We start from the raw sequence: 285,181 nt of genomic DNA, 5'->3' as shown, positions 1-285,181 counted from the left end.
GAAATGTGATTATGAATTAATTGCATGAGCATTCACTGAAAACATGGTCTGAAAACATTTTGGATTGACAGCAGAGCTACAGGAGCAAAGCACAAAGTTACTTGTTAAGGGCACGAAAACAGAAAAGGATTAGCAGCTTTGGTGTCTGTAACCTTTGTTGATCTGCTTTCACTTCCCCATGTTGGTTCCCTTGTGATCTCCCTTTGTCTCTCTCTTTCCCAGCCCTACCCAGGGAATGGCACATTGCCTGTCCCAGCTCCGTCCAAGAGCTGGCCGGGTGTTACCCCTCAAGCTGCAGTCTCCAGATGAGGAAGCACAATTTGAGCAAGTGTGAGAATAGCTTTAGAGGAAAGGGAATATTATCTATATGCTGGAGACTTGATGCTTTGGGTTGGAAGCATCTGTGGTAAATCCAAGAAGTAAATCCAGAGCATCTGACTGCTGGATGCATGTGTCAATTGCATTCATCTTGATCTCCTCTGCTTCAGTGAGAAGCTGTCTATACAGAGCTGCAGGGGCCCAGTGATGATGATTTTCATTAGGGAAGAGACCTGTCATCATCTGATGGTTATTGAGTGGCAAAAAGGGAGAGGTTGCAGCATTTATTTTTACCTCAGCTGCAGTATAAGAACTCCTCTCACCTGAGATGTACTCTTGACAGACAGCAAATGCTGTAGTTAGTGCTGATGGGAAACCTACCTGACTCACATCAGGATCACTGATACTGAGAGCCCTATAAATATCACTCTGGACTAGTCAGGGAAATCTATGAGCAAAAGCAGAGCACAGACATAGAAAAGTACCACAATATTGAATTACATTCACTTTACATTTAAAATTTTCAGACCAGTGGTCAAGAGTTTTAATCAGGAGGATCAGAAGTGTCCTTTATTTTTTGAGCTAAAGGAATTGGAAGTCAATAGTAATTTTCATGTAAAGGACATCCTTGTCTCGTCTGAGAAGGCTAGCATGCAAATTTTTGTACTGATCCATTCATGCAAGTCAGTTGAGACGATGGCTTTAAACCATTGTACAGTTGAGATAAACAGCCTATTTCTCAGTGTCTTGCTAAAGTTTTCTGTATTTGCTTGCTGGCAGGTTAGACACTTTGGTTTCCAAACACAACAGTCTTAGCAAGACACCCTGATTCCTGCATTTTGTAAGAAAAGGCAGCTCAGAGGAGACCACAAATGACCAGTGCCCTGCAAGTCACCTCTTAGACTATGATTTAAGTGCAGAACCAGGCTTTTTCTTTAAATAAGAGCTTACTTCATACTGTCTCTTCACTAGTGTTCCACCTTAAGAGACTAAATATTTAACCCTGCTCTGGAACTGTGATGGAATAAGCTAGGAAAAACATTTCCACACAAATCAGGGGCTACCAATGAGGTTATAAGCTATTCCACCTGGTAAGTTTGTAAATAGTCAGTTGCTCACACAAATATAGTTTTATGAATAACTTGAGGCCAGAAAGGCGCTCATATGTAGATGTGCTTTTTGTGTGGCTCTTTCTAGTCAGACTTTGATTTAAACTGCATGTACGGTCCTGGAAATAATCACGAAGTCCATTAAGTATACTGTCTTTAACCAAGAAGAGGGAAATAAAATAAATGTACAGCTTCAGAAAAGAGGCAGATATGAAAATCCAAGCTCAAACATTAACAGACCAGCTGTTCACAAAGGTGTGTTTCAGTGAGGAAGTTCAAAGAAGGCACAGTAGAAAATTTGTGTGAGAAATGTGCCTGTTAGATTTCATTCCCAGCTGGTTGCCCGGGTGCAGCAATCTCTGGATGGCTAAGGGGTTCGAAAGCGACTGTTTTCATGTGGTGATTGCTAGCTGTGTCTGCATGCTCAGAGGCATTTTCCAACACCTGCAGTGCTAAGCTGTTCAAAGGTTACTTTTCCAGTGCAATGTCCACAGCTTGTGCATAAAGGCCACCCTTCTAAACAAGCCTCTGGCTGGAGTCTGTAATGGGGAGAGATTCTGGATATTTCAGTAACTCACCCCCTCTTTGACTTCCCTGTGGATTATAGTCCTCGACACCCAGTGATGTGCCCTGCTCCTAGTCTGCAGGGCTTAGATTGACTCAAGACTCTAGTAGCTTTTTTGTGTTCTGAGACTTTCTTCTCCACAGCCTGCAGTATCCCGATTTTATCAACAAGCTGTCACAGCACTGATGTCCCTGTTCTGAAGTAACCATCCCACTTGGTGCATGGCAGCAGAGATTCCTACCATCAGGAAAGGGACAACTTTGTGCCAGCTCCCTCTCTACTGTTTTTTGAGGATGCAGAGCAAAGCTCCCTTTCAGCTTCTTCCTGTCACCTTCCAGAACACCAGGGTTTCAGTTCCAAAGGAGACCTGAGCAGTTGTGCTCTTTCACTCCCATTTACTTAATTCTTACCTGTTTCTTGGACTGGCTGGGGTTAGGAATAACACTGAACCTAAATGTCTTAAAAGAGCTCTCTCTTACATATGTGCATACTACTTCCCCCTGGATTAGAGGACAGACTTCTGCACTGCTTGTCCTGATAACACCATTCTGAAGCTGTAGTACCATTCCCAACACTGTCACTACACTGATCCCCACAGGCAGCCCCAGCTGCCCACAGAGCAGTATTGCTTACAGCAGCAGAGCTGCACTGGCAAGGGAGGTAGAACAGCTTTCAACTATCTCCAGGCCTCTTTCTGCTCTCGTCCCAGATGGCAGTCTCTGTAGCCCAGCAAGAAGACAATATATCTAGCTGAGACTCATCTGAATACCTCCCTTTCTACGTGTGGAAACAATCTATTCAGAAAGGAGTTAAAGTGTCTCTATCATTTTCAACCAGAGCAACATGTGAATAGCTTGGAGCTCAAAGGCTGCAGGTGCAAGTCCTTGCTGTGTGGCAAGCTGCCCCTGTACTTCAGCTCCAAGGCCACAGTGGGGTTAAGCAGCCTTGCCCTTTCTCACTGGGGAGCTGTCAGGGTAAATGCATTAAATGGTAAGACCCTGACTACTCAGAGGCCCTGCATGGTATAAACAATTCAGACAAACCAGTTCATGTTACCTTTCTTCAGTAGCATGGCATGGTTTTTGTTTTCTCTGCAGTAACTAGCATGCCTTCCCTGTTCAGCTCAAGTGGCTACATTCTCATGCCATCATTTCCAGTCACTTCAGAATCACTCCTCCCCACTCCCACACCTGGACAGGGGCATCTCCCGGTCACTAATTCTCAGTTCTGTTTGGTTTTGTTTGTTGGCTGGTTTTGGGTTTTAATTTTTAATTTCTCAGCAGGAGACAACAACGTCTTTCTCACTGTTTTACAACACAAATTCGGTAAGTATACTTACTGCACAGGATGAAGGTCAGCTGACTACTCACCATCGTGTTATCCATAGGAGCTGGGGGGGGGGGGGGGGGGCGGGGGATTGCTTCTGATGGACTGTCCTAAGGCTGCCGATATTACACTGTAGCAGTAATGACAGGTCAGTTGCTTTAAGCACCCAGATTACTGCATTTGTGCTTGTTTTCCTGTTAATTTAGAAATTAAAAAATCCTGAGAGAGGTGAGTTTGCTAAGCCTGTAACACAGCTGAATTTTCTTCCTGCCCCTTTGCAAAAGGGAATCACAGAATCGTAGGGGTTGGAAGGGACCTCCAGAGATTGAGTCTAACCCCCCTGCCAAAGCAGGTTCCCTAGGACATATCACATAGCTAGGCGTCCAGATAGGTCTTGAATATCTCCAGAGAAGGAGACTCCACAACCCCCCTGGGCAGCTTGTCCCAGGGCTCTGTCACCCTCACTGTGTAAAAGTTTTTCAGCATGTTGGTGCGGAACTTCCTGTGCTCCAACTTGCAGCTATTGCCCCTTGTCCTGTCTACACAGACAATTGAAAAGAGGCTGGCCATTTCCCCTTGTGTCCCACACTTGAGATACTTATAAACATTAATCAGATCCCCTCTTAGCCTTTTCTCAAGGCTGAACAGCCCCAGTTCTTTCAGCCTTTCCTCATAGGGGAGATGCACAGGCTCACAGAATCATAGGGGTTGGAAGGGACCTCAAGAAATTTCATTTCTGTTTTCTCCTGGTGAGAGAGGGGGTGATAGAGGGAGCAAGATGTTAGCCATCACAGCAGTTATGTGTCCTGACACTCAATTAAGATGCATGTCACTGCTAATTCTTTGCTAAAAGCCTCAGGGTTGCGCTCTGTTCTCACAAAAAGCTGTGGGCATGCAACAATCTGGGCTTTTTAATCCTACCTTTTTGCTTGCTATGCTATGAAATGTAGTCTCTGTTCTGACGCACAGAACCTTTCTGGTTTTGCATCTTCCTAGCCAGTGTTCAGCAGCATTTTACTGCAGAGTTACAGGCATTGAGGACCATCAGTCCAGCCACAACCAACTCTAGAACGAGGAAGGGCAATTTCTCTGGTTAGTATGTTACTGAAAGGTGGATGTAGATGTGAGTCTTGATCATGGTTGTTCTTGATTAAACAGAGCATCTGTTGGCTGTGGAAGCCCAAAGAGACCTGGCTGGCCTGTGGCCTTTGAGGAGGCATGTAAAGCATTTGAGCCCTGTCTTGTACCCAGAGTCTGCTGCCCCCAGCTGTTTGGGGTGGATGTTGAGTGCTGTGGCTCTCAGCGGGGGCAACATCAACTTGAGACACTGGGTCAGCCTAGCAGAGGAGATAACATGTGAGGCACCTACTGTCATCACTGCCTCTGTGATTGACTTTCTCCTTGCTGGAGTTGCTTTGTCATTTGGAGCTGGGTGTAAATTTTACAATGGCTAGGAAAAAAACTGGTGTTTTTGGTTTGGGGTGCTCTGGGTTTCCCAGTGCCTGACACTGCATGCCTTGCATCTGTAAGCCAAGGCACTGACTGATCCTTCAGGCAAGACTGTGCAAGGCAGCTGTGTCCAGCATCATGGCAAGGACATAGAACAGCCTGTTGCAAAAGCACATCTTTTCTTGGGGCTTCCCACTTCCCCTTCTGCTGCTTTTCCTTCTGAATCCAGCTTTCTTCTGTCATGTGTTTGTGCTTATCTCTTGTATATGCTTTTTCTCAGCCCTTTCTAGACCATTTTTGAGGAAAAACACATGGTCCTTCCATTCAGTCAGAGCCATTCCGAATCAGAGCTTGGGTGCTCCATGTGTTACCAACCACATGCTGTTGTTGAAGTCTTGCAACTGCTCGTTTAGCCTCTCTCCTTGATTGCTTTGTGTGAAACACTCTTTTGTAAATGTTCTATAAACGTTTTATTTCTAGACTTCTGCACATACATCTGGAAGCACAACAGTCCAGGCAGATTGTTCTTCTGGGGTAAGAGTTTGTTTCATTACTGTTGTGGTTTAGCCAAACCCAGGACAATTATTTAACCTGTTTGATTACGTGGAACATTTTCCCTCTGAAATAAAACCTCTGCCTCCCCTCTCTGTCTCGGTGTGCAGTGCAGCTGGGCTGGATACCACTGTTTTGATCTGGGACTGCAGTTTTGTTCCTCGCATTGGCTTTTCTTGCTGTGTATAGTACCACTCGCTCCATTGCTAAGCACAGAGTTGAAGGATCACACTGCATGTGTTTGACCTGACTGTCTGTCTTTGTGAGTTAGTATGAGCCCTGGGTGGTTGGAGTAGCTGCAGGGATACCCAGCTTCGTGGCCTTGGTCCTTGCAGTCATCTTGGCCGTGGTCTGTGTTCTCCAGTGGAAGAGCTACAGCTGTAATCAGGTGACTACCTTCCATGTCTATTTCTAAGCATAGACCTTCACATTAAAAACCTGATTCAACACCCTCTGAAGTTCTCCAGAAGTTCAAGATCAGATCCCTAGGCACCCAGACTGTCTCTGCTCTGCCCTGAAAAGCTGGACCTCAGCTTAAAAGTTGCAGGTTCATAAGGATAAGAGAGACATTCATATGAAAATACTGAAGGGGCACCTCCAAGTGATCTTCTAACTACTGAGGAATTAAAAAAAAGAATCTATCACCACTGTTCTTCAGGGGATTTTTCTGTCATTTTCCATAGAAAGTCATTCATTTAGGGAACTTCTCACTCCAAAATGGCATTATTTAGTACTCAAAATGCTTCAAGATGTTTCATAGTATGTATAGCTTGGTCACCTTCACCACACCTATGGGGTGGGTGAATCTTTGCACCTTGCCTACCTTCTCACTGCTGGAGAAGAGTCAGGGAGTTTTGTGGCTCCATGCTTCCTTTCTCTGGGGTGGAAAACCACCCACATCACCACAGAGTCAGTCAGAGTACCCATAGAGGAAGAAAGCTCTGAAGTCCAGCTATTGCAGCCCAACATTGACAGTTCAAAATAAAACGGCGCTTTCCTTCCCTTGCCACTTTACCTTAGTTTCCTTACTTCAGAAAGTAAGGTATAACTGTTCTGAGGGAAATGGCTTCCCTGTAGTTATTGTTGGTTAAAATAATCCTGGTTTATCTTTTTTCTGAGTGTAAATGTGAAAGCAAGTTTTCCCAAGTTAAAAAAAACAGACAAATTTTGGATATTCTACTAAGGGCAGAATCCAGGCTTGAGGTTTCCCTGTGCAAAGTCATTCTTATGGGCAGGCATCAAATGGAACCTGTGATTGTTCCAAATGAAAGAACGATTTGGCATCCAGCTTAGAATACACTGGATATCATTCTCTGTGTGGTTATCTATTGCTTATGTCCTGAGTTCTAGAGCTGTGAGTTCTAGAGCTCCAGTGAATTTTCACTGCCCTGTGCTTCTTATGCAGTTGTTTATGAACTGCAGCTAGATGTTGTTTGTCACTCTGTTGTTCCTTGTTTCAGATGAATCGACATCCCAGTGGGCCAGAAGAACATGGAATATGAATCATCCCCACCCAGACCTCCAGACGTAAGTCATCTCTTAACTGATTCTCAACATATCACACGTGCTGCTGAGTTACTACACGTGGGACCGGCTTTAAGGGTAGCCCTAGACTAATAGAGAAGCTCTTGGTAAGCTCGCTCCCTGTGCTTGCCTGGGAGTCTTACATGATGGCTGTTTCTGGTGGCACGTCTGCCCGTTTGATGCAATCACAGATGAGAGGCCAGCAATCGTACGCCACTGTTTTAGAGTCCACAGGCATTAGAGCTGCGTCCTACATGGGGCAAAAATGCAGGGAGAAAGAAAGATGAACCTGAGATGTGAGCAAATGTGATGTTTGCTTCAAAATACTGATAAACATTCCCCAAGAGAGGTGGGAATTCTTGCATGCTCTATTCCCTGCACTACACACAAGATCTCAGAGTCCCTTGTGACACCCACACCAGGAATTATATTTTGCTTCTAGGATTTTTATATGACCATGATGCAGGCAACAACAAATATCTATTTAAATGAAGAACCAGACAAACACTGCAAACCAGACCTCCAAGCACAACAAAAGCCCATGAGGATGAAGATGAGAAGAGAGCCATCCGTGGTGGAATCCATTTATGAAAACCATCCGCCCTATTCCTGAAAGAAGAGCCCCAAATAGTGTCTGGAACAAGGAATAACAGACCCTGTCCTTTTCCTGGACATCAGGGATCACACAGTTGCAGTTTATGAACAGGAGAGTCTTCCCTCTGTGCACACATGAAATTCCATGGAGGACAGGACAAAGAATTTGTTTGCAATGATGGCCCTGAGACAGAGAAGCAAAATGCGATTCCCCTGGAGAAGGAACCTCTGGGAGAGATGTATTTTCTGTCCTCCTAAATGTAAATTAACTTTAATAAAGAACCTTACAGTGACACTGATGGTAGAAAAGAACAGCCAGAGAGTTAGTTGTTTTCTCTGTCCCTCAGGTGCCTGAACTCCCTGTGATAGCCTGCAAGGACAGGGATGCACTCTTTAGTTGACTGGAAGAGTCCAGACCAGATGACAAGATATGCCCAAGAAAACTGGAAGAAGAATGCAGCTCCAGCTGCAGAACGTAGCCCTTGTGATGGCACCTTCCCTTATTTCTCAGAAGTTCTTTACTCACACTGTCCTCTTGCTCCCCCTGTTCACTCTTCTCTACCTTGGTGTGTCAGCTGTGAGGTAGGGTGGGAATGTGATTCAGGCAGGACACACCATCCAGAGGAAAGCTCTCCTCAGCAGCTCCCTCTTGATTTGTATGGAGTGGCCACAATGACAGGTGCGGTGGTGCTGGGAAGTGCCTTGGGGAGAGCAGAAGGACTGGAGGAGATGGTGGGAGGAGGACAGAGAGGAGCCATAGGGGAGCTGCTCTTTGCCTATGGAAAGTCTGGGCCACAGAGTGCCTGAAAATGAGAGAGATCCTCAGGAGCAGGCACAGGCCCCAGAGATGGGATGAAGGCAGCCAGAGCTTCAGCCTCTGAACTGTGGGCCACAGGAGTGTTCTCCTCCAGGAAGGCTACACTTTGGCTGTGGGCAGCAGGACCAGCAGCCCCTGGAGCAGCAGATAGGGCTGCTGGCAGCCCCCAGAACACAGGAGCCCTTCCCCTCCCACAACATGAGCCTTCCCAACTTGCATGGTGCTGTGCCTGGCATGAGGCTCCTTGCAGGCAGCAGCAGTGGTGTAGTGGCTGAAGCAGGCAGAACCATGGCCCCAGGAGGGACAGGGCACTGCCCACAGGCGCTGCAGATGTATTCTGCAGTGGAGCAGCAGATATGGGCACTGCTCCAATCCAAATAAAATAATGGCTCAAATCCCCATAAGTAGAGTTGTCTTTATTGTGTGATTAATGTATGCACGTGCAGCACTATCCATCTGCAAATCATGATGCTTTTGGTAGGAGACATGCTGTGGCAGAAGCAAGTTGTGGGCAGCTGTGGGAGCTGTGTTTGTGAGAGAATCAGCTGACTGATGCAGCCCCTGTGCTCAGTGAGCCTGTAGGCAGTGCAGCAGGCTGCTGTGTCACCCAGGGGCTCCTTGCAATGTGGGGGAGCAGTTGTTGGAGGCTTTGAAGGTGTCTACTATGCGCACGTACCTGTGCTTGGGCTGCCTTCCTGAAGGCTTTGGAAAGGTGTCCCAGTGCTCCTGCTAGTGGCTTCAGTAACAAAGATGTAAAGAAGTAGCCAGGTTCAGGACACCGTGGAGAGGTTTGGTGCTTTTCAGCGAGGGATAGCACAGAGCTGGTAGGCAGGAGGTACGTTGCCTGTCCCACTCAGCGTTGGGGCTATGTTGAGTTCCTGGGTGTCGATGACAGACTTCAAGGTAAAGTTCTGCAAGATTATGGCTATGAGTAAGAATATCTCCATGCGTGCCAGGCCCTCTCCAGGGCATATTCGCTTCCCTGAAAAAGAAAACGGTAAATAGTGCTCAACAGGTGTGGCCAAGAAGACCAGAGTTTGGACTAAGCAGATGTGTTGTGCAGCTTTTTTACCAGGTACAGCACAGCAGTGAGATGACTCACAGGATGACTAAGAACATTTGCAAGAGAAGAGTTTCTTGCAGAAAGACTCTTGGCAGTTTGATTGGGTGTGTAAAGGAAGAACATGAGTATGGAGATGTGGAGAAGGTATCACAGGAGGTGAGATGAGGGAGAGCAGAGCGACAAAGAGCCCATGTGAGAAAAGGAAGGGTTGGGGCTATGGGTGAGTGGGTTGCATGTACCCTGAGGATACTTCTTAAGAGGTGCTGTAGAAAAGTAGAGCTACCACAAAAGATAGGTTGGTTAAAGGTGATTTTAGTGGTTGTACAGGAAGGTGACAGGTAGTTTAGAAGGTGTCTGTGGGTTTGATTCACATCTTTACATCAGCAACTCCTATTAAGAGGTTTGAAAAGGCAGCAGGCCTACACAAGGAGGGAGATGCAGCTGGGGAAGAGAAGAGCAGGGAGAAGTTATCCAGAGTGCAGTGAACCCCAAGAAAGCACTTGAGGACCGTGCTGGGAAGAGGGAGTGTATGTTATAGGGAAAGGCAGTGTGGTCCCCAGAGGAGGAGGTTGACAAAGACAGGAAAAGAAAGCAAGCCTGTGCTTTACCTGCTGAGAAGGGCATGAAGAACTCGCTCTTCTTAAAGGTGCCGTTCTCGTTCAAGAAATGTCCAGGATTGAACTCATTTGGGTTTGGAAACTCTTTGCTGTCATGGAGGACAGAACTGAGGCTCGGAAAGATTGTGGTGCCCTGAGGTAACACAATGAGAAGAGCAGAACTTGAGGGGAAGGCAAGTTAGATCACTTAATTCAGCTTCCTGCCAAGTTAAGACTGAGCTTCCCAGCACAGCGCTCCCAGTGCCTTTGGTTTCCCTTTGGGGACCCTTCAGCTGAGGAGGCAGCTTTAGGGAGACTCTGCTAGATGTCACACCAGGTGCAGTTGTTGGCTGCTCTTCCTGACTACTCCCTCTCGTTTTCATACCATTTATCCTCACCTTGCTCTGGTCATCTGGGAACATCTCACCTAATTCTTCCTCTTTCTTAGTGTTTTGCAATCATGAACTTGTAGCTGCACTATGTTCCTTTTTTCTGCAAGCCCCAACAAGGAAAAGCATACAAGGTTGTGGAAATGGAGCCCTCGTCCCCTTTCCTAACAAATTTCTCACCCAGAAGAGAGGATGTAACATGAGCATCGCTGCAGTGGGCCAGGCCAGGTCATGGGTTGCTCTAGCCCATCAGCCTGCCTCTGGCAGTGGCTGCTTCAAGGAGTGTGTAAGAACAGGGCAAATGGGTTTTGCTTGTTCCCTTGGATGCAAACATAGCCTCCAGCACTTTGTGGCTTAGGGCCTTTCTGTGCCTGATGACAACCAACTGACTTTGCTTCCAAGCATGTGCACAGGCTCTCATGGATCATGGTGAGCAGTTCCACAACTTTCCTGCCTTTTGAGAGAGCAGTCACTGCTCTGATGTGGTTGGGTGACAAGCAGGTCGGGCCACAGCATTTCTAGCTTCGGGCTTGTACCTGACAAGCCAAGAGCAAACGAGCTGCCACCTAGTTGTTCAACTTGGGAGGAGCTTGCTCACTAACCTTGGGAATGACATACTCCCTGAAACACGTGTCTTTGGTCACAGTGTGAGGGAGTCCCAGGGGGGCAAGGGAGATGAAGCGCTGGATTTCATGGACCACGGCGTCTGTGTAGGGCATCTGGGTCCGGTCAGCCACACAAGGCTTTCGTGATCGTCCTACTACCCGGTCAATCTCTTCTTGAACTTTCTCTGCCATGAGACAAACAAGATAAAATGGGTAAATAAAACCAGTCCTGTCTAAGCAAGTATTCCTAAGCTGCCCACAAATCACAGATGACAGAACTGATGTTGCTTTTGGTGTTGACTAGAACACATCTCCACTGTGGCTGACACAAAGAGTGTCCTCCTGTAGGAGTACTGGGAGATAAAGCTGTGGACACAGTTGGGACCCTGGCTGTGAGGGAAGTGCAGCTAATGATGATGCCAGTGAAGCTGAGGGATCTCTAATGGCCATCCTAAGGTATGACAATGCAAGGACATTTGGATAAAACATGAAAGAGAGAGGAGAAAAGTTGGAAGAAGAAATTCATGTTAGATACACACCCAGCCCAGAGGAATATCTAGAGAGGAAGGGGTCACAGACTGGTACCTTGTATCTTCGGATATTTGATAAGAAGCAGAAGCCCATATCTTACGGTGGTGCTAGTTGACTCAGTTCCAGCAATGAACAAGTCAAAGGCGCTGGTTATCAGGTTCTTCATGTGGAAACTGGAATTGGGATGCTCTTTCTCCTAGGGAAAAGGCTGGGATGTTTCTGTAGCCGAGCTAAGGGCCCCTTTATTGTGTGATCCCAGGCCTTCCTTTTCAACTACAGCTGTTCAATTCTCTGCTAAGGTGCAGCAGCCATCTGGGACACTTCAATGCTGTCTTTGTGCAGTAATATCAAAACAGGAGTAACCTTTCAAGCTGTGCACTGAATGGTACGTAGCTGCCTGCTTGCCCTTGCTGTGCCAACTGCTTTCCAGTGGAAGAAACACAAGACCAGACTGCAAATGTGTCTGTGTGAGCTGATGAAGGTCTTGCTGTCCAAAGCAGTTGCAGGTGGCGCCTGGTGAGTGTGCAGATCCAGAGCTATAAGCTCTAGGACAGGCAAGATCTCAGGTATTGTTGGTGTCTTCCCACTGCACAGCCCAGCTGCCTGTGATGGGGTCATCCCAATGTCTGTGTTACTTAGGAGAGGGAAGGGGCTCAATGTAAGTGTCTTTAGAAATGAGGTGGGGCTGTTTGCTGTCTCTTACCTCCTGCATTTTGCTGAGGAAACAGTCAATGAAATCCTGAGGGTTACTGGGATCTAGGGAGGCTTGGTGTATCTTCACCTCCTCTGACACGAAGGCTTTTAAAGCATCAAATTCTGTGAAAATGTTGTTGTGTGGGCCAGGCAAGTAATCCAGGATCTTTGAGAACATCTGGTAGAGCTGGAAGGAAGTAAACAGGAGGGTACCTTGCACGCCCATTTGTTGGTATTAGCAAAATGCCTAGGAAGGCCACAAGCCTCTCAACTGAGCCAAGCAGAAGGGCTATGAGGCTGGGCAGTCTGACAGGGTGGTAGGGTCTTCTCAGTAGTAGTATGACCTTTAGAGGTGAAAAAGGGTGTTTAGGACTAGGAAGAAGCTGCACTTAGCTGGCAAAGCCAACTCCATTGGTGAGGATGCTTCTTGCTGTTCAATTAATTCCCCCCTGTGCAGCAGAGCATTGATGGGGGTCCTAGATAGATTTCTGAAATGGGACTTGATTGCAGGATACCTCCTGCTCCCCCAGGGGGTGCTGCCAGTGGCTACTGAATGTACCTGTCCCCACAGGGAGTTCATCATCTCAAAGATGTTGTTCATGTTGCTCATCAGGGCCAGGAACTTCTTGTCTTTATAGTCATATCGTTTCCCAAAGACGATGCAGCATATGACGTTGGAGACAGCACAGCTCAGCATGAAGGTTGGGTCAAAAGGTGTTCCTGTGATTTCAGAAAAGTTACAGAACTGTAGATTCACAGAATTGTAGGGGTTGGAAGGGACATCCAGAGATCATCGAGTCCAGCCTCCCAACACATATAAGAAAACCCAGCCACCCAACCAAAACACTCCCCCCAAAACTATGGATACTTATGGCTACTATGGGTAAACTGAGCTCTTGTTGTTAGTGGAAGTATCAGGAAAACCAGTCTCTGAGTGACACAGAAGGGTCCTCCACAAAGAACAGTACATAGTCAAGGAACTATTGCTCTCTAAGGAGGGGTAGCCGGTTCATGGACCAGAGAGAGTTCTTTTTTTTGCCAACATAAGCTCTATCAAAAAGGAACCCTACCCTTTGTTTTGTTTATCTCTTCCAGCAAGTATTCAGTTTCATCCTGGATCCTCTCTTCAATGCTCCTCTTCCCCATTCCAAAGTTGCGCAGAGTGCTCAGAGAAAACCGCCGAACTTGTAACCACTCCTCATTGTTGCTAAAAATAATCCCTGCAGAGGAAGAGGGAAGACTTGGCTTGGGTGTGCTGGGCATGAGATGAACAGAGGCTCATAGTGAGTCTGTCCCTGGGAGAGCATTGATATGGTAGTCATAGAGTACTGTGATTTAGAAGCATTCTCTGGAGGTCCTGTAGTCCAAAGGCCTGGTTTTGGCCTTCTCTACCACATACACAACCTGCTTGTGAACAATTCATCACCCGTATCTGCACGTAATTGCCCTTGCTGCAGCCGGTGGCTGTTGCTGCCTGCTCTTTCCCTGACCATTACTCAGATCAATCTGGCTCCATTTCTCTGCTACCCTCTTTGGGTGATGGAAGCCTACTCTGCCTTCTCTCACCCAAGTGGTACCGACTCAGTGCCCAGTCTTCCCTTGTTCATGGTGCAGTCCAGTTCTAATCTGCCAAATGCACCCTCAGCCCTTCCCTTTTCCTCAGAAGGAGCTCAGTCAGCAAACATACCTAATCCTTTGTTAGCCCTGTCTCCTATTGGCATGTGTCCTCTGGCAGCAAACTCATCCGCACGGTCCACCAAGGCTTCTTTCACCACATCATGTCCGTGCAGCACCACCACTGGGTCAGAGCCCAGGTGCACTGTGAACACTGGTCCATAGTCTTCACTGAGCTGTGAAAATGCAAGAGAGGACATGGCCATAGAGCAGGTGGGGAGGAGTTGAAAAGTGACCCTGCTGCTGCACCCCACCGCAGGCAGTGCAGCCTCAGCGACCAGCACGCAGCTTGTCCCCATGCACAGGTCCCACACATTTCTCCCCAACAGAAGAAAACAAGAGAACAAAGTTACCTTACCTGCTGGAGGGTTTGGGCCAAGTTCCTCGGTTTCACCTGTAGCACGTTACCTATGATAGGAAGGGGAGCCGGCCCTGGAGGCATCTTCCCCTTTCCAGACCTCCCTCTCCATGCTGTGAAGGAGAGCAGGCAAGCAATGCAAACCAGGAGGACAACAGTGGCTGCTCCCAGGAGCTCCATTTGTTTCCAGCAGCTTGGGAGGGAGTGACTTTGGCTGCCAGAGCCTGGTTTTATATACAGGGCTATGGTAGCTATGTTAGCTCAACAACAGATTTTGGATCATGTGGCCGAGTTACTCAATGTTACCAGCCAATCATTTGTTAGCCTGCCCTGTGTTATGAAACCAGGACTTCTCTCAGTGTTAATTGGTCATTGAAGACACACCTTATCACAAACAACTAATTATGCCAACAGAGGTTAAGAAATTTGTGATGTGCCGGATAAATCTTGTTTTGTTTTTCCTAAAGTTCGCTGTTAAAGAGATCACACTGGGGACGCAGTCTTCTACTAAGGCGCTGCTGCGAAGTCACTGTTACATGAGGATATTCCAAGTACTTCAGTGACATACGGATTTTTTATTCTTCAGTATTGATTGTACAAGCTTTCAGTGGGGTGACCCGTCCTTGCTTCGACCTGGTGTGGAGCTCACACTGTATATGATGTGCTAAAGAACATGCTGATATGTTCTCCTCAGCACACAGCAATTGCCTGTCTCTCTACCTAGGGCTGTCTGTCAGACAGAGGAAGGTATAAAACATTTGATGTAGCAAGAGCATGAACTGGGTGCTTGGTTGGAGTGTGCTGGGTTTGCTGTGCAGCAGTGTGTTAATGTGAGTTTCCCCTTTGCTTAGAGGTGCTTCTCACTCTTTTAATAGATGTAATTATTTGCTACTTCTTTTTAATCTCATTTCACTTCTTGATGATTCAAACTTGATACTTTGGTTAAAAAAAGTGAATTGCCAATGAGTTTGGGATAGTTGTTGATCTGCTGGTCCAAACACCTTTATCAGCTCAGATGTTGCCAGGGTAGGTCATGGAGGTTCATGTAGCTCTAGGCACTTCCAGCTGGTCAAAGTGGAGTTCATGGGAGTATTCCAAAGATTCCCACCAACCTGTCAGACACATTGGGCGTTTACAAGGAACAAAAACCGGTAAGACTAGTCGCTCATACCTTTCCCTCTGGGACACTCTAGGCATTTCATGTCACATTAGTGTTCACGAGCTTTCTGGCTACACAATTCTCTTTGCAGATGCCAAGAGTAGGCACGGCTGGTCTGTCCTCCCTGTCCATGTGAAAATCCAGGAAGGCCAGGCTGAAATCCACTCCTCTCCATATTCCCCAGGAACTCTGGGTTTATGTTTATTGGAGGCACACACTGGAAAAACTAAAATAAAAGGCTACCAGTATTGTAGCTTTACCTCATTGTTTTGGGTTTTTATTCTAAAATAAAACATAAGCTTGAAGAAAATGTCATCATTGTGTAGAATCTCCTGCAGGTTTGCTGCCTGTGCCTTCTCTTTTTGGACCTCTCTTGAGAAGGTGGCACTGTGAAGTGATGCTCCTGCCTAAAGTGCATCCAGCAGCCTTCATCCCCGGGATGCTTGGTGCCTACATGTTCAGCTGCTGTGGTGGAGAGTTTTGACAAGGTCACTCCTCCATGCACTGCAGTTCTGTACCATGTATGGTGCACAGTACAGGCCAGACACAGAGCAGTCTTACCGGAGGCAGTCCCACGTGGCGTTGTGTTCTGTTTCGTGGCACTTCTTGGTGGTGGTGGTGGTTAATGCCTCCTTTTCTTCCCACAGGTCTCCAGAGAGCTTTCTACAGCCAGGGGGGCCCCTACACTGCTGCCAGGTTTGTCCCATTCTCAAAATTATTAGGAGGAGAGGATTTTCCTGATGGACATCCCAGGAAGACTTTTAGCTTCCTGGGGTCATGCCTGTTTCCTCTCAACCAGGCTGCTTCCTAATGCCTGCAGGTTCTTCCAAACAGAGCATCTAATTTCCATCAATTTGCGGCTCATTTCACTTGTCTCCCCTTTCCACATCAGGAAACACAGCTTCCAATTGTGTAAGTGTGTAGAAGTCAGGAAAGGGTGCTTACCTGAAACTGCTCTCAGCACAGGGATTGCTTTGTGGATCTACAGCACTCCCAGTGTTGCTTCACAGAGTTAATTCTACAAGTACCTGTAGACATCATTCCAGAGACTAAGGTGAAAGAGTAGAGAAAATGCTTCCTTTGGACGCAGCTACTGCCCGTGCCTGTTCACATGGACTGACTGGAGGGGCAAGCGAGTTGCCTGCTGCACACTGCTGTGCAGACATCCAGGAGACATCCAGGAGCTGGAGGGTCTACTGAGAGCAGAACTGTGGGTGGTCACCAATGGAAGTGCATTATTAAGGGTCAAAACTATTCATCTAACCCACACGCCTTGCTGGGATGTGTGTGATGATCTGGTCCCAAAGAAACAGACTACAGAAGAACATGATGGCACAGGCTCTGTCAGTGCTCCTGCTGGGAAGAAGTAGGGTATAAAGGCCCCTTGGGACCCACAGATCCTGTATGAAAGTTGGAGTGTTGGGGAAACGAACAATTTCCCTCCGGTTGAGGTAGGGGAGGTCCAGGAGCGGCTCAAAGGGATTAATGCACACAAATCCATGGGCCCTGATGGGCTTCATCCACGTGTGCTGAGGGAGCTGGTGGAGGTGATTGCTGAGCCGCTCTCTATCATCTTCAACAGGTCTTGGAGGACAGGAGAAGTGCCTGAAGACTGGAGGATAGCCAATGTCACTCCAGTCTTTAAAAAGGGCAAGAAAGAGGAACCTAGTAACTATAGGCCATTCAGCCTCACCTCTGTCCCAGGAAAGGTAATGGAACAGCTTGTTCTGGATGCCATCTCCAAGCAATTGGAAGAGAAGAAGGTCATGAGGAGTAGTCAGCATGGATTCACCAAGGGGAAATCGTGCTTGACCAATCTCATAGCCTTTTATGATCTCATCACCAGCTGGGTAGATGGAGGGAGAGCAGTCGATGTCATCTACCTTGACTTCATCAGGGCCTTTGATACTGTCTCCCATGACACCCTGATAGCAAAGCTGAGAGAGCATGGGATAGATGAGTGGATGGTGAGGTGGGTTGAGAACTGGCTGTCGGACCGAGCCCAGAGGGTTGTGATTCGAGGAGCAGAATCTGACTGGAGACCTGTAACTAGCGGTGTTCCCCTTGGCTCGGTGTTGGGTCCAGTTCTGTTTAATAACTTCATTGACGATCTTGATGAGGGAATAGCATCCACCCTCAGCAAGTACACCAATGATACAAAGCTGGGAGGAGTGGCTGACACGCAGGAACACTGCGCTGCCATCCAGAGAGACCTGGACAGGCTGGAGAGCTGGGCAGGGAGAAACCAGATGAAGTTCAACAAAAGCAAGTGTAAAGTCTTGCACCTGGGAAGGAACAACCATTTGTATTAGTACAGGCTGGGGGATGACCTGCTGGAGAAGAGCTCTGTGGAGAAGGACCTGGGGGTCCTGGTAGATGACAGGTTGGCCATGAGCCAGCAGTGTGTCCTGGTGGCTAAGACAGACAATGGGATCCTGGGGTGCATCAGGAGGAGTGTGGCCAGCAGGTCAAAGGAGGTGATCCTCCCCCTCTACTCTGCCCTGGTCAGGCCCCACCTGGAGTATTGTGTCCAGTTCTGGGCTCCTTGGTTTAAAAAGGAAAGGGATCTCCTGGAGAGAGTCCAGAGAAGGGCCACGAAGATGATTAGGGGCCTGGAACATCTCCCCTATGAGGATAGGCTGAGTAAGTTGGGACTCTTCAGCCTTGAGAAGACTAAGGGGGAACCTAATTAAAGTTTATAATTATCTTAAGCAGGGGATGCAGGGGGAATCAGCCAGCCCCTTTTCAGTGGTCTGTGGGGATAGGACAAGGGGCAATGGCTGCAGGTTGGAGCACAGGAAGTTCCACACCAACATGCGGAAGAACTTTTACACAGTGAGGGTGACAGAGCCCTGGGACAGGCTGCACAGGGAGGTGGTGGAGTCTCCATTTCTGGAGGTATTCAAGACCCGTCTGGACACCTATCTGAGTGATATGTCCTAGGGAGCTGCTTTGGCAGGGGGGTTGGACCCAATGATCTCTGGAGGTCCCTTCCAACCCCTACAATTCTCTGATTCTCTGATTCTATGATATAAGAAGGCAAGCACCAACTATGTGTTCATCACTTCTGCAACAGTGCAAAGATGTTCACATCCTCACTGCATAAATGCAGAAACACCTGGATGAAAAGATGGACACTAAGACTCCTACTCGGTGTGGGTGCTGTAGCCTGATGTATGTCTAGGGAGAAAACTGCATCAGATGTTGCAGTTACAGGCAGGCAGAAGCAGCCTCTGGGATCAAAGGCCGCCCTATACCCGTGTTTCAGGCCCATCTGAGGGGGCCCACCTGTCACTTTTTGGGAGTTGGGGTTCCACAGAGCGTTTGGTCCTGCCACCTAGCAGCCGAGGCTGCAACAGTCCTGCAGCTATCTATCCCCACACAACCACACTGCAAACAGGCCTGTAGTCCACAGTTGGGAGTGTTGAAGGGCAGTCACCTCCTTTTGGGTGTGCAAAGCCTGCTGAGCTCCATGGTTTTCCACAGACTTCATGCAAAGGATTATTACTAAACTTACATGTCCCCACCCTGTGTCTAGCATTTGAAGTAGTGGTGCCTTTAAAAGAGCAAAAGAGCATTGCAACTCAGCATCTTAACTCATGCAGCATTAGGCTCCATGGGGAAAAGCAAGTGGATCTCCTGGATGGGTCGGTGTTGGGAAGAACTCAGGGTGAGAGAAGAGAGCCTGAAGACCCTCTTGGGACTCTACAGTAAATTGCACAGATGAGCTCTTCTCAGCTTAGTGATAAGAATGCAGACACATCTCTTGACATAAGCTCAGCTCCTGCTTTGTGGTTTTCTTCAATGCTTGCAAGCAGGCTGTGATGGGTTCACAAACAGGTGAGGGCAATAGAAGGTGTTAAACTGCTGGGCTGGGTTCACCTGGACACTTCAGGAGTTTCTGATCCCAGCTGGCTCCACAAGTTAAAAGGGCTAGGCTGAGAGTTCCTGCTTTGTGCTGCTTAGCAAGGGAGCAGGATGAGTGTTGTAGAGCAGTCTGGGGTGGTGTTTGGAGCAACGCTCCTCTGGGCATTTCTTGGTTCCCTTGTTTTGTTTGTGGGAGCCCAGGGTAATGTTTTTTCTGATCCCACCCTGCTGGCTTGTGGAGAAGAAAGCCTGCAGCTCATGTTACCTCCTGACTGGGAAGGGAATGCTTCCTTTGTGCTGACCACTTGGGGTAAGTGAGGGTGGTGTCAAGAGGCTTTTTCATAGCTGTAACCTTGCATAGTGTGGAGGTATGCCTGGAATGAGGAGAAAGGGGCAGGCTTTGGTGTAAAGTGTTGTCTAATAGCTTTCGTGCATCTTGTATAACCAGGGAGCTCTTTATAATGACCCAGCAGTCAAGGGTTTCAGTGGAGTGCAGTGCGTAGATCAAGATGTTCTTGGCTGCTGGGTTCCCTCATGCACCCCTGTGGGTTCAGCCCCTGATACTGGCTAGGGCCTTGCTTTCTACAGGAGGATTGTGGTGGATCTCATCTTTACCGTGGGATTTCCAAGCCTCTGTTGCTGCCTCTTTCTCCAGATACTGAGGGGAAGCCACACATCCTGCGGAATGATACTGACTGTGGGGTCCGGATAGTTGGGACTCCAGATGGCTCTGGGAAAGTGTTGGTCTCCTATACTGGCTGTTATGTCTTTGAATGGGTGAAAATAGAATGGGAAAAATAGATTTTGGCATCCAGCTTAGAATATGCTGGATATCATTCTCTGTGTGGTTATCTATTGCCTATGTCCTGAGTTCTAGAGCTGTGAGTTCCAGAGCTCCAGTGAATTTTCACTGCCCTGTGCTTCTTATGCAGTTGTTTATGAACTGCAGCTAGATGTTGTTTGTCACTCTGTTGTTCCTTGTTTCAGATGAATCGACATCCCAGTGGGCCAGAAGAACATGAATATGAATCATCCCCACCCAGACCTCCAGACGTAAGTCATCTCTTAACTGATTCTCAACATATCACACGTGCTGCTGAGTTACTACACGTGGGACCGGCTTTAAGGGTAGCCCTAGACTAATAGAGAAGCTCTTGGTAAGCTCGCTCCCTGTGCTTGCCTGGGAGTCTTACATGATGGCTGTTTCTGGTGGCACGTCTGCCCGTTTGATGCAATCACAGATGAGAGGCCAGCAATCGTACGCCACTGTTTTAGAGTCCACAGGCATTAGAGCTGCGTCCTACATGGGCAAAAATGGAGGGAGAAAGAAAGATGAACCTGAGATGTGAGCAAATGTGATGTTTGCTTCAAAATACTGCCAAACATTCCCAGAGAGGTGGGAATTCTTGCATGCTCTATTCCCTGCAATACACACAGGATCTCAGAGTCCCTTGTGACACCCACACCAGAAATTATATTTTGCTTCTAGGCCTTTTATATGACCATGATGCAGGCAACATCAAATATCTATGTAAATAAAGAACCAGACAAACACTGCAAACCAGACCTCCAAGCACAACAAAAGCCCATGAGGATGAAGACCAGAAGAGAGCCATCCGTGGTGGAATCCATTTATGAAAACCATCCGCCCTATTCCTGAAAGAAGAGCCCTAAATAGTGTCTGGAACAAGAAATAACAGACCCTGTCCTTTTCCTGGACATCAGGGAACACACAGTTGCAGTTTATGAACAGGAGAGTCTTCTCTCTGTGCACACATGAAATTCCATGGAGGACAGGCCAAAGGGACTCTGTCTGGGTGGAGAAAGAATTTGTTTGCAATGATGCCCCTGAGACATAGAAGCAAAATGCGATTCCCCTGGAGAAGGAACCTCGGGGAGAGATGTATTTTCTGTCCTCCTAAATGTAAATTAACTTTAATAAAGAACCTTACAGTGATACTGATGGTAGAAAAGAACAGCCAGAGAGTTAGTTGTTTTCTCTGTCCCTCAGGTGCCTGAACTCCCTGTGATAGCCTGCAAGGACAGGGATGCACTCTTTAGTTGACTGGAAGAGTCCAGACCAGATGACAAGATATGCCCAAGAAAACTGGAAGCAGAATGCAGCTCCAGCTGCAGAACGTAGCCCTTGTGATGGCACCTTCCCTTATTTCTCAGAAGTTCTTTACTCACACTGTCCTCTTGCTCCCCCTGTTCACTCTTCTCTACCTTGGTGTGTCAGCTGTGAGGTAGGGTGGGAATGTGATTCAGGCAGGACACACCATCCAGAGGAAAGCTCTCCTCAGCAGCTCCATCTTGATTTGTATGGAGTGGCCACAATGACGGGTGGGGTGGTGCTGGGAAGTGCCTTGGGGAGAGCAGAAGGACTGGAGGAGATGGTGGGAGGAGGACAGAGAGGAGCCATAGGGGAGCTGCTCTTTGCCTATGGAAAGTCTGGGCCACAGAGTGCCTGAAAATGAGAGAGATCCTCAGGAGCAGGCACAGGCCCCAGAGATGGGATGAAGGCAGCCAGAGCTTCAGCCTCTGAACTGTGGGCCACAGGAGTGTTCTCCTCCAGGAAGGCTGCTGCAGCTACGCTTTGGCTGTGAGCAGCAGGACCAGCAGCCCCTGGAGCAGCAGATAGGGCTGCTGGCAGCCCCCAGAACACAGGAGCCCTTCCCCTCCCACAACATGAGCTTTCCCAACTTGCATGGTGCTGTGCCTGGCATGAGGCTCCTTGCAGGCAGCAGCAGTGGTGTAGTGGCTGAAGCAGGCAGAACCATGGCCCCAGGAGGGACAGGGCACTGCCCACAGGCGCTGCAGACGTATTCTGCAGTGGAGCAGCAGATATGGGCACTGCTCCAATCCAAATAAAATAATGGCTCAAATCCCCATAAGTAGAGTTGTCTTTATTGTGTGATTAATGTATGCACATGCAGCACTATCCATCTGCAAATCATGATGCTTTTGGTGGGAGACATGCTGTGGCAGAAGCAAGTTGTGGGCAGCTGTGGGAGCTGTGTTTGTGAGAGAATCAGCTGACTGATGCAGCCCTGTGCTCAGTGAGCCTGTAGGCAGTGCAGCAGGCTGCCGTGTCACCCAGGGCCTCCCTGCAATGTGGGGGAGCAGTTGTGGGAGGCTTTGAAGGTGTCTACTATGCGCACGTACCTGTGCTTGGGCTGCCTTCCTGAAGGCTTTGGAAAGGTGTCCCAGTGCTCCTGCTAGTGGCTTCAGTAACAAAGATGTAAAGAAGTAGCCAGGTTCAGGACACCGTGGAGAGGTTTTGTGCTTTTCAGCGAGGGATAGCACAGAGCTGGTAGGCAGGAGGTACATTGCCTGTCCCACTCAGCGTTGGGGCTATGTTGAGTTCCTGGGTGTCGATGACAGACTTCAAGGTAAAGTTCTGCAAGATTATGGCTATGAGTAAGAATATCTCCATGCGTGCCAGGCCCTCTCCAGGGCATATTCGCTTCCCTGAAAAAGAAAACGGTAAATAGTGCTCAACAGGTGTGGCCAAGAAGACCAGAGTTTGGACTAAGCAGATGTGTTGTGCAGCTTTCTTTACCAGGTACAGCACAGCAGTGAGATGACTCACAGGATGACTAAGAGCATTTGCAAGAGAAGAGTTTCTTGCAGAAAGCCTCTTGGCAGTTTGATTGGATGTGTAAAGGAAGAACATGAGTATGGAGATGTGGAGAAGGTATCACAGGAGGTGAGATGAGGGAGAGCAGAGCGACAAAGAGCCCATGTGAGAAAAGGAAGGGTTGGGGCTATGGGTGAGTGGGTTGCATGTACCCTGAGAGGTACTTCTTAAGAGGTGCTGTAGAAAAGTAGAGCTACCACAAAAGATAGGTTGGTTAAAGGTGATTTTAGTGGTTGTACAGGAAGGTGACAGGTAGTTTAGAAGGTGTCTGTTGGCCTGATTCACCTCTTTACATCAGCAACTCCTATTAAGAGGTTTGAAAAGGCAGCAGGCCTGCACAAGGAGGGAGATGCAGCTGGGGAAGAGAAGAGCAGGGAGAAGTTATCCAGAGTGCAGTGAACCCCAAGAAAGCACTTGAGGACCGTGCTGGGAAGAGGGAGTGTATGTTATAGGGAAAGGCAGTGTGGTCCCCAGAGGAGGAGGTTGACAAAGACAGGAAAAGAAAGCAAGCCTGTGCTTTACCTGCTGAGAAGGGCATGAAGAACTCGCTCTTCTTAAAGGTGCCGTTCTCGTTCAAGAAATGTCCAGGATTGAACTCATTTGGGTTTGGAAACTCTTTGCTGTCATGGAGGACAGAATTGAGGCTCGGAAAGATTGTGGTGCCCTGAGATAACACAATGAGAAGAGCAGAACTTGAGGGGAAGGCAAGTTAGATCACTTAATTCAGCTTCCTGCCAAGTTAAGACTGAGCTTCCCAGCACAGCGCTCCCAGTGCCTTTGGTTTCCCTTTGGGGACCCTTCAGCTGAGGAGGCAGCTTTAGGGAGACTCTGCTAGATGTCACAGCAGGCGTGGTTGTTGGCTGCTCTTCCTGACCACTCCCTCTCATTTTCATACCATTTATCCTCACCTTGCTCTGGTCATCTGGGAACATCTCACCTAATTCTTCCTCTTTCTTAGTGTTTTGCAATCATGAACTTGTAGCTGCACTATGCTTAGGGCCTTTCTGTGCCTGATGACAACCAACTGACTTTGCTTCCAAGCATGTGCTCAGGCTCTCATGGATCATGGTGAGCAGTTCCACAACTTTCCTGCCTTTTGAGTGAGCAGTCACTGCTCTGATGTGGTTGGGTGACAAGCAGGTCAGGCCACAGCATTTCTAGCTTCGGGCTTGTACCTGACATGCCAAGAGCAAACGAGCTGCCACCTAGTTGTTCAACTTGGGAGGAGCTTGCTCACTAACCTTGGGAATGACGTACTCCCTGAAACACGTGTCTTTGGTCACAGTGTGAGGGAGTCCCAGGGGGACAAGGGAGATGAAGCGCTGGATTTCATGGACCACGGCGTCTGTGTAGGGCATCTGGGTCCGGTCAGCCACACAAGGCTTTCGTGATCGTCCTACTACCCGGTCAATCTCTTCTTGAACTTTCTCTGCCGTGAGACAAACAAGATAAAATGGGTAAATAAAACCAGTCCTGTCTAAGCAAGTCTTCCTAAGCTGCCCACAAATCACAGATGACAGAACTGATGTTGCTTTTGGTGTTGACTGGACACATCTCCACTGTGGCTGACACAAAGAGTGTCCTCCTGTAGGAGTACTGGGAGATAAAGCTGTGGACACAGTTGGGGCCCTGGCTGTGAGGGAAGTGCAGCTAATGATGATGCCAGTGAAGCTGAGGGATCTCTAATGGCCACCCTAAGGTATGACAATGCAAGGAGATTTGGATAAAACATGAAAGAGAGAGGAGAAAAGTTGGAAGAAGAAAGTCATGTTAGATACACACCCAGCCCAGAGGAATATCTAGAGAGGAAGAGGTCACAGACTGGTACCTTGTATCTTCGGATATTTGATAAGAAGCAGAAGCCCATATCTTACGGTGGTGCTAGTTGTCTCAGTTCCAGCAATGAACAAGTCAAAGGCGCTGGTTATCAGGTTCTTCATGTGGAAACTGGAATTGGGATGCTCTTTCTCCTAGGGAAAAGGCTGGGATGTTTATGTAGCTGAGCTAAGGGCCCCTTTATTGTGTGATCTCAGGCCTTCCTTTTCAACTAGAGCAGTTGCATTTTTCTGCTAAGGAGCAGCAGCCATCTGGGACACTGCAATGCTGTCTTTGTGCAGTAATATCAAAACAGGAGTAACCTTTCAAGCTGTGCACTGAATGGTACGTAGCTGCCTGCTTGCCCTTGCTGTGCCAACAGCTTTCCTGTGGAAGAAACACAAGACCAGACTGCAAATGTTTCTGTGTGAGCTGATGAAGGTCTTGCTGTCCAAAGCAGTTGCAGGTGGCGCCTGGTGAGTGTGCAGATCCAGAGCTATAAGCTCTAGGACAGGCAAGATCTCAGGTATTGTTGGTGTCTTCCCACTGCACAGCCCAGCTGCCTGTGATGGGGTCATCCCAATGTCTGTGTTACTTAGGAGAGGGAAGGGGCTCAATGTAGGTGTGTTTAGAAATGAGGTGGGGCTGTTTGCTGACTCTTACCTCCTGCATTTTGCTGAGGAAACAGTCAATGAAATCCTGAGGGTTACTGGGATCTAGGGAGGCTTGGTGTATCTTCACCTCCTCTGACACGAAGGCTTTTAAAGCATCAAATTCTGTGAAAATGTTGTTGTGTGGGCCAGGCAAGTAATCCAGGATCTTTGAGAACATCTGGTAGAGCTGGAAGGAAGTAAACAGGAGGGTACTTTGCATGCCCATTTGTTGGTATTAGCAAAATGCCTAGGAAGGCCACAAGCCTCTCAACTGAGCCAAGCAGAAGGGCTATGAGGCTGGGCAGTCTGACAGGGTGGTAGGGTCTTCTCAGTAGTAGTATGACTTTTAGAGGTGGAAAAGGGTGTTTAGGACTAGGAGGAAGCTGCACTTAGCTGGCAAAGCCAACTCCATTGGTGAGGATGCTTCTTGCTGTTCAATTAATTCCCCCCTGTGCAGCAGAGCATTGATGGGGGTCCTAGATAGATTTCTGAAATGGGACTTGATTGCAAGGGATACCTCCTGCTCCCCCGGGGATGCTGCCAGTGGCTACTGAATGTACCTGTCCCCACAGGGAGTTCATCATCTCAAAGATGTTGTTCATGTTGCTCATCAGGGCCAGGAACTTCTTGTCTTTATAGTCATATCGTTTCCCAAAGACGATGCAGCATATGACGTTGGAGACAGCACAGCTCAGCATGAAGGTTGGGTCAAAAGGTGTTCCTGTGATTTCAGAAAAGTTACAGAACTGTAGATTCACAGAATTGTAGGGGTTGGAAGGGACATCCAGAGATCAGGCCCCTAACAAAGCATAAGAAAACTCACCCACCCAACCAAAACACTCCCCCCAAAACTATGGATACTTATGGCTACTATGGGTAAACTGAGCTCTGGTTGTTAGTGGAAGTATCAGGAAAACCAGTCTCTGAGTGACACAGAAGGGTCCTCCACAAAGAACAGTACATAGTCAAGGAACTATTGCTCTGTAAGGAGGGGTAGCCGGTCCATGGACCAGAGAGAGTTCTTTTTTTTGCCAACATAAGCTCTACTAAAAAGGAACCCTACCTTTTGTTTTGTTTATCTCTTCCAGCAAGTATTCAGTTTCATCCTGGATCCTCTCTTCAATGCTCCTCTTCCCCATTCCAAAGTTGCGCAGAGTGCTCAGAGAAAACCGCCGAACTTGTAACCACTCCTCATTGTTGCTAAAAATAATCCCTGCAGAGGAAGAGGGAAGAGGGAAGACTTGGCTTGGGTGTGCTGGGCATGAGATGAACAGAGGCTCATAGTGACTCTGTCCCTGGGAGAGCACTGATATGGTAGTCATAGAGTACTGTGATTTAGAAGCATTCTCTGGAGGTCCTGTAGTCCAAAGGCCTGGTTTTGGCCTTCTCTACCACATACACAACCTGCTTGTGAACAATTCATCACTTGTATCTGCACGTAATTGCCCTTGCTGCAGCCGGTGGCTGTTGCTGCCTGCTCTTTCCCTGACCATTACTCAGATCAATCTGGCTCCATTTCTCTGCTACCCTCTTTGGGTGATGGAAGCCTACTCTGCCTTCCCTTACCCAAGTGGTACCGACTCAGTGCCCAGTCTTCCCTTGTTCATGGTGCAGTCCAGTTCTAATCTGCCAAATGCACCCTCAGCCCTTCCCTTTTCCTCAGAAGGAGCTCAGTCAGCAAACATACCTAATCCTTTGTTAGCCCTGTCTCCTATTGGCATGTGTCCTCTGGCAGCAAACTCATCCGCACGGTCCACCAAGGCTTCTTTCACCACATCATGTCCGTGCAGCACCACCACTGGGTCAGAGCCCAGGTGCACTGTGAACACTGGTCCATAGTCTTCACTGAGCTGTGAAAATGCAAGAGAGGACATGGCCATAGAGCAGGTGGGGAGGAGTTGAAAAGTGACCCTGCTGCTGCACCCCACCGCAGGCAGTGCAGCCTCAGCGACCAGCACGCAGCTTGTCCCCATGCACAGGTCCCACACATTTCTCCCCAACAGAAGAAAACAAGAGAACAAAGTTACCTTACCTGCTGGAGGGTTTGGGCCAAGTTCCTCGGTTTCACCTGTAGCACGTTACCTATGATAGGAAGGGGAGCCGGCCCTGGAGGCATCTTCCCCTTTCCAGACCTCCCTCTCCATGCTGTGAAGGAGAGCAGGCAAGCAATGCAAACCAGGAGGACAACAGTGGCTGCTCCCAGGAGCTCCATTTGTTTCCAGCAGCTTGGGAGGGAGTGACTTTGGCTGCCAGAGCCTGGTTTTATATACAGGGCTATGGTAGCTATGTTAGCTCAACAACAGATTTTGGATCATGTGGCCGAGTTACTCAATGTTACCAGCCAATCATTTGTTAGCCTGCCCTGTGTTATGAAACCAGGACTTCTCTGTGTTAATTGGTCATTGAAGACACACCTTATCTCAAACAACTAAAGATGCCAACAGAGGTTAAGAAATTTATGATATGCTCATAAATCTTGGTTTTGTTCTAAAGTTCACTGTTGGGACACAGTTCACACTTGGGACGCCCTCTTCTGCTGAGGTGCTGCCAGAAGTTCACTGTCACAGGGAGATATTCCAAGTGCTTCAGTGACATCACAATAGAGAAAAATGCTGGAAAGATATGACCTAAGAAAAAGGGGCTAAACCATGGGACTCTGATCCCTTCAAGGTCTCTTAGCGGACAGAAGGTGTGAGAGAAGAGAGAAATCAAGAACCTGAGAGTATCTCTGGTTCCCAAGCTGTGACTGAGATGTACTTGTTTGAGGCTGGGTATAAGTTAGTACAGTCTGGCAACTAGTCCTTGCAATGACCAAAGGAACCCACACAACCTGCTGCTGGAATATGACATGCACACGTTCCTGTTCTGTTCATGTCTGAGCCTGATATGAGGAACTGCTACCCTGTAAGGAGCAGAGGTGCTCTGGCAATCTGTAGGGCATGTCTGCTGTGTTGTGAGGATGTCAAAAAGAACTGGAACCTTCCTGCCTGAGATACCTCAAGGGGCCGTGTATTTGCAAGGTCCCAACAGCAGTGGTAATGGCAGGTAGAATGGCTGTGGCATTACCTGGGCTCAGCTTGCTCTGTCTGGCCATATCCCTCTGTCTCTCCTAATCTGTGGCACTTGTACAGGCACACAAATGTCATCCAACTGAGCAGAGTGTTGTAGAATAGGGTATGTGGGACTTGGTGGAAATTAGCAAGGGCCCTGGGTGCTTGGTTGGAGTGTGCTGGGTTTGCTGTGCAGCAGTGTGTTAATGTGAGTTTCCACTTTGCTTAGAGGTGCTAGCAAAGGTCTCTCTTGCAGAAGGTTCTGTATCTTCCTTAGGAATTCTTAAGTACTTCTCACTCTTTTAATAGATGTAATTATTTGCTACTTCTTTTTAATCTCATTTCACTTCTTGATGATTCATACTTGATACTTTTGTGAAAAAAAATGAATTGCCAATGAGTTTGGGATAGTTGTTGATCTGCTGGTCCAAACTCCTTTATCAGCTCAGATGTTGCCAGGGTAGGTCATGGAAGTTCATGTAGCTCTAGGCACTTCCAGCTGGTCAAAGTGGAGTTCATGGGAGTTTGCGCTGCTACATGAGGTCTCTCTGCTGCCAGCATTCATGACTCTGCTACCTTCCCTGTCAAGTGCCCTCATTGCTGGGGACGATGGCTCACTTCCCATTTGCAACATACTTTGGGCAAATGCCCTGGAACTGGGAATACTTTCAAGAATTCTCACTTTTATCAGCATAAAGTAATTGTATTCCAAATATTCCCACCACCCTGTCAGACACAGTGAGCATTGATGAAGAAGGAAAACACGTAAAAATCTTCACTCATTCCTTTCCCTATGGAAAACCACAGGCATTTTCTAGTCACATTAGTGTTCAAGAGCTTTCTGACTACACAGTTCTCTTTGCAGATGCCAAGAGTAGGCACGGCTGGTCTGTCCTCCCTGTCCATGTGAAAATCCAGGAAGGCCAGGCTGAAATCCACTCCTCTCCATATTCCCCAGGAACTCTGGGTTTATGTTTATTGGAGGCACACACTGGAAAAACTAAAATAAAAGGCTACCAGTGTTGTAGCTTTACCTCATTGTTTTGGGTTTTTATTCTAAAATAAAACATAAGCTTGAAGAAAATCTGTCATCATTGTGTAGAATCTCCTGCAGGTTGGCTGCCTGTGCCTTCTCTTTTTGGACCTCTCTTGAGAAGGTGGCACTGTGAAATGACACTCCTGCCTAATGTGCATCCAGATGCTTGGTGCCGACATCCCTGCTGCCTGCAGATGCTGTTCAGCTGCTGTGGTGGAGAGTTTTGACAAGGTCACTCCTCCATGCACTGCAGTTCTGTACCATGTATGGTGCACAGTACAGGCCAGACACAGAGCAGTCTTACCGGAGGCAGTCCCACGTGGCATTGTGTTCTGTTTCCTGGCACTTCTTGGTAGTGGTGGTGGTGTTTAATACCTCCTTTTCTTCCCACAGGTCTCCAGAGAGCTTTCTACAGCCAGGGGGACCCCTACACTGCTGCCAGGTTTGTCCCAGTCTCAAAATTATTAGGAGGAGAGGATTTTCCTGATGGACATGTCAGGAAGACTTCTAGCTTCCTGGGGTCATGATCAGCTTCAAGCTAGTAGCCTACAGAGACATTTCACAGAAACACAGAATGTTACGGGTTGGAAGGGACCTTGAAAGATCATCTAATCCAACCAGAGCAAGGTCACCTAGCTTAGGTCACACAGGAACACACTCAGGCGATTCTGAATGTCTCCAGAGGAGACACCACAACCTCTCTGAGCAGTCTGTTCCAGGGCTCTGTCACACTCATAATGAAAAAGTTTTTCCTTATGTTCACGTGGACCCCCTGCGCTACATCTAGCACCCATTGCCCCTTGTCCTATTGTTGAACATCACTGAGAGGAGCCTGACTCAGTCCCCCTGATGCTCCCCCTATTTAATTGCTTCATTCACCTCCATCCTCTGCATGTCCTGTCTGTGGTGGTCTTGGGTGGTCGCTAAATTGATGCTCACAGCTGAGTCATTGCAGTGTGTGAGAACTACTGACTGCACGAGGAAGAGATGTGTGAGGGAGAGACTTGCCTGTTTCCTCTCAGCCAGGCTGCTTCCTACTGCCTGCAGGTTCTTCCAAAGAGAGCATCTAACTTCCATCAATTTGCGGCTCGTTTCACTTGTCTCCCATTTCCACATCAGGAAACACAGCTTCCAAGTGTGTAAGTGTGTAGAAATCAGGAAAGGGTGCTTACCTGAAACTGCTCTCAGCACGGGAGTTGCTTTGTGGATCTACAGCACTCCCAGTGTTGTTTCACAGAGTTAATACTACAAGTACCTGTAGACATCTTTCCTGTCAGCATAAACAAAGTATTGGGGGTTAAAGTGTAATGAGAACTATCTCACTATAGTTCCAAAGTACTTTGTTAGTTTGTTATTGCTTCCCCAGTTATCAGTAGGTAACTCAGTGAAACAAAGCATTCAGTAGTCACACACTGGCTGCGAGATTGGGATAAGTTATCTGGGCACAGCACTCAGCTTCTACAGAGATGAAGCCTCCCAAACTGACAAAGTCCAAATGTCTTCCCTCTACCGTGGCTGCCTGGTGCCCAGACAAGCGTTGGGACAAGAGCGTTTAGTTCGTGAGCACTGCTCAAACAGCAGCCACCCAGGCAGCCTGTTGAAATCAATTCGATTCAGTCTCAGCTGTGCAGAGCAGCTGAAATGGTCTTGTACTTTGTGGAACAGCCCTCCTGGTTAGTCCATGAAATAAGCAGTGTGCCGGATAGGCACAGTGATGTCCTTCACCCAGCTGGCCAGCTGGAGTTATGGATTCCTGAGAGCTGTAGAGGGAAGTTCTGGATTCCAGAGGCTGTGGACTAAGGTGAAAGACTGGAGAAAATGCTTCCTTTGGACGCAGCTACTGCCCGTGCCTGTTCACATGGACTGACTGGAGGGGCAAGCGAGTTGCCTGCTGCACACTGCTGTGCAGACATCCAGGAGCTGGAGGGTCTACTGAGAGCAGAACTGTGGGTGGTCACCAATGGAAGTGCATTATTAAGGGTCAAAACTATTCATCTAACCCACACGCCTTGCTGGGATGTGTGTGATGATCTGGTCCCAAAGAAACAGACTACAGAAGAACATGATGGCACAGGCTCTGTCAGTGCTCCTGCTGGGAAGAAGTAGGGTATATAAGAAGGCAAGCACCAACTACGTGTTCATCACTTCTGCAACAGTGCAAAGATGTTCACATCCTCACTGCATAAATGCAGAAACATCTGGATGAAAAGATGGACACTAAGACTCCTACTCAGTGTGGGTGCTGTAGCCTGATGTATGTCTAGGGAGAAAACTGCATCAGATGTTGCAGTTACAGGTAGGCAGAAGCAGCCTCTGGGATCAAAGGCCGCCCTATACCTGTGTTTCAGGCCCATCTGAGGGGGCCCACCTGTCACTTTTTGGGAGTTGGGGTTCCACAGAGCGTTTGGTCCTGCCACCTAGCAGCCGAGGCTGCAACAGTCCTGCAGCTATCTATCCCCACACAACCACACTGCAAACAGGCCTGTAGTCCACAGTTGGGAGTGTTGAAGGGCAGTCACCTCCTTTTGGGTGTGCAAAGCCTGCTGAGCTCCATGGTTTTCCACAGACTTCATGCAAAGGATTATTACTAAACTTACATGTCCCCACCCTGTGTCTAGCATTTGAAGTAGGGGTGCCTTTAAAAGAGCAAAAGAGCATTGCAACGCAGCATCTTAACTCATGCAGCATTAGGCTCCATGGGGAAAAGCAAGTGGATCTCCTGGATGGGTCGGTGTTGGGAAGAGCTCAGGGTGAGAGAAGAGAGCCTGAAGACCCTCTTGGGACTCTACAGTAAATTGCACAGATGAGCTCTTCTCAGCTTAGTGATAAGAATGCAGACTCATCTCTTGACATAAGCTCAGCTCCTGCTTTTGGTTTTCTTCAATGCTTGCAAGCAGGCTGTGATGGGTTCACAAACAGGTGAGGGCAATAGAAAGGTGTTAAACTGCTGGGCTGGGTTCACCTGGACACTTCAGGAGTTTCTGATCCCAGCTGGCTCCACAAGTTAAAAGGGCTAGACTGAGAGCTCCTGCTTTATGCTGCTTAGCAAGGGAGCAGGATGAGTGTTGTAGAGCAGTCTGGGGTGGTGTTTGGAGCAATGCTCCTCTGGGCATTTCTTGGTTGCCTTGTTTTGTTTGTGGGAGCCCAGGGTAATGTTTTTTCTGATCCCACCCTGCTGGCTTGTGGAGAAGAAAGCCTGCAGCTCACGTTACCTCCTGACTGGGAAGGGAATGCTTCCTTTGTGCTGACCACTTGGGGTAAGTGAGGGTGGTGTCAAGAGGCTTTTTCATAGATGGATCTTTGCACAGTGTGGAGGTATGTCTGGAATGAGGAGAAAGGGGCAGGCTTTGGTGTAAAGTGTTGTCTAATAGCTTTCGTGCATCTTGTATAACCAGGGAGCTCTTTATAATGACCCAGCAGTCAAGGGTTTCAGCGGAGTGCTGTGCCTAGATCTAGATGTTCTTGGCTGCTGGGTTCCCTCATGCACCCCTGTGAGTTCAGCCCCTGATACTGGCTAGGGCCTTGCTTTCTACAGGAAGGTAGGATTGTGGTGGATCTCATCTTTACCGTGGGATTTCCAAGCCTCTGTTGCTGCCTCTTTCTCCAGATACTGAGGGGAAGGCACACGTCCTGCGGAATGATACTGACTGTGGGGTCTGGATAGCTGGGACTCCAGATGGCTCTGGGAAAGTATTGGTCTCCTATACTGGCTGTTATGTCTTCGAATGGGTGAGTGACCTTCGGGGTCAGCTGGCACCATGGCTACTGCTGCTCTGGCTGCCCTGACTGGTGTGGCTCTCCCCCAGGATGGCAATTACCTCATGCTGGTTGGGCTTGAAGGAACAGATGCTGCTGGACAAAAGATTCTTCATGAACAGAAGCTGCTCAAGTGCCCTGTGGACCTTCCAGGTAAGACTGACAGCTCCTTGGGAAAATCTGATTGTATCTTGTGGCTACAAGTGCCATTCCTTTTGGATGGCTGCTCCTTGTCAGTGCGGGGGCTGGGGGTTATTGCTGTGCAGAAGACTCCCTTGAAAAGGGTTTAGACACAGAAGCCACAGGGCACTTGTGCCTCCTTTGCAGAGCCAGCAGGTGACTGTTCTTTGTGTCTCCTGGCCATATTCTGACTGCGTGGGCCCCTCAAAGTCCAGAGACTGGGACACAGACTAGGTACAATGACTTTCCAAACTAGCAGAATTGGTCCAGCACACTCCATCGTGCTCGATCCTGTGCAGTCCAGTCTCCTGTACATGGGCTCAGGAGAAGTCTCTGTTCTGGGGGGAAAGCAAGTCCCTTCTAAGCAGGCTTCCAGTGCCAGCTCCAGGCCATGTGTTTGACCCTGCCCTGAGTCTAACTGCCTTTGATCTGCATGCAGAGTCACCAGGACCCCTCCCAGCAGTGTTCTGTCTCCCTGCTCTTGTGCTTTAGCTGCAACTTTCTGCTGTTTCTTCCAGCCCTGGATGCTCCAAGCAGCAGTGTCTGTTCTGCTGTCCTCAGCCAAGACCGGCTGCCGTGTGCCTCCTTGCCTACCAGTCAGGGAGACTGTGAAGTGCGAGGCTGCTGCTATGACCCTGGGGACAGAGTGAAGCCTTGTTACTTTGGTAGCACAGGTAAGCAAGAGCAGCAGTCCTCCCCTCCTCCTAGAGGAGCTGCAAACTGGGATTCCTCGCTTCCCAGCAGAGCAGTACTGGTGTCTACCAGTTCTGCAGGTGTCTCTGGGCTAGGCTTTTGGATGCCCAGACCACTCTGTCCCGTTGAAGCGTCCAGTCCTCTAGCACGCATTGCAACAGTCCTGGGTTAATGGCTGGAGTCAGTGTTGCTGTCACAGCTCACTGTACTGGTCTTGCTGTGCTTACCACTTGCCTTGGGGGTTACAGGCAGGAGAACTTTGTTGTGGTGTTAGAGCCTCCTTTCCACCCCTTTTCTCACTGAACTCAGGACTGATGATATCTTTTCCTCCAGTGACAGCTCACTGCACACCAGATGGCCAGTTTTCCATAGCCATCTCTCGGGATGTGACCCTGCCACCCGTTGTCCTGGACTCTGTGCAGCTGGCCAGTGGACATAGTACTGGTTGTGTCCCTGTCATGAAAAACAATGCCTTTGTTGTGTACCAGTTCCCACTCTCCGCCTGTGGCACCACTTTTCAGGTAAGAGCTGCAGCTGGAATAGCAGGACCTTGCAGACCTGGAACAACCCGATGTGGCTCTGATTACTTAATGGGTACCTTACACACTTCCAGAAGATAGAGGCTCCAGCTCGACTTTTACTGCAACCACAGCATGTAGTCTGTCATTGCAGGTGACTGGAGACCAGGCTATATATGAGAATGAGTTGGTGGCATCAAGGAATGTGAAGACTGGGAGCCTTGGTTCTGTCACTAGGGATAGCCCTTTCAGGTAATACTGGGCCTGGTACTGTTGGGTGTGACTGTTCAATGTCACTAGAGACACTGCAGTTTGTCACGGGTCCTGAGTTCACAACAGGGCACTGGAGTAGGCCAGGGACTGATGGGTCTCCTGTCAGTGGTATCAAAGCTGGTGCTGATCAGTGACATTCTGCAGACTCCAATCTGAGCTCTGAAGAGAATTTCAAGTATTTGTCAAAAGGAAGTGTTGGAGGAAGGATTGTGGATATGGTTAATTAAAGCAGATATTACTGTGCCATCTTAGAGGCAGAGTGTAACAGACAGGCACTTGCTGTTGGACATATTTGGCATTTTCCTGTCCCTCAGGTTGCATGTCCGCTGTAGTTACTCCATCACTGGGAGCTTCATCCCCTTGAGTGTTCAGGTCTTCACGTTGCCGCCACTGCCTGCTGTGTCCCAGCCAGGATCTCTGTCCTTGGAGCTGCGTGTCGCCTCAAGTATGAATGGTTTGCAGGATTTGCTTGATGCTGTTGGTGCAGGGTTCCTGGTATCTGAGTAATAAAGGAGTCTTGAGGTGAACCTTGGCACCCCCTCCTTCCATACTGTGGTGGGAACTTACTGATGTGGCTATAAGGGTGTCCTTATCCTCTTTCTGATTGTTCCTGCTCCAGAATGGCTCTTTGCTTTCTTCTGTCCCAGATGGAAGCTATACTTCCTACTATACTGATAGTGACTATCCTGTGGTGAAGACTCTGAGAGACCCTGTTTATGCTGAAGTTAGGATCCTTCAAAGAACAGACCCAGACTTGGTTTTGGTCCTGCACCACTGCTGGGCCACACCGAGTATCAATCCCCAGCAAGAGCTGCAGTGGCCTGTCTTGGTGGATGGGTAAGTGACTCGTAAATATCTTTTGTCAGGGGAATGACTTGTACATTTTTCACTGCTGGTCTCTCCTCCTCAGGTGCCCTTACACAGGAGACAACTATCAGACTCAGCTGGTGCCTTTAAGTCTGGTCTCGGGACTGCTGTTCCCCTCTCATTATCAGCGTTTCTCCCTCTACACATTCACCTTTGTGGACTCCACTTCCCAAGAGATGCTCTCAGGGCTGGTAAGTAACGTGTGCAGTAAGAACCACCTCATACCAATGAGATGTTGCAGGGAGCAAAGGCTAGGAAAAACTCTCTCCTGAAACAGGAGGAGGGGAGGGGTTGATCAAAGAAACTCTTTATTCACCGAGACTAACATGGTAGAGGTTAGACTCATTGCTGGAGGGGTGAGACAAAAATGAGACTACTGAAAGGGTAGGTTTACTTAAGCAAGTACTAGGTTGCTGCCTAAGCTGTTCTGTTGACCTAGCTTAGGGCGTGTGTATTCTAACTATACTAATTGGTATTTTCCAAATTTTTTTGAAATAGTTTTTATGTACTTTGGAGGTATCCGGGCTCTGAATCTTACGAACTTGTAATACATGAAGTCATACAAAGTTTGCCATACCTTGTGCTGTTTGCTTAGTGCTGCTGGGATCAATTAATACTTGAAACTGGTCCCAGCTGTGCCTAGGCAGTGGTCACACTGTGGTGGTGCTTGGACATCTGTCTAGCAGGTGTCAGGAAGAAGTACTGTAATGTCAGATCTGGGAGTCTGAGGGTGTATGGTGAAAATACCAATGCTGCTTTGCAGCAGGCAGCAGAGGGCTCCAAGACTACAGCCTGTGTGTGAAGCAAGTTTTCTGCCTTCTGTGGCCAGGCTAGGCTGGAGTTAACTCTCCTCATAGCTGCCCATATAGTGCTGTATTTCTGGATTTGTGACTAAAACTGTGACGATGAGCTGATGTTCTAGCTGTTTGCTGAGTAGTGCTTGCACAGCATCAAGGCTTTTTCTCCTTGCTCTGCTGTTTCTGGCCCAAGTAAGCAGGCATGGGGTAGGCTAGAAACTGGGAGGCAGCACAGCTGGGACAAATGACCAAACATGGCCAAAGCAATATTCCATGTGTGATGTCATGCTCAGCAGTAAGCACTGGAGGATTTCTTTCTTCCAGTATAGCTGATGCTCAGACTGGCTGGGCATCAGTCTGCTTGTTGGCATCAAGGTGGGTGATTGCATTGCTTGTGCTTGGTTTTGTCCATCCACTTACCAAACTGTCTTTATTTCTCTAGCAATGGGGTGGTTCTTGGTTTTACTCTTCCTATCGTCTTCCACCCTCCTGGGACAGATAAAGGGAAATGAAGAGGTGGCTGTGTGGGTGCTTAGCTGCTGGCCGGGAGATCACCTGTCTACAGATATTGCCCAAGTGACTCCAGGCTGTGTCCCTTTCCTTCTAGGTGTACCTGCACTGCAGTGCCTCAGTGTGCCACCAGTCTGTACAGGAGTCCTGCACCACTACTTGTCCCGCTAGAGCCAGTAAGTGTCCCAGCCTTCCTGCTTTCCCATCCAAAGGGCAACAAGGATCTAGCCTCTAAGCTAGGGGGTAGGAAGACATGTAAGCTATGGACTAGTTCCCTTGAGTCACTGCCCTTGTGCCAAAAAGGCAGAGGTCATCATGAGCTCTTAATTATGTATGGGCACACATGGTAGCCTTGGCCTTCAGAACTTCTTGTGTTGAAAAGCTGACCTGGACAAAGTTCACTGACTTTCAGGGCTATACATTATCTCACTCAAACACTTCATGCTTTTCTGTAGGGGGTAAAAGGAGTGCTGACCATCTTCAGGATGGTACCTCCCGCGTCTCCAGCAGAGGCCCTGTGATTTTCCTCCAAGATAAGCAAAGATGGGACACTGCTATGGATGGCACTGGTAAGTGTCAGTTTGGCATAGCCAAGCTGGGGAAGAGGGCTGGTCTAAGTCTTACCTACAGAAAGACTGAGTCCCGAAGACATGCCTGTACCTCACTGAGGGAGTGTTAACTGGGGTGCCTCTCTCCTGACAGGAGCAGCTGAGCACACTGCAGCCTTCTGGGCTCTGGGATTTGCTGCTGTTGCAACAGGGGCAGCTCTGTGTGTGGTGCTTGTGGCTGCTGTGCTGTGGCAAAGGAAGGTGCCTGTAACACATGAAATCAATGTATTGTAATAAAGTGGCTGTCAAACCTACTTGGTCTGTGGGAGTCCTTCTCCCTGGTGCAGAGCACAAGGGGTTGAACAGGAGTGTGTCTTGGACCTTGGCTGTGAGCCTTTGTTTGCAAGACAAAAAATAACCTGATGGCTGTGAGTTTTCCAAATGCTGCTACTTTCTGGGTATTATTGTGCTCTGGGATTAGTGCTGTCTGCTGCTAACAAGGGCTCCCTCTTGACATAGCCTGGGAAGCTGCAGCCTGAGACAGGACTGATGCTGGTTGATGCCTGCACTTCTGTCAGTGGCTAAGGTGGCCTTCAAAAGTACTTATCTTGGCTCCTCTCAAATGCTGAGAAATGCAGTAAAACTAATTAAAAGTAAACCCTGCAGCTGCTTCTCCTTTGTGGGTGCAGAGCTGGTATTTGTGCAGAGGGCTGGCTGTGCTCATGTGGCTGGACTCTGAGGTGGGGATGGCAAAGCACAACGCAGATGGGCCTTCCTAATGATGTATGCAAACCAACTTCTCTTGCTCTGAAAGAAACAGAAAGGGCAGGTGGTTGGTTTTTTTTTTTTCTGGGGGATAACAGGGAAACTTCATTCCAACTGAAAAAAAAAACCCAAAAATCAAAATGCCTAAATTGTTTGAACTTTGGGGAAAAACCTCAAACTTGATTTAAAAATTAATTTTAAACCTTCGTGTGAAATCAGAGATTTAAGGTTCTTCAAAGTTCTTGGATTAAAGCTAATTTGACACCACAGTTAGCAAACCAGTGCCACTGTTGCTTCTTTTTAGATGAGAAATAAAAGCTTGTTTTGATCATCAGAAACAGTTGTGTGGTGTGGCCAGTCCCAGCAGTAGAGCCAGATCATTCTCAGCTTCCTGAGGTCCTGAGCAAAACCAATCTAGCAAATGTCTCCTGAATGGTGGAAGGGCAAAAGGCACTCTGTCACCCCTTCCTGTCCAGGCTGGGGGAACTTGAGTGTTTGCACTCACTGAAAACCTTATAGCTGAATAAAATGGAAGTAGCCTTAGCCATGCTGCCTAGGGGCTTTCAAAGGGAAAGGACAGCTCTTTTATATACATAGAAGTAGAGAACTGAACAATATTTTGCTTGAGGTAGCACATACTGTTCTATTTAACTGGCTTCTACCACTGCTGTGTGATTGGAAGGTGTTAACAGGTCCTAGTAACTGCTTTTTAATTCTTTACATATTCTAAAAAAAAAAATCAGGAACTGTCCTAAATCCTGCTACTTTCAGGATAACCAGCACTCTTTAGACTTGCCTGTTTTCAAAATCTGATCAGAGCAAGAGAAGATAAGACTCCTCCAAGTCATGTGGTGGGAGAGTGGAGAGGATCACAGGCTCAAGAAACTCTCATCTGAAGAAGTCAAAACAGCTTACCCCTAAAGGAGTTACTCCAGCAACTAAATGGTCTTGGTGCAGGTGGAGCTCTGCCTGGGAAAGCAGAGTGTAAACTCTTAATGTGCCTTGTGATGAGTCTTTAATGTTAATTAACTGGGCAATTAGTGTAGTAATATAGACCACACCTCTTCAGCACATCAGGCACAGTGCTCTGGCACTGCTCTTTACTGTGTGTGCTAGCCAAGATCTAAACACCTTGCTGGCTGCTGCTGGAGTCTTCCCATGCCTCAGTGAGACAGATTCAAATATTTGCTTAGCTTAGATGCCTGTGTGAAGGCTAAAGGGGTTGAATCCCTGCCCATCTGCTCCCTGCTACCCTCTGTGGGGTCACTAAAATTCCCTGGAGTTTCAGGGAGCTCTGGGCATGTCATGTATGGGATCAGGTAGGTTCCCCTAAAGGGACCATGCCTCCTGGTGCAGAGCTATATAATGCAGTGATGGACCTGCTGCTTAGCATGGGATGCAAGCAGTGGTAAGTGGAGGGGGATGAGCAGAGAAGTGAACTTAATTCCTTTATCCACACTGGAAAGTCTTACGTGCTTAAAGTTTGCTACTTGGCCTCTAGCAGGAGGGGCAGAGCATGAGCAGCAGTTGTCCATTCAAAGCACTAGTATGGTGTGAAAGACAAGTGACATGGAGGCTTCTTCTGGTACATTGTCTCCCTCTTCCTAGACTGTTCTCATTTTCCACTGGGGTGTTATTGGTTTTTATTGCTATGTTGTTCTGTAATTTTCTCCTGCAAAAATGTGGTTTTTTCTTCCCTCTACCTTCACATGTGCATTTCTGGCTCTTTTCTTTTCCTGAGGCCTTTGCTTTCCTTAGCTGAGTCTCAGTAAACTCTTCTTGTTCCTGTCTCTAAGTGTATGTGACTTCTTGTGTTGGAATCTTCTCTAGCTCTGCTTCAGCCCAGTCATACAGCCTAACTACAAGTGCTGGTTTGATGTTGTCATTGGGTTTGGCTCCTGCAAGTGGAGGAAAGCCCAGGAGGGTGCAGTGGGCTGTGAATGAAGGAGAGGCTGAGGAAAAGCAGCACTGTGGCCAGCCAGCCAGCATGTGCTAGTTGAGGCTGTTGTGCAGTACTGCTGATAAACCCAAATTTTAAAAAGAAACTCTGATGCTGAGCATAGAATATACTGAATTGTATCCTTATACCTATAAGGATCAAGTCCAACTTCTTGTTCCACACAGAGACAGACAAGCTCGGTGCTGTGACCACTTCCCTGGGGAGCCTGTTTCAGTGCCTGACCACCCTCTTGGTACTGAATCTCTTCCTAATACCCAACCTCAACCTCCTCTGTCAGAGCTTCATACCGTTCCTTTGGGTTCTATCAACTGGTCACCAAGGAGGACATCAGCGGCTGCCCCTTTGCTCCCCCTCATCAGGAAGCCATAGACATAATGAGGTCTCCCCCCCTCAGTCTCCTTTTTCTCCAGGCTGGACAAACCAAGGGACTCCTCATAAGACTTACCCTCCAACATCATCACACCTTATTTTTGGTGCCTTCAGCTTTAACTCCAGAGGCAGTGTGTCCTGCCCTTCTGTGTCTGCCAGCTCTACAGCTTTGGAAGCAAAGCCATAAACAGCACCTAATACAGGGCTGCTGAAAGCAAACACCCATGCTCAGCTGTATTTGAACTTTCCAAAGGCTTTCCTTGCCCTCTGGATTGTGGAGAACAGCACCAACCTCACAATAACGAACTTGCTGCTTTGCCAGAGCTGAAGAAGGTCTTTCAAAGCTTGGAGGTAACAATACTTTTCTTGACCAGCTATACTCATCTAAAATCTGAAATATGTGGCAGTTGTTATACTACAGCCCAGGTGTTCCTTGATAAAATGTCTGAAAACAATTATCGCAATAATAATGGCTTTTATTAGATTTCCCGTGCTTGTATTACAATGCTTCCTGGAGTGGAGAACTATACCGTATGTTACACATAAATATATTTATTTCTGAAAATACATGAATATATTTCATATAATGTTGTAATTAGAGTGCTAGATCATTTTAGTAAGAAACCCAAAACTATAATGTAAGCATAGGCAGTGATGGGGAATACCAGTTTGCAATGTTCTGTCTTAAAACGCTTTTAGGTCTAGTTCTGCACAGATTCACATTCCTTAAGTCTCTGTAAAGCTGGAGGGATAATGGAGGGTGTAAGTTAATGCAATACTTTAGCCCTCTGTATTCACGGAGACATACAGACTATTCATAGAATAATCAAGTTATAAATCTTTCTAGCTTTGGAGGAAGCTAGCGAGATACACAGTGAATAACCAAGTCCTACAGCAGCAGCTGTGACTGAAACATTACACACATCAACTTTAGGGTGCTAACTTTGAGTCAGCACAGACTTTTTCTTTTATTATTATTCGTATATTTTTGCTGCTGTTGTCTCTTTTGGGGTGTGGTTTATTTTGCTTTGTTGTGTTTTTGAGACGGTAAGTAACAACAGTACTTGAAGTAGAGGGCTGCTTCACTCACCCTTGCACAATAGCTGCCCTGGGAGAGCATGGCTGAGGTGCTTTGAAACTCAGAAGAGATCCTGCTTTGGTTTTGGGAGAGTCCAAGAGCTCCAGTTGATCTGGGTGAGCAAAGGGGAAGGATCTGTAACTGAGAGCAAAAGCCTGCTGAAGCTGACCTGTTCCTGACAGCTTCTCACATCTCAATTCCCAGGCAAGTTTGAACTGCAGAGGCATTTTTAAGCAGTAATTGCTTGACTTGTAATTATGCTGTAATCTAGGGTGTAGAATAACCTTTTAGCAAGAGACAAAGTTGGCTTAGTTAAATCTTTACTTAATGTGCATTAATTACTGTGCTAGTACCAATAAGAGCTGGTGGGTTGGGACAACTGCGACTGTGGGACCTTCAGAAACACAAGCTGCCTGTCACCTGAGCAAACATGTGCCAGTAAGATGGCCACCAAACATGTGGCTCAAAAGAACAATCTTAGGGGAAAAAGAAGCAGCTTATAAAGGATGTATGCATCTACCCTGCAGCTCTGCTCTCCTCTGTGCCTTTTTCCAGCAGCGAGCACAGGCTGAGCCATACAGCAGCGTGGCTACCCTACCTGCACAGCAACTTGACTTGTCACTTAAAAGTAGGAGTTCAAGCCTGGTTTCCCCCCAGAAAAATGGCTGATAACACAGCCTGCCAGAGAGCTGTGCTGCCTGGCAAAGCTGAGGAGTTGCCTTGGATGTACCCTGCAGTCTCTTGAAAGGCCACTCGCTCTGGTCTCTGCCATGAAAGATCACTGTTAACTTGAGTGGCACTGAAGTCAAGGGGTCTCCACAGAAGGAGTGAGCCCAAAGGATTAGAAGGTAGTGGTGGATTCAGGAATGACCTTGTGGGAAGTCTTGGCTTTGTAGATTGGTTTTCTTGTTAGATTCCAGTAAAATGGCACAGCTGGCCAGAACCCACTCTGGAGAGAGGAGCTGTGTTGGGGGCAAGCAGAGCCCTTTTCCCAGAGGGATGAAGCTGTCCTTCCAACAGCTGCTTCTGTACTGGGCAAGGATTCCCTGGCACTCTTCCAGATGCTGCTGTGTTCCATAAAGCTTAGGTTTATTTCAGCTGGAGGAGGTTCCCAGAAAGCAATCATAACTTAAAAGCATCAATGTTTCAGTTAATTCTGTTTCTAACCCAGTAAAATTTGGAAATTCTTAAGTCTCTGGTTATGTTGCCAAGATGTTGACCACAATTTTCCTCTGTAGCTTGGTTTTTTTAAGTGTTCTTCAGATTCAGGAGCGAAGCTGTACATAGCTGAGCATGCATCTGTCCACAAACCCTTCTCAACCTCCCTCTTCTCTCTTTCCCTTCCAACACTCAAATCAGAGTTGCTCTGACAACTGCAGGATGCACAAAGTAACCCTGGAGTTCCTGGGTTTTGTCCATCCAGGGGTGTTTCTGCTTTGCCTTTCTGAAAAAAAACCAAAAATAGGCAGTGAACGTGAGAGATTAGGGAAGGGCTCTCTGCATTTAACCTGTAGGCTGAGTTGGGAAGGTGGAAGATGAGACTGAGCCTGGTTCTCTTTTAGTCTTGATTATGGACAGATTGTCCCTTTCACAAGATATGTGGTTGGCTTGTTATTTGGGAGTCTTTTGACTGCAAATGGATTTGCCACTGCACTTTTTACAGAAGAGCCTACATGATGCAGTGTATATTACTATAGATGCCTAAAATGTGTTGCTGATTTGGGTTGTGGGTGTTTTGTTGGGGTTTTTTTGTTTAGTTTTTAAGTGGGGAGGTGGGGTATGTGTGCTAGGAATATAAAAACATATGGGGCAGGTCTCATCTGGCATAAATCCATGTAACTCAAACTTCAAAAATCTAATTTGTTCCTGTCTCTGCAGATCGGACCATATCTGGATGAAGAAGCAGGCTTGCCTCACTTCTGTGCTGAGAGGAGGTAAAAAAACCCCAAGGAAACCCAACCAACCCACAAAGCAAAATATGCTGCTTTACTTATTTTTACCTTGTTCCTTTTGACTCTGGTTATCAGAAAGGCCATATGTTTTCATTCTTTGTATTTTGCCCCAGAACAATCATGGAGTTCCTCTCAGTTTTCCTCAGCTCCGAAGACATAATATCTGGCCTTAAGAAATGGAAAAATACAATTGAAATTGATGGCAGTCAGAATGTGTGGCTGTGTTTCCAGCAGATGTACCCAACACCCATGCTGCACCTAAAGCAGCATGTCCCTCTCCAGTCTGAAATTCCAAAACAGATGTTATCCAAATATTTGCGGCGATATCGGAAGAGAGCTATAAAATGCAGGCTTGTCGAGGAGTCACAACATGACAGATGGACCCAAACGTTTTGCGGAAAGCAGCCAGTAATTTCTGCTTAGCTGGAAGTGAGGGGAGAGAGACTGGTGGGTGCACATCACAGGGAAGTTAGGAATTCTGGCCTGAAGCAGTAAGAAACAAGATGTTGTAAAGAGCAACACAAAGCTACCTGCTGTGGACTGTCTCCAGCTTAATGTTTTGTTTGTTATTTATTATATCCAGTTGAAGTAAGTATAATGCATCCTATTTGGTTGTAATGGCTTAACTTGGCCTCAGGGACTCATGACAGAGAAACCTTTTGGAATGCTTTTTTAAAATAGCTGCTGTTTAAGAGAGAAAAGCTGTCTTTTTGGGGTTTAAGATGTTTTGTTAATGCAGTATTTCCAAGCTGTTTATGGAAAATTAATGTTGTCTTGGACTCGGAAAATAATTTTAACTCAAAGCCCTAACTGATGTGGATGTGGTACAGACTGTTTCACCAGCCACTACTTTGTTTTGGTTTTAATCTAATATTGTACGATTTTTTGTTTAGTCTTTTACAGTGGAGTGGTCAAACTTGTGCCTTGATGTTATTCTTTAATTCTTTTGTTGCTTTTCAACCCTGTCTGCAGACATCTCCTTTGGTAGTTAATGTCCCATGTGAAGAGCAGTGTTCAGAGCTGGGTGTAAGGCTCTAAGTGACTTCTTCAGCCTTTGCTATAAGATACTGGAAATGATTTTATGTAGTGTTGGAATGGCACTGTCCTTCCTAACTTCACCCTACTCACAACTTAGTTATACATCAGCAAGATTCTGGTGGCTGTCAAACTGAAACTAGCCTCCTTACCACAGAAGATATCATAATTTGAGGTTAGCTTGTTCCCACGCAGTTGTGTTAGAGCTGCACCTCTCATAGATACACAGGTGGGTGTGTCTGCATTGGAATGCCAGGTTAGGATTGCTCAAAGCTTCCCAAATTAGTTCATGTCCTAGAAGGGGGTTGGGGGATAGCATCAGGAAAGCTCCTGAGTACAATTGCTGTCACTGAGATGGCTGTATCTGTGTTTCTGCTAGGGCTGGAACAATTGCTGAACCAGCCTGCTGCCCAGCAGCAGACATTAAGTAGCAGGAGATGGTGGTATCTTGTCCATTTGTCCTGAAGGGGAGTGGGAGAAAATAAGGGAAACCTATATGAAGAAGCTACAAACTACTATTTGACTATGGAATTTGGAGGATTGTTTGTAACACCGTTCTAGCCAGAGACAGCTTCATGCATGTTTTATGCTGTCAGATGGAGTGGCAATGGTAATATATTGGTCATGGTAGGCTCCTGTGGAGCTTGCAGCCCAGCCTTCATAGGTCAGGCTGGACTCTTGCTCTTCAAAGTAGCATCACACTGTAATTGGTTAGCAATGAACATATGATGCTCTACTATCGTTTGAGACCAGTTTTCTGTCATTAAAACCAGTCACAGTGGAAAGGCAATAGTACTTGTCTTGGGGGTCACTTGAGCTGGAAGTAGGTTCCTTGCTCTTTGCAGAGGGATTGTTTTGCAATCTTTTGGGAAAAAAATCCTCTCTTCTGATGTAGATCAGATCCAAGTTCATGTGCTGCTTAAGTTTGTAACATCATAATCAAGTCATTCATCAGCCCACTCTGGCCCTTTGTACAAAATAGATGTTGCTTTGTGGGAGTAAAATACTAGCAGGAAAAAAGAAAATGAAATTAAATCCCAAGCCTGTTTAGAACAATGTATGACAAACCACCAAGTCTTGTGCCAGTATGTTTACCTTGGCAGGCTCCTCTCTCCTGCTGGAACCAAGTTCTTGCTCTACTATGAGAATTTGTAAATGTTAAAAGAAAAAAAAAAAGAAAGAAAAGAAAAACAAAACAACCACCCTAGAGCAGATCATTCATCATAACAGAGTGGGAGCATGAAAGGGGATTTGCTTTGACCTAGTAACAAAAACAAAGAGATGTTCTGTAATTGCCCAAATGACTCAAGTGAGACTGGGTGTCAAAAGCAACAACTCTGTTTCCTTCAGAACTGTATGTTAATATAGGGCACCAGGCTCCAACCTGTTCAGTTCTAAACCTTGGGAGATGTCTCTGAGCCCAAGGAAGCCCAGGTAAGCAAAAGCCATCCAGTTCCATATGCCTGCATGTACAAACAAGACCAGGAGCCAGGACAAACATGTTTCATAAATTGTAACAAAGACAGTGGCTTTAAGTGCTGAGAGTATCAGGGCTTCAAGATTTGCTTTGCCAAGAGCTGCAGACAAGCAAGACTTTCTTGCTTTGCCCTTCTGGTACTGCTGTAGGCAGGACCTGGCTTTCTGTCCTGCAGCATTTGCAGGGCAAAAGCCGAACTTTTTATTTCAAGGGAGCCTGAGGGTAACTGTGTATCCAAAATACCCTAGGAGTAGGGTGCACAGCTTTTCCAGGCAGCTGGGAAAAGCCCAGCACCAGTGCATTGCTATTGCACGGTGTGGGGTAAATAGAGCAAGAGCAAATATAGATTGGGCTGGGAAATGGGTGCTAGGAAGCAGAAGAGGAAGTATAGGGAGATATGGGGCATGAGTAAAGACAAGGGTTTCATGCAGAGAAGAAAATTAGTGAAAGAGAAGGCCATTCATCAGTTACAGAAAGTAGTCTGGAAAAGTCAGCATATGAGATCTCTGGGGCTGCCCAGTTACAGCCAGGTAGAAAAAAACCAAGACAATCTGTTTGGCATCTTATTGTACAGCATTTCTGTGGCAGTGGTTGTCCGGTGTCCATATATGAAAGTGTCAGAAACTATTTCTGTTAGGAGCTATTGGGCTGGACCTTCCTTGGAAGTAAATCGACTTTGCCAGCTGGCCCACAGCTCTTGCTCACTGGCAGGGTCCTCAGTGCTGCAGAGAAAGGGCTGAGCCAGAGGTGGCAGAGAGGGGACGCTGCTGAAGCCCAAATAAACTCCTGGTTCTATACAGGTTTAGGAGGAAGGTTCACAAGAGCTTGTATTTTTTCCCCAGCTGGTCACCATCTATTTTAGATGGAAGTGTTTGATCTCTTTCTGCTTTGTGTTTCTTTCAGTTTCCCAAACAATAGGAGGAAGCTCGCCTGTTTTGTGTGCTTGGGCCCCAATCAAGTTTTTCCCAGCTGGAAAAATTGCTCCATGAACTACAGAGGGGTTGGGGTTTTTTTCTCATTTGTAATTACAAGATTCACAGTTCTCTTACGCATTTTTAAGGTAGGTACAAGCTGTCTAAAGTGAACAATGGGACATTCCTGAGTGCTTAAATAACTGCTGTTTCCCCACCATCACCCCCTCTAAAACTTGAGGAGGGCTTAAGCACATTTGAGCTGTTCCACACAAGGTTACTGAGACCTCAGCTGAAAAAACACAGGGAGGTGCCCAGCTCCATGTAATGCTCCTGCTTTGGTGACTAATGTACCCAGGCTCTTCCTGTTACCCAATTATATACACAAATATACAACAAATTCCCCAGACCAGCTGGGTGGACTTGGCAAGTGCACAGGGAATATGTGTGGGGGGGTCAGCACTGCCACCACCTCAGACCAACATGGGCTGCAGGGTACAGTTCAGAGGCCGGAATGTAAGTAGTCAAACTTGCCTGAGGTGCCAGCTCAGGTCTCTCAATAGAAATAAACCCCTGTGCTTGACCCAGATGTTTATCCACAGCAATGAGCAGGGCCCACCCACAAACACACACGTAGCAAACTGTATCTCCCCTTCCTCTGATAGGAAACCTTCCAGCTGATTCCAACTGTCCCACCCCACCACGCATCAGATGCAATATGGGCTACCGTTCCACTGGATGAAAGACGTGAAGGTAGATAGAGGAGAGCATTAATCTCGACTATAATCCTTAGGAGGGAGCAGAAAGACAGGTAATTAGGCTGAGAATGGTTCTGATTGACTGTGAACATCCTTTTGCCCTGGTGGGGGCAAGCACTTTTTGGGGACCCTAATATTTCCATTCTTCTTACACAGGTAACATTATCTAGTTGGGATCTTGGAGCAGTTGGGCACTAAGGAAGAGGTAAATCTCTCACCACCTCTTCCCAACGCTAAGTGAAACTCTCCCACAGCTCTGCCTTACCTGTACAACTGAGGGCAGGACCGCTTCAGAGCAGCAGAGGACAGCCCCAGCTTGCTCTGGTTTCTCAGCCGTGTCTTCCTCATAAGATCTCTCATTCTTCCCCAAGCATGGCTCTCTCCCTAGGGAGCAAAAATAAACCACAACTTGAAGGACCAGAGGTGAGTTGCTGGCAGACTTCGTGTGGTCACCGTGATAATTTGGGGAGATGGGAATGGGGGAGAGCTGCTTTATTTTGAACAGGAAGGAATCAGGTCCCACAAAAGAATTTTTAACACCCTGCTGTGATGGATGGTGGCTGGCCCGTACCTGTGTAGGATACAACCAGACAGGATGGATCAACTGTCAGTAATACAACCTTTTTGTATTTTGTTTGGAAACATTTCCTTGTCTAGGACCCCGCTGCTCTTTCTGGCTTAGTGTTTTAGAGAGTGGGGGCACTTCCCTGGTGAGTGCCGAGTAGCTGCCTAAAGGCACGTTTCATCTTATTGTTATACTGTACTAATGAAAAAGCAGGTTTCCTACCTACTAACATAGAGGGGGGGCTACAACAAAAACAACCCCAAAAACCAGCTTGACTCCCTTCTCCTTTCTGTTAGGCCAGGTGCATTGTTATCAGTCCTTTTCAAGGTGGTGAATTCTGTGGACCATGAATTAGAAGAGCTTAAGCCTTTGTTTCCCTGTCACGTCTACAAGCCACAGCTACTGGGCGCTTACATTTGAAATGCTAATAGAGATTATCAGGAGGTCAGGGGGTCTGGTGAGGCCCTCCCTGGTGTTTGCTCTCTCGGGGCTGAGCCCATCGGGCCTCGTGAACTGAAGTGAGGCATCAAAAAAAAAAAATCATTATTTTTTTAAAATTCTCTTTTAAATTTCCTAAAATAATGGTTGGGCAACCTTGGGAACAGAACAAAAATCATCATGCCCGGGAACTAGCGTACTGGGGAGAAACGGTTCCTGTTGCAGTGAAGTTCCCAGAAGGATCGTCAGGGCCCTGGTCTGTCCTGTCCCTGAGGTGCCACCTGCCACCCTGTCCACCCTGCCACCAGCTGGGCCCTTGCTCCCCGAGTAGAAGCCACCTTGGGCACGCAACCTGGCGACTGCTCAGCCGCTTGCACCAGCCCGGGCAGAGCCTCCTGCAGCAATTCTGCTTGGTGTTCCAAGTCTTCAGCTCAAAGCTTCAGGTGAGGCCATGGGCCTAGCTGAGAACTGCAACACCGGTTTCTGTGCTATTGAGTTAATTGCCCGTAAGTGAGACTGTTTACTCACGGAACTATCAAACCTTTGTGTTTACTATTAGGATTAATGTGTGCTGTGGAAGGGGGTTTTTTGGAAGCCTTGGCAGCTAGTCCGTTGTTGTGCTGGTGGTGTCCCAGAGAAACAAGCACTGCTAATACCACAGAAAGCCTGAGCATTTGCCTGTTGCTGAAGGCTAGCTGCTGTCTGCAGTGGGAGTGGGGGAACAGCAGACCACATGCAGTAAGTCATTATCTGCACGTGTCTGTTACTTTCATAGTAAACTTCAGGGGTCAGTGAACATCTCTTTTGTTCATGTGTAATGCTGTGCACTACAGGGGCTTGGTCCATGATATTGCAGGTACAAGTTAAATATATTTTGCAAAGGCAGTACATACCGAGATGTTCTTGCTGACATCCGGACCCTAAAACCAAAAGGTAAATAAATTAATAAAGAAGAAGCTAGTGAGTCCTCCTTATAGTGCTAGGAACAGGCTGGGCTCTGTTCTCAGCTCTGCCCTGGAATCCACCCACAGCCTTGGTCAACTCCTTTATCTCTTAACAATTTAGTTCCTCACGTGTGTGACAATCCCTTCTTTCCTCCTCCACCTCTTGCCTCACTTCTGTATTTAGACTGCCAGTTCATGTCCCCTAGCAGCCTCTGGACTCGTGTAGCAGGATTCCTATACAGTACCTCACTGTAGAAGGAAACGAGGTATTTCATGCTCAGGGTACAAAATGCAATACTAACTGAGAATACTAAGGTACAGTGTGACCAGAGAGCACAAGGATTCAGTTTAATGTGTGGGTCTTGATTCCAGCCCCATGGAGCTACCAGGGCTTCCCAGGTGCTTAAACTAATTCTCATGCTCCAGAATTTAGCTGGACACAAATCAGAGTCCTGAGCACCTTTCAGGATTCTGCCTTGATTTGGTTTCTGAACTTCAATGAAATGTTTGCAACCTATCTGCAAATTTAGGGTGGAAATTTCATGAGAAGGTCTTTCCCATGAGAGACCTACTCTTTCCTCTTTCCTGTCAGGCTGGGAATACTCTGATTAGAGCCTATGCCCTGGCATTTCAGCACTTGTGATCCCCACCGGAACCTGAAAGTGCTGAGGCAACCATAAACAATGGGAAAGAAAGGGAGAGGAAAAGCATTCATCCTGGCTCCCTTGGACTTCAGCAACACAGTTTCCCTGAAACCCACTTTGGGGACTGGAGGTAATTATACTGATACGCTGCCAGCCAGGGAATAAGTGTTGCCAGCTAAGGATTGACCGGCTAATGTTTTTGTGTGTGGCAATGAATGTGTGCTTGGCTTAATCTCTCCAGCTGCAATAGTGAAGATACTTATGACAGACTTCATGTGTCCTCTGGCGTTAGCAAAGCACTGCAAAGGTTTAAAGCCTGTGCTGCTGTCTACAGTACTCCCCTCTCCTTCATCAGTGCTGCTTGTGCCTCTCTTGGCATAAAGACAGACATTATCTTCACCTAAGGCTGGGAGCAGAGAGGCACAGAGCACCCTGGTCCTCACTGCCCCAGCCTCAGTAGCAGATGGGGCTGGCTTGTTCTGCTGGCACCCCACTCTGATCTGCCTGAGCAGAACTTCTTCCTGCTTCTCCCACAGGAGTTTGGCTCCAAGCTTATCACCTACCTTTCTTATTGCAGGGTCTTTTGACAGAAAAGCCTGTCCTTCAGTCATGCTACCAGCTTCTCTGAACTCATTCTCCTTGTTGTTCCTATTGTTGGATGACTTCCTGAGCCCCACCATCAGCTGGCTGTTTCCTGAATCCGGGTATCTCTCACTTCCTGCAATGATATCCAAGGACTTGCTCACATTTCTTGTCATGGTCCTGCTGGGACAGCCTCTGGGCAGTGCCGCCAGCAAGCTGCAACCCCAGATGGAATAAGAACCCTACGGACTTAATGATGGGATGAGACCCCATGTGTCTTCATGCCACACTGCAGTGGAAAGAAGGTAAATGCTCCAATAAAGTGTCTGACCATGGCAGGATCCAATGGCTTCCTCATGGTCTTATTTTCATTCCAGGCCTGCTTTGAAATTGCCAGGGAAGAGCATTTCTGAGCATCAACACTAGAGATCCCAAAGGCCATTTATAATCTGACTCAGTCCTGCTAGGAGGTGCATTCATGTTCTGCATCTCACCAGGTATTGGAAACAGAATGAAATCCAAAGTTTGGAATAAACTAATCAGCCTTACTAATTTGGCTGGTTCATGTCTAACACTAGATCCAGAATTTTCAGCTGGCTTTATCATCAGCAGACTTAGCCCAGTGCTTCTCAGCCTTTTGGAAAAGCTGGTCTCTGGATCCAAGCTTTGCAGCTGGGGCTTATTTCCACTTGGTCTATAGAATAAGTCATTACCCAAGAATGTGTTCTGTGCCTGCTTGAAAGGGTAGGAGACTAAAAACAGACATAAGGCTTTCCATCATAGATCAAATCCCACCTTGGCTGGGCTGATTTTAAAGCCATGTGGAGTGGCTCCACTAATGGACCCGTTCAGGCATGCGAAGTTCCCAAACAAGAGACACATTTTAGAAAGCATTTGTCCGAATCTTTGTAGCCACAGCTGTAGTGCAGAAGGTCCTGCAGCAAGTGTCAAAATTCTAACTGTAGACAAAGTGTTTTAAAACATCTCTGAACTGTAAAGCTAAGGCTTAGTTCCACTAACACCTTGCTCTGTTCCCATCTGCCTTTCCTAGGGAAAACGGTGTTGCTGGTTAGCTTATTCCACCAACTGGTGGCAAAAGGGCAGGTTACAAGTTTTTGAACTCACCATTGCAGCTGTTCAGCTTTTCAGTGTTTGCTCCTATTTCTGGGATGATGGAAAGATCAGAAGCATTTCCAGTCTGGACCAAGAGACTGTGAGGTCTGCTCCGACCACCAAAAGATGCCTTCACTTCTTGGTATGAATTGAGGAAAATGCTGGCAGCTCCACAGGAACAATGCTGCAGTAGGTACTCCTACACCAGACAAGAAAAAAGTATGTTGAGTCCCAGGTTGCAACGGTCCAAGGTAACTGGGCAGTGCAATGGTACAGGCAAATTGCAGTCATTCCAGCTCAGGGATGCCCAACCTTGTCCTGAGACCCACAAGAACCCAGACAAATTATTTATTTCTCTAAAAGGTTGAGGAGTCTGCAGTTGGTAATGTAGATTTTTTTCATGGGTTCATTGGTGTTTAACTTCAATTGCCCAATACTCAGCATCTTATGGGTTTCTTTCCCAGAAGGAATTGAATACAGGTTTCCAAACACAGAGCTGCTCAGCCCAGGCATTGTGTAAATAAACAGATCCGTTATAATAGTGACTCGCATTTTAACATAATGTTATTTGTTTTGGAAAACACACAGACAAGATACAATAATATCTTGTATTTTTATTGATGGGATGCCATAGTTTTCTTGCAGTGTATCTGACTGGTAAGATGTCTGTGGTACTTCAGGTGGTGTACTTCTGTAGTTGGTGTGGTGGAAAGAAGGGTCTTCCATGTTGGACAACTGTGTTGCACAAGAGTTAGGTAGAGCAGAAAGCAAGGAGAGCTTTATCCAGCTGAAGTGGAAAGGGAACCACACTGTTTATTGTTGTTGGAACCAGGACAGGCCAATACCAGTTTAACACCTCTGGAGACCCTCAACCCGTTGATAGTTTTAATGTAACATCTCATCTGGGTCTGTTGCCACAGCCTGGGACTTTGAGCTACCTATACCTTGAGGATGTGCTTTGAAATTTTGATTAAAGGTGCTGCTCCTGGCACAGGGCACTAAAGATTTCCTTGTACAACAAAGGATGTGGGGTAACTATGTTCCTTTTGTGTCCCAGGATCAAAATGTCATAGTCTTTGTGGTGATGGCTGATGTCCATCCCCTCTCAAGAACAGCATTGGAAACACTGGCTGTCTACCATCCTTACAATCAGTTCTTAATACCACACTAACCCATCTCTGCTCTCAGGATTGTGTCTTTCCTAGTCATGTCTGAGGCACGGAAACCTTTCCATGCTCATAGTCTGCATGGAGAGTGAACGTGGTTTGGAAAATAGGTGCCCTTGGGGCACCCTCCAAAATGTGATGTGGGTGGCAACCTCCATGTTTTGTAGCAGTGGGGATAGCAATGGTTTTTTTTCTACACAGAGGGGCTGTGAATCTGAAGTGGAAAAAGAAATTTAGAAATCCTGAACGTTACATCTGGGGGTCCCATTCCCACTGAACAGTATGGGACAAATGTGGCTGAGAAGGCGCTGCTGGGAGATCTTGGAAAATACCAAAAGATCAAAGTTTCAAGTACTTAAATGAAAGCACGGTGCCTTTCATTTCAGTGGGAGCTGGGGAAGAGGGAGCACATACACCAGATGAGGGTTTGACCCTGAATTTACAGCTTGGAAGAGTTACTTTGAGCAATGACTCACAGTTGTAAAGCTTCAGGAAATGTGTTAACAATTCCCAGGCTCTGTGTAGGAGGCTGCATTCCTCTGAGTGTGAGAGATGGGTACATGGAAATGACGGACTATGCTGTTCTGCAACCTGACTCACAACTTGACTTTGGCTCTGAAGGGGAGTCAGTCACCTACTGCAGATCCAGTCCCAGCAGGTGGGAGAGCAACACCAGGGAAGGAATGATGCTGTCGGAAGAATAAAAGACTCGCCACAGCATGGCTGGAAAGAAATAGCTGAGTGTGACAAAGCCCTTCTGTTCCATTGGGGGAGTGATAAAACAAATAGGAAGGGAGGGGAGGTCTGATGGCCAGAGAAAAAGAACCGAGAAGCAGAAGTGGTAGAGCTGAACAAAATGCACAGGGGCTAAAATAGTTTGCAAATTGGAGTCAAACTTCTCAGCTGGCTTTGGCTGATTTAAAAAAGACAGACAAATGGGAACACTGACAGATTTCATGTCAGAGATTCTTCATTTGGAAGCTCAGAAGCACAGGAAGAGATCATGGAGTTGGGTAGGGGTACCACTGCTTCTCCTTTCCATTGTGTCTGTTTTATGGGAAATTCTGGGATTTTGATGGTTTGAAACAAGAAGGAAAGGAAAGTTTATATTTCGGAAGACACTTGCTAAGAAGGTGCATGGAAATGTTTTGTTTTGATAGCATTGATGAGGAAGTCATGTTCTTGTGAAGTTTTTAGCTGTAGAGAAGCAAAAGCTACCAACTTGGAGTTGACCGTTGCATGAGAGACACTTTTTAGCACAGCAGAAGCACGCACGCGGTAGCAGTGACATCTGGGGAACAAAATTGTACGAGAACGGAAACGGGAGTCCACTCTAAGGGAAAATGAGCTTACCATGGTGCGTGAGGGCTCACTGAAGACCAGAGCACCCAGCATAGGTGGGAGTGAAGCCAGGTTAACTGTCATCTTTTCTCAGACTTGAAACTTTCCATCTGGGCCTTAGAATGTATAATTTAATGGAAGATGCTTATGGTGTCTGCTTACCTCTCTTATCTGGCTCATCTTCTGCTCTTTCTGCAAGCTGCAAACTTGCTTTTGGAGACGCAGATTGTGCTCCTGCAGCTGCCCAATCTTCTCAATCAGTTGGCAAATGTGTTCCAGATATCCCAGACCAGATCCCAGAGCTTTGCTGTTACCTTGGTTCACCTGCAACGACAACATAGCTTGGACCATGGAATAATAGCAGAACAATCCTTATGAGGAGCTGGGAGCCCAGAATGCTCCTTACAGTAGTGTGGGCTGCAGTAAAGGCACTCGGGCCTCATCTTGCAAGGGGCTTTGGTTATAGCCAGACCTGTGCTACAGCATTGCTCACTCACAGCATTTTTCTGGATTATCCAGGGGGACTTTTCGGTCTGACCACAGGCTGATACAGAGAAAAACCTCATGATGATCTATTTCTAGTTCCACCTCCCAGGCTACTTTTGTATTTTACTGGCCATAGCACCCCTAGAAATGCAGTCCTACTGTATGGTATAAATGGTTGGTGTAAGTATGGCTCATCTGGCCTGTAGCCCTCAGTGTAAGTAAAGCTTATGTGTACTGAGGCTGAACTTAGCTCCCACCCAAAGGCATGTACGTATCCACTGCAGGTGGTAGTGAATTGCTGCTTTGTGACCAGCTTGAGGGTACATTTTGACTGCCTTTGGCAATCTGCAACCATCATGACACTGCTGAACTCAGTCCCTCATCACTGGTGGGTCAGTGTCTGAATGAAGCTGTCAAAGTGAAGGAACATCTTTCACTGATCTCTGGTAGATCCCAGCTTATGTCCTTGCTACTGCTTTCCCAGTTGCTAAGAGATGCCTGAAGAAAGTCCACAGGATGAAGCTTGCTGTGTGGCTGTGGCAGGATACTCTGAACCATGGATCTCTTCCCACCCAGGGCTTGCAGAGTGTCACAGCTGCTCAGCTAAGGACAGTACTGGAGGGAGACAGTAATACTGTGCCAGAGGAAAAGCAACAGTGCTTCCCAGCCTCCATTGCTGTTTCTGGCTCCAGGACTTCCCCAAGCACAGCAAGTGTCCTCTCCTGTGCCTTGAGCAGGCTCTGCCGAACGTGCAGCTAACAAATGCACGCAGAGGGTCACTTCCACCTTGGCGCTGCCTGCTGGTGTACATGTGATATCAGTAAGTAAAATAAGCCTCGATCTTTACAAAAGCAGTGCTCTAAGTTTATCTTACTTCAAAAAATAACTTTCCTTTACAAAAGCAGGAAGCTTACTCTGTCTCCTTTCCCACAACAATCTACATTTTTGGGGAAATGCCAGCCTTGGGACTCTTCCTGTCTTTTCATTATGTCAGAAAGCTCATGGTGTGTTAAAAAATAATCAACATTAGGATTTACTTCTTTTTAAACAAATGATGATACAATGTTATTTATAAACAGGTATTATTATGTCCAGATGCTTTTGTGTCTGAGGTTGGGACAGAGGTCACATGAAATCATATGAAGAACTGTGATGACTCCAAGCCAACTAGTCATTCACATTCATGATTCTTATTTTCCTCTTGAGCAGAGCATGCAGAAGTGGTGGCAAGACAAAGGTTACTCAGCCATAAAACTGAGTCCTTAGCGTGTGTGTGCAGTGGGAAGGGGTGCAGCCCCAGGACCCACGGGGAGAACAAATCCTGTGTGTGGTGCCTGCTAGGAAAAGCTTGAATCGAATGCACTATGGCCAGCATATCTGAAAGCAGCTGGGGATTTTGGAGTGCCCAGCTTCAGAAGCATGATTTTCAGAAAATACATGAGCAATAGCTTCTGAAATTCTGGGCTTTTTAAGCTGTCCTATGATGGGTAGTCAAAAATTTCACATTTTTCTTGAAAATGTACGCTTTTTGCCACTATGTAACATCTATTTTCACAGTAATTCCCCTTTCTGCCCATTTGCTATTGCAAGTGACCAATGGCATGTCTATATTGCTCTATGGAGACACTGAGAAAAATCTAATCCCTTTTATAATGTAGAAACACAGGGAAAGACTACAAGGGACAGAAGTGCTCTTGGAAAAGAGGATGAAGTAAAACATTTGGCTGTAACCTCAGGATTGGGGAGAGAGCATGAAGCATTTGACTGAACCTCTTTCGGGCAGGGACCCTCTTTTTGTTTCCTATTTGTCCACTTCTTAATACTGTAAGATCCTGCTTTGAGTTTGTGGCTGCTAGGCAAAAAGGCAGAGAAGGGAAAGCAGCCCAGATTTCCAGTGCTCTGTGCCTAGGGCTGAAGGCACTTGAAAGCAAAGGTATGTTTCGGGCAGGCATGGAGAAAATCTGGCTTTTAGTGGAAGTTAAGAGAGAACTTCCAACTCCTGAGAATACAGATCCCCAGAGGGGTGGAGGAAGGAAAAAAAAAAAGAAAAAGAGGTAAAAAGTATAGAGCAGTTCCTCCAGACTTTGTGGCACAGGGATTTACCCCTGAAGGTTGGACCCAGTGTGCTGGAAGCTCGTTTCACAGCCATCCTTCAGAGGCTGCTCAGGGCAGGCAGTCTGGGCTACTTAATAGGAAAGTCATTTGCATTTTATTTGAGTGATCCCAGAAGCACAAATGAGCAAAAGGCAAATCAGGCAGAGGCAGCAGTGCCTGTCCATCCCTGCAGGGCCAGGCATCTCTGTGACCAGCATATAAGAGTAAAAGATTTTTAGGGGCACGCTTCACCTTGCTTGCCTTATCACAAGGCCTGTTAATACCAGCATTGCTCAGATATGGCATATGCTCAATATAGAAAACTTGTGTAATTTAGCTGGTTTGCTGCCAAAATGATTGGTCAGAGAGGGCCTCCTCAGGGACCCTTCCAGGACTTTCTTTTCCATAGATTGGAAATACCTAAACACCCCTTGATATCTTCCGGTCATGCCAAGTGCAGTGTAGAACCTGCTCTGTCACATTCTGGTCTAAATATTTTCCTCTCAACACCTGTGAAAGAGTTTTTGCTATCTGTGGAGGGTTAGCAACCATAGGAAAACTGCAAATGTTTTCCAGGATGAGTCTCCTTCTGTCTCTGCCCTCCCAGTTGAAACTTCCTAAAAATTCACCTAATGGGACTGAAATTTTTCCCATTCCCCACATGGGTATTGCAACAAATGCCACGTGCCTTGTTTTGAGTTGATGAAACCTATGAAGAAGGAAAAAGTCTCACCTACTTTATTGGTGAAGATACAGAGGATTAGACAGACACAATTTATGGATGGTTAAAGTTGCATAGGAAAGTAACACTGTAATGTATAAATAGGTGCCAGATTTGTTTCAGGTACATCAGACTGAAACAGACTCTCCACTGGCAGAAAGGGTATTTGAGGCTCTCTGCTATGCTACGTTACTCCCACTACCGTTTTGCCTTAGCCAAGTTAAGGTGCACTACTGTACAGGTTTAGCCCTGGCTGGAGGCCAGATGTCCACCAAATTCAGTCTATTACTCCCCTTAGTTGGACAGGGAAGAAATTATATATTAAGAGGCTCAGGAGTCAAAATAAGGACAGGGAGAGATCACTCTGTCAATGACGTGGGCAAAACAGACTCAACACAAAGTGTAGAGGAGAAGAACTACTCCATTACACTACACCACAACTACAAAGAACAGTGAAGAAACCAGATTGGAGAGCGTGACCAGATCTTACAACACTTTCCCCCCACCATTCCCTTCTTAGCAGACTTTAGTCAGGATTATGCTCCCTTCTTCCCCCCTGCTCTCAGTACAGGGGGGCAGGGACTGGGAAAAAATGGGGTTCTCGGTTACTTCTTCATGAGCTGTTTTCCTTTTCCAGATCTTAAAACACCTCTAACCTCCCCTCCCGCTCCCTTCTTAGCAGACTTCACTCTAGCCATGATTTCACTCCCTTCTTCCCCCCGATCGCAGCACAGGGGGGCAGGGACTGGGAGATGGGGGCTTCAGTCAGTCTGTTGCAAGTTGGTTTCCCTCTTGGCTGGGGGGGGGGGGGGGCATTCATTCCACACCCTGCCCCTGCCGCACCGTGGGGTCTCACCCACAGAGACAGTCCTCCAAAAACTTCTCCAACTTGAATCCTTTCCCCAGGGCTTTATCTATTCACCAGCTGCCCTGGTGTGGGTCACTGCTATGGCGGGCAGTCATAAATCACAATGTCTCTCAGTCCCAAGTCCTCTGTAGGGTCACCAGCAAACCTGTTCCAGTGCAAATCTCGGTCTCACTCATCTCTGTGTCTGTTTCTCTCCAGGGGCTGCAAGTGCTGGCAGGGGTTTGTTCCAACGTAGGGTCACAGCATCTTCTCTGTGTCTCTGTTTCTCCTCATGGCTGCAAGTGCTGGCAGTGGCTTGCTCCAACGTAGAGTCACAGCATCTCCTCTATGGCTCCATCTGCTCCATCCAGTGTGGAGCCCCTCCACGGGCTGCAGGTGGGGTCTCGGTCTTTTCCATGGGTTTCTCCAGGGGCATCTTTCTCTCCAGCCGCCTCCTCCCCCGCCCTTTCCCAGCCTTGTTGTCTGCACAGCTCGTTACATCTTCTCACTCCCTTCTCCGGTGGCAAAATGCAGCTGCTTCCGGGTTGTTTTCTCCTATATGTGTATCAGAGGCATTTGACTGGCACTTGGGCCGCGACTTTGGCTTTGAATTGCTTGTTGTTTATAGTTCAGGCTGGCAGAAAACTCTAACTGCTGCTTAAAGAAACCGTCTCAGCAGCACAGCCTCACAAAACTGCAACAACTACACTTCTTCCAAGCCCAGGACTGGTGCATCCCTTTGAGCAAGAAATCAGGAAAGAGAGGCAGAAGACCTGCGTGGATGAGCAGGGAGCTAATGAGTAAACTCACAGGGAAGCAGAAGGTCTATGAATTGTGGAAAAAGGGTCTGAGCACCTGGGAAGAATATAGGAATGTGGTCAGGGCCTGTAGGGACGTGACCAGGAAGGCTAAAGCCCACTTGGAATTGAAACTGGCAAGGGACATAAAGGATAATAAAAAGGGTTTTTTTAGATATGTGAATAGTAAGAGGATGACCAGGGATAATGTAGGTCCCTTGCTGAATGAGGAGGGTATCCTGGTACTGGGGGATGCTGAGAAGGTGGAGGTACTGAATGCTGCCTTTGCTTTGGTCTTCACTTCAAAGGCCCCCCGGGGCTCACAGACACTGGAAGAAAGTAAGAGAGTTTGGGAAATTAAGAGCTTCCCTCTGGTTGAGGTGGCGGTGGTCCAGGAGCATCTCAAAGGGATTAACACACACAAATCCATGGGCCCAGATGGGATGCATCCACGTGTGCGGCGGGAGCTGGCATAAGTGATTGCTGAGCCGCTCTCTATCATCTTCAACAGGTCTTGGAGAACAGAAGTGCCTGAAGACTGGAGGATAGCCAATGTCACTCAGATCTTTAAAAAGGGCAAGAAGGAGGATCCGAGCAACTGTAGGCCAGTCAGCCTCACCTCCTTCCCAGGAAAGGTAATGGAACAGCTTGTTCTGGATGCCATCTCCAACCAATTGGAAGAGAAGAAGGTCATGAGGAGTAGTCAGCATGGATTCACCAAGGGGAGATCGTGCTCGACCAATCTCATAGCCTTTTATGGTCTCATCACCAGCTGGGTAGATGGAGGGAGAGCAGTGGGTGTCATCTACCTTGACTTCAGCAAGGCCTTTGATACTGTCTCCCATGACATCCTGATAGCAAAGCTGAGAGAGCACGGGATAGATGAGTGGACAGTGAGGTGGGTTGAGAACTGGCTGTCGGATCGAGCTCAGAGGGTGGTGATCAGTGGAGCAGAATCTGACTGGAGACCTGTGACTAGTGGTGTTCCCCAGGGCTCGGTGTTGAGTCCAGTCCTGTTTAATATCTTCACTGACAACGTTGATGAGGTAATAGCATCCACCCTCAGCAAGTACCCGATGATACAAAGCTGGGAGGGGTGGCTGACACGTAGGACCACTGTTCTGCCATCCAGAGAGACCTGGACAGGCTGGAGAGCACTAGGGAAGGAATAACTACTTGTATCAGTACAGGCTGGGGGATGACCTGCTGGAGAAGAACTCTGTGGAGAAGGACCTGGGGGTCCTGGTAGATGACAGGTTGGCCATGAGCCAGCAGTGTGTCCTGGTGGCTAAGAGAGCCAATGGGATCCTGGGGTGCATCAGGAGGACTGTGGCCAGCAGGTCAAAGGAGGTGATCCTCCCCCTCTACTCGGCCCTGGTCAGGCCCCACCTGGAGTATTGTGTCCAGTTCTGGGCTCCCTGGTATAAAAAAGACAGGGATCTCCTGGAGAGAGTCCAGAGAAGGGCTACAAAGATGATTAAGGGCCTGGAGAATCTCCACTATGAGGAAAGGCTGAGTGAGCTGGGTCTGTTCAGCCTAGAGAAGAGAAGACTAAGGGGGGGGCCTTATTAATGTTTACAAATATCTTAAGTATGGGATGCAGGGGGAAATGGCCAGCCCCTTTTCAGTGGTCTGCGGAGACAGGACAAGGGGCAATGGCTGCAAGTTGGAGCACAGGAAGTTCCACACCAACATGCGAAAGAACTTTTTCACAGTGAGGGTGACAGAGCCCTGGGACAGGCTGCCCAGGGAGGTGGTGGAGTCTCCTTCTCTGGAGATATTCAAGACCTGTCTGGATGCCTATCTGTGCAATATGAGCTAGGGAGCTGCTTTGGCAGGGGGGTTGGACCCAATGATCTCTCGAGGTCCCTTCCAACCCCTATGATTCTATGATGATTCTATGATACCCTGACTTTACAGCTGTGTGACTAAAAAGAGATCTCTGTCCTTGTGAACATCCACCTGACTACGTTTTGGGGACAGGTTTTCAGTATACGTATCCCTCCTCAGCTGGTGATAAACCATCACAGCTTTGTTGGCCCATAGATTTTTTAGGAAGCTTAAATTACAGGATCAGCATCCGCACTGGGAACTCTGTCCTATCTAGAGCCCTCCCGTCATTATTTTCTAAAATCACTTTCTTTCTCTGAAGTCATCAGAGTTGCAAGCCTGTCCCTCTGTATAACGCTGTGCTCACTGCAGCATCTGAGCACTGCAAAGGTTTGAAGTTCAGTGGGAGCTGCAAGACAGATGGTTTTTTTCATGCCTCTTGTCCAATTGAGATATAATTTAAAAATCTGCATTTTTGATCATCTAATCAGCACTTTGTCCTGCCTCATTTCACCTCTGATCTGTTACTTGGATGTGTGTGATGGGCTTTTCTTCAACTGGGATCAATGGAAAACTGTCCTGGGCCAGACCTGGCAGGGGGAGCCGAAGCTGATAGGCAGCACATAGCTTGCAGGTGAAGCTGCTCTTCATTTAGGCAAGAGCTGGCTGATGTTTCTTTCAGTAACTTGGGCTTCTGCGCTTCATGCAATGCTCTTCACTTTCTCTTGCGGATAGCGTTGCGTTATACCATGCTTCATCCTCCCATAGATCCCTTACTGCCTGCTCCTGCTGCACTGGCATCGTCAGTATGGTCACTGCACTGGCAGCCAAGGAATGTAATTACTAACCTCCCATCATGGATTTGAAGCAACTGACTAGTGACGCCACAGGCTGAGTGGGAAGCATTTGTCACTGGAAGCTGACAGCACCAAAACCTTTGTGAATAACAGGAAAGAGAGGGATCGTGCGGTATATTTCTGACAGCTCCACCCTGCTGTCCAGGAGGGGCTGTGCTTGCTGATAGCTTCTGGTTTCCTCCAAGCGGCACGCACAGGCTATGGGGCTGACCAGCACAGGTTGCCCTATCCTTTCCCTGAACTGTACTGCTCTCTGTGGAGAACTGTTTTGACTGTTTCAGCCCAGGCTGATGAGCGCTCTGTGAATAATGTTTTTTTTTCCTTTGATGACGACAATGGTTCCACCCTCTCTCTTGTTCTAGGGGTATGGGCTGACTTTAAATGTAAACTTGATGAAGTGTGAGGAAGTGTTTGCAAAGCAAACGCATCAAAAGCTATATAACTTCAAACTGCCCCCAAACACTTAATTTGGCTTAAAAGGAAATGCTTTTATTTAGGCTTCAAAGTTCTTTCACTTGTTGTTTGACAGCTTCCACTTTCATCTTTCTAAATGTAGGCAAATTTCAAAATAACGACAGTTCAAAACAGAAGATCAGAAAGCTTTGTTTAAGGAATGCCAGACTGAAATGGTTTGATGTATATTTTCAGCTAAAGCCATTCACCAAATGAATCCAAATGGTCAAAACATTTGGTAATTTCCAGTATTTTTCAGCATTTTCCTTCCTGTTCTCTTGGAAGTTGCCTCAGCAGTGAGGGAGGCCAGGAGAACATCAAGGAACATCCTCAGCCAGAGACCGAATCCTTGCTTGGCTGTGGCAGTGCTGGCAAGCACAGTGCCATTGGCATTGTCACAGCCAGCTGGGTTGGGGAATCTCCACAGCTCTCCTGTTACTTGAAAATTATATTCCCATAACCAGCAACAGAATTGAGGAAGTCACTGTCACCTACAGTTAAATAATGCTCTCACCTAGTGTTAGAGATGTAAGAGAGCTAACACTGGCTGGTAGCAATATGAATGTATTGTAGCAGGAATTGATTTGATGGAATAATTTGGTTTGCCAAGAAGAGTGGGAATACCTTGTACTGGCCTGCTGCCTTTCAGACAACACTGATTTAATTACATGGGGTATCTGAGTCCCTGAGATGATATCAGACAAGATATTGGCGTCTAAGTACCATGTTGTATCTTGGACAGATTACAGGCAAATGTGAAAACCACAGAGTAAGCCTGGAGCAGAGTCTCAGCTGGGGTCAACAAAGATGCATCTGTCAGCTGTATGTGCAGATTGAAAGGGTCTCACTCTGTCCTACATATGTTGTAGGACAATGAGGACAGGTCAGCCTTGTGCAGATTTGGTGAGAGCAGAAGGCTCTGCAGCTGCAGGACACTGTCCCTGTGCTTTGAGGTGCACAGAGCAGCTGCAGGGCTGTGCAGCAGCCGTGGACATTCCCTGCCATCCCAGGAAGTCTGAAGAGCCCAGTCTTGAGTTATAGCAGCCTGGAGGTGCTCTCTGAAGAGGGACAAACTTCCCTAGCATCTAGGTCACAGCTGTATTTGTACAGCGCGAAAAACAAACAAAGCAAAGTGCTCTGGGGCACAGAGCTTTAGCACTCAGCCAGTGAGGATATTAAAAAGGAGGTGAGATAAGCCACCAAGAGCTTCATTTCCTCTTCAGCTTCTTTCTAATTTATTCTCTTGTTTATTTAAATGCTCTGCTTTGGGAAACTGAGGCTCTGCTTCACAGAGGATTTGAAGGAATTTCATGGGTAGCTGGAGCTGTTAGACAAGACCAAACTGGCTGCAAGCCCTTTGCTACAGAGAATTTAGATAACTTTTTATAAAGTCGTCTTGTGGTCAAACTTTCCTGCTCTGGTCCTTTTTTGAACTCTCTACAAAAGGCCAGGTCACTGACTGTTTGGGAGCCGTGCAAAATAGGCATCTGTCTTCTGCTGTGTGTGAGACAGCTCTAGGGAGGAAGAGGTTGCTCAGCTGGATCGTGTGTTGCTTGTACTGCCTTGATATGCAATGTCAACAGAGATGGGCCATCTCTGACCTTCCTTGCTGCTTAGAAAGGTTTGGCAGGCTGGAGAGGAAGGCCATTGCCTGATGGTTCAGGGCCCAGGCAGAGAGGTCATGGTGAAATTATATGCATAGCACACAGCACTTGTCATTTGGCTTCCTCCCTCCCACCCATCTCCTGTTCCAATTCATCACTATTACCACAATGAACACCCTGAAAAGAAATCCCCATTACAAACTACTGGATTTTTTTGGGTGCATCTGTGCAACCCTCTTCATCTAGCTTGCCCTCTCCTTTCCTTTTCCTCATGGGGCTCTTTGGTCTGTCTCTCTGTCATGAATCAGTTCCCCAGTTAGATCTTTTTGTTGTTGGTTCATGGAAGCCACTGCAGCGGGCAGGCAAAGCAGCCATCTGTCTGTTTTGGCATCACAGGGCTTCAGGCAAAGCACTGGGGTGAATCTTTGTCAGCAGCTACCATGGGAGAAGGTACATGGAAGGGCTTTTTATCCTCCTTTCAGTTGCACAGCGTACACAGCAAGGGTGAAAGAGTAGGACAGGCTGCTGAAAATATGATGTCTTTGTAGTTCAGTCAGCCTCGGAACACAGGAATTTCCATCACACCTGTGCTGGAGGGATATTCAGCCCAGCAAAGATTTTAACTGTGAATTAGTTCCCTGCTTGCTCATTATTTGAGAAAGTTGGCTCAAGAGGACAGGAGAGGCCTGGACAGGAATGGACTACCCCTTAGACAAGCTCTTTCCAAACTTTGGCACCCCAACAGCAGTCCAGCTGTTCCCAGGAACAGGAATAACCTGACCTTGAAAAAGAAACCATGTTCTGATCCCTGTCCTGTGTACCAGAGGATGATGACTAACTTCACAATCTTCATTTTAAAACCAGAATCAAGTCCATCCTCTAATTCGAGGGTTTCTGGAATATCAGATCTCTGCAAGCCATTAGTCACCCTTACCCCAACCCAATCTAGGTGAATCACTTCAGAATGTCACTGCTGTGAAAAGAGCTCTTAAAATCAATTGGAAAGGTTTGCCGCTTGCAACAGTTTCGGGGGAGATTTTCTAACTCACACAGATGTGTCCAAGTGCGTGGCAGATGATAGGCCTTGAACCCTGACCAGGCCTAGCTATAAGATTCGGTTTACGTGTTTCTTACCTCACTCAGTCTACAGCATTCATCCATGTATTCATCCAGACTGTCACTCGTAGGGTACTTCTTCAGCTGATGTCCGTGGAGCTGAAGGTCTTGCACGCTGCCAAAGTTCTCCGGGAAATTGTCAGCTATTGTCTTTGACTCTTCTATGGGATCTGGGGTGGGAAGAGTGCTTTCCCTGGGTAGGTCCGTCTCTGGACTAGGTTCCTTTTCCAGAGATTCCCTTTTGCTTTGGTCAAAATGTTCATCAGGGCTTTCTTCCTGACAGACACTCAAGTCTTCAAGGGAAGCTGTAGGACCCTGCACAGCATCTGCCTCCTGTCTGTAGTACTCAGCTTGTTTTTCGCTCTCTGGATCTTGGTGGCTGACGTTTCTGGCATGCTCTTTACATGTTCTCATTATCAGATGGTCAATTTCTGGAGAAGAAGAGGTGCTGAGCACACCTGAGTCACAAAATGAGTCTCTGCTATTAAGCACAAAGCTCTTCTCTGAACCCGTTGGTGTTGATGGAGAATTAGCCCCACTTGGCAATTCGACCCCCGAGTCCTCAGATTCAAATTTGGAGAATCTGTGAAGTCGGCACTTGGTCTCAAAGGCACTGAGGTCGGGCAATGTGGCTACATAGTCTGTGCTTGCCGGGGCACCTGCATAGTCTGGATCTGCCGGTGCAGCTGCTGCATTCGGATTTCCCTGGCAGTCCGGTGAGAGGCTGGCACCAGGGACATGGGGCTCTTCTGTGTCAGCTGGAGCCTCTGGGATTAAGCCTGGGTTTTGGATTCCTTCATTACTCAGTATCTTCATATGGGTTAGCACGACTTTGTCCTCAGCAGGTGGGCTCTTCTTACCTGCTAAAAAGAAAACAAATAGAAGGTCACAAGAGGCTACAAAATTTAGTGTATACTGCATCCCCAGAGGGATGTGAAATGTAAAACTGTAAGGTGCTAGAGGGGGGCAGCCATAATTTGTTTTTCTTGAGCTATATGGTGCTGTTTTGTAGGCTTTGCTACAATAGAAGTGTTGTGTTTCATAGACCTGGAGTCCTTCAGGAGTCATCATAAATGCACACAGGGCTCTGATTTAGTAGATAAGTAGAAAACAACACATGTAGCCAGATGATTTTTAGTGATTACCTGCACACAGATGCAGAGAAGTACATGTTATTTCAGCACGACAAACATCAAGGCAAAAACATTTCCTCTGATTAAATGTATTCTACACCAGCAGAAAAAAAGTGATATCTGTCTTTCTGGAGACTTAAGTGTATTTGGAGTTCTGATAAGCAATTTGCAAATTGTTTGGTACCCTCTGCAGTATTCTCTGCACATATATGGGTGATGAAATGCCAGTACTGATAGGAAAAGCAAATGAGGCACTGTAGATCTTTTTCACTCCTGCTATGGTTTTAGCTATGAAGTCATTTCTTTAAATGAGCTCTTACCTTGTGTGTGAAGAGAAAGGATATGGGGGCAGTATTGTTCATGAGATTTTTGAACATGAGTTGTTTTCACATAGCAATTATTTCACATGGTAATGTAGTAGAAAAGACTCTGGATGAAAGACTGATCCACAGAAGTTGAAGATCTGCCCCCAGGTTTTCTTACTGTTTTTCTGAATCTAGTATTTCACAGTGCAGATTTCTGGTTCACACTGGGATGAGAGCCAATGTGAAAGCTCTGCATCCATCCTTTAACAAAAAGGAAATCCAAATCTCAGCTCCAAATCCATCTGTTTATGGATTTGGGACCAGGAATTGCTGCAGTACAAACCTTTGGTTTCTCTGCTATCTTTTCCTTTATCAGTGCCTGACCCAGAGCACCTGAGAGGGCTACTACACATACACTTTTCAAGAGAACTTACTTCCTATCTAATTTCCTTTCATTCCACTCTCTTTCATACTTCCTTTTTGACTGATGTCAAACCAGCAGCTTCTGCACAAACTCACTGCTGGTAATGTAACTATCCCTAAGTCACCAAGGAAGCCTGGGGCTCCTGGGCAGCAGTAGAGCAGGGAGAGCTCAGCTGTGCAGCCCTTCTTCACAGTAACTCAGAAAACTTCCTGTTTCAGAAATAACCTGTTTTCCAGCCTTCCCTCCTTCAGCTTGCTTTCCACAATGTCCACAGACATGGGGAACTTTTACTCATTAAGGCCAAGCCAGCTATTACATTAATTGTTTTCTATTTTCTTTAAATTCCTTCTGTTTGATCTTGATAATGTCTTGGGGTCGCACTGAAACATGCCCTTTGCTGTCCTTAGGCAGCCATAGATTTATATTTGACACCGGATTTTCAAAAGGTGTGTCTGATATATAATCCCATCCAATGGGTTTTTAGGGACACTTGGGCGCACAATGCTTGTAGTCCCTTTGCAGAAGGTTCTGGTTATCATACACAGAATTGCAACTGCCTCCTTTGGCAGGATTCCCAGACGTCTCTCTGCTGTCAAGAGCCACATTTGGGACAGTTAGTGCCAGACCGCCAGCAATGCGACACCAGTACATTGCTGTGGTGGGGAACAAGAGAAAGGCATTGCCCACAGAAACATCACAGGACAGCTCATCAGGAACTGTGCTGAGCTGGGTGACAGCCCAGCGTGGTAGATGAGTGTGAGTGTGGTAGACCCTGGACCGAGGACAGGGTTTGAAGCTTTGCAGCTTTACACACAACAAAATGCCTCCTGGAAGAGGAAGCTTAGTGCCAGGTCTTTCGGAGTGAAGAGGATCTACCTGTTCAACACCTCTCAACAGCGGGAGGCAAGGCGTTGTATCTGCATGAAAAACAGGTGGCTAACAGGCTCTTCTGATGGCACAAGACCACTGAGAGTCAGGAGAGCAGTTGCATTGCTGCACTTTCTTTTTAAGAACAGATCATACAGCTGTCACTCTTACCAGTAATTGCTATATGCAATAGTCTATTCCTGCAGATTCTGATTACTTTCCCTTATTAATCATGCCATGCTTTCCTTTGGTTGGAGATTCACTGTCTTTCAAATTGCGACTTTTTTTCTTGCTTAACCGGTTTCACCCTGGCCTACACAAATATGTCTTTGTCTGAAATCAGGAAGCGGTGTATTAAAATGAGGTCTTGCTGCAGGAGATGTCAGATGCTTTAATTCGTATCTTTTATGACTACAAAAGCTACAATGTGTACCAGAAAGTTTGGTTGGAGTAGAAAAAAAGGAAGTAAGAAGAAGAAATCTCTGACCCCCTGCATGAGGGTCCCCGTGATGCCAGCCACTCAGTGCTGATTAAGTTATGTGCTGTGGACAACATGGTCCTTTGCTCTCCCCATCCTGTGGCCACTAGCAACCTCAAATGGTTTCACAACATATTCTTGTTTATCTGTTCTAGGCTGCAAATCATTGATCTGGGTACTGGCAGCTCCTAGTAACCGCAGTGTTTGAGCATTTCTGACTTATCCTCCCAGCCCCTTGTGATGATGCAAAATGTTATCGTCCCCCTACCACAAGTTCAGAATGGATGCAAAGGATGGCAGGATTTTGCAATACACTTAGGTACCTCATCCTCACTCATTCAATGATCCTCTCCCATGGCCACCTGTGCTACAGTAGAGAGATCTTCCATGATTAAGGCAGTTACCTGAAACTCAAGTTTTTCTTGCTGCACCTCACTAAGGGCAGAGTTTCTTCTTCATCTCTGTTAACTGGGTTATGGAATCTAAACCATGGGGTTTCCAAGAAGCAGGTTGGTTTTACTACGGATCATGAAAGAAGCATAAAAAAAAATGCTGAGCTCTTTCAAGAACATTGCCAACAAACACCAGAATTGTGCAAATGAAGCTCATCTGTGCAATTACAAAAAAAAAAAAAAAAAAAAACCAAACCAAAAAAAAACAACCAACCAACAAAACACCACCAACCCAAAACAGACCCTCAGCTGCTGTAAAGTAGCTCATTACCCCTTACCAGCCCCTACCAGAGCTGTCAGCTACTCCTGGATGAGGACTTGACTAAGTGCTTTGCACAGCAATACCAGGGGGCCAGAGTAAAGCAGAGAAGATGGGCTTCTGCCTGGTTCTAAAGACAGTGTGCTGCAGGGATATGGTTACAGTGCTAGAGCAGACTGGAGGGAGGTGTAAAGAACTTCAGAGAGCTGAACAGTGACATTAAGGTTGGTAAAATGTATTTACTTGTGCTGGAGGCCAGCCAAACTTGACACTACTGCTCCTGGGAAACCATCCAAGACTTTTTTTGTTATTGTTGGTTTTTGTTTCACTTCCCCTGGATTGGTTTTCCACACCTCGTCTGGGGTGACAGTAAGGTACCAAAGGCTGGGATGCTGGCATGGCAGTAGGGAAAGGAATGGAGTTGTCCGTGTGTGCTTCTTGAAGTGTCTTTGGTAATGCTTGCCCAGGCCAAATGTTGTCTCAGGTTAACTTGTGCTGCTTGCCTAGTAGTCCTCTCAAGGAGTTCCATGGACTCTGTAATTGCACCAGAGAGCAACAGGGTTCCCTAGGTTGTGATAGAAGCCTGTGACTGACAGCAACTGTTTCTGTGTAACCTTGGGCAGGTCATTGTACTTCTTGTGCCTGTGCAGCTGCAGAGTAAGACTGCTTCCCATCTCATGGGGAGGTGGTAACAGGGAACAAGCTAGTGTCTGAAGGTAATTAGTAGGGAGTGAAAGGAAGGTAAGTCTCTATGATTTTGTATTGCTTTGTTTCCAGATTGCTTTCTAGGATGCTTCTCTGTTGGCAGTTAGAAATGAAACTTCAGTCCTTCAGAGGTGAATCCCCTCCCATCAGCTCCTGTCCCAAGGCTTTCCTTGCCTTAGAGTTTTAAGTCCAGATGTATTTTTCCTGTTGCATAATTACTAGCAGATGCCAGGGCACAGCCTAGTGCATTAATATAGAGCTCTCTGACCTGAGGATGGAGGGCAGGTATCAAAACACATTAGCCCTGAGCCCAGGAGTGAGATACATACACACGCAAAGTCTGTTCCGCCCTGCAAATGTTTTTCCACACCCCATAGAGGATCCATGCAGCCCATCTAGGAACTCCTCTCTAGCTGTGCCATGCAGAACAGTTTTATGTCAGGGCTCTGGCCTCCAAGTAACAAAGAGATGATCATCAGCTTTTGAAGACGCATTAGTCAGCAGTGACTAGTGAGATGGAGTCAGACACATGACCTAGAAACGAAAGGCTGCTTTTCCTCTTCAGGCCTTGCATTCTTTCATTTTCCTTCCTTCCTTTGCATGAAATCTCCCTTTAGTGCTCTCTAGCACGGCTGGCAGTACAGCACAGGTGCTATTTCCCTTTCACTGCGAAGGGGGGATTTTTTTTTTCCTTTTCTCACCAGTGATGAGGTCTCCATTTCCCAGCATTTAAGAGAAAAGGGGTCACTTCCTTTCTGAAACAATAGGCATTTTTTGCTGCTGACTGTTCCCCCATATGTACTATGGGGTGGGGCTGTGTGCTGCCTTTGGAGCACTTGCCCACCAGCTGGCCCCCACGAAGGGTGAGTAGGGGCCCTCCTACTCTCCTAGCTGGATAATGGCTGTCCCGTGCATGGCCCTGTGGGCGCAGGGAGTTGTTACATGGACAGGACCCCAGCACTTGGGAAAATTGTATTACTCTATGCTGCCAAAAAAACCCAAAGCAAAACAAAACTGACCCCACCAAAAAAACCCCACCTCATACAAACAGGGCAGCCATGAGCCTAAGAATTTCTAAAGGGAGCTTATGGAAAGGTCTTGTCTTCAGTGTACCAGTTACAACCTCTGTCTACAATGGCAGAAACTTGTGAGGGCTTGAAAGTCACTGTCATAGAAATGTTTTGTTTGTTTGTGGTTTGTTTTTTTGAGTTTTGTTGTTTTAGGGTTTTTTTAACTGGAATTGTGACTGGAACATTCACATTTGCATAGTAACATGCTCTCATGTGGTCACTAGTGATAAATCCAGTTCTCCAAATTTCAATTTATCTACCTAGGGAACTGAAATGCATGTGGATTTCATAAGAGTATATACTACTCGGTTTGCTCAATGTTGAATGCAAAGGAATGATTACAAAGTTGAGATCTTGGACACTCCTTGAACAAAAAGCACAAAGTTCTTGGATCATTTGGCTCCAAGGTGCTCTGCAGTTTCACTGATAGTTAAGCGTGTGAAGTTGCTCCAGATGATAGTTCAGTAATATGTGACCAGAAATTTTACAGATCTGCCATAGTGTGTCTGGTAATGATAAATCCATATAAAATGGATGCTGAGAGAAAGATAATAGGGTTCAAGGACTCCAACTGCAGAGGCATTCATTGATTTAATATGTATGTTTTAGAAGAGGAGATAATTATAGCTCTTTTCAGGCAGCTTAGGAGGAACAAGAAGAGATTGATTGTTTACTGATGGATAGACTTGGGTGAACTAAAGAGGAAATGGATTTCCAAGTAGAGAGGCCACTTGACATTTTTACAGCTTGCTTGTATTCATCCCAAGTGACCTGTGAAGTTTTTGAAACCTAGTGACAGGTCTGATAGATTAATGACCTCTGGCAGTGTGTCCCGGTACTCAGCAGGTCCCACAGACCACCTGGCTTACCCCAGTTACTTGTGTAGGCTGGCAGTCACCAGCTTTTAGTCCAACACCTGACCTTGCACATAGTACCAGCTAAAGCACCTCTCCCACTTGTTACTGTATTTACCCTGCAACTTTTATCTCTTTGGATACACACAGCCCAGTGGGAATACCAGGCCAAAAATAATTTTGGTGCACAAAGATCTGTACCCAAGTCCACCCTACTCTGCAGCATGGTTGGGGGACAAGGCTCAGCTCCCACAGTCACCTATGATGCTTATTTGTGAGACTTTGTCAGGGAGAGGACAGCTCTCACTAAAGACCTGAAAACCCTTCTCCTTGGAAATTCCCCTGTACTCCTTCAAAAGAAACCCTAAATAAAGGAAACTGCTTTCATGAGCAGCCCTGCATAACAGCAAAAGATCATTTGGCACACAGCTCACTAATATGTCTGAGCAGAAAATGAAAGCAACAGAAACAAATATACCACACCTAGGTAAAAACTGCCTAATTTAGGAGAACTCTCCTTGCACATCTGATTTGCAGGCTGCCTCATATTGCGAAGGAGTGTTCAGCCAGAAACAAACCAGGAGACGGGAGGCCCTTTGCAAGGATGGAACTTGCCCCCCAGGGATGACAGGTATGTAGTAATTCAGGTTTTATTGCCTATAATAAGCTTGGATAAACAACTGTTCAGTATCCCCATAGACCAAAGCCATTAAGACCCCAGTACTGCACGTGAAACCAAAGGAACTCATGAATCGTATATGAAAGGTCACTGTAAGCAAATTCTTCATGCACAATCATTGCTGTCCCTAGGCAAAACCCCAGAGACCTGCTTCTGCTCAAATGAAGTAGCAGTGGGCAGGTGTAGCCATGCTCTTTGGTATGTCTGAAGTCTTCTGTGATTGCAACAAGTGGTGACAATTTCTAGGTTTGTTGGTATTGCCAGGGCCACACAAGGACTTTGGTGAGATGAGGAGGGGGTGATGCAGAGCTCTCAAAACACTCTCTACCTCTTGTGGTGATGGTGGAGTGCTTTTGCAGGAGCACGCTAGAGCCCTTTGTGTTGTTGGGTGAAAATGCAGTCTTCAGATCAAACCCAGGCAAAGCAGCATGCTTCATTGGCCCTTGCTAGCACAGCAGTTACCTGCTAGGGCACCTCTGAGAGGCTCCAGAGCTCGTGCTGAGCTCTGAGCAGCTGCCCCAGAGCAGGAGAGCCGGGAAGCGCAATCCCAGCAGTGAGTGAGCAGACCCCCACCAACGTAGCAGCTCTGGTGACTGCACAGGAGCTGCCTACACTGTAGCAGTCCAAGGAGGCAGGAGCTGAGCATACCGATGGGGATTCAGGACCCCAGGAGGCATAACGCTCCAACGCAGTGTTCTGCACCATCTCTACCATGCTGTTGTTGCATGGCATGCTACACTTAGACTCTGGCAAACCCTGCCTATAGCCACCTCCATGCCACGCAAACCAACCCAGTGGAGTGATGTTAACGGAGACAGAAACTGCAGATCTCTCAGCTGGCGCAAGCCAAGCTGAAAGGTAAACAGGGATGCTAAGGGGATTCTGCTACTCGGGACTTGTGATCTCAAAGCCTGCAGCACTGGCTGAGGAATAAAACATATCAGACCTGCTGTGCCTGAAAACGGCAGCCCGAGACCATATCGGTTGTTTTGACAACAGACTGACAAAATTACAAACGATCTGCTGTAGGTCCTTAGCCGCCTTCCCTTCCCTGCCCCGGGTCGCCTCATCTGCGTGAAGCAGGAGGAACCAACTAAAACGTCTCAAACTCGCGATAGTCCCTGTTGGATGGGGATGTACCAGCCGAGAAAGCGGTCCGGCATCCGTTGCCAGTGCAGTGAAGACCTGAGGGCAGACCCGACCCGCCTCACGTTATTGCGGGCCCGGGCAGTGCCGGCGGCACAGCGTGCGCATCGCCGCTCCGTGCGCTCCGGCTTCGCCCTTCCCGCTCCCATCCCAAGCGCTTCGCCTGCCTTTCCGCACGGACCGCTCCGAATCGCAGCGCTCCTGCCTCTCCTCCTGTTCTCTCCCAAGCCGTTCACCTTACAAATGCAAAACAAGCCCGTTTTAAGAGGAGAAGAAATCGGTTCCTAAAGCGCGATCCTTCCCCCCGGGGTAGGATCCTTCCCCGGGGTAGGAGCTGAGCGGCCGGAGGCTGAAGCGGGGGGTTTATTGCAGCCTTACCTGCGTGGGGGCAGAGGCAGCCGGAGAGCAGGGAGCGCAGCATGGGGCTGGGGCGGCAGCGGTGCGGTGCGGGCAGCCCGTCCAGCGGGGCCCCGGGAGCTGGGCGGGCTCGCCCTAAGTACCGTCTACGCGGCCGCTGAGGGGAAGGAAGGGGGTGGCGGAGGAGCGGGTTTGGGGAGGTGTACTGGCAGCTGTCGGATGGCCCCGGGCGGGCCGGGGCAGCCCACGGGGGGCGGCGGACTCACCTCTCCTCCAGGGCGCTCCCAGGGTGAAGCTCCGGTGCCAGCTGAACATCCCGGCAGCAGCCGCCCTCAGGGGCGGGCGGGGGACGGGGGTGCCATCGCCACCGTCCCTCCCCGGGCTGCTGCGCGTCCCCCAGCGGGCGAGCGGGGCCGGGCTAGGGCATGGCGGGGGCTGCGGGGGCCGAGGGCGGCAGGCAGCGCTGCCGGCGCGGAGGCTGCGGAGCGGCGAGCGGGCGCCCGGCCAGCAGTGACTTATAAAGGGAGCAGCCCAGAGGAATGCATCTCCTTTGGCTGATAAGCCGAGATGCCTGGAGGGGTTTGAACTACCTTTGCAACCCCCGGAGGAGGGGGGGGGGAAGGAAAAAGGGACGGGAGAGAAGAAAAAGAAAAATATTTCAGCGCTTGCATAATGTCAATAAACAACCCCCCTCTCGAGTGGCAGGAAAGGAAAGGCTGGAATGTATTGGGGGGAGGAGAGAGCACAGAGTGGGGTTGGGGGGGGTCTTTTAATTTTTTTTTCTTTCTCTATTTAAATTGTGTGTTACGTGTTCCTAATGCAAAACTCTGCCTTGGTTGTAGCTGGGGCTGCAGGCTGTGGCTAAGGGGGTAGTGGCAGTACTGTTCCTAATGCATGTTCCCATGGGCAGGTTTATGGGGTCACCCCACTGGAGTGAACTCCCAACATGCAGAGCAGGCATGGAGAGCTCTAGCATAATCTTGACATTGCTGCACTCGACAGAGCTCTGCCTTGGGAAACGTGTGGGAAATTACTCCCTAGCTAGATTTAAGCAGTACAAGCTCCCTACAAACAACAGCCCCAAAATCTACATGGAGTCTCTGCACCAGTCCCTGCATCACTGTCCCATCCAGACTTCTGCTGACTTGAACGCTGTCAGGAGAAAATGTGCTGTTCCACCGGTTAAACCGGCCTTAATTCTGTGGACTTCAGCTGTCCACAGGATCAGTGGCCCCAAGGAGACCACAGAGAGACAGTGGGTGCTACAGCCCTGATACAAATGCCATGACAATGGCAGGCGGGACGGGGAGATCTAGTCTAGTTCTCCCCTCATTCTGTTCCCCCAGGAGCTGGTCCTTCTTCATGCCTGCAACAAACACCGCAGTCCAGATATCAATTGAAATGAATTTGCCTTTTGCTCTAGCAAAAGTCATTAGAGTTTGCTGATTGGCACCAGCCACAGTTTAAACACAGGCTATTTAATTGCTCCCTTTTCTCCACCACATTACTCTTGTATTTATTTATTATTTTATTGCTCTTAAACTCATGTCATCCAACAGAAGGCATCCTTTCTCCCCAGGCTGCGAGATTTGTTACACTGCTCTCTCCTTGCCTCCCACTGCAGTGGGGTAGAGTGTTTGTGGGCTGCACCCAATTTCCTCGCAGCACTACATGTACTTACTGCACACCCAGCACTGGCTCCTGTTTTTCTGAGAAAGCCACAGGGTTGTGTCCAGGGATGGTGAGAAGAAAAGCTATAAATTCCCTTGGGGAAGTAGATCCTTATTTCTTGCACTAAGACAGAGGACAGGGATGGGAGGAGCACACTGCTGTGGTTACTGGTGTGTGCGTTTGGTGCCTACTGTTCTGCTGTGCTCTAGCCATGCTACCCGCCCCGGCTCACCATCTCAGCTCCCAGCTACACTGGGCTGACTTAAATCGTTAGAGTAGCAGAAGGGTAACTTAAAAGTGCCTTAGCATTAATTCAGTAGAGCTAGTAGCAGCCAGAGGAGTTCTGGGGACAAAGTATTACCCTCTCACCTTCAGCTCAGCTGCCCATATACCATGGCATGCACCTTTCTTCCTGCCATCAAGCTCCATTGTTTTGTTTGCAGCTGAACAACATGCTCCTGTATTACCCAAAGGCTTATTTAAAAAAAAAATAGTTGGGAGAAGGCAAAGTACTGATGTCTGTATATAGCTGTTACTGAAAGTGCTCTGAAGTAGTAAGCAAAATGTTTGATGCTGTGAGAAAACCAGATTCCTAAGGAGAGTCTCAAGCTAGCCGTTTCTCAGCTCAGTTTAGCCCCTTGTGTTCAGCAAACGCTCGGGGCCAACAGAAATGTTACCAAAATATAATAAACAAAAGAACCCAGTGACAGTAATCTTTTTTGAACAAGACTAAAACATCCCTTGGAATGCACACAAGCCAAGTGCTCCAGCCCTGGGCTAGGGCAAAACCTGGAAGAAAAATGGCTGGCAACGAGCACAAGATTCTAACGCTCTAGGTGCTCTCACAAGAGGGTGTGTTTGTGTGTATGAAACTGATAATTAATATTGGAAGTTACATGTGTTGACACAATATGTGACAGTGTTCAGAGTCTAGAGGGCCCCACAAAGCTGTTGTACATGATTATTTTTGTCTACACTTGAAAAGTTCTAGTAGCATATCTTAAGTTTTATGTATTTTTTTAACTCAGGTTTATTTCCTATATAAGTATAAAAATGTTTTACACCTGAATAGCTCGGCAATGGATCAGAAAAAAAAGCTATGGCATGGTTTGGACTTTTAGTTGTGTGTAAATGCATCTACCTGAAGGGAGATTTTACTATTTTGTGGTTGTATTTTTAATAGTAGTGAAACCTTCTAGAGGGTGGACGAACACCACCTCTTGCCAAAACCAGCCCGCAAACAAAAAATGAAAGTGGTTTCTGGTTTGGGTGTCCTAACCAGAAAAGGCAGAAAAGGGAAACTGATTACCGAGGTGCTTTTGTCTAAACCTTGTGAACACCCTCAACATGGGAGAGGTCACGTCCCCTCTGTACAGAAATATATTGAGCCCGGTTGCTGTTGTAGTGCAGTGAGAAAGGAAGGTTCTGTCCTACAGCTTTGTCTCTTGTCTGGGAGCAAGGGTGTTGCCAGGTCTCACCAGTTAATTGGGAATTTTGATACAGGCTGTCTCCTTTTCCTTAAAGTCCAGCCTGTTAGTGAGGGGAGTGTGGGGCCAAGCTGTGCATTCCTGTGCTGGGGGCAGAGCACAAGGAGAGGAGAAACCAGACAGGCAGGGAAACAGACCTGCCTGGTCTGTGGGAACAGCCTGGTCTGAGGACTTGGGGCCATGTTAGGAGGTGCCCCATGAGGATGCTGTGGTTTTCTGGCACATGCTACTTATGCCGTTTCCCTACAGCTGGCAGTCCTCATACTGGGGCTCCTTCCCATTCACCCGTGTACTGACAGTGTGGGATGGGTTCTCGAAACTGCAACTGGGCAGGAAATTCCCCCTTGACCTGCAGAGGATGTAACAGGAAGAGGAAAAACCTCTTAGTCAGCATCAGTTTAATTTCTGATGGATGCATCAGTTTCCTTAGCCATAAGAAAACTCTCCACCCAAAGAAGTCTCCAAGTGTGGAAAGCTGTTGTGTCTCTGGATCCCCTGGGCATACAGCTGCATCCTATCTTTCCTGTCACCTTTGTGAGACTTGGGGCTGATGGGAAGCAACTTCCGAGCAGGGGCTTCCCAACCACAGAGAAGCCAGGCAGGGGCTCACAGGGAGCTGCTCAGTCTCTGTGCCAGGGAGGGTGGGTGAGGGTCTGTTTATAGTGCAGCTCCCCAGTTAGGCACCTGGAAAGCAAGAGACATACATTTAGTGGTGGCCCCTAAAACTACGTGGGCCACTGTGCTGTTCCTCCATGTACCTGTAACTGCTGTGCACTACAGGGGTTGAAATCACCCCCAAATTGTTCATCAAAGTAATGGCTAATTGTGCCTGTTGAGATACTCTGCAGTTGCAAAGGAGGATGCCTGTCAAATGTGAGCGTAGCTCCAACAAACTCCCCAAGACCCAAATTACGCAGGAGCAGGACAGAGCCCTGAGCGTGTGCAGCCCTGCATGGGTGAGCTCTCCTCCCTGGGACAGGTGTTTCTCTGCTGTTTGGCTTTAGGCAAGTCCCATGTGCAAATAACTCCTGCTGCTGCAGCTTGTCTGGCAGAGCAGGATTTTTGTAAGTAGTTTCAGGACCCGTTTTCTTTAAGTTGTGCAGCCCCCAAATCACAGGATTTCTCATGCATGGAAAAGGCCCTTCCACCCAGCGTGAAGTATTTGTACTGGCAAAAAACACATTCCAGTATCATTGTCATTGTGGTTTTCACACTGAAACACACAATGAAATAACTGTCAACCTTTCATCATAGGTATATATTAGACCTCATTTTCCATCCAGTTCCCTGAACCCCTTAGCTAAAGGCCAGATCTGGACAGGTTGCTCGACTACCTCCCGGTTTGGTTTGTACACCTGCACTGCGGCGTGAAAGGACCCTGTGCAAAGCAATCACCTTCTTGACTCAAATACATTTTCTTTCATTCTGGTACTAGCAAAGTTTGGGGACCTAGCTGGGAGAGGGACAGTGGATCTGTGTGGCAGCCTGGAAAAAAGGGGGAATATAATGTGATGCTACGGTAGGGCAGGGGGCGTCCCCATCAGCAGCCATCAGGACTGGCTCTAAGTGGTCACCCACTGGCCTTAGGTCTTAGCTTCCTTTGCCAGATCAGCCATGCCAGTGGTGTTTTATCGGTCTCATTTAAGCAAAGACTGGCTGCACCTCCTTATGTGAGGGTGTGCAGTGCTGCCCCAGGGAGGACTGTGGTGCCATGGGGTGCTGCCTTACAGAGCCCCACGCTGGGCTGTGCTTGTGCATGGCCTGGGGGAGCCCCCGCTGCCTCAGCCAGCAACCCCATGCAAAGGATGGGTCAAGGCAAAAAAAAAAGAAAAGGGGGGGGGGTGTTCAAAGAAGAAATGTATGATATTTGCATTCCTGTAAAAGGAAGTTTCCAGAAGACTCCAGTTTTCTGTGAAATGGCTCTTCCGCTAACTTGGCAGTGGCCTGCATGTGTACAGCTTGTGCAGGTGAAGGCTTGGGGATGCAAAAGAGGAAGTTGGTTTACTGCAGTGCCTTTAGGATACAGAAAATAACTTGCTGGGGTAGCAAGCAGCTCTCAAGTCTGTTAGCAGTAATGTGTTAGTTCCTGCAAATCTTATCTCGTTCCAGACACTTTTCTTAGTCTAGATACACTGCAGCTTTTGCTCTTTCCTCAGGGAATCTGATAAATGCACTAAATACCCAAAATGAGTGAAGCCTGTCTGTACAAGCAAAGTACCTCTGCATCTTCTCTACCTCTCACAAAGATGTTGCTCCCCCAAGCCCACCCAGGTCAGAACCTACTGCCCCAGTTCATCTTGCTGGTGTGTCTACCAGCCATTCCAGAGAAGGCTCAAACGGCAGGTGTGTTTTGGGTTCTGGAGAAAGTAAGAGTGGGCCCCACCCCTCCCTTCTGGAAAAGGAGCCATGGTCAGCCAGGTGAAAGCAGCTGCCCAGCACTGTGCTACGGGGAGCCAGGACCAGTGTCTTGTGAGGCACATCACTTACTTGTGTGCACAATGGAGACACCTTTGTGCTCACTGAGTTGGGCTGAAGGGACTTTTGACTTCAAAAGCTGTTGCAACACATGCTCAAACTCAGGTCAATGCTCTCTAACTCTATGGAACCAGCACAGGCCCCCTCACTTTCCAATGGATTACCTGCCTTGAGGGTCCTCACCTTTCCCAGACAAGGGACAAGCTGTGCATACCTCATCAGTGCCTTCCAAAGGCAGGCTGAGCTGCCCTGCACTTTGCTGGCAGCTTTCTGGGTTCAACCCAAACCCTCTGTTTTCCTCCTGTGATGCTGAAGGCTGGTGGGTGGCATGAAAGCACAGAGCAGTCCTCATCAGCTCTTCCTCCCCTCAGCACACCTACATCCTCTCTGCCAATGTTTTCGGGATAGGTGTTGCAGAGTGTGTTGGAGCTCAGCCAGGAGACAAGCGTCCCAAGCTTGGGGTGGGCAGCAGAGTGGTGGTGGGTGTCTTGGGGCCACACAGCACTGGGGCAGCGGGGCCTGAGTGGAGGAGTAGAGTGGAGTGATGGTGAGGAGCTGGTGATGGGCAGGAAAAGCAGCAGAGGTGTTTGAGGAGCAGCAGTAACCCCTCAGGAAGGAAGGAAGGAGGGAGGGAAGAAAGAAAGGAAGGAAGGGTGGGGACTGAGCTGGGTTGAGGAGAGAGGCACCTTGTTTTTCTGCTGGGACCTTGGTGTCTTGGGGGTGCCAGAGGACTGCTTCAGTGGTCCTGACAAAGGGCAGGGGCACTCTGCTCTTGGGGTCTGCTGAGGGCCATCACCTTCCTCCAGGGGTCGGGGACAGAGCCCACTTTTGCTGTACTGCCTTTATTTCTATGATTCTTTAATTTATCCTTGTGATGAAGGGTGGTATCTCCTCCAGCTCAGCAGCCTTCAACCCAGTCTCACTGCAGGACAGTCCTGATAGGTGCTGTGGGGTTACTGTGAGGAACACTGGGGCATCATCCTGTGCCAGTTCACATACCAGCACCCCCACTTCATGCCAAGCTCAAGCCAGACCTCAACTTGGCCTGTTTCTCACGGCTCTGCAGGTATTATCCACACTCACTCAATCTGCTGTTGGGAGGCAGCCAGGCTGGGCAGGATCTACCAGACATGCACCAACACCATGTCCTGGGACAGAGCTGGGGAGTGAGAGCATACAAGAGCATCTCTCAGCCTATTTATTTCTTTGCTTTTTATCCCCAGAGAATCCTGGTGGCAGTGAAAATGCTGCTTAAGCCTTGCAATTAACAGGGCTGAGGGTTTGGCCATCTCTGCCACATGTGCCTTGCTGCAAATACTGCAGCGTTGTAAATGCTGCAGTTGCTTTAGTTTGGAAATGCTGCTCTCAGTTTACAGCAGTTTGTTTCAGCAGAGTGGAAGTGTTAGATGTGACTTGCTAAATACATCACTGGAGTTTAAAGCAGTATAAATAGCAATTTATGAGATCCTGGGCAATTTGCATTGCTTTCCCCTGAATCTATGTGCACACATCAGTAGAACTAAATATTTCTCTTGTGTAGCAATTTAATTAGAACTGAATTAAGTAAAAATGTCCTGAAGGTTCGAATATGGTAGCGGCACTGCATTATAAATGCCATTTTGATTAAATAATGGGTTCTTTGCTTGAACAGGATAACTACCCACCCGAAACAGAGAGGTAGAACCTAAGTTAATAATAAAACTCCCACCAACTTCAATAGAGCTATATTTCACCTTAATTGTACTCATAATTACACTTTCAAAGTTTGATTACAGACTTGACTGCTTCCCACTTGGAGGGGGTACACATTGTTGTACACCTACAAAAATCTCAGAACTGAGGACTGGTGACATGCAGTTCCTGATCCTGGACTCAGGAATGAGATGATTTTCCCCATCCAGTGAAATGATGGAACTCTCTTGTCCCCAGCTGTGACAGAAGCACTGAAAGTTGCCACTCAGGCTCTCACTAAAGATATGAGAAGATTAGCCTCGAGCAGTGATTGCAGGTTCCTGTGGGTCTGGCTGCCCTGGTATTTGGGAGAAGTAACTGAGGAAAACAGACTGACTGTCAGTAGGTTTAAATATGCTGCACGAAACCAAACCTCCACTGGAAAAGCATACAGGGGCTTCCTAAGCTGAAAAACGTTGAAAACAACTGTCCTTGATGAGCAGATAGTGTTCAGTAGCCAAGGACCTGTCTCGATGACCCCAGGACATGCTGTACAAATAGCATCTGTTTCTGCAAACCTGCTATTTAAAAAAATCTCTGGCTGAAGCCAAATCAATGCTCTTTAATTTGTGTACAACTCTGATATCCAGTTCTTGGGTGTGTATTTCCTCTGGACATCCCGGAGGATATCTCTGGCTCCACTGTTTGTGAACTGAAGTTGGTAACGTGACTGTGGACCTTATGCCATGATCTGCGTGCATGACTGTGTGCAGCAGCAAATGGGTGCTTCTGCTTGGCCCCACATCTGGCACCTCCTTCACCGGAAAGGGCACAGGAGCTCAGACTTGACACTAGCATTCCCGTGCTCTGTGTCCTCAGCAGAGTGCTCTGTGTTTTCAACCTCCCTACCTGAAAAAAAGGTGTTAAAGCCATGCTCCTTTGTAAAGCTGCCTGGGGATTAAAGCTGTGAGTTGTGTTAACCCGGGTGTTTCTGTGAGCAGTAAGTGACCATGGCTGTCCAGTTTAACAAAAGCAAGTTCATCATAAGGAGGCTTTTTTTCCCCCCTCCAAACTTAAGCCCAAAGCAGGACTCTCTATGTCAAGATGGGAAATGCTGGTGGTATGTTCATATTCTCTCTGTTCAGGTCTGATCTGAACCCACCAAGGAAAATGAAATACTACCAAGGAATTTCAGGGGTTTGGACCAGGACCTTTGTGACTTTTATCTTAGAAGCACTACTTGTGCTTTTATTTATAAAACTCTGCTTCTCTTTGTATGCTTATTTAGTGTGGGATGAATGGAGACAGTCTGCTGTTTTACTGCAGACTTCCCCACACTTACTAATTTAAGACTGCCGTTCAGACTGAAATTTCCAGGTTGGCTCATGATGAATCTGTGGTCTATATGCAGCGCATGAGAGATATTTCCGTCTCCTGAAATAACCAGAGGCTTGTGATGCACCAGTTCATGACTCTGCGGTGCTCCGCAGCTCACAGGATGGAGGACAGATGGATGTCACCAAGCTGTGGTACACTGAGACAGTCACGGCGCAAGGATCCTTCACTGGCAACCAGTATGACTGAACTGATGAGTTAAGACACGCAGGTTCCCATGCCAGGTAAAAACAATTGGCATATGCATTTTTATTGGGTTTGTGTAAGGAGAGCTTGCTTTGGTGCCTTCCGCAGAGTTCCTGGCAGTGTTTATAATAACAAAAAAACCCACCCCAAAGCAAAACAAAAAAACAACCAAAAAAAGAAAAAGAGTGAGAGCGAATGCTGACCTCCAGATGACCCAGTATTAGTCCGACAGCACAATTTGCTTCCTCCTGAGTTAGTTTTAATGTGAAGGAACAAGCAGAGATACAATAAAACACTGTCCCAAGTTTGCAAACTGAATCAGTCAAGTTCCAGTCTGTCAAAGTCAGCAGCAGGTGGGGGCCAGACTTACCCTTGCCCCAATAACCCGTATTCGTGCAGGCTAAGAAGGCAGCAGGAAACAAGGGAAGGGCTGCAAAGGGCTGCAGAGCAGATTTCAGGTAAGCTTGGCTGCCCCAGAGGCACTGAGCTAAAGTCTGCTTTTTCAGTGAAGGCTCCACATGTAACTGTTTCAAGGCTATGTAAAGTCATGTTTCCAAAGCACACCCTTACAGAGAGCCCTCTGGGAAGAGCTGGCTGCTCATTTTAGTGCCCAAAAGTGCAGGCTAAGCTGTTCTGAAGGTCTAGCTCTGTTTGTGGCTGCCGAGCTGTTTTACAAGCCAAACCCCTTTTTCATATAAACACCAAACTGCCTGATGTCAAGTCAGGTTTGCAAGATAAGATAAGGGTGCTGCAATGAGGAATAAATGGATGGGAGTTTATGGAAACTGAGTTATGGTATATAGATAGCATCGAGGAAGGGGGGTTTATGTGGTGCTGTCCATAGCAAAGGTGGAGAGAACGTGGGAGAAGAAGATGAGTGGGAGGCCAAGGGTGCCCCAGCCCTGTCATTGCAGCGGCCAGGAACCCCATGCCACAGGTCTGAGCAAGAGCGTCTGGAAGCTGGTGGGGCGCAGCGCGGGCTCAGTGCTTCAGAGGCAAGCTCAGAGGGCGATGAGAGGAATGGCGAGAATGTGATAAAGCTGGGGGAGGATTCGGTGAGGGAAGGAACAGGCAGGGGGAAGGAAAGGGTGTGGGCAGTCCAGGAGTGCGCCTTTCCACTGCTTCCGTTTCCCCACACTGGAGGCAAGTTTGGGTCCCTCAGCTGAAACACCAGGGAACTGCTGTACTGAGGGCAGATACCCTGACTAGTGTCCCTTTGGCCCTGCCTGAGGGCAGGCACACGGGACAGTGTGCTGCCAGCAGCCACTGATCCTGGCCACCAATAGCAAGCCTTTGTTGTCACTGTCCTTGTGTTTGTAGATGATTTGGCCCAAGCAAAGACAAAAGCCCATGGAAATCCATGTGTCACTGTGGACATTTCCATGAGAACAGTACAGGTCCACAAGATTATACCTTTGAGATTTATTTTTTTTCTAACAGAGAGCTTTTTGAACGGGTGGGTCAGCATAGTTCCACAGCACCGAAAAAGGCTCAGGGGATCACAAGTGGTCATGCTGCCAGCCCCCAGGAAGGTGCTGATCTGTGCTGTGTGGCTGCAGTGTGGCTGGGTGCTGGAGGCAGAGCAGCCAAGGCAGTGCACCGCTGCTCCCCATCAGATCTGGTGTAACATTTCTGTCTCCAGCATTAGCCCAAGTGTCTGCACATTCTTATCAGCCAGCCTTGCAGGTAGCGTTACATGTTTGTCCACTTGAAATAGGCATATTCCTTAACACTGAACCTCCCTGGCCTCTCACTGCGTTTGCTAGTCTCTCTTTGTGGCCAACAGATTGATATATTTATATTTAGAATTTCTGACTATATAAATTCATGGCTGCAATGTCTCACAGCTGTTAGAATTCAGAAAAAGAAAGGCAATTAGAGAAAACCCATCCGTCTGTAACTCACTTGATATCCCCACACAGAGAGCTGATGATCTGGCAGTTTTGAGGTGTGAGCACAACCCTGTGAACCCTTGAGCCTTCTCAGAGATTTAACATACACTTGTGTTGGGTAGCTCACAAACACTTTAGGAAAGCTGTAGGAGAAACAGAGGTGATCTTTAAAGCCATGGGTGGAGTAAGACAGTGAGATATAAGGCAGACAAAACTTGACATGCTAGACAGCTCTAGTTTGCACCCAACTGTGACATTTTTAGGGGATTCTTTAGCATAAATCCTAAACTTTTTGGATGATTGATCATTTTTGACTCAGTTCCTTGCAAACATCATACATTTATAGCTGAAAGCACTCAAAGGATGGTGTTCTGCAGATTTCCTGGCCTCTCAGAGCAGACCAGACTCCACTGCTGGCACAGAAAATACTATGTGGAAAGAATTGTGGTGAGGAAAAATTTTGCAATGTCAGCAGTACCCAAAGGGAGGACGAGGTGGAGCTCTAGATGAGTAATGTGAAGTTTGGTACCAGCAGGTCTAAATATCTCAGATAAAAGCTGTGATTTCATCCTGGTATTTTGGGAAGTGTGCTGTGGCCACCTTGCTTCCCCCTCACAAAAAAGGAGTAGTCTCCCCTCCCTTGCTATCTGGGTGCTGGCTGGTTCCATCCCGCCAGCCAGGCAGCAGATAGGCCTCCTGATCTTCCAGTGCTGCTTCCCAGGTGGCTCTCCCTATATTGCATCGGCACAAATTGGGCAACTTCTGCCTGTTCAAAAACTTCTTCCTCTTCCCCAAACCAAACGCTGCTTTCCCACCATCCATCACACACGCTCTCTGCTACAAAAAGCACTAATGTGGGTTTAAGTCAATGTCAGGTGGGTCCCCAAATATCACACCTGTCTAAGGGGCAGGCACCTGAACTCTGTACTGCAGCAGTAGAGAGGTCTGTGCAGCTGGATCTCAGTGGGATATTTTGATCTCGCAGTCAGATGGTGTGCCAGTGAAAAAGGTACAATTTGTGTGCTGTCATTTTGAGTTGGAGGAAAATATGGCAAGGAGCTTGCATTAATTAGTATTAAACCACACTTGGCAGACACTGACTCCACTGCAGAGCATCTGTTGCTAGAGGGCATGAAAATATACCTGTTGAGTTGGATAGGTGAGGTGCAGAGGTAGTACCAGGAAGTAGGATTTACACTGAGGTGGTGCAGAAGCCGGTATGATGATCTTGGGTAAAAAATCACTTAAAAGCAAGTGGTGATGTCCATGTGTTGCATCTCCTTTTTCAGCCCTTTCACTGGGGCACCAAAGTCAGCCGATATTAAAGAGAAAATGGTCGGCCTATTCTAGGTGGGAAAATGCAACTGTGAGTGTGTGTGACTGCCTGAGAGCTCTGGGAAGAAGTGTCCCAGCACGCAGAAGTGGCAATGTGTTTCTACTGGTGTTTCTCCGCAGGGCGAATACAGAGTTCAGGTACTCGAGGCACAGGGAAGGGAGGGGAGTCAGGCATTGCAGGAAACCTGCATAAACTGTCACCCTCTTTAGGGACGCATGGTAACTAGAGCAATCATACAGAGACCCTCAGGCTGGCACAAGGTCTCACTAAGCACCAACCTCCCCGCAATTCTTTGCATCAGTTTTGAGACAGTCATTCCAGTGTAACAGCCAGTCCCGTACTAGGATGGGTATTTCTTTCCCCATTTATCCAGCAGGTGAAAACTGGTTTCCTATAAAAAAATGAGTGTACTAAGGACAGCTGGGAACAGTGATAGTCTCATGGGCTCTCAGGTTGGTATTCATCTGCCAGGAATCTCTGCCTCAGTCAGTCTTGAGGGCACATTCGATGTTCATGTTCTCACAGGCTTCAGGGGAAATAAAGTGTCACTTCAGCTTCTTTCCCCACAAATCTTTGTTTTTACCACCACCCCCCTAACAAAACCCTCCAGCACTGAACACAATAGATCGTTAAACCTAAATTGATGCCTTCAGTATTACTGGAATACAAGTAAAGAAAATTTCAACACAGCATAAAAAAATGTCACCTTCTCTGTAGCATTGTGTGGGAACTGACATGACTTCTTATTTTGTTTGCTCATGGAAGGCAACTGTCATTTTCATTGCTAAAATATTTGTCCATTGGATGGAAATAATTACAAATGGAACAAAACAAAACATTTTGATTAAATACAGGGCTGGTCTTGTTTTTTTCCAGTGAATGTTGATGTTTTCAATTCTCTTTACTCCTCTCTTGGGGATAATATAATGAGCAGTTATAGATCACCTTCTGTCTCAGAAGATCCCGGATTTCATAGGGATTGCTTCCTCTGCTACTGAAATATTACTACCCATGGGACAAGCACCACTGAAAAATTTATCCCCATGGGGTACCGTAGTGAAGGTGAGCCATCTTCTGCAGAGCAGGGGAGTTTCAGGAGACAGACTTGAGTTCATAATGCATGCCAAACCCAGGGGTTAACACTGAAGTGTCAGATCTGGCTACCCCATGGCTGAGGAATGAAAACCAGCAGCTGTCTGAATTCCAGGGATGGTGCTGGGAATAGCTTCGATGAAACAAAGTACCACCAACTTTGATCTTGGAACTCTTGCACAGGATTAAAGGGGAACTGATTTTGGGCCTGAGGCATAGGCATTTGGGGAAACAGTGGGGAAATTTGCGAAGTTTTCATGAGAGTTTACTGAGCATACGATGATAAAATGAAGATAACTCTTTTATTATTGCGATCCATTTCTTTTAACTGTGAGTGCTTGGAAGCCCTTGCAGAATCACAGAAGGACATCAGCAGACTTGTGGTGCTCCCTACATGGTGCTGCTTTGTTTGGGTTGAAGAGGTGACATTTTGCCCTACATGAACCTTGTAAATAAGAACAGAGCAAGAAAAGATTTGTTTGTGCAGATCCAAACACCTTTCTTGTTCCTCCCGCTTTCTCCCAAGTTTGGCGTGATCGGTTCACATACCTGCCACTTCCCTGGGATATGAACAGCTGCCAGAACCCCTCTGGCTGCTGTCAGTCTGGCTCAAGACACCTTTGCAGGAGTGGCTCCAAGAGAAAAGAGTGCTGTCCATACACATACAGCATTCGATCTTCACTGTTGTCACAGGGAGGAATCATATTTCCCCCCACCCCTGCCCTCTGGGTAAGAAAAGGCAAACATATCATAAAGGTATCGTAATAAGTCTGCTAGAGATGTCTTTGCAGCCTCTTTCTCCTCCCCAAACTGGAATGTGCCTAAGCTCCTTCTGGTCTGCTTATTTCTTTTTTCTGGCAGCCCTTGGGGAAGGCACCTAATACCTTTTTGTAAACATTATTTATGGACTCAGAATGCCAGGAACGTGTCTTTACACATAGTCTGTACAATATGTCCTGAGCCCCCCAGTCTGGCACCTAATTTTGTCAGTCCACAATGCTCAGATTTCTTTGGCTTTTTGCTGCATGCCAGATTTATTGATCCTGGGTTGTGAGCAGAGTACTGTAATGACCAACAAGCTTCACTCATATGACTTGCATGGCAGTGTCCTAATTGTTTATGGTTCCTGGTGATCCCTGCTTAGGTCCTAAGGCCACTGTTTAGTGCTTCAGGGAAAAAGAAAGGTCAGTGCTAGCCACGCAGTACCTGTGTTACACTGCACAGCACCTTGGGATGCTACAGGTTTGCCCTAGAGAGTGTGAACTTGCTCGGTGTATAGTGGACCATCTCCTCCGCAAGGTCTGTATTAATTAGATGCATATAGAGGTCCAAGTGGGACTTCTGCTTATGTACCCAGTACTAAGGCTGAAAGGCAGGTTTGTACCAGAGAGGCAGCTGTAGATAAGAAAAAACCTCCTAAACCCCTTCTTTTGCATGAAAACTACTTGCTTTGTTAGTATTTCTGCCTTTTCAGAATCCAGACCACAGCATAAAATCTCCTGAGAGAAGCTTGATGTGTTTTGTCTCTTCACTTACCTAAAAGAAAGAGGGAAAAGCTGCACTTTCACATTTTTATAGCGCTTCCCATTCCCTGTGAAACTGGAATACTTTATAGATGAGGTACATCTTGGTCTCAGTGTAACAGCGTTAAAGGAAATGCCTCAATCTCAGTCAAGAGTTTGTGACAAAATGGAAAACAGTATATCCAGCTGAAACCATAGGGCTGGAACTGGTCTGAGAGAGAACTTCACCTGGGTGCAAATATTAACATCTATATTATTTTGTGAATACTATGCGACCCTTAATGACTGTAGTTGCATGAAAACTCCAGGTTTACATTTCAATCCAAGCTCAGTATCTCCACCAGCACAGGACCTCTAGCTTATCCTGTGTCATTTCCACATGTAGTCTGTACTTGTAATGTGTCCTGCGAGTTGGGATTAAAAAAGAAGAGCATCACTAGCCTACCACTTATCACAGCTTGTCTTCTGTCATCCCTTATGTTGAATTATTCATTCTTGGGCTGTGCAGTCTGACTGGACCACAGCAGCAGCTTCCATGAACAGCAGAATCTAGAGGCACAGAAAATCTCATGGGTGAAATCTTGGGAATTTTGAAAGAAACTTGGTGAGGAGAGGATACGTGCTGACATGGCAAAACACTCAGTGGATTCACTGAGCCTGGGATTCCCTCCAGTTACCCTGGGAGGTTTTTCTGGCCATCTCAGCACCTCTCCAAGGCCTCACCTGCAGCTGTTCCTAAACCTCTGCATCCTTTGGTTTGTCTTCAAGGAAGGCTCTGCCTTCTAGTCCAGTGCTTTCTGAATGCTGGCAGAAAGGATGAGACTTGCTGACAAGATGCTAAAGCATGCAGAGGGAACTGTACTGTAAACAATCTCTTGAAATTAATTTTAAAAGGAAAAAAGGATGGAGGGAGTAAAAACAAAACACTCAAGAGATGCTGACTTGCCATCTACAGTCATCCTCCCTCACTGGTGATTTATCGTCTCCCCCTTGGAGCCCAGCTATACACATTCCTCATCCTCTTTATTGCTGGTGAGAAATTTGATTTTTTGGCATGCCTTTTGCAGGATTCAAGATACCTTTGTGCTGTGGTGAGTGTGAGGGAAGGGAGTTTCACTTCTCAGCAGATAGGCTACAAGCATGCATTATGAGCTGGGCTCTCCACCCCACCCAGGCGGCAGGGAGCCATTTGTGGCTGCCTGATCCCACAGCTCTGGCACATGTTGGACGTACCAGGCTGGAGACTGAATATTGCTGCCTGCTGCTTGAGATCTATATGGTCTTGAAGGGTGGAAGTCCCTTCTGAGTCATCAAAAAAACTAAGAAAGGATCAGAAGGAATGGGATTTCAAATGAAATAGTAACTTCCCTTTACTGTCTGCATGCTGTGAACTAAATGAATTTTGGGTCCTAAATAACATGCAAAGTATATTCCACTGAGGACAGTCTAGCTGTCTTCAGTGTTCAGGGTGTTAACTAAGCCCTGGGAAAAGGTTCTTAATGGCACTGACAGGCCCCTTTCCACCACGGCTGTGGTTCAAGAGGCCTTCAAGAAAGCAATGTGAATGAGAATCTGTTCCTCCTTTCTGCTGGGGTTAAACCAAGGTCTTGTTAATGATGCAGCATTTCCTGATATTTGTAATGACAATTAAATGAGTAAAGAACGTTGACCTGGTGGTAAAGCTGGTAGCTAGCCCAGATCTGAAGAAGTTACAAAAAGACAAGACTGATCACCTCATGCAAGCCAGCTGTCATGCAACAGGGCTGAATCACAGTGATCAAAAGACACAAAAGAAGGAGCTGATTTACTAGCATGGACAGAGTTTCATGAACATTGTGGTGCTTGGGGCACTCTCACTTGTCATCAGTGCTGGAGTTTGCCTGTATATACGTCTCCCTGCTCTCTGCTCTCTGCCTGTAGTAAGATCTCAACATGCATGTTTGGTACATCGAGCTAACTGGTGTTCGTGTTTCCCCTTTGCCTGCCAGCAAAATTTTCACAAGAATTTTCCTGTAGTGTGACTTAGAGGTCATTGTCTCATGTGACACTCAAAAATGTAATCATTCGTGGTTGGAGTTGACTCTGACCATGAGTTAGAAGCAGGGAGTTGGCAATGACTCTCAGCCCACACCTCTGTGGCTTGCTGCGCAGCATGTGCAAAACCGCACCCTATGATCAGCTATTGCAGATCCCGTACAAACAGTCTGTGAACCCCCACTGTCCAGTGGGTCGTAGGCTGCAGTCAGTCGTGCTGTGACCCCCAGACTTCACTGGCAGATTGGCAAGAGCGTTGGGCAGGTAGCAAGCTCCAGCACAGCAGGATTTCTGTGCTCTACCTCTCTGCCTCACCCGTAACATTTTAATTTCTTGCAGCTGCAAGCAAAGATGTGGTTTAGGGACCAGGAGCTTTGTCCAACAGGGTTGGATGCCTTCCAGGGCACACCCACACTGCCCACCTGGTGTGCCTGGAAATGGAGCCATAAGCTCTGATCCTGGTAGAGATTCATGTTGAGTGAGGCCAGACTGTAGTTTTGGAGCAGAAGGTTATCGGGATGAGTGCCATTACTCATCGTGCATGGAAGCTGGTGCCTGTGTGAACACACAGCCACAAATCATTGCAAAGAGCCAAACAGTTATGGGCAGAGAAACCAGGAGGGGATTTTGTTACGGTTACCCAAATGTAAGTCAGGAAGCACATTGCTGACAGAATTTAGGCTTGAAAGATTTGTACAAATCAGGTGATGGGCTGGATAAAACTGTCATTTCTTAGCAGATATCTTGCTCTCAGTTGCAAGCAGAAGTGCTGCAACATCCAGACCTACTCATAGTTAAAAAACACAAGCAGTCTTTTAAGCTATGCCTGAATAAAAGCTGTGTCTTCAAATGCCAGGCTAAAAGCTCACTCTGTCAGACTAATGTGGTGATTTTTTTTCTCACTTTTGCAGCAGCTTCTTAAGGATGGATCCTGGCCCCAAGAGAACTGCTTACCTGCTGAAGCGTAACACCATGCTATCAGTCCTTTCCCCTGACAACCCTAATCCTGCTCTGTCTTGTCTGGGCTGCTCCCTGCAGCAGGAGCTATAAACCTGCATGCTGAAAAGCCTTGGGCTGTTGATGTATAGAAAGGTGGGTGGTGTTATTTAGATGCTTTTGTAAACAAATAAATGCAGCTGATGAAAGCTGGATGGCCGCAGAGGTTTCTGCCTTCCTCGGCACACCCCACCCGTTCCTTGGCAGTTACTGGATTTCAGGTTACTCGAAAGGCTGGGATGGAACCGGGTGCCTCAGGAGCTGCTTCCCACGTGTTTCAGTGCCTGCTGACAGAGACATAGGAACGTGGAGGAAGGCTACCTCACTGTAGCATGATAGTCTCATTACTCGGTGGGATGTTTCAGCCCAGCTGACAGTGAATGCCATTCCTAGCACCCTGCTGTTCCTGACTGTCAGCTCGGGGAGCTCGATTGCTTACTAACGCAGAGGGGCTGGCACACGCACACAGCCATGCCTCTACTTCACTGATCCACACAGCTTACCTTACATATTTCAGGCTCACGAACCACACAATTAAACTTGAAGACAAGAGTTTCCTGGAGCCTGTGCAGCCATCTAGCGTTACTGTGTATATAGCATGCTGGTTACAAGCAGATTGCTTCAGTACGTTTCCTACCCATCTCCCAGATGGATATTTAAGTTATAGGAGATTTAGTTAGACTTGACAATCCACTGACCTTGCTGATCTCTGGAATTTTTGAGGACCTGAAGACAGAATCCTGCCCCTGCATTTCTTCTAGTCCTAGCAAGTATGAGTTGCTACTATCAGGAAGAAGAACCAGGGTGTCCATGGCTGCTATTGCTGTGTTTTAGCAGACATTGATTCTTAAGGGAATAAAAAACACAACACAAAACAAGAAAAGGGGAAAAAAAATTGAAGATCAGTGAGCAAACTCCAGGACTGCCACTGCTACCTGGTGCTTTGGAGACTTTCTCATCTGCTTAGGAATAGAAGAGTCTTGTACATACATTGTGAACAAGTAAGACAAGGGAAAAATAGCCTCAATCTGTAGGTCTCATTTTTCTCATCTAGAGAAAACCATCTTATTTCAAAGTTACAGCTTCCCCTTTGGTTGTTCAGCAGACAGGACAATTAGTACAAGGAACTACTTTTGCAGTTTGTAAGAAATTACTTAGGCAACTTGTGTAGGCAAGGAGCACGATGAAACGACCTGCATTCTTCTGTGGCATACCGCAGTGACAAGTAAATCTCAAAGGTGACAGCTCAGGGTTACAGCGCCTTAGCAGCAGCCACTTAGCCAACCTGAGAACAGAACCATCGGCATTTTTCTAACCCTTATCTGCTCTCTTGGGCTGTCATTTCTCCCAGCTCCCTCTGTGCCGCTAAGGTTCATCTTTCTCTGCACCTTCCTGTATAATGTCCAAGCATGTTAGAAGAGACTTGCATCTTCTGAAACACAAGGCGATGGACCAGTGACTGTGCATTGCAGTAACAACTCATGGACTACTGAGCTAAAAGGAATTGCTTCTGGATAGAAGTTAGATGCTACAGCCTCTTTGCTCGGGCTAAGCAGCGAGCAGAGATTTATGCCATGGAGACACATGTTTTTCTTCACTTTCTGGAGGTGCTACCAGCTCTGCTCATCCTTGGCTGATGGAAATAGCCTTCTTCCCAGCCCCCAAGAAGCTACCCCATGAACAACTGACATAAGCACTGCCTTATTCCCCTCACTACTTCAGACCATTAATATCAAATACTGAAGTCTCAGTCTTGAAAGCAGTGGAGAAGAGCAGTGACAAGTAGCAATTGGCCACTCCAGAGCAGCACCTGGCTCTGGAAGGGGGTGTTAGTCGGCATCGCTTTACTCACGTGGGCTAAGCCAGGGTAAGTGCACTTGTCTGCAAGACTGGACATGAATTTTTTGCACACTCCCCTTCTAAGTGTCTGTCTGTCTGTGGGGTGTTAAAAACAGCCCATGGTATGTGTCCAACAGGCTCCAGCCACAACTGACTGATCTGATAGCATTTACCTGGAGTAGTTTTTTTAAAAAAACCCACATTTGATGAAGTCTTTCACTGCATCGAGCTTTGTGGGTATTAGATTTCTGGATGTCACCAGAGAGATGGCTAATTCATTTCTGACATTTATTTCTGATTATCAACAACCAGGGAGAATACTCCAGCCCTAATTTACAACTAGTTGAATACAGAAACACTGTGGACACCAAGGCAAATGCCCCCTGGAAGCTAACAGAGCTGTTCTCCTGGTGCTGGGCATAGCAGGGGGTCCTGGGCCAAGAACATATGCAGCCATGGTGGCAGCGATGGGAGCACGGATGAGGAGTGGTACACAACAGCAGTGTGTCCTGCTGCAAAAATGAATGGCAATAGTGATGCTGAACTGTGCACAGGGAGCCACAACTCCAGTACCCACCAGCGAACCCCCTCCCACAAAATTGCCTGTTTTAAGTGATAATCTGGGGTAAGGTGGTGTATGTCTCACTGTCTTACAATTCTAAAGATGGTTTTAATGACATTACAAAATAACATATACAGGCACAGGAATATTCTGTTACATATTTTAGTGAGAGGCATATTTTCTTTGGGTAAGAGATACCAATTGTGCTTCTTATAATTTCTGGGATGATCTTGTGCTGCTTTTTAAAAGAAGCAGAGACATTAACATTTATATCCCAGCCAGTATCTTTGCAATTTCATTTCTGGAGTGCTCCTAGGCTCTATTTGCACCTTCACCCCTGCTTGCTGCCTGCTGCTGGTGTTGGGAGCCACTTAGGCCACCATCACATTCCAGCTTGGATGCACTTCAGTTGTCATCTAGGTGATTATTCCACCCTAATGATACAGTTTGGAAAACACTTCAGGTCTCACAGAATGAAAGGTGCCTTGGAAAATAAGGATTTTATTTGTTTATCACGTCCTGAGGTAACAGCTGCACGGGAAACAGAAGCTTGAGAAAGGCTGCGATTGCCGCCGTGCCCAATACCCTTGTTAGAGGGTTAGGAACGTTCCTGCCCGCTAGCATTCCCTCCCGGCGGCGCAGAACCGCCGCAGTTAGCCGCCGAGCTGTGCCTGGAAAAAACAGAATCACTCTCCGGTAAGCCAGACGACAACACCCAGAGTCAGCCTCCAAGGCTCTGGGGACCAGAGGAGTGCCTCCCGCCCCTCTCACTGCCAACTTGCTCGTTCCCTCCCCCCCCCCGGCCTCCCTCCGCAGGTCCCCATTCTAGAGCCGCGACCCATCTGACAGCCCGGTGCGGGGAGTGACCGCCGCAGCACTTGCACGGCTGCGAGGCGAGGAGAAGCTCCCAGGCTATTCCCGACAGGCTGCGCTACTGAGGCGCGGCGGCGGCGGCGCTTCTGCTCCGAGCTACCGGGGCGCCGCGCGGCTCCGGCCGCCCTCTGCCGGCACAGGCGCGCGGCGCGCTCGGGGCCCTGCGCTGATGGCGGTCCCCGGCGCGCGCCACGGCCCTGCCCTGCCGGCCGCGACCCACCGGCGCGCGCTCCTGCGGGCAGCGGGGCGCAGGAGGGAGGGAGCCCGGCCAGTCTCGCGACGCTGCGCCCGGCCGTCGCTGCCAGACACCGGCGGCTCTTCCAGCGAGGGCTGCACGCCAGAGAAGCGCGGTGACTGAAGCGTCACCGTCAGGCGGAGGCCCCGGAGCCCCAAGACTCGCCGCAGGGAGCGGAGCCCCCACGCTGAAGAGGGAAGCCCAGGAGCGCTCCCGCACTGCGGCCCGACGCGGGCAGCTACCCCGGGGACCGGAGGCGGAACAGGGAGCGGAGGTGAGGGGAAGGGAACGGAGCCTGGACGTGCCAAGATGAGCTCCCGGCGGGCCGGGGAGGGGGCGGGGCGAGTGGCCTCGCGAGACCGCCGCGGTTTCTCGCGCGACTTGTCCAGCGCGCGGTTTTTTGTCTCGCGAGGCGGGCGGCGCGTGGCGAGCGCGGGAGTTCGGTAGAAGCTTTCTGGGCGGTGCGGAAGCTGCGCGTGCAGCCTCGTTTCGCGCCCAACGGCCTCGGCGCGCGGCCATGCCGGCCCAGAATACGGCGAGCAGCGGCGGTGAGAGCTCGCGGCGGGCGGTGGCGGGCGGTAGCGGCGGCAGCAGCGGGCGGGACCCCGCGGGTAACTGTGCCCTCGTTGCAGAGCCGCTGGGAGCGGAGATGGGGGAGCAGGCAGAGGCGGCGGTGATCACACCGGCCATGCTGAAGGAGGAGGAGCAGCTGGAGGCGGCGGGGCTGGAGAAGGAACGGCAGATGCTGGAGAAGGTGAGGGGAGGCCCGGGGGCGGCAGTCCCCGCACAGCGGGTGGGTTGGGCTGGCCCGGAGCGCCGTGCCCGCGCCGTTATTCGGCTCGGCGGCTTGTGGGCCGGGACCGGGCGGCGCGCCGCGCCCTGGATTTCAAAACAAACAAGCGTCAGAGGCGGGCGAGCGGCGGGCTCCGGTTCGCGGCGCCTGTGGCCATCCGCGGGAGCCCCTGGGAGGGTTTTGAAGGCTAACGGGGAACTCTTGTAGTCCGCAGGAAGCTCGATGAGTTTTATAGGTGTTTTAAGTGTGCACCGAGGTTACATCCTCGTTTGCTGTTGTTGTTCCGAGCCTGGAAATCTAAGGTATCGTGTCTGGAGAGTAAGTTGACTTCAGCAAGGGCAGTAAGTTCGCGTTCTTCCGAATTTCTGTGTAAAATATGAAACGCAAGACTTCTATTGTTTGCGTTTTCTGTAACAGTACATAGTGCTGCTGTTCCTCTTTTGCTCCTTTTCCTGAGAAAGCGCGAACAACGCGGCAGGCAGCCACCACACAAACGGCTCGCTGGGAGCTCTGCAGGACCCTCCCATAGGTACCAGTTACCCTCTCCAGAAAGAAGCCCGGTCGTGCGTTGGTTTTGGTAGCAGGTGTAGGTCAGGCAGCTGCTCACTGGCAGCTCGCTTTCTTTGCGATGGTGTTTGAAGGTCGCAGCAGAACTGTGTCAGGATAGTAGCCTAGCTTAAAAAAAAACAGCCAGAAAGGATTTGGTTTATGCCAGTTTCTTTCCTGGTGTGTCCTCTTGCTCTTCCCTGCATGTGCGGGCTCCTCTAGGCTGAGGGGAGCAGGAGCTGCTTGACCTGGCTCTGTTCCCAGGAAAAAACCTACCTGTAAGCGTCCTGAGAGTTGATGTGGGTTTGTGTAGTTGTGTTTGCTTATGTTGCAGGAAATGCAGGCTGCCTCAAGAAAGTGATAACCTCCCTAACCTAAATCACTTAATCCTTACTGCGTTTCGAGTCTTCTCTTGCTATGAACGTTTTCAAATGTTGATGGCAAGCATGGGTTGATGATAGCTGGTCTGTTTTGGAGAGGCAGTGTGAAAACACAATGCTTCTAGACCCGTGCTGATGCAAATAAACAAGATATCAGAACGCTATTTAAGGTGTTGTATTTCAGGCATAAGGGAATACAAGCTTAAAAGAACTCCTAGGTGTTTAGAGAATTGTGTTCTAAAGAGCCCATACAGTTACTCAAAATACTTGAGAAATGAGAAATCGACGTCCCCCTATCCCTTCCGAGTGCTCTCAATTTCCTCTCTTCTGTTAATTATGTAGTTTAGCATTCAGCCCACAGGAGACTGGTGTCTTAAACTCTGAAGCATTATTCTAAGAGCATGAAAAACACAACCAACCACTTCAGTAACAACACTATAGTTCAATAGGACTGGGGTGTTCCGGTTTTTTGGGTGTTTGTTGGCTTGTTTTGGTGTGTTTTTTTTTCTTTTTCTCCATTCCTTGAGAACCCACAGAGCTTACCTTTTGCAAGGTTAATGCTCCATAGTCCCATGTGCTTCTGTCATCCTTTCTCTGCAATTTAGGGCCAGTCAGACCAAGGGAAATTACTGGTATTGTTAAGCCTTGGCTTGTGGGCATCTTGGGGGGCAGTTGATGTTCTTGAAGCTTCTGGGGTTTTATGCTTGTCGCTTCGGCCAACCCCCTGCCACTTGATTGTACAACAGTTTAACAAAGGTGTCCCTTGTTCTTCCTGTGGGCTGATGGTTGGTACTACTGTGTACATAAACAAGAATGTAGAGTGATGAAAGAGTAGCAGGTTTTGAAAGCTTGAAAAATGATGTAAAGGGCACAGTGGAGAAATCACAAGAGTTCAGTGCTGTGGTCTTTGAGTTTTCTTTTCAAATCTTGAAACCATCTTGCAGTTGATCAAGGGTCCTTTGGATTGACCAGTTGCTGTGGAAGGATGCTGTATTCACGACAGTGAAAAGTGAGCAGTAGCAGTTTGCTAAATCAAGTAGTTTAATTTCTATTCTCTCTTTGGCATTGCTGCCAAGGGTTGATCTTTCCGAGCTCAGGTATTTTTCACCTGAAAGAAGAAAACGAAACTGGGGAGAGCAGAAGTAAATACAAGCTGTATGGAGAATCACAAGAAGACAATCTCTTCCCCGGAAGATCTTGAGAAGATAGATCTGCATCTCATAAAAGAAAATGGTAATACCTACTTGAGAAGAATGACACGAAGTACTGCTTGTGGAAAATAAATGTGATTTCTGGGGGAGACGATCTTGCTCCCCAGCTTCTGTGTCTCGCAGTTTGTCCGGTGATTCAGCTTTTTTCTCTCCCTGTTAGGCTCTTTATTTGAAGAAGATTACCTTGCTTTCCTGTCTTAGCCTGCCCTTTCCTCAGTGTTCTGAAGGTGATGCATAGATAGGCAGCTTGTAAAGCCCTCCATCTCGCCTTTCCGCCTTTCCGGGGGTTTCTCTTGGAGATGCTAATTTGTGCCTTTGCACTTGTTTGATATCTCAGTCTAAAAGCCAGTGTTAGATGAATGCAGAAGGGTGAATGGTTCTTTACGGTTTTGGGAAGTCTTGATCTGAGTTTTAAAAGAGTCATTTGCAGACTTCTAAATGCATAGCCTTGAGTAAATTCAACAGGAGTTACTTCTAAAAGCAGATGTGGGTTTTGTTAGCAAAGCAAGTAGAAGTTACTGTTCTCGCATTGGGAGCTGACTTGGCCTCCCTAAATTAGGCATGATGGTTTTGCAGCTCTCTGAATATCTTGTTCATAAAGAAAAACCATACTCTTGTGCAATTGGCACATGCAGAAGTCTCAACTAGTACTTGGGGCTTTTTCCTCACGAATTTTGCAGGCTGCAAATAAACGAAAGTTTCGTTTTACTCTAAATCCGTGGAGTTGAGACACGTTCTAGCTCTTGAATGTCTTGTGCTGCTGCACTGGAGACGTGTTTGGCAGAGCTCTGTTTCGGTATGTGAGTGAATGTAACCCTCGGTTACTTACATCTTGCAGCACTTGATAGGTACAGGTGAGTCCATACACTCAGGAATTCTAGATGTGTGTCCGTGTCGCACACACGGAGCCTCTCCCTTCTGATGGTTGTTACCCTGTGGAAGAACCTATTAAAAGCATTAACAGTGGCACATCTATAAATACTTGATATCTCTGTTTTGGCTAGGCTCGTGCTTCTTGGGACAGGGAGTCAAGTGACATGCGCTACAAGAGGCTTCAACATTTGCTTGAAAAAAGCAACATCTATTCCAAATTCTTGCTAACCAAAATGGAACAGCAGCAACTGGAGGTAGGTGTATTGTCTGCAGTGGGGATTCTGAAGTTGGGTTACCATTAAGTTTGGGGTTATTTTTTTCCATTCAGCTACTTGAACCAAAGTAAAAATGCTGTTAAGATGGCAAGAATGCCATGAAAATCCACAGGAACTACTGCCCAGGAATAAAGTTGTGCTTTACATAATATTTAGAATTTGTTCTACAAATTAATAGATAAATCAGGCTGGAAAGGGCATGAATTACAATTTAAAATCAGTATGTGAAGGTGGCACTGATACCTTTACGGATCTGTTGGCCTGAGTGCTAGTAAGAAAAAAACAAATCTTTGAAATGATACACGAAGTTTAAAGGAGCCAGAGAGGATATAAGATGCAAGGAATTGACAAATAGGAAGCTGCTGGGCAGGCTATTTGTTTTAATTACTGAGGGCTAAGGATGGGCTGTGAATTCAGGATGCTAATTTAGGCCTCCCTCAAACAAACATAAATTACAATGATCTGAGGCCATGCTGCTCCTAAACAAGAGCTTTCATGAAATTATTTCATGTGGGTTTTGTTTTTAATCCATGGGCTTCTGAGTTCATATCTAGCTTTAACTTGACTTTATAAACTGTACCTTTATGGACAAGCCTCTAAGTGTTTAAGCTTGAGAGGGAGAATCTTGGGAGAAGACTTAGGGTAATGATGTTCTTGGAAAAGTGACACTGACAGACTGCTGGAACTTCCTCTCTAGGATACTTTTCTAGTTTAACTGTCAGCTCAAACCCATTGTAACTGATTGATAGAATGTTTCAGCACTGTCTTGCTACATCTGATAAATAGCATTATCCCTTGTTTTAAGCAAGTAGAAATAGCAGATGGAATTAAAATCTTAAGTTCTTCAAGATGTAAAAACATTTCTTTCTTTGAGTAGCATTGTGGGCTTACATTTCTTTCTGTTTCACATTGAACGTGGGTGTTCGTATGTGAAAGTGAAAGGGGAGCTGCATACATGGAAAACTTCCTGCAATACCTGAGGTCTTAAGGAGTTTGCAATTGGAATATTTTTGCTGGAATCCTTTTAATTTCCTGTATTGAGGTGACGAAACTATTCACAGACAAGCAATTCAAGGCGGTTGTACTTCCTTGCCCAAGTTTTGCTTTATCATTTTAAACTCTGTCAAAACAGAGGCTTTTGGTGAGATTGCAGGGACAAAATCTGTTCAGTACACAGAATGCTGCATTTACCAAAATAATGTATGCCTGTTATCACTTCTATAATGAATATTTCTCTTGTGGGTGTTACTGAAGGATAACTGGGGGATTCTTTGTTTGTTTTGTTTTGGCTTTTTTAGGAACAGAGAAGGAAAGAGAAGTTAGAAAAAAAGAGAGAGATGATGATGTTAAAATCTGCCAAGGTAAGATTAACTAGCTATTTTATGCAACATTGTGAATAAAAGTGACAAATTGCAATGTCACTTTTGATCAATGTAGATAAACTGAAGTTAGGTTAGCCAGTTTTGACTTGCAGGATCTGTCTAGTATACCATATTTTTTTTTAACTATAAGACTCTAAAAGAGCTTAAAAATTGCCTACTATGACAGTCATCTTAAGGAGATGCTTCTGACTGATATATACTAAAGAAGATTGTTTTAATTTATCTTGAGGAGGCTTTTTAACAATAGTTTTTTCAGCCCAAGGTGCTGAGTAATAAAAAATATAAGGAGGGAAGGTTTTTTTCCCCTTGTGTTTTTAAGAACTGCTTTCTAGTTAAAGTGTTTCAAGAAGCTTTCAAAGGCATGTTTTTATCTGTGTCGTGACAGGGATGCAGCAGATGAACCTTTTCCTATGTTTTTTTTTTTAGGGTCAAAATCCAGTTGATGGCAAAGAGGAGAAATCAGGTAGTGTATCAAGCTTTGCCTTTTGCCTGGTGTTTTTAGTCTCTTTAATGCTGGATGTGCTCTGTGAACTCAAATGTTATCTTACAGGTGCAAAAAAGAAGAGAGGGAGAGAAGATGTGACATACAACATCTCGGAGATCATGTCCAAAGAGGTAGGCCTTAATGAGAAATAGGCTTGTCTGTATTTTTGTCACACAAATTTTAACTGGTAAGGCAATCTGTGTGACGCTGTGTGTTAGAGCAATGTGTTTGTATGCTGCTATCACAGATTATCAACCAACAGTAGGCTGTCTATAGTGTATGTCTGTCTTCCAACAAAGACCTATGTAACGAGCAGTGTTGGCAGATCTGTAGAATTCAGATAGGCTTTTTTTTTTTAATAAGTCTTTAAGGAGGCAAGCTATGAAGAGATTACATCACCAGTTGACTTTGCAGTTAGCCTTTGTCATTGGAATCTGCTCTCTTTTGTAAGCCCTTGTTTGAAGTTACTTGTACCGTTAATGATGTAGTATGGAAAGCTTTTTAAAGTATTTAAAGATTATTGAATTAAAAGATCTCGTGAAATGCAAGTTGTTGTAGCCTTTAAGGTTAAAAAGCATATAAGCATAGTTGTTGTTTTCCTTTGTTTCCAGGAAATACTCTCAGTGGCAAAAAAAAGCAAAGTGGAAAGTCAGGTATGTTGACACATGATATTGCAGGTTTTGGTGTGTTAAGGCCAAAGGGAGAGAGGGCTTCTTTATATTTTATAGCAAATCTTGGAAGTTTACCTGTAAATAAATGCACCTGCTGGATACTGAAGCCCTGAATTGGAAGTTTTAAAACAGTAGTGCAAGTGAATGGACTTAAATAATTATTTTCAGAAATACAATGTACAAAAGATTCATTTATTTAAAAAATAAATTTGAATGTATTCATACATTATAGAAGGCCTGTAGTTTTGAAAATAAAGGAAATAGGAATCTACGAAGACATGCCAGCTGCTGTGAGGAAGGCTTTAAGTCTGCTTGCTTTTATGGGTACAAAATTATAAGCTCAGTCGCTTCAGTAACTATTACTGCACTTCAGTTCTAAAGGAGTAAAGATTGCATGTAAGGCATTGAAATTTGCATGTTGCCATCTACCTACATAGTAATATTAATTCTAAAGTCTACTCCTGAGTTGACAGTTTCTCAGAATAGATCTGTCAGGGCTGGCTTACTTCTCTGCACATAAAGACTGGTGTAATTTGGGCAAAAGTATGTTCTAGCTGTGCTTTGATGTGCATTCTGCTTGTCACATCTTCCTTGAACTTCCTTCTATAGGATGAAAGCTCTTCTAACAACTTGTGTCCAGAAGACCTGCAGAAAAATGGAGACTCAAATAGTGTCATTAAGGATAGATTGTGTCAAGCTGTGCGACACAGTGCCAAGCAATTTCTTGATCCAGTACGGAAATTCAATGGACAACCAGTGCCTTTTCAGCAGCCAAAGATTTTTACTGGAGGTGTAATGAGGTGGTACCAAGTGGAAGGCATGGAGTGGCTAAGGGTACGGAGCAATTATGAATCTGTTGCTGATTGTAAACAGAAATTGAGGGGAAGAGACATTAGAAGTCTGTGATGGTAGTAAGTAGAGGGAAGGTGAAGCTTGTCAAACAGCAGATAGAATGTTTCAGAGTGGGGAGGATATTTGTGTTTTTAAATGTTTCTTTAGACTTCTTGGTTGGTGTTCTCCATCTGTTCTTGTTTAACTCTGTGTCTTTTCAGTCTGTCCTTACAGATAAAGTAGGACTATGCGTACTACTAAGGGACAGACTTGTTTTTCTTTCTCAAGGGCTTTTAATACCCGTACACCTCTAGTGTTTAAAGGCCTTGCAGGCCTGACATGGATAAGTTTCCCGTTCTTTGTATCTTGGAAAAAAACTAGTAACATTAACACAGTGTTTTTAAAATGATTAATCTTTAACCTTTGAAATAAAAAGCTAAAGAAACTAGCTGTAAAATTTGCCCACATACAAATTTAATTTTCTACCTGGTTTTGTTTGCGAGCCAAATTAGAACAACTTTGCTTTTTAAATAGCAGAGCCAGACAGAACTAAGTTTTTGTTACTGATCTCGTATTTCCTTTAGATTTCTCTTTTTCTTCCCCCCAAGCGTACGTGTAGCCTGTTTTAACAGGCTTAGGCTGCGCTCACAAGTGGGTGCCACCAAACTTGCTCATTCTGATCTGCCATTGGGAAGTGCGTAGAGAAGACAGGCATGTTCTGGGAGTGGATAAATCTGCTTCCTTGGGCTCTCAGTTTTAATAACTTTCTTTATGAATAAGTATATAGTGTAGCCAAAACACACTTCTGTGTCTGTCTCTCTGCTCTTTGTGAGAGGTTGCTCTGCCACTTGTCAGAATAGGCAGTGTCTGCCCAAAGAACTTTGGAGCAGCCAGCTGTGTTGCACTTCTCTCCTGTGGTGAAGTAGCTGTGCCTGTAGAAGCCAAACAGAAAAAACAAACATAAGCACAATAACTTATTTTGTGAGGGGGAGGGTGGTGGTGTGTAAGGGAATTCTGTGGAGCTGGCGTGAGTAAAAATTTAGGATGTGTGAGCTGTACTTGCAGTTTAGAGTGCTTTGTGCTGTAATGCTAATTTACATCCTTTCCTCTGATACAGTTCCTGGTTTTGCCTCCTACTCAGGTGCGTAATTGACTAGGAGTGCATACCCCCATTTATGAAGCACTGGGGTTTATAAGTTGCTTGTATTTTCATGATGGAGAAATCTTACTTGTCATAATATAAAGTTGTGCCTAGTAGAGAGCTACAGGTTTTACATTCCTCAAGATGTCTGTTGTTCATAGTGTGTGTTGGCTATTCTGTGTTTATGCTTCTTCTGTGTGCAGATGCTTTGGGAAAATGGTATCAACGGCATTTTAGCTGATGAAATGGGGTTGGGGAAGACAATCCAGTGTATTGCAACAATAGCACTGATGGTGGAACGAGGAGTCCCTGGTCCATTTTTAGTGTGTGGTCCTTTGTCTACTCTTCCAAATTGGATGTCCGAATTTAAGAGATTTACTCCAGAGGTAAAAAAAAATGAATGTTTTTATTTTTCTTCCTTAATCTTAAAAAGTAATTATTTGATTCTTATTCTAATTCTTTACCTTGAAATTGTCTCTATATAAACATCAGTTTAATTGTAATTGTTTATGTGGTTACTGTACACCGTGCCATAACTTGCTATGTATTTGCAGCCTTCTTGTAACAGAGCTGATTGTCTCTGCTATCTTTCTGTTTAGGTTTAAATGAGCTTAGCTTGCCTGACTTCTAAAACTTCTTTTTTCCAGATTCCACTAATGCTCTATCATGGAGCTCAGCAGGAACGTCGTAAACTGGTTCGTAAAATTCATGGGCGACAAGGATCACTGCAAATCCATCCTGTGGTCATTACTTCCTTTGAAATAGCCATGCGAGACAGAAATGCTCTGCAGGTATGAAAGTCCTGGGACAGGCACTGTGCCCCATCACTAACAGCAGTGCTTTTCCATGTGGTAAAAGAAACCAAGCCCACACGTGCTGCCTATGCAGGTGTCATACTGTAGCATTCATATTGGCATTCGTTTCTGCTTCCCTGATAATAGAGGCTCCAGAACTTTACGCTTAGAAAGTTCTTCAGGCACAGTGCTCTCCAGAAAGTGAAGTAAAGCAGGTAGAGCATACCTTCTCTTGTCATGTGTCTGTAGGTGATGGCAAGGGAGACTTGGAGTAAAATCTGTACTTAAGTGTGTAAATATCGTGGATGGTTGTTTCAGATGGGTGAGCTTCTTAGCTGATTACAGTTAAACTAAGTTTTATAAACGCAGTCACCATGAAGCAGATACATGGCATTAACTGTTTGGACTCAGCTCTTCTAGTCTGCCAGAGTGAGAAACAGTAAATAGAATCTTTGTAGTGGGCCGTATCAGTTGTAGTAGTGCTGCTTATCTCGCCTGGCACGTGTTTTGACGGAGTAAAGCTAAGGTTTACCGAAATATCTGTTCTTTTTGTAGCACTGCTTCTGGAAATACCTGATAGTTGATGAAGGTCACAGGATTAAAAATATGAATTGCCGCCTTATCAGAGAATTGAAACAGTTTAATGCAGACAATAAACTCCTGTTGACTGGTACTCCCCTGCAAAACAACTTGGCAGAGCTTTGGTCGTTGCTTAACTTCCTTTTGCCAGATGTGTTTGATGATTTGAAAAGGTAGGTTGCAATTTGATGGTGAAAGCTACCCCCCTTTGTTCTTTTCGGGCATTGTTGTGACTTTTAATAATTAAACTTGTATCAGCGTTTTATGAGCTGTTTTATGGTGTGGTTGTAATTAGGTATGATTATTTGGTGGTAAAGGCTTTGAAATGTGTCTTGCCATCACACTTTGTTGTTTCAGAAAGTAAGGTAGTAGTTGTCAGCTCTGGATAGTGGAATCTTAACTCTGAGATAAGATGTGAGCATTTACTGGGAGAGATGTTTTTCTAATCTTAAGTACCCGGTTCTGCTTGAGTTTTTCTGAGGTGCTGGAGAAAGCTGTGTAAGGCTGCAGATGTGGGACTAACCCATGGGTGATGGATCCTTGGCTGAAGTAGGGGTCATATGAAAGAACGTTGCCAAAACAGTATTCAGACTAATTTTGAAAAATATGTAAACTAGATGCAGTGTAACAGATCATACTGAATATTCTAATACAAGTACTTTTACCAGTTGACTAAAATCTCAAGTGCCTGAATTAAATGTATTAACAATGGATATCAGTGATTTGGGGTTTTTTAAATTGCAGTATAAGAGAAGAATAGTATACTTAATTGCTATTATTCTAAAATTATTTAAGCAAGCCATTTCTTTTGTTTTTCTTTGTTTTTTTTTTTATAGCTTTGAATCCTGGTTTGATATTACCAGCATTACAGAAACTGCTGAGGATATTATTGCTAAAGAAAGGGAGCAAAACATCTTGCATATGCTGCATCAGGTTTTAGCTTATCCTTTGTTGTTTTTAATGGTTTATTTCTAGCATTGATAATTACTAAGAAGTGTGTCATTTTTGTTTATGGAGCTGAATTCTGGGTCTGAGGCTTTTATTGTGCTACTTCTGGACCTTCTTAGACTCGTGAGGTTTTTTCAGTGTTTACAGCATTTTAGAAATGATGAAAAGAACAATGCATCTCTTTCATAATGACTCATCTTTATACATGGAACTGAATATTTAGTTAAATGCAGTTACTTGCTTCTGTTTGCCAGAAGATTTAATCAGTATGTATATTTTGTTGAAAGATAATTGAAGGAATTTAGGTAATTTTTGGGTGTTAAACAAAAAACCCTGTGGCAAACTAATTGTATAATGTGCTAGTCTTCAAACTAACACTCAAAACTCTTTTAAGGGTGTATGTGGAAATAAATGCTTACAGAACTATCATTTTCCTATCACGATTTATATCTCTCACCATCAGCTTACATCTAGATGCAATTGTCAGTGACGATTTATTTTGGCTAAAGGTTCCAGGCTTTTTTGGAATAACTTGATATAAAAAAGACAACGATCAAAATGACCTGTTCAATAATGAAAGTACTTTCAGTTAATTAAAATAATTTGAAATCCTGTATAGCTACTATTGCACCCTTATTAGATGCTTGAGAATTTCTCAAACGTCAATGGCTGTGTTGTTTGAACCCATGGATTCGTAGCATGTCTCTGAAAGTTTTAGAGTAGCGTCCATACTAAAAATATGAAATACGGAACTCCGTAAATTAAGTCCTTCACTTTAATTGTCAGAATAGCATTGTATCAGAAGACCTGTTTGTTTGTGTGTATGGGTGTGTATGTGGTTTTTAATTTATTTTTAAAATAGCCATGTTGAGAGCTTTGACTGATTGTAACACATCGGCTCAACATTTCAGATTCTGACACCTTTCCTGTTGAGACGACTGAAATCTGACGTTGCTCTTGAGGTTCCTCCTAAACGAGAAGTTGTGGTATATGCACCACTAGCAAAGAAGCAAGAAACTTTCTATACTGCCATTGTAAATCGCACCATTAGGAAACTTCTTGGAAATAACAAGGTATCTACTAATACGGGCACTAGAAATGTAATTGCTATTGATGGTTTATAGGCAAAATCACATTGGTATTGCATTATAGAATCACTGAAAGGTTTAGGTTGGAAGTGACCTACCTTAAAGATCTTCTAGTTCCAAGCCCTCTGCTATGGTGGTATTGCTTCACTGTCGTTGTAACTCAACCCACTTTCTGTTGAAATGATTAGTCTAATCCTTTTATCTTATTCAATGGCAGTTACTGTGACTGGCCTCAGTGGGCACAGAGCTAATACACTATGATTGTAAATATGGTCCTGATTACTTTGAGGGGCAGGGAGAAGACAATTTTCAGAGTTGGCAGTTTGTGATGTAAAAATCAGTAAGATCCAAGTGCAGAAGCATTCAAAATGTGCATCTGTAGACCTCTAAAACTTGGGCTGCATTTTTTTACTTAGCAAACTTAATAGATGCTGATTATTATGCATGTCACTGAGACCTCTTTTTAGTATTGAGAATTCTTCAGTCAGCATAGTATCAGATTTGAAGGCTTATCTGCTGTTGATGGGAACTTTATCATTTCCCACAGGAAGAAGTCGTTGAGTTTAGTCCTACAGGCCGGCCAAAACGCCGTAGTCGAAAAATGGTGGATTACTGTGAAGAACATAATGGTTCAGCTGATGACTTGGAAAAATTGATCACCAAAATGCAAGATGAAGTAGAGAAAGAGAGGTGCTGGTCCTAAAAACTTCTTTTTTTACCCTTCGCAGGCTCTAGCAGTAAAATTGTGTCTTGAGTGTTTGTATTTGTTAGTCACAGTCTTGGATAGGTCCTGTGACAATAATCCATAAAGAGCTACAATCTCCTAGTGTGAAATGTAATTACTTTGGGCTGTTCAAACATTTTAGTAGTGGTTCCACCAAAACTTCAAGGTATAAGATAGTACTGAGTGCCAGACAGAGAATTGCTTCATCTTAGTTATTTGGTAGTTGAAATGTCATTGTAATAGCTTAGGTCCTGGCTACAGCTAGCAAAGAGGACAAAGAGCTGAAGAGCTTGGCTTGTTGCTAGGTTTTGCAGTCTTTGGAAGGTTCAGGTAAACCTTCTCCAGTGTCCAATTACATTCACAGATAAATCTGAGATTGGCTCAAAGACAGGACAAGGGATAATGCTAGCTACAGTTAACTCATAGGTTTTTGTGGAATTACTCAGGAGTGCTTCAAGCAAAGTTTGTGCTCCATACTAGAGAAAAAGGAGGCGTAGTTTCCTAGTTAAGTTTTGTAGGCTTAACCTGAGACCTGAAATCCAAATTGCCTGCATGGGTTTTGGTGTTTGACAACAGGTATCGGTCACTTTCTTGTGTTTTAAGGCCAGAGCTGAGGTTCAGGACTCGGGGAGGAAGCTGAGGAACCATATTCATTCCTGGGTTTGGCAAGGTCTATTGCTGGCTCTAAACTAATTTAAAGTGCCTTGGGCATTAAGGAAAATCAGGTTAATCTTCAGGGTTCTACAGGAAGGGTATTCATTTTACTAGACTTTTTTTTTTATTGTAGTCCAGTGTGTTTTGCAAGAACAGATACTTAAATGTATGTCTGTATTAGTTTTATGGGATGTATGGATCTCTTAGGTTGGAGATGGTACTTGGACATGGAAGAGCTAAATAGCTGTATGTGTTGTGGATCCTGCCCATGTGTATGTGTGGCCAAAATGGGATAGGCAGAGATCTGAATTTAGAATAGTGCATCTAAGCACAAGAGATCTGACCATTTTTTCTAGAGTGGGTTTGCTTCTGTTGCCCTCCAGGTGATGTGCACAAATTGGTTTTCTATGCTTCTAATTACTGCTTACTACCCTTGTGTATTTTAAAGCAATAATGACAAAACCTTGTGCCTTCGGTTTCAAGTGTGGTGCTAAGGTGTTTCACCTGGTAATAGCTTTGCTAACAGTGAGGAATTTTGAGGACACAGCGTGTGAATCCATTGCTTGATTTTTTTAGTTTTACTATTTTTTCTTTTCAGTGTCTGTAGCATAAGGTGACGCTTTCTGTACTAATAAGGTGAAATATCTTTTCAAGGCCAGTGGTAGAAGTAAGCATTCCCATGGATTCAGAGGTGAATCTTAAACTGCAGAATGTTATGATGCTACTGAGGAAATGTTGTAATCACCCCTATCTTATTGAATATCCATTGGACCCTGCTACACAACAATTCAAGGTACGCATTTTAAAAGGATTATGAGAGAAATTATTCTAGGCATTAAAAAGCAATAGACTGTGAGCTGACAGCAAAGAGCATTTTCAGTGTATTTGGCTTACACCTCCCAGCTGAATTCCAGCAGTGTACTGAATCATTATTTGAAGCTTCCTGCTGCAGAGACCAGTTCAGCCTCTGTGCCCGTTTAGCCTTTGCGTAGGGATGCTGTAGAATTCTGCGTTGTGGCAGCGTTTAGCTGCTGGGGGTGAAGTTATGGAATTCAAACAGGAGCTGGGTTCTGTTGACTCAAGGTGTTTTAGGATCTGCCTCAAGCTGTCTTCACACAGGTTAATTTTCAAAACAAAAAGCACTGAATTTGGTGAACAGTTTGTGACACAAATCATACGTGCCACAGGAGATGCGGTAGTTACTTTTAAGTGTGAAGTGTTAAAGGGCTCTGTAGCAAGGACAGCGTGGTCGTGTGCTGAGAAAATATAGCATCCTTTTTTCCTCCTCAAAACAGAAAAATATCCAAAGGTTGGCTGTTAGCTTTATCTATGTAAAACAGTTGGAAGTATAGGAAACCCCTTGAATTCAAATTTCTTCATAATCTAGAAGTTTCTTGCACATTGTAAATGTAGGTTTGTGGGCATGTGTAGTCATGTTTCCTGTTCAGTGAGTGATAACAGATTCAGCTGCACTTGGGAGCAAGTTATTGGAAGTTTATCAATGTAAACTCAGTGCATAAAAAGCAGAAAGCCTGTTGTGGGTGACGAGGAGGGGAAATTAGTTAATGTGTAGAAAATGTAGACTGACAGTTGGCACCACTTGCAGGAGCTACTAGTTACCTGCTCAGAAAACTGCAACTGGGTTGGGGATTATCAGGTGGCTTCTGTATGGTTTGTGCCTAGGAAGTTTCTTTGTACCTGCTCTTAGCTTGTAGCAAGAACTAGAGGTAACAAAATCTCTTGAGTAAAAATAGGGTCTAAGGTAGCAGTGTGAAAACTTTTTCTGTGAACTTTTTGTCACTTGGCAGATACCTAGTAACTTGTTCATTCATTGCTTGCTTTGTGTCCAGTAGGTGGAAGCCTTGTGCATTAATTCCAGTCTGGGATAAAAGCAACCATCTTTTCCATGTGGAAAAAATTAAATCATCAGGCTTTCTCTTTCCTGAAATTGGATGAAAATTAATTAATTTTAAGAAAGGAAAAAAAAGATTGTATAAAGAGGTTGGGTTTGATTTAGTTTCATCATGGTTTCACTGACTGTAGTTTGCAAGCAACGCTATTTTTAGCAATTATAATGCTTTTAGGTAAATGATGGTACAAACCTGTTTCTGTGAGAAGCTTTCAGACAACTTTTGTTGGTGTCTGAGTTGGGTAAATCTTTGATAAACTTCCCTCCTAATATATGATCCTCTCTCCCCAGATTGATGAAGATCTAGTAAAGAATTCAGGCAAGTTTCTACTCTTAGACCGAATGCTTCCAGAACTGAAAAAAAGAGGACACAAGGTAAAGCCAGTTACTTTGGAGGGCGAGGGCATAGCTGTTACCTTATAATCAAGGGGAAAAAATGGTATTAAGTAATATTCCTGCTTTTTTTAGGTCTTGCTTTTCTCACAGATGACTCTAATGCTTGACATTTTGATGGATTATTGTTATCTCAGAGACTTCAAATTTAGTCGATTGGATGGCTCTATGTCGTACGCAGAGAGAGAAGAAAATGTAAGTAGATATACATGCCCTTTGAGCCTGTTAGCAAATTCTGCTTGTTCCAGTGATGCTGGAATACAGTTTCACACAGCACTTAGCCTTTAATAGGCAAGACATGTTGAAAACTGACATCCTTGCTGCTGCTTTGGTATTTGCAGCTCAGAAATACTAAAGCAGTGAAATGTGTTACAAACCAGCATCTTGAGGCCTGCCTAGAGTGGTGGGTGCTCATGTACGCTGTTGCCTAAACATGAAGTATGTAATATATCTAGATTGTGGCACTTGCTGATCCCAGTTTTATTCCTGCACTGATTGTTTCCTAGCATTCAGGATCTATGGGAGCATACTGCCAGGGTAATGCCAAATAAAGTAGACTTACAGCCTGAAATGATATGTGGATTTGTTCCACTGCATTCCTTTGTTCTTGCAATGGTTTCAAATGAGCACAGCATGCCTTACTCCTGAGGCATATATTTATCATGAAGAGCAGCCATGCAGGGTGGTTCTGGAAAACCACCTCTCAGGGTTCATGGGGATGTAAGAGAGGAATGCATTTGTGGAAGTAGTACACAGGATGTATCTAGGGGATGTGCTGCAGTTGCCATATGGTCTCCAAACTATGTGCTAGTGTTTATGAAGATAAAGAAAAAATGGCAGGTGACAGATTAAAATTGTGCTTCACTTGGTCCATTCTGTGGACAACTCATCAACTGGAATCATCAGATGAGAAAACAGTTGCTTCAGTTGTTGATCTGGTCCTGTCCCAAATGCATGCAATGTTTCTTACAGCATAGCAGCCAAACTAAGGCTTTATCTTACCTGTGTTCATCTTTTTAAACACATGCATGTCAAAATAGCTATGTTGTGTTTGATACATCTGCTGTTTTTTAAATACACGAATTCTCTTCCAGATGCATCAGTTTAATACTGACCCTGAAGTCTTCCTGTTCTTAGTGAGTACAAGAGCTGGAGGCTTGGGCATTAACTTAACTGCGGCAGACACAGTTATCATATATGATAGTGACTGGGTATGTTGACAGACTGTTAACCTGTGTGTCATAAAATGCTTTTTCTATTGCTGCTTTTGATAATAATTTACTAACACATTATGGTATAGACTATTTCCATAACTCTGGCAAGGTGTTACATGAATATAATAATAAGTATTTTATGAAAAATGTTGTAAATTAAATATGCGGACTCTTCTTTGAGAAGTCCTAGCTTAGTCCAAAACTAGCCTGTTTGCTCTCCTGAGTTACATCAAAAGCAGGAGGGATTTCTATGTTACTATTGAAGATATGTTTCCTTCTTTTAATTTATTATCTAAGTTTGAATGTAGCTTGAACTTCTACAGGTTTCCTGTTTCCAACAGCTGCCATGTTAGTACTAGAACTTCCTCCTCTGACTTGCTACATGTGTTTTAGCTAGCTAAGATTCTGCTGCTTCTGTGAGTCTGAAAAGAGCTATGAAAGCAAATGACTGAGGACCTCTACATCTTCATTTTAAATTTAGTAGACAGCTCCGCTGTTTGCGTGACTGTTCGTCTTCAGGAGAGCTAAAGTGGCTTCAGAAATAGCTGAAGACTTTTAAAATACCTTTTCTTATCCTCAAAAAATACCCAAACGCCTCACAGACCTACAACTAACACCCTCAGCTAAGTCTGTGATAAAAAACATGTCCATCTGATGAAAACAGCAGCTCATAGTGCAGGAGCAGTTCAGGCTAGTTAGTTTCTTCTGGCTGTGCAGCTATAGGAGCAGAGCTTCTCATTAATGAGTTTGAGTGAAGACACTCCTATTCTCCATGGATGCCCTGATTTTTGCTTCAGCTCTGACTCTGATCTCACTATTGAAAAAGCTGCTTGTGGTATGTTTTATTTTGTTTTTTTAAAAGGAAAAAAAGGTTATTTGTGTAGCTAACTTGTTTCCTCATCTATTTAGAACCCCCAGTCAGACTTGCAGGCCCAAGACAGATGTCACAGAATTGGCCAGACAAAGCCAGTGGTGGTTTATCGTCTTGTGACAGCAAATACTATTGACCAGAAAATTGTGGAGAGGGCTGCTGCCAAGAGGAAGCTGGAGAAACTGATTATCCACAAAAGTTAGTATCTTTCCCCTATAACTTGCTTTAAGTGTGTTGCTGCTTTAAATCTCAAGAGAACTCTTTACTGCTCTGCTTTGTGATGAGTTAGTATTTTTTTTCCTAGACTCAAAAAGCTTCATCCTCCCAACAAGTAGCTATATAGTATTACTTTTCAAAATGCATTCTTAGAATTGTAGAATATCCCAAGTTGGAAGGGACTCATAAGAATCATTGAGTCCAACTCCTGGCTCCACACACGGCCAGATACGTCACATCGAGTGCATGGGACTGAGTGCATTGTCCAGATGCTTCTTGAACTCAGTCAAGCTCTGTGCTGTGACCACTTCCCTGGGGAGCCTGTTTCAGTACCTGGCCATGCTCTCAGTAAAGAGACTCTTCCTAACATCCAACCTAGACTTCCCCTGTTGCAGCTTTATACTGTTCCCTCGAGTTCTATCACTGGTCACCAAAAAGAGATCAGCATGTGCCGCTTCGCTCCCCATCAGGAAACCATAGACCTGCAATGAAGTCTCAGTTCAGTCTCCTTTGCTCCAGGCTGAACAAACATGGGGACTTCAGTCTCAACTCCTAAGACTTCCCCTCCAGACCCATCACAATTCTTGTTGCCCTGCTTTGGGCACTCTCCGATAGTTTTGTGTCCCATTATAGATCACTTCTGCAACAGGAAGCACTTCCAGTATTTCTGGAATCAGTGCTCTGACTACTCCTTTGCTAGTAGGTAAGGAGAAAAAAAAGGTGTTGGGACAGTAAGCCTGCCTGGAAGAAATCTAGGTATAATCAGGCAGTAAGAGTATAGTTCTGGGCTGGTTGGCAGCGCATCAGCATCAGCAAGATTGATAGCTGGCTTGACCCAAATACTTTTGGACTATTATCATTGCAAATGCTGGGGCTAGATGATACGTCTGAGTTGATTATCTTTTTAAGATACATGAACCAGAATATAAATTGAAAAGCAGATAAAAATCTTAGTTTGCACTTTATTACAATTCTTCATTTGGAGTGATATGCCTACCTAATGACAGTGTTCCATGATGTGAAGCTTAGCAGGAGACTTCTAGTTGCATCCACAAACTTGCTTGAGTAGGGGAGTGTTCCTATTAAAACTGGGAGCATGAGTAGATTATAAAAAGTTGTTTTCTGGGGGATTCCTACTAATCTTGCTTGAGATTACGGTGGTTTTAGAGCTGTAGAAGTGGCAGAAGGTACCAGCATCCTGTTTTGCATCTGTCCTGAATTCTAAGAACGGTATGTTATATCCACTATAGAGTAGTGCTGTTTGAACAGTTAACCAGTGCTGACTAGAGCAATAATCTTTGGGTTTATGACCAAAACAATGGTGATTATTCTTGTGTTTCTGATTATACAGCTGGTCATAATCGAAAGTTTTTAGGAAGTGATTGTGTTGAATTATCTCTTTTGAGGGTAGATTTTTCTTGTTTGGGTCCTGTAGGAATCCTGCTTTGTTTCCATAGCTTAATCTGTTTGTAATATTTGGACAGTAACTCCCTATAGCATTTTCCAGGCACTGAGCTCAATTGAAAAATTAAGATTCTTCTAACTTGGTATGGGCTTCTGACAATAATAAGCCTTATATTAAACTTAAAAGGAGATGATGAATTTGTATTAACACCTCTAACTTTTGCATAGTGCAGTGCTTGTCAAGCCTAAGCGGTGGTTTGCCTCTGGTTTTGGGTGAGGTTAGCTACTCTTTGCTAGATGTTTTCTTTATCCTGGTCTTAGCCTATTTATTTGTAATGTTTGCCACTGCTCTGATTTACAGGACTGCTGTCTGACTCTGTAGGCATGTTAATAACCAATTAAGTGTGTACATGTAAAGGTGATATAATGGGTTCTGTAATTTTGAATACCTAAAAAAGTGTTGGGACTTCAGAGTGAAGGGATATCACAAAGCCTGCTTAAATCAGGCCTTTTAGTGGTTCTTCACCACGTAGGGTGTGTACAGTACACATACTGGAGTTTAACAACTGGATTTTGTTGCAAAACAGAATGCTTTTTTGGCCTTAGCACCTGGCTACTCTTTCTGTCCTGTGCATCTGTCTGAAGAAAGCTGTATAAGAAACTGTATGAGAACCAGCATGATTTTAGTTAAATCAGTAGATGTCACACTAAGCAGAAGTGATTGACACAACTTCTATTTAAAGTGTTAGCTGCTTTATAGGGTCTTTTGTAGTTTTCTCTGTCACTGCTATTGCAAGCCAAGACCTGTGCAGCACTGGTTCAATGCCATATAATTCGTGGCACTTTGAAAACTAGAAGGGAGGGACTGTATCACTAATAACGTGTGACAGGACCTGGATCCTGTGTGTCACAGCCAGAGATGTTAATGGGGGGAAGGGGAATCTTTGTAGCTCAAACCTCTCGATCTTGTGTATGATTTCCCCTTCACAGAGAAACAGCCAGTTCTTGGAGGGGAGTCCATTGAACTGGGGGATGTTCTCCCTGCAAACCACGTCTTTCATGTCTATCTTGTGGTTAATACTGGTTACTTTGTTTCAACCAGCTTACAATACAAAGGGGGAAAAAATACTTCAGCCTCCAGCATCTAACTTTATTTACAGTGTTTTTACTGTAAGTAGAACCAATGACTTTCCTTCTCTGTGCGTGCTTGTGTGGCTGCTGAATTGGTGTTTCAATCAGTTCTGCATGCAGCAGCTAGAAGGTGAAAGGCCTGCATGTAAACTCGTGTGTACCTCTGACTTTTTTTTCCCACCAGTTTAGCTATTAGCGTAAGGTGTGTTACCTGAGGGCTAAAACAATTAAACATAGCATTAGTTTTGATGTGCAAGAGTAATTTAGTATATGCATCCAATACTGATTTAACATTTTACAGTTTTATTTTTTTGTCTCTGTGTCCTTTCTTAAAACTTCTCCTTTCTACAGATCAGTTTAAAGGTGGCAAATCTGGTCTAGCACAGTCAAAGAGCTGCCTGGATCCTCAGGAATTAATAGAATTACTGAAATCCAGAGACTATGAGAGGTATGCTGGTTTCATATTTTCCTTGGACCATGAGCCTGTAACTGGCTCGCGAGCAGCTGTCATTAGCTCTCCTGTGGTCTCTGGACCTTCACAGCAGAAAGTCCTAAAGATTCTGCTGTGTGCCAAAACTAATTCTAACTGTAACATGCTTTTTATCTGTATTGAGACATTATTTCTTCCTCAACAGGGAGGTTAAAGGATCTAGAGAAAAAGTAATCAGTGATAAAGACTTAGAGTTACTCTTGGATAGAAGTGATCTTATTGGTAAGTCAGAATTTTTTTGATTATTTTTCTGTGTGTTGAACAGTAAATTCATATTCTGTAAGAGTCTTTATAGGTAGAAAGCTTCTGTAGCTTCACTCACCTACAGCTGTGCTATACATCTGAAGAACTCCCTTTGACCTCTGTGCTGACATTTCCAGTAGGATTAGCTGAAGAAATAATAAGAGAATTTAAAGAAAACCATTACAGAATTTTTCTGAGAAAGGAAAAAATTCTTACCCAGCTTATTTAAACAGTAGATGCAGTATGCTTTGTTTCTTTCAGCATCTTTAGGAGAGAGAAGCTTTGAAGCAGAGGCAGGAAAAAATAGTCATTACAGAATTTAGAAGTAAAAATAATAGCTATCCTTACATAGGTGTGCTGTATATTTTGAGTAAAATGATGTTTGCCTTAAGAGTACTTTTTTTTACTGCATTGTCTAAAATTGTTTTATAAAACTGCTTATTTCAGTTAACTGACTGCTAATACAGAAAACTATTCATGATGCATTGATAATACAGTTTATCTTTACAAGTTCAGGCTGTGAAACAATCTGATTTCACCTTTCAAGTTGGGGAAAGTGTAATTTATTTTGTTATTAGTTTGCATCATGTTTGAAATGGTTGCATAGTCTTTTTTTTTTTCTTGGCTACACAAATTAAGATTAGTATATTAAAATACTGAAAAAACGTTTATCCAAAGATACCAGTGTAGATATTAGTCTAGCATTACGTAAGGAATATTTACTACTGTTAACTGCACTGAATGCTTTAGAAATTGAAATACCACCTCTCACCCCTGTAAGCCATAATTATCAAATTTGATAGAGACAATACTTTTTCATTAGCTTTATATTCACTGGAAGGACAGCATCGTGATTGCAAGTGCTAATGTTGTAAGTCTTGGAACTTTAGAAAAGAGTATTGCTTAGCAGAGCCACAACTTTCTGTGTTTATCCTAAGTATGAAATAGCCACTGAATAGGTTTACTGCATTCTGTTTTCTTAGGAAAATGAGACTAGTTCAGGCAGATCTTAAAACTACTTACCTCCATTCTGATTTAGCCAGAGCTGTTGGACTTCTTTAATAAAGTACAGAACTGGAAAATACTTTCAGGTACAAACTTCTAATAGCAAACTGATGGAGAAAATTATTTGATCAGCTTGTTTTCCAAATCCAAACAAAAATGCATACAACTTTGTATGCATCAGTAAGGTTGCAGGCATGTCACCTGTCATTGTTTATCTTTGTTTTGTTTTAACCCTAGATCAAATGAAGACCTCTGAAAAAAAGAAAAAGGAAAAAATGGGTGTCTTCAAGGTCCTAGAAGAGTCATCAGATTCCGGTGCAGAACATGTGTTTGAATGTGCAAATGTCCTGTAAGACTACAGGCCACAAACATGACTGACATCAGATCTTCGAGATGTATCTTACACGTACTTTATGTTGACTTTCCTTAAGGCCTTGTTCAGATCCATCGTGTTCTTCCAGTGAATTTTAACATGTTCTACGGTATAACACAGGTGATAGTTTCATGTTGTAGCTTTTGTAGGGCCCTCATAAAGAATTAAAAACAAAGGCATTTTTCACATTTGCAGGTAACTCCTGTGATCAGTGGTAAAAACTGGCAAATTTGTGTTTTAAAAGAAAAATCTTCCTGTGGAAGTCCTAAAACTCTTTTATAAGTTCTCAGTTGTGGTTTTATTTGGAAAGGAGAGAACATGTGCCTTTGTTGCAGCCAATTGTGTAGCTTCTGATTTTAAGTTCTGCAAATGGTTTTGATTAAATAAATATCTAGTTTGTCCTAAAAGGCTGGAGTTTTTAAGCATAGCTTCTTAAGTAAGTAAAGCTTGTGTTGTGTCCATTAATTCACTCTTTTCCTTCTCATTTAGCACATTAGCCCATCTCATGTTTAAAAAGCAAAAAAGCCACACCAAAACAAATAAAAATACACCCACACCACCCCCCCTTCCAACTGGATAGCTTGAATGAGCCCAAACCCCCTACCCACCCTGCATTTTGCTGGTGCAGATGTTAATGCTAGGGCCCTGTTCAGGGCATGTGGCGGTCAGGAGAGGGAGGGTTAGAGGCTAGAGTGAAGCAGAAGAGGAGGGTGAAGGCTCCAAGAGCCAGCTGTAAGTAGTGGTTTTCAACTTGGGCATCAGGTAGCTTTTCAATTGACTTCCAGGTGCCACTAGAAGCTGTAGTGTGGTATTAGAGCTGGAGCTGTCACAAGCTGCCAGTGCTGGTTTATGCCAAGGCAGAAGTAACTTGAAATGAAATAAAATCCTACCGAATCTACCAGGCTGTGGAAAGTAGTTTCCGGTCACTTGATGATCTTTCTTTCTCTCCATAGAGACTAATGTTATCCTGATTTAGAGAAAGTTACTTTGTTACTGAGTGATGCTTATCCACACCTCTAAAGGGAACAAAAAACCCTATGAAGATAAGGACTAGGCTGGCTTTGACCTTTGCCTGTTAAAAGCTCTTTCTTGATTCTAGTTGCTGAAGACAAAAGTTTCTGTTTTCTGCTCAGTTACTTATTAGCTTGAATAATGCAAAGTCCAACATGTGCTGTCTCCACCTTACTTACATTTGCTGAGCTACTGTGCTAGTCTCTTATGCATTGTTTTGTGCTAGCAAAGGCCTACTGCAAGATTTAAATTAGGTGTGTAGATGCAGTAATTGTAGAAGTTTTAATAACTGACATAACTGCATAACTTCCTGTTGTGGTTTTTAACTGCAGCCACAGCTAAGCCCCACCCAGGTGCTTGCTTGCTCTGTGAGGGAGAGAATCTGAGGAGTAAAACAGAAAAAATTTGTGGGTTAGGATAAAGAGAGTTTATTAGGTAAAGCAAAACCAAGGATTCCCTGCTTGCCAGGAGCAGGCACATGTTCATTCAGCTCAAGGAAAGCAGGGCCCCCTCTCCTGTAGCAGTTATGGAAGACAAATGCCATCACTCTGAGCATTGCTCCCTTCTTCCCTCAACCTTATATGCTGAGCTTGACATCACATGGTATGGAATGTCCCTGGGTCAGCTGTCCCAGCTGTGTCCCCTCCCAGCTCACTGTGCAGCCAGCCTACAGTCTAGTGGGGTGGGATGAGAAGCAGAAAAGGGCTTGGATCTGTGTGAGCACAGCAGTAACAAAATCCTCCCTGCCTTATCAACACTTTCCAGCAGAAATCCAAAACTGGTTGCTATAAGGAAATTAACTATCCCAGCTACAACCTTCCTCCACAGCTCCCTGAATGCCACTGCAAGGCAACATGGTGGAAAATAGAGATGAACAAGAATTTCTGTCCCATAGCCAGCACAGCTAGGGTTTAGTAATGATTCCTGCGTTCCTAAAACTGCATAAACTGGCATTAATGGTAATACTGGTGAAATACCATCACTGCTTAGTGCTGTGTGAAGCTGGTTGGTAGTTTGAGCTGGGGTTGCTTTTCTAGCCCTCAAGAAAGCAAGTGTAATTCTTGCTGACACAGAGGAAACCAGGTCTTGCATATCTTGTTTGTTTGTTTTCTTTTTTCTTCTCTCTCTCCCAAAATAGTGTGAATGTTGCTCAAAACCAGTACAGCGTTGTCTTGGCATGACCTTGCAATTCTTGTTTGTGTACTCAAGAGTAATGCTCATACTTGGTACCCACCTAAGCTATGAGGGGCCTGTTCCAGCATCTGTGTACTTAAAGCACTGTTTGGGGTGTGCTGTAAGGGGTGCTGGTGTTTTGGAAGCAGCCTGCCTTTCTGTAGGTGAGGAGATCCCCAAGTTAGTGTGGTAATGACAGGGCTTGTGGGGCATGGGGTGGGTGACTGGTGCTAATGGTTTAAAATTTTTCTGGGAGAAATAATGCTCCCTTGATTGCCCATTGGAGGAGGGGAAAAAATAATTCAGCAGCTAGAAGACAAATTGTTGGAGCAGGGCTTTGTCCTGGTGGCTTGGAAGCAGCGCTTCTGTGCCAGGCTGCACCCTGGGATATGTGGCTATTGTTCCTCCTGCTGCGGGTGTCTGTGGATGTTGGAGCTGTTGAGGCCAAATGCCTGGACAGAGAGATGAGGTCTCACCTTGTGTTGCTACTGTCATGACTATTTGCAGGTTTCTTTTTTCATGTGTTTTTCCAGTCTGGTGAGCAGCTCATACTCATAGCCAGGGAGGGCTAGGGGAGAGGCTGCTGGGTTTTTTCCAGGTGATGACAAGAAAATGTGTGGTAAACTTATCTCACACATTACACTGTTTAATGGCATTTTGCCAGCATGCGAATGCACTCTGTGGTACCAGCGTTGGGGTGGCTTTACTTACCTACATAGCAAAGAGGATTGACAACACCTTAGCAACAACCTGAGTTCCAGGATTGCCATTAGCAAATGAAGCTTAAATGTGCAAGCTGGAGCAAGGGACCTCCATGCTCTGTGCTGTTTTCCTGGGGGCAGGGTGGCTCTCATGGTGTGAGACAATGAGAGGTCTGTCTTGATGCTGTTGGGTTTTTTAACCCTTTTCTATCTGCTTTGTCTTCTGGGGGCCAGCTCTGTTGAGTCACCACCAGCAGCGGGCTCCTTGTACCTGTGTAAGCAGTTTTTAAAACAACAGTGATTGGCGTTCTCGGCTCAGAAGGGAGATGAGCTCCTTCCGTCCCCTGCCAGCCCGCTTCTCCAGCCTGCCGTGGCTCGCAGCTCATGCTGTGCTTGCAGCTTTCCACACTGGGGCTGAGCTCATTGCCCTGGGCGCTGGGGAGGCGGGGAGGGGGCTCCCGCAAGCCAACAGGGGAAGGCGGAGCCTGGCCCCTCGCTGGCAGCTGCGGGAAGAGAAACGGTGGATGCTGCAGGGGCAAGAGAGGCCACAACCAGCACCCCAAGTAATCTGTGTTAAAAATGAGAGACCGCTTTGTGCTGCCCAGCGAAGTGAGGCAGCCCCATGCTGCTGGGATGCAAACTGCCTGGCAGTTCAGATCGGAACCTTTTGCACTTCTCTTGCATTATTGCTGACCACACCGAGCCCCTGGCGCTGGAAGTTGGAGGCGTGGCCTGGCTTAACCTACGTTGTTGTTGTTGTTGACAAAGTCCAGATGCCAACCGTTAAACTTGAGGGGAATTTGGAAAGTCCAACTACAGTGAATACTACAGTTGCCAAATATTTGGTCCTGCATCATCAAAACTGAATACACCCTTGGTTTGTTTTTTTTTTTTCCAGTGAGCTACAGGAGAGAGTGATCAAAGTCCTCTGGAGTAATGGATGGGAACTGCCCCAGCTAGTCTGTTCCCATAGTAATAAATTGGATCAACACTGCTATCTGCATTGGAAACCTACACCTCCAGAGCTGCCCCCATCTTTTGTAGTTCCCGACTCATGCGTCAAGCCCTGCACAATCAGTGTTTTTCCCGGCAGTGCTGCCAGCCTTTGCTGCAGGAGCTCTGCCGCGGCGATAAAGCTGGTGGCCCTAGACAAAGCAGGGCTTGTCATCTGTTTGCAGCACGGAGCTGGGGTGGGGAGGGCAGGGGAAATGCCAGGCATGGTTCAGGCTCTTCCACCCTCATCCCCTCCTCCCTGCCCCCCCCCCCCCGCCCATGCAAGAGCAAGTTTGTGAGGTCATCTGGCCTGAGACCCATTTTGCTGACGGATGTTTGTACAGTATGAAAACATTTTAGTGCCGTTGCACACGCTGGAGGGCTCGGCCCACGCCCCAGCGCTGGGGTGCAGCACACCAGATGGCTGTGGCCACCAGTGCTTTCTGCCTGCAAGGCAGACACGCAGCCAGGCTGCAGCCAGGAGTCCCCAGCCAGCTGAGAAAGGGGCAGCAAGGAGCGTGCCGTGCTGGGAGCAGCCGCAGTCCTGTGCCACCACAGGGCCCGAGATACAGCCAGAGCAATTTGTTCCTACAGGTTTACTCCTGCACCCCTGGGGCTCTGTGGTTTCCACCACTGCACTGCACTGGATTTTGGACCAGTCTGCCGGAACCTGCCAGCGCTGCAGCATGGGGGAATACCCTGCAGAGGGGAGACAAGCCCCATTAGCAGCAGTGAGGGTGACACTCCACCACCACCTTGAAAGGAAAAGCTGCTTGTGTTAGGATCTGGAGTGTGTGTGCCGGTGGCAGGGAGAAGCCAGGCTTTTCCAAGTGGTGAGCCAGATGAGGAGTTTGCTGGTTGAGCTATGCCATCCTTGCTTGCTTGCCACTGCCCATAGAAGGAGCCTGAGGAGACGAGCTAAGTTTAGCTGGGTCGGTGGATTAGTGCCCAACCTGCCAAAAAGCTGTACAGTTGATCTAGACAGGAGGAGGTTTATAATCTTAGTGATGGGTCAGCTTTACCCATCATCCAAGATGAGGATTGGGTTTTGGGTTGTTTTTCATGTTTTGGTGGTTTGGGTTTGTTTTGCTTTGTTTTTTCCAGGCAGTTGTGCTGTGATTCACTGCAAAGGAGAGCAAGCACACAGCACAGCAGTAAAGCATTGCTGGAGACAGACAAGACTTTCCACGACACACACAAGCCCCTGCCCACAGCTCTTGCAGATGGAGCAGCCCTGTGCCTGATAGAGGGGGGTCTGAATGCAGCTACAAACCCTCCTGTTTTCAACTTCTGGCAATTTGTTTTAAAGCAAAGGTGACACTACATCTTGGAAACAATGTATTTTTACACCATACCAGCAAGCAGCTCATTCAGTACTGTGAGCAGAGAACTACCTTCACCACAGACTATCTCTTTGCTATACACGGGTGGATGTGCTGCTGTTTGGGCACCATCAGCCCCTCACCCACTGCACATGGAGCATAGCGGCATGGCACACAACCCCCCCCATCCCATCATCCCTGAAGGCAACCTCTTGCAGCCACGTGTCAGGAGGCATGGGAGCACAGGGATGCCACTAGCACAGTGTCCCTTCTTGGGTTGGACAAGGGAGTGTGTGGTGGTGAGAGCCACCCTGGCCTGCCTGCACCCACCGTGAGACTGCCGTGTGGGTGGGGGGGGCGCCGACATGAGCCAGACAGAGCAGGGACAGGCACCATGGCCAAGCAAACCTTCCCTTCTCTGCTCCTGGTTTCCAGCAAGCATCAACTGGATGTTTTTTTCATAGAGTACACGTTGTGGCTGTGGGTGACGGGGGTGACGCGGTAACAGGAAGCACTGTCGCGCTTGGTCCCATCATCAGGAAGGAGTGCTGGAGGCAGAGGCGGTGGCTCTTGACCCGCAATAGTCTCTGGCTGGGCTGTGCCCACCTGGCCTTGCTGGGTGCCAGCAGGTAGCTGCTAACAGCAGCTGGACTGCGTGCATGACCCATCTGCCTCAATTTTGTCATTCCCGCTCACTGTTCTCCAGGATAAACACAGCCATGCACTGGGCACCTCTCCTGCTGCCCCAGGAACCCCAGTCCAGTGCAGAGAGATACCAGGAGAAAGCAGACACAGCTGCCTTGTGGATTCACCCCATTTATTGAACGCAAACAGAAGGCAAATAACTGGGACGCAGAGGAGTTGTAATCTGACTTTGGCCTCTGATTTTCCTGTGTGATTGACAGCACCAAGGAGGAAAGAAAAATTCTGTGTATTAAAAAAACAAACCCAAACAGTGAAAGATGAGACAAAAAGAATGTTGAACAATTAGTGACATCATGTGACCAGATGGAGGATTAATAATGGCAAGGAAATTCAAAGCCATGCCTAACATTCCTTATTGCAAACACGATTCGGCAGAGGGGCAGGGATGATGCTTTCCAATGAAAAGCAGCAGAGAAACCATCCACACTGGCTTTGTGAGCAGCGCAGTTTACTTCGGGAAGACGGTGACCACCTCGTAGCCCTCTGGGGGAATGACCCGCTCCCGGGCGTGCTTCTCGCAGTAGATTTGGTCTTCCACGAAGAAGTGTCCTTTCTGCTTGAGGTTGGTGCCGCAGTCGCTGCACACGTAGCACTCGGGGTGACGCTGCTTGTCCCGGATCTTCACAAACACGCCCCTGGGGAAGGAAACAGCACCCCTCAGTGCCAGGCACCCACCATTACCTCCCTCCTCCCCCCGCCACCACGCACATGGCCTAGACCCACACCAGCACTGAAGGTGGACAATTTTCTCCTGCTCCCAAAAAGTCAATGTATATGCCCTACCTCTGGACAGGCAGAAGTTAACAGCCCTTCTAGAGCCCAACACTTGCTGGCATAGGAGCCCTCTTCTGGAAAGTGTTTACTGGCACTGGCCTGCTGAAGTTCCACAGGGACAGGCCTATCACCTGTGGCAGCAGGACTCTGTGATGGCATCTTCAGCTGCTGGCTGGAGACAGCCTCCAAATGCCCAGGATCAAATCATAGGCCTCAGCCTGACTATCTTGGGGAGCAAAACCCAGGTCTAAAACAACTGAACAAATCCAGAAACGATTGGTACCACTGACCCGGGGGGGGTGAACGCTGGACAGCCAGCTGCTACTCTTCTGCTAGTGATGGACACACCAGGCAGGTATGGGAGAAGGACAGAGACCAGATTCTGTCTCTGATCTCAAGGTGCTGCTGCTTGGGAGCTGCAATGAACAGTCCAGCCAAACGTGGGCCAGCTCTTGCTGGAACACTTCACAGCTTAACCCATCAGATGATGAGGAAAACTACATAGCAACTCAGTAACTACCACAAGCAGCAATACAACAACTTGCCAGGAGTATCTTTTTGTTCCAGCAGCCATCTATATTTTCCATAATTCGTTAGATTTAGTGCTATTCATAGACTTGTACTTTCTCACCAGATCTACCCAGGTGTTAGAATAATTGTAGGATTTGATTCTGATTCAGATTTTACAGGCTATGGATTGCCTCTAATGACTCTGCTGGTCCTTGGCTCTCCAGGCATGCCAGGACCATGCAATCACAGAAACAATCTGGTAGCTTATTTGAGGGCGGCACAGGAGAAATCTGAATTCTGCCATGATTATGTAGGTGGGCTACTAGCATTTGACTACTGGAGTCAACTGTTAAAATGAAGGGGTTTTAGGGAAGAATTTGTGATTGAGAAACTGAATCAAAGGCATGGTTGGGTCCCTCATGCTGTCACACCCATCGTACTGCAGCTCTGTATCAAACCCATGTCCCCGCTGTGCTGGGCATCAGACACACCCACATAAAGACACCAAGAATTATGTATGCATAGGTACAGTGGAGATGAGTGGTGTTACAGCAGAGCGGGGAGCAGAATGCAGCTCTCCCAGTCCACATTGCCTCTGACCACCAGGGCCAGTCACCACTCAATGATGGGGCATGCCAAGACATGAAAATCATTAAATACACAGACCCTGAATGGAAAGGTCATTTGTTTTCTGGGTTCCCTAAACAGATTTCAGGTAGGAAGAAAAACACTGTGGCAACAACTGTCTCAAGATTGTCTCACTTGTTTTAGTTTCCACTGATATGGCTCTGTAGAGGGAAACCCAACGCCTGCCTCACTGCAGGGAACTGGAAAGTTAGCATTATCAAAGCTGGTGAGAATAAACATGCCTTGAGCTGGCTCCTGGATGCACTGGATGTGGGTAGGTGGAGTGTTTCAGGTGCAGCGGCTCAGCCCCTCATACAGGCATGGGATGCTCGGCCACGAGCCCCCCAGGGACAGGCTTACTTACACAATGCCAGATCCACACTTCTCACACATGGGCAGCTTCTGGGCATTCCCAATCGATGCGGCCACCTTTGTGGTGGGGGCTTTGACACTCCTAAATCCAGATGGTTTGGAAGGGTCTCCTGGGGGTAGAAGGAGAGTGCTTCAGAGCATGTGAGATGCGTGGCTCTAGGCTCTGCCTCCCAAGCAGAGCTTCTGCTGGGGAGGGGTGATGTCCTTTGACCTCAGTCTTGCAACAGGGATTCATGCATGGAAAGGGAGCAGGGATACGGGGGGGGGGGGTGTGGGGAGCAGGGAGAGAAGGGACACAGCTGAACCTGGCCCTGGAAACACAAGGGCCTGAGGCTGTGGACAGTCAGACAAGATGATGCTGTCTCTTCTCATCTTAAAAGCCTCTCAGACTTCAGCTGATGTGTCTCACATGCACAGATGCACAAAGCAAAGCAAAGCCTCAGCCCCAGCCCTGGCAGCACCAGTGTCTGCCTGTCATGTTCTGATCACACACACACACTCAAGCTGACTGCCAGACTGGGGCTCAGAAAGTGCAGGTGGGTGTCCTGGCAGGTGAGGGAGGACTGTCAAAGTCCTCTTCCAGTTGGTTGGCTGATGCCCTGTGGGCTGGCTACTCCCAAGACTCCTGGAAGTGCTGGTTAAACTCCTTGTTGTGGTAAGGCTCTCCAGCTGCTGCATAGCATGCTCCAGGGACGATATTGCCCTAGTGTAACCTCTCTGGGACAGGGATGTCCTGCAGGTCCTTCACAGGAGACATCTGCTGACTTGGATGCCTAAAACAGCAGTGGATCCTAGATGCAGGGTACAAGGCAAGCCTTTAAATATCTGCAGTGAAAAAGGAGTCACTTACAAAATGACATCACTGGTATGACTAGTCTTGTCTATATGACTTTTGCAAGAGGTTTGATACCAGGCAACAAGGGAAGGAGGGCTGCAGAGACTCCCACAATGTTTCACCAGAAACAGAGGAGGTCAGTGGCCTGGCCCATGCCACTTCAGACTGGGAGGGATGCTGATCAAGCCCTTCTGACTAGTGTTAAACCAAGAGCACACTGCTCTGGTTTTTCTGAGTAAGAGAAGGACAAATGCTCCAAAGGCAGACGCTGGTCACCAGCAAGGTCAGGAACACATCACAGTCGGAGGGGAATAGCTGGAGAACTGTCCGCTGCATCTCCCTGTCACCCAGCCAAGTACAGAGCATGGCCACATATCATCCATGGGGTGGGTGACACTGACACTGCTTTGCCTCTGGGACAGCCTTCAGCTCAGAGGTCTGCATCCAGCGCCAAACAGCACTTTGCTCACATAAACAATATTGACAGCACACCCACCAGAAGCATAACCTGTTCTGCCCTGCAAAACACCCCCCACCTAAGAGTGCAGCATCAGGTCTAAACAGAGACCAGCCCTGGTGCTTCCACACACCACTGCCCACACACAGCCCCCATGTCTGGGGCCAGGCTCTCAGCTGGTGTGAGCCAGCACAGCTGATACAGTCAGAGATGAGACATGTCCCAGCTGAGGAGGTAGTTCCCTGTTGCTACTCACAAGCTGTAGCCTGAAGACAGGCTGGGAGAAGCAGCCAACCAACGTGCTATTTATCAGCAGGGACATGATTTGACTCAGCAGCAGTGGTGGTTGAGCCTGGCTGAGCGTCACAGCAGGCAGGGGAACTGTCTCCTCGGGGACAGACATTCCTTTGGGGCTGCGTAACCTCCCCGCCCTGCTCCACAGGGGTGGTTATCAGCTAATGGTGGGGAAATGCCAAAGCCTATCCTGGCCTGTGATCAGGCAGGCAAACCTCGTGCCAGAGAATCCCAATAATGCTGCAAATCTTCAAAGAAAGATAAAATAGAGAGGCTTTTGCTTCTTATCTTCTTCAGCACTACTAAGCACAGGGAAGGACCTTGGATACGTGAGAAGTTCCGGCTACTCCAGTCCCTTCCATGCAGGAGCTGAACCCTGAAGGGCAAGTTGCAAACACTCAGTATTTAAAAGATGTTTTCAGGTAGGTATTTTAACAGCATAATACAGACTCCAAGATCCCGGTTTCTTTCTTCATACTGGTTCCTTACTTTCTTCTTACTTCTTCATTTTGTTCTTTCCTTACAGATCCTTTAGACCTACCAGCAGTTGGCTGAGCTATTTCCCTTTGTGGCAAGTATCTCAGCACCAAGTTTTTACTGTCTGAAATTGACTGTACCATGCCAAGCTAGTAACACAAAAGACAAAGTCTCAGCAGGCCTAAGGGAAAAAAAGAAGTCTTTATTGGAATTCTTTTCCTATTTGTTTACTTTATTTTACTCAAGAGGAAAAGAGAGAGTGATTTGGACCCCACCTAAGTTAATTGGCTTTTTTATCTTAAAGTCTATAGCCCTGAACTGCACAAGTCCAGATGTCAGATTAAGAATGCTGAGCAGAGCAAAATTTCAGAGATTAAAAGCTATGAACTGCTTGCTGTAACCCAGCTTCCATACTTCTACATTCAGCTGCAGAAGTGATCCTTTTGCTTGTGTAGAGGGATGGAGATCAGAAACTTTAGGACTCGCTGAAGAGCCCTATTTTGTGGTACCATTCAAAAGTTTGACCATTTAAGATAATGTTTATAAGAACATTACCTTAAAGGGGCAAAACTTTATAAGAGGGTTTTTTTTCAACTATTTAGATGCCTTCTTGATAACTAGATGTTGTAGGGTTTTATTTCTTGAGCAACGATATAGGCCCATAGACACTGAAACTAATCAAAGAGAGGAAATTTGGAAGTAGAGACAGTGAAAGGGTCTGTTTCTGTGGAAACCACCTACACCTGCTACCTTGAAAAATCACCAGTTAAGGAAGGGGGGAAAAAAAAGTTTGATGTTACTCTTAAACACTGTATACAGCCCAAGGAATGGGCTCAGACTAGGTGTGCAGCGAGTGCTTACCTTTCTCTTCTGACTCCAAAATCTCCTGCAACACGAGGAAGGAAGCAGACTGTCTCGGTGGCTCGTTTGACTCGTGATTCTCCTGGAGCATCTTGTAAACCTCAGATTCTCTGTCTATGACAATGCCTCCTGGGGGCTGGTTATGCTGATCTAAACTGGGGGAGGAAGAGAACACACTTCTTAAATGGCTGAAAACTAAAGCCAGTCCCTCTAGGAAAGTTTTCACAATGCATCAGATGAGTGAAGAATGACCGTGCAAAACAAACGTACAAGAGGATGGTGCTGGGTGTGCTCACACAGGACAGCTGCAGCGTGGGTGGGTTCGGCACGCTGGGCTATCCACATATGCCCCTGTCAAAGGGCTCTTGCCAACTGCCCCTGGCCAATCCTCAAGTGTTCTTCTAGTGTTGCATTTACTATATTGTCCAGAACCCAAAACTTTCTGCCCAGGAAATCACTGCTCTGCTAACAGGAAAATAAAGAACTCATGTGCTGGGACGGGGTCCCACAAGGCAGCTGTCCCATCTGTGCATGTTCCTTGCACAGATGTCATGTTCCTTCCATAAACTACCTTAAATGCCTACTGTATACCACTGTGAATCTCAAATTAAGTGAAGTTTGTTCCATTAAAAAGTCTTTGTAAGTACACTATGCCACCTTCACAAAGTGATAGCTGTAGGATATAACAAAAAGGTCCTCTGATTGGCAATAATTTGATGCAGTTTTTCGAGTGAGTGTTATTACTTTACAGGTGGAGACTTTGAGCCACAGCTCATTTACAGCATTTAACTAAGGCTAATAACGGGTCAAGGGCAGAGGAGAATTCCATCTGCAAAGACTAAGCCCTCCTTTCAGCTGCCTCCTGAGGTGCTGCTGGTGCCACTCCTTTAATGAGCAACTTCCACCCTCAGCCTAGAGCCTGAGGTGCTTCAGGGGCAGCTTTTCACAGCGCAGGCTGGCTAGCAGGGTAATCATTGTGCCTCCTGAAGGTCTTAAGGGGACAAATAAAAAGAGGCCAGAGGAAGTACATAGGATCTCCACATCCAGCAGGTACAGGATAAACTAGAGACTTAAAAACTACAGAAGGATATTCAGAACATCCCTTGGGAAAAGCTTTCCGTAGACAAACATTGAAATACCAGAGGAAGTTGTCGTGAACAGCTGAGAAAACTCCATAATAAAGAATTTAAAGACTGTGGACAATTATCCACAGGCAATTATCTAAATCGAGTGTTCAAGGCCAGGCTGGATGGGACTTTGGGCAACCTGGTATAGCGGAGGTTGTTCCTGTCCATGGCAGGGCGTTGGAACTAGGTGGTCTTTGAGGTCCCTCCCAACCCAACCCAGTCTGTGATTCTATGATCAATGGTTTAAATTCACAAAAGCTGGGCTAGGGCATGGACTAAAGGACATGGGACATTCCTGCCTGACTTGTATTCTGTGACTGTCATAAAACATCTCTAGAAAAATGAGACAACTGACAAGTCTCCTCTGACAGCTCAGTTACATAATGCAGCCTTATAAATGTAAATGGACTATTAGGTTTCACCATTCCTGCACCCTGTGATTGCCTAAAAAGTACATAAACATCCTGACGTTCAGACTAAATTGCAGAGGGAAATTTTTCTTGAGGAGGCAACTATATACTTTCCATGCCAATGTGCAATTGAGACATCTGGGAGCTACTCCACATAATAAACTCTTCAAGCATCAGAGGTAAAATCATCACACATGTTACAAAATGCTGTTTCCATAAAAGAATTTCATAAAATGTTTCCATCTTTAGCAATTTTCAGTGGAGCGGGAAGCACATTAAACTTGCAAGCAGTTGAACCCTCGAAGCCTCAATCTCATTTACTGAAGCCTCTCACTGAAAATAAAATAATGTGCCTTCTACTACACAGAATATGTCCTAGGTTATCCCAAGGGAATCCATGCTCTGATTTACATTCACTTTATGCAAAGTCATATAGTCCCACCACTCTATCCACCCATCAGGCAAGAAGCCTGACGTTGCACTTTGCATACTAAGACTGTTTCACTAACATGCATTCAAAAAGCAAAGGCTAAATCATCTCAAAGAGCATTAGAATCAAAGCCATCACATTTCAACCATGCATTGTGACAGGATGTGAAACATACAGGTCAACTCTCCCAGGCAGGCACCTTACAGATATACCTGCCTATACAAGATTTCCAAAAGACTATAAAAAAAACCCCACACCAAATCCTAGAATTTGTACTGGCCGAGTGAAACACCTCAACGTGTCAGGGCAGAACACTGTGTTGCTTAAGGAAAAAAATCCCAAACCCACCAAAAAGCACGTGCATCTTCGGTGTGGGCAAGGCCACTGGTGTTGTGCATGCAGGATAATGAGTGTCCGTATGCTGGCAGGTTTATGGCAGTACTGTTATCTGCAGCAGTCACCTGCAACTGGGTGTCCTTTTCCACGTGCAGGAGTTCCCCAACACTGAAACTTTGAAGGGGACAACTCCAACGACCTTTACTCGATTTCATTGCTTCTATCATGGTCAGATTGCAACACTGAATAATGCTGATTACTGAGCTTTGAAAATTGGCAAGATGGTAATAAAAACTGTAAAGACAGAGCCTTGCACAGTGCCTCCAGAAAAGCCCAGCTTAATTCTTCAGTAATGTCATTTTACTATTTTAGGCTTGCACATTTTGTAACGTGTACAAGGATCTCAAAGCTGGGCTACAGGAAGGCCCAGTACCTGGAGCACTCACTGCCTGGGGCCTCTTTGTGAGTGCTGTCAGTTGTCTGGACCAGCACAGCTTGACTGCTCCCAGCATGCACAGTATCAGCTAAGAGCCAGAGCAGTGACTTACAGCAAGTAACTGGACTGAGTAACAAGGCAGGAGTAAATCCACAGCCTCCCATTATCGCTTGGCTCTGTGGGTCCATGGGTGAGGATGCCAACTTTTCTGTTTTGAAGCACAGGATGCTCAGCCCAGGAGGGGTCTGTAAGCAGCTGAGGAGCTGAGATTTGGCTATGCCCCTTCTCTCTGTCTCACAGAGGTGTGACTGACAACCTCCCTGGACCATGTCACACAGCTGCAAGCTGCTTGGTCACATAGTGAAGTCTGCTGAAGGTTCACATCTTCTGAAACAATTCAGCCTTGGTTGGAGCTGCCCTGCAAGATGGCTAAATGTGCTTTCTGCCTCCTCTGTCTTAACAATGAAGTCCTCCCTGTAAAACCCTGTGGGCTGCCATTTAGAGGCACAGGCCAGGTGTTTCCCAACTGCCACAAAGCAAACACCAAACAGCACCCAGGGCTTGTGATGCTGAGGCTCTCGGCAGGTCCTGCAGACTTCAGAGCATGTTGAGCATTCTCTGCTCCTATAGAAGCAGATAAGATGCTCCTAAGAGCAGCAACTTGTGCAGATAATTGGACAGGTTGGGAACACAGAGGGGGTCCTCCACGTGCCTGGTGCCTGCCCAGGCTGCTCCAAAGTCATGAGTGTTGCCAGATTGGAGACCCATGGGGACCTGCTTCAGTCTGAAATGAAACGCATCTGGTACACGCTGCTCACGGCTCAGCCCACAGCCAGCAAAACAAAAGCACAGACACGTGCAACAGCACCTTCCAGTCACAAAAAACAGTGCAGGAGAAACACCAGTTTTCAGGACAATGCACGCTCCAGCCCCAGAAAATCCATCTGCTTCAGGTAGCTCCTCCAGAAAAGCCACCAGCTGTTACGACTGTGATGTGTGTGTGCACAGGGGGTAACGGACACACTGATGGGCTAAAATTATGTTCTGGTGCTTCACATGGTGTTGGACACAGACATGATGCAGAGAAAGCTCCTGTGAAGAGTCATGCACTGGAGTCAGAAAGGTGAAATGTAAATGCTGCTTCCTTGTGACTGACCAGTGCCATGAGCCACAGACAGGGACAAAGGCACTTGTGGACACTGAGATGCAGACGAACGGATGCACCGAGCTGGCCACAGAGGCAGCAGGCAGGTTACCTGGGGAAATTGGGGCTAATGGAAGAGATCTGCCCCTGCAGGGAATCCATGATGTTGCTCTGCGAATAGAGCTGCAGGGGCGAATTGAACTGCACGTGCAGCACTTTGAGTCCCGGCACCTCCACTTCCACGGGGCTCTTGGGGCAGACCTGGGCTGTGTGCTTCAGCTGCTCGGGCCCCACTCGGACTTGGCTGGGGACAGAGGAGGTGCTGTGCCTCCGCTGTGGAGACTCAGAGGTCTGTGCCTGCAGAGGGTTATAGACGGAGGCCAAAGGAGCCTGCATTGGGCTCATTGGTGATGGGCAGCTACCAGCCCACATGTTCACATGGGCAGTTTGAGGTGTGGTCGTTTGGGGGTTCATTTGGGTTTTACATTGTGGAAATGAGGAAGAAATGCAGAGGAGGAAGAAAGGAAAGAAGGAAAAAGTTAATGAAGGGCTAACCCAAAAATTCCAAGTAATAGCATAATACTGTCTGTTCCTTGTGCTGGAGGGACACATCACAACTTGACTTTAAAGACTTCTGGCTAGGGCTGTGGCTCTGGTCTTGCACTCCAGGTGTGTCCATAAAAAAACCTAAAATGCAGTCACTCTAGTGATGAGCAAAAGTAGGGGGTGTAAAACAATGAAGACCTGGCAGCAAGGATTTCACTATGAAATAACTACCTGAGCACACACCTATGGTCCCAGTGCCCAGCCAAGAGATGCCACCTTCACTGCCACCCTTTCCAAAGCTAGCCAGGGCGCCCTACCGAAGGACAATCTCACCTCTGATCCCAAAACAGATGTGCTCAGCAGTGGGGCTTCTCCCTGCTCTCCCCACCTCCTTTGCAACACCAAAGCCAGCAGTGATACTTGCTGGTGTTTCTGTCTGCACGACAACCTTGCATGTGCATCACACATCCTCTAAGGATGGATCACAGACCAGGTCTCACCATGAACTGCCAGGTCAGGGTCAGGCTGCCAGGTACAGATAGGCTGGGTGTCTGCTAGGTGCAGGATGGGGATGGAGATAAAATCCAGGTAAACCCAGAGTAAGATTGACCATGTATGAATAACTCAGCAAAACAGATGGGTAGGAATTTAAAGGTAGCCGGAAGGCTGTGTGAAGGGAGAACCTATACATCCTGTGCTTGTGTACTCTGGAAACCACAGTGGGTTTTTAATGGCAGGGTGAGGCCCCTGGCTCTCACTGAAAGCCAGCAGCAATTAATTTGTTTTTGATTACTTTGTATTAGCATTGAAAGTCTCACTGCCCCCTCCCCCATTCCCCCCTGCCCCCTCAGCATTCCTTTGCAACTTGCTGTGTTTCAGCAACAGAAGATGAAAGAGATGCCATATACCCCACATGCTGACACTGGACCTTCCTTATAGAAGGCGCACAGTGAGCCACAGAACTAGAAGAAATCCACCTCTTTGCTTATCCCTGTAAGAAAAGGAATCACCCACAAGCTTTCAGCCAAATATACCTGGCTTCCAGGGAGTACTTTCACCTGGAGGGCCTCTAGACTAGACCAGAGGTGGTATGTGACTGCCAAATGGTCCCATCCAGGTAACACAAAGCCAGTTTTCCTTTGTTTTTGTTCTGCCTTTGCTCAGCCTCTGAATGAAGGTGCTAAGGTCTACCAGAAGCAAATAAGGAACAAACACGTCACTTTGTCTGCCACTTGCAGCACCATAACTCTGCCTAGAAGGGGCCATTCTGCCAGAGAAAGAAGCCAGTTCCATTCAGGGGCAAGTTTTCAGGCTTGTGTTAAACCACAGTCTCAGGTCTTTGTGCCCCACAAAAACAGAGGCTGAACTTTTGTATCCCCATTCGCAAGTCAGGCATTTAGTCCAGTGTCACCTAAAGCATTAATCTTGCAGCTTTTGTCGTCAAGTCTTCCCAGCAGTTTGGTACTGCTATACAGACTTAGGACAGTTAAGCAGCTTGACCAACACGGTCACAAAGATTTCAGAAAGCTCCTGATTTATTGCTTCTGATGACAAATGAGGAACTTCAGACTTCTGGGATAAAGTAATGTCTTCGGTGAAGTTCAGATGCAACCACAAAAGTCAATAGTCCCTTTTAAGGTTGAGGCCCTTTCCAATCCCATATAAAAATGATTGCTCACACAGGCACAAATGTTTTAGCTACTTTCTAAAACTCCTGAGAAAAACAAGGTTCAATACAAATACCCAAACAGAGCCTGTCTACGAATCCCAGGCCAGCCAGGAACGGGGACTTGAGTGCTTCCTGCACTAGCTGGTCCCACTCCTGCCCAGCATCGCCCACGAAGCCAGCACAAAATGCTAACTTTACAAAGTGCTCATAACAAGCTGTCAGGCACCTGTTCAGACCAGCAGGCTGGTATGTCATGCTGAACGCACGTGGAAACTGCGTCGGTCTCTGCTAAACAAAGAAACACAACAGCATTAATTTCATTTCTGCAACTCATGCAACGTTTCCCGCTCCTTGGAGCCCTGCCCCTGGGAACCGCAGCCATGCTCGCGCCTCTGCTCCTTCCCTTGTCCTGAAAGAGAGCTTTTCTGGGTTAACAAACTGGTACCCTCGCAGCGACCTCATGTCTCCTGCAGCCTTCCCCTGGGCGCCTGGGCAGGGAGAGGAGGCGAGGAAAATACTTACGGCTTGGCAGGCTCCGAGCCCACAGGTGATGTCTTTGACTCCACTGCATTGTTGAAGGTCTGGATGTTCTCTGAGGAGTAGAGGCCTGCTGGGCTGTTGTACTGAGCAGTGATCACTCTGGGGGCAGAAGCCGTGGCAGCAGTGAAGGGCACCGCGCTCCGGTTATGTGCACTTCCTATGTGCTTTATTTCCTGCATGCAAAGGAGCAGAGGCAAAAGTCAGAGGTGCTCAGGCATGCAGGTGGGATGTGATGGGGCAGCCCGGAGGAAGCAGCTGCTGCAATAGCAGCTTTTGCATGTGGTGTCAGCTGAGGAACATGTGATCACGCCTACTAAAGCAGGTCAAGGTCCTCCACATGTCATGACAGGACCCATCCCCATCTTGGATGGTTCCAGGCTGACCCTCAGGATGTTTCAGAGTTGACATCCAGGGAACACTGATCAAGCTATTAGCTCAAGCTGCGGCATGCCTGGGAGCTCCTGCAAGCCTACAGTAAAGCCACAGGACCTACCCGCAAGACTACAGATCTTAAACATCCCTTGCAATTCCTGAAAGCAAGGCTGATTTCTATGGAGAAGTGAAGATGAGGGGCAGAGAGGGGAGCAACCTTCAATGTCCAAAAGTTTGGCTTTCTTAGATAAGGGCAACCCAAAAAGAACAGCTTTGTTATTACTACAAACGCTCAGGAGCACATCTGGTCCTTCAGCTAGAACTGAGGTACATGGCTGCCTTTGACAAAAAACGTTTGGACTGTCTGGTCAGTAAAGGTGGGAAGATGACTTTTGTCAATACAAAAAACTATCCACAGTGACAACTAAATGCCAGAGACCTCTTTGGTGCCAGGTATGAGACATCACCTGGATATTCTGGGTCTGCTGCGAAGTGGAGGCTTCCTGAGGTATTAGTGGATACTTAGCAACCCTGGTTACAATTTAATAAGAAAGGGGCCAAACCCAAGTTAACATATGAGCTAAGACTCTTTCAAATCACACTGCTAACAAAAGTGGGAACATTTACAAGTCAGTTCAGCAGGCTGACAATTAGCTGCCTTAGGGCAGAGATGACAAGATCCAGGGCTTATTACTCCCCAGAGATGCTTGACCAAAGCAAGGAGTAAGCACAGCAGGGCCTCACTGGAGCAGGCCTAGGAAAGGACTAACATTCACAGAGGTGGCTGAGATATCCAGAGCTAAAAGACAGCACCAAAATGCATGTTTTGAAATGTTTCAGGCAGCTGTAGAGGTTGGGAACAGCCTCACCAGAGGGCGAGCACCCAATGGCACAGGATGAAACAGGGCCCTTTAAAACATGCTGATCCCATGGCTCCCAGCCTTAACTAGCACAACCAGGTCCCTCTCCCGCTCTATACAGGCGCTGACTTCTACAGCAATGAAGTGAGCCTTTGCTGCCCTTTGAACACCTCACAGCATTTGATAAAGCTGTAACAGGATAAACACTCGCTACCGACAAAGGATGACTAAATTCCCCTACAATTTTTTTCTTTAAATCACTTTTATATCCCCAGATTTCCTTAAGCAGCTGGCTAGCATTCCCAGACTAACAGATGGGAGTCATCTCACTTCATGGCACTCAAACACTATTTATGGCATCAGCACAGCACAGGATCCCTCACAGAAGAGCAGCCTGGATCCAAACGCACTCAAGGGTTGCAAGTCATTTGAAATCAGTGGGGTAGCTCAAGATGTTCAGGTGTGGGGTGGTGGGACTGCTCTCCCACAGCTTTCTGGCCAGTGCGTATGGATGTCAGCCATGAAGCTTTCCCACACACCAAAGGAAGAAAGACCCTGGAGTAATCAGCTAATCTCTCTTTGTTGCAATCTCATTGAAAGCACATAATAGTGCTCATAAAAACAGTCTTTCCCATGGCAGAAACTGTGGATTTTAGCAAAAAAATAATTACTTCAGCCTGTATATCACACCATGGGGAAAAGTATCAGTGCTTTTATATCAGCATTAAATACACATGTCAGCTCACCATTCAGAGGCCACAAGTAGGAGAGGGTTTCAGATGTGCACATAAATAGCTTAATGATAGGCAGAGGCAAAGTTTTAGGCTAAAGGGGTTACACTTTTAGGTCAAACAGGCTCAGAATTGAAACCATGTCACAAACAGTATTGCAGATACATTTAAGTATTCACCAAGAATTAGAGAAAGGGAAGTAATTCAGGGTATTTTTTTAAAATTCTGGTTTCCTAAGGAAGCAAGGCGCCTCGGTTACGTACTCTACATGAACGTGGGCACATTCCCATTCCCAGCCTTTGAATCTGTCAGCCAAGCCCAAATGGGTTGGTAGCCTCAAGGATGTTTAAGTTCCTACAAGTGTTCAGAAAATAGACAGACAGATGAAAGAGAGAGACTGAAATCACTTTAGTGCCTTCACTCCAAAAAGAACTGCAATGTGCCCTGAAGCACAGAATCCACATAGGAGATTTTGGCCTACTTTTGGACACAGGGTAGGTTTTCTGCTCTGTAATAACATCTAAGACTATAAATGAAGATTTCAAAAATGTTAGGACATCTGTAGTAGCTTTCATGTGGATAAAGCCCTCTGATTATAAAAGAGTTTATAACAGGTTAAATAGAGATATCAGTGCAGAAGGTAGTATCCGAAGATTAGATTAGAAAAAACCCCATCTGGAGAAAAGTGAAGGAGGTGTATAACCTGAATGATTACAGGAACAGTAACATTAATTTGGATAATCCAAATTCTTCGGCACTTCTTGTCACATTGCACTGCTCTTTCTGCTTGAGCTGTGGAAAGAATTTGCAAAGAACAAGTGCTTTCATGATCCCAAGATCAAAAGATAACGTGTTCTCACTGTCAAATGTATTTACCCAAGGATTTGCCAGAACTGCCAATCCAGGCCCTATGCTGTGCAAGTTTTGTTATAGCCCCAGCTCCTGGAATCTTGTGTTTATGCGAGTGTCTCTCACTCAATACTGAAAAAAAACCCAGGCAAGTGAAAAGTGTTAGTACAAATCCACTGCTATACTATGTACCTGTGTGTGGGCAGCACCTGGCTTATGCAGTTGAGCTGCCTGGGGCTTGCAGCATCTCTAAGGCTGTGGCAGTCCCAGGACCAACGCAAGGCAAAGGGGCAAGCAGCATTAAACAGCACTCCTGGGTGAGGCATGGGCTGCAAGAACAGTGAGCAATGGTCTGTTTGCAAAGGAAGAACAGGCAGGCAGACACAAGAACATGCTCTTATCCAGTCAGAGTATGAGCCTGCTCTATCTTTGTCAGTAGTAGAGAGGAACGTGACTAACATTAGATCTTTTTGGAGACATCTTCAGTTGGCATATGCAGGCAGATCCAGAGGCGCTTGCCTCACCTTCCTACAGGCCATAGTGCTGCCTTGGTCCCCCATGCTAGCAGGAGTACCAGCAATTATTCAGTCTGAAGCTAGGGTACAGATGCTCCCAGTCCTCCAGACAGGACATTCAAGAGCAGTATTTTACCACTATAAATGGATACTGTGATAGTTAAACCACTTTGTCCACACAGATAATCAGCCTCGCTCCACTCTTTCCTTCGCAGAGGCAAGTCTCCAGAGGGGCCAACAGAGAGGCTAGCCCAAGCTGAAACAGATTAGCAACTCCACAAACTTCTCTGCCAGTCCTGCTGCTGAAATCTTAAAATTTAACAATTCCTTCAACTGCCCCTTCCCTACCTGAAACTACCTCCTCTATACGAACAAGTTCCAAATGGCTTTGGGGCACAATCCCACGTGCTCCCAAATCCCTCAGACATCAGTGAAAATCCCTCCCTCACTGAGAAAAAGCTATTTCCCAATCCCAAGGACAAACAAGGTTGGTAGGGCCTTCAGGTCAAATACACAGGCCTCCTGCCAGATGGGTTTTCTGGGTGCTGGCTGTAAGTGGCAGCAGCCCTCTCCAGGGGCAGATGGGACACTGCCACGCACCGCAGGCTGTACCACAGCCCTTCCAGCTGGGTGCCAAGGGGTTTGCCTCACCACCCAGTCCCTCCTGGCAGAGAGCCACCAACCACAGTGCCAGGCTGTGGGGACGGGGAAAACGTCCCTGCACTGGGGCAGGAAGTGGATCAGCATTTCCTACCGCACCGGCTGCTGGCTGCGTCATGGGGAATTATCTGGAAAACAATGGCCCCTTCCTCCCTTTCGTCCTACTCACGCCAGGCCACGCTCAGGGATGCTGAAGCCCAGACCGTGAGATCCTCACAGTTGCATCAGCTGTCACCTCTGTGCCCAGGGCCGGACAGTGGCTGGCAGCACGGGAGGCTGCTTCCTTCTTGCCATGCACCAGAGATGGATGTGGCTGCCACTGCTGGGACCTGATTGTCCTAGGAATCAGGTCATGGAACTTCAGGGCAATTCCCAGCTGTCAGCACAGCAGACAAATGGACAGACAGCCCATGATAAGCCACCTCTGTCAGCTGAGCTGGGGCACATTCCCCAGCACCAGGGGCATAAGGCCACTCAGATGCCCCATGTGTCCTCAGGCAGGTTAGGGATAGTCTGGAGTGAGTGAGGGCCCTTGGGTCTCATCCACTGCATGGTGGTGTAGCAAAGACCATCCAGGCAGCGCTGATCTCACCACCACCAGGAACAGGAAAAATCTGAAAGCTTTATCTACTTGCTAAATAAATTAAACCAAGTCATGAGGGGTCAGTCACCCCTCTCCCCAAAGCAGGGTTTTCCTCCTCAACATAAACTGAAGGCAGCTGGCAGGGCTGGGGCTTCAGGATGCTGGCAGCTGCCCCAGTGCCACCACACCCTTGCCTCAAGCTCCAGCTCTCAGAGTCAGGGGATTCACGCTGAACTTCTGGGACAAATAAATAAAAAAATTAGCACCAAGGCTCTGCAGTTGCAGGGGCAAAGCAAAAAGCCCTCATGGCCCCACAGGCTCCCAGAAGCAGCCAAGCAAGCTGACAAAGCCCCCTGCCCCACTGGCCCCAGAAACACGGGATGTTTTTGCATCCCAAGTCAGAGCCCAGAGGCTCAGGGCAGGCGATCCTGAACTACACACCTCGAGAGCCATGCCAAGAGGAAACAAGATTAAACATTTCTCAGTATAAATGTTTATTCAGCTCTAAGAAAATGGGCCCCATACCAAACCTCAGCAAACGAGAGCACTCTGGTCCCACAGGCAGAGACTGGCAGCCAAACCCCTTGGCCCCATCCTCGCCCCTGCGAAGATGCCTGGGGAGAGGCGGCTGTGCTCATGCCCAGCCGGCGTGCCGGCGGGGAGGCTGCTCATGCCAAACATGCAGCAACAGCTCAAAAGAGGGCGTCTTCATGGCAACCCTACCCCATGCTATGTTTCATCAGCTGCGATCACAAGTATTAAGAAGTGCCTTTGCTTTCACCTCTCCCTCTGTTATTGTTTGGGGGTTTTCAGCTATGGAAAGATCTTCTGCAACGCTTTGAAATCTGATTAGAAATTAGGAAGGGTTTGGGGGTTTGTTGTTGTAGGGGGTAAAACAACAAGGCTGGCTTCCCACATCCTCTCCCTCCACATCCCTGACACATTCCACATCCATGCGGTAACGCCTTTTTTAACTAAAACCAGCAGGTCACGATACGCCAGCGCGGTTCCCTTGTCTGAAACGCAATGTTGTTACTTTATATACCTACTGCTTCATGCATTGCCCACACACGCATGGCCTTATCAAAGGCCAAGGCAGCCACACACCCAGTTTCTATAGCCTCTGTCTTCTCTGTATCCAAGGAGATAAAATACACCAGACAGAAACAATGACATCACTCTCAGAGGACAAGGAGGACAGGGAAGGCCTTCTCAAGAAGGCTCAGGAAGACAGAAGCGTCTGTCTGTCAGCCCACAAATACCGTGATTCACCTCCAGAGTTCTTCTGGCTGCAAGGTCTGGAGGTTACTTCTCATTTAAAACAAAACTCCAGAACGTCCCCATTTTGAAAGCTCCTGTCTTCCGTGGTTAAGTGCTGATCTATCTGTCTCAAACCAAGAGTTTTCACTGACATTCTTAAGGGGTGATGTCAATACTTGTGCTTCACTGCAAATAGATTATGTGGACATCAGGGACCCGGACAAGCTTTTTTGGAGACAGTCCTGGTGTTGACCGCCCTCAGAAATTCATTCTCTACATGAGCTCATTCAGCTAAAAACAGTCCTAGGCACCATTGACCTCTATGTCCTACAAATATGGAGGGAAAGAGAAAAAGGAGAAAAAAATTAAAAAGAAAAAATATTAATAAAGGAAAAAACCCACCAAAAAAACCCTTGTCCAACAGAGCCCAGGTCTGTTTATTTTACCAAGGGGCAACACAGCCACACACGCACCAACACACAGGTCTGGGGCTCAGTGCCTGGCCCAGGATCACCAGAGAGAAGGGCTGAGCCTGAAAGTTATGCTGGTCTCTGGTCAGTGTCATTAGCATTAAAATTACCTTAGTCACCAAGTAACTTGTTCTCTCTTGCTGGGATCACTTTTCTCAAGAAAGGTTAAGCGTAAGGGAGAGACTGAGATGTTATTTTAATCTTTCCCACTGCGGTGAGGAAAAGCTCTTGCTGGGAAAATGACACAGAGTGATTGCCCTTAGGATCTGGGTTAGAAGTGCAAGTGAAATAATTGAGTAAATATACTAAGACTACTCTGTCATTTCCTTCCCTTAATGTTGCCATGGTCACACCCAAAACAAAACTGGTTCAGCTGCTGAGCCATCACCTCTGACAAGCTGCCTCACCTTTTGATGAAATGTGATTTTGTTATCACTCTTGTCTCAACTAAATTAATTTAGAAGGATACAGATAAAGGTAATGAAATAATAAGAAGTCTGTAGCTCTTTCATGGGCAAAGGTCAGCTTACAGAATGAAGTCAGTTCTGGGATTCAGGACTTTGAAGAATGCATGGGAGGTTGTAGAATGCCTTTTTATTTTCCAAAGGCAAGTATCTTGAACTTGCATTCCAAGTAAGGGAAAATACTTCTACAGGACAACGCCTCCAAAAGGATTACAGAAGTAAACAGTCTATTTCAATTGTGGTAAAAATATGTTTAAGCAGCAACCTTAAAATATGTAGCTAGTCATGTGGTTCTTGACAGAAACTGAAAATTAATTTCTTTTGCAAGATCTTTTGCAAAGATAGAGGTTTTTAACTGCACCAATAAAATGAGAAAAGAAAGAGGACAAGTGGTGTGATAAATTTGTTAAGATATCGAGGGTGGGAGAGGCAACATCAAACTAAGTGTAAGAAAGGCAGAAACATATTTGAATAACTGCAGTCCAATTGCTACAGCAAAGAATTTAACCCATTTTTTTATCCTGAAGTAAGTCTTTTCACATGTATGGTTTTCTTTCTGCATTCGAAGGCCTGTGCGCAAACCAGTGAGAAATACCTTCAGAATACCCTGGATTGGGACTTAAATGAACCACTTGGACTCAGTATGTCCTATTTTCTTTGGTAAGTGAATTAATAAGTGCTCTGCACAAGACTGTTACCAAGGAAAGCAAATATATTATTTTCACTGGAGAGTGAGCTAAAAAAATCTGAAAGCTCAGACAGCGCAGCCTTCGAAGGTTCAGCTCTTCTCACAACTTCTACCAATTCTGTAGGAAAAATGAGATCAGCATCTTTGTGGTAAAATTCATAGCAGTTTGCCATGCACAGCATCTCCTACACTCTGCTGATGATGATTTGCAGCAGGCCTGGCTGAAATCTCTAGTGATGCTGCAAAGACACAGCCCCAGAGTGACTCAGCTGACACTTGCCACAGCACTGGCACGAGTTGGTGTGCTCCATTGACTTCATGCTCCTAGAAGTCAGACCTCACCACAAACCTTACTTGCTGCAGTCAGCTACTGAAAAGGAAACTGGTGTGCTTTTAAAGAAAAGAAAAAAATAAATCACAACCAACCTTAAAAGCTGATGGTGTTGACGACACTTTTCTTTGGCACAGCACACTAGGATGTGCAGCCACTGTTAAGCAGTAAGAGTAAACGGGAGCTCGTGGTTTGAAGACACAATACGTCTTCCCTTACGCTGATGAATTCCTCTATCTGAGCATGCAGCAGGCAAGGTCCTTTAAAGGAAAGCCCTGTGTGCTCTGAACAGCACCAAGTCCCACTCACATAGGCAACTGCAAATGACTTAACTGGCTTCATTTTAGGAAAGGGAAGAAAGGCAAGACTTGTACAAGAGCCTGAACATTCCTTTTACACCAGGAAATAACGCTTCTAGTATCAGCCATCATGAGGAGTCAAAGCCTAATATTCAGGCAACAGTTGGTTCCTGGTGCATGACAAGGGTCACTGCTCAGAGATAAGGTTTGTAAGAGGAATCTCTCCAGTCAGTTTCTCAGTCAGTTACAGGTTGGTATCCAGAAATTCAGTTGTACCATACTTAGGAACTGGCAGAATCAGGTTATCTATACAATCTATAGAACCAGGATAAGGACTAAGGTTACAGTTTAGGAAGGGATGTGTTCCACTAGCAGGATTATTGCTGAATCCTGCACAGTTCAACCTTCGTGATGCCCTTTCTTTGAATTTCAGGAAGCTGGGCATGACTTGTAAGTCAAAGACTAGAGTTAAGCTTAGTCCCCCCACTCATATTTCACACAGAGTTGTGGTAGGGTCCCTGAAACATTCCAGGGCTGACTCAAATACAAACACCACCCAGAGGGCAGCTGATAAAAGATGAGCCATAGCAAGTGAGTTCAAGAGGTGGCATCAATTAATTAAAATAGCCTAGGCTTAGTACTCGACCAGCAGTGGTTATTTATCCAGTGACCCAGGTTGGACTGGGAGAAGTGCGGTAGTGTGGCAGTTAATGACAGGGGGGCTGCAGCAGCACATTTCTTGCTGCAGTTAACTAAGCTTAGTGAGTTATATTAAACTCCTGCCTGGCACATGTAGTGTCCTGTGCCTAGTTCTGGGGCACTTAGCTAAATTCTACTTAGCAGCTGGGTTAGGTACTTGGTTTCCAGGATCACGGTCTCCTGCTGAGAGAACAGACCTCTCCAGCCTTGCAGCAAAGCCCTGGTGTAGACTCTGTCCCACCCCTGTGGCAAGAGACAGACCTCAGGTCTCAGCCCCTCAAAGTATGCGGCAGAACATCTCCAGAGCTTGGTCAGCAGAAGACACAAACCAGATCTCAGCTCAACAGCATCACAGGCAGGTGTCACCACATGGTCTCAGCCCAAACTAAGTCCAAATGTGTCAGTCTCACATCGTGCCTTGGCAGAGTTATGAAATACCTGGAGAATGCTGCACTACATTCTCAAGCCAAGAAACACATAGCAGCTCAGCGTCAAAGGGAGCATGGACAGATCCCAGGCCAAGGTCTGGGCAGGGTGTTGCTGCACATGTGCTACTTTAGGTTCAGGCCCTTTCCAACCCAAACATATGTATTAGCACTTAAAATTAACTGCAGAGTCAAACTAGTTTAACCTCTATTTATTTTGCTAGAAAGAATCACATGAGATGTGCGCTAGGGCCAGAATCCATGTCATTGCCCCAGTGCAAATCCAGAAAAATGCCATTGATTTTAGTCTAGTTATTGCAGATTTTTGCAGTGTAATCCTCTAAATGTAGGCCTGGCAATGTCCTTGTACAGGTCATTGTTACTACTACATTTACTTGACAGAAGCAGCAGACCAATGAAGGAAGGCAGTAAACAGGTTACAAAACCAAACCTCCTAGACAGAGGCTGCAAGATCTGCCACACTGATAAAAAAGTATTTCTCTTCTGGTGTATTTCTCTTCTACTTTCTTCACAGTTAGACTGCTAGTAAAAGCCTGCCCAGCAAGAGGGGAAAAACCCCACAAACCAAGGAAAAATCCCCACCCCAACAGAAAACACTAAGAGTGAATAGTTTTCCTCCCCTCTCAAGACCTTTCTTATCCATGAAAATCAACAGGCTTGGCAGCAGTAGCAAAGATTTATTGAGCCACACCTCTACAGTCAGTGCCTTCTGTGTCCTGCTTTAGGTGTGAGCATGCACATGGCAGGAGACAATGCCTCTGATCCAAGCAGCTTACCCATGTCAGGATATCCAACTAGCTGTCCAGAGCAGCAGGCTTCTCACCACAAGGGAAGGAGTCTGTCTCAACGTTTCCAAGGGCCACATGATTTCTAGGAGGTATGGGGCGTGGTGCTATCCCCAGTGTGACCAAGGGAGTGGTGTATGCTCAGCTCCTTGGAGGATCAGGCCAGAAACCACTCTGAAGTCAGGCAGGAACAAGAGCATGCAGATACCCCATCACTTACCTGCGGCTGGGAGGCCAGGTTCATTTTATAAGGATGTGCCTTTCCCTCTTCATTTACAAGTGGTGACCAGACTTTTGACTCTGTTCTGCAACACACAAATTTTGAACAGTTAATCTGTTTATGTCAGTGGCCATCCCTACTGTCATTAAAAAGACTTCAATGTCCCAAACATTTCCCCTGTCCTGTATATAGCACTATACGTATCAGCAGGAATCCAGACAGCCTCATTTTAAGTGTGTAACTTGGATGACAAAACTATGCTGTGTGAGGTCCTTGGAAAGACAGGATCTCAGCAGACTCCACGGGTGACACATCAAGCGTGGGCTCCAACCCAGGCAGTGGAGCTGGGGATCATCCAACAGCAGTAGCTGGAGATAACCCCAAGATGCACACAATTCAGATTACTCTGTGTTTCAGCTTTCATTGGGAGCTGGGAAGAGGAAGGATTCTTGTCTGTATTGACTATACAGAGAACATTTTGTTCTTAAAGCTGGGCTGCCTTGGGTAAGCTAGAAGTACTTTTTAGCTTGGGTCTCAGGAATTTTCTTCTTATTTATGCAGTGGTATCCATGCTGAACAAACAGGTTTGGGCAAATTATGGGAAAAGAAAAAAGAAAAAAAAATGGATCCAAGTCTACAATGGGACTGGGAACTGCGATGACATAACATGTCAGAGAAAGTCTACATAACCTTTACTGGTCTGCAGTCTGACCCAATTACAGCAGCCTGAAACACAAAGTCAAGATCTACAATCACAACCAACCACTCTTACCAACATCATTCTGGAGTTTTGCTATGTCCTAAAGAACAACAGACAAACAAGCGCTTGAGATACACTGTGGGAAACATATGCTACCTACGTTTCTCAGAAGTACACACAGTATCTCAGATGGACTAAACAGTGCCACTTTTCCCAAACTTTTTAATAGTAGGGAACGAGTGGCTGCAGCATTGCTGAATGAAAACCACTGTTCAAAGCTAAACATTGCATCATGCAGCAACCAGATGGCTGATAAACTCTTAGGATGAGTTTTGAAAACCATGTCCTGTTTTGACAGCTCTTTGTAGAATCTGCATCTGCAGATAGATGTGCTTCCCAGATATCTGTGGGTCCAGGGCCAGCTACAATTTAAGAACTTAGCAAAACAGGAATGCCTCCACTGAGAATTAACTGGAAAGAGCCTTTAAACAGAAAAGGGTTATAAAGCTGACAAGAGTGGAAAAAGGGTGTAGAGCTACCCATAGTGAATTCAGTCTGATGTACACCATTCCGCTAAAAGCCCTCCCACATCAGGACATTTTTTAACAGCCCAATTTCACTGTGATGCACATGTATATTCCAGACATTTGCTGCATAAATAGGATTTTCATACTTAGAGGGTTGCTCAGTGAGAGGAGACAGCATTCTCACTCAGGAAAGAGGGAAAATTTTATTGACCTGCTGTTGCCTCTGTCGAACTCTGGACTTTACACAGAAGAAACCTGAATGAAACCTCCTGTGCTGTTCCTCCTTTCACATGAAAGTACAAATCATGGGTCACACCAGATATCATCCTTTACAAGCAGTCAGGTACAGCAAACCTTTGACTCCAGGCTCTTGCATCCTGTGGGCCCAACTGCAGTGCTGACATCAACAACCTATGTCACACAAATCCTGTGAGCATCTGGTGAGCTGGGGTGCACACAGACTAACAAATATGAATGTAACAGCTGCATGGGATCAGATCAGTGCTAATCTGACCACTGTCTTGTCTCATCAGTTACTGTTACTGGGTATACAATGTACCCCAGGTGAGTGTAAGACAACCATTTCCTCCTTGCTTCTGGCAACCTATGCTTTATGGTACCTGAGCAACCAGCAGTCTTACAGCAATTATGGTTATCAAGCCTGATAAAGTGACAGGCATCACTAGGATGGCTGTATGCTGCACCTGAAGACTCTCTTTGCACAGACAGGAACAGCCCATTGACCAATGCAAAGCCTTATCCTTAACAGCATATCATAGAATCATAGGGGTTGGAAGGGACCTTGAGAGATCATCGCCTTCAACCCCCCTGCCAAAGCAGCTCCCTATCTCATATTGCACAGACAGGCGTCCAGCTGTGTCTTGAATATCTCCAGAGAAGGAGACTCCACCACCTCCCTGGGCAGCCTGTCCCAGGGCTCTGTCACCCTCACTGTGAAAAGGTTATTCCGCATGTTGGTGTGGAACTTCCTGTGCTCCAACCTGCAGCCATTGCCCCTTGTCCTGTCTCCACATTTGGTGATCACATTTCATCTCTTCTGGAAAAACAGGGGACATCACAAAGTATATGGACACCAAATACCCTGCTAGCCAGGCTGTAAGCAAGCGGACATTGCCTGCAGACGAAAACACAATTCAGAGAGCATTAAACACCTCAGCTGATTCTTAGCTCGAGGCATCCCTGTGTCAGTTCTCACTAGCAGCAAGTCGCATTTTCTTCTACAGCAGTTTAATATTATCAGAAGCACCAAAAGGCCTTATCCAGACTTAAAATTTAAACTTAGAGCCAACGAGTATACGAATACGGAGCAGAAACTTCCCCCCAGGCATGTGCTTTCATCCCACTGCCCCTCACTCAATGCATTTGAGGTGACACAGCATGTTGGTCTCCAGCACAGTGGAGGCAGCTATGGCCAACTACTGCAGCCAACGGGGGGGGTCTGGCCAGATTCTTCTCCCTTATTTATTAGCAAGGCAAAAAGCTCAAGTTTGTTTCCCAGACTGCTGCCATTCTTATCTGTCACTGGATATAAATGGAAGCAGCAAGGTCACTCTAGGCTTTACTTTCAATCCAGTTTAGAAGTTATCCAAACAGAAAGGTTAAATAGCCCGTGCAGTTGTCCCTCTAAGGCTGGGAGGATAAAGCTTCCCTTTGTCTTTGCAACAGCTGCAGCAGAGCCCTCCAGCCACTCACAACAGCCCATTTATGGCCCCAGCAAATCTGCAAAGAAGACACAGCTTTGCACTCCCAGGCTTTGCCTAGCAGGGTTTTCATGATGCATGCCTTGTCCCACCACACCATCTGTGGAGCCATTAGTAGGACTGCTACAGTTCCTGCTCTCAGCAAGGGTAGAAGTGGCTTTCTGGAGGACTTTTTCCAAACTTGGGGGAAACTGCCCCAAAACCACATCCATGCTCCCCTTGGAGAGGCTGTAGCCTTGCCACTACATGGCCACACAAGTGGAGCTGCCAGATATACCTCTCCACCAGTGGTGGGGCTAATGTCCAACAGCCTGCTGGGAAGGGCCACCCTGTCTTCGGTGAAAGCCAGCAGGCTCCAGCATCTCCACAGGATCTCAGACTCCCACTTAAATTGATGAATATTTGTTTATAATATGGTTTTTAATTCATATTCTTTCAAATGAGACTCCAGCAGAGAGCAACACTCGAATAGTGCAGAAAGAGAAGACAAAAACATGATACAAACAAGCCTGGAAAAAAGTGCCAAGCAAATTAATCACAGGCATGTGGATACACACACTTTGACATGTTTGCAGTTTACATTTCCATACTGCACCCTTACTACAGAAGGGAAAGCAACCAAGATGGGGCCAAGGAACGAGCCATGCATTTGCTGCTTCATCTAGGCAGAAACCAAGACCCAAGATTAGAAAGGAATTGCTCTGATGCTAGTTTGTATGGGGAGGTACTGGTAGGAAAGGGAGGAAGGAAACTGCATGCAAGTCAAGACAGGAACCTGGAGAGGTATTTATGAAATACAACATTTTTCAAGAAGCTTGGCTTGAACATGGTGTAATATAAACACTGCAAGATCCTAGGTTTTGCTATCAATGCTTTGCATGCAGGGCTGGGCCACAGCTCCAAGGGAAAATTCAGAGCTGGAAAAGGACGGTCTGATTCTGTGTGTCAGGAACTGTGTAAGCTCCATAAAGAATAAAGGCACATTTACATTCCAGTTTCAAACTCTGGGATGGACATGACTAAGATACCAAAGAAGCAAATAAACCTGTAAATAATGAAGTGTTCCTTATGCAACACACAGTTTGCTAGATGAATAGTTAGAAAAGACCCAAAGAGCTCCTCTCTCAACCCTCCCCAGAGTTTAGATAGGCATTTTAATAATGTTTAGAAATGAACTGCAAGTGCTCCCAGGCTACCAGAAAGCCACCTTTTAACCAGCCTTTTAGCTACAGTGGCTGCAAAGTACATGCCCTTGGATTTAAACAGGAGCAGTCACTTTTAGCAGCCATCCATTAACGGGCATACTCATTTTGGCCAGCAAAACTGCACCTGGGTTGCATGCAGCCCATTGCCAATTCAAACAGCAATGGTAGTCACTACTCCTTGACAAGAGACCCCAAATTCATGTCTTTGCACATGGCCCACCGCTCCTTGCCTTTCAGATGGCTCTTCACACAACCACTAAAAACAAAAGGCCAACTCTATGTTGTTACATAGAAGAACCCACAGAAGTTTACCACAACACTGCAAGATTTCATTAGTTATAAAGGGTAAGACACACCTGACTGCTCAGTTTGCTGTTCTTCCACTAGCCAGCTACAGAGTTAAATATGTTTGCCCAAAAGAGGCTGTAAAAACACAACAAATGCCAAGCTTGACTTGCCAAAATGACTTTTAACCTGCCAATCATTAGTAAAGGCTGCCAGCACACACCCAGAAGGGCTGGAAGCCCCACACCAGCCATGGAGAGGTTGTGTGCTGCCACGGAGGGTCAGGCAATCTGCATGCCCTTATATAGTTGCACGCAGAGCATCAGGCTTTTCTCAGGGCCAAAAGAATTATTAGTAAGATGACAGAGCTGGAAAACTCTTCTTGGCAGGGAAGCAAAAAGCAAACCTAAATGAGTCAACGGATTCCACTAACTTCCTCGAACACAAATTCGAGCCTATTGTGGCTTTGTGCAACTAGTCCCCACAGCTGAGATCTAACACATGGAACGAGCAATTGGGCAACTGAACCTACTGAATAAAATGCAGATGACATTGTATACATTGCTCTCTTCTTCTTCATAAGCATCTACATATGATCCTTTCTGATAGTGAATTTAACATGTGCTGGCAGCAGATCTGACTTCCCTGTTTGAAGAACACGTAACAGGCTGTTTTGCAAACAGAAACAGTGGATTAATGTATTATATGCTGGCAGCAGAGCTTCAGAAAAGGAGCTTGAAATTTGAAGAAAAGGACAGCAGGAGTAGAACAAGAGAATACATGTTTGCAATCTCTTTTCACAAATATTCTTCTCTTATTCCCACCCCCAACCTACAGACTGTACCTGTGAGTTGCTCAGGACTGCACAGCTCCACCATCCTTTTGGTGACTAAAGCCACAGGCAAAAAGCTATTTATTTCAGAAGTAATTTTCACCTGTCCTGCAATGAACTTTGGTCTGCTTTTGTACATCTGCAGCAACAGCTACACAGAGCTGAGTGTCACATTTGTTGTGGGCATCACCACTGACATTGGTGACGACTGGGTCTTTTGGCTATCAAGTGACTTTTGTGGTAGGAGAATTCTTTCCTCCTAAGCTTTCCCTTCTTTGAGTGTTCTTTGTCAGAGAAAGCGTCTTTCCCAAGAGCCAAGTTTCCAAAGGAAGCTGACAGCTTCCTTTGGCCTGTTGGACATATCTTGCTGCCTACCCCCATTACAGGAAAATCAGAGGTAAGCTTGGAAGAGGTGCAGCCCAGGGGGAGGTTTTGCTCAACCTTAAAATGTCAGTGCAACCATGTAAAAAACCCTAATTGGGGAAAAAAAAAAAAAAAAGGGAGGGAGAGTAAAGAAAGAAGAGAAGCCCTTCTGAAAGACTCAAGATCTAAAACTCCATTTTTTTTCCTATGAATGGAGGGGGCTCAAAAATATGCCTGGGAAGTTTGTCAGTTTAGCAACCCGGTGGTTTTGAGTTGACTGAAGCACACAGAATCCCAGAAGGGAAGGAGCTGGAAGGGACCTCAGCAAGGGATCTAGTCCAACCCCCCTGCTAACGCAGGATCACCTAGAGCGCATTGCACAGGATTGTGTCCAGGCAGGTTTCGAGCATCTTCAGAGAAGGAGGTACTGCCTACTGGAGGTCAGTCTTTGCATTTTATACTGTTGAAGACAATACTGGAACCTTTGGTTTCTTGGGAACTACATTTCTAAAAGCACTCTAGCCTGAAATAAAAAGCCAAATAAATGAACAATCACAGGCTCAGAAAGAGCCAGGAGCTGCTAGACTCTCTACATTCAGCAGGAATTCAGTGTATGTGCCAGTGTTGTTGAACACCCACTTTTCGAGGCTAAAAACAGACCTTTACAACTCTGTTCACACATCAAACAACAAAGCACCTGGCAGGGCTGATTAGAAAAGCATATTCAGAGAAAACAATTTGTGGCTGGATTTTAAATCCTAGGAAATTAGCAGATTTGCACCTTTGGGTGAAAAAGCAGACCAGACATATTTTCTTCAGCTAGTAATTCAATCCATTTTTAATGGTGACATGTGTTAGACTAGATTTCCTGCCTACCATCTGATCTGAAATATTTTTGGACCATTACCATCATTAAGGAAAATACCGAAACAGGAAACATTGGAATGCTGTTGATATTCACAATCAAGTACACAGTGCGAACAGCATTTCCTTTACCAGAAGTGTTTAAGTCCTTTCAATTCTCTATATTTACTGGTCTCTTAAATAATCATCAGTACAGCCAAACACAGAGACGTCTTAAGCACTTGGCTACCACTAAAACATGAGAGGGTTGCATATTTGCAGCACAAATATATAAAGTTTGTTTTGGTCCACAGAAGAACACAAAATGACAACAAGCATAGTGCAATACTTCTCTAAAATGCTCTCTCAGCCTCCAGCTACTTGTAGCTTAAGGGCTTTTTACAGCAGATATGCTGCCCTGGTATATAATATCCTTGATATAGTTCACTTCCATTAATTCACCCAGTCTCCTCTTGAACCACTTCTTGAATTAAAAACACGGAGAGAAATTAAGTCTCCACTGTCACAGCGGTGTTGATCCTTTGGTGGAATCAAAACACTGATGTAAGCTCAGACCCACACCTAAAATCCCTCCTGGCACAACCTTGCTGCCACCCCAAATGCAGGTCAAAGAGCATTTTGCTCATCTGCTTTGCATTTAAATGAGTAACCATTTAAAATTCATCAGGTACAACATTAAAAATCTACACTTTTCCAAGATATCTCTATGATGGTGAGAAGGACTGGAAGACGTCTTGCTACAGAAAACCTGGCACAGCCTGGCACATCCTCAGCACCAGCTGCATGTGATGGTCCAACCCACAGAGCTGCTGCCCTGTCAGACCAGTGATTCTTGCCAGCACGGCTAGTTAGTACAATTGATTCAGCTACTGAGCTACAACTGCAGAGCATGGAGACCAGACCCAAGAGTTGGTGGTGTTGAAGTGCAAATGATATACTTTCCTTTTTTCATACTCAGCCAACTACTTACAGAGCTATTTCGACTAAGAAAGAACTTCCAGCTCTGACCTGATTGTATTGTCAAACTTCCTCACTAAATACATAGTCACACCTTACTGACAGTGTTTGGTCTGCCAAGGTTCAAGAAGCCCAGGCCATACTACTTGGCAGGTAGCACTCATCTTCCCAAGTGCCTTCCACCCTTTCCACCCCTACAGCCATGCTCTTCCTTCTCTCCGAGAACTGCCCACTGTCCCATAGCCTGCTTTCCTCACCCATTTCCTCAGTTGAACAGGAAGATTAAGCATGAGCTCCAACTGTTTTTAAATGACACTACTCTAGACCTCCACTTAAGATCTTCCACTTTAAGGCCATGGCCTTAGACGGCAAAGAAGGGCTCCAGCCTCAGTGATGAAGACTACACAGCACTATGGGCAAAATGCAACCAGAAAAGACCACATGATGCACACTACTTTCTTTCGGCATTGAAGAGGAGCTTTCTCCTCTGAGAAGGCTTTCTGCTGTATCATATTCCCCAATACAAAACCATCTCTAGCAGCTATGAAGTCTCCAAACAAGTAAGCAGTCCTTCCCAAAGCAGAACTTTACCTAGAGCAATAGGTAGTAATACCAAACCCAAAAGTGAAAGGGGTCAGATCACTGCTTTTCACACCCTTACCATCTTGACACTCTCCCTGGCCATTTTATCAGCAGTACTCATTGATCAGTATAACAGCAGAGATGCCTGACACACTCATACTACCTCACTGAAAGGGGGTCTTAAAGAGTTGGGCTAGGCTAACTTAAAGCCCCTGCACAGTTCTACACAGCTGCACATCCAGCTAGAAGCTTCACCCTGGGCAGCTTCCCCACCCAAGCCGGATGAAATGTGCTTGGTGCAGCTATAAAGTTAACGACTTTGTAATTAACATTAGCAAACACATTTTACAGACTCAACGATCTGTAAGAGTGAGATTGCCTGCGGGATGAAAGGGCCCTTGCCTCCCCCCAGCCAGAACCACATGGCACTGGTTTGCTAAGTCAAGCAGCCAGCTATTCCGGGGTGGAAAATGAGCAGTCCTTTGCAGGAAGACTACAGGCTGCCAAGTTAGAGGCCAGCATGAGAAGCTCTGGGGCTAACAGGCTGCTGCAGTGCTCACCACCCATTCACACTGTGCTTCACTCTTCCCTCTAAATTCCCTTAATGAATTGTCAGGCTTTTTTTGGCCAAGACCCATCACTACTTCCTGAACTGGGAAATGTCTGCTGAACTCCTGGCATTGTCCAAGCTATGGTAAGAGACTTCTGTTTATCACAGAAAAGCCGTGAACAACTGAACTACTGTGTCATGTAAGGCATGCTTTTGCACTCCTCCTGAAAGCACTTCCCCTGCATCTGCCACAAAGCCAATGGCCAGTCATGCTGGGGGAAATCTGCCATGGGAAAAACTCACTCCAGAGCAACTAGAAATGCCACACTGCTGACTTCAGTATGTCCTGGTACCCATGGTGGCTATTTAAACCAAAAGGATAAATCCTTAGCACCCTTGACAAAACAGGCTCCAGCTCTTCTAAGAAGCAACAGGTCAAGGCAAAGCAGACCTACACCTTCCCAGTCTCCATTTCTTCTCTGTACAAAGATGGTCAAAGAGACCTGAGACTTGTCTTTGATTTCTTGCTATCAGGAGACACAGAACAGACTGACAGACTCAGCCACAAATTATCAGCCAATTTCTCACTAGGAAAATTGTTTTCATAAGGTCAAAGTGCAGCAAATGCAAGCGGCATTAGGATTAAAGGCTGAAATGCAGTTCCCTCTTGTTATCCAGCAGATAAAGCACTAAGAGGTCAAATTAAACAAACCAGTCAGTGATGTCTGCTGTCAAACCAAAACATAACTACTGCCCACCCCGCATCCCTTCCTCTCCCCATCCCCAGTCTCACTCAGTGACATACCTGCTGACAGTCAGAGTTAGTTCATCTGCACAACCCTTGATTTTGTTCTGTGCTTCAAGGTGCGTCATGTTATCTGTGTTCACTCCATCAATGGCTATGATCTGGTCTCCTGTACACAAGTTGGCTATAGCAGCTTTGCTACCTGGAGTCACCTAAGAGAAAACAAGAAGCGTGAATGGACTTCCCAGGGAGATTTCCATAGCAACATTTGAAACATGGAAAACTCAGGACTTCTCCCGCTGGTACCTGGAAGCAAAGAGGTAAAAACTAAAGCAAGTAAATTCTTAGCAGAAATCTGTGTGGGCATGGGTCTCTTGGACACTCCTCAGCATTAGGGGCAGAATTCTGTTTGAGCACCCACAGATAGAAATTTGGGTAGGGGCAACAGACAAATAACAAAAATTTTATTTTCAGTCAAAGCAATCAGCTTCATGCTGAAGAACAAGAACTTAAAAAAACCAACTCTGTTCACTGGACAGACATGTTCTCCAAAACAGAGGTGCTGAAGTGAAGACATCTCTAGGAACAGTCTCTAGGAACAGAGGTGACAAAAGAGTACCAGAGTCACTGCAGTACACTCAGCACCAACACAAACACCTTCGTCTGCATCATGATCTCATTTGCTCCCTTCCTTGGAAGAAAGGTTTGGACTCAAGACTTTGGATTGCTTCTTTAATTGTAATAAACTGGTTTTGCCCGGGACAGCTGCACCAGATGCTCACTGCCATCAGCAAGATAAACCCAAAGGAGGGCTTAACCTAACAAGTAGACTGGGAGAAAGGCATCAGCAACTTAAACCACAATCTGATGATGCTTTCTGAAAAATTAAAAGCATCATCCACACCCTGCCAGCCTGACCACAGCTCACCTTGGTACATTCTGCCATACAGCTCCCTTTCTTTACCATGATACACTGCTAAAGAGGTGCTGCACTCTGTCTGATAAATGACTGATGGGAAGGAGCTTGGCGCAACCTCACTGAGATCCCAGGCAGAAGACACTATGTAGCAGAGCCATTAGTATGATACTCCTCATGAAAAAGATCCTAGCTAAAATTCAGCATTTTCAAGCTAAACAGTTAATTCATTTTCCTTACTCTTGTGCTCTTAACAGAGACCTCTTTGTGACAAAATTATTGCCTGGGCAGAGGGTAGAGAATGTCACATTTGTGGCTTTGCAAACACTACATAAGATTTTGTGCAGTTTTAATGACTTCATGGAAGGAGCCTTATGATTAGTGAGGGCTTTCATCAATTACTTAATAGGTAGAGGAAATGAGATGGGTGCACTGCTCCCAGACACGAGTACAGATTAAAACATGCCTTGCAGCTGAAGCATACCTCCTTTATGAGTCTGTTGCAAATGGTATTCATTCTACACGTTCATGCTAGGTTTCAGCATGCTGGAAAGCAGCTGAGCAAACCCAGTAGAGCTGTCAGACATAAACAAACATTGTTCACAAGATTTAGAGAGTCATCCTAATGTGGGATTGGATGACAAAACCTTCCCCCTAGGGAAACATTCACCTCCTAGAGGTGTTACACATTAGCCGCAATCACTGCTCTCCTTGGGCGAAAACCAAGGCTGTTCAGCACATCCCTCAGCTGAAGTGGGATATTTTCCCTAACCAGAAGAAAGATCACACACAATTCTTTTTTTCACCTCTCTACTAGGATAGTATTTCAGGGAAAAGGGAAGGACACAGCTGTGTACCACAGATGTCCAAGTTGGCCAAGGTGCTCAGCATTAACCCAAAGACCATCAGATGGGTCAACCAAAGAATGCCTTTCTACCTGTGCACTTGCAGCTTTTAATGCTGCAAGCAGACTACAAGCTGACAGAGAAAGTGCTACTGAAAAGACTAGACAAGCCACCAGATGAATGTGGAAAATCTGCTTTACATGAGAAACTCATTGCCTCCCGCTGCAGCTGGCCGATGGCTTACTAAGACCACTGAGTGCAGCCTGCTGCTGCTCCCCTAGATTCATTGCCTTGAGAGTACATTCATGTAAACCTTGTGACAGGGACAGCTAGCAGCTGTGAGGAAGTCTTGAGCACTGGAAGTCACCCAGAGTCCCACGTGATTTGTGAGCTGACATTTTAGAAACCATGAGACAGACCCCTAAAGACATCATTACACCAGATGGAGCCTGCAGGACGCACACTTCAGGTCTTCCCCTGGTTACTGGACCTTAACAGAGTCACTTGGTTTCTCAGTGCCTTTATTTCCTCTGCTACCAAAGGAGGGAGAGAGGCACGTTACTCACTCCTGAGAGGAGCACGGAGCTCAGCACATTATCACTGCGATTCATTTTCGATCAGACAAGACTGCCAAGGGGTCAAGAATAACAGTGGATTAGCACAGCCACTGGAACGCTGCCGGAGGCTCAGCCATACATCTCCAGACTGATCATCCACACAGCGCACGGCAGGCTGCTAGAAATGATCCCGTGCCACAAGCAGCAGCCAGGGACACTGAAATACTGAAGCCTCCTGAAGAAAACCCAAGAGCCACAGGGACGAGGAAATGGCATTCAGGGTAACATCTCAGCACTTTGCCAGTGCTTGCAGTGTCATGTTCCCCTTCTGCATCCACTTCAGAGGAATTTGAAATTCGAGTGCTCTTCTCCAGCAGATAAGAGCCACTGGTAGCATCCACTCAGGCCTCTCCCCTAAGGGGAAGCTGTAAGGATGCACAGTAATTAAAAAGGTAAGTCTGCCAAAAGGAAACCTAGGTTAAAATCCAGTTTTTTCAGTTCTGGATATATCTTGCCCTGAAATACAATCTTCCACAAACTGCTCCCCTGAAACATCTAGCCAGGACTGCTCATTGCAAACGTGTCTGCACAAGGGCATGGTACTGCAGGGAACCCATCCCCCACTCTTTTAGGATGATTAATAGCTACTAATAACCTTCCCTTCCCCCAGTAAAGTCTGGGCTTATCTCAATGCTGTCAGCACTACTATTGAGACTGGCTCACCTACCAGTTAAGTCAGGAAAGCAAAAAGCATTTCTGTCATTAAGTGAGGAGCAGAGAGTTGACACTGGAAGACCTTTTCCTGCTTTTATTTTTGTCATATCCCTCTCCCTGGTCCATGGGGAACAGCAGGGGCAGGTGGTGGAGACAGGCAGAGGTGCTCAGAGCACTGACAGCTCTGAGCCAGTTTATATAACCCAACCAAAAAGGAACCAGAGCTTTCAGGCTCAGAGGCATCCAGCAAATACCACACTGCCTGAATATGCTTTGCGGCTGCTCTCCTCTCAGATGACTTAAAGCTTTGCACCAGTCTCTCTCCCTTCCCTGTGCTCTTGACCGAGTGTGGAGCAGACACCTGCAGGAACCAGGGGACAGCAGGCTGTGCCTTGCACAGGCAGCTGACCCAATGTTGAGCAAATACACCTGCACCTCTGCGTGGGAAGGAGAGGAGGGCTGCAAGACACTGAGGAACAAAACCTACAAACACAGGTTATAAGAGTGCCTTTGCACAAGATGTCTCCTTCAAAGAACTTCCTGACTGACTTGGACTTCCCTCACCTGAGTCAAGCAGCCTCTGGCAGAGGGGATAGGAGCAGCATCACAGAGCTAAAGGACCCTCCCAGCTCCAGGGACATTATCTTTGGGTGAATAAAGCACTGCACGCCTTGTACCATCAAGCCCAAAGGCTTGCTATGGAAAGAAGCCATGTCCTACCTCATAGTGACTGCTCCTAGGCAATAGTGTGACATTTTGCCATTACATCATTTCACTGTTGAATAGACAACATTGAGACAGGCTGAGCAGCACTGCTTTTGACTTTATCCAGAATAGGTGCTAGAGCTCACCAGAGTGTGCCTGTGGTGATGCTCTGTTCGTCTGGAGTCTCCGTGTAAAAAATCTGGGCTACCACATAAACAATCTAGATACTTATAACCAGACTCATCAAACTAGGTCTCTGATTCCAGCTCAGACACATTTGCCAGCATATGGAAGAAACAAATAATCCCCATAATCCCTGGGTTTGACTGTCCACTCTTTACTCGTGTAGTTAGTAGCAGTTTAGACCAGCTATAGGCTTGTAACCCTGTTTTTAAAGAGGTTGAACAGATTCATGGTTGGTATGGATAGAAGAAAAACATGCATTTTTTTCTTACACTACAGAATGAAGCTTTGTGTACATACCCATGTGCACGTACACACACGTGTGTGTACATATATATACACACACATCTGCAATCATGAAGAGGCAAAAAAACCCCAACCCTACTTGCCCCCTCACCTTCTCTGCATACATGCTTTGGGCTGTGCCTTGCCAACACCACTGGGACTTTGCAGCGTTCTGATTCCTGTCTCCCAGGTTTGCCAGCTATCAACCCCTTGCACTGGCAGCCAGACAGCAAACAGAGGGTTCTGCTTTAACATGACAAGTCTGCAGCCAGTTTTTGGGCAAGTGCTTTTGCAATGGAATACACTTATATTTAGCAGAGGGAATGAGACATATTTGGCTGTTCACCCAGCTCCCAGGCCTTCTTCATAAAACTTCTGTCTGTCCCAGAGCTAGCCAAACACAACCACATTTTAAATGGGATGCAATTAGCACCATTCACAGCACCCAGCAAGCTTAGCAGTCCCTGGACAGGGATATGCAGTGCCTTTTTTCCTCCTGCAGACGAGGGTCAGAGAGGGAGCAGTAGGTATGTTCAGGGAAGCTGCTGCCCAGAGCCGTGAGAGGGAGGAAGGGTGGGAAACATTTCTATGAAAAGCAGCATAACACATCTCCGTGTGAGTCAAGAGAGACGGGTGGGTCTAAAATCCATTCCATTCTTTGAGGCCTTCTCCCCCATCCATTCAGGTACATTACTCGCTCACTTCATCAGCCCTTCACAGTTTCTCACAGACCCTGCAGCCTCTGGCACCACCCACCACTCCACACCTTGACACACATCCTAAGAAGTGATGAAGAGATAAGAAATGAGAAAAATATGATCAGCCAAGAAAAAGATCTGGATAAACAGCACCTATGCGAGCTTGAGAAGAAAACCCAGCTGCATCCTTGCCGGACAGAACAGACATGTTGCAGCAACATATTTCTAAGGCCACCAGTGACAACTAGACATCTCTGACATTGTTTAATCCTCCCCACCCACCCACCCACACTGCTCTTTTACCATGAGTAACGTCTTCAGCGCTGGAGTATTATGCTAAGCAGCCAGTTTCTCCCAGCAAAACCATGCAGCTGGGTCAGCAGAGATCAGAGGCTATGAGAAAATTCAGGCAAGCACATTCCCCACCCCATCTCTTTAGGGGAGGGGGAATGACGGGCTGGTCCCTTACAAACAGCCACAGATTTCTCTCCCAAGCTGCTCCTGTTCTCTGCACTATGATGGCCTGACACTGCCACAGCTCAAAGTTCAGTGGCTGTGCTGTGCTGGCCCAGGCCACACTACCACTAGGAGAGAAGAAGAAGGGGGACATGCCCATGGCTGGTGAAACCCCTGAGCAACAGCCCACCCCAACAGGGTCTGGGCTTCCACTGCACAGGCCCCACTGGCAGCCCAGCTTGCCCTCACCCTCCTGCCTTCATGTCCTGCCTGTATCTGACAGCCAGGTGAGCATTATTATTACAGAGAAGGGAAGGCATTAGATAATGCAGAGAGAGGGCTGACCTCAGGAAGGCAGTCTAAAAAGACATAAGTGAGATGATTTGCTCAGACAGATGCTCAAGTGGTGATGAAGGAGTTGGCCCCCAGCTTGTTTTGCAACATGCACCACATAAAAAAGAAAAAAAAAAGATTTCTTACAAGACCTCAAAAACATTACATAGAGCTGTTCATAAGCTGAGCCTTTCCTGATGGTTTATTTCAGCCTCTAAATAAAACAGCACATCCAGTAACCAGCAACCATCTAAGATAGTGTGTCACTGTCCAGAACATCAATTGTTCATGCAGTTAAGGCTTCCCTTAACTTCCCCGTTTATACTGGGGACAAAAAGAGAAAAGAATCCCTTTGCTGCTAGGGCTGGTACATTCACTCCAGATGAGGAGTTCTCTCTTTAGGTTCTTTGGAGAACTCAAGAACAAGGTGTGACAGATGTTGCCAAAAGAAATGATGCTGGAATCGAAGATTTACAGAGAAAAGGGTACTCCAAAGTTTGGTGACAACAAGATGCCACATAACCCTGCTGTACAGCAGGAACCAGCCAGGGAAGGCTTGCTGGGCTGAGGAGGAAAGGCAGCCCAGCCCTAAATCCTATCACGTCCAATACAGACCCACTGCATGTTATCAACTAAAGAGCAATAAATACAAATGTCCTTCCTACTTTTGTTGGGCAATCCAGCAGGCTTTGGTCTAGGGTTCGTTACACCAATCAACATAAGTTTATTTTCCTGAACAAAGACTGCAATAGAGTGTCCACCATAACCCTGCAGTTTTAAAAAATAATGTAAACCAGAAACATCTGTGAAGCTTCCCTCTGAAGAAGATGGGAGAGTCCACAACAAAGTCTCATGCATACTACTTGTGAAATCTCTGCACTTGGCTCTCACCAGGAAGACTGGTCCAGTATGAACAAGAAACAGAAATGTTTGCATGAAAAGATACTTGTGACATATCTGAGCCAAAGCAGTTTTGAACACATAGCTCAAGTGGAAAGGGAGGTAGATAGTGACAAGAGACAAGATAAGAGCAGCTGTGGAAACACCATAGTCTTTCATCTGCTGTTCTAAGGCACAACTGGCCGTTCATGCCATCCAGCCACTGCCAGCCAGAAGATCTCAGCCAGGCTGCTCTGCTGGCTCCCATGCTCATAATACCACTGCCTCTCATCCTTCCCAGTCCTGAGACTGCAGTGCCAAACTCCAATGATTCCCCCTGAGGAACAAGCTGCCTTGGCAACTCAAAACAGTGCTGCCTCCCACCAGCATGGTGAGGATAAACCCTCCCCATGTCAGAGGACAGCTAAAGCAGCCAAAAACCACTTACATACAGTGTAATGAGGGCTCTAAATACCAAGACTAGCTCAAGAGCTCACCATTAGGACAATGCCTCCAGAAACCAAATCTGAGCTCTTGTCAGCCAACGCAGCATGAATTTAGGTGCCTTGGTTCAAAGAGAGCTGCAAGACACCCACTTCAGGCCCATGACTGGAAGGGTATCTCTCTCCTGGCATCCCACCATGTCAGCATACACCTGGAGCAGCAAGGTGGTCCCATCAGCGCATCTATGCAGTCCTAGAGGAGGCAAAGCCAGGCTTCACTGGCCCCACAGAAGGGGATTTGTCCTCTAGGTAGCATAACCAAATTGCCGTGCTCCTAGTTGTAGGACAATGCTGCTCTGCAGTGCAAGGATGCACGCCTGGCATGGGATGGGCAGCCCACACCTGTGCACCACTGCTAACAGCATTCCCCATGACCACATCTGTGTCACGGACCTACAGCCTAAGTGCTGCATCACAAAGCAAACACAACAGTGCTGGGGAGAGTCACCTGCACCCTCCCCTACTCCCACGGCAATGGGAGTAGGCTGTCACAGGCTACAGCCTCCCCACCCTCTTATTCCCCTCTGGTAGCACCCCCATCTCACACCTTGGTGGAACCAAGGCCCTCATAACCTTTGGCAGATGCCAGTCCTACAGACAGAGCTCAATGACAGAGTTCATCCCATACTGTGAAGGGTAGAGGGCTCTGTGCCCAAAAAACTCTCTGGTCAGTGCACAGGTACCAAATGCAGTAAGAAAGAAGAAAAAATAAGTTGTAGCCCCATAAAGTAATGAAACAAGGAGGATCAGCCTCTTTAAAGTAGACCAGTGCTGGATCAGATCTTTTTTTACATGGTGTCGGGGGATACTTGCCTCAAACTTTGTTACTGTGCCAAGGGGACAAAGCCGGGAGCCTTAGGAGTGAACCGCAGGAAAGATTAATGGCTTGAAATCTTGGAGGGGAAATTAAATTAAAAGTGTCGCAAGAAAAAGCTGTGATAAGAGCTGCCAATTATCAGCATTTACATCACCACCACCGCAGAGGCTATTTTATTACATTTTAGTCCCCAGGCTCCCATTTTCTCATGAGGTGGCTATTTTTGCCACTTTGCTGATCTGTGTCCCTTGGTATGTGCCCGTCAATGCAGACAGAAGTGATCAAGGAGAGGAGGCAAGAGCAGCAAGGTAGGACTTCATACCTCTGCCTGAGAGCCTTTCACTGGAAGGAAATAGCAACAATTACCATAACAATGAAGTAAATATCACTTCCCCTATGCTAAAGCTGCTTTCATGTCCACAAAACGCTTTAGAAGAATAAGGCATTACTACTGTAACTGAAACAGATTACACAGATAATAATAACTGCCCCCCTTCTGTGGGCTTGGCAGCACTTGCCAGGTCTGCCGATCCCAGAGACAGCCTCCTCTGTGGCACCCGGGGCTTCACTGGCAACGGGACCCCACGGCAGGAGGTGGTGGGGCAGGAGGTATTTAGGAAAATTTGCAAGTTTTACCATCCTGGTCTTCAAGGGCAGTTCACAGAAGTTCAAGTTCCTGTAGGTCCCACTTCCCGTGGCCCTCCCTCACCTGGGGCCACGGAAACTTCGAAGCCCTTCGAGGGTGTGGGCAGAGCCCAGGGCTGCCGGCAGCTGTCAGGTGCCTCTGGTCTGCTCAGGGACTGCTGCAAACGGGAGCAATTCCTGCTCCCCGGGGGAGGCCAGTGCCCGGCGCCGACAGACGCTGAGCAGCACACCCCACGCAAAGCCACAACGGGACAGGGAGTTTGAGGTTTGCTGTCCCCACGCAGAGAGGCAGACAGGTATACCCCTGCTTTCTGCAAGCTGAGAGCAGCGAGGTGCTGGGCCCAGCTCCCTGCATGGTGCAGCCGGAGCCGCTGCAGCGGGACGCGAGCACCTGCGCATGGGGATGGAAGAGCAAGGGAGTCTGAACCGAACCCTGGCGTTTACAGGCAGACGCTGGAGCACAGGAGAAGAAATTGTTACATCACTAAAACTGTTTGAGTATGAAACTTTAGCTGTCATTTCCTAACTAATTTTTCTTTAAGTGGGGGCAAGAAGCACTTCGAAACAGGCAGAGCCACTTAACACAGGTTAATACCGTTTCTGTAAACAAGGGCTTTTCTTTTAACTATACATGGCAAGCAAAAGCAGGCGGCGTTCAACACCACCTCAGTGCCGCTGCTTTGCCTAGCATGGGCTGCACCCCCCAAATTTCGGGCTGGCAGGAGCAGAGGGAATTCCTTCTGCCTGGGTAAGGGGTTCCTTGCGAGCAGCCTGAGGAGGGAGAGTCGGTAAGCCACAAAGACCCCGGCCGAAGCCAGGCTAAGTGGCTGCGTAGGCCACCACGGGCTTCCCCGTAAGCACTACAAAATAATAACCTGGGAGCAGGAAAAGAAGAGAACGCCCCGCCACGGCTGTGTGCCCATCCCCGCCCGTGTACCACCAGCCACCTGCCAGCGCCAGCCATCCCCGGACCTATCGCCGCGCCCTCCCCGGCCCCTGCGCCCCCCGCCCCTCCGAGCCGCCGCCGCGCCCTACCCGGGAGATAGCGAGGGGCTGCTCGAAGTCCCGGCCGCCCACCAGGCGGAAGCCCCAAGGCCCAGGGCCCGACAGCACGATGCGATGCGTCCCCATGTGCGCGGCTACACCTCGCGGAACGCCCGGCAGCCCCGCCGCCAGTACCGGCTCGTCTCGGCCCGCCCCTGGCCCGCCCCGTCGCTGCCAGCCCCGCCCCGGCGCTGCCGGGCGGCTGTCCCGCCCTGGGGGGCAGAACCCGCGGAGGAAGCCGGAGCTTTAAGGTGAACCCCCTGCCCGGGGGAGTTTGCGGGACTGGGTGCCTACCGGAGGATGAGAATTTCGGTCTTCGCCAACTCGGAGCGTTTCACGCCCCGTCCTACCCGTTCCCAGCGGGACGAGCAGCTGGCCGCCTCCCCAAGGCAGGGCGGCCGCGGAGCAAGCCTGCGGCGGGCAGCCCTCCGCCAGACCGCACCGGTGCGGCACCTCCCGGGCAAAGGCGGCCTCGGGCCTGGCGTCACGCTACCTCCGAAACCTGGCGGAGGCGATGGACGCCGGCGGGGCCGCCGCAGCTTCCCACCTGGGAGCGGATGGGGCAGGGCGGGGCCCGGGAAGGGCTTTACCTCGCTGCTGATTTAGCCCCGGTTCATCTCCGCTTTAGGCAGGGTTTTGTTTCTCTCTAGCCCCTTACGGGTGGTACCAGCAACAAGAGAAGGAATTCTTCCGCACGGGTTTTTCAGCCAACGTCCTTAGGTGGGGAAAACAGTTGACTGGGTGCATGTGAAGCCCCCACCGATCTGGTGATGGGCAGGTTGGTTACAGCAGCAGTGCTGGCATTTACAGCTTCAGTGCAATTGTCGCTGCTTATCTAGTAACTGAATACAGGTCACCAGTGAGCTGCAGTGCGAGGCTGCTGCTGAAGCTGGGATTCAGTCCTGGCAGAGGAGCATGGAACAGTCAGCAAGCAGGGATGAGGTGGGTCACCCAGGTGACACCACAGGGATTTGTGGCCCTACAGGATGTGGCCATGAATGATCCCGTCACAAGGCACACCCTTGCTGCTGTAATCCTCTTTCTTGGCTTCCTACTTTTTCCTGCATGAACTTGTCATCTCACGGGTTACTTCCTTCCAGGGTACAGGAACCCAGACTGTTAATCTTATCTGTGTCAGAAAGCATCGATTCTCCCACTGCATTATTGCACATCTCCTGTTGTTGAAGAGATACCAAAAGCTCCTTTCCCACAGGCATGGGGGATTTCTGGAGGGCTGTGACATACCACTGGGTCCCATTCCCCCCTCTGTAAACACAGCTTCTGCAGTCACAAAAGCATGTCTGGCTTGTTCCTCACCAAATGCATTAAGTTAGAGAGTGACATTAGTAAACACTGAGGTTCAGTAGCTATAGATGAGTCTCTCCCCTCCCTGGCCGGATTGCTGTAAAGGAAGGGCTAGAAATGCTAGGGGCTGCAGCAAAGTGACGGTCAGGCTGCCCTTTGGCTTTTATACAAGGTAAACTGTAAAACAGAGAAATGGACTTGTGCCTGTTTGCTTTCTAAGGCTGTGTAAAAATAGCTTGAGACTTTTGCTGTCCTGTTAGTTTGGGTTTAGGATTGGCTTGTTTATAGATTGGCTTCCTAAAATCCCTGCAATTGCAGCCATGATCTGTATCTGTCTGCTTGGCCATCTGGTCACATCTCTGCAGAGCTTGAATCCATTGCCCAATTTTGTCTCAGTCTGAGGTGGAGGGTTTCAAGGAAGTAAAAACTCCTCATGACAGACCAACCTTCAGGGTGGGCACAGCTTCATGTGGGCAGCATGCAGGAGCCAGGTGCACTTTTGTGGTACTTGTTCATTACAGAGCCAAAGTGAGCCCTCCCAGGCAGCTCAGCTCCAGCCTTCCCTCACTCTGCTCCTGTGAGGCTGTGCCTTGGGTAAAGGCACACCCAAAAAGCCCTGGCTTGCTCTCCTCCTACAAGGCTGGGAGACGTGATGTGTTTATCACAGACCTTGCGCAAACCCCTTGAATTAGCGCCCCAGGCGTACCTGCCTGGTCAGAGTGCAGCTACTGCAGAAGTCCACGTCTTACTGCTTTTGACTCAAGTCAGACGTTTTACCTTTTTTCCCCGATTCTCTCCCCTATCCCATTCACAGGGTACGGAGCGAGCGAAGGGCTGCGTGGCTGTTGTGGCTGCCATCCGGGTTAATCCACAGCAAGGGAGAACCAGTGAGCTCCAGCCAAATGACAGCAGGATCCGCAGGTGCAGGATGCTCAGGAAGACTGTGGCAGATGCCTGTTGTTTGGTCCGGGCACAGCCACAGCCAGCCAGAGGGGCATGCATACAAAAGCGCATCGCTACAGGGACAGCGGGAATAGACTTTATTTAATAATTTGTACAAGGAACACAATAGTAATTCAATAGTTCCATTTATTAATTGTCAAATAGTAATCCACTGCAATAAGAAACAAATTCAACACAAAAATGAGTTGCGGTTTGTGTGTGTGTGTGTGTGTGTAACTTGAAATGGCAAGAGCAAGAACAAAAAATAAACCTTAAAATGATTGTGTTATATACAGTCAGTATCATCATGTTACTTTGCTGGATAGATTAATTTGGTGTTATCCAATCATAGCAACAGGCCTAAATATTGCTGCAAGTAACTGGAGGGCAAACCCAAAGCAGAAAAACAAACCCATAAATAAGATGCAGGATTACAGATATCTCCTGCAGAAAATAAACAGTGGTGCTTTGTGTCATATCTGAAACCCTTTCATAATGGATATTTTGTGCTAAAACCCTTTATGTGAACATACATGGAATTCCATCATTTAAATAAAAGTGGAAAAAAATCCCAACCTTTCACAACTGCCTTTTTTTCTCCTCCCTTCTCTCACTGTGTTTAAATTATTTTTCTATACAAGGTAAGTACATTGTCTGTACAAAGTTAAATATACATATTTACAGTCAAACTTCTGAGACACCGAGTCTTCTCTTCCGCTGACCTAGACGGAAGACAAGCCTACTTGATTTCAAACCCAGGAGCATGGCTAGTTTATCAAAACATTGCAAGTCGTGCTAACAGTTAGTTGTATTCTTAATAAATCTGTATAAAAGCATCAGCATAAAAATAGGCATTTTATATTATTAAATACGGCTTATGACAAAATAGCAATCTAACCCTTTGCTATTCGTACGGTAACTGTAGGAAGCAGTCTGACAGAACCGGTTTTGTTTATGCTTTTTCTCCATAACAAAATGGCTATCAAAAGAGTATTCATAATGGATTTACAGGCAAGCAGACAGGCAAGCCATGGAGGTTTTTTTTTTTCTTCCCTCAAGGAAATACAAATCTACATAACTGGTAATAACTGCTGGGAACAGCTTTCCAAATTTTTTTGTGTGACTAAGACTTTTTGTTGTATGACTAAGAGGCAGCCAAAATGCAAGTATTTGTGAGACCTACCATCAACACTGTAACAAGAAAAATAAAAAAGGCACCCTCAGTGATACGTTGCTCAGATTTGTCAGAGCTGCTAAGATTTAATGCCAGGAAGGAAGCAAAGCCTTCATCCCAAAGAGTATGCTTCAGAAAGCGTGCGATCCTTTAGGGCCCACAACAGGGCAGGAGGAGCAGAGAAAGTGAAGGGCCACTGGACTCAAACAGGATTTGCTCTCACGGATGTTTTGTTATTGGTTCTATTCTTTGTGCAGATAAATGTCAAAGCCAGGCTGATTTCTCTTTAAAAAACAGGACTCAGTTCATTTTGGTGCACACAATACACTCACACACACACACACTCTGCACAAAAGAAAAAAACCCTGCAGAGATACGTAATATGTTATTAAAGGGATTGGGATTTTTGCACGTTTGCATTATGTTTTGGCTGACCTCTCTGGATTAAACCACCAGTGCCAAACTCCTTTTCCACAGAGAGCTCTGCAGTTTAACCATCTCAGCTGTCCTCTGCCTGTGCCAGGTCTTCAGGTGCACAACATGAAGGCAGGGTTTTCTATGGAAGTGGAAGGTAGAGCAAAGTGAGTCTTCAGTGAGGCAGAAACTGGGCAGGAAGCCTGGCCCCTGACCCTTGCCAATGAAAGGGAGCAGCTGCGAGGCTGCGTACTGTCCCAAAGCACTATGGTATCTCAACACACAAACAAAACCTATGCCATGTGCTTCCCTGAAGCCTTCTCAGAGGTAAGTACTCCATACAAATTAAGATTATCACCAGAATTCTTGCTGGGGAGGGGAGAGGAATACACAAAGGCAGCAGTGTAAACTAGAAACTGTCTCTTCTTCAGCAAACAAGTCATGCCCTGAATCCGTGGAAGCAGAGCTACACATTCAACTCAATACTGTACCACATAACCACATTCTCCTAACACTTCTCATCTCTTGTCTATTACATTCATAAATTGTCTGTTTCTTCACTGTTTAAAAACACCATCTGGAAAACAACCCCATCATGGCTGCAGCAGGATCACTGTCATTTTACAGGTACAGAAGCTTCACGTAGTTGCCTGGGAAGGTGCCGAATTGCCTTGTTCTCCTGGACGTACCTGTTGCAAAACAAAGCACAAGGAAGCCAGAGTAAGATGGAGCCATGGAAGGAAGGCTTAGGGGTTAAAAAAGGAAGAGGTGGGAGCCTCTCCTGCCTGCAGTCATTGCTTTCTAAACCTAAACAGGAGTTCTGGTCGAAGAGTCTTTTGGTACAGATAAGAGGAGTACTAGTTCTACTACTAATCATCTTTGGTCTTCATTTTTATGAATTATTAAGGTGCTAGTGAAAGCTCCTGGGCCTGGAACCAAGAAGCCAAGCTCCTTGTGGTATAAAGGAGTCAGTCTCCCTCAAGAGGGTCAACAAGCCTAGATTTGCACCGTTGAGATGGAGAACACTGTCCAGACTTGCATTATTTGAAGGTAAAGGGCTAGATTCACTAAACATGCAGCCCACGTGAGTCTGGATTTTCAGGGACTACAACTCTCATTCATGGGTTCCCTTCGTCCTCTACTTGCCACTTTCTGTAACTAGTCATGGCCCCATCAGCTTTGGAAAAGCTACAGAAATTCAGTTTTCCTTGTTTATCTCTGTTGCTCTGCCACTTATGCGAGCAGGATCAGGGGAAGAGGAGAATGGAGGCATTAAGACGACAAAAGGAAAAACTAGTGACTCAGCAAGGAAAACAAAGCTCCACTGTCCTGCACCCCAGTTTTAATGTTCTTAGTGGAAAAATAGGAGAAATTGTGAAAAAAGTTTGACCCCACAAATTAAAGGAATTTCCAGGCATGCTGAAAAATTGCTTATCTGCATCTCAAAAAGCCCTGCTGACAGGCAAGCATAACACTCACCCACAAACCAGCCATCATCACATTTCTCCATGACATCAACAATGTCACCATCCCTCAGTTCCAGCTCATCATCGTTCTGAGGAGTGTAGCTGTAGAGGGCTTGGTAGCTAACTCTAAAACCAGAAAGATACCACACATTAGCCATTGGATTTCCCTGACATCCCTTCAGAAGGAGGTGTCTCCCTTTCCAATTCCAATTGTATTTTGTTCCATGCAGTCTGGACCCGAGTTTTCCATTTGAGACATAGAAGGTGATTGCATTAAATTAGCTGTGGTCACAAGGCCATGGCAGTAAAAAGTGTCACTCCTACACCATATGAGATATGTGGAGAGCTTGTTTCCCTTTTGCCATGTAATCATGTCCATAGACCATAACAACTGGTGTCTTCCTAATGCAGAGCACCTAGAGAGTGCAGGAGTGTAGACACACTACTGAATGCAATCCAAAACCCAGATGCACTCGATTCCTGAGCTGAGACACTTGTTCCTTTGCCTAGGCACATAGGCAGGGCCACGAGCAACCCAGTGGCAACGTGAAGAAGTTGAGAAAAAGATACTGCCTACTCTGCTGCACTAAGGATGTTGTACACATCATGGCTGAGGAGTTAGGGTGCAAACAAAATCTAAGGTTGAACCCTGCTCTGAGATACTACTCACACCAGAGGCACTCTATTTATCACAAAGGAACTTTAAAGGAGTGGAAACAACCTCTGGGCAAATTTGGGGAGGCTTGGATGCCCTGTCTGTTGGGAGTGAAAACAGAGCTGATGTGAGACTTTCCATTCTGTTTAAGGTGGGGGGAAAGCAAGGACTCCTTTCAGGAGCTAACTGACAATGAACTTCAGTCCTTGGCACACAGCGCAGGTTACTAGTCTCAAAACCATCAGTGAAAGGAACCACCATACTTAATAGCAGCTCCACGTTTAAATCCACCAGACAGCTTTGAAAATCTCAGCCTTGGTCTCCGGTCATTCAGCCACCAATTAATTCATCTGCAGAACTGGCCAACAATGCACCAAGTGGCTTTGGTGTTGGGACTGCTTGCTGTACTGTGAGAGGCTGAGAACAGGGTGAACACACTGACCCCATGCCATATGAGCCAGGTGTACCCAGTAGGTATTAATTTGTCTCCAGCTTCAAGATACAAAGACACTGAAATAGTCTCCAAAACCACCACGAATCAAGTGTTCAAAGGAGACCCAGTCCTGGTTCATGAGGTCATTGCTTCAGGTGCTTCACAGACACAAAGGTCCCAGTTTTAAACTACTCATTATGACAATGTAGCTATTTTTGCTCTTTAAAAAAAAAGCTGATACTCCCCCATAATTCTAATTTAACTCCTAAAACACTGAAGCTTTCACACATCCTGTCTTCACCAGCAGTCACAGGTAAGGCCCCTGGAAGAGATGGGAGCCAAAAGGACTTACATGTCTCGTGGTGTTTGACTTCTGTCAGGGCTGGGTCCTTGCTGCTGTGCTTGAGGTTGCTGAGAAATGATGAGAGATGGTTTATTGTCATTAGAGGTCACCTTGTGGCGAGAGTCAAGATGCTGTGAAATAGTACTGCAGTAATGAACTGACTTTTCTGCAATGTTTATGATCTCATTGCAAACAGCTTCCTGCGTGGTAGGCAGCATTGACATCCAAGAACACCCAAAGAACAGTCAACAGGGGGAAGGGAGGGGAAAATATAGACAAGAAGAGATGGGACATTCCAGGTGCAGCACATAAGTCCAGTAAAAAAAAAAAAAGAAAAAAAAAAAAAAAGAAGAGTTGTAGATCCAGGTAAATATCCAGGTAGTGAAGTGCAGAAGGGATCCAGGTGTAAGCATGGAAAAACAGGCAAGATACAGAAGAATTTGGCATTTAGTTTGAAGATTTGTAACAAATACATATGCATATACTTTTAAAAGCAGCAGCATAAGAGGTTGCAATTAGTTATGCAGTGGCATCGTTACAAATGCTATGAAGTCAGTTCAAGAATGCAAGGCGGGCCTCTCCATTCATGCATTTTCATTCATTTAACTTATACCCAGGGACTGGCAGCAAAATTAGCCTGGTTTCTCATTGGCTATGAATGTTTTTCAAAGTGCTAAATTCTATTTTTCTGTTGCAAACAAACCGATATATGCAAATAGATAAATATGTACCTACTTTGCAGCTAAAAATGGTGCTGGTATTTTATCTCTACTGAGGTGTTACTGTCTGAATGAAGAGAGTCTAGGGCTATACATCTGATTTAAACAGTGGCCTTACCACATAGCTCTTTTCAGACTCTGTGAGGTCTGGTCCAGCTCTCAATGAATGGTGGGAAGGCTGTGTGATCACCAAGCAAATGATAAGGAAGACATTTTAGCAGATGTTATATTGATCAGAATTAAAAAAAAATAAAATTAAATGGAGTGCAGACAACAAAGGAAAATGAACAACTCTTCCCCTCCCCACCCCAACACCATGCTTCTTGGGCAACGAGGTCTTTCGTTTACACAAGGGACATTAAAGCTACAGTAATGCAACTGCACTGCAGCACACAGAAAACTGCAAAGAGAAAGGTGACAGGGAAACAGCAGCTCAGAGCAGGGAATCAGAGCGGAAAGTTATGGACACCACTACAACCAGAAATGGTACATAGTGTCATACTGCACTCCTGCAGGGAGGGGGATAAAAAGGATAGAAGCACATACTGGAGAGCATCAGACCTGAAAGGCCAAAAGCATGCTGAAAGGAATCTGTTGCTGTTTTTAAACAAGTCCTCTGTGACTTTGACACAGGAGAACCGTAACTCACTTGCTTCTTAAAAAAGACCATCCTCAGAAGGCACAGTGCCATGTAGCCCCATCAAAATCATTCGAGTTTGTACCAAGCAACGATCTGAGCTGCTCTGTTAATTCCCGCAGTAAGACAGAGCTTCAGGTCAGAGAAGGCCCTCCAAACATCACTGGTGAGGCTTCTGGATTCTGCTCTGCCTTTCTTCTCAGTCACCTCTTCACAGGGACTCATGTCCCAGCACACAGCAAGGGAAACCAGGGTACTTGGGGTTGGGGAGGTTTTATGGGGAAGGTCACTGAGAAGTCACACAGGTATCCAAAGCCTGGTTTTGAATGCATTTTGCAATATTCAAACACCTGCAAGGGTATGCTGTGAGCAAATCAACTAGTCTGAACTAGCATAGGGCTATTTGTACTGTCTGCAGGACCATTTGGCAAAGAGCATCACTATCCTCTGTGATCACTCAGCACAGTTTTCAATCCAAGTTCCAAAGGCTTTATGCTTTTCCTCCTTTTGTCCTCTTTATTTACTCCAATAATGTCCTTCAGTAAAAATGCTTGCTTTCTCACAACACCCCAAGACAGAGCAGAAGCTTGTGACACCTTCAGCCCAAGCAGGCTCACGAAGTTTGGAGAAGTGCAGGGTGATGAGCTCATCCCTAATTCCCATTCTCAAAGCTCCACTGAACCACATCTTGGATCTCTGGAGCTGTGCCCCTCTTTGTGTTAAAGCAGACTATCTCTTCTCTCGAGGACCATGACCTGCTCTAGACCAATGCAACCCCACAGCAACTCCTTTGTAGTCAGCTGTACTGTCTGGGGCTGGGATCACTGCCCTGTGAAACAATGCTCTGTTACCACATGTGATTCCAGAGAAAGAAAACAAAATGTGAGTTGAAGGGATTAACTGCAGTGAACTTCATGTTCAATGCATTTACTGTGGAAATTGTCACGGAATTTCTTCAAGTCATTTCTGCCTATTATCAGTCCTGAAAGGCAAATGGAACAACTAGAAATTTTAAGTTAATATTGTACAGAACAACTGGATATAGTGCATCAAACGTGATGAGATTAGAGCTAACACAGGTGGTTGAGTAGCTGGGAAAACCAATTTCCAGGCTGATAAGAATTTTTAATTCATGAAAGTGCTTCTCTGCTCCATACTAATAAATTGATTGCTGGAATTGCTCCAGGAGCTGTTAAGATTGTCATCCATTTCTCATTGATTACCTGTGACCTCCTTGACAGGCTTTTCCTCCAAAAGCATTAATAACTATGAATTATTATTCAAAAGCTAAAAAATTGACACTACCTCCACTTGCTCCATTGTGCAGGCTTATACCTGTAACACCAGGAGGTGCAGCCTAGCAGCATCAGAAACTTGGCCACATTCCCCTTCCTGGCAGAATCCCCATGGAGACTTCCATGAGGCAGCTGGGTAGGGGCAAGGCAGCCCCCTGCCCTCCTAGCAGCCCCCAGTTCCTGACAAAGAACATGACTAACTGGATCCCTTCTGGCCTCTGGATCCAGAGCTCCAGGCAGCTTCTACCCAAGCAGCACTAACTCCCAGGGCTACAGCAGACCCCTACAACAAGGTGATGAAACACCCCAAAGTCAGCATCTATCCAGTACTAGTCAAACAGGATGAAAAACTGATCAGAACACATCCTATAACTTTAGGCTGGAAATGAGGAGAGAAGGGGAAAAAAAAAGTTATAGGTCCAAATGCTCTTCAGACACCAGTTCAGCAGTCCATGCTCTACCAACAGCGGTGGTTCCATGTGCCATGAACATCTGAGGAATCAGTGAGCGTGAAGCACAGCTCCAAAACACAGAGGTTCCCCCAAAACACTGAGTCAGCCATGCTACTGCTGGAGATAAACTGAGGGCACTGAAGTGACCAAGTGTTTGCAACCCATGAGGACAACTCAGTTCCTACCTCTCAGTCACACTGCGCTTCATTAAGACGAAGTGCACAAACATCAGCAGGTTCTTAAGTGTCTATGTACCATGTTGACAGGTTATACAAATATGCTGTACAGTCAGTCATGAAGCACAGCTGGGCACTGTTTCCAGCTCATATAGAGTTTGAGGATGGATCTAATGAGCACCACAGGTTTGTAGGAATACTAGGAAAAGGTTCTATGTTAAGAGCCTAGAAAAGCCCTGAGGTAGGTTTATACTGCTAGGAAGAAAGATGCTGGGGTTACTCAACAGTGCTCCCCCTGTTCCTGGCCCATTCAAGCATCATCAGAGTGTCTATCCTATACATCGCAGCCCTTGCTTACGTGTCTTCTTCCATCCCTTTCTGGTGGAAGTTAAAGGAGTACATAAGCAAAAAGAAAACTAAGCAGAAGAGACTAACAGACAGACAAGACAGACAGACAAGTTTGTATCGCCTCAGAGAAAGGCACACATCAGCAGCAATGCTCCCACATGTGAATGGAGAACCATGAGCAGGGAGGACTCTCCAGCCCAGCTGACAATAAAAAGGAAACTTCTGTGCACACCAAGTGCTAGCTCTGGCAGAAGTGAGGGGAAAGCTGACCAAAGAGGACACTAAAAAGGCCACAGTGTGGAGCAGCCTGACCTAAAGGCTGTCAAAGTCAACAAAAAGACTCCCTAGCCCCTGAATCAGAAGTCGAAGGCTGAAAAATGCATCTCCCATGGGAGCAGGTGCCTGTGACTGCTGCAGGCTGCACAGCTCTGGCTTGGACAAAAAAGCCATCACGAACCTGCGGAGCAGCAGAAAGCTACTGGGGGGGAATGAAAGCTTACCTTGGAGATGGTGCTAAGTAATAGACATGTTAAGCAAGCATAGCTGGTCCATGCTGGGGAACATGGGAGCAGAGCATCATGCTCATATGCTCTCTAATCTACTAGCACACAGTGGGTGGTATTACCCACCACTCTGCCCAAGTGGTTTTGTACATGTAGAAAGGAGCCGACGGCACTCCTCCCCTCCACCCCTGTCATCCCTCACATTGATGGGTGATGCAAGGATGCTTGTCCAGCCACTCCTGCCCTCCCTACCCCATGAACGCAGTCTGGCTCTGGGCCTGAAGCTGTTGCATGGTTCACACTCTCACTAGCACTGCTGCTGTCACATTGTGCTCACAGGTTCTCAGAGTAAAACAGGAGTTAAACCAGAAAATTTCTCAGGGTCCCCTAAAATAAATAAATAAATTTGATAGATTACATTATTACTTAATATAATCTATCAAATTTGTTTTAATATTTTTTACTGGAATATTGAAACAAATTATCTATTCAGTTATAATTAAAATATCTTTCACATGCTGTGGGCTCATTTTTTTTTACTTTCTAGTTTGGACTGAGAAACTAAACAAAAGGGAACAACTTCAGAATAGCTAGAAGAGCCATTGACCTTTATACTATCACTTAACAGAACAGGCAAAACCACAGTCCTTATCCTGGCCCTGTACCCAAGGGGCCTTAAACCTGCGAATCAATCCTGGGTCAGAATTTTATATCAGGGGAAGTTCTCTATGAGAACTAAAGTTCAAAATGGTAAAATATTTCAAACTCCAGGGATGGACAGTAATGGAAACAAAAGTCAAATGCAACGTCTCATTTCCATGTCTATTAACTGCTTTTCTCATTAGATAAAGGTCGATGAAGAGATGACAGATTTTTGACAAGGCCCCCAGGGAATTACCTGTCGCTTTGCTTAAGCCTGCAGCTTCTGTGTGGGTCAGGCAGATAATGAGATGTCATTTGCACACATAAATACTGCTCCTGCTCCCTACACAACTGTAGACCCAGAGCTGGAAAGGAGGTCAAGACTGTTGATAATGTCACACACAGTTTTAACTTGACACCGGCAATGCTTTGATTGTCAAGGCATATAAAATACACATTTTGGCTTGACTGTGACTGCAAAGAAAGGCCACAGGGTCCTATTACAGCCAGGTGCATCACCCAAAATAGAACTGCGTGCTAGCCAGCACTCAGGAGAAACATCTTCCCCTAAATGTGGCTCTTTGCTCCTGTTCCTTTGAATCACATACATCCAGCAGAAACACCAGCAGGACCAAACAGATCAGAGGTCAGGAGAAAAGCCAACACAGAAAACTTCTGGAGATTTTTAACAAGAAACAGAATGTGTATCCTGTTGGACTCAAGTATTGAGACTGAAAGGGAAGCAGGTGGTTGTTCAGTAAAAAGCTGTGCAAGCTCATGATCAGAAGGTATCCCTTCCCACACAAGCAACCTACTTATTCACTGATCAGGCTACAGATTGCTTCCCCAATAGCCATCACTACAAACTCAGCCCAGTTTTTACTAATTTCTAACTTTCTGTTTCAAATATTGCCACCTTGTGGAAGCTGCCTGGAAGAACCGATGAGACACTAGCAGCTGCAAGTGCTCATTCCCGGATCCCGAAGCCAGTTGGTGCAGGGGTCAAGTTGTTTGTGTTGCACAGACCCCACTGCATCCCTCTTTAAAGATGTTAGTAGCTCTCAGCAACAGAGCTGAGAACCTCCAAATCTCACCCGAGAAGGCCGGAGCAGGCCCCTGACACTGTGGATCCGGAGCTGTGTAATGCCTTGCCCCTGGCCTTGCCCCTGGCTCTGAGACACTCAAAGCCTGAATCTTGATCTCAGGCATTTAAACAAAATCCGAACCAAAGTATCTCACACTACATCGTTCCTGCTAACAAGGCCATCAATACTGCCTTATGATGTAGGAAGTCAAAGTCAAAACTAAGTGAGCCCTGGGTTAATCCTGTGGAGGAACAGAAAATCAGATCCTCAGCTGGTGCAAACTTGCAGAACCCAGACTTGCACTAAGTGGATTTGCACCAGCTGAAGTTTTTGCCCATACCTGCCCTTCTGCACAGCCTGGAAGTAATCTTAAGTGATTTTAAACAAAAATAAAATGTGAATTAAATGACAGGGGAAGTATCTTACCTGTGGAATCAATGAACGGCTAAACAAGCATATGACAAAACAATGGCATGTCATGGAAACAACACTAAGTAATGGAAGAGTAATCAGCAAAGATGATTACCTGTGGCTTATTGACTCTGCGTGTAAGTCTGGGAGGTGGCTGTGTTGTGACAGTAGAGGAAGAGAGGGCATAGGAAGAGAGAGGAGCAGATGAAGAGAATGCTTTTGAGTCTGCAGTCTTGCGAAGAAAAGAAAAGTTCATCAGCTTGGCACACACTCTCTTATCACAATCACTGCTAGTGATAAGAGTATCTGCTATCCAGTAAATTTGATGCACACACAGCAAACATAACTCCATGCAAGGGCAAGTGCAGTTTCCAAGCTGGCTTGTCTGAGCTGACCACCTCATTCTCTTTTAAGCATGCAAGTTAAGCCTGTAAAAATGCTACTAAAAATATATCCAGATGGTAAACAGCACAGCCTTTATACAGCTTCCAATGCACTTCTGGTTATGAGTCAAGCAGAAATCAAGCAGTATGTCAGAAGATTTCCCAGTGTGCAATGTATCATTTTAGAAACATCGGTATTTAATGTTGGCAGATGGGATATGTCATGAAGGCTACCACAGTGCATCCAAGACAGTATTGGCAATGCTATGGGCTTTGAACTCTCCAAACTTACACTCTTATACAACGCTGCACGGGGATGCTGTAATGTATTTTGGCTGGCTATAGCCCACAATGAACACCAAGTCATCTGAGAGCTGCAAAACAAGGCAGATCTCCTATACCAAGACTGGGGGCTGAAGGCATGTTGTAGAAGATACTGGAGGGTTCCTCTATGCTCCCTCTCATTCTAACATACAGTTACACATAAATAAAAACTCTTGGGGAAAATTATCAACAGGTCCAGTTCTCATTTGTGGCTAGACCCTTCACATTACTCGGGAAATGGAAAGGTAATAAATCCCACTCATTGCATAGATAACTATCGAGTCTCCCTGACTTAGTCATGCACATCCCACAGGATGGCCAAAGATGATCCATTGCACACTGGAAAATCTCTGGATAAGGAGGAATTGCCTGTATTCTACACAGTGAGGGGCATGAGGCCTGTGTGATATTTTCATCTGACATATCACGTAATAGCCACAGTCTGGGACAACCACCTCATTACACATGACCAACTGAGTCAGTCCTGTGTTATTATCTATTCTAAAACAATTTTCACTGCACTGCTCTTGGGCCACCTTCTAAAACTTTTTGATCTGCTATCCAGTGAGTGCAACTGGGAACCCCTGGGACAAGGTCTGAGGATCATCAAAAGGACATACTGTAGCCACTGGCTCTGCCTAGTCAGGAGAGCAAGACAAACCCCAACACACCAGTTAAAATCAGGGATTCAGAGCAGCACACACACATGCAGGAGAAGTACCTTCTTTTCCCCGCTTTGAAACTTTCCCAGATCACCTTTCCTCACGTCTCTTTTCTCTGTTTTACCTCCCTGCACAATAGCCATTAGCTCCTGACACAACTGGTTGTCCTCATAGGAACCCACAGGTCTCCTTTCTGGGCTCACACGCATGTCTAGCTGAGATGGCTTCAGGCAGCGCTCAACAGAGATCTTGGGAACAGCATGAGCACCCTGCTCGGGGTTGCTGCTGCCCTCTCTAGTCTTTTGGAGCCAGGCTTGGCTGCCAGTGGTGTCACGCTGCTCTGTGAGGATGCTTTCGGGGCTCCCCACTGCCCGGCGAGGGGAGTAGCTGATGCTGGGAGAAGGGGAGCCAACAAACTTCTCTTCACTTTGCGGAGTGGCCTGATAGAAACTGTGAGCAGAGGACTGAGGTCTGGATGAGTAAGAGGGCAATGGGGATTTAATGGACTGGGGAGTTGAGGAGCCAGAGAGATGAGAAGGGTGGAAGCTAACCGAGGGGGAAGGGCTGGCTGCAGCAGAAGGCGAGAGATAGTCAGTGTGAGAGAGGGAGGCTTCAGGTGGAGGAGGCAATGGAGGAGTTATGGCAGGAGGGGTGCTAGGAGACACTCCCACGGTCAGAGCAATCCACTCAGATGTGACCGCCTGCACCTCTGGAGATAAGGTGCGGCGTGCGAAAGGCAAAGGCGGAGGAGTTGGTGTGTGGAGCAGCTCAGAGCTGGGAGACTTCAAGGAGACAAAAGCAGGAGAGAAAAAGAAAGAAATGAACAACAACCAAAAATAATAAAGAAAAATACAAAATGACTGGGCAAAAGTAAAACGAGAGAGTGAGTGTGGAGAGGAGCAGATCTGTGACCAAGCATGGTGCATAGGTTTTCCATGGACAGGTGCAGTTTGCTGAAGAACATGCTGTCCACAGCTACTCCAACCACAGAGTCCAGTCTGAATCTGTGCTGCTAATACCCTTCTCCAGCCTTTGCCAATATCCTAGGCACAGAACATCTCATGAAAGACCTTAGACTTCATACCATATGCCCTCAGTCCCTCAGCAGCTAAAGCCACCATCCATGATGGCAGCATGCAGCACCTGACTGGCCTGGCAGTAATGTTGGAGCCCCAGCAACTCATACGCTGGACCCAGCCAGAATTTGCTGCTGCAATGAATTTTGACTTTATCCAACTCTGGTATAACCAATGCCTGCTCCTCAAGGAGCATTGCTGAAGCTGGGGAGGAGAAAGAGATCAAAAAGGCCAGCAGTGGCTATTTGCTCTTTAGGTGATGAAAGTCGGTCCTATGTTTATAAAGGCAGGACACACAACCAAGGTCTGCCCTTAGTTAATGCCACCAGCAATGCCAGTGAGATCAGTTATATTAGCACTGATCAGAGTGTGTCCTAGTTCTCTGCCAAGTTAGACAAAATAGTAAGGGAGAGAATTGATTTACCAGGGCAGGAACCAAAAGAATGGCAAAGGAAAACAAAAAAGGGAGGATACAATCTCTTCCATCAAAGAGAGAAGCTTGCAGAGAGCTGGTGGCAGACAGGCCACAGCTATGCGGAGACTTGAAAAGCTCAGAAAAGCAGGAAAGCTCAGATGAAGTCCACTTTGTCAAGGAACCCCAAACAAGCAACAAGCCTTTCTCTTTACACTGTGGCTAAAGATAAAATCACTCCTTTTAGAGAAGGTCCAGATGGACACCAGGCATGAGCCATGGCAGTCTTTCCCATCTGTCCTGTACCATATATCCCCTCCTCCCGCTCCCAGTTCTCCACTTTTGTTCCTTGCAGTCTTAACCTCAGAAGGACCTTGCTTCAGTCTCACGGGTGAGAAGGGGACGCACCAGAACCTTATGGCTGCGACCCAGACACACGCTTACCTTCAAAAGCATGAGTATTTGCAGTATGAGAGCAAAACAAAGGGATTTAGAGACTCATTGCCTACCCAATACATATTCCACAGCAAACATTCTTGGGATCCCCATAGAACTGCCTGTAGCCATTCTGATTTCTGGATTGAACTGCAGTATGGTTTATAGTGCAACTAATAAACACAGAAGATCCCAGACTGGCCTGCCCTTAAAGCCTGAGTTCAATTAGTACCAATTTCAAACAATACAGGCCACTATCTAAATCCTATCTCACAAAAGCTTGATCCTGAGCTGGAACGTTTAAGAGCAAGTACACTTGATTCAAGCTGCCTGGTATCAACGTAACAACTCCTACAGACTACAACAGTCTGCAACGCCTTTTTTAAAAGTTTTAAGAAAAAATTCACTCCTCACCGTGGAGGTCTGTAAAGTGTAAACACGCACTCAGGAGGAGCTGGGTCACCAATTCATGCCACACCTGGCAGTGAAATTTATTCAGACAGCTGTAAACTGTAGCCCTTTCAACCTGGCCTGAATTCAAGGCACAGATCAGAGACGAGACGAGAAGCTGAGTCTCCAAATCCCCAAATGACACCTTCATTAACCTTTCTGGTAAATGAAACATCACCTTTCCCGCAGTTGCAGCATACTGCAGGGAGCACGTGGCTTTTACTGCACAGAACACTAGCCTGAGCTACAGCTTTTTTCAGCTATTGCTCTTGCACAGCAATGGCAACATCCCTCTGTTCTGCAAGGTGTTGTAACTGGCTGCATCAAGTCCAAATACCTGTGGTGAAGCCGTCATACTGCGGTTAGGGGAGAGGGACATTGGTGGGTCAGGATAGTCGATGGCATTCTTGACCACTGGCCGTTTGAGCACCTCCACGTAAGTGACAGGGAAGATGCCTTGGCGATTGGTGCCGGAGATTCTTCCTTCATACCAATTCTCGTCCACTCGTCGAATCAACGTGATCCTTTCACCCTGTGGGAAGGAACAGTAATGCAGTCTTGACTTTAACATATTTCATCATTCCAAAGCAGATGGCGTTTTTAATCTTTCTGCAGCTGACTTAAAACAATCAGTGGCTCTAAGCCTCCCCCATTTTCCAGTTATGCGGTCCTAACCATGACCTCTGGCTGGGAATTGTATTTGTCAGTTCAGAGAAGGAGAAAATGCAGATTTTTCTGGTGCTGAATTGGGCTGTCTGAAGACTCAGTTGTACTCACTTTATATTTTCAGGACCTGACTTGCTAAACCATTAAAAAAATGGAAACCATCAGTTTTAGGCTGACCACAAGACTGTCAAGGATCTGAGGTGTACAGGGAGTATGCACAGGTCTGCAGTTTAAACCAAGTCTCTCTATACTCTTTCCTGTTTTGCTGACAAATTAAGCGACTTCCAGATCTTTAATATAAACTGCAAGCCCCACCTTTATGTATAATTAAAAGACAGATATAACCTGAGCATCAACACAGAAAACTGACAGAGATGGGGAAATGCTGCTATTTCATCTAAATACAGCTGATTTAGCTCTGACCAGTCATTACACAACCTGTTCCTACCCCTTCACTCTGCAGTTGGAGCTAGTCAGTCACTTCAGTACCTCAGAACCTCACTTGCCTGTGCTCAATGATTTGGCTTGTAGGAAAAAGGAAGGTGAACCCAGTCTCCTCCTTTTCTGTATCACCATTTTCACATGACTGTGAGCATTTCCACTGAGGCCATCTCAGAATGGAGCTGTGTCACCAAATATCTAATTTGCTTTGCAGAGCCAGGCTCTTGTGTTTAAAGTATCTTCTCAGCTAGCCCTAAGGAGGCAGTTTGGCACTTCCTGATTCATCCTGCCTGCAACACGCTCGCTGCAATGCACTACATAATTACTATGAAGTAAAAATATAGGTGATAAGAAGGTATCCTTCCTGAATAAGAATTTCATTTTACTGAAGCTTTCACTTGGAAATTGCAGGTTACTAGTGTTCAAAATCTTCAGCATTTGTCTGGATTCAATTCCTAAGCACAACAAAAGTTCTACCTTTCTGAAGGACATTTCCACTTGGGTATCCCCATTGAAGTTGAATTTGGCAATAGCATCTCCATATTCCAATACTTGCAGTGGTGATGGCTTTTTGGGCTGAGCTTTCTCAGCTGGAGGGAGGAGCTAGAATGAACAAATTGAACCAAATGAATCACATACAAAAAGCTCATACACTGGTCACTGGCAGAAAGGGAGTGGGCAAAGAGAACCCCTGCAAGGAAAGCAGCTACCTCTATGTACGATCGTGGGAAGATGCCAACTCTGCCATGGTGTTCACCTTCATACCAGTTCTGGTCAATCTGCTTGTAAATGTAAACAATATCTCCTTTTTGCAGAGGAAGCTCCCTGTTAACAACAAAAGCACTCTATCAGAACTTCACCAGAGAACAGACATGTTCTTTTTCTGTCCAGCAATCCCGAGGTACCAAGGTCTGCATCAGCCCTGTTGATAGAAATCATGATCCACCCAAAGTAAAAGCTACCAAAAAGTTTACCCCAAAAATCACATGTGATACAGATGCACTTTTCCTAAAGGTTCTTTACAGGTTGTAATTTGCAAGATTCATACTACTTTTCCCCACCTTACTATGGACACATTGATCTGAGTTGCTGGAAAGACACTCTGAAAACATGAATCCAATTGAATGACACGTAAGCGCTGCATCCTAGGGGAAAAGGCAGAAGAACACTCCAGTAACAAGCTGTACTCACTTCAGTGTCTGCGCTTTAAAGTCAAACTTGGCTCTAGCAGGTCTCATCTAGAGATCAAAAAAAGATCAACACAGTAAAAAAATAATTAGTTTTTCCAATCTTCTGAGGAAAAGCAGCCAAACTCTTCTATAGCTAACATTAGTCTGGGGATGAAAATGAATGCAGGTATTTTGCTGTAAGCTTGTGCGCAACTGATACTACAGTCCAAATATGCTGTGTGGCTGTCTCCCACCAGGGCAAAAAGCCACTTCTGATACAATAGTAATTAAGAACTCTACAGGAAAGGGAACAGCAGTAAACTTTTAAATGTGACAGCACTGTTGAATGAGGACATGTAGCAATAGAACAAGGTTACGTTTTTAAACTAGAAATGGGGAGATTTAGGTTGGATATTAGGAAAAAATTCTTCAATATGAGGGTGGTAGATCACTGGAACAGGTTGCCTGTAGATGTAGTGGAGGCCCCATCCCTGAAGATGGCTTGATGGGGCTCTGAGCAACCTGATCTAGTGAAGATGTCCCTGCTTACTGCAGGGGGGTCGGACTAGATGACCTCTAAAGGTCCCTTCCAACCTTATGCATTCTATGATTTTATGATTCTATGAAATCTGCTTCAGTAACTACAGTTACTGGGCCTCTGGGACTAAATTTCCTTTGACAAGGAAAGCAAAATTTACTAGCTGGACAAAACCCAGTAGGATTATATATGATGTGGTTATTACTATTACCTGACCCTGCTGAATCCTGCAAAGTGACCCATGTACTCTGTATAAATTGGTAGGAAAGAGACAAAGGTGAGGAGGAAATATGAATAAATTAGGAACATGCTTAAAAATGTCTTCAGTGGCTACAAAGCCAAAGAGGACGATGAGAGCAGGCCTAGGTTTTAAAGCTTGATTTACCTGTCTGATTTTCTAATGGTGACAAAATATTTAGACAATTTTAAAGTAATTTTGGTAATAGAGCGTAACATAAGAAGTGGTCACATTCATATGGCACCAGAGCATTTGAAACTATGCAAACAAAGGGTAGACAAATGCACTCCATCCACATGGTGACCACCTCGCCAACCGCTGGGGTACAGTGCCTCTGGGGAAACACAGCTGCTGTCCAGAGCCCCAGCAGCAATCCTTAAGGCAGCAAAAGGCATCCAGCTAGGACACCTGGACTAGCATCCAGCCCTCAGGAAAAGTGCCTTGGGCTGATGGGAAAACCATCTGCCTCCTCCTTTGTGCCTTTCAGAAAGACCAACCAGGTTTTACGACGTGAAACATGCCGAGACTTTTTCCAGTTGTTTCTAAAGGACATTAAGCATCTTTTAAGAGGAGAAGACACAATTTATTTCTAAAAAAAAATAAATCAGACAGTCACATGGCCAGGATCAACAAGACATGAAGTTTCTAAGCGTAAGGCACAGACAAGAAGACAATGTAGCAATATGATGCAAAAGATGTGGAATGCCTTTGATTCACTAAAAGTAGCTGATATTTAAAGGCATGCATCACAGGTGTGCACCAGCAATTCTCAGCAGGCATGCTTTAACATATGCAGCTTGGTATAGAGATATCCATTAATTCACCAGGCACAAGAGTCAAAGCAGATCTAAATGAAGCCAGAATGGGAAAGGGGAAGGTGGAAAAAAAACAACCCGACATTCTCTGAAGAGCTAATGTCGGCCTAAAGCACAACATTGTGAGAGGCAAATATTGCTTTGGGTCAAGCAGCAGACTGAGGTAACTAAAACAGACCTCTGACCCAGATTTCCTCTTTGCTGTATCGTCTACATTTAGAAGGTCCCCAAATCGCTCATTAGTGATAAACTGATGGTGCGTTGGAATAACCCCTGTGTGCCTTCTAGCTGCAATATCAGCTTCTTCTTGCTCACGTTTAAGCCGTCTCTGGTCCTCTAAAAGTTTCTGCCATAAAATTGCATAAAATGGGCAGTAAATATCTAGTTAAGGGCATTCAAAAGCTGCCATAAATGTGACAAAATAAAATTTCTGACGTCCCAGCAAATAACTGGGATTTTACAGTTCAACACAAAATACTGATTCTACTAATGACACAATACCAGTTTGTTTTGCAAGCACAGAAAGTACATCATCATTATGGCATAACTGAAACCCAGATCATACAGAGGATCTGATCCACAGCTGATAGAAGTCAATGAGGCGTGTTTCTAAGTTTTGGCCAGGTCCTGAGAGCTTCTAAGAAGATTGCTGATAATGCAGAGAGTTGATCCAAACCCTCTTCAGGCAACAGGGAGTAACTCTCATTGACTTCCAACAGATCTGAATCAGCCCCACAGAAAAGTTCTGAGGCATCAAACTCCCCTGAGCTTTGCAAGGAGCTTGGGAGAGTGCCTAACCATCCGGCTGGTAACATGTTCTACGATACTTCCTTTGGGCTCATATAATACACTTCATAAAACAAAGTAAATAAAACTCAAAGAATTGGTTTGGACTTCTGATGTCTCTGGCACACTAATGGAAATGTGCATTCCTGAGTAGCTGGGTAGAAAGATTTTTCCACCTTTTGGGGCTTACTGCAGTCTGAAGAGTTCAGCTCTGTACTGACACATTTGAAGCTGACAGGTCTTACTGAATTCAGAGTTTTGCTCTTAAATGAGCTTTTGTTATGGATTTTAGAAGTGCGGGGGGAGTAAAAATATATTTTCACATGGGAATTAAGAGCAGGTTTTACTATATCTCAAAGAACACACAAACATTATTTGAACTCAGAAAGGTAACAGTAAAAAATATAACTTTTTCTTTTCCCCCAGGCAGTGAAAATTAACAGCTTCCTGGAAAGCAATCACTTTATGAGCTTTTTTAACTCAGCTCAAATACAGTTACTGCTGAAAAGTCTATGTGGCTTTCCTATTATTTTGGGTTGTCCCAGTGTTGTCCAGCCATTTCAAAAAGGACTGCTAGATTCTGTTATCAACAATCTGAGACACCATAAAGAATTCTAGTTTGCACTCGGGGGAAGCTTCACACTTTCTGATAGCTTAAAATGTATCACATTTGTCATTCAAAATCTGAGGATCCCCACATGAAAAATATTGTTCTCACCAGTTTGACTTAACACCTACTCAAGTGGCTTGCTTGGAGAACAATAAAACTTTAATTCACTTATAGAACAACCATTTCATCCTTATCTGCAAGCACTGGGATGTTGTACCACATTTCCCATTACATCTTCCATCCTTTTTACATTCTTTAAAGGCCCCATAAATCATTCTGTGCAACTGCTAAGAACTAACAGGTTCATTTTAAATAAAAGCTAAACTGGACTATGCATTATACACTAACTCAATGGTAGAGGTAGTATGAAAGTCAAAACATACTAGTTCCAGCTCGTTGCTTTAACTTCCAATATACATAGCCACAGACATACAAGTTGTCCTTATATAATACTAAATGCTGTATTTCTTGTATGTGGAGCTCCTACAACCATTATTAGGCCCTGAAGGAGAGATTACCTGTTTATCATCATGCCGTCTGCGGATAATTTCTTCTGGAGTTTCCATGTAATCAACTGGTGCAAAATGCCTTGGTGATTCTGAATCTACTTCAAAACAACATAAGGAAGTTAAAACACACATTGATTTATCTAGCATAACCAGAAAGGAAAAAAATAAATATTTTTTAAAAATTTGTTTCCATTCTGACAGTACAGATTCTCAACTGCCATTGACCAAATTGTCAATCAGATGTTGATAATTTATCCATTTTCATTTTTTTCCCTTTTGGGCTGCAGTTGTGAACAAAGATCCAAAAACAGGAAGAAAGTAATGTAATGAAAGAGTAAAGACATAGAAGGACTTTGTGAAGAGAAGATTCACTGCCATCAAAGTATGATTTGGCATTATACTGTTGAGAAAAGTTTAATATACACACACACACACCGCACACACACACAACTAGACCTTGAGAAACTGCTCCTTAAAGCAAATCATCTGGGTTTGTTTTATATTCCCATGTGTGCAAATGATACAGGACTAGAAATATCTCATGTTGAGATTCTTGCATCCCCGGAGTTGCTTGAGAGACAAACTGAACCGGATGTGATTAGAAAGGCAGTGGAAATCGTTTCTCAGAAGTGCAGCTGTTAACAAGTCCTGAACAAAAATGCTCAGCAAGACACGCAAAGGACGATAGACACACTAGAGGGAAAAAAACAGAGTTGGGAAGGAAAAGGTAGGGAGCAAAAAATGCAAGGGTTGAGGAAGGGGAGGAGAAAGGAAAGCAAGGGGACAGATGAGGGGACACTGGTAAAGAACACAAAAAGCCACCTCCTAGGTACGTCCCAAGTTCACTTTGCGGGTTGTTGTTTGTGTCCAGGCTGTGACAGAGGGCATATGGAACAGGGTTCCCATTGTTTAAGGAGTCAGGAGTGTCAGCCCGGCCCATGAAGCTATCTTGACTAGATCCCATGGTGGGGAAGTAGCTAAGCCTCTCCACAATGTCAAAGGAAGACAGGCGCCTGGGGGCTAGAGGCCTGCTTCTGGAGCACAGTTGGTGCTGGGAGTGGTGACTCTTGTCTCCTACGCTCCCCTGAAGCTGTGTGGGGTCATCTGGGTTCTCAGAGCTGGGCACTGCCGGGCTTCCCAAGCAGTCTGGGGGTGGAGTCCTGCAGGACTTGTGTTGGAAGGGCTTTTTCAATCGGAAGGGAAGTGGGCTCATTAGGTAGACGTTTCTGGGGAGCATATGTCTGTCCCCATAGACATCTCCTTTGAAATCAGGGTTCCTGGAAGCCTGCTGCTGCTCATGCCTTCGGATGGTAGTGAACCTGGTGTAGGAAGCTGGGCATGCGCCTTTGCATCTGTTGATTTTATGCTTCTGAGGCCCATTGAGGTTGCTGCTGCTGCTGCCACTGTCGTTGGATGCATTTGAAAGCAGATCTATCTCATCCATGCAAGCTGAAAGCGTGTCCATAGGGATGGCATCACTAACATCTGAAGCAGTGTCTTCCACGTTGCTGCAGGAGTGGGAGGATTTATCTGCCAAGCTGGTTGCATCCTTGTCTTCTTGCTGTGCTTTTGGCAAATCCAGAAGGAACTCTGCAGAGTAGGCAGAACTCAGACAAGTTTTTGGCTGGAGAGAAGTGGTGAATTTGTTTTGTCCAGTGGAAAAGTCAAGCGAGGGCATTGACCGGGATCTCTGGATCAGTTGCTCAAAGGCACTGATACGGGAGGAAACGGTGTGTTTGGGGATCTGCTCTGAATCCTCTCGACTAAGGCTGTGCTCCATCTTGTCCTTTGCTTCGCTCTCAAACTGAGATGCCATATCTCTCACGCTGCAGGAGGAGACTGTGCCCAAATGGATCCTGGATCGGTTGATCTGGTGCATGTCTTTATACAGCATTGTAAACTCCATCCCACTCTTCCTGGAGGCAGGGAACAGGTAGCCTTTTCTAGAGTTGGTGCCATACTCCTGAAGGCTCATGGTACTGCCGGATTTGATGGCATACTCCTCCTTCGACTTCATCAACATGTTTTCTATGCTTTCCCCTATATCTATCATGAAAGCTTTTTTATTATCAAACAAGGCAATAGAGCTACGAAGGTTTTCGCAGCTTTGAGCTTTCTCATGAGACAGCAAGATACCCTTCTTGTCCTGCACAAGAGCAGCTGGAGCTGCCAGTTTGGGTTTGAATTTAGAAGGGAGGATTTCAGTAATGCAGGCTTTTGCAGCTGATAAGGGCTTCTTATGTTTACATGCGTGACCTAACATACCGGTATGACTAGCGTTAAAGGTTCGGCTATTAACTGAAGAGGGTGCAGTCATATGAGCATTCCCACCTTTACGATCCACTGGTAAGCATGCAGAATAAAATAAATACAACCTGTTAGCTTAAGTGCTAGAAAGCTATCAAGAAAGGAAAGAGAACATGCTTGGATTTCATAAAATGCACTTTAAAGAAACAAAGCTCCAAAACATAAAGAAAAGCGTGAAGAAACTGCACAACAAGCTGCGCTTACAGGAGTAGGGGAAGTGTTGCTAACGTTTCTAAAATGGGAGGCTTGGATAGAAGCAGATCTTGAGCACTTTGAAGGTATCATCCTAAAAAGTGCTGAGCTGCTGAGCATTATCAGCTTCCAGGGAAGCTGTGGCACCATGGAAAAATGTGGCTGAACTCTGGGCAGGATCAGGGTGTCAGTAAGAATGCACAGGCACTAGCATTGCAAAAACGGCTTAATACCAAGCCTGTAATCACACCTACTATGGTCTCACCACAGTGCTTGCCAAACAGTTTATTCCTGTGAGGGAGAAGACAATTGCCAGCTGACTGGGCTAGTACAAGCAGGCCACATCAACTCGCCTTGCCCAAGAGCTGCCTGCTTAGAGATTCCCCATACTAGGAATAAGCTGAGTGTGCTTCAGACAACGTGGCTGGCCATGTTTGCTTTACAAATCAAAGAGTCAGATCAGGACATCTTTTTGTTTTTTTTTTTAAGTCAGATGCAGTCTGCGTTCAGCTTAGACTGTTTCCTATTTGAATTTAAATTCAAATGTCAAAATAACCATTCAGGTTCAATTTCAGTTTGGGGAACATTTTAACTGTTTGAACAGATTTTTTTTGTTCAGATCCAGTTTGACTCCCTGCCCTACAGGCCTGACATAAGGCTGAAAAACAGCTGGAAGTCAGAGACAGAGCAAGACCTTTTTGGTACTATTTTTAGGGAAAGCAGCTCAGAAACCAAATGCATTCCTTCCCCAGTCCTCTCCCCAAACCATTTTTAGGTTGAAGTTGGCAGAGAGATACATTCCCCAGTACAGCTCCCTAATGGGATTCAGGCTCTTCCTTGTCCTGATCTTCTAGAGACTCCACAATGCGGGAGGAATGGGGAGGAGACACAGTGGTGTCTGCTGCCTTTCTGTCTCAGAGCCTGCAGGGCATTGCTGCTTCACAGTGTCCCATGCATTCATTCTCTGCACACCCCTTGCAGGCAGGAGGCTGTGGAGCACGGGGTGCCAGCTACACCAGGGTAGCCAGGTCAGCAGATGTGGTGTGGCCTGCTGAGATACTGCAGCAGAGAGAGCAGAAAAGGCAGGGAAGGGCTCTAGCAGGGCAAGGCAGTAGGAACAGATGGATAGCAAGGCCAGCCTGAGCAGCCTCAATTGAGAATATGAAGGTGTGGGGTGTGGCTGAGGTGCTGAATGGAGGGAGCTGGTCCCTGTCTGGAAGAGGAACCTGGATCAGATAAAAGGGTTGTGAAAAATATTGGCCAGTGTGGGCTGGGATTAAAAACAAGGGAAAGTGGGGATGACAAAGACGAAGGACCCAGGGAACCTCAACTGACTTGAATAGAACTCTAAACCCTGCAGCAATTTGCCCCATATCACATGGCTTTTGACAGTCTGTGCAAAATGGAGAAGAGGTTAGTGCCTTGACCACCTACCTTTTGTGGAAGCAGAGCTAGAAGGTCGCTTGAGGCCACTCAGCCCCTGGAACGGGATATCTCCACCTTCCAGCACACTCTTGTAAATCTGCCTTTCATTCTCCAAGCCAGCGGGGTCCCCCAGTGCTGGTTCTGACTCCCTCTTCACTGCATGGTAGTTAGGTGAATATGTGGAGCTAGGAAACAAATAAAAAGGGTGAGACACACCAGTGGGCCACTTCTGTTTGCTGAGAGCTTCATACAAAGTAAGAGAAAACCACACTTGTGAACCCAGAATAAACTGTACAAAGAACTGGTGGTGAACAAAGAGGTTATGAATACACCACGATAATGTTCTAGGTCTGGCATTACCATAGCATTCTACATCTGAGGAAACTCTCCCAGCTCAGTCCCCCAGAAAACAGGTGACAGGAAAACACTCCTTTCTTTTACAGATGAGACAGTCACAGAGCAGATGCATGATTTCTTTGTGGACACAAAGAAATTTGTTGGTTAGCTGGAAGTAGCACAAAGATCTTCCAGCTTCCAGTCCTCTCACCATAAACACCAGGCATGCCTGTCCCCTACTTACAAAGCACAGCTGCCCAAGAGTTCACCTCAACCAGTTCAGCCTCCCAGTTAACACTATAATGGTTCAAGAGTCCAAGAGCAATTCCTCAAGCCTATCAGTGAGGGACCTTGCAGAGAAGCAATAGTTCAAGACTATAGACACTATTGCTTTAAATGCCAAAGAAATTCACAGATGCTCACAGTTCTGCTCAGTTACAGGGAATCCTGGACTAAAGGTCCACCATGATTACATATAAATAAAATGCTGTTAAAATTAGTATAAATTTAATTCCTTACACCTTTAAAGACTGGACATTTATAATAAATCCCTTTCCTCAGCCATGAATCTAAACACAAGTATGCCCTCACATCTGATTTCAAGATTTCACTGTTTCCTCTTTAAAAAAGAAAGCTGACAATGCCATGGTATAAATGGCCTTTCCAGGTACAAAAGACAATTGGGTAGACAATGTCTTCCTAAAAGCTAAGCTCATCTGATACTAGTTCTTGTGCTCATCCAGGCTCTTCAGAATAAGATGCAGTCTCACACAAAGCTATTCTGGGGCCAAAGCATGACTGCTGGAAAGTTTGAACAAATAAAAACCCAGAGCATTTGCCAACTTATGGAAACATTTTAAAAGCTGTTTTACATCCTGATATCCAGGAGTGATTCAAGTTTATATGAGTGTGGAAATGCTTGTGGTTACAGCCGCTTGTTGTGCATAAATCTGTACATGCATCTGTTTATTTTGGATAGATGCTGTACTTATGGGGTAAAGAGAAAGCTTTCAAACACATCAGAGGACCGGCTATGGAGGAGGAATTACACAATGTCTGGATCACAAAGAAGATTTAGTTTCCGGACAAGGAATATCAGGTCATATGTCGACCCATAAATTATTTTCCAGTGTAAAAGCTCATGAAAAGCACCACAAAAGAGAACGGGAACACTGTCACATTTTCAACCTAGAAAATGCTCTGTTTAGACCCATGACTACAGAGCTGTTGTGTTTTACTCGGGTAATCCCAGTTGCTTCTCTTTGTCAGATTCCTAAGGAAGCATTGCCAGTTGCTGCAGGCAATAATGACTGCTCTAAGGATCCTCATCTGGGAGGTAAAAGCATTTTATCTTTTAGCACAGGGTTACAATAATCCTCCTTCGAGAACACACCTGGAGGAGAGAGAGGAGGCATTTGGCAGAGTCCTTTTACTGTTTGCTCCTTTATTTAGGGGCCAGCAAGCAGTCTGCAAGATCAGAATCAGGTGAACAGAGGGAAGAGCAACACTGAAACAAAGGCAATAAAATTCCAGGTATCTTTCTCCCTGCTCTGTAAAGGCAGGGATAAACGTGTGACTCCCACTGAGTTTTGCTGATGTGTCCTGTTCCCAGCCTACCCAGGCTGCTTGCCCTCCACTGGCTCAGACGCTGGCACTCCTGCATGCTTTGGGTGGCCTCAGAAAGGGCACAGACAGCTCTGCTGTGGGCAGAAACCTTACCAGTCTTTGGCAAACACAAGCTATCTGCGCTAATCTCTGAGGTTCCCATTTATTGTATTGTTCTCTCCCTAGCAAAATGAGTCAGTCATAGGAGCAACCAACAAAATACAGCAGTGTGTGAGAATGAACACAGACAGGAGGCGAGTGAGAGGTCTTCTGTGCTTCTTGTCAGTAAGGCAGCTCCAGAGCGGTGGGGAATACATGTGATATTAATGGGTGTCTGGAGAAGAACATGCCTTTCCCTAACAGACCATCCACACAGAGGGGATTACTGTGCCCATGGACAATGGTAAGCATTCAGTCCAATTATAAGGAGCAGGAGATTTGCAGCAGGAGCTGGGTCCACGGCTCAAATAACTCAGCAAGTCTCAAGGAACTCAGGACAGCTCAACATCTTGCTCTGGACGTTTTTGGTATGTTCTTTTTTCATAAAAAACCAGCCCCATGTACAACTCATTTAGACAGAGTTCCTTACATATTCCTCTGGAAAAGCTGCGCCACATGAGATCTTTGAGAAATATGGTTACTGCTCCCTTCCTAGAAGCTGGAAAATTATTGCCTTCCATCAACAGCACCCTTTTGATCTGCTGCACGTAACAGAGGATATCACAGGAGCCAATCCATCACACTTGTTACAGGAACAAATGTTGTTTACACAATAAAGTTACTTGCATGAAGTTACTGTCAATCTGTAAACTTCATCAAAATGGAGTTAAAGGTCTGTTTGTTTGTTTTTTCAAATCACTGCCTAGTGCAAGCAGCAGTTCTTACCAGGACAATGCAATCATTCATGTAATCATTTCAAAATTCATTCAAGATCCAAGAGCAGATACTGTACCTGGACTCATCTAAAGCATGTGTGTAATTCTCATGTTACACGCATTTGTCTATATCCATCACCAAAAAATAAAGCCAACACACTTCCAACGCCCAAAACCCTCTCGTCTATATGCCCTCAGATTGTAAGGGAGACATCAAAAAGCAATCGGAAAACTTACTAGGAAGAATGGTCTGTAGAAGTTTCCAGAGGAGTAGCACCTGCTGTATTCTGCAAAAGCCCAAACAAAGGAGTCATTGATACACACTTACACATGAAGAGAAAGAAAAAGTCTTGCTTCAGTAATTTTCCATCTATTCCTTGAATATTAGCCTTTAGGAGACATTGAGGTTTAAGTCTAAATGCAATTTAAGCTGTCAATGTCTTTGCAGAAAAGCGACAATTTTCCCGAGTTCCTTCAGGGCAGTGACAGGTTTTTAGCACAGCCGATTTCGCAGCAGAGCCTATTCTTTTGTCTGCAAATGAGTCATTGTGAATAAAGCCAAAAGCAAGAAGAGATAACCAGCTGGGCCATGACCAGGAGACACATGCTCATAATTATTTCCCCAAGCTTTTTCCCCAACCGGTCACTGCCCGCCTTTGCTTTAAAGGTATATTACATTTCTGCAGCACAATACATTCCTCAGCGTTCAAAAAAAAAGAAAAAAGAAAAAAGCACTAACAAGAAAAAGCAACGATTCAGTTCAGTTTCCTTACTTAAGAGAAGCAATGCCAGCTGCACATGTTCAATAGCAAAAGCCAGTTCTTATCCGCTTGCTTTAAATCCATCTATCGCTTCCTCGTCATTTAAAAACCCAACGGCAATTTTAGAATAAATGCTCTATTTAGAGTCCCCTCATCTACCTCAGTATTCCTACGTAAGAAGAATAAGGAAACCTTGGGTTTGAAAAAGCAGCTTTTAGAAGTCCTGGTGAAATGCCGCAGCTTCGAAAAAATCAACAACAGGAAAATAACGGAAAAAACGGCGTTACCAAATGAATCTATCATGTCAGGGTTCAGGTCCTGCAGACCCTCGAAACAGCAGCAGCAGCTGACCTGCCCTAGAAGGCCATGGCAAGGTGCAGCGTAAGGAAGATTGTGTAAAATCTCTTGGGAATATCCAAATCTTGGGTCGACACGAGCTCCTAGCAGAGAGCAGGGCTTGTATGAAGGGAGGGTAGATGGCAACACGCTTGAAAGGCACGAGATGATGACGTGACGCCAACCAAGAATTTTAAGCTGATTGCTGCTGCCTATTCATGTGAAAAACAGAGAGGGGTTTTTGCAGACACTGAACTCAAAACCCTAAAGGGGGACGGGAATGGGGGGCAGCTGAAAGGGAACGGAGAGAGAGGAAATCACTGTATCTGAAATGGATTTCAAGCCGGATTCTCAGCATCACATTCTATTATTTCTGACAGCGACACAGCAAGCCATGCAGTCGGAACGGTCAGAACCATTATTTACCCCAACCTCATTTAATAATCATCCAGCAGTGAATAGATTAGAGCAGGGAGTTTGGAAACAGGGATTGGCAGCATGAAAAGAATAGGAAATACCTTCTGTGGCTTTTTATGTGGCGCTTTATAAAGCTTCTCCATTTTTTCTAAATCTGCCTCTAACTCAGTCTGGTAGAGGTAGAGGTCTTTTTCTAGATCAGTCTGGTTAAAGAAGGAGAAGAAGAATGGGAAAATAATGCTTAGGGTTAGGGAAAACCAAAGGAATGTTAATTTTGAAAAAAAAAAAAAAGGTGAGCCTTTTTAATCGAAAAAAGACAAAGATGGTATGGACAATACACAGAAATTCACTAGTAATTAATCACGTTTCAATCATTACAGAGGAAATTGTTTTAGGCATTTAACATTCAAAATTAAGAGATGCACAGGCCTGCTTGAATCTAATTCTACAAACCATAAAGTTATAAAACCCACCTGTAAAAAAAAAAAAAGATACTGTAACAGTATGCAATATGCTGTTAGTATAATTATCATTGCAAGTCAGGATAGCAAAACCACCACTCTAAATTATGGATAATTACGCTTTAAGAATTGTTTATTAAATCAATTTACTAGCTACTTAATTGTTAGGCTAATGAGCTCAAGCCCAATTAAAAAAAATCAGTCACAAGCACACAAAACCCAAGCAATGCTACAAAACAGAAAATAAAAAAAAAAGAAGAAAACCACATACACACATACATACTGCTAGATGCTGTAGTACAACATACGTGAGACACAGTTACCTTTCTATCCTCTCTAGTAAGGATAGAGCAATCTCCAGGAGTATAATCCCAAATCTTTTTTGGAGGCTGATGGAAAGCAGAGGAAGGAAATGAGGAAATGAAGATAAGGAAAGACATCACAGAGAATATGGAAACTGGATTAGAACAGAGGGGGAATACAATAGGGGATTTGCATCAACACTGAAAAGAAATTAAAAAAAAACCCAACAAACCACAACAGAGAAAGAGAGATAGAAAGAGGGGATAAATCCACTATAGCACAAATATCAGGAGATCATGGGAGGCAAAAGGGAGCACACATGCAGTCTGGGAAGGGCTCTTATCAGTAGTGTTTGAGGGAATTTTTATTTTTGCAAGGTGCTCTAACAGATTTTGGAGTCTCTAGAGGGAGCCCATAGCTGGTGGTTAAAGCATTCTTAACACAAAACCAAAATAAAATGTGGGAAAAAAACACACAGTCATAAAAAGCATTTGTTTCGCTCATTCTTCTTTTCAAAAGGAAAGGGTAAAACAAGGGCCTTTGATAAGGAAAAGGGAGAATCTTTCCCACCCCCACCAGACTATGAATACATACCATGTAAACAAATGGCTGAATTTCCAGTGGTGGCATTGTGGGGCAATGAGAATGCAGAGTTATTTTTTATTTCACTATTTTGGGGGTTGTTTATGGGGGGGTTATGGTGGAGACCATGGGACACAGGGAAGTTTGTGAACTAGTTAAAATCCATCCTATAGGTGAAGGCACCAATTTCAAAATAGGATTTTTATGTTTGGATGCACATGTAAACGTCAGGGAGGATTATTCAAAGTGAAGGACCTTTGTGCTGACACTCCTATCCAAATAATGCCATGCTCATTTCACCAGATATGCACCTCTCACTGATAGGCTCAAAGAGACTTTATTCTTCATGAAATCAGAATAGGTGTGCTCCATGTCCAAACAAAAATAACCTCTGTTGGCTAGCAAGCTTGGCATCATCCTAAGTGTCCGTACTGACTTCTGTGACCAGCTTAAGCGCTTCTGAGTCACTGATAGGGAATCTCTGAGTGTCAGTCTATCAAAGCCACACCACTTGGGTCTTGGTTCAAATTCCTCTCAAGACTGCCAGCATATGTAGTTGGAATCAGTCCCACTTTACATTAACACAGACACTGTGTGGATGCAAACACTAAACACTTATTTCTTATCCATCAGATCACCAGCTGCAAAGGGGTAGATGGTGTTACACGGATTTGGAGGGAGGAAGGGGAGGGAAGGAGGTAATGTGGCATATGCCCCTTCTTCCAGCCCCCTGCTTCTCCTTTTATAGCAAGGAGTTTATTGTCTCAGGAAGGGCTGGGAGAAAGTCCCCACATGCGTGTGTTCTTCACACATTCAATCACAGTGGAAGACAATTGAGCTCTAGATTGACTAAAAGTCAAGTTTTGTGGATGATCTCCATGGACCTGAGGAGTCATGGGCCAGGAGGAAAGAGGCACAGTCTCGACAGCACACTAAAAAAGCATCTGTGCTGTAGAGACCGATCTACCTGTCTGCAGGGCATGGACCCATTCACAGAGCTGCCCAGAAATGCAGCTGGGATGCTGGTCCAGCAAAATGTCACTTCAGCCACCCTAGGAAGCACATGTGCATTCCTCAATGGGGAAAGCCCCATCTTGGGTCACTGTGGTGTCTTTGGAGAGCAACACCCACAGGCTCACAAGAATCCTGTACTCCCTTTTACCAAGGGTGCCTCCTGCCCACATCACAGAGTTGCAAATGAAGTAAAAAATCTAAGGGAAATCATGCCTGTAGAAGAAGCTGAAAAAAGGCTGGGACAAACAGAGACTTTTTGAAAATCCCAGGCACTAGCAAACATCAGTCACTAGCTTAGTCTCTAGTTGGTCACGAAAATCTGGTCCTCTCATGGCCAGTGATTAAAGCTACAAAGAGCATGCTCTTTTTGCTGTAGTGATGAAGCTCAGAGGGAGCTTTGCTAGCTATAAGAGTCTGAGACGGCATCCTTGATTCAAGCGACTGATGCCAAAGTTCTATGTACCACGTACCAGATGTGGGGCTGGCACAGCTGATCAGGGAGCACTGCTGCACAGCTTTCAAGCTGTGGCATGTTGACATGGGATACCTTTTCAAGGCAAGCTGTAAGAAAAGCAGCCCCTAACAGCAGTGACCTGAGCAAGGCGAGGAACCTGTTACCAGAACAGATGCTCGATTGCTGGTATAGTCTTTTCTGAAGTAAGGCCAAGGCTGCATGCCTAAAAGCACTAAGAGCACAAATGTACACTTCTAAGGAACAGATATACTCTCACTCCTAGAACTGCCCAAGGGCATAAATGTTCTCCTTTCTCTGACATGTTTTCCATTACTTTACACTAATTCAAAGGATCACTGAGGTGGCAAACCTTAGTTTGTTGCAAGAGCATATATTAAATGGCAGCAAAGAGAAGTGGGTTTCTTCTAACTTCGTGGAAATCTTAAACCATAACAACTTGTGAAGGGTTAAATCCTTATACTGACATCACTTAAAAACCTCAGTGAGGTGGGATTTACCTGACTTCTTCTGCCTAAAAGTTAGGGGGTCTCATGTCAAACACTGTTGAAGCTCCTTCTTTAGTTTAGAATGGAAGATCCACAGCTATAAAACGGCTATATTTTCTATGACAGATTGGACTACCCAGCAATTGTGCGTGTTTGATTTGCAGCAAAACTTACACTATTTCTATGATGTGATCAGACTGGGCATCCAACCTCAGGCAGCTAGTCTGTGCAGAGGAGTTTTGTCACTTCTCTGAGACCAAAGACTAGATTTAGAGAAAACCTGCTCTCTGGTGTCCATGTGCAGTTGCCTTTGAAGCTAGTATTGAACCTTGAAACATCTTTCTGGCTTTCATACATGCAGGGAAATCTCAGCAGCACTCAAAAGTGGTGTGCATGGGCAACTGACCCTGAGGAGAAAGGAGATCAACCACTATAGCTGAATAGACAGGAGAGGCTGATACTGACCTTATGGTACAACAGGAGTGGCTTATTAAGCAATATTTAATAATGAAATTAATAGTGTTTAATGAGTAAAAAACAGGCCACAAACTGCTTTAAAGTCACATTTTTTCCAGTAGCCACAACCACTGATGTGTTCCCTCCATCAAAATGCCCTTTTTGTCCTACTGAATAATTAAGCTTTGCTTCATCTTTTTCCAGAATGGGAAATAAAGGCTGCTTGCTTTTTTTTTTTTTTTCCTCCCCACACACACACATAGCAACACAGCTCCATTTGAAAAGAAAGCACACTTGTCTCAGACTCCTTTGGTTTCAGGGAATGGCAAGGGCTATTCAACACAGACTGATGCACCCCATTTAGACAATGGGTAGGGACACGCATAAGGAAATGAGCAGGAAACAGGATCATGATCTGTTTATGGATAACTGGAAATTACTGACCTACAGTTTACAAGTCAAGGCTAGGAATAAATGGAGTGATTCTCCTTGATTTAAAGCTACCTTTCAGACTTCCTAGATCTTGTTAGACAGAGAAAGAATAAGGGCTTTGAATAAGGATTTTCAATTATGAGAACAGGGTATTACTTCTAACATTAACAACAAAAAAACAGTGGTGTGTGAGAAAATATTGCCTTGTTGATACATATGGCTGGAAGGTGGGGAATGTTTGTAAACGGCTTCAAAGTACTTAAAGTGGGCAGAGAACAGCTGCTTTACGTCAGGGTCAGGATGTTGTTTTGAACAGTCACTGTTTGAAATGAGTAAGGCAGCTCTTCCAGATTTAGGACCTAACAAAGGGATGTGGCAATCATTCAATTAAAAAAAAAAAAAAAAAAGGGTAGTTTGACTTCATTGGTCATTGCAACTATCAAACTTACCGGTTTCCCAAACTCCAATTCCGAAAAGAATTTATACCAAGGTTCATTCTTTAAATCTATCTCTTCTGGGCTTATATCCCGAGTCTAAAGGAGTTGGTGATAGGGGAATGGAAGAAAGAGAAGGATAACATTATGCAAAGAATACACGGAAAGGGACTGTTAGAGATGCAGATCCCATGGCTTCCATTCTAAAATGTAGATATTTAGCCTTAATTTGGAATTTCTATAGCACCTCTCTCACAAAGGCCACGGACTGTTTTGCAAACATCGGTTAAGCCTAATGGCATCATTGTGAGCAACATGAATATGAATGAATTGCATTTACAGATCAGGTGACCCCACACAGGGAGAGATTATGCAGCTTGTCCAGAGTCACAAGCAGGCTCAAGGGGATTCAACCAGCCCTTCAGTCCTACTGTCACGACTTTCCACCAAGTTCAAAGCTGCGTGTACTTAATTTCTCTTTTTAGATCTTCATTTGATTAAAAGAGAGATTCAGTGAGACCTGAATCAAATACTGCATCTTTAACAGCACATGAATATGTGAGAAACCCTGTTCTGTACACTGCAAACAGAGTGAAATGTGGTCTTCTAAATCGAAGGAGACAAGTCAGAGAAAGCACATTCCTGAAAGACCTCTGAAGGGATGGATAGAGAGACATTATTACTTGTTTCTTCACAAATAAATGTTAGAGAATCAGACAAAACTACAACAAAAGATAATCAGACAGGACAGAAAACAGTACAGTTGAAAAGAAAATTCCCTTTTGTTCATACAATCTGTTTTAACAAAGCTAAAACGTTGAAACAGTTGTAGCTGTTTAACACTACAGGTGAGATAGGAGCATGAAGTCCATTGCTGAGAGTTATAAGGTGACACTCCCAAAAAACATCTAGCTAACTCTTGCAGTTCAGTATATCTAGCCTTAGACAGAATGGATCTCAGTGTATTAAAAATATAAATACATATGTCTGATATGCCAGCATGATCCCAAGTGTTCCATCCCAACAAGCAATGAGCCACACACAGATGGCCCACACAGTGTCCTGAAGCAAATCATCCTGGGATGAGGTTACTGAGGCAGGGGAGAAGTTCCCAACAAAGCTAGATGTTCCAGACTCTGTCATTAGGCATCACAAAAACACCCTCTTGTCCTAAGAGCTCAGGATTGATGCTGAAAGAGGGGAAATGCTTCAATCCAAAAGATAAATGGCTACATCATGTTTGATCTCCGATGACCTGGAGGAAGATTTGGCTATTTCTTAAAGGCAAAGTAGAAGCAAATGCCTCCATGTTTTTCTTGTGCTCTAACAGCACTTATCTTGTTACACAGCTGCCTTTACATAAAACAAAAAGCCCACTGACATTGATGGAAGGCTCTTCCTTTCTCTGAAATGGTTTTGGATTTGGTTTCTGATAGTCACAGCTCTGTGTGTGATTACCAGGACATATCCACAAATGTCCTGCAGCTTCCTTGGAAAATCTAGCTGCTAACCACTGCAATGCTGCTGCATTCAATGAGACTGATGGAGACCATGAAGGCACTGTTTCAAGACCTTTTTTCTTCTGTGATCTCTATCTTGAAATTAAAGCTCAAAAAATAACACTGGAAGCTATCACATTCTTCTTGTTTTTGAGGAGATCTCTACAATTTTTCTTAGTTGCGTTGTTTATGGTCCTGTTTGTGGCTCTTAGACTTTGATTCAACAGTGTAATTAAGTATCTGAAGAAGTTTGAACATGTAAACAGTGTCACTGTCTGTGATGCCAGACCTTTTGCAAAGGCTCAAGTATAGAGATGTGGCAGGCCTTTTGTAGAACGGTTCGAACTTAGCTGCTTACCATGACACAAAATTGCCACTGAAGTCAGCAGAAACCTCGCTCCAAGGGTGGAGTGCAGGAATGGAGTTGTCATACCATGTTTAAACCTCTCCTCACTGGTACTTCTCTAATGGGCCAAGCCAACACCCAGTAGGATTAAGAGAGAGTCATCCATCACCCATTTCAATAGGCATTAGGATCACACCCCTCTCAGGAGCAACAAGTCAGTAAAGGGGCAGAAGTGTGAAAAGAAGTTGGTTGTAGTATCTTCAAAAAGTGATGGACTGTGATTGTACTTGGAAGGAAAAAAAATGCCCCCCAAAATACTAAGGAGAAACATCAGGTACCAGATCAGACTTGATTCTTACATTTGTATTGATTTAAACTGCTGTTCACTCTTTTGCTTCAGTGTAAAATCCTTAGGTTTTTCAGGACCATTCCTTTACCTACTCCACGCATGGATCAATGTCTGAGTTGTTACAGCTCGACAGTCCAGTTCATGTTTGGAACTTCACACACACTTGCAGTTGACTTCAAATTAGTGTCTATATAAAAAGATCACAGCTTTGTGTACCAAACTCGCTGTTCAATATTAACCTTCTTTAGTATTTTCTAGCACTTAATGTCGCATTTGTACCACTGAAGGACACCTTAAGTAAGCTGTGGTGATTTATACAGAACTGGCTGATGAGGTTAGCACACCCTCTCTGCCCTGCCCCTTTGCTAAGTGTTCTCAGCCAAGCTTCTGTGCATCCCTCAGCTGTCACAATTCACAGCATTAGTGACTAATTCAAACTGAAACTAGTAACAGCTCACTTAACACTCCAGGTTACCCACCGGTGTAGCTGGAGACCCAGCTCACAGTCAGATCTGCTTTCCCTTCACTGAAATGAGATCCAGATGAGGAAAAGGAGCACGCACCTCAGTCATCCCCTGAGACACATTACAGGCACTCTAAAAATTAGTGACTCGGTGTTTAAAGGATCAGAGGACCAGAGAAACGAACCTGCTTTGTTGCATAATGCCTTCAGCTCTCCTGCATCAACTAATGCCTTGCCCTAGAAAAAGTACAGCTGGCAAAACAGCTGCTGAACAGGTCACAGTGTCAAACATGGATTAAAAACTAGGGTTAGTGATCCATACTTAACACAGAAAACAACGTGTCCAAAAGGAAAGAAGCCTCTCAATCCCCCTGGATCTTGCTTTATAGAGAACAAAAATGTTAGGAAGTTATGCAAAACAATATATATAGGAAATGCATCACACGAGCACTGCAATGTAAGCATAAGGAATCCTATCAGGGTGGAACTGCACAAGCACTTGGGGAGTATTTTACAATCACAGGATAAAGCCACCAACTAGGATAAAACAAACATTACCATCTTCTCATTGTTCAGAACCGAGGACTTCCCTGGCTGATAGTCATAAATGCTCCTGGGCTCTGCACGGTATTTTCTGGTGTCCACCTTTTTGTCTGGAGGTTCCCAGTCAGTCCTGAGGAAAGAAAGATCAATTAACCCAAAACACTGTGGTTTCTATGGAGACGAGCACTTCCTTTCAACAGGCGCCTTTCCCTGTTAATCCTGGTTTAATCAGGGTACTTTTTCTAATCTAGGAAAGGAATCTGCTGCAAGAAGAACAGTTCAGACAGGGCTCTGGGCATATATTTATCTATAGCAGGCAGAGATGACACAGCTCAGCTGTGGAAACCACTGGTGTAGCAAGGGAAGGGGGGTTCTTTCAAGTACTTTCAATCAACTTCCAGACCTCCATACCCTTCCTGATTGGAAATAAGTCAGTAATGGGCTTCAATGAAGCTCACAAATATGAACATGTCCAAACTTTGAGCAGAACTCAGATTAAATATCTTTTGCTGAATTTCTTCATTTTAGCCACGTCCCTTGATTACTACTGCTCTGGATTCTGGGGTACTCTGGGGTTCTCGAGGGTCCAAGAGTCTCTCTTCCAGAGACACGAACAAATCATCTCAGACTGGTATATCTAAAGATGGCTAAGAACAGTCCATTGACTAACTAAACCACTGTAATTCTGTACACTGCCCACACTGGCACAGTTTAGACAACAGCAATAACAAAGCATTCAGGGTCCATATCCTACCATGTCCAATTCCGAAAAGTAATATATTCAAACACACCATGCAGAATAACCAAAGCCCCTGAAGAAGCCCCAGAATAAGGCCATTTAAGCTGCCAAACTGATTCCAGTCTTGCTCTTGGTACATTCCCTTTGATGTGCAATTTGTATGTGGATTCATCTCACCTAGCATTCACCAAAGTGAGGCATCTAAACAAAACTGCTGCTCTAGGTTTCCTCTCAGTTACCCTACTGACACCGTTTAGGATAGGAATGATGCACTCAGTTGCCCAAAGTCTTTTTACTGGCTTAGGAGAGACAAATTTAATTTTTTTTTTTTCCTAAAGTAAGGCAAGATGAGAGCCAAAATGGCCTGCAAGCAGCGTACAAATTTCAACAGCATTGATCTTGCTGTCTAGAATAAACTTGATAGCTTAAGATTCCAACTCCCGAGAAACTTTTCTCTAGTGAAACACTCTTTTGTCACTAGATAATAGGAAGCACCAATTATTGTAATCCTTTCACTAGCTTGCAAGAGTTTCCTCAGAGGGCCAGTGTACTATGCCTTCAATTGCTGTGCAAGGAACACACAGCCTACCAGCAAACTTTGTGTCCTGATCCGGTGGTCTGAAATGCCTGCTGAATTAGTAGTCTCAAATTATGGCATTACTCATTTAAGGCAGCAAGTGAAAAACATTAAGAATGTGAGGAAGTTGGTGTAGAAGGGAAGAGCAGTTCAAGAGCTGGGAGAATTCAGCAGGACATAAACACTGCTCACTCTGCTTTCCCTTAACTTTGTAAACACATTCATTATTGTTACAAAGAGGTTTAAAATATACAGTAATAAACAAAGCAATAAACCAGGGGAAATCATCTTGAGAGATCCATAATGACATCACTAACTAGAATTTATTTCCAGTACACTTCATATTGGTGGGACCCTTCAGAGATGGAAAATGTAACAAAATTTATCAAAGCTCAACATAAATAAAAAAAAATGTCTCTCTACAATAATTGCTGTTTGCTTGTATTTTGGGGTGTCTTCACAGTGTCACACCAAGCCAAGACTTTCTACTGTGCCTTTGTGGCATGCACTGTATAGGCATGACACTCGGGGAACTGCTCCTCACCCAGCCTGAAAACTATGCAGCAGACTGACTGATGCCTGGTTAAAAAAAGACAGACAAAGTCTGGGACAGGCCTGTGACAGTGGAGGAGTTCACTGCTGCCTAGTAGAAGACTCAGAGTCAAAACTACACATCTACTTCTCCAAAAAAGCTTAACTGGGGTTGACAACTTAAAGCTTCACTTTTGTTCCCTTCCCAGTCACAGCTTTCAAAGATTCTTCCAGTACTGATTCAAATATATCTCAGTTCAGGTCACCTTTCTGGGCTTGATTTCAGTGATGAAGTACGGTTTGGTAGTGGCAAAGTGGCAGACCTCTTAAAAACTTTCTCTGAATCAATATTGTCCATCTCACTCTTGGAGCGGGGAACTGAAAACTGGTTTCTGCCTGTAGGATAAGTCAAATACAGGAATATTAGTGAACTGGATAGGAGGCAAGTAAATGCATGCTTTACATGCTCTTTCTGTTTGTCAATTTACACAAGAAATGTGAATTACTTACTGTCCTCAGAATAGGAATAGCGAGGAGAGTATGAATCAGAATCGTCATCTGAAAAACAAAAGTATTTTGCAAATGAGGTGAAAAAATCCCTGAAGAAGCAGCATCAGAGACCCTTTTCATTTCTCCTACCAACACACTGGCCATAATCTGAGTAATACACCCAATATTTACCATAGGGAGAGAATCCTAAAAAAGAAAATTGCACTTAAAAATAATTCCTAGATTAGATACAAATGTTAATGTACTACTCACACTAATACCTTTCTCCAGGCTCTGAAAGCACTTTAGAAAACAATCACTTTTTATCACAAAACTCCTCTATAGCAAGGGTTATTAGAACCACTTTATCAAAAGCTGAGAGAGAAATTGAGGATCTAAAAGCTGTAATACATGCCTAAAATAACTCATTAGGTGCTAGACACAGCAATAGACCTGATGAGTCTTGCTCCCAATCATTTCTGATAATCACTGTTCCATCTTCCTTGTATTAACTTACACACCAAGCTGAAATATATTCAGATCATGCCTCAGATTATCTTTTAAGTGGAGATAATGTTCCTGACATGAGACACACATGTATACTTGTACTAAGAGACTGTCCTGGTTCTGTAGGCCTTACCTTTTAAATATGAAAGATATGCCTATAGAATGCTATAGAGACATTCAAGGAGCTCCAAAAGAGCCAGCAGTGACATCAGTGTAACTGAGTGGTCTGGTACAGCCCCCGGCCTGAACAACTTCCTGTCAGAGCATCAAAGTGTTGTACTGCATCAGCACAGCAATGTCATTCCCAGGACACAACTGCTGCCTTGCACTGTGGAACCCCATACTGCCTTATTCTAAGGTAACATGGTACTGTAGTGTGCAAGGCAGATGTGTCCAAACAGACAGTGGCAGGATGGCAGCTTTGCCACCCATCACCTCTACAGGTGATGGCCAGAGAGACTGACTCAATCAAAAACCTAGGGGTGCCTTTTCACCATCTTCAACAGGTTTTGGAATGAATCCTCAAAGAACTGCAGGTAGTAGCAATGTGAATTGGGACCAGACCTGGAAACTGGACTCACAGGCCCATCACCCTTTTCTGCTGCTCAGAGTTCAAACTTGCAGGGACGTACAATGCAACAACTGCAAAGACAACTGTGAGAAAAGGTATTACCTCTGCAAAGAAACCACTAAAAGTAACAGAGAAAAAGACTGAAAAGCAAAAAAGAACCTAGAATAAAACTAGATATGAAAATGTTTTAGGCCCAGCTGGCAGCTAAGCACCACAGAGCTACTTGCTCACTCCTTCCCCAACCCAGTGGGAGAGGGAGGAGAATCAGAAGAAAAAGGTAAAACTCATGGGTTGTGATAAGGAGAGTTTCCTAGGACAGCAAAGGAAGAGGAAAATAACAACAATACTAATAAAAGAATATACAAAGTGGGTGATTTACAATGCAAGTTGCTCACTGCCCAGAACCCAATGCCTACACCATTCCTGAGCAGTGATCCTCCCGCTGTGGCCAGCTCCTCCCTTTACGTACTGAGCATGAATATCCCTCAGTTTGGCTAGTTTGGTTCAGCTATGCTGGCTGTGTCCCTTCCCAGCTTCTGGTGAAAATTAACTCAATCCCAGTTGAAAACCAGGACAGAGAAGAACATACTAAAAAAGTGTTATGAGAATTTAGTGATGCTAATCAACAGACAGAAACAATTTTCAGCTCTTCTCTCAACTGCTACAGCCAATCTCATCTGCTGGAAAAACCAATCTGGCTAACTCAACTGACCTGAAATTGCACTCCAGGCTTAATCACGTCTTTCAGGAAAGCTCAAAGAAGTCTTAACTTTTAGCCTCTCTGCTGAGTTCTCTTGGTGAATTAATTAGAAGGTTTAAGTTCCAAGCAGATGGCTATTGACTCTGGTGTGCTTATTATAACCTTCATGCTAAAAAATAGTGAAGGCCAATTTTCAGGCCAATCTCCACATTTTAAAGTTAATTGACAGAAAAAAATTGTTTAATGTTATTACATGGAATTATTGACAAAATTAACTTGTTTTGCTATATATAAGATGGGTTTATTCAGATAGCAAAATACATGGTGATCACAAAACTCGCCCTACAAATACAGATGAGGAAACATCTAAAACAGCTATTCACCTTTCAGCATTATTTAGAGTTGGTGAACAATGAAAAACTGATGTACTTACTTGAAGAGAAATATCAATATTCATTACAGCTCATCATTCAGACAGGAAAACCATACAGGAGATAAAATTCACTGCAGATAAGTGCTATTTTCAATTGCTAATATCCTAGTATCTACAATAGTGAGAACAGGTAAGTTTTGTTACAAAGAAGAGCATCTATATTTCTTCCCATTTTACAACAGGGAATATTGAAACACGGAAAACTGGAATGACTTCATAAAGAGTAAATCAGAGATGAGCATGAAAACAGTATCTCCTGGCCCTCAGGGCTGCATTTTATCTGTGGGATTCTCCTTAATGGAGCAGAGCATCACCAATTTGTAGTTTCAAAATCCGATTCCTTTAGCGAGAACAGGCTGTTTTTCCCTGTAGATCCTACAGAATCTACAGATTTATTCTTTTAAAGGGTTGTCCAAAACCTCTACATTTCAATACTCCAACTCTTAATGCTTCTAGGAGATCCTATGCATCCAAAAGCAAAAATCTGCTTATCAATCATACTGACTGTATGAAATTGAGGCTTCAATCCTCCTCTGTAGTTGAGTATTTAATTTTGAAATGTTTTATAACATGAAATGTTTTCTAAACATGAAACAACTTGTCTACATTATCGCATAGTCTAGGTTCCTTATCAAGGGAAGATTCCAAGCAGATACTAGAGAAACATTTCCCAATGTATTTGAAATAAGGAGCAAGTGTTTGGTCCAATAAAATTTCACCTACCTAAGCCAACAAATTATTTTCATATGTACTTCTGTAGGTGCACTGGGGATTTTTATAGGAAACCAGAGCTTAACAGACTATCATCCATGCTTTTGTGAACTACATTAGTTCTGACAGCAGCAAAATGCATTTTCAAACTTAGTTACAAACAAGAAAATTTAATATCTGAGAAAATCCTTTATCAAATAGTTATTAAAGCTCTTTGTTTCTGTCTCATCCATAGCCACTTACCATTCTGTCAATAGAAAATAATGTACGCTGCATTATGTTTTGCAAGACAGGACTTTTCACCTACAGGTTTCACCAAGATATGAGAAAGTATTTTACATACCTGTATTACACTAGTCCACATATATTTTGGCAGTGCAACACACCTTATGTGTCCTAGTCTTCTTTGAGCATCCCAGCTAGAACCCATATTGTATGTTTGCTTATATAGTACCCACTAGATGTTTAATATAAACATCAAACTTAATGGTTAATTAATAGCTTCACCAGGGTTGGCTTGAGGCACAGGCTAAGTAGGCAAGTTCCTAAACTGCAGGATCTTAAGTGATACTGAAACACCAAGCCAAGAAGGCTGTCACCCACAACAATTTCCCAGTCAGGAAATGTCTGTGTGTTTCTCATATGTAAGCATTTTCATGCATATGCACAGTTACAGGATTGTCACTGGAATAGGTACTGTTTCACCATCACTGAAACATGACTGCAAAGCAGTCTGGTTTGTATGTCAAGTTTAAAGCAATATGCTGAGCACATGAAGAGGATAAGGTAAGTGCTATTTCAAGTTGCAAGATGTGCTGATGAGACAGTCAAGTTCTGCCCTTGCCTAGGTATGCCAAGTGCACCTGAGGCCAGCCCTGAACCTATGTTACCAAGTTATATTTCTTTTAAAAGACTACACTGAGGGACCGATCCAAAACCCACTGAAGCAAGCAGCCTTTTTTACCAATAGACTTCAGTGGCATTTTGGGTCTGCCCCTAATACTGTGTTAATATGCAAAACCAGAGTAAATAATTAAAGAAATGTATTGCTCTGAAAAGGGGGGGGGGGGGGAGAAATTTCATTTAAACCATATCTTTACATGTAAGTCAGCATTCTAGGAACTGTTAAATAATCACTGCACACACATGACTAAATAAAACTGAGAAGCGCATAAAACCAAGCAAACCCCAAGTCTGTAGCATTAGTCAAAGAGTAGTTACAAAGCCAGAGGAGCACTGCAAAGCCAAAAAGGCATCATACAGTCAAGGCAATGCTTAGAGTGCAGCAAATCATTATGAGGCAGCATAACGCTCAGCAACTAGAAAAAACTCCAGGAAGAAAATAAATTGATAAGGCAGCATTTGTGCAGAAAAATACATATGGTCCTTTATTATTACCTTCAGAGATAGGACTAGGAGTAGACGCAGGAAACTGGTATGTAGGAGAATAAGGATTGTCTTCTGCAGCAGAGAAAAGCAGTGGATTTTGAGACTATCCACAGTGAAGTGGAGGTTCTGCTTCATCCCCCAATTTCCTATCACCATATGATTTTATTGCCTACTTTAATAATACTAGAGTAAATGGCATCATGGCTTAAAAAAAAAAAAAGATTAATGGATTAGCAAAGATTTAGTTATTTTATGCATCACACAAGAAGGTACACTGGCACAACTGAATTCCTGCCAGTGCAACACATGGGTAATTGAAATCTAGAACCTGAATCCAGTTACTAGTAGGGTGCTATAGTATAGTTAACTCAAAGCACAAGACAACAGAATACTCTGGCTAAACTTCTGGTACCTTCAGTTTTTTGCTGGATTTCAGGAAGTTCAGGAAATATGTAGGTAGGGCAATAGGGGTTTTCTTCAGGAGTGTCTAAGGAGAGGCACATGATTTGCAAAAAAGAACAGAGGACAGATTTAAAGGGGAAGGAGGGCGAGACAAGAATCCATACAAGCTGCAGAACAGTCCCTGTGATGCTGCTATCCCAGCATGACACAACCTAGATGTCTCTTTCCTCATTGCTGCCTTGCATGTTTGGGCCTTGCAAGAGCCCCTGGAAGCTGAGAGGACTGAACTCATTCTCCTTCTGAAGCACAGGCTCTGGCTGAGCTGAAGAACCTCTGTTAGGAGCACTGGGATTAGGAAACAGTTCAATTCTTTCTCATTCCATCTATATATGCATAAAGCTCATCACGACAGCACCTGCAGCAGCAAATACAGCTCTGGTTTTGCATGCTCTGTGTTTTGTTGTATAAGCGCGGTTCTGAATGGCATTTACCTGCGTGTCAGCTGTTCAGAGGGTTCAGTTTGCAAATGCTACTGCGGCCATTTCTCACACAGAAGAACAAATGTGAACATACCAGCAGCCAGGCACAGAAGTGCCCCAAAGCAGGGGGATTCCCTGAGAGTGCACCACTACAAAGTTTGCAAGTGCTCACCATAATTTTAGGTTTTTGAAAGGAGAAAATTTGAGGTTTTGAAAAAAAAGCAGAGTTCAGATTTTAAACTCACCAAAAATCAATGGAAATCTTTATATTGCTTTCCGTATGCTTCAAATCCAGCTTTATTATGCAGGTACTAAAGCTTTATAGTGTAACAAGTTTTCTCTTATGCACAGAGCCACTTCAGCGATAGCCCATTATCCTTTAAAAGTGTGTGGGGTGGGGCTAGCTGCTATAACTGGAGTTCAGGGATCTATGTTCTCTAAGTGTGGAATTTTTAGCAGCTTTCTGATCTCAAACAGTAGTCTTGATTTCACAAGAGTACTGCAGTTAACCTTTCAGAACAACTCAGACCTTCTTTTGGACTTCACTGTTCTCTCACCTTTGACTTCAGAGATTTCACATACATGGGTTGAATTCTGTGGTGCAGAGCAAACACTAGTTAACATAAACCACTGTTACGCAGCAACCAGTACAGTTCTTCACATGAATGAAAGAAAGATGTTATCAAGGTGGTCTTTTAAAGGAAACAAACATCTGTGTTACAGTACCTCTATTTAGCTTGTGGATCTGTTTGAACATTGTCTTGTACCAGTCCTTTGATCTGTCTGTATTCTGTTGGAAAAATAAATACACACATAATCACAACCGTGTACTCTACCAGCCTTTCAAACTTCTTTTGAATCTTCCAGCAATGAAAGAGGTTTATAATCTGCTTCCAATTTCATTTAGTATCACCGACTATCTAAAAAATCAAGGCTATATGAAATCTATACCTTGAAATATGAATGATTTCACTTAGGTCTATAACCTCACAGGCTTCACTTGAGTTACTAATAATGTACAAGCTTTACAGGGGTAGTTTGTAACCTGTGTAGAACTGTGGGTTGTGGGGAAGGTTTTGCATATTAATCTGATTTGACATCTAAAAGTAGACACCTTGCCTATTTCAGTCATACATATCAATTTCCTAAGTATTCAATGGCCAGTTAGAAACATCTAGTGCTCAAATCATTCCAGACACCAGTTGTAACAGGTTAACAATTCTTTTCATAATTTCTCCTCAGCACTGAATGAACTTAAACGTGTATAAAAGAGATACTTGCCTTTAAGATGTCTAAAATGAGACAAAGCTCTCTCTTAGCTGCTAAGCATGAACGAAACAGAAGAACAGTAAACAGTATTCTCAAATATGATGAAAAGAGATATTAATTTTTAAATTTTTCCTCCCGAGGCAGCTGAACCAGGTCACTGATAGCAAAGGGAAGAATTCATAATAAAATACACTGCAACTAGAATTCTACCTTCCCTTTAATCTCTGCAGTCTCTGGAGGTCTAACGAACATCCTGAGTCCAAAGGTAGGCAGAATCTGGCCCAGGTTTTGTGTTGTCTTACCCTCAGTGGAATGCCAATATCGTCGACGGATGTATCAGGCACATGCTGAGGGCTCCTGACAATTCTTCTCTTCTCCTCCATTGCCCTCTTCTCACTTGGCACTGTCTCCTGAACTGGCTTGTCCCGTATGAACGCTGAATCAACTTTATCAGAAACTAGTCTGTCTGGCACTGAATCTGGAAATGAAAATGGTGGGTTCTTATCCTGGCATTTCATGATACTGCACGCTTTTAAGGAAAAAGTCCTAGCAAGTAGTTGATGAGACAGACTGTATCACTGCTAGCTGTGGTTAGCATCTTGACTGAAGGAAATCTACCAAGAAAGCGTTCGATGCTAGCAGAAGCAGGCTAGCAGATCTCTGGTAGCCACCTTCACACATCTCACAGCAGGCTCAGTTATGTGTGCAAGACAGGGGAAAATTTTGGTTTCATGGGCTATTTTGGGGGAGTGTGTGTGTCTTTTTGACTAATTAGTGACTCCACAATCTCATTCTTCGTCAAAAAGCATCACTGATACAATCTCCTAGACTTCTTTTTCTGCTGGTGATTTCAATCTGAAGGAGCATCCTACTTGGCATCCTGGCACTACTGTTTAACAGCTTGTACTCACCTGCTTGACAATCCCATTTGTTACAGTCAGTATATGATGCTTCCAATTAATCTCTGTACCCTACCCAGAGTTTGTAAACAACAAATTACACTCTTGTTTAGCTTACGTATAATTCCTCCTGCACATGAGTCTGCATAAAGTGGGGGCAGGGGAACTATTAATTGCCCCAAACAACCTTGTTTCCACCTGAAATTCCTTGACACCGCCCAATTGACACTCACATGTAGCAGCAGACACCACCACCACCACTGGCCAAGGAACCAGGGGAGTTCAGGCTGCTCTGAAGCACAGCAACCCTCAGGGTCTGCTGAGGACTTTTTCTGTGCTGATTTTCTGGAGAGGAAACTTCTGTGGTTTTACAGTCTGCCTCATCAAGACTTGGCCATGTCTGATCATTTTTACATCACCGCATGCATTGAAGAGAGATGTTTATTCACATGCACATCACCATACTGCCCAAAGCAATTAAATGTGCAGAAATCTGAAAGGGGCAGTTAGCAGAGGAAAGGCTCGTGCATAACAAAGATTGGTCCATTGGTACCTTGAGCAAACACAATTCTGCACTGCGAAATTCAGTACGTGAAGGACTTGTGTTTGAGTGTTTGGTTTGAAATTACCACCAAACTTTAATTCTTCCTTCTCTTTAAGAAAACTCAAATTCTGTTTATTCGAAATGGGCCAAAGCATCTATTAAATTCTTGTTTAGCACTTCCCCTCCCTGTGAACGTGTGTATTGTCTTTTGGTTCTTTCATATTCCTGGTGTACAGGGTTTTCCATTTTCTAGGAAGTATTTGGTCCATTTTCACTACTAAACTCCTTTCTAAACCTCTAGAAACAAAGCATGGAAAGAAAACTGACACTGGACTATTCTTCTGTGACCTTGAAGGCCACAAAGAAGCAGGTTTTTGGATGTGGATAGGGATGAGGATGTGGAGAGGATGCAAACTTAAGGAAAAGTCATAGCTTTCCTCCATTGCTTATCATGGTCACTGCTGATGTTACAAGTCCTGAGCTTCTGGTTTAGAAAAGGCATTTTTCTGCAGGTTAAAGAATTAAATGCCAGAGAAGGCCACAATGACCATTTCCTACCAGGACTGGTAAGTATATATTATTCCTCTCTGATTCCCTAGCTGGCTGCACTGGAGAAGTGGTTGGTTGTTTGCAAGGTAGGCCCTATCTGAAACAAAGATGATAATCTCCAAAATACCAACCTAGACACAAACAACATGGTAAATGTATCACAATCTCATTTCCCAGTGCCACAACCATGATCTAAGGTAAATATTTATCTTGATTATTTAGTAAAAATAACATGCACCATCTAGACTGTGTCAGCCATCTCCCAGCCATGAATTCACATCTTAATATTAGAACATGAAGGTGTGGGGGCTATAGGATGGCACAGCTGGTGGGGGAGGGAATCTACAAGCCAGTTAAATGTATTTTGAAGGAGTTTTCAAAAGTATTTCTTGGAGTGCACTTAGAACTGGTTGAAGGTGCTAGACTGACAACCTTGGAGAGAGGGAAGGCCTGTGACAGCATGGTTTGTATTAGGGCAAGCCCTTCCTGTGCACCCTGCCAGGTCCCTAGGTCCATAGGACTCAGCCAAAAGGACCACTTCAGCCTCCTCCAGTCTGGCTGCTCAGCTGGTACTGCAACACAAACACCTGCTGCACTGGTGTCTTTGCAGAGGAAGGAACCAAAGCAGATGTCTTTCACCACAGATTTCCTACAATACCCTACAACTTGGAGAATAGCAGCTGAACTTCATCCTGACTTATTTGCCATGCAGCTCCATGGATTTTAAGATAGTTTATGGAGGTATGCACCAGGCTGATACACATCAGAGCACCAGATCTGGTGCTTAATTACCCAAATAACCAGACTGCAGGAGTCAGCACACTCCATGGCACCTGAGCCATTCTTTTGCAAGAGGAGCAGCACTACATGGGGTTGCACAGCAAAAGAATTTCACTGCAGTGACAAAGGGGACACAAAAATCACGGGTAGAGGTGGCAGCCAGCAGATTTGAGTGGTTGTTTTGGTACATTGAGAGCAGGTGCAGACCCAGCTGTGCCATAATGGGCTTCATTCTTCCAGACAGAGGGTCATTTGGGCTGAAAAAAAGTGCTCTGTGGGTATCTCTAGCTTAGAAAACAAAGGAGCTCCTGATAATGAAGGGAAACACCTTGCAAAAGGAAAAACCAACAGGAAACCTCTGTCCAGACTTGCAGGCAAGTGTTAACTCTGCGTTAAACAGTGGTGTCCGATGAGACAACACCTACACTAAGGGAAGAAGCTGAGAGAAACCTGTGTAAGCTGTTTTGCAGCCTGTCACCTCAACAGGGCAGCAGTAGAGAGGAGGGACTGGCTGGTGTTTGCAGCTGAAGGAACCTGGTGAGTGAAGTTGGACCAGGTCAGTCGCTGCCTCATAGACAGATGCTGTCCTCATGGACATACTCTGCTCGTCCAGGCCCCATAAAGCAGAGCAAGAGTGCACAGCTTTGGCTTCCCTGTGTTCATCTTTGCAATACTTAAGGTGCTTGGGAACTCTCTATGACTCTCTTCTCCCCTACATGTTCATTTACCCTGCCATGGGCATAGCCGAAGAATAACAATGCAAGTAAAGTGGTGCAATGTGAGCTGCTGCCACAAGTAGCTCACTGCAGACTGAGCTACTTCTGTTTGAGGTTTGGAGCAGGAAAGGTGATCAGGGGAACAACTTGCTTTTTCAAGCAGAGACTCTCACACCTGTTCTAAGAGAAGAGAGCTGCCCAGGGAAAGAAGGGTGGCAGCACATGTGTATATTTGCACACTACAATTTTATAACCTATTTTTTTGACATCTGGCACGAATACTTCTGCTCTTGGAGTCATGTAAATACTGATTTTTATTTCTCTTCCTCCCCTCTCACCACAAACAAGACTAATTCTAATGGCTTTCTAGAGAAACCTACAAATATGCCCCAAGGGAATAAATCTAAAGGCTAAAAAATCATCTCTAAAGATTAACTAGAGCAATCAAACTGAATGTAAATCCTATGACTTAGGAGGAATAGACAAGCAATTTAGGGTTTTGGTATATTAACATGTGGCCACACAGGTCACATTTGGAGAAAAGACTGAAATCAAACATTCAGCAAGCTGGACTAAGCCAGGACAAATATTTATACTCATTCCTTTGCAGTTCCTGGGAAGTGTGTTTGCTCAAGGTACTCCACAAGCTAACAAAGCAGCAGCTTTGCTCCAGCAGAGTCAGCAGTTGGGGGTAGCAGACCTTTCACATCATACCTGCCAGGCTACTAAGCCTTTTTTGCTGTTCTGTGGTAAAGGAAGAAACAAAACAAAAAGAAATACAGAACAAATGGGTGAGACATAAACAGCAAGTGCTCTTGTGCTGCATTTCTGACAGGCAAGAAATACGCTGTAGACAGAACAGCAGCAGCTGCTGGAGAGAATCTGCTTTCAAATACCCTGCCAAAGTGACAGCCCACAGCTCCTTCTTCACGCTGCAGCCGTGTGGAACACTATATATCTCATGATGCAGTGACCAATACAATTGCAAAGAGCATTTCTTTTCCTTAATATTACAGAATGAAAAAAGTTGGACAGGAGACAATTTGAAAAACAGTAAAGACTCACAGAGTCAAACAACTTCACAACTAACTCCGTCAGCCATTAGCACGAAGAATGCTTTGAAACAAAAATGCTGTAGTGCTTTCAAGGGATATAAGACTGAGGCACTGTTTGGTTCTTGCTGAGTCTCATCACATACCACCGAGCCACAGGTTCAGTGATTTGTGCACAGATGCAGCTTGGTTGAGGCTTTGAGTCTCAGAACGGTCCCCTTAGCCTTCTGTTACTGAGTTCACAGCATAGGACATTTGTAGTATCTTCCAGTGTCTTTGACCACTCTAAACTCAATGCCTACAGCTGCTTTCTAAAGGGATGCCCAAATGACTTGCGCAAGCCATATCTGGGCATAAACTGAGCATTCTTATCTCTTTGTTCTCTGCTCTTTTTACTCCTTAGCAATCAATCCTTTCATTTATAGCACAAAAGCCATTTGAAAAGAATAAACTATTTTCCTGACATACAAAATACACTCTTGAAATTCACATTGTTAATACAAAGATTTAAAACTTTAATATATTAATCACACCTGTTATATTTTCATAATAAATCATGCCATGCAATGCCTACCCAGGAAATAACTGTGCTTTGGGATGGCATGGGACACTTGCCAAGCAAATCCACAGTAGGTAACAGTCCTCCAGTTGTATTCTGTTTGTTAGCAGAGCCTACCCTGGCTAGATATTTGTTCTATGTGGATCAACTTCAGCAAGGGAGATCAATATTTGCCCTCACTAAATGCAGCTCACTCACCAATATCTATGAAATTTGGTCTTTAAAGCCAGCACTTCTGGTCTGCTAATGACCTGTGGCGAGCCTCTCATGTGCATTATACTCACATGACAACTGCCAACATATGAAACAAACCCCTACGTGCAATGGGGAAAAGGAAGGGTTAGCAATCTGAGCCTGTAAAGGCAGCAGGAACCACCTGTCTCAGGATTCATTCTTCTAAGCAGGCCATCAGTAGGAGGCCGCTGGATTATGAGAAAGGAGAAGACATGAGTGAGGATGTTCTCAGCTTCAGCCATCACTTTCACTAAGGTGAACTGCATTCAGTCAATAAAGTCTTCTGACAAAAACACGTGGGTTTAAGGAATTGATGCTTGAGAGTTCTCTCCCATCTCTTCCTCCACAGAGGAGAGAATATCATGAATGAACAGACTTTTCTAAGAAAAGGAAAAGGGAATGAAAAAGGAAGAGAAAAAGAAAAAAACATAAAAGAAAAAGAAAAAAGAAAAAAAAAAGTACTTTTTACCTGAAGAGGACTTGCTGATGGATAGAAATGGAAGGATTGGGAGGATCAGTGCTATTTCACTTTCCTGCCTGACCAGAGACAGCTTGTAACCTCAGACACACACCAGCTAACTGAGGCTTTCATCCTTGATCTTGTGTTCTGGGACTGCTTGCAAAGGCCAAAACCTTGTAATACATCTCAGAGAAAGGACTGAGATATATAACAGCAGAATATAACTGCTGACAACAGCAAAGGGATGATTATAGATACCGTCACAGTTCTCAGAGGAGGAAATTCAGACTTAAAACCAGTAACAAAAGGGGAGGAGGAAACAAGTATTTGAGTAAGCGTTTAGTGCAAAATAAAGGTGTCAAAAAGAAAATGAATCAAAACTCAAACAGATATGAAGGGAAGAAATTCTTACGAGGAATGCACGAGAGGATCTGACATTACCTGTGTATAACCATAAATCTTATTCAGTTGTTATTACTGAAATCCAGTAGAAAAAATTCTGAGACCTCTTATCACAACTTTCTGAGTAAGATGAAGCAGTTAAAAAAGGGATACAGTGTGGTTTCTGTGCTTCAAATGCCATCTCCTGTTTCTAAGTCTCTGATAGCTCCAAATCAAAGGACCTTACATGCTTACAGATTAATGAACTAGCATATAAAACAAAATAGGACAGTAGGTGAGGTCTGCTACAACAGTCACTCCAGAGAATAAGATAATCAGTTCCTTAAAAAGCAATCAATAATCCACCGAGAAGAAAGAAAGACACATTATCCATCTGGAAGATTAACTAAACTACTGGAGATCTCAGACTGCCAGCATTAAAATGACCTTGAAATTTCTAATTCAGAGAGTACTTCATGGCACACAAGAGGAATTTATATTAAACCTCATCTTGACACAATGGAATTGATTTCTGAACAAAACATCATTAACCATTCAGTGGAGGGTAGATCACATCCTAGTAACAATTTGTCATCTGCCATGAGTCCAAACCAGTTTTGAATAGATAAGGTCCATAAAGATTAAACCAAATGTGAATTATGTCAGCCAGGACAGAAATAGTAGATAGATGACTAAGATCTGAGAATCATTTTAAAATACTAAATTAGCAAATATAAACATTAATACTATTATGGGATAAAGCCTAGATAGGAATGGAAGCACAAGAAACTGTACAAAACCCTCAATACATAAAAAGATGGAAAGGTAAGAAAATGCGTACTTGTGAGTAGGTAACATATGCTGGGGAGTGAAATAAAATTACAGTGGAAGTGAAAGAATTAACAGAATGTCTCTGAGACTCAAAATTATGTTTTGAGGCACATGAATAATAAACAGAAACCCAGCAACCTTGTTTTTATCTTGTTCTTTTACAAAGTAGGCACAATGGAACTGTTAATAAGAGAGCAGAAAAGATGACACATCTGATTACTATTTCCATTCCACATTTGAAAAGAAGAAAAAAAAAGTCTGACGTCCTACGGTCTGATGGAGAAACACTTTCCATTTCAGCAGTAACTAAGGCCTATGCTGAATGACAACAACTGAAGTCAGATGCTTGAAAATTAGCACATTCATATAAACTGCACTGAAGAGCTTTAGGGCAGACTTCTGTTATAAACAGAGCAGTTACGAGGACAGTAGCTCACCAGACCATTAACATTGATCCTCAGTATTCCTTAGAAAACAAAGGAAACTCCAAAGGACAAGGAAGAAAGCAAATGTTGTGACAAGCTTCAAAAAGCATTAGTGTGATGGCTGGGACATCTGTCTGTCAAGTTAACAATAAGGCCAGAAAAAACACAATATTGTAATGACTTGCATGGGAGTTTACTAATAAATACATAGTATGACACATGCAACATCAGTCAATACAGATTTATGACTAAGATGCCTTGTCAAACCAGAGCAATAGTACTCTTGCAAATTACAAGTTTGGCTAATAAAGACTGAAAAACACGTATTAGAATGAGATACAGACTGGATCAAGTTGTTTATCAAGCCATGTTCTATATCATAGCCAACAAAAATGTGATGAGAGAAGACTCTTTAATCTATCAGGATACAGTATCATGAGTGCTAATGGTCAGAGGGGCAAGACATTTTCAGACAGAACAAACTGTTAACTGTAAAGATAATCAGTAAACAGAAAAATTTGACATCAGTTGTCTCAGAGCCAGTGTGTATACCATATTATATAGATTTCTCTCTCACGCTCTTAAAAGCTACAGAGAGAAAATATCCTTATGTTGTACACACAGAAATGCTCCAGATTTAATGGAAAACCAACCAAAAGAGAATCCTGCCACAAGAAAGTAAAGAAAAACCTTTGAGAGAAAAATAAGGCTGCCTCAAATAATATTTTCTCATCTTGAAGCAGTTGAGGAAGCACATAAGCAAAGCTGCTTCAGATGCTGGCAAAAAGAAAGAGGTAACCAACTTGTTACACTTGCTATCAGCTGGGCTACTGTGAAGACACTATCTTCAGGATCAAAGACTGAACCAAATAGCCACTGAAATAAATACATGGGCAGCTGCTAAGAAGCACATCAGTGCACACCTGTGACTAGAATGACCACTGTCTGAGGAGTGCAGGCCTTGCTCGCATTTTTTGATTTTTTTTTTCTTTGCAAAAGGCAAGTCGTGGCATTGTAGATTGGAATCTGCCTGTCCTGGAGTCCTACGTTGACTGTTAACCAAGGCAGATTGAACTGCATCTGTGTGGCCCTTTATAAACTACAGTCTTTAGTGATGCACAATGAACTGAGAGGCTGAGTTAACGCCAGAACGAAAAAGGAGAAGTCTCCTTCTAATGCCAGAGGTAAAGAGATGCAACTATCCATTCAGAGTGAGCTGCTGGGAGGCAGAGGAAAGGTTAGATTATTAAACCTGGGAGTGCCCAAACAAGGTTGCTTTGTTTATATATAAACCCAGAGCTCAAGGACTACTGCAGTCTGAGTCTGAGTTGATCCTGTTATGGAGAGAGGAACAAATTGCCAATTTCAAACTTACAGTTAAACGGATTATTTACTACTGGGCAAATTCTGCTGAGAATTCAAAGGTTAAATCTCTCACACAGTAACTGAAACTATAGTTGCTTTCACACTGCTGTAGCTGAAAAGTCCCTTTTTCCAGTGAGGGAGAACCTACCTCAAGCTACCTTGCTTCAACTGACAGATGAGAGCATACAACCTTGTCACCGTGACAGGACACCTGATAGGGGATAAGCTGTTACCCTGCAATAACTTACTCACATGTCCATCACCCAGTTACAAGCCTCTCCCCTAACCTCAGAGTGGCTTCTGATCTACAGGGTCTAATTAGAAAAAACAGGCATTGTCCCACGCCTCTAATCTCTTACTGGCCTCCTGTATGCTCCAGTTGCTACGACCTTCTGGAAGCAGCTTTGTTAGCTCTTAGTAGTCCCGACTTAATTGTCCATGGCACACACATTCTCCAGCTCTTTGCAGCACAACAGGTTGTTTAGTTTGAGCCACAAACATCTATATGCAAGTCTCCTTACCTCGATTGTGCTGCAAGAGGACAATAGTGGGATTGACGATTGTGGTAGAGGGATAGGCAGAGGAGGACTTGTTGATTGAAGTGATGGAGGTTGGATAGTCAGTACCAGTGCCAGGCTGGGGCACTTCATTTAGCACAGGACCAGGGTCCTGAAAAGGAGAACAACACTTTATTATAAGCTTGCAGAAGGCTGCTAGACTGGGAAAATCTGGAAAAAAAAATAATTTAAGATGAATGAGAAGCATAATCACAGCAAATTTTAGTAAAAAAGGCATAAGCACAAGTGTTAACCTGCTTCTTGTACATACCCTGCTTGCTGTTAATGCAATTAGTTTGCTAAGGCAATACTATAATTATTTGGTGTTGTGTTTCACAACTCCAACCCCAAAAGGCCACACTGAATTGCTCTGGCAGACTCTCTGGAGCAAACACAGGGTGCCAGAAATGAGCAAATCTGGTTGGGTGGGGAAAGACACAGACGTCTTCCCCTGAAACATACACAAACAAATTTTTGGTTTAAAAGTATTCCTTTCACAGCAAGACATCAGACATGCAAGACACATGCAATTCTGGAGTGAAACATTATTCCTGCAGCTGGTTTGGTAAGAAAGGCCCAAGAAATAAGGTTAGCACCATCACTCAGGAGACAGTGTGACACCTACCTGGTTAAAATAATGAAATAAATGCCCCCCCACCCCACCCCCCCCAAGTAGATAGAGGGTAAAAAGTAGAACTCTGACAAGGAAGGTACTCAAAATGGCTTTGTCACTGGAGCATGGATAGCAAGCTGCTCTTGCTCCAGCAAGCTGCTCTTGCTCCAGCTCCACTATTTGCTTATTTCAACCCCATTGCTGGTATCACCACAGCTCTGTTTTTTCTGTAGAAGTGCAGACTGTGTCAGCATGGAGACTTTAAAAGATCTCAGTCCAGGGGTACTGGGTTTTTGTTGGCAGTAGTGGGAAAAGATAAAGAAGGGACAATGACTCAGATTGTGTGTACCTGTTTAGGCTGAGATTTTTCAAAGCTTCTTAAGGAATTTGGACACACAACTACTGTTAATGAGGAATGAGCATCCAAACACAGTATGGAACAGCATACCAGATTTCTGCACTCCTGCTACTCCAACGTGAGATTGAAAGGCTGCAGGCCAGTGACCTGTAAAATGGAGCTGAGCATTCAGGTGGATTTTCATCACTATTAAAAAAACCCTGAATATGCACAGAAAACTACTCCAGAAGAATACCTATTCCTGGCTTTTCCAGACAAGTGCAACTTGGTTCCCTTCATACCCACCAGTGTCAGGGGAAAGGTGTTCCTGTGTGACCTAATCTAGGTGATCCTGTTCTGGCAGGGGGGTTGGATTACATGGTCTTTTGAGATCCTTACCAACCCCTAACATTCTGTGATTCTGCGACTTACAGGATCAGGCAGGAGGCTGAACAGGGGCTGGAGTGAAGCCTGGCAACAGAGCTCAGAGATAAATCAGAGTGAGAATTGACCATAATCAGAAGAAGCAACTACAGTCTCTCCAACCTAGAGGGGAGATAGTGAAAACAATCCTGCTCTGCTGGGTGGAGGTGACCTTTCTCCAAGCAGCTTCTGATCAGGCCACAGACATTTCATAAGGGCAGAAAAGAATCAACAGTCTTCAGCATTAATGTCCCTAACAGAGACCCAGCCCCATTTTGCTGGCTGTGATAATATTCCAAACAGTCCAACTTGGAAAAAGGAGTGGGAATCAGGAAAAGTGTGAGAGAGTTGGTTTTGAGCTACACTTTGATAACTAAAATACAAAGAACCTCTCAAAAAAGAGCGATGTCAGATCAGGGTAGGCTCAGCAGCCCCAGCTATGTCACCAACGTGGGTGAACAAAGACCATTTACATCACTGCGGATGTAACTGTGTGACCACGTGCCTCAAGTGAGCATGACCCAAAATGTTTCAAAAACTCATCTCATGAAAATCAGGTACAACACAATTTTCACTACTTTTCCACAATTTACCTCCTGGTTTGTTTTTTTTATTATTTTTTTTTTTCAGCTTGCAGTGAGGCGCCATTTAAAAAAAAACAAAACAAAACAACAAACCAACAAAGAAAAAAACCCAACCCACAAAAAAGACCAAACTTGCACCAAAGCTTCATTGCTCTCTGCAGTAAAAAAAGCCCACAATTTCAACAGAAGCAGTAAAGGCCAATGCTGAGTTTGCTAGATCCCTAGAGAATCAGAGGGCAGAGGAAGCATCATTATTAGAAGAGAGGTTTTTTGCTGAACTTCTTACTTGTCCTTACAAGCAACCATAAAAAAAAAGAAGAAGAAAAAAAAAAAAGGTGGTTGCAAGACTTCCAGTACAAGGAGGGTAGGGTACTCTTTTTTCCTCCTTATCCCTGAGGACATTTTAACACAGGTGATGAGTTTAAAGAGAAAGTAAACCTAATCTAAGAAGAACACAGCGAATTCCAAGTTAAGAGTGTTGTGGATTGAGCTCTTAAAACTTTTCAAAGACAAGCAGTTCCAAATTGAAGAGCCACTCTCTCCCTAATGTATCCCACAGCACCTACATGCTTGGAAGACTCTTAGCTCAGTAACTGATGTTAATGCTTGTAGGTCATTGGATACTGGCAGAGATCTTACACTGATTTCAGCAGGGATTAGTGTAGAGAACATAAGGTCTTGTGGTTCCAAGTGGAACTGAAAGCCAGCCCTAACCTTTAACTGGTCTGCTGCTGCTGCTTTAAATGTTATTTAAACACAAATAAAGGCACTATTAAAAGAGCCTGAAGAGATCAGTTAGTTGCAGCTATTCTATTTATACAGAATTAATTATTTTTAGCAAATTCTGTGAAGACTCTTAAGGGGTGCATCACCTAGCAGAATGGGCACAAAGGGAATCAGTCAAATGTGAGAAGTCAAGAGAAAGTTGAAAGCTGCACAAGGCAGGCAGCACGCATGCACTAGCACAGGATGTAAACAAGGTTTCAGTTGTCATGCTGCTGGCAGGGAGTGAGTCATCACTCCTCTCTCAAGTTTAGTATTGCAAGGAGAAAGTAATTTTAATCCGGGAATACAAATTTAGGAAAAGGGCGAGGAGGGTACTTGGCAAGCTTACTGTATGTGAGATGACTCCAGTGATTTCAGGCTTCAAGCCCCTGTGCAAAGCCCCCGTGACCGGAGGGACAAGTGAAGGTGGTGTTGAGAAGAATGGCAGTTTCGGGTAAACAGAGGGTGCGGAGGGTGCTTGGTTATGGTGGGAACCCCTCTGGAGATGTGGGGGAATAAAATCATCTAGAGTCGGAAAAGTCAAGGGTGAGCCAGGAGAAACAGTCTCAGGGAAAACGGAGCCTTGCCCGAAAGGAACCAGAGGCGGTGGTGGAGTGCTGGAGCTGCCTTCTTGCTGTCTGTCTGGATTAACCTGGAGGAGGGGGACTACTATAACCCCAGGCTGAGCTGTGGTGGTGGCAGTGGCATCCTGTAGGAAATAAGGTGTTGTTATGCAACAGGGGAGATTGGTACTTTAGTCTAATGCAGCCATATAGTGTCATGCAAGGATGCACTCAAAATGATATGAAACCCCAACAGATTTTCTTTCCTTAGGGAGACATACATCTTCAGTCCTGCAGCCCTGATCTCTACAAACATGCACAGTTCGTCACAAAGATCTTCCTTCCCCATACCACCCTTCTCCAGTTCTGTGTGGTGAGGCTAAACAAAACCACAGAACCGCTCCACATTCACCATCGCTTGAGAAGCACCAACCATCAACTTACAGACTTCGCTTCTTTTCCAACTCCCTAAAATAGAAACACCCTGGTCAGCTCAGCCCAACCCCCTACAAACACCACACACACACAAACACGCAACACGGGGGCGGGTGGGGGCCACGCATGGGGTGTTAAGTATTACCAAGTAGAAGACCAGAAGACTCAGGGTGACACAATAAATGCTCAGAAATTAGGTAGGAGGGGAATAAAGCATTAAGGGAACATCGTAATGAATTAAAAATCCGTTCACAGGGCTGAAAGAAAACAAGGTTACGGAGAAAACATGTACCATGCTGCGTCCCATTGCCTTGTACGGTGGCTGTCGCTGCTGAGTAAGGTATGGCTCTTTTCTCATCCTGTCCTCTGTGGCAGCTGTGCTCTGGGGCTCTAGCACTCTGTCCCTCACAGCTTGCGGAGGTGATGACTGAGTCCAGGAGGGTTGACCTGCACCATAACTAACTGCGTCTTTACTGAGGACAATGTAAAAGTACGGCCTGGGAGGAATAGGAGGAGGAGGAGCAGCAGGAAGAGAGTTTCCAGTATCTGTTACAGAGGAAACAATGTTGGTGGCTGGTGTCTGAGTGAGCTCAGCGCCCAAACTGGTGCTGGCTGCTGGGTCATGTGCGGTGCCAGTGGGATTTTCAGATGTGGCTGAGCAAGTGTTGTTAGATAAACAAGCTACATATAGTTTGGTGACCTTTTTATCCACCTTCCTATCATGACTGGAATTCATTCCAGCTTTACTACTGGGATCTGCCCTGTCAGGGTTGTGTTGTATGGAAGATGCATCCGACGAGGAGCGACTTTCCAAGAGTGGCTGCCCAGCATGCACCTCATCTTTGGGGCCGGAAGAGGGAGAAAGCCCTGCTGGCAAGCCTTGCTTCCCACTAGGAATGGTCCCATAGGGGGTAGGTGATGAGAAATAAGACCGTGCACTGGCATTTGGTGATGCACGCTGCGCAGAAGGCTTGGGTGCATTCAGGTACACGCAGTCCATGATGGGCACCGGCAGCAGGTTGGTTGCTTTAGTGTCAGTGCGAGGACGCCATGCAAAGCTTTCCTCCTTGGGAAGAGGAGGACGGGGAGGAGCAACGGCCTGCCCAGGGAGAGGCAAGAAGGAAGAGAGGGAGAGGGGAAGCAGCACCAAACAAAAGGAAGAAGGAAGGAAAAAAAATAAATACATTTGAAGAATGAATACGGTCATTAGACTTGGGTTAAGCAGGTTTTAATACAGCAAGAACAAAAGAGCAAATAAAGTATCTGGAAGGCCAGTGCAGAACTCGCTCGCTTACATCAGCTCACACATTCTCTCTTTCTCAGCACTGCTCACAGGAGCACACAAACTTTACCCAGCCTCAAGTCCCTGTCTACGTTTTCTCTCTCTGTGGGCTAAATAAATCTCAGTGCTGTATTGTTTCATGAGACCTGCACACCAACATCCACCATGCCTCTGGGGAAGCCTGAATCAAGATTTAACATCCCAGCTAACTAAACCCATGCTCATGCCTGTGAAACTAAATACTTCCCAGCACTGGAGATATTTGAATTGCAAAGCAAAATTCAGAGCTCTTGGCCATCTCTGCTGCATGGTAAGTGCACTCCCAAAAAATGAACGTTGCAAAGTTTCACAAGTGCTAATGAAAGCCAACATCATGTGAATACTGTAGCCTGCAACAGCTGGCTAAGCAAAAAGTCAGCATTTCTTTCTTCTAAAGCCTAGCTCTTGAATTCTCTTCAGGATTTTTTAGTCCTGAGAATTCTTTCAGGAAGACCAGTTTCTTGAGGAACCGAGTTCGTAAGAATTTGCCTCCAGAATCAAGATCACCAACAGAGAAATCCTGCTTCTAGTAAACAATAATAACAAAACTTTATTGGTTTCGGTACTTTGCAACATACAGGTTGTTAACTCTGTAACTGTCTGCCAACTGCAAATCCAACTTTAATTATATGGATTTTTTTTCTGCAAGCCAAACTGTTTCAAAGTAAAATAACTGAGCAATAGAGAGGTTTTGTTTTATTTAGTGCTTTGTTGCCAGTAGCTGAACATGATAAACTACTGAAAGGAAGGGAACGAAAACACCCACCTAATGAACAGTAGCTCCCTGCATTCTTGCAAATTTAACCCTCTCGAGACTAAGGAAGTAGGTTTTACACACACTATATTGTCTTTACTTTATGGGCAAAGGCTGGCTAAACCACTGCTAAAATGGCTAAACACAGAGAACAAAGAGGCTGTAACAGATTGCAACATTCATACCTGAAAAAAATACCTTCTGTAAAAATCATCCACATATGAAAGGTTGTCGCAAGCACCTGTTCTTGATACACTGAAACAGACCTAGAATAGCTTCAAAATCTGCTGTCCTCACGCTACCCTTCTTCCCCTTCCCCCCCATCCCCATTCTCTGATGTGAAGTGGTTTGGTAAGTGCTCCCTCTGAACAGCTTCTGCTTTTGGAACAGGTTGATTCCTTTTGATCCTTTAAGGACAGTAGTTTCAGCCGGGAGACTTCAGAGTGACAATATTTTCCTAGGTTAGGTGAAGCCTCACTTTACCACTATGCAGCATTATCAGGAAATACTAATTCACCATCTGCAATTGCTATTTCCATTTTCTTCCATTTCAGCTTAGTTTGGACAGCAGTCCTTAAGACCTCTGTAAGAAATATGATGTGCATCACTGCTCTCTCTGCTCATATGAAGATCAATAAAGGACTACAGGTCAGCTTGTATCAGGCAGTGAATTGGGTTTCTCCTTTAGAGTGCCACTCCTTCCCACACCTTCACCTGAGTTGTGTCTTCTTCCATTTTCACTTACAATTTTAGGAATTATGTGTGTTCTGTGACACTGCTATAGGTCCCTGAGGATGGAAGCAGTCACCCTGATAGGGGACAAGACTCTGTATCACATAGGAAAGCAGTTTATAATGAAGGGCTTCCTTATCAGCTTTCAAACTGCTTCTGTGCAGCCCAATCACCCAAAAGAAAAAGGATGAAGTTACACTTCTCTTAACAAATTGATTTCAACAATTTACCTTCAGGTACGAACAACCTTCCCTTGTTGGCTTGTATCAATTACAGTGTTAAAACAAAGGTATTTCCCCAATATCTTGTTTTTAATGTAGGGTGTAACACTGCTTTCAGCCTACAGCAACCTCTAGGAAATAGACCAACATAAGACCAGACAAAACAGTAGCAGATGACTACTTCACCTTTTTTCTTGCAATAAAATAGAGCTGTCATCCTCCTTCATCCACCAAGGAAACTCTGTGGCATGCCTGAACACATGAGCTCCACAGCATTCTGCTGACATCTATGTTGCTCCCATTTTAAAGATAGGAAAAACTGAGGCACAGCAACTTACCCAAGTCTGCAGCAAAGTTTGGAGTTCAACCCAGGGCTCCTGACCATGAATCCAATGCTTGAACCCAGAAGATCACCCTCAGGGTCACAGAATAAAGGCTTACCTGTGGCTTGCTGTCTGAGGAAAGGTTCGGACGCACACTCCTGTAACCCTTGGCAGCCAGAGAAGATGGTTGGGCATCCCCATTGGCATCAGTGTTAGATGACGACCTCCAATCATCTATGAGGGAAAGGAAAACTCAGATCACAGAGAATTCCCTCCAGCTACAGGACAAGTGAAAGGAGGAGGCTCTTCCTCTTTTTTTTTTTTTTTCCCCAGGCAGCAAGAAATACTCCCAAGAAAGCAACAGAAATAACAACACAATCAGCCAATGTCTGTACCTGTTTCTAGATTTTCTGGCTCCAGACCTACGTGTTTCACAGAAAGGAGGGATGGAAGAGGTGGGGGTGGAGGGTAAGCAGAGAGGAAAAGAAAGGAAAAAAAATGTTACATTTACAGAAAACGTACCAGTTGAAGTTAAGAGTCGAGCTACTTCATTTCACACATAAAATGCTTTCTGACAGGGCTGCCTAATTACCATAGAGACCAGCCCTAAACATGATGCCCTCCTTGTTTCTGACCTTTGTAAACACAAGGCAATTCATTCAGAGCAATGAAGAAACAATTGTTCACTGACATTCTTATTTGAGAGGCAAAAAGGCAGCCCAGCTAGCTACTTTCTAAAGTTGCAGCTTGACATCCAGACAGCACAAATTACTGGAAATGTAGGGACCCCGTATTCAGCCACGATACAGGCTGTGAAGACATATCTATTCTTATCAACATCACCATGTATGATTCACTGAGACAAAGGACTGCAAACAAATAGATCAGGTCTTGCAGACTAAGTGTGTGTGCATGAAGGGACTTATAAAATATGATGTCACTTTACAACCCAGTCCCTGCAGCTAGATGCGTTGGTCTGATGACCTATTTCCCCACCTCTTCATTGGGATCCTCCCCACTCCTCTACCCATTTTGCTGTTTAGGTTATATGCAAAAAGCTCCTCCAGCTCCAAAGTACATCTCATATAGCAATTGAGAGAGTAAGCAAAGGAAGTATTAATGAGCTGATTTCCATAGTAATGGGCTCATTGCCATTCAGGCTGCTGGAAATTTATGAAGCCATCAACAGAAAGAAGAGAGGCAATGGTGGGGGGTGGGAGTGAAGAAACAGAGAATGGCAAGCATGAAAAGAGGGTAGGTCACGGATGGAGCAGAATGGGAGGAGAAGACAGAGCAGAAAGCAGTACATTGGGGCTGGAATTAATGGAATTGCCCTTCCTCCAACAATACAGTCAGAAACGATGTCTGCTTTGCTTTCAAGAGTAAGTTTGACCCCCTCCCCCCTTAACTGCATCTTGCCTTTGGGAGTTCATCCTCTCTGCCAGACCCACGACACTGGCCAGGTTTGTTATGCTTTGCCTGTCTCCTACAATTAAGTAATTACACATCTGCTACTGAAAGATGGAAGAGTTCTGTGGCGACAGTGTCTGTCTGGGACACTATCCCTGCTCCCTTGACAACCCAAGTGAATGCTATGATGGTAGTAGCACCACTCAGCCTTTTTCTGTTCCACCTCATTCCTGCAATAAAAGGAGGTGACATGGCCTGGCAGGAAACAGAACTTTTAAAATTTTCAGAGTTTTTGGTACTCCTGACAGCAAAAGGGAGCTGTAAACAAACTTAAGCCAAAGAGTGAGTGGTCACGAAACCTGTACTGGGAGAGAACAGGAGTTGTTCTCCCTCCACTGGTCTGGTTCCTGCAAGAGGTTTCCAACTGTGCTACAGGATTTGGGGCTTTAAATCATAGCTAAGAAAAGTCACCTCAAGACCCTGGACCAACCTCACTTGAGGTTATTGTGAGTAACCTATTTCAGTTAGCCTTCCACTCACTTTCAGGTTGCTCAACATCCTGAGGACATGGTGAAGTGATATTCTGATTCTCTTCATAGGCTGGAGATGCCCGGAGGGTCACGGCTCCTTTTCCGCTGCAAACTTTAGTGGGATCCATTTCTATAGGAAATTCACATGCACAGAAGACACACATTGAAACAGATGACACAAAGTTATTATGAGCCATCAGAGCTCTATGGAGTAATTTTAGCATGGCTGCCTCCGGGTGAATCAATCTAGCAATGTTTATGCAGATGAAGATTAGCTCTGGATTTAAAGCATTGAGAAATCAAAGCAGTTTCATATTCATGTAACTGATGAATGTAGAAGTTCTGAGTCAGTGTAACAGAGCTAGGAAAGAAGGAAAAAAGGATGAATGCTTGAACCAAATTTCACAGGTCTATTTGCTTTACTTGGTCTGCTTTGTGTGGATATATTGTACTAGCATGGGCATTGTACCATTACACCTATGGCTCTTCTACAGGAATGTCCCAGTTATATAAAGCAAAACAGCATTTGTGTGCTGAAGTCTTAAAAATGCCTTTTGTTCAGGACTGAAAGGGAAAACGAAAAAGTCTTATGACCACTGGAAGACAAAATCTTGTAACTGTGCTGAATACGATCCACAGGCAGGGCACTGCAAGCCACTTCCCTGCCATCTCGCCCTGGATCATGGCAGGGTTTCAGCTTCTGACATAGGAACCCAAATCCCCAAAAAACAGCGCAAGATTTAACACATTCCAGTTCGGATCACCCTGCGAGCCAGACACCAGATCACACCAGCATTCTTGCTGAGGCCAAATCCGCCATGGCTTCTGTGCAGGCTTACCTTTGTGCATGGATTTGGGTTTTTTCCTTCTGTCATCCTATTAAGTAATAGCAAACCAGTATTTGAAACCTATCTTCCTCCTTTTACTTAAAATCATTCTGGAGAGTTGTTTCCTCTAAGGCACCTATAGAAACAATAAGCCTAAAGAGTCTCTCTCACATATGCAAGCTAGTTCCACAGGAAAACATCATCTCCTTTGCTCAGACACCATTACTGACCCTGCAGCTGCCCTCAGACTTCAGTTTGAGCTACCTAAAGATGCTAATCGTACCGTGACACTGCACAGGGATCCTCAAGAGGTCCTAAGCACACGGTGTGATAAACAAATGACAATATGATGATTTTTATTTTTATGGGGTAAAGATCATGCTATCTCTGCATGGGGGGGGATGCAGGTCCTCTTGAGGAACTGCTATTATCATAGACTCATAGAATGGCATGGGTTGGAAGGGACCCCAAGGATCATAGAGCTCCAATCCCCCTGCCACCGGCAGGGCCACCAACCTCCAGGCCTGGATCTACACAAGGTTGCTCAGGGCCCCATCCAACCTGGCCTTGAACACTTCCAGGAATGGGGCATCCACCACCTCTCTGGGCAGCCTGTTCCAGCACCTCACAACTCTCTCTGTAAAAAACTTCCCCCTAATATCTAATTTAAACCTTCCTTCCTTTAGCTTTAATCCATTCCCCCTTGTCCTGCCATTGTCTACCCTTTTAAAAAGTTGAATCCCCTCCTGTCTACATGCTCCTTTCAGGAACATATTTCATTATAATGAAAATTATTTTCATTATAATGAAAGTTCTGCCTTCAGACTAAACAGAGGGTGCAAAGGTTGCTGCTTATTGCCCAGACAACAGCCCATGTTTGTACAGATCAATATTCCCTGCTGATTTCAGTGAGATAATGCCCCATTAAATCCACACCAGTACAGTGCCTTGAAATCATGGCAAGGTCTCAGCTAAGGTTGCAAAACACCAAACCACGGCCTAGGTGGTTGCAGTAAAAGGAAACATCAACACTACCTGATGGATAACAGCAGTAAGGGGAGAGACTCAACAAATACGAGACACCCGGCTCACACTGAAAGCCTCCTGTGCTGCAATAACCGCAGCTCAATCTTTTACATGGGCTTCCAATGCTTTAGGGATTTCACTGAAAGCATAGCTTCAGATCCACACTTAGGACTGGAGAAAGGATGGACTAAGTAAGGAATCGGAGGATTCTTTCCTGCGGTTCAGCCTTTAGTGAATTTAGGCAGGATTGAGGCAGTCTCTGTGAGGGGAAGAACATCCACACAGACATATCAAATGCTGCTTAATCCTTACAGATACCACATTTGCACTTAAACCACACAACTGATTGCACCCTAAGGTCACCCACATGCCTGGTGAAACATAAGTTGACTGAATTTTTCATGATCCAGACAGGGCCAGGATTTCTTTTGCCCAGAAGTCCAATTCTGCTATTGTTCCCATCCACACAGCACAACATGCAGCCCGAGTACTCTAGAGATCCACTTTCAAACTAGAGGACAATGGTTTGAGCTGTGGGACTCCAGTTTCAAGGATGCTTTAACTATGGGGCACTGACACACTGTTGGGAGTAACCAGGCCTGATTCAGAGATCCAGAGATTGAAGGGTAGCTATTCTCTGTGCTGCTACACCTAAATTCCTTTCAAAGGCACTGGAGAGAAATGGAAACACTTAAGAATTTATCATACCAGAAATGTCTCCATCATATTGGAGGAGAATAAAATTTGGGGATCAAAGGAATTTTTCATACAACATATTAAACCTGTAGACCAAAACAATAAGCAGCAAACAAATGTTCTAAATTTAAATTAAAAAAAAAAAAAAAGTTTTGGAAACATTTGAAAATAAAATAGACTATTTCCATTTAGAAGACAACAGATACCTAATATGGTGAATTCCTTCACAATTTAGGTGAAGTGGTAAAAACCAAAAATCTGAATCTCTCAGTGTAGAAAACCAGCAGATGGTGATAAACATGACATTAGCACTGTATGAGTCCAACAGAGCACACATGTGACAAATTAGGAAAGACAATCAGTACCAGATAGACTAGTCTGACTGTCCAAGACCAGCAAAGTACAAAAAAAATCTTGTCATTTTAGTGGGAAAGCATGTGCTTGGGGAGGGGGTGAGACAGCCTAACATCCTCATTTATTCATTTAAAGATTGTGCAAAGTCCATGGATGTACAGAAAAGCAAACCCATCCCATCAATGTTGAACCGTGCTTGAACCTATCAAATACCATCTCTGACACCCATTTACTTTTATCAAGACTAAAAATATGCAGTAAACATTCTTTGGTTCATCAGGACTGTGGTTGAAAATGAGTCTATAATAACACTATATAACCAAGTATTAGTAGAAGAACTTACAATGGTCCCAGATTCAAGTAGACACAATTATAGCTGTAGTGGAGCAGCATAATTGAGAACAGTGTATTGTGCCATCAAAACCTAACTTTATTACCTACTGATAAAATGTACAGCTCTGGAAACAATGAGAAGAGGATGAAGCTGAAAACTAGCCGAAGCACATGGGTGAAACAGGGATGGGGAGAGAGAGAGAGAGAGAGAGAGGAGAGGGAGATAGAAGAAAAAGAATGATGGCCAACTAATACATGGCAGGGGAAGGAAGGGAAAGATACCTGTAGGCAGCACTAGGTGAGGAGAACTTTTCACTTTCTTCACAGGGATTATTTTAACGGCAGAAATAGAGCGTGTACATAAAGGGACGTCAACAGCTGCAAACACAAAAGTGTAAATGGCACATCCAAAAGGGAAGAACAGAGTTTGGGAAGCATGCCACAAAATTTTCTAATGTACTTGGAGACACAATAGCAGGAAATTTCAAATACAAAAGCAGTCCAGAGTGCAGTGATGCAACCGTTAAAAATATCCCTTCATTTGCACTAATTCAGGACGTGTCTGTTTTATGCAGCATAGAGATCTGCTTACTGAATTGACTAACTGCTGACTGCTACTATGCTGCAGGCAAAAAGAATCTGGAAGCATTAGTTTTCAGAAGCCATAAAAAAAAATCAGTCTAATCATTTAGCTAAGACACACTACATGCAAAAAAAAAAAAAAAAAAATCAACATTAATATGGCATACTTAAAATAAAACAAAAAACAAGGATTGAAAGGTTGAGAGAGGAACATTAAATTAGCCACAACACATGAATTCTGGATTTTATGGCACGTTTTACAAGTTCAGCAACAGAAGGAAGTGAAACACAAAGGAATCTTGAAAACAGTCCCGTTCAATAGAGCAGGATCAAAATATTGATTTCAGAAAAAGAAACAATCATTTAAACAGCAAATTGAAGAGATTTCTACTGGATGCCATCAGCTAGCACAATAAATATGCTAGTTGCAGTTACATATGGGAAACCCATACCTAGCACTGTGCAAAATTCTAGCAGTTGCTACAAAACTGTCCCAAACAGCTGGTAATTCCTCTCTCCTACTCTGTATTGCAGCTTATGTGGAACCCTTCTTCTTCTAAAAAAAGGGGAGGGGGAAGCAGTAAAAAAAGGCAAAAGCAAAACTCCTCAGAGGTGAAGCTCAATAGGATCTACCAAGATAAACATCTTGTAAATCACGGCTCCAACAGAATAACTTTTAGTTGTGCTCTTGATTTCTGCAGTGCCAGGGTTTTCTCCTTTAAAACCTATTAGCTTTCTGCACGTAGTAACAGGAAAATGCTCTATGCCTCATCACGTTCTATGCCCTCTCTCTCAGGCCTGCAAAATCAAGAGTAAGAGGAACCACATTTCTAATACTATACAGACAAACACCGAGCACTGGGCCAGCCTGAGAGAGGCATTGGTATCAGGGTGGTGTGTACACCCCCTCTGGTGGCAGACCTTTCTGGTCCCTGGCAAAACCAGAAAGCACAGATTTCACCAACCTAAAAAAGCAAAAGGATTGGGAAAAATTTTGATACAATTCTTTCAAATCTCATAAAATAATTAGTTTTTAATATGATGGGTTTTTTAAAACTTTTTTTTTGCAAAAGAGGAACTCAACCCAAACCCTGTGTCCATACTTCTTACTTAGCACTGGAGACTCTGTCAATACAATAGATCCCAAATCCAAACAACCTGTGGTTTAGAAAACAACTCTAATTCTGTTCTGCTCTATATCTGACTGAGTTAATCCTTCCACAATGCAGTCAAAAGTACTAACCACTGTAAAGGGCATCAATCAAAGGGAAAGGAAATGAAACCAGCAGAAAACCAACCCATATAACCACATACTTTCACCCTGCCAAAACACACATCATCACTATACAATATTGAATGCTTTAAAGCACACTGCAAACTTGCTGTTGTTAATGTAAAGACTGGTTTGTTCAGGTAAGTTTGGAGTTTAAGTTGCTGTTGTTAACAGATTGGTTTTTTTATTACTCAAATGGTTAGCTCCTGTCCTTTAGTCCTGGGCTCAAACCTTCAGAGACATCCACAAACCCATGCTGTCTAACTCGCAAGACAGCGATTCACAGGTGCTCACAAGTAGTGCACAGCTTTCCTCAAAACAGCACTAAAAATACATATACAAAGAGGCAAATCCAGACGGCCACCTTTAAGAGACAAAGAATGCTTGTTCAGCTACAAAGTGATGCTGTTGCTGCTGGCACCGTGCAGCACAAAGCTTTTTTTGTACCAGTTGCCAAGCAAACTACATTGGGAAACTTGCCGTACTCGATGTCCTGGGAAATCAACCATATCACACAGCTGACATGCAGGGGGAGCTGCAGAGATGTCTCTGAAGCTCTTAACCCACCTTTTTCTTGTCCATTGCTGCTCAGCCCATTGACAACAGTTTTTGCAACATCAATTCCTTCGTGTTCTGTAAGAGAAATGAAGCAGCAGATTACTTCTGGGCTAAAGCCTCCACAACTGAATATAAGCCCTGACTATGAGGGGAGGCTATGGATCAGCACTACTTGATTTTTGGACTGGGAAGTACTCCTTCTGTCTCAGGAGACGTTGCTTGTAGACACAAATCTCCCTTGGATGACACCCCTGTTTCTCCTTTCCCTTTGCCTACCTGGACTGCAGCCTCCTTTATGAGGCTGTCTCTGTCTGTGCATAGGGCATCCAGCTCAGTGGTGAGATTTTCAAGAGAGATTTTTCAAGTCTGCAACATCCTCAGCTGACACCAATAAAACTGGCTCTTGAGAATTTGGGGAAGCACAGAAGATAGAGCTAGAAAGGATCTCCAAAGGTCATCTAAAGCCGTATTCCTGACCTATGGCAGAAGCAAACCTACCTCTGTCACTGCTGGCAAATTGTTGTCTAATGAATGCTATCAAGCTTCCAGCATCACCCATAAAGCAACCTGTTCCAGTGCTTTACAACCTGAATGCTTATCAATGCTGAAGCCAAATTTTCATCTCATGATTTTGAGATCCTAGTTAGTCTCCTAGCTGTCCTCTGGACTCTCTCCAAAGGGTTCAGATTTTCCTCAAAATGTGGTGTCAAAAACTGGACACAATACCCCAGCTGAGACTTGACAAGGTCCTAAAATCAAATGGGAATATTATTCCAAAGGTCCGGCATTCAGCATTTCAGTACTGCATCTGCTTTGGTTCTCACTCTGATTTGGACTATTACACAGACAAGACCAGAAGTTTTTCCCTTCCAAACCAGCCCACACTCCCTGGTCCCTCATTTTTCTTCGAACAGCTGATTTTTCTTAGCCAGATGTCAAACTTTGCATTCACCCCTACAAAAACATCAAAATCTTTTAGATTTCCCCCCACCCAGGTAATCAATAATTTTTAGTTCTTGTATTCCAAAGTAAAAGAAGCTAAAGTGACCTACTCAAGATGACTCAAGGTGTTTCTAGTAATATTTTGAGCACTACAGCCCAAATTGAAAAAAACAAACAGGAAGCAAGGACACATTTTACTATGAAGTCATTCTGCCATTGTTTTTTGTCAGATTCCGGAAGCTTTCAAGGGTTTTGATCCCTTTGTCAGAAGAGTCAAAAAGAAGAAAGAACAATTGCATCAGAAGCAGACAGGAATAGTTCTATAGTAAGAAAAAAAAATGCTAATGAGGACAAGTGGACAACAACATGGACTTACCAGAGCTCATGGTGGCAGAGGGACTTGCCTTTTTCACTTCTGGGTTTTGTTTCTCTCTGTTTAAAGTGAGAGGCAGAATGGTTAATCTTGTGTTTCATGTCTGCCCAGAGAGCACTAAAGATGATGCTGGACATACATTATGAAAGTCAAAGGAATAGTCACAGTTTATTTCTTTTTTTTTTTAAAAAAAAAGTTTCAAAACCCAAATGTATTTATGTCAACCACCAGATAAATTTTATTGCTGATAATTAAAGAGATTAAAAAGAGATAAACTAGAAATTAAAGAGTATTTCCACCCAATAAAGATACTACTTTCAAACTTTCAGACTTGTCCTCAACATTAAATCATAAGATATTGATAAAAGCCTAAGAGTCTATATACAGGAAAGTGCAAATCTGGCTAGCTTCTAACATATACAATGTGCATCATCTTTAAGTAAAAATAAAATAAAAATCCTAGTGAGAATAAAAGATTTAAGCTAAAACTCTCAGATCATTGCCAGATTTCAAGGTGTTCTGTTGTTCAGATCGAAGTCAGTTTCTCCTTTAAAAGATGTTACAATACAAAAAAAATTATATTTGTTGAAATGCATATTGACTTCTGCACCAAACATTTCCAGTCCTGCAGTGCTGCTGATATTTTCAGGATCAAACTGCAGTAAGTGAAACTTTAAAATCAGAAGCTTTAATCCTTCTGGAACAATAGGCAGTGAAGTTACCAACTCAAGAGAAAAAATACCAGGTGGGAACCAGAGGAGAAAAAAGTTGATTTTCACAGTCATGGAAGACAACTGTTGGGCCTGTTTGTAGCCAGCATCGTTCCTGTGGAGACTAGATAGGTGCAGGAAACTAACCGGTTTCAGTATCACACCACAGATGAGCGGCATTTCTACAAACAAGTCCATGTTTGCAAAGATCTCTCAACTCTCTAGAGGCCTTAGGTTAAATTTGTGTTCCAGTCTCCACCCCCCATCCCCCCCCACTTAAAAATTAGTGTTAAAGAGAGCAAGGTGAAGTGTAACTGCAGCCAACTAATGGCTTCCATGACACAAATAGAAACAGGTATCTGAAGCTACAAAATCATGCATAAACAAAGACCCTAATCTGTGAAGCCCTGGCAAAAATTTCTCAGAGAAACAAGAAACTAAACAAGTAAATTTGAGGTACTTGTTTTCCTGTTACAGGAGCTGGAGGCAGCAGTGGGACATTGTAAGAGGTGGAGACAGCCTTCAGGGAATTTAGTTTTCTCTCTTGCCTCAAGCATCCCCATTTTTAACTAGCATTTGTTTCATACCAGCCAGAATATAATGAGTACGTTCAACAGACACTCAAAAGGAAAGAAAAGAAAATTCAACAAGCAAATATAGTAACAGATCAGTCTTTAAAACCAGCCAGTATCTGGGCTCTCCAACATGCCACCCTTGCAACAGCTGCCAATACTTAATTATTTAAATGTTTTCTTCATTAAAATATCCACATAAGATCTACATCGTGGGTTGGTGAAGGCTCAAGGAGGGTGCAGCCTAACTCCAAGCTGATCCCAGTAAGACACTGTGCAGTGAAGGGCGCAGTCTACAACCAGTCAACAGCAAAAGCTGAGCTCGAATTAAAGGTCTGCTTCCTGACTTTGCCTGACTGTACAGTATCTGCTTTTTGTTTCTACTATTTTATATTAGCAGCAAATACCCTGAAATAGTAACAGTTGACACAGCCTGAAGATTTAGACAGATGTACTTAATAATGGTATTTCTTATATCCATACAGTTCAGTTACAGAAAGATGCCTTAGTTAAAGCAAAGCAGAAACAGGCTAAAACGATAGGCTATCCAGGCTAAGCAGGTTTGTAGCATTATTATGCTCTTTTATGTATGAAAAGCTGTTACAAGTTAAACTCACTGGATAAATACAAGTCCCTGCATAGGCCAGGAAGAAAACTACAAGAAGGGGCAAATACTGCAGTAGATTTCAATTCAGCTTCATAATTAAAGCCATTCTGAGGAGGAAGTTTGCTGGTACCCATAAATTTGGACTCTCTCCATGGATTTCACAGAGTGGTAGGGGTTGGAAGGAACCTGTGGAGATCATCTAGTCCAACTCCCCTGCTAAAGCTGGATCACCTAGAGCAGGTCACACAGATCACATAGAATGGTTTGGGTTGGAAGGGACCTTAAAGACCATCTAGTTGCAACCCCCCTGCCACGGGCAACCTCCACATCCATCCACAGACATCTTCCACTAGACCAGGTTGCCCAAAGCCCCATCCAACCTGGTCTTGAACACTGTCAGGGAAGGGGCAGCCACAGCTTCTCTGGGCAGCCTGTGCCAGGGTCTCACCACCCTCACAGTGAAGAATTTGTCTAATCTAAATCTACCTTCTTTCAGCTTACGGTATGGCCATTACCCCTTGTCCTATCACTACATACCCTCTCCATCTCTTCTGCAGGCCCCTTTAAGTACTGAAAGGTGCTATAAGGTCTCCCTGGAGCTTTCTCTTCCCCTGGCTGAAGAAGTCCAACTCTCTCAGCCTGTCTTCATAGGAGAGGTGCTCCAGACCTTTGATCATCTCTGTGGCCCTCCTCTGAACTTGCTCCAGCAGTTCCATGCTTTCTTATGTTGGGGCCCCCAGAGCTGGATGCAGTACTCCAGGTGGGGTCTCATGAGAGCAGAGTAGAGGGGTAGAATCACCTCACCTGCTGGTCACATTGTTTTTAATGCAGCTCAGGATAAGGTTGGTTTTCTGGACTGCATGTGCACATTGCTGGGACATGCTGAGCTTCTTGTCCACTGGCACCCTCAAGTCATCCTCCTCAGGGCTGTTCTCAATCCATTCTCCACCCAGTCTATAGTTGTGCTTGGGACTGCACCAGCTCATGTGCGGGACCTTGTACTTGGCCTTGTTGCCATGAGGTTTGCACAGGCACACCTCTCAAGTCTGTCACGGTGCCTCTAGATGGCATCCCTTCTCTCTAGTGTGTCAAATACAGCTTGCCATCAACAAACTTCAGGAGGGTGCACCCGATCCCATTGTCCATGTCACTGACAGAAGTGTTAAACAGCGCTGGTCCCAATACTGACCTCTGAGGAATGCCACTCATCACCGGCTTCCACTTGGACATCAAGCCGTTGACCACAACTCTTTGAGTGCAACCACCCAGCCAATTCCTCATCCATTGAGTGGTCCACCTGTCAAATCCTAGTGTCTCTAAATTGGAGACAAAGATGCTGTCCAGAACAGTGTCAAATGCTTTGCACAAGTCCAGGTAGATGATGTGAGTTGCTCTTCCCTTATCTACCAACACTGTAACCCCACCATGTAAGACCACCAAATTTGTCAGGCATGTTTTGCCGTTAGTGAAGCCATGTTGGCTGCCACCAATCACTTGTTCATGTGACTGGGCAAAGACAGGGTCCACTGCTGCTGTAAGCCCAGAGCAACACAGATTCCCTTCCACAATGGCAGTATCCAAGTAATTAAACTTTTGACCCCATTCTTTACATTTTTCTAAAACTGTCTCATCCTGTCTAGGAACAGTGACATCAGAACTGCCATAAAATTCTGATTTCAGTGATGTCTTTTTGATTTAAGAGTCCTGGCATTGCTTACAGTGTGAAGCACTGGCCTCCACTACATTAAGAAAAGTGTTAATGAAAGAATGCACACCAAAAAAAAGCACAATTATTTAGCCTTGAAAGAACAAATTACTTTTCACAAGAAGTGATTTGATGTTAAAAATGAAGTGCTAATTAAAGAAGTTTGCTAAAATTAAATGACGGAGGTGTACAAAATCATTAGAACTAGATCTAGAAAAACGACTCTTTCCACATATCCCCACACTTACTAGCAATTATGGAATTCAATTAAACTAACAGGCATTCAGAGTTTCCCTACTGTGAAACTAATCAGCATTATTCAAGCACTCAAATGAACAAATACTTAACTCAGGTTCCCATACAGAGAATGGATTCATCATGCTCAGGGTGAGTGTAACCAATCCTGGGTTGCTGTAACTCCAGAAATTCCAATCTGAAGTTGATTTTGATCAGTTGAGGATTTTATACAGATTTGCAGCATGCAGGTAGGAATAACTGCTGTTTAGTTTGAGAAAGTTATGGTGCATATTTTGAGATCAGAGTTATTCTACCTGTCTCCCATACGCTTAACCCAAACCATATACTGCGGTCCTATAATGTCTATCTTAGCCCTAAAGCTGCTCTTGGGACCAGACACACAGCCCAGCCAGAAAGCACATCTGGCTCCATGGCCCCAGAACAGCAAAGTGTTGCCCTCTGTACCACTCGGGAAGGTACATGCTGTTTAGACAGTGTGCCCCAAGTGTTTGGACAGTATATCCTCAGACAGAGCAGTCCCTGCCAGGTTGGCCAGACAGGCTGGACTGTGGGAACAGGTTGATCTGGAAACATTTGCTGCTCCCAGTTCTCCTCAAGAACTTCCGGTAGATAGTCAAGCTGCTCTGGTAGACACACATGCAAGTAGGCACAGCAGTATTTCACAGAAGGGACCCCTTACAACTGGAACCAAAAACGTGATCCCTCATGTCAGCATTAAAGCCAAAGACAGGAGTACTGCCAGATCATGTGAAACAAAACAAATTTTGAAACATAACGCCCAAACCCCCCAGTGTCTCCCAGCTCCTTGCTCCATCAACAAGCCAGTGTCTCCTTGCCAGCCTGGAATTCATGCACCCCCTGAAATGTGACAGACATAGCAACAAAGGCTTCAAAGCTGCCGACATACAAAACACAATGAAAGGTAACGGATTCCTAAGGGCATAAGCCAGCAGCTGTAACCCTGACCATGCCAATATCCATACATAACATCCACCAACTCCTTGCCAGTTTGGTCATACCTCTAGACTGACGTTTAAGGCTTCCTTCCTCCCTTTCAGCCCCAGTACATTTCTTCCAAGGCTGCAGTTCCTTCCCTACTTGGTGTGGAAAAGAGAGCAGTGCATTCAGAAGCCTATTTAGGAGGAATGCAGATAAGTGGCAACTACTTCTGCACAGCACGTCTCTGGATTATCTCACATGCTCTAAACATCTGAGTACTCCCCCTACAATGGCAGGGGGTAACAAACAGCTCATTAATAGTTCCAAGCAAGGACATACACTCTTAAGTCACTGGTGTCTCAGCTAAGAGTCACAGGCAGTGGTTATTTTTGGTGGTCTAATGTGTATGTGGGGAAAAGTAATTTCCTTTTATTTCTTCTCTAGTTACTATTGACAGCACTGATGACTCGCATAAGATTTTTAAAAGATTGCTAAACATGAGACAGGCATCCAAAACTTACTGGGCAGGTCCCTTATAGCCCAGAGATTTGGACTCCTGTTTAATTTCACTTCTGAGTTTTTTACATTTTCAAAGTTTTCTTTCCATATAAAAGAGCTTTAAATGTGCTGCAGTTAAACAAACAAACAAACAAATCAAATTCTTATTTATGTTAGCATAATCTAGGAGATGAGGCTTTTAGAAAAATGAGGCTTTTAGAAAAATGAGGCTTTCAGACTTAAGTGATGTGATCATCAATCACAGAACATACTTTTCACCTGGTCAGGTGTCACACATCACAGACAGCATTCATGTGTTTAACTCCTGGCTCAGGGGTGGCTCTCACATTGTCACCAGTGTATCTGACCCAGAGGCTCTGCTCAACCAGCCATGCCAGCAATTTGGATTCCCAAATCTAGGAAATGGACAATGGGCTGCACTATAGCCAGTTCCTCTTACCAGGCGGTTCCTCTGCTTACAGGAACTTGCTGGAAAGCACATCTCCTCTGCATGTCTCATTTTGTATCATGTAATATCTGGCAAGAAAGTGTAACTAGAATAGAGAAGGCAGCTCCAGGTTAACCTAGGCAACCACCTCTCTCTCCAAGTATCATTATTCTCTTATCCTAAAATATTGAGATATGTTGCCTGTCATTTTTATTTTAAGGGTTAAAGAACATCCTGTCATTCTTTCAGAAGACATTATGCTCCTAAGAATAAATGTCAGGAAAAGACTATGAATAAGCAAGCAGTGCACATAGAGGAATCATACCGATTCTGTACAAGACAACCACCTCTCCATGCTCTTTGGCAAGTGTTACGACAGCAGGGAGGCAGCAGTGAAAGCTCACAACACAATGAATGACACAAATGGCAGCATAGAACACAAGTTCGGATAAGGTGTCCTTATAAGTAATTGAACTTACAGCTGTTAGGATAAACATTCCATACACAATATTGCTGCTTTATATTTTTTTAAAATAACGTGCTTTTGTTCCCTTCCTAATGGGCAAAATTAAGTTATCTAGTGCATATGTGCCAGATTTTGTGCAATTTAAGAGGAATGTGCTGCTTTTAATAATAAAAGTCAAATAGGAAATGTAAACTAGGAGATGTGACTAAGAATTCAGAGACGCTTTTCAACCAAGTCATCTTACAGTCATCAACTTCAGAGTAAACAAAGTTTAGCTGCAACCTGAGTTATCTCAGTTCAAGGTCACACTTTTGGAGCAGGGGCCAGAGAAAAAGATCTTCTGGGTCATCAGGCCTACTCCCATGCTATTGCAGGCAACTGTGTCATACAATCCTGTGCAAGAACATTTCATGTTCCAGCTTAAAACTGGTAAGGTTTCCTGCCTCCACTGCTCCTCCTGGAAGCCTGCTCCAGAACTCATTCCTCTTACGGCTTGCGTGCTGTTTCTGATTTGCGACCTAAATTTAATTCATGAACAGCTACAGATAAATCATTTTGCACCAACACAATTTCTCTGTTTAAGCAGCTCTTCCTCCTTGTGCTCACCCCCGTCTGCACGTTTCTAGAAAGCCATTATACCTCTGCATCTTCATTTCCAAAGCCTGTAAGCAAGCATTTCAAAAACAACTGGTCTGCATGTTGTCACCTATCTCATTAAAATCTGGCAAACCGAGGAAGATTTTACAAGGTTGGCAGTCCAAAGTCTAAATTCTGCTTAATGGCAGAGAACCACAATGCAAAACCTACAGCTAAAAAGCAAGGTGTTTTGGTGCATTCTAATTCTGGCCTGTTTACTCAAAACTGTTACGGTCAGGGCTAGTTCAGATAGTGATTTGGTGTCTGAGGGACATCCCTGCAAAGAAACAGACTGGAATAGTTTCACATGAACCCATGAACATTAAGTGACAATGACTTTAACCTGCAGGGATGTGGGGATACAACGTGGCTCCTGCTTGAGCCATCAACCTCCTGCTCTGCAACAGACATGTGGCTTGGAAAAGAGCCTTCCAAAGGGTCCTTTGGCACAGAGCAGACAGAAGAGTAACTTGACATGCAGTGCATCACCAGTTCCCTCTGGATAAGTTAACTGCTCTTATCAGTAGCCTTACAGTCAAAACCACTTCTCATCACAATAGATTTTCTATACATTGTAACCAGGCTTTGACTTCCTCCAGACTGTCATGACCACCCTTCTGTTTTTTGTATTCGATGGCTGAGATCATGGTGACAGTAGCTGTGGCCCATGTATCATTTGTGTCTGGTAAGGAAACAAACGTCTTTCTGCCACACCCACGTGACCAAGCAGCTCACACCAATATTTTAAAACTTCACAAAGAAAAATAAAAGTGTACAGGATATTTTAAATAGAAATCTTATATGCATCTTAGCAGGAGATACAAGGCACAGCAATTGAGAGCAGCAGGATTTCTGCTCATATTCATCTGTGATACGTATACTGACACCCCACAGAGAGAGGCACTTCAGAAACAGCGGCTGTGCATCCTGTACAAGGGAGCTCACTGGGCACTGCGCTCAGGCCGCTCACTCCAGAGGGAAAGCCAAATGATTTAACAGCACACTGCAACCCGGCACTGCTCAGGGCATTTAACTCAACTGAGACTCATACAGGAATTTGGGCAGGGAGCATGTAACTACTGAAATTGGGATTTATTAAGAGTTAAGGGGTAATTAATTCAATTAGACCAGATTCACCTTTTTGTGAAAGGGAAATCTTCCAGACAATCTGCAATGACCGCACCTAGCGAGCGGATGCTGCTTTTATACTTCAGCCGGAAGAAATAGAAGATTCATTGAGTTCAAGCTGTTTTAAGACCACTTGTAAAAGCCACGCAGCTGAGGTGCTCTGCATACTGCACATAACTCTCTGTACACCTCTGATATCCGGCCACTTGTGCCTCTGCAGAACAATTGCTCTAAATAAACAGACCCAAATTCTAGAAGCCCTAATTATGTATAACAATGGATCCATTCAGCTGACTGCAGGACTGAGAGACACAAACACTACATCACATTTACTACAGTGAATGGCATTCTGTGAGTATGATCAATTAGATCATCTAACGTCATCCAGCAGCTTCTATTGTATGATTTTGTATAACAAAGACTAAAAAGGCTGTCTTCACCTCTTTCACACACTCTCAAACAGTGAAGTAGTAAATATTAAGTTGCATTAAGCAGAAATACTAATTAGAGATTGACTAGTGTCACAAAGTTCAAATCCAGATTACAAATATTTCACAAAAATGAGAGTAGAGAGAAGATTCTGATGCACCTCTGACATATAAACCAGACACTTCAATGCTAGAGACCACCTTACACTATCCCAGACACTTCCCAAGATTCCTAGTTGTGTAAGGCAGAGGGATTGCACAGGCATTAATGAGTGTTCACTGTGGCAATCACACCACACATTAATTTAATCTGCTAGCACTAGCTGTTTTGAAGCTCTGCATAAACACTCACTAAGTCACAGCTAATACTTTTCAAGGTATATAGGCGATATTCTGATTTTATGCAGAGATGGAAGATTTGGGCCTCTATTCTATGCAACATAAAAAATCAGCTGAACTGACACAGTGTAAAAAGGTGCATGTATCAGTCTTACAGGTTGTTTTTTGTATTTTCAGGATAAGCAAAGCCAGTTTGAGAAGCGGTCTCATTTACACACAACCACAATGAGCTCAGGGTAACAACATAAAGCTAAGTCTAGCCAGTGCAAATGGGGAGCTAGGCATACAATAGCTCCTACACACCACTGACAAACCTAGGGATGCAAGCTGAAATTAGACAGTCATTCTCCTTAGCCTTTGCAATCCGTAGGCAAATTTTAAAAATTGCCAGGGAGCTGATTCGTCTACCTGAGTATCAGGTATAAAAGGGGCCCAGCAAAACTCAGAAGGCTGATCACCGTTACACATCCAAGGGCAGACAGCAAACCTGTGCCTGCCAGGGAATTCAGGCTGGAGTGCTGGCCTGATAACCTTTTTGGACTGTGCTGCCTCTAAAGTCACCTAGAAGAACACAGTGACTGTTCCACTACTCAGTATGGAAAAGACCAAGAAAACCAAACTGCTGGGTTAAGCACGAATTTGACATTCAAAGCATCTCCAGAAATAGCAGAAAGTTACATTCCAGAAGCCACTCCTCATCTTCACTTCCCTCGGACTCCTCCAGCCTCAGGTAACCAAATTCACATATTGCTGAGAACTTCACATCCGTTCTCATCACTTTCATTTTAGCAACTGCCTCAGAATCAGCATTCAGGAATTGCTTTCAATCCCTCCTCTTAAAAATAAGTCAGTAGAAAGACCAGTCACTAATGTAAGGAGGCAAAGACCTGCCCATTTCCCTTAAAGAGAACACAAGCCCATGTAACAACTACCATACTATCTCCTCTCTTTCCAAGCAGCAATGAGAAATACCTATCAGAATGAAAGAAGCAATGTGAAAATCAGTGTGTACCACCCCAACAGACCTACCCACTCAGTGCACATTAGCATAAGACCATGTAAAGTCCTGGGAGGTCAGTTCACAGTACCTGTAGGAGGGCTAGTTTTGGCTAACTATGACTAAAATCATACCAGTGTCCTTACCTTGATTCAGCCTTTTCAGTTAATGGTGTCATTTTCTCAGCCCCTTGATTTCATGCCATAAGAGGCACAAAAGAGTTAAGAAAATCTTTCACTGTGTTGCCCAGTCACTTGGCTGCTGAGGTGTAACAAGAAATTTGTGGAGGCATCTCTCTCTCTCTGGCACCCTTAAACAATTTGCTCCTCCTACTGCTGTGCTTTAATTAGCCACTTGGTTCTTAGTCACCCCATCCTGTCACTTAGGCTTGCTCACCATCAGCCACCCCCACCCAGCCTGCCTGTCACTCCCCTGCCACTGTCATCACAAAAGACAGTGACACTTCCTATAGCGCTGGACCTGGGGAAAGGACAGAGAGAAAGATTGGAGGAGACACTCCATGACAGTACTGGGAAAGTACTCAGAAAAGCATTGGGTTTTTTTTATTTCATTAAACCAGATGGCATCTGCTTTTCGAGGAAGGGATATTTTCATTAGCAATGGATGTGACAGATCCTATTGCAATGGGTAGGAGCTGAAGAGGCAGCTGAAGTTTCTGCACTTGGCAGCTGAGATTTGTAGCATAAATACCTGACACAACACAAAGAGGAACTAATGGCTTGCATGGCTATTACATATTATATGCCCACTCCACTGGCATTGTAACAGGCATCAAAGGATCTTTTAAGCCACAAGCTGTACCAGGGTGACCCTAGAGTGATGTCCCCACCACAGTGCAGCCTGGCTTCCCTGTCAGCAGCCTAAGACTTACACTGGAGTGGAGGTGGTGCCAGCTTTTAGGAAAGTGAGGGTTCACTCACACATCCCCAGGCTCAGGCAGCTGGTTGGTAAGGAAGGTGAGTAGCAGCACAGGATCACCCTTCCTTTCACGGTGAATGACTACAGAACAAATGACTGGTACTAAGATTTCCTGCAATCAGAGCTCTGAGGTTGGTTCTTGTAAGACCAAGTAGATGCTTAATAGTGGAAAAAATAATAATAATACTTAAAAGTGAAAGAGACCCTCAAGTGTCAGCACATAGAGGACAGGACATACAAGACAACCAGGTGATCAGGCCCAGTCAGCATGCGTTCATGAAAGGCAGGTCCTGCTTAACTCACCTGAAGTCCTATGGCAATGTGAGTGACTTAGTGGATGAGGAAAAGGCTGTGGATGTTGTCTGCCTGGACTTTAGCAAAGCATTTCACACTGTTTCCCACAGCATTATTCTGGAGAAGCTGTCTGCTCATGGCTTGGATGGGTGTACTCTTCACAGGCTAAAAAAAAATGTCTGGATGGTCAGACTCAAAGAATTGTGGTGAATGGAGTTAAATCCAGTTGGTGGCTGTCCTCAAGTGGTGTTCCCCAGGGCTCAGTATTGAGACCAGTTCTATTTAGTATTTATTAATAATCTGGATGAGGTGACTGAGTGCACCCTCTGTCAGTTTACAGAAGACAGCAATCTGGGTGGGTGTGTTGATCTGCTGGAGGCTAGGAAGGTTCTACAGAGGAATCAGGACTGGCTAGATCAGTGGGCTGAAGGCAATGGTATGATGTTCAACAAGGCTGAGTATGGGTCCTACACTTGAGTCACAACCTTATGTAGTGCTAGAGTCTTGGGGAAGGGTGGCTGGAAAGCTGCCTGGCAGAAAAGGACCTGAGAGTGTTGATCAACAGTCCAGGTGGCCAAGGTCAACAGCATCCTGGCTTGTGTCAAAAATATTGCAGCCAACAGCACTAGGGAAGCGATTGTCCCCAGCACTGGTGAGGCTGCACCTTGAATACTGTGTTCAGTTTTGGGCCTCTCACGACAAGAAAGACATTGAGGTGCGTTGAAGGAAGGGCAGCAAAACTGGTGTAGTATCTGAAGCAGAAGTCTTAGGAGGAGCAGCTAAGGAAACAAGGGTTGCTTAGCCTGGAGTAAAGGAAGGTGAGGGGAGACCTTACTGCTCTCTGCAACTGCCTGAAAGGAGGTTTTAACCTGGTTGGTGTTAGTCTCTTTTCGCAAGTAATAAGTGATAGGATGAGAGAAACTGGCCTCAAGTTGTGCCAAGGGAGGTTTACATTGGATATTAGGGGAAAAAAAGTTCACCAAAAGGGTGTCAAGCATTGGAACAGGCTGCCCAGGGAAGTGGTTGAGTTGCCATCCCTGGAGGTATTTAAAATGTAGAGATGCAGTGCTTAGGGACAGGTTTTAGTAGTGAACTTGGCAGTGCTAGGTTAACCATTGGACTTAAAGATCTTTTTGAACATAAACAATTGTGTGATTCTAAACCTCTTGGTACTGTCCCCTCTGTCACCAAACCACAGCCACCAGTGGACCAAGCACTGCTGACTTTCATGACTTTCACTCCTGAGTGTCTTTGTCTTCGGCTGGTCTGTGGATTTTGATTCCTCAAATAGGCATGTACAGGCACTGATCTGCTGCCAAACTCAGCGACTGAAAAAACTGCACTGAAAATTATTGCAAGGTGAGCATCTCAGCATTCAAACAAGACCTAGAAAGCAACACAGATGGCAAGAGCTGCTGATTGCAGAAGGGCGTAGAGCAAAGGTTACGGTGTGGATGAACGCTTACTCTAACTTCAGATTCTCTCAGTAAAATGTTACTGAAGGACACAGAACCAAGGTCTTCAAATACCTACACATGTAAACCACCAATATTGATGCAGTGTGAAATACTGACTGGGATTCTGCAAGCCACAGTAGCTCTCCTTTTTCCTCCCCAATCCTCCTTTTAGCATCCCAATACTTACCTCCCAGCAATGAAGCATTTAACTGTTAGCACAATTCTGACTTGGTGTGCTGGCTAAGGGGCTAGAAGAGATTGGAAAATGCTGCTTTATCTTGCTTCATTCAAGACCAACCCACCAGTGTGAACATGCTTCTGGTAGCTCTAATTAGAATAAACAAAGGCTTCCCAAGCTCACAATTACTACCACGTCCCAAAAATCTAACTCTGAGGAGCGTGCATCTGGGGTTTAATTTCACTTTCTCCAGCAAAATTAAAAATTCAGCCCTGAATCTAGGTTTAGACTGCATCCCCCTTAAAACCAGGTGTGTTTGGTTTAGGTGGAGAAGGAAGAGGGTTATTTCAGACATATTAGCAGACTAAACGATGATGGAAAACAGTATGTTTTAAATGGTCAGACTCTACCATCCTCTCTGCAAAAAACACTGCAAAACAACAAACCAGCAAAAACTCCATCCTGTTCTCCAAAACAAACCAGGAAAGCCAACAAAAAGCCCCACAACTTTGTCCAAAGTATTCTGTGTAGTCATCACAAGCTCCAGTTACTTGAAACATGCTTGTTTGTACAACAGTACGCAACAGGGGACCTCCCTCACCACCTGAAGATTACCTCCTTGATCTCCTTCATGTCTGTTGCGGAGCATGGATCACATGAGAGCATCAGCTGGAAGCCCTGCTTGCTGTATAGCAGGGGTTTATAAACAAGCCTCTGATAGTTTGTCTTCAGGTAATAAAAATGACCATGATTAAAATGTTGAGAGAGTAGAAATCATACTGTAAAAATAACAGCTAGCAAACCAAAGAATGGCACCTAGGGAGAGGCAAAATACGGAAGGATCCAAGGGCTGACTCAGGTCCAAACTTAGGAAAGTTCAGGTCAAGGATTGGGTCTGAAACTTCCTAGTCTTTGCAAAAACAACCTTCACGCACTTTGGCAAGAAGGGCGGAGTTTCTACGACAGACCACCACTTGGATGGAAAACTGAATTTCCACCGAATTTGCTATTCCACTTGTGTGAAGGGAGAACTAGGCAACAAGCTTTGCATGGCTGCATGGCCACATGGCTTGGTTGTTTTTCAGGTCATCCTTTCGCTATCAAAGTCATAAATTCTTTCACTGAATGGAGTAGGCTGTTCCTCTTACAAGCTAGCTTGGAAAGTTTGGTGCACTACCCACACGGGTTTTCTGTTTCGATAAATGTCCCACAGCCATACTAGTTGTTCTATGCCCCCAATATGCCGTGGGGCTAGGCTTTCTAGCCACCAAAAGAGGTCAAAGAGGTGCTGTGACATGCAGTTTAGAAAAGGAGGTATTTAGATAGGTTCTGGAAATGCTGAGCGAAAGTGACTGAGCTTATGTGGTTCTGCAAGTGGAGGAGGAAGGCAAACAAATTTACATCATGCTTGTGTTTTTAGCTCAGTTCCCTCCAAGTTCTGGGGTTTAAATTGCAAAACAGAACTTAATCAAGATAACATGCTGCTGCTAGAGTTCCACCCAGTTCCATGAATGAGCACAAACTCATTCACCCTGCATACTCGCCCTGCTGGGCTGTAGCATCTGCTCTGTTACAAAACAGCCACCCAGGCTGTGGTTAGGATAGTTTTACAGGACCCTCCCTGCTACCAGAGATGAACCCTAGCTTACTCCAAAGCTCCCAACACCCAGATCCCCTTGGATACCTCAGACTGTACTCTGCAGCTTAGATCCTCCCCAGCTGAAAGCTGTGGGAACCAGTGCCACCACAGAATAAAATACTGCTTCCAGACAGCTTAGTACAATGACACAGGACTCAGGAAGCAGAGTCTGCATGACATGAAGGGGTTCAGACTGTCACCAAAGATGGAGCAAGACTCAGTATACAGGCCTTTTAAGAGCTCTAGATAGGAACTTAATCTGCCAGTAGGAGCAAGTCTGCAGGGCAGAAGTTAAGGGCTAACCCTTGTGGCAATAACACATGCATTAAGCTAGTGACAGCACATAACCTGCTAAGGATACAGAGAACAACACAGGCTACAAGACAAACGGCTAGAAAAGTTTCTCAATCAGCTGAGAAAAGCTAACACATCATTTGGCTTCCTTACTGAAGAACCAGTGTCCCTTCTAGCTGTTGGAGATAAAGGATATGCTGTAGGCTGGCAGTCCTCATTTAAAATGGAAAAATTGCTCCCTGGTTTGATCACAGTTTGCCAGGATTTGGGATCTGTGGCATCTTAAGTAGACCTCTGTGAGGGACACGGCTCCCACTGCTGCCTTCTACTGATGAAGAACTCAGCAGGAGCTGGAACACGCTGCTTCACACCAACACAAGCTGGGAGTGATCAGCTGTTTAGCAGTTACCTGACTAGAAGTTTCTCCCAGCTCCCACTGTTCTGCTGACCTATTTAAACTCTCATGCACGAAATAAAGTATAACCTTGCCCATCTACCTTGAACAGTTGCTGGCCTTGGTCCAAGCAATTTTGTGGAATTCAGGACCTGCTAAATACAACACTACAAGGGAAAACCCTAGGGCTCAACTATGCCTACCCAAGTCCTAATGAAATTAATGGCAGTTACAGCATGCAGTCAAGCAAACGTGTTCTCCCCTGCACATAAGCATCTCTAGTTCTTTGTACCCTGTACTGCCACCACTTACACTCACGCAGAACAGAAGAAAAACTTGCACGCTGTGATTTATAGCGTATGTGCCAAACAGGGGCATGGGACACAAGGATTGTGCTCAATGATCACTGGACTGTGTGTGGCAGAAGAGCCCAGGCACTGTTCCTCTACTACAGCTGACCATCAGTGGCACTTCATATAACTAGTTGAGGCCAGAGGCATCCTTATTGATCCAACCAGTACCGCATTCAATGAGAAGGTTCTGCTGATTGTGAAGGTAACAGAATGCAGCCTAATCAATATTAAAAGCTTTTGGAATGCTGCTAGCTGTTTACCAGTGCTCTCAACCTTTGTGCTGTAGAGCTTCCGTCCATGGAAGAGTTCAAGGCCAGGTTGGATGTGGCTTTGGGCAACCTGGTCTAGTGGAGGGTGTCCCTGCTCGTAGCAGGGGGGTTGCAACTAGATGATCTTTAAGGCCCCTTCCAATCCAAACCATTCTATGTGATCTGAGCAGCCTGCTCTAGGTGATCCAGCTTTAGCCAGGGAGCTGGACTACATGATCTCTACAGGTCCCTTGCAACCCCTACCATTCTGTGATCCTATGATTAAATTAACCTTAAGGTACAGTCAGGACAAAATAATCTCCTCTATGACATGCAATAAAGCTGATTATTGTAAAATTGTCTTATTTTTCTTCAAACTCAAAATACTCAGATATTTAGTATAATTTCTGAGCCAGCACTTGAGCTTACTGCCTCTTCCAATGGCAGTGATTTGGTAGGTTGTAGAGGGTAAAAAAAGGAGAGGTAGCAGTGCAATGAAGAAAGGAACTAGCAGAGGCAGCAAAGAACATTCAGACTGTGTTCTTTCTCCATCTCAGTATTTTCCTCCAACGCTTTTCCTCGCACCCTAATCGCTAAAGACAAGTGAATATCAAATCAGGCTACCCACAACTGATCCTCTGTTCTCCAGGAACAGAGCTACAGAGCCAAAAGAAGCAACATATCTTCCAGTGGACAAGCTTGGGCAGTCATGGAAATTAAGTCCCAGCAGTTCTGCCCAATGTACTTGCTGTGTTTGCCTTAATAAGTAGAGATCCCAAAACAACAGGCTGAGCAGAAATGTGGATTTGCCTCTAACTTGGCCAGCTGGCTGGAATTATTAACCAGTTACATTTATAACTGTGAAAGCCAGCTAGAGTAATCATATTTCATAGACATTGCTTTTGAGAGTTAAGTTCCCCCTTCTCACTGATTCTTCTTCCTCAAACTGTAGCTGCCATGGTGTTTTGAAAGCCTCTTGAAATCTGTCCGTTAAGGGCAACATTTGGGTACAGGTGTATTGAAAAGAAACATGCTTGAACCTCTTCAGGGCAACAAAGACAAAAAGCGGATCTTCTCTCATCCCCTCCCACCACATCATTTCTTGTCAGAGCAAAGAAACAGCAACTGGATGACTAAGTAATGATAATGACTGCTGCTTGGTGCACTGCTGGGCTCTGATTAGATTCTTCTTGGCTTCTAACCAGATTAAAATAAACAACACAAAACACTGGTCATTTAGAGAGGCAGGGCTGGCCTATAGCATCAGTAACGGGCTCAGTCAAGATGCTTCTGGGTCGTTGTCTCTATCCAGAAAGTCCAGACCCTTCACTGTAGTGACTCAGATTGCAGTAAACAAAGATGTTGCCCATCAGGCCATGAGCTTCTCTCATGACCTTTTGTGTCAAAATTTCCTTAGCCCAAAAGAACCACATCACAACAAACCTTGGGGAACATCCACCTCTGGAGGCCCAGTGGCATTGAAGTTTTCATATCCCATACTAACTGCCCTGTACCACACAGGCAGGTGCTACAAATCTTTGAGCAGATTGGGAAGACATTAAGGAAAACATTTGAAACATACTGTCCCTTACAGCATCTCTGCCTCATTGACTCCCCATCTGTTCCCAAAAGTTCAATGGAAAAAATGAAAATTCCTTCTTCTTACTTTTGTAAGTTCACTCCCACTGTTACTACCCTGGTTTCTGACAGAGTGCTGCACCATTTAAACCTCTTTTATGGTCTGAGATAGGCAGAGTGGGTGTGGAGCTGTGAGACCAGCCAGCTGGAGCTAAAATGACATTCTGGGTAATGCCTTCTTCTAGAAGACATCCTGCTTTGTCCCCAGGGGGCATAGTGAAGGACTTGTTACACCTTACAGCAGCCTGGCTGAGTAACCTTCAGCCTTCTCTTGAAAAAATGAATTTAGAAAACTGAGTAAGGCAGAGGCTACTGACCAGCAAGCCCTAGGAAATCTGGCCATCAGTGAGAACAGCAACTGTTCAGCAACGTCTGCAACAGACTCTGCATGCACTAAGGGTATTTCCCCACTGTACCTCCCCAGATTTACTTTGTTTTCTGGTGCACGGGCCAGGTATGTCCAACTCCCCTCCTTTGGTCCAGCTTGTCAGTCCTGAAACAGTTTTGTCTCTACTAAGTGCCAGATGCCTGGACTAAAGGTCTGAAGTGAATAGTTGATCTGCAGCATACATTGCAAGTCATATTAAAAACCAACATGTTTTAATTAGATCTTAAAAAACAGTAAATGCAAAATAGCGTGGTACACAGCACTTCCCTGTATTCCCACGAGCCTCCCCCAAATGTAAAAGAGTCAACAGATGACAGAAAAGTGAATATTTAATCTCATATAAAAGGGTAATATAAAAAAAGTAATTCTGATCTCCACCGAACCTGGAATAGACACTAAAGAGGAAGCCATTCTCCTTCAAACTCCTACAGGGGCTGCCCAGGCCCTGGTACTCAATGCTATGCACACTCCTTGAAGTACAGATGTGCCGTGCCATGCCTTGGTGTCACTTGACAGCCAGTAGGACTAAGCAGGCACTAGGGATAAGGGAAGATGGAGATGTCATCACTTGGTTAATGACACAGGTCACCACAGAACAAGCATGAGGCACTGTGACTCACAAGCATGTTACTGAGAATCAAGACTTTTTTTGAGATGCTCTTTTTCCAGAGCAATGGCAATGCCTGGTTGTGTCTTTCTGGCTGAAAGAGAACCAAGTACTGCATTCCCTTCCCTCTGAAGAAGTCAAACTGAAGGGTGAGAGTTTCCCTCCCTTCTGCAGCCAAAGCACAGGATAGTATTCAGGCCTGTTGTAAAACATCCCATCTCTAGAAGGGACCAAGTAATTGTCCCAGTCCAACAGATGGGTCTGTGTGTTTTTGCATATAAGGCAGCAGGAGAAGAATGACATAAAATTTGGCTTGATATATCCCAAAAGCTTCTCCAGCTTCCTCTCCGACAGCTTGGAGTTTCATTCCTTAGAGAGAACTAGTTTATAAAAGACACAGTGCAGTCAGGCTGACAAAAGCCTCCACACATTCAGCATGCAAGAGACTGATGCAGCCTTAACTGGAAGGGCTCTCTATCACTGAAGGAGAGAGAGATAGGGAACCCTTGAGAATCATAATGTCAGTATAGATGTGACTCTGGAATGGAGACAAATATCAGGTACAGCACTACACAGGAAAGGAGTTGAGATGATCATAAAGAGCTGAAACTTGAGACGACTAGTGCATCTGCGCAGAGAACGAGGAAGGGGAGAGACAGGACAGACTGCTCCTCTGATGGTTTCAGCCTTTTAGAAACAAAGAAAGAAGTAGCCCAAAAGTTGTATTTGCCATACATTTGCCAGAGATTCAGTCTTCTGTAACTGCTGTTTTGACCTTCATCTTCCTGGTCCCAAACAGACTCCATATCACAGTCACCTTAAGGGGAAAAAGGGTTCTCAAGAGCTTGACATGAGAGCCTTAGCCTCAATCACAATCAAACTCAACTCAGTAGCTTCTTACAGAAGAGGCAATGAATCGGGTTCATTGTTGCCATGCAGGCAAACACCAGTGCTAAACCCGGATTTGTAGCCTATTCAAGGCCAACTGCTAAACTTCGGTCCTCAACCTAAAACCTACAGTTCCAAAATCCCATTACTTCCAAATGTTTCTGACCTAGACTGAGGCACAAATTATTTACTGGCATCAGCACAAAGTAAACAGAACAGGATGTCACAAAGGCAGGTAATAAACAAGGAATGTTACTGATGGTGGCAAAGGTGAACTTAATCCTTAATCCCTGTCAGGGTACTCACATCAGTCAGCTGGCTGAACTCTTCAGGCCCAGCTGAGAAGGACAGGATCCTCTGTCAGCGACTTCCACTCTGTCTTCTCTTCACATGCAACTTCTACAGAACAGCACATACCTATAGAAGTCAAAGAGGAAGAAAATGCTATTATTGCCACTAGTCCTGCTGGCCAACACAATTACCGGGAGGGCTGTACCAAAGCAATTGTCCATTCACAGAAATAACGTTACTTTTAGAGGAAGTAATTCCCCTTGCCCACCATGCAGGAAGCACAGTCAGTATAAACAGCAGACTGACCAGATCTGCATCCTAGCATTTCCTATGTGAGAAATTATATTTACAGTTGTCTCCAGGGAAGGCTGAAACCACATCCGTTTTCCTGCCTTTCTGCTAGAGATGCCCCCCAAGCAGCAAGGACAGCTGAACAGCAGAAATACTCACGCCTGCCTACAACCTTCAGTCCGTTTACTAATGTAAATCACTGCTGATTTCAGCTTAATTTAGTATACTGGTTTGCAAAATGCAGAGAGAGAGAAGTGAATACACATCTTACACAGCTACCCCTGACACATAAATAGGTTTGTCCCAATCAGAGCCTGGGCTGGGAACTAGGGGTAACAGCAGCCCCATGATGTAACTCCCCACTGCCAGGAAACAAAAACCCTCAGAGGGCAAGGCAGGTAGTAGATATACACTACAGGTTGTCTTCAGACAAATTCCTTGGTTCGGATACACAGCTAGACAGATAGCCACAGAGGCAGAATTCACAGAGAACTTCTTTTTTTTTTTGCATGCAATTACAGTTACTAAACGTGACTATTGAACTCCAGCCCAATATTAAATCTAAAGGGTTAGATTTGACATTGATTTGATAGATGGCTGCACAGCTTTATTGTTTCACTCAATAACGTTAAGAGCAGCCCGGCTTTAGTGAGATGTCTTTTCAGTTTGATTTATAAGGTAAGTATTGACACCACTCAACTTTAATCATGTCATTTATCAGGCTGAACTAGTGGCCAGTCACCCTAAGCTTCTTCAGTACTGAGCAGAGAGCAGGGTTCTTCCAAAGGGCAACACAGCCCTCTCTGCACTGCCTTCTTCATACTTCTCTGTATTCAACAACTTTAAAAAGAGCCTGAAGAGACCAACTAGCAAAGTTACATGCCTGCACTGGATGACTGAAAAAATTCTCATGTGTGTTTTATTCAAGCTGAGAGGAGTGGAATCAAGGTTTCTTTCAACAAATAATGCAAGACCAGAACATCCAAGGGCTTGGTATGACCAAGCCTCATCAGTTAGATGTCCTCCTGGCAGTTCGGGTGGGGCATAAACATGACATGGAACAAATAAAGGGTCAGAGGTAAAATCTCTCAGGGAGTTTGTCCAGGAATCAGAACATGCTCACAGAGCTCCAATAATACAATGTTTTTTACAAATCTCAAGAATTCTTTAAGGACCTGAAAATATCCCAAACTATGAACCTAGAAAAAACAGGATAGTTTTTCAACAAAATTAGAATAGTCCTAGGAAAACACAAGTCAAAACAAATTAGTTTTCTGTCCGGTACAGTCTAGTAGTTTCTCCATCTCCAACAAGTAGAAAGGGATCAGTGAAAGAACACGTTTGAAAGGTGTATTACTTGTACTAGGAAGAAAAATTCCTATAAAGTTGTCCAAAGCATGTACCAAGAGTTAATATTCCAGTGGCAAGGTCAAGCCCTGGTTTAGCTGCGACACAAGAAGCTACCCTGCTGGCATTAACTACGGTTTGCTTGCTTTCCCAACCTGCCCTGTCCTTGCAAGTTGGCAAAAGGCTGAAGCTGGGCAAAGTCCCAGCTACCAAAAGCTGCCCAAAGCAGAGAACTCATTACTCATCACAAGGACTAAGAGCTAGATTGAGAGGGGGAGGAAAGAAGTAAATGGCATGAAAAGCAATTGAGAGAAACTCCTCTGGCACAGAGAGATGTTATGGAAAAGGCTCTAACCTGGCACACAGCCAGGGAGCACAGCAAGGCATAGGGATATGGCTGCAGGTTATGGCAGGTCTGTGCCCCAATCTAGAAGACAGAGCTAAATATTTGAACTTTCCCCTTGGCAACGTGCCCAGTGTTAGCTCCTGGAGGACCATAGTCAGCTATTTTGGTGAAAAAATCAATGCAGGAATTACAGAAGGATTCTGTTTGGACAAACCTTATGCTTACTGCTGTTGGTGACAAAACTTCCTTTCCTGTCAGTGGCAGCAAAATTAGGGCAGGTGACAGTGTCAGAGATGAAGGACACTGCCAAAAAGTTTTCAATATTTTTTAATTTTGTTAGTCTTCAGCTGTGTTCTGGCTTTATCAGCTGTTAGAGTTTGACTTCCACTGTGACAGAAAAGTCTGCTGAGAGAGTTTTCACTGAATAATGCAAAAGGTACTTGGACTCTTCCTGCATAAGGAGCCAGCACACCAGACCCTGACAGTGACTGAACTGCTCAGCAAGATACAAAATGTGACCTGCACCCAGACCAGCATTCCCACCTGGAAAATTTGAATGAATGCAGCAACGTAACTGGTGCTGAAATCAAGCAAACAGAGGAGAAACCAGAAAACCACCACAAAAAAAAACCCCAAAACAAACCCTACCACGCTGCTGGTAAAGAGGTTTCCTGCAGGGTTGTTTGCTTTTGGCTTGGTTTTTGGGTTTTTTTATTTTTTTAAGTAGGGGTTTTCCTAATTCTAAACACTCCTTGATTTTAGAGTGTTCAGAGCCTCAGTCAAATAAATCTCAGTGGCTTTGGCCAAGCTGCAGTTTACGTAGTTCTGATGCATTGAGCTACATCCTCAGGCTGTCCTGCTACCCGAAACTGCCATGAGGGGCTTTTCAGAGTTACACGGGAAGAGAACAGCAGGAACAAATGGGGAGGAGCCTAAAGTTCAAGAAGTATCAAAGTCCACAATTCTACAGCTGTTTCTGGAGGGTGCTCATTTCACGCTGAGGGCTGACACACTGTCTGACAATACTATGGTAGTGCAGAAGCAAGCTACCCAGCTCCTTCTCCTCTTCTCAGATCAACAGCCAGTAACCTGGCACTTCTTAAAAGGGCTGGACACAGGCCACACTCAAACCGTAACCCCACAGAGAAAGGACCATTGCCAAAAGCAAAAAGGAGAGGTGAGAAACAGAAGAAAATTCCTTGTTGTAGACAGCAGCCAGGCATGATCCAGAAAGGCACCTTTATCATACACTTGCGAGTCCCGGTGACGGTAGCTAGTCACAGCTAACCCATATTAGACATGGGCATCGCCTAGCATGCTGCTTTTCTTGCACTAATTCTTCACACTTCACAGCTTGAACTCACACACAATCGAGCAGACAGCACAGCTTACAGTACCCCCATAGGCAGCAATGGAAAACACTGTTCAAGTGATCTCACACCTGAACACAACAGGAGGGCAGCAGACACACACACAGCCTCCAGCTCAAGAACTGGAGGTGCCAAGCAAAAGAAATATAGGAGTTTTACATTGTTTCCAAGGTAAAAAGAGAAAGGGGCTGACCCTGCTTGACTTCATCGTGTTGTTTGTACAGCGCCCTGTGCTTTGGGCACTGAGCTGCAAAATCAAAGCAAGTATAATGGCAATGAAAACATAATCAAAGACATCAGTGTGGGGCCAGCTTTGCAATGGAAAAGCAAAGGGTTGGGGAAAAAAAACCTCCAATAAAATAAACAATACTCAGATCTAAAGGCCATTTAGAAAACAACAACTTTAAGCAGCTCTGTAAGACAAGCAGGATAAAAATATTATTATTTTGCCATTGTCCACATAAGAATAGACAGTCTTTTTTCCAAGGAGTTTAAATGGACAAGACAGATGAAGGGGAAACAGATGCATGGATGAGAAGTGATTTGACATGATCACATAACACCGCAATCCCTGCCAGGAACAAACTGTGGCTCCTGCTTTTCTAGCACAATGTTGGTTTTTTTCCCACTCCTCTACACTGCCTCTAAGGCTGGAAATCAACACCCATCTTTTGAAGGTGTTTCCACTGAAAACCACTTGTAACCGTCCCACCTGCTGGAGGCTGCCATTCCCTGCAATACTAAGCGCCTGAGTGTCTGTGTGAGCACTCCATAACCTGGAGAAGGCAGAACCCAGCAAGTTAAACTGAACAGTCAGTGAAGAGAAATTAAGATCATCTGTTTTCTCAATGCTGATAGTGCTCACATGCCCTCTTCAGCCAGCAAAGCCATGAGAAGTTATAACCATCTGCACTGGTACAGCAACAAGCAGCAGTGTGGAAGGAGGACAAGGTCCCTGTCTTCAAGCTGAGCAAGTGTTTGCTAAGGCGACGATTGTCCCTGATCTCAGATATGGTTATGTTCTTCCACTCTGGGAGTCATAAGACTTATGATTCAGATGATAAGAACTACCAAAAATTTAAAATATTTCTTATCTGAGCCACTCCATCTTGTGTGTTCCAGCTTAGTATCAGGTACAACAAAAACGCCATCCTCAGCTAGTGCAGTAAAGATCAGATTCTGGCTAATTACATGCAATCGATAATACCGAGAATCAGCCTGTCACAGATAAGTCACCTCTAATGTCATTCTTTTTTTTGCTAGTTTATTACACTTTACCAAACTGTCTGCACGCAATCTATATGGACTACTTAAGGACAGGTGGCCAGAGTTCAGTCTGTGACTATGGACTGGAATGACTCACAGAACACTGCTTTGGGCCAAAAGGAAGAGTCAAGACAACAGTGATGCTGTTACTAATCTACATGCCAGACAAAATCCTGCAAAAGCAGTGAAGCCAACAAAAGAGGCACAAGTACATTCCAGTGTAGATCTTAATCTCTAAAAACTGTTTTAGATTTTCTCCAGTATAAAATATAAGAAAGAACTCTTCTAACTGACAGACCTTTCATCTTAGCGAGCTTATGTAAACCAGTGGCTTTCCTCACCCACTGCTCCACAAACATGACCCATGTCGTATGTGATCGACAAACGAAAATTCCTTACACGGACCACTTGGGTTCAACTCTCTTGAGAAAACACTGTCAGCACATAACAGATTAGCTCAAACTGCCTCCTCACAAGAAGCAACTCTTCTCTGCTACTGAAATTCCCCTTTCAGGTTTACCCATGCCCAAAAGTCTGGTTTTACCTGCCCAAATGAGTCAGCAAAATCCACTCCACCTCTTCCCCAAAGCAGCGCAGGCAAGGTACAGCTTCACGGCACAGGCAGCACGTCCTGCCTGGTGCAAAGCACCCCTCTCTGCTCGGGTGTGGCTGTCTTTCTGGTTGGGCATACCAGCAGTGCTTGGCAGAGAAAAACTGCTCAGAAGCAGCTAATATAAAACAGTAAAGCATACCATAAGGCAGCCTTCCCAAACAAACCCACACAGGCATGCGGGAAGTTGGAGAGAATGGCCGGTAGCAGCTAACACAGAGTTTGAGAACACATCTGCACACAAAGGGAGAAAAGAAGGGGAGATCTGTGGAGGAGATACCCTGGTTTCTCTATTCTTCTGCATCCCTATCTAAAAGCTAAAGACAGGAATAAACAGAAATCAAACACACACTGCAAAATAAAGAAAAAAGTCATAGTACACCTTCCCGACAATCACAGGGAACCAAGCTTGTACATCAACGTTGATCCACTCTCAGATTTGCTCCTTAAGATGTAATTTCAGCAATGTTCAGTTGCTTACCCCTACAACCCACTGGTTACATCTTGAAAAGAAAACAAGAAAAAAGTGTCACCAACACGTAGAGGGTGAACAGAAAGAATAACACTGCAACAATGCCAGAGCTCAGGGCGCATTCTCACTTTGTCACCATTTTCCATTAGCTAATACTGTCAGCTCCACAGAGGTGAGATATGACTTACCCCAGAGTAATACCATCCAGATACAGAGGTTACTCTAGACTGACCCCAACCTAAGGGAGATTAGAGTCAACCCCTCCCCTTCCCACCTCTTTCATCACCTCTATATTTAACTGCAGATTAACTCATTTCCTCTTTCCACATGTGAGATTAAAGTGCACCAAGTGCTGTCAGCTCAAGCAGAGCCTTACTGTATCCTCATGTAAATCACCGCCCAGTACATGTATTAAAGCATGTCAAGGAAGAGGATGAGTCACACACTTCATACTCACAAAACCAAACACTTGCTTCTCAAAACGTAAAATGGGCAGGCATCCCAGGCCCCAAAATAGTAGATACCTCCAATTCTAATCTTCCCCCATCTGTTACATAAATCTTAAAGACATAAGAAGTGCCACTATTTACCAGCTTGTTTGAATGAAATGTGGGTCAGTGACCAAGGCAAAGGGTCAAACACATAGTGACTTTGCCTCTGAACACTATGTTGATTACACCTCTCTAGGAGGAAACAATAGGCCCTCATTCCAGGGAAAGAGGGAGTATAAAGCAACAGAATCTCACTGAGGTCACGCTCACCATGTTTGGTTCATAAAGGCTGAGAGCCATGTAACTGCCTAGGCCAAAAAGAAACCAGAGCAAGGAGGGGGGCAGAAAGAAAAAGCAGTGATTGATGTCCCCACCCTGTGCAATATCACTCATGAAGGGCTCTGTATCAAGGATGAAAATGCTGCAGACAAAGAGATGTACTCCAGTCGGGGAGGGGTTGGCAGCCGCAGCTTCGGGGGTGCATGGATCCAGGGATCCCACCTCTGCTGGGTCACAGCACCACTGCTCTGATGCTGGCCATAGCCAGCACCCAGTACTCCCACGGAAGGCAAGCACCTCTTCCCCTCACATCCTCCCTTTGTGTCTCAATAACACCATGCAAGAAAGACAGTATTTTATTTCTACCTGAGATTTCTCTGCAAATCACTTGGAGCCCTAAGGTACAAGATCTTTATCACAGCTTGAGGCAAACATTAAGTGCCTGTAAATAAAACTGGGACTTTAAATCCAGCCACATAGTTAACTCCACGGTGAATACAATTTTTCACAGCTAACAACTATGGTAATGAATTTTACCTCAATGAACATGGAAAGGGTGAAGCATGCGAAATTCAAAACAGAAGTAAGCTTCTTGCCTTAGATTTTATATCAATAATCCTTTAAAGTGCAAGCACTTATTTTCCTTACGTCCCTAAAGCTGAAATCGTTCTTGTTCTAACACTTCAAGGGACGAGGTCCCCTTAATTTTCAGTGGCTACCATAACAGGCCTCAGTATATCTGCCAAGAACAATAAAAATGTCAATGCGGACAGTGAGCAGGCTAACACGTAGAAGAGCCACTGGCATTTGCTTCAGCAGAACAGCTGGAATAAGTTGTCAATTCCCTTTACTTTATCCTCCAACTCCACTGCCTGCAAAGGGGGCTATTAAAGGAAAGAAAATGCTTACGACAAGCTTATGACACATCTCAGAAGCAATCACTGTGTCTCCATTATTCAAGAAACTCCAAAATGACAAACAGATGGAAATGAGAAAAGGAACTGTGGAATGACATAAAGAGGGTTCGGCTGTAGATTGCAGGAGCAATGGGGCATGTCAGGCCGAGGTACCATTGCCAGAGCAGAATCTGTCTGATCTAATGCAGACTGCATTGCCTGTGAATGAAATCACAACGTGCTGGACAAAGACAGACACAATCGTAACGATGCGGAGCCGCCATGCATGTACAAAGAGAGATGATCACACACCAAAACACAGAGAACAAAGGATAAAGTGGCTGAATTCTCCCATGAAAAGAAAGACCTACTCCACAGAGATCAATAAGCACTAAGGTGGTTGGTAATTCTCTTTCAGCTCAGGCATTCCTAGAGGTTTATAAATAGGTTGCAATGATTTGCAAACATCTTCCATTTATTTAAGGGTAGATGTTGGGCTGGAAGTGTCCTTAAATATATTTTTCTGGCAGTATGAGGTCACTGTATAAAATTTATGGCAAACTTAGGACACATCTAAAAATCAATAGCTTGCTTCCAATTATTTGAGAAACTGTGAAATGCTGAACAGATGGAAATGAGAAAAGGAACTGTGTGCTGCATGGGGTCACTATCAGCTCACAGAAAAGCTGACACAGGCACACTGTCCCTGAGCGGTGTAACTGATGTGAAATGCCCCTCTGCTTTCTCTGCACATTAGCTCCATGTTGTTATGAAACTGCAAGCGTGCCTCATGGAAGCAAGTCACGTTGCTTGCTTCTATCCCTGTCTGCACATTTACACACACAAACGGTTTGCATACATGCCTATTTTATTTTTCCACTGAGACTTTACAAATGGAGTTCTTTTTCTCTTTGTTGTTCTTCTAATTCAGAAATTAGACTCAGACCCTGAAAAACACGATCTTTTCTTGGCAAAACAAAAGGCAAGTGCTAAGGGTCTCGATCAGGACTACAGGAAAAGAAAAATGCTTCCTGTTCTAAAGAATAAATTCATGTTTCATATTTCTTTAAACCTCATGTTGTTTTGATGTCTTTATACATAACAGAAAAGAAAATTGATTGTAATCACTATGAGAAAAATTCTCTTGAGATTCCCTTCCCAAGTCTGCATCTGGTGCTTGAACACTGCAAGTCACAAAGTAGCTGGCAGAGTTACATAGGTACCAATACATCCTTCAACAAGAGAAAATGTCTCGCTAAGAAACATCTGCTCAGTCTTTCTAGGAGTCTAAAACCCATTAAATAGCAACTCTCAGAAGATGAGTGTTTGGGCCACAGCACGTCAAGTTGAGCTACTACACACACAGCAGGGCTCTGGCTCAGGATGCTGAAGGGGGGAACACAGGAGGCAGTTTCAAGGCTGCTGTGGCTGCTGCTGGACTATGCAGCACCCTGCCAATGGTGGTAAGGCCCCATAAACATGATTTAAGATAATTCCTGTTTGTCTCAAGCACAGGGAGGGAGTAATGGAAGGAGCAGCCTTGGACCAGGTACATGGAAGCTGTTAAAGTCCTGGGGATGGGATTCATAATGCTCCAGGCAGCAGCCACAGAAGAATCAGGCGAACTCTTGGAGCATCTGCCCAGAAAATCTGACTCACAAACCAATGTATAATTAAATAACACTCAGGAACCTTGAAAGATTAGACAATTGAATCAAATCAATACTTAAGAGACTAAAAATTACAAATATAAATTGAGGTTACATGGAAAGATTAGAGGAATATTTAGCTAGAAAAAGATAGAAGGAAAGAAGAAAAGCTGATTGATTTCAGGCTGCAAGTGAAGTAATGAATGAATAATTGCGAAGCAAGATTGGGATGTGCCAATTTATCTTGCTCCATGGTATAAAAAGGCAGTAAATGTAACAGATATTCTTTTATAAAAATAATTTTTTAAAGGTGGCATAAAATCAGCCTGAGGAATTTATTACCACAGGACAAGGAAGGAAACTTGTGGAGAAATAGCTTTGCTGGCTTTCAAAAAGGATTATACAATTATATTAACATAAACAATACCTATCACTGGGAGAGCTACATGAAGAGTTACAAGGATTATCAGCCCAAAGGCATTGATGTATTCCACTCACAGCCCTGTACTTGTGCCTTCAGGCAGGGTCTGCACTTTTTGAGTCACTGTTGAAATTAAAAAGTCTGTAAAATTCCTATTTGGCCTTTACATGGTCTTGTGTATGATGGGTGCTCAAACTGTGGGGGAGCACTAGTTCATATTCTCCTCAGAAGTTCTGGGTTGTGCCAATGCCAGTAAGAAAGTCTACAGTTTTGTTTGGTACAACTGGTATTTCTATTCCTCTAGCAAGTTGGAAAGCTACTGAGGACAGCAGCAAGTTACTTACTTTAGCTCACAAATCCCTCTCTTCCCCTAAAGTCTGCCCCAGCTGTGACTCAGTCTGCTCCTATGAATGAAGATAAGCACCAAAAAACTCCATCTTTGGTCTTCATTCTCAGACCATCACAAAATGCACAAACTGACAGAGTCATTTCTTCTAAAGTGGCTTTAAAAGCCACTCTCTCTTCAACATAGCCCTGATGCTAAGATACTGGCCTAGACTTAACATCCACAGTTCCAGTTACTCAAATAATAACATTTAGTCTTTAACCAAAATCTCCTGGAGACATTCTCAAAGCTTGAACCCATCCAGAATTGCCCAAAATCACTTACAGAGCTGATCTAAACCATGCAATATCTCCAAGTCAGTTAAGAATGGGTACAATACAAAGTACCACCTCATTTGATACACCCTTGTGCACTGCACATCTAGTATACTGTTGTCACCTCTTACAATATGGGATGCTTTCATAAAGCCTCACCTGATGGAGACAGCTTCCATCTAAAACACATTAAAAAGCCAACCCCCCAAAATGCAATCAGAATTACTGACACTCACAGAGGAAAACTTGAAAAACCACAAAGGATCAGAACCAGAAGGCAAATAAAAGTCATTCTATTTTATATTCATACACGACAAAAAAATCCCCTTCGTGCTTCTTTAAGTGATGCCATTTAATTCGGGGTAGTGGGGAGCCACATGCTGATTCAAGAACAATATCATGAGCATATGACATGACTTCACACCATCCTCCAGGCATTCTCTTTCGGGAAACACAGATCCTGTTTTAACGCAAATGCCTACAATATGAAAGGACAAGGGAAGGAAAAGTCATAAAATAAGAAGCTGAAACGCTGCCAAGCAGAATAATATTCTAAATACTTGGTGATATTTCTCAGGAGCCACTGCCTCCCTTTGATCACTGCACGAGTGCTCTGGGGGCAGGATGATGCTGTGCTGAGTTGAGGATCCCCAGCAGAGCTCAGTTGCTTCCATCTGTGCACAGAGACGCAAAGCAGCAAACACCTCAAGCTGCCAGGTGTCAGGCACAGCTAGAAAGAGCCAAACCTAAATAAAATCTGAGGTTTTCTTCAGTCTCTTAGCATCATTACATGTCCAGGAATCCCAAAAACTCAAGGAGGGGAGAGCTGAACCTGAAAAGGGTTTAGCTTTCCCATCAGTCTTCCATGAACATACTTGCTGGGAAGTTCTGTCCTCTCCTGATGCAGGAGTATGCGCCTCAGTGAGCCAGGACTTGAAAAACATGAGAACAGGGTGTCAAGCTGAGTGAAATGCAGGTGTAAGAGTCAAAGCAGTGGCTCTTCTTGGGTCCAGCTCCTTTCACAGTTTACTCTGCAGCAGGCATGAAACAGAATTTGATCCTGCTTCCCAGGAGAGTTTCCCTCCCTGTGAAGTCAGGGAATGCTACCCTGTTGCAAGTCGAATCTGGACTGAACGCAGAAGGCCCAGATATGCCAACTAAAAGTTCTGCTTTGACAGCAATTCCCATGATAGCTGGTTTGGTTTTTGGGTGGGTGTTTTTTGTGTGTGTGAAGGCTGAGCTGCTGCAGCTCAAGCAATAACCAGGGATATTAAGTTTGAACTAAAAAAAAAATGGAAATGTTCTGGGAATGCCTACTGCAAACAATGCAGGGCTATACTGAGATACTGAGCAAGCCAAGAGCTAGCTGCTACCTAGCTGTGTCAGCACTGTGCTCCTGGGCATGAGGCAGGCTGCTCCACTCCCCAGGTGTGTAAATATACATGAGGCCCAAGCAGTGTTTACTTCTCACATTCCTAAAGGCTAACTTCCCTTCAGAGGCTCTATTTATTGCCTCTGAAGGCCCAGGCTGTCAGCATCATCCTCCAGAGCCAACAACTACCTGCACGTTCTGCAAAAGTGAGCACTGTACTTCCACTGCAGAAAGTTATAATGGCTCCATCACCTTGTGGGGTAGGTATAGCCATCCTTAAAGGTCTATTTCTTTTTCCTTTTGTTTGCTTTTCTTCTCTTTTGGTTTGGCATTGGTTCTTTTTTTTCAAATCAAAGAAACATATTAATATTTAAGAACCTCAGCCTTTGTGACTACAGAAAATAAGTTTGGAAAACATTATCAAAAGCCCAGAAGAAAACCAAAATCAAAATAGCACAGAAAGATCTTGGTACTATTTAAAAAGCCAAGTACCTCATAACAGATTAACCACAAGAATCTTGTTATTGTATTGAAAGTCCTATTCATTGGGATTCTGCCAAAATGCAGAGGCAGATATATTTCATAGCTAGATATCCCTAGAGATGGGATATACCATGGTAATCCAGTTAAGAATGAAGCACACCTGCTTGGGTTGTGCAGCACATCTCTCAATTTCTCTGCAGGAAGAGCACTAACATAATCATCAATGGTTCCTCATTCTGTGCTGCTATGGTAGCCCTTCACATTTTAGAGATGTCACCCAGAATGGTGAAAGTATAGAACAACAGCACAATCTGTGTATCTTTGTACCTATTCCAAGACATCATTCACTGCAATAGATGATATCCATGAACCTGAATAACTGTCCTTTTCTTGTTTTCCATGCCAGACATTATTAAAGTATTCATATCTGTGAAGCAGCCGAGCTTTGATTACTCTCCTCTTGTTTACCGCGTTGGATAAAATGCAAGCCATCAAGCCAAGTCATTTTTCAAATTCTGTAAGCACACTAAACTTTCAGAACTAATCCTATAAACTAGATTCTCTGGGCTTTCAGGGCTTCCCTAATATGGCCATTAAATATCTGAGAGACGAGGATGCCTCACAAATGCACAAGTCAACTATAAACTCTTCAGACTTATCATTAAAAAAAGAAGTCAGAGACAAAAGATATGGCAGATTACAAATTAGTGTCAAGAGATAACTAAGCCATGTGCTTGACAAGAGTGGAGATGTCTAGGGTAGCACACAGAACAGTCAAATATGGTTGCAGAATTTAAAAAGGGAGGAAGGATACTGTAAAACTTACGAAGTGAGGCTGACTAAGACAAAATTATACAGTACTCTTATGATTTGTAGAATGTTTTTGAGGTGACTGATTCATTTTTAAAAACAAGAAAAAGCATTCAAATCTGACAGAATCTCATGAGTAACTTATCTGGCATTGGACATCCAGATCAAACTCAGCTTGTTTCTTATTCAGTGCGGCATAAAACCCTACATACTCTTACCGATGTCTTGCAAATGTTTATACAGTTAATCAGAGTCAAAACTTCCAATCTGAAGACAGTGCTGCCATTTGTAAGACTGGATCTTGGCTAGATGAATTCTCTCTTAACACCACACCAGATCTTGCCCTGCTGAGTAGGACCTGGGTGTCATGGTGGATGAGAAACTTAGCATGAGCCAGCAGTGTGCTCCTGCAGCTCAGAAGGCCAATGGTATCCCGGGCTCCATCAGAAGAGGGGCAGCCAGCAGGGACAGGAAGGTGATTATCTCTCTCTATTCATCCTTCGTGAGGCCCCATCTGGAGTCCTGTGTCCAGATCTGGGGCCCCCAATACAAGAAAGATGTGGAAGTGTTGGAGAGGGTTCAGAGGAGGCCACGAAGATCATTAGAGGGCTGGAGCACCTCCCCTACAAAAAGAGGCTGAGGGAGCTGGGCTTGTTCAGCCTGGAGAAGAGAAGGCTGCGGGGGGACCTCATTGCAGCCTCCCAGTCCCTGAAGGGAGCACGCAAACAGGAGGGGAATCAACTTTTTAAAAGGGTAGACAATGGCAGGACAAGGGGGAATGGATTAAAGCTAAAGGAGGGAATGTGAGGATTAGATATCGGGAGAAGTTTTTTTAAAGAAAGAGTGGTGAGGTGCTGGAACGGGCTGCCCAGAGAGGTGGTGGCCGCCCCATGACTGCAGGTTTTCAAGGCCAGGTTGAATGGGGCCCTGGGCAACCTTGTGTAGATCCAGGCCTGGAAGCTGGTGGTCCTGCCTGTGGCAGGGGGGTTGGAACTCCTTTGACCCACCCATCATTTTTTAAACCTGCAATTTTTTAACAAAGGTGGGGAATTTAGCAGACACACCTCATGTAAGCAGCTTGCTTGTCCTAGCCAAGAAGACCAGTAACTCAGCTGGTTTGTATTGGCTGTAATATGGTAAGAAATAGTTTTTCCCAACCATTCAGATAATAAAGGGCTTGGCTTTATTGTAACACAGCTGGGCTAGCTATAAGGATGCTGGGCCAAAGCATTTTCAACAAGCTGTTCAAACATTATTAGCTTTGTCCTAAAAAGAGCAAGGTACTCACTTGTCTTAGGGTTTACTAAGTAAGCAGATGTTCAAACACCAACAAAGACATGCAATGTCCATTAGATCTTGGGAACTTCCATTGCATTGTACTCCAGTTCTCAGTGAGCGTAAGCCAGCATTGTTCCACCACATTTCCCTGTAATCGGAGCAAAGAAAGCTTCTCCCAGCATGACAGGACTGGAATGAGTTCAGAAGATATTCCCGTTCCAAAGATCAATATCAAGAGGCACACAGCATTACACAGTTCTTTGTTTCTTGACTGCTAAAATCTGTGAAGCCTGTACAAAGTGAAGGTGACTGTGCTTAACTGTTATACAGTCATTTGTAATGCATGTTCTTGGCCAACATATTTTAATCCTGAAAGATGTTCAAACCTTAGAAGGAGAACTATTTCATTTTGAACTCTCCATAACTCACATGTGATATAGAAGCTCCCAGCTATGCTATGTGCCAAGGGAAGCTGAACAAACTTTCACAATAATTATTAAATTTTTTTTCATTTCCTTCATTTTATTAGGCCAGACTCTTCTTTTGGTTTCTAAAATAGAGCTCAACAGAATAGTCTAAGGAGGCTCTCTAACAATTAGACGCACACGCTACTAAGACCATCAAGGTGCATCTGTGCCATGGAGGTAACTACAAGAACAGAATCAGCTTCACCCCAAAGTCACATCCACACTGCAAGAATTTCTTAGCTAGGCCCACAGTTTTCCACAGCCCCTTGAGCCAGCAATTTGCCTGGCTGGTGATGCAGTGATGATAAACCTTTTATGTTCAGGAGATGAACCTGGCATACTCTGTGGCAGAACACTCATTGATTCCAATGCATTTTTAGGTAAGTGGATTCTTGAGCCCCACGTCAAAAGCAGTAAAGCAGTAGCTCTTTGTTTAACAGGAATAAAACCAGGATCCTTGAAAAAAAGAGGGAGCTGATGAAGGGAAAGCAGATCTGCTGAGGTACTGACAGGAAGTATGACCCATAACTAACTTTACCAAGGTTGTGGCAATGTAGTTCTATCCATGCACTGAGATCCTGATGCTTCTTTTTAGAGAACCAGGGAGGTGGAGTGATCTATGTCCAGAAGGCACAGTCTTTCCATAACTTGCATTAACATAACACAGTACGCACACATTGCTGCCACAGTGTGCCAGTGACATGTTCTCCACATGGACCACATCTGATTTCTTGTACAAATTAATCCTCTCTTGCTTTGCTATCAGAAGTTTGTCATGTAGTAACAAGTAAAGAGGAATGTGGCATGTGCTCTGTGAAGAGGTGGGCGATGAAACATTTTAACACAGCTTAGATTAAATATCTGAGTGTGAGTTATCTCAGCTGTACAGAATGAGAACTTCCATAGAAGACTGACTGATTCACTGAGATCACTGGTACATGTGTTTCCTGGAAGGAGACAGAATTCTGCAATGCAAAGAAATCTACTCTAATAACTGCTGTGAACTAAACTTGGATGTATACTGGCCTATTTTCTCCCCCTCATCATTTGCATAATTCATGGGAAAGTATTTAGGAAGCATAACCCCAGATAAGTAAAAGGACAAATTCAAACTTACAGCTTTCAGAAGTCAAAAGTCCATGTATAGAAGACAATACAACAGATTTGATACTGGTAATTAAATATTATCTGCAGTTAATTAGCTTGCAGGGTTTGAGATGTTTTCTATGATAGCTTTAAGGAAACAAACATGACAGAATGGTTGATATTTTATCTTCATGAATAATTAAATTGTATCACAAACCAGAGACCTCCCTATCAGCAGAAAAACAGCACTGGCCCTAACCGCATCAGGCAGTTCCAACAGCACTATGTCTTCCACAAACACTGCAGGAGCTCTTCAGAAACAAGAGCCTAAAGTCACTTTCATCTTCTCTCAAATCTCATCATTCCACTGTGTCAGAGAGAACAGTCCTATGGGTTCAATCCACAGGTAGGTAGGAGACAAAGCACCTCCTCGGGGGTTCACTGCTTTTCCACCCTCCATTTGCCATTCAAAGCTCTGCACTTTCCCAGCTCCAGGGCTCTTCCATAGCCCAGACTGAGTAGGATGTATTTCACATCTTCGCTGAAGTAAATCACACAAATGTTTTGCATATTTGGCAAGCAATATCCTTCTCCAACCACTTCTATAACTAGATGCCAAGTCATGCTGTTTTACTGACTCAACTGCTAAAAATCAGAACAGCATTTTCCATAAAGTACAGATTAAAGACCTTAGTTTGAGGGGTTGGAGATTGCATCTTTTATCCTTAGAGGATGACTTGAAGTCAAACTGCCTTACCATAAGGCCTTTCTGGGGGTAGCAAAGCCCTTAAAGTGGTATTTTGTGAAACACTCCAAGCGTAAGCCATCCTTCATGCTTGGCTGAATGCACCGAGAAGACAAAGGATGTCTTCTGTGGGCCAGAGGTAGCCATGTCTTGCAGCAAGTTGGCTGCCACCAGCACTCTTCAGGAAGCAGAAGGCAAAAGTAAGCACAATGCTGTTGTTTACTGACTACATTATAACACATCTTGTAACATGCATGGTAATTGCCCAGAGTTGCAGAGAGGCAGTATTTGATTATAAATTGATTGTGACAGGTGACAACGCTGTTGGCAATTAGTCCGAATTGCCATGCAAATTGCCAGTGGCAGTCTATTACCAGATATAGACCTGTGAAGAGAACCTCTGTGAAAACAGTCTGAGTGCACTGTTACCTTCAGGGCTGGCTGCCAGCTCCAAATGTCAGGGCTGAGCTACTGCTGGTCTCAGAATCCTGTCCACCATATGAGCCACTTGACATCTTAATAGGCTTGCCAAAACAAGGAGGGTTAGCTATTCAAACCCCTGTCTCTCTCTTGCATCAACAAGTCACTTGTATTTTAAACACTGCTAACAGCACTTACTGACTATGCAGAAGGGCGATCAACACTCAGGAAAGCAGCCTTGCTTCTGTCAATGCCAGCATGATAAGTAAGGTGAAGAGGAAACAGAGTGAAAATATTTAAGCCTTATTTAGTCTCAGCAAAACCTTGGGTAGTTCAACCTGATCTACTGCCAACCCACTACATCTGGACTTGGTTTCTGATGAAAGCATCTACAGAAACAAATAAAGTGATATAATCCAGTCCTAAATAATGAGCAAAGCTTAGAAATAGTCTGTCATGACAAATGGAAACTATGCTGTTACAAACAGCAAGAACTTGCCTGGTGATGCAGCAAGAGAACTGCTATCAGTGGTAAAGTCCTGGCACTCTCCTCTTAAAGAGAATAGCAAAGGGAATGGTAACGCTGCATTTCAGCAAAAACAAAATGAAACATTTCTACAACATATGTCATCTCAACAACTTGATAGCAACTCTAAGCTGAGAAGTCCCTATTGCTATGACTGTGTAAGAGTGGTCCCTGCATCCTTAACAATACAGCAAGCCCTCCACAGACTCTGCTTCTCTAAATAACCAAAGTGATTTGGGGCTTCACATCTACAATCAAAATATTAAGAGTTAATGAATACAGTTAAACAGTGAAGTGTTGACACCTTTCAACAGACACACTCCACAAACGTGCCTAGAGAAGCACATAAACAGCACAATGAAGAAACTGGATGACCCTGAAGAAAACAACTCTCCAGAACGATTGCTCCACAACAATAGGATCTTGAAAGCAGTCCAGGAGTGAACAAAAAGACCTCCAGATCATAACTTTGCTGGACTGTGCAAAATAAGTTAGCTGCCCAGTGCCTTGTGAAGAGAATCTCACACGCACTCATGGCATCACCTTCCATCCAAGCTGGCCCTACCAGGAAACAACTTGGGTCTCACTAGTGAAGCAGCTCAGCAGACAGTAGAATGGAATCTGACATTGCTACTACCTGTGTTATGCCAGGCCCCCAATTAGAGGAATTCAGTATATGGGGCAATCAAACCAGGTTTTCTTTCCTCACCAATGCAAAAAGACAAGAACATGATATCTCACAACTTTCTTCCCACCACCAACCAAATTAATACAAACGGAACGCCAGTCATCCTGCTGTAATGATAAAGTGGCCCTCCCCACGTACTGTTTACTAAGTAACTCCCAGTACAGCTTGGATGCCAGCAGGTCCAGGTTTCAAAAAACCAACCGCAAAAAAACAGGAAGAATTTGTAGCACAAAACTCTAATCTTTTTAATTTTTCATTATATTTTAGATCTTGCAGAGAGCTGCAGTTTTAATTACCTCTTTGTGACCCTTTACTTTCTATTTCCCAACAAAATCTGCTACCCAGTGCTTTACAGCAGCAAGAATACTCCAAAAAAATGACAAAATGTGACTTGTGAATCAGCATACACATACAGGAACTTTGTAAAACAACCCTCATTCAAACTAACAACTAGCAATGCAACTGACTGTAAACATGGACATTTCCTCATGTACAAACACAGGGGATAATTAGTAATGACAACATCCACTTCACCTAACTAGAGGTAACCAAATGTCAGGCATCTAGACAGCTTCCTCTGCAGTCAATGGTGAGCAACAAGGGCTTTGAGAAGACAAGTTATACTGTCCTAAAACAGGCACATAAGCTGAAATTAATCACCCCATGGAAATGCTTTTCTTTCTCTATTCACTACAGAAAGAGCTGGAAACCTAGCTTTTACATGGAAGATGAGATTTCCCTCTGCTAACACACATAGCAATAAACCATCTCTCAGCCTCAGGTGGTAATAGCTGAGATCATGGCAACTAGCCAGATGTAGGTCATAGCACACCAGCAGTAGCCCCTATTCTGCTCTCATTCCATTCTATGTGGAGATACACAATCCTTTAGAAAAGGAAAGGGAACAACTGGCATCAAACAGCCATGTGGATTTCACTTCCCACCAGAACAGTTGTAGTAGTGTAGTTAGGTAGTGTCAGCTTGTAATAGACTTAGAATTATGGGTTTTAAAGTTGTGGTTTGTATTTTGGCAGAGAGGTTGCTTGGACCCATCTACATTTGGCACAAATACCACAGCTGAAGGTGGCAGTTCCAGACTGAAAATGTGTTTCTACTTAAAATATAGATGATCTTTGAATATTTGGGGTCCTATGGCATTAAGAAAACTAATCAAATGCCACAGTTCCTTGGTAAAAGTGGTAGGTCTGAAACACTAAACCAATAATTGCATAACATGGTCACCCTTTCACCTACCCAAAGGTCTCATGGAGGCTGTATGGCTGAGCATTCAAATGAGACCACTATCCTGGTATCCCGCTCTGCTCTGACAAAGATGGGATCAGTGCCCTTTCTCATAGAAAATTGGTTTGGGTCTAGATTCCTCAGAGGACATCTGCACCCTGGCTGCAACCATAGTCCTAAGGGCGGTTATTCATCATGGGTGGCCTCTGGATACCACCTCTTTAGAGTACTGGGGGATCTGGACAACTCTACCAATTAGAAAACATTGTAGCCAATAAAGTGCAGGGCATTTAAACATAAGATGCTCAACATATGTCGCACTGGACATCAGAGATTGCAAGGAATCCTCTTAGCTAGCTAGAGTTGTTAGAAAATTGCTGATTTACTAATTTCCAACCTGCTTTCCTGCTCCTGTGTTAACGGACTCCAGTTAGCTTTTCTAATTGTAAATGAGGCTGCATTCCAGAGACAGTCAATGTTATTAGCTGCATTTAATAATTTGTTCTAGCAGATCCTGTTTATGCCAATGTTGACAGAGACAAAAATAACAACTCCAAGAGAAGGAAATCTAGATTAAGTCTTGATTTACATTTACACGATGTAAATTCAGAGAGAGCACTAAGGAATGGAAATAGAATGAGATGTTTCCTGAAGTAACATTTTAGATCATAATAATTTTTGCATCATACTCATTTATTGAAAGAGACAACAAAAGCCCTATGCCTCAAGATAACCCCCCACCTTCAGAGAACAATCCTGCTACAGTCTTTATTTAGGATCTGATTTTGCAGTTTCATACACCATCATCAACCTTCTCATGACCAAGTCCACTGACAGGATGGCAGTTGCTCATGTAGTCCGAGATTTCTCTTGTAAGCAAGGATTTGCAGGCATCTGTTAGTATGTGTATGTTCCTGTTAAATTGATACTTACTATTGTGGTCTCTCATCTAACAACCATTTCAGCTCATGTAACAAGTACACCTCAAAATACATATTTATTTTTACTTCTGTTGGCACTTTAACACAAATTCAGCTATGCTATCCTGAGCTACAGGGTGTGGTATTAATTTGATCTCTAGAATGTCAACAGGAGAAAAGACAGTTCATCATTGTAAGAAAACACTCCATTATCAGTCTGCAAAATACATGTGGCATTTAGAAGACAGTGATCCTCATGTCCTTGTGAACTTTCGCAAGGATCTGTTACAAAATGCCACGAGCAACTAATAGATTGTTGTAGTGTTGGGACAGAAAGAAATTGGCTCCCATCAACAGTCTTGTGACCTACAGCATGGTTAACACGGGATCCAACACTCTCCCACAACACTGCAGCCCTTGCACATCAGAAGTCCACACAGTGCTGGTGGCTCTTAAATTCACGATCAATACACTGTTTGTCTTAATAAAACTACATTACTTGGATTTGGGGATGCTTCTCAGAGATATAAATACCATAAATTTTCACTGATTAGTTCACAAATTACTTGAAGTTAATGATGCAATTTGACAGTTACATAGCATGTGACATGTTCAAACTGCTATGCAAACACTGAATTAGCTTCGCTGTATTTGTATGAAGTAGGTACATTTTTATTAGGCTTATTTTTACACTGCAGAACCAGAGAGGCACAAACTGAAATTTTAAAAAAGCTGCTGGGTTTAATTTTCCTTCAACCAAAATCAATGGAAAAATTGCCAGTGCCAGATTTGCGTTTGCATGACGTCCCGTTATACCCACCACCTCCTCAGCAGGGCAAAACGCCTTGTTTTAAGGATCTTGGTCTTGCTAGGCAGTGCAATGAAGCCCCAGTGGAAATAAGAATTCGGCGTCCATCAGCTTGAATGGGAATGGATTTACATAAGCACAGTGTGCTTTTGAAAACCCTACCCACAACAGCTGAATGATTTGACTAACATGACACAAGAGGCTTGTGACAGAGACAATATGACGACTCATTTTGTCCAACATTAGTGAGCACTAGACCAAACCAGCCCCTCTAAATATGTTTCTAGCTTGGAAAAGGGCTGAGTTGCACAGAAAGCATTAAATTATTTTTTTCTATTATTTTAAAAATAGAAATGGGTGCAAAACGTTTGATCTGACAGTTCTGCTGACCATCAATTCCTCACCTGCTCAAAAGCATTGTTTGTGCTAAACTGCTTTAAGGGAAGAACAAGACAAATCTGCAATGAATCCCCACTGTTAAAAGAAGGTGATGTTATTCAAGTTCTTTCATTAACTTGTGTTTAAAAAAATGGACAGAGGGAGAAAGGCTGAACAAATTTTGTAGAAATACGACCCCATAAAGAGATCCTGGATATGAAGTTGAGCCTGGATGGAGAATTGAGACTTGCTGGGTGCAAACGCACTGTATTCACTGTATATGGATCCTTATTTCAAGTAGCTTCCAGTGTGATTAAGGCTTAGAGATACCCAGTGTGTGAATATATACGTATGACTTCGGACTGCAGTGTGTTTCAAGGAAACCACCCAAGTTTGTTTAAAACTCTACCAGTTCAGTAAATTGTTCCCTCCATCCTCCCCCTCCACCCCCAACCCATGGTTACACTTTAGCCATGTATGGAAGAGATTTCAGAGGTCTGAGTCATTAAAACCTACAGAGAATAAAAGAACTTGGCAAATAGGAAAGAAAAGCATTTCAAGTGTCTCTGAGACAGCCTGCTCTCCCTTGCTACTGAAGATGTGATAGATGAGTTGCCGTTTATGTGTAAGAGCTGATGATTTGAGGTTTTGGACAAGTCTATAAAATTAATTACACAAAATCTGCCCCCGAAACAGTTCAAATACAAATTATCATGTCTAAAACTGTGGGAAACCTTTTGATCTTATTGCAAAAAGAGGGGGGAAAAAAAGAGAAAAAAAAAGAGAAATCAGCATTTAAAGTAGTAGTCTTGTGTGTTATCTGCAGACAAACTTCCTGCCAAGTAATCTTGTCCCTGCCAAAAACTATGGTATTTTTGGATGGTTTCTTATTTACAACCCTTCAGCATGCATGAAACGGTGATGTTTTGCCATTTTTAGGAGTGGCTGATCACAACACATTTTAAAGTTACAATCTCCTCTCATAGCACATGACTTCTTGGGGAGAACATTACAGCTGTCTTCCTCTTCCCTATAAGAAACAGATATTTCAGGAAAAAAAAAAAAACAAACCACAAAACACAAAGCAAAGATCCAGGATACAGGAAATGTTGTGTGGAAGCTTACACAATGATAAGACATTACCCGTAAGCATGTGGAATTTACCAGGGACAACATCCTGCTCCTGGTAATCCTGTAAGATGCAAGAAGAATTAATCAATGTTCCCCCCACTCCATATTTTTAGAAGATGTTTACCCACACATCTACCAGATTTGCCTTTATGAAAAACAGATTTTCTGGTGAGACTCAACTTTCAAACCTTTTAAGATGTTCTCATTCAGAGTGTTGCTAAGTCACTATTCAGTGTGATATTTCCTCACTGAAGATAGTTCAGTAGCACTCAGATTCTCAAAGAACTCATTGACACACTGGGACTCGGGAAACCTGAGCTTTATTCCCAGCAGTCGCTGCACTACAGAACAGTGTCTCATTTTCTCAATTAAAAAACAGAACTAAAACCACTGGTCTCCTTTTCAAGCACTTAAATTGATCAATACTCATAAAAGCTTTGCATTTTTATCACCATGTTAAGTACTCAGTCCTTCCACCTCAAGACAACCAGACTTTGACATTTATTTGCTGCATTCTCCTGGAACATTCCAGCTAACATTCACACCAGCTGCACCACAGCAGCATTTCTCAAGAGCAGAGGCTTCACTTGCTCCTGTGCCAATCCAGAATAACCGATTTCAAATGCACTCACTCCAGGTCTCAGTTCTATTGCTGTAAATCCAACTTATGGTCCTCATCACAGTATCATGCCAGTACCTGCAGCCATACAGATCCCAACCAACCAGAGTGCCTTTGCACAATCGCAAAAAAAACCCCTGGGATGAGTAACACAGAGAAAGACAGACCCAATGTCACTAATGCCATTTGTTTTTTGATGACATCATCAATGATTACTTCTAAAATCCCATCCTCCCTTCTACTCCAGCCCTTCCCTGATTCACAATATGAATAAAACAGGAAAAATGCGAATTCTGAGAATATTGAAAGAAAAATCCACTTATACCTCCTAATTACTTCATGGACAACAGTCTATGCATACTGTCCACAAGAAAGTATATCATTAAAGCTAATTAGTCATTTATTCTTCATAAAATACAATCATTTCATATAACCTTTAAAGAATCACTCACATATCACACAGAAAATCATATATTTAAATAATACTGCCTACAATTCTTTTCACATTATCTACTTTCTCTTACTTGCTGCAAATTTCTTCAATTTATTTATTTTTTTACTCCTACATCAGAATCAGCAGAGTTGAAAATTATTTTGTCACACAGAAGATATCAGGACACTGAGCAAGGATGAAGACTCTGAAGAGGCATCCAAGAGTGAGCTGCAAAACAGGTTAGCAAAGACTTGAGTGCCAAAAGCATCTCTCATCCTGGCAAAATGATGAGAGGTAGACAAAGAAATATGCTTTATTCTCTGTGAAAATTAAGTGGGTCCTACAAGCGTTGGAAGCTCAGAACATAAAACTGTGGGAATTCAGAAGTCAGGGGAGGGATGAGGTTTCCTGTACAACAGGACACCCTTGAGTTATGTGCTCTTGGCCCTGGAGAATCTGCCGCATTTCCATGGAATCTAAAAAATTTGGAAATTTACATTAAAACAGACTCATGTGCTAAACATTACTGCAGCTTGCCTAGTAGGGGATATCAACACATAAATCTCCACTTGCTTCCATTCAGATATTACCAGAACTTATAATCAAGAGACAAATATCTCACTTCTGTCAATTAATTGGAGTAAAGTGAAATAAAATGGACACGCTGTATGCAATAGACATGACCCCTTCCTAATAAAGCTTTCAGCAGATCTTTAATTCAGCGTATCTCTTCTGTAGGGATAAACAGATGATACAGTTACCTGAAATAGTTTGGGTTTGTATTTCAGCATTTTATTACAGTATTATCTGGAGGTCCAGTCAAATCCTATCCCTAATGTGCTAGGTGCCTATAAGGTTACATTCATCAGACTAGTTCACAGCCAATATAGACAAGCGAAGTATTACTACAGTCACAGGTAGGGAAACAATGCAGACAGATCAAATAACATCCTAGAGATCACTCACAGTTAGGTATTGAACTTATTCCTCCTAGTAAGCCCCAGTTCACTGTCAAAGCTCATTTTCATCTGCCATGGGGCAGGCTGGACAAGGCTGCTGTGCCTGCTTGTGCCTGCGCCTGGTTATTTCTCTGCCTCTTGTTGGTCAGGAGCTACAGGTGTGCAAGACAGCAAGCTGTCAAATGATGGCCACATAGAGAGGATACTTTGCATAAGGGGAGACCATTCAGTCATCTCAGAGGAGTCTCACAAGAAAAGTGTCCCCACTAGAATGGTCAGGAAGCTCTCTATAAGGTGCTTTAAAAGCTATTAACCACACACTGGGTTCTGAGCTTCCTCTAAATGACTGCCTCTATTGAACTGTTTGTCTCAGGAAGTTGTGGAATAACAACTTTGCCATTTAAACCTCAAGGAAATCATCTGGAAAAGTTTAGCAGGAAACTGAGGCATGGTGTCCAGAACTGTTCAGCCACCTGAGCTCAGACTATTAACAGCCACCTCCAGTACCTGATGGAAGAACTGGGGAGGCACTCAGGGCTGCCTGAGAAGGCCCCACAGCGTGGGACTACACTTCAGAGCAGCAGCAGCAGATAGCCCTTTATTTACAACACTATGTAACAGAACCTCAGTCTGTCAGCACAATCATATCTTACAAAGCAAGATGATGAATACTTAAAGGAAACACCAAAGTTGAAGTCCATCATGAGAAAGAGACAGGGATAATATCTTCAGCTATTAACCAAATCCACCTAAACCAAAAAGTGTTTTTCAAATGATCCAAGAGTTACTGTAACTTCCGTCTTCTTACATCAAGCCTGGTCTTCCCAACCAGAACAAACAGGCTAACAGATTAACTGCAGTTTTAATTTCTCAAACCAAAGTCTGCAGAAAAACTCTAGTTCCCAAGAGCAGTTGCTGGACTAGTCTACAAAACAAAAGCTATCTGCACCCACAGGAACGCCCAGAGTAGCCATACCCTGCTCTGGGGAAGCACAGGCCATTTGTTGCTGTGCAAATCTCAGGTGAGGTAAATATTGCAAGGACAGATGCAAGTGATTACTGGAGTAGAATAGAACTGGAAAAAGAGTGAAGAACACACCCAGGTAAGACAATCATACCTCTTACCTTAATGTCCAACTGTCTGCATATCTACAGAGACTGGAACTTTGAAAATTAAAGGAATTCTCCCATATTTATGCAACCCTAACCAAAAAAGACCTAACCCTAGGTCTCACTTAAAAAATGCTTTATCTGTGCTACTAACTACAGAGTCAAATCATCAAGTTTGTCTCTGGCCCTAAACGGTTCCAGCTGCAGCAGAGAAATCTAGAACTAAACATAAAATCTATGTTTCAAAGGCTTAATGTCACCCTTGATTTTCTGTTAAATTTGGACAATAATTTCAGCTACAAATTAATTGATAAAGATTGCTTTAAGTTTAGCCCATCTTACTGCCAGTTTTAGTAAAAAATTTCTCCCTTTGAATTTGCAGTTAAACACAGAGAGTCTCTTTTACTTTTATTTCAGGTTGTTCATTTGTCGAACTTTAACAGGCAGGAGATGCCTGTCTGAGAATGGAATCAATCAGGAATGCAGTCACTACAAAAAGAATTTCAGCAGACCATAAAACAGAAAGAGAGGAAAAAAAGAAAGCCTTGCTACAAGAATAGTCCAGCAAAATGCAACTGTAGTGAGCCTGGGCTGCTTCCCAGTACTCCAGAGGGAATTCTGCTATTTGCTGAGTTTAGTGAATGTAATCTAGTGCCGAAGGAAAACCAGAAGAGAAAAAAAAAAAAAGAAAAGCGCTGCTGTTTTCACCATTTTCTCAGTTCTGCTTCATGTGTGAAAGCATACAAAGGACAGAGAAATTATTGTATTGCTGTGAAAGCGAACAGAAACTTGCAAAGCAGATGTTTTCCACACACATAAGAGCAACTGATTAGACACTGAATAAAACTATACAACCGAGATTAAAAAGAAAAGTTACTCAGCAGGCAGAGATAAATCAATAGGGGACTCAAAAAGTCTTTTGGAAACATCTGCAGTGATAAATAAGTCTCACTTTATTATACAGTAAAAGGGAATCAATGCTTTCTGCTACATATCATACACATCACCATTTGAGTTACTTTCCTCCAGAAATTTCAGTACACAACTTTAGGAAACTCATAAATAATTCAGAAGAGATCTAAATAGTTAACAGGAAATGTAAAATGAAGTAATTAAAATAGAACTTATCTCCAAAACCAACAGTTACTCCACGAATTATTTATAGCAGAAAATTCAGAAAAGACTTGGAAAGTTGTTAAATCTTCCAAGATTTAAATACTTACTTCTTGCAGCCAAAGTCACATCAGTTGAATATCCAGGAAAATTTTTAAAAACCTTGTATTAAGGAGCTTAACTAGCCAAGAACATGATGTAGCCTTTCCTTTGCACTGTCCAGCCATAGGCATTTACTCATTCAACAGAAGCGCAGAGCGTGATACTGCAGAGCAGCTTTTTACGTAGGGATGCCAAGAAGGGGGGAGGGAGAGGAAAGCCCTTCCCCAAAGGTTTTAGTTCAGCCCACTCATTAAAATACAGAGTGGAAACAGCTGCCATAGAAAGGAAGTGGATGTCCAGGCAGTTTTTTATTAAGTTTCTTAGGTGTAATGGTTCTGTTCTGGAATCTCAGTAAGGAAAGCAATTTTTCTTCTGTATTTCATTCTTTCTCTGCATTGCTCTTAAAGAAACTGGCTTTAATTCAGCTCAAAAGTAAGTATAACATACTGGATAGTTACCTTTCAATATTCAAAACCATTACATCTCACTAGGGGAAAAGAGATCCCTAAAAGTTCCCCCCCTCTCTCTCCTGCAAGGACTAGTAGAAGTACACGTAAGCTTTATAATGCTTACACCTTCATGTAATGGAATACTCAATTCATCTTAAATGACTATCCACCAAGAAGTCCCAAGGAAACAACAAAAACTAGCTCATGAATAGCAATATTTAAAATTGATAGGATGCCTTTTACAGACCTCAAAGTTAAAACTAGATAAGGAACAGAGAAGGGTGGTAAGAACAATGAAAGCTCCTCAACTGTTCCTTGACATGGAGATACTGAATAAATGAGGATTCTTCAGTCTGAGAAAGTGTTGGCAGAGAGGAGATGAGAGAGCTCTATAAAATCTTAAAAAGCTACAAAAATGCTAATCCAGGAATGGCAGCTCATTCCATCTAGTAGCACAAGGGTCACTGAAAGAAATCTTTAGGCAGAAGTTTTAAAGCAAACAAAAGGAAGTACTTCACATCATACATAACTGAATTGCAGAACTCACTGGCACAGGATTTTGTCCAGGCCCACTGTGTGAGCAAGATCAAAAAAATGAAATTACAAAAAAATGAAAGAACAACCCTTCACTAAAGCTCATGGCTTGGGAAGTTATTAACCACAGGGTAGTAGAAGCTGCAGGTGAAGTACCAATTGGCATTTACCGCCTACGTTAACCCTCCCCCTAGACCTGTGACATGGACCACTGCAGCAGGCTGCATTAGAAGAACCTTTGAGCTACAACTGTGGCTGTTTTTATACTCCAATTTACCTAAGTTTACAACAGTCCTTAATGAGAAATTGTATGTACTATGAGGCCCATTTGACACAGGGGGAAGGCCCAAATCAGCACAGCTCTTTGGAAACTTTGGCTAGCAACCACAATTTGGCA

At 44.9% G+C, this 285,181-nt stretch overlaps 6 protein-coding genes and 2 long non-coding RNA genes across 14 annotated transcripts; 3 read left to right on the top strand and 5 right to left on the bottom strand.

Annotated features, from left to right (window-relative positions):
• The first annotated feature begins 5,309 nt into the window (after positions 1-5,309).
• On the top strand, positions 5,310-7,686 carry LOC311192111. The gene is made up of 3 exons (XR_014617321.1): positions 5,310-5,707; positions 6,780-6,846; positions 7,286-7,686. It is a non-coding gene; the product is annotated as an uncharacterized lncRNA (long non-coding RNA).
• Positions 7,687-8,657: 971 nt separating this feature from the next.
• Positions 8,658-14,343, bottom strand: LOC311192397 (cytochrome P450 2C19-like; the record flags this gene model as incomplete). The annotated part of the gene is made up of 9 exons (XM_084264861.1): positions 8,658-9,236; positions 9,926-10,067; positions 10,905-11,092; positions 11,493-11,634; positions 12,142-12,318; positions 12,691-12,851; positions 13,202-13,351; positions 13,819-13,981; positions 14,164-14,343. 9 exons carry the CDS (start codon positions 14,341-14,343, stop codon positions 9,055-9,057), a joined length of 1,485 nt encoding a protein of 494 aa, XP_084120987.1. The 3' UTR covers positions 8,658-9,054.
• Positions 14,344-22,081: 7,738 nt separating this feature from the next.
• Positions 22,082-27,509, bottom strand: LOC311192812 (cytochrome P450 2C19-like; the record flags this gene model as incomplete). The annotated part of the gene is made up of 9 exons (XM_084265406.1): positions 22,082-22,660; positions 23,352-23,493; positions 24,071-24,258; positions 24,658-24,799; positions 25,308-25,484; positions 25,858-26,018; positions 26,361-26,510; positions 26,985-27,147; positions 27,330-27,509. 9 exons carry the CDS (start codon positions 27,507-27,509, stop codon positions 22,479-22,481), a joined length of 1,485 nt encoding a protein of 494 aa, XP_084121532.1. The 3' UTR covers positions 22,082-22,478.
• Positions 27,510-32,480: 4,971 nt separating this feature from the next.
• Positions 32,481-38,110, top strand: LOC311192185 (zona pellucida sperm-binding protein 4-like; the record flags this gene model as incomplete). Its single annotated transcript, XM_084264608.1, has 13 exons — positions 32,481-32,640; positions 32,991-33,112; positions 33,190-33,292; positions 33,838-33,993; positions 34,346-34,533; positions 34,685-34,782; positions 35,118-35,248; positions 35,451-35,640; positions 35,714-35,861; positions 37,075-37,153; positions 37,433-37,546; positions 37,680-37,792; positions 38,045-38,110. The coding sequence occupies 13 exons, from the start codon at positions 32,481-32,483 to the stop codon at positions 38,108-38,110; spliced, it is 1,668 nt and encodes a 555-aa protein (XP_084120734.1).
• A 2,972-nt stretch (positions 38,111-41,082) lies between these two features.
• LOC311192105 lies at positions 41,083-48,218 on the bottom strand. Its single transcript, XR_014617320.1, has 3 exons — positions 48,096-48,218; positions 43,698-43,817; positions 41,083-43,141 (listed from the first exon to the last, which is right to left on the bottom strand). It is a non-coding gene; the product is annotated as an uncharacterized lncRNA (long non-coding RNA).
• Positions 48,219-95,547: 47,329 nt separating this feature from the next.
• HELLS (helicase, lymphoid specific) lies at positions 95,548-118,448 on the top strand. The gene is made up of 22 exons (XM_084264925.1): positions 95,548-95,698; positions 96,057-96,178; positions 99,359-99,481; positions 100,801-100,863; positions 101,311-101,347; positions 101,435-101,499; positions 101,980-102,021; positions 102,649-102,873; positions 104,215-104,397; positions 104,659-104,802; positions 105,361-105,557; positions 106,221-106,317; positions 107,244-107,405; positions 107,968-108,110; positions 109,453-109,591; positions 110,999-111,082; positions 111,176-111,295; positions 112,195-112,311; positions 113,224-113,383; positions 116,288-116,384; positions 116,572-116,648; positions 117,912-118,448. The coding sequence occupies exons 2-22, from the start codon at positions 96,074-96,076 to the stop codon at positions 118,025-118,027; spliced, it is 2,496 nt and encodes an 831-aa protein (XP_084121051.1). The 5' UTR covers positions 95,548-95,698; positions 96,057-96,073; the 3' UTR covers positions 118,028-118,448.
• Positions 118,449-124,053: 5,605 nt separating this feature from the next.
• Positions 124,054-165,059, bottom strand: PDLIM1 (PDZ and LIM domain 1). The gene is made up of 7 exons (XM_084264950.1): positions 164,932-165,059; positions 155,421-155,572; positions 146,030-146,114; positions 135,780-135,970; positions 129,160-129,314; positions 126,228-126,345; positions 124,054-124,587 (listed from the first exon to the last, which is right to left on the bottom strand). Exons 1-7 carry the CDS (start codon positions 165,025-165,027, stop codon positions 124,401-124,403), a joined length of 984 nt encoding a protein of 327 aa, XP_084121076.1. The 5' UTR covers positions 165,028-165,059; the 3' UTR covers positions 124,054-124,400.
• A 2,211-nt stretch (positions 165,060-167,270) lies between these two features.
• Positions 167,271-257,088, bottom strand: SORBS1 (sorbin and SH3 domain containing 1; the record flags this gene model as incomplete). Of its 7 annotated transcripts, XM_084265585.1 has the most annotated exons (35): positions 167,271-169,464; positions 170,255-170,367; positions 171,682-171,872; positions 172,510-172,569; positions 178,056-178,172; positions 179,369-180,091; positions 182,020-182,214; positions 183,267-183,392; positions 183,500-183,614; positions 183,981-184,027; positions 185,728-185,895; positions 187,464-187,549; positions 188,277-189,797; positions 191,388-191,563; positions 194,432-194,481; positions 195,810-195,911; positions 196,493-196,558; positions 197,067-197,081; positions 200,366-200,449; positions 203,566-203,680; positions 205,664-205,793; positions 205,908-205,955; positions 210,207-210,269; positions 210,610-210,684; positions 211,805-211,868; positions 212,650-212,825; positions 216,550-216,579; positions 221,664-221,811; positions 224,771-225,130; positions 228,889-229,004; positions 230,721-230,840; positions 234,229-234,324; positions 236,369-236,434; positions 237,678-237,733; positions 247,552-247,583. In XM_084265585.1, 35 exons carry the CDS (start codon positions 247,581-247,583, stop codon positions 169,397-169,399), a joined length of 5,718 nt encoding a protein of 1,905 aa, XP_084121711.1. In that variant the 3' UTR covers positions 167,271-169,396. The 7 variants fall into 7 exon arrangements, with proteins under 7 accessions (XP_084121711.1, XP_084121712.1, XP_084121715.1 ...); XM_084265586.1 differs by lacking the exons at positions 188,277-189,797; positions 197,067-197,081; positions 210,207-210,269; positions 210,610-210,684; positions 247,552-247,583 and adding an exon at positions 257,029-257,088; XM_084265589.1 differs by lacking the exons at positions 188,277-189,797; positions 197,067-197,081; positions 210,207-210,269; positions 210,610-210,684; positions 247,552-247,583 and adding an exon at positions 257,029-257,088 and having other exon boundaries at positions 171,682-171,740.
• Positions 257,089-285,181: the final 28,093 nt, after the last annotated feature.

The sequence above is a fragment of the Gallinula chloropus genome (genome assembly GCF_964237585.1).
Source record: "Gallinula chloropus genome assembly, chromosome: 5".
Taxonomy (NCBI): domain Eukaryota; kingdom Metazoa; phylum Chordata; class Aves; order Gruiformes; family Rallidae; genus Gallinula; species Gallinula chloropus.
This window is presented reverse-complemented; position numbering and strand designations above follow the sequence as displayed.

Excerpts from the sequence above, each read along its gene's own strand:
- PDLIM1 (XM_084264950.1), bottom strand. The coding sequence starts at position 165,027 with ATGGGGACGCATCGCATCGTGCTGTCGGGCCCTGGGCCTTGGGGCTTC. Across the intron at positions 155,573-164,931 it reads AGCCCCTCGCTATCTCCCGG|GTGACTCCAGGTAGCAAAGC; the intron begins GTAGGGCGCGGC and ends GTTTTCTCTTAG. Across the intron at positions 126,346-129,159 it reads TTTGGAGTCAGAAGAGAAAG|GAGACCCTTCCAAACCATCT; the intron begins GTAAGCACTCGC and ends TTCTACCCCCAG.
- HELLS (XM_084264925.1), top strand. The coding sequence starts at position 96,074 with ATGGGGGAGCAGGCAGAGGCGGCGGTGATCACACCGGCCATGCTGAAG. Across the intron at positions 101,500-101,979 it reads CGGAGATCATGTCCAAAGAG|GAAATACTCTCAGTGGCAAA; the intron begins GTAGGCCTTAAT and ends CTTTGTTTCCAG. Across the intron at positions 113,384-116,287 it reads GAAACTGATTATCCACAAAA|ATCAGTTTAAAGGTGGCAAA; the intron begins GTTAGTATCTTT and ends TCCTTTCTACAG.